Below are 238,549 nucleotides of genomic sequence, written 5' to 3' on the forward strand. Positions count from 1 at the left end.
GGTGGATAGAAGTGTCTGTCTACCACATGGGAGGTCCAGGGTTCAAACCCAGGGCCTCCTGACCTGTGTGGAGCCGGCCCATGCGCAGTGCTGATGTGCGCAAGGAGTGCCCTGCCACGCAGGGGTATTCCCCACATGGGGGAGCCCCGCACGCAAGGAGTGCACCCAGTAAGGAGAGCCGCCCAGCACAAAAGAAAGTGCAGCCTGCCCAGGAGTGGCGGCCACACACACGGAGAGCTGATGCAGCAAGATGACACAACAAAAAGAGACAGATTCCCAGTGCCGCTGACAAGAATAGAAGAGGACACAGAAGAACACACAGCAAATGGACACAGAGAACAGACAACTGGGGTGGGGCGGGGAGAAGGGGAGAGAAATAAATAAAAAATAAATCTTTTTTAAAAAAAAGGACATGGCAGAGGTGATGCTGTTCAAGATCCAGAGCCTGGATACGATGGGTTGATTCAACAACAGGAATATTGGCTCAGGTTTCAGAGGCTAGAAGGCTTGCTTCCTCCTGGGGTTGATGTCTTCTGGCTAGCTAGAAATCTTTGGAGTTCCTTGCCTTTTCTGTCACATGGTAATACACATGGCAGCATCTTCTCTTTTCTCTTCCTAGTTTCTTCGACTTCCATATTCTGGCTGCTCCCTGTTGCTTCTCTTTCTGACTGACTTTCATTCTGCTCAAAAAGAGCTCCAGTAATCTGGATTAAAACCCACTCTGATTCATTTGGGCCACACCTTAACTGAAGTAACACCTTGAAGAGATCTTTTTTATAATAGGTCCACATGCAGCAGAAGGCAGACCAAGACAAAGTACATGTCCAAACTGGGGTGCACATTTGGATTCACCAGAGTTTCCACCTTCACCTTCTTGGAACCCTGAGACTCCACCATGAAAAAGTCTAGGATAAAAGACCATGTGGAGAGAGAGAGTGTGCGGGGAGAGAAGACCCATCTGTCTCAGCTGAGCCCACCCCACATCAACCCACCAGCTGACTGCAGCCTTGTATGTGAGCCCAGGCAAGACCAGCAGACAAACAATCCAGCCCACCCCCAAAATCATGAGAAATAATCAATACTTGTTTTAAGCCACTAGGTTTTTTTTAGTGCAGCAGTTGAAACAATTGGGGATCATGCAAGAGCTCTGTGCGAAAGGTCATTTAGGCTGAAGGATGAGAAAGGCAAAGTGCAGAACGGGGAGTCTAAGAATGGCAGAGTGCTCAGCCTGCCCCAGCGCTGAAGGGAGGCCCTGTGGGAAGAGCAGAGACAGCAAGGCACAGAGCACCATGAGGTGAGAGGGGGTTAGGGCCAGATGATCAAGGAATCTGTTCGGGTTTACTTGGGTTTTATACCAAGTTCAGTAGACATGATAAAGGGTTTTAAGCAGAAGAGTGATAAGATCAGATTTGCATTTCCAAAATAGGACTGCAGCTACCATTGAGAGGATAGTTTGAAGGAGAACAGCAGATGCTGTGATGAGTCATCCAGATACCCCCTTCCAAGACTCAAGCACTCAATACCCTGGGTTCTGCTAGTAATGGTGACTGACAGCTCTCAGTTGATGATCTGGAAATTGGCCTTGGCCAAAGAGAATTGCATAGCTTAAGGTCGTGAGCAGCTTATATCCAATGAGAAGTCTTTGTGTGTATGTGTGAGTGTGTAGGGCAGATGTTGGTATAAAGACCTGGCTCCTTGCCAGGGCAATTCAGGACAACTCCAGAGCTTCCTGTGGGAACAACTAAGACCTTTGCTGCGACTACATCCCAGTTTCCCTCTCCCCAATCCTGTCCTCCTCACTTCCCTTCTGTGTCCATCCCAGGCATTCCCCAACAAACCTCCTGCTTGTGAATCTCCATCTCAGAACCTACTTTTGGAGAACCCATAGCAGAGTTGGGAATGGCAGTTGGGGGGACTTATATCAGTAGCACATGCAAAATAAGATAGCTTAGACTAGAATATTAACTGTGGGGATGGAGAAAAACACATAAGTTTGAGCTTAGGAGGGAGAGCTTGGAGATGATGTGGTTACTTAAAATATGGGGAAACTAAAAAAGCAAGAGAGGATCATTAACAGTGCTGAGATGGACCATATTGGGGCCCGAGGCAAAAGGGAAAATCAGTAACATTGTTCCCATTTTTATTGAAAATTTTGGTATTTTGTTCATCATGGATTTGTTTGCATTAATTTTAATTTTTAAAAAAATATTGCATTAAAATATTATCTTGGTAGCTGAGTTTTTGGCATTCCCTTAAATTTTGCACCCAAATCTAGTGCCTCACTCACATCACCCTAATCTGGACTCTGAAAATGTTTATTGTTTTAAGACATTAAGTTTTGGGATAGTTTGTTACATAGCAATGATAGCCAATTTGCTAGTTGTGTGTCATTGAGAATTATACTTACTCTCTCAAAGCCTCTTGTAGCAGTTTGATATTATTGATGAATTCCAAAAAGAAATAGTGGATTATGTTTGTAAACTGATCTTTTCCTCTGGGGTATTAAAGTGTATTGGATTCAGAGGTTTTACTTTTACTTGATTAAATAATGTTTAAGACTTTGATTAGGCCACATCAGTAGGACACTGCATCCCCACCCCCTTGATGGGTAGCGACTAACAGAGAAACAGAACTGCAGAGAAGGGAGGTTAGAGTCTTGAGCTGGAGTCCAGAGAAGTAAGCACAGAGGAGCTTGGTCTCGAGGAAAGACAGAAGGCCCAAGGGAAGAGAAAAAAGCTGTTCACCTAATACTCTACAGCTGGCTTTGTGGACATAACAGAGCAGCTGAACCTGGCGAGAAGCAAACCCCAGGAAGGGAGGAACCCAGGAAGCCTGAACCCTTAGAGATGTCAGCAGCCAAATTACCCCAACACATGGCAGTAGACTTTGGTGAGGAAAGTAACTTACACTTTATGGCCTGGTAACTATAAGCTTTTACTCCAGATAAATACCCTTTATAAAAGCCAACAGGGAAGCAGACTTGGCCCAGTGGTTAGGGTATCTGTCTACCACATGGGAGGCCCACAGTTCAAACCCCGGGCCTCCTTGACCTGTGTGGAGCTGGTCCATGTGCAGTGCTGATGCTCGCAAGGAGTGCTGTGCCATGCAGGGGTGTCCCCTGTATAGGGGAGCCCCACGCACAAGGAGTGCACCTCGTAAAGAGAGTCGCCCAGTGAGAAAGAAAGTGCAGCCTGCCCAGGAATGGCACCGCCCACATGGAGAGCTGACACAACAAGATGACACAACAAAAAGAAACACAGATTCCCATGCTGCTGACAACAACAGAAGTGGACAAAGAAGAAGACGCAGCAAATAGACACAGAGAACATACAACCGGGGCGGGGGAGGGGGAGGGGGGAGAGAAATAAATAAATAAATCTAAAAAAAAAAGCCAACAGATTTCTGGTATTTTGCATCAGCACCCCTTTGGCTGACTAATACAACAGTGTACAGAGACACTTGGCTCTAGCTATTTATGTGCTGGCTAGAAAGGAGTTCACCTCAGGGATGGGGTTTTGTGCACACCGTGCCAAGTTTGTTAATCTCTATGTCACCAATACAGGTGTTATAATCATTATCACCTGTAAACAACACAGTAAGTTAAACCACATTCTGGTGCAGATTGCTGGGGAGCAACTCTTCTAGGAAACCACAGGGTGGGGTTGGGTGGGGGCACAGGAGCTTCTCGGCCTTTGTCACAGGCCCCCTCACATTTTAAGTCATAGAGTCAAGAGAGGAACCCAGGAAGACTGAACTCTTCTTGGCAGATGTTGGCAGCCATCTTGCTCCAACACATGGCAATAGACTTTACTTTGGTGGAGGAGGTAACTTGTGCTTTATGGCCTGGTAACTCTAAGCTTCTACCCTAAATAAATACCCTTTATAAAAACCAACCCATTTCTGGTATTTCATGTCAGTACCCTTTTGGCTGACTAATATACCTCTGTTTCCTAATCTGTAAAATAAGAGTAATACCACATTTCACATGTTTATTTTGAGGACTAGATGAATTGTTTCAGGCAAAGCCCTTAGTATAGTGTCTGTCATATAGTGTTTCAACAAACACATCAATAGACTTATGAGTTAGATCCTGATTTGAAGATCACAGAGTAATATTGATCATCTTTTTGGAGTACTGGGAGAACTGTTATTCCTTAAATAAATTTTCTAATTTTCTCTCTCTCTTCCTCTCTACATATCTTTTTTTGTAATCTTTATAGGCATAAGTCTAAAAGTTTAAATATGAGAGGTGTTTTAGTTTTCCTTGGATGCTCAAGCAAATACTATGCAAGGGATTGGTTGAAACAATGGGAATTTATTAGCTCACAGTTTTGAGGCTAAGAGAAAATGCAAATCAAAGCATCATGGAGGTGATGCTTTCCTCCTGAAGACTGGCATTCTGGGGCTGGCTGCTGGCAATCCTTGGTCTTGGGTGCCTTTGTCACATGGCAATGCATATGGTAGCCTCTCCTGGCCTCCCTGCTCTCTTCTGGGCACCACTGAATTTCAGCTTCATGCTTCCTATGCCTTTCTCTCTCTCTCTGAATTTTGTTTCACTCATAAAGGATACAGTAATAGGATTAAGACTCACACTGACTGAGGTGGGCCACCCCTTCACTGAAATAACCTCCTCGAAAGGTCTTCCTTAGAATGGATTCACACCAATAGGAATGAATTAACTTTAAGAACATGTTTTCCCAGGGTACATACAGCTCCAAATCACCACAAGGGGTAATGCCTAATTGCTCGAGAGCAACTGGAAAGGAAACATGCTTGCCATTCTGAAGGGAAGCAAGATACCTGGAATTACTATCTGAGTCACTATTAATATTCATGAGGTGTTAGGGCAAGACGGGCAAGCACTATATTTTTTCATTTCATAGAGGGGGAAAGTGAAGGAGGCATCAAGTCCTAGGGCACAGCTGGAAGACATTTCCCTCCAGTGCCAGCGTTCAGGGGCTGCACAGCCCACAGACACTTTACCAGTGAAAGCATTTCTCTCCATTCTGGCTGGGCCCTTAAATGGGAAAACCACCTTCCCATTCCCATAACAAAAATTATATCTGGTGTGCTCACCCAGACCTAATATGGGTCTTTCCCCCCTTAAGGGGTGGTCCTTTCAAATAGTTCTCTATTGATAATATGAATTGTAGGCTGGAGATGATGCTGACACAGCATCTTGAGTCTTACTGGTATCCCGGCTTCTGCATGAGTAACAGCATGTGCTGAGTAAGAGGTTCAGAGCCGCTTTAATTCCCTCCCTGTGGCTTTTGCCTCAAGTACTGGCTTCCTCTGCTGCTGTGCCTGATATGCCAGCACAGCACAGCTGCCTTCTTGGATTGCAATTTTTTCAGTACCTTATGGTCTCTTTTGCCCTTGAACTCCAGATAGCGACTTTTCACTTTAATACACATTATCTCAAGAAATTCAAGGCCAAAGAAAAACACTCAATTCACAAGGCCTGCTTCTGTAGGACCGGAATCTGGTAGGAAATGGAAGAGATTATTTAAGGGCTGTATTTGTCCCCAAAAGTCCAGACAGTCTGAGCACTGCTGAATGACTCCCTCGCACAGATGGAGGCCTTACAGCACTTGAGTACATCCGGGATGTTTGACATCCAGAAGCCATAGTATGAATTTCTATTCTCTATATTGAATTTAATAAGGCACTTTTTTAAGGAAGGGTCATTTCTTATGTGTGTTATTATGTACATGCTGAGCACATACTAGGTTCTAAACACCCACCATTTGTCTCATGTTCCAAGTTTCAAGAAGTTTAAAATCAGATCCAATTGAAAATGGGTGCCCCTCGAAAGAATCCAAGAAAACAAAACCCTTTATCTTCTGGTTTATAGTAACCCTGGAGAGTAAGAGAAGCTTATATATAATATTATTCACATAAAAGGTAGAAAACAAATACTTATTTCCGCTCCTCAAAGATCAATGTAGCATCATCAGTTCATTCCACATTGTCAAGGGTGCTTATCAAGTGGTCTGCCCAATGAGATCTCTGCCAGCGGGAAAATTTTCTGACCTATAATTCACAGAATCTTATAATTGGGTGGGCTTTTTGAGGTCATCTCATCAAATATGTTCCCAGAGCATGGCTCTGTCCCTGACACACCTGTCAGATGGTGTGCAGATGCGGCCACTACGCCAGCACCAACTCCACCCTCACTGACTCCAGTCGAAATTCATGCTCTTCCCACACCCGGTCTCTCTAACACTTGATACATCAGAAATGCCATCATTATAATCACCATCACCATAACTGCAGCTCACTGAGAACCTACTATGTGCCAGGCACTGCAGTATCTAATAGTATTTAATTGTAATGATAACTCTGGGTAATAGGTCTCATCGTGTCAGTTTTCTAGGCAGGAAGCAGGATAAACTTGCTCTCGAGTAACTTATCTAAAGTCACAGAGCTGGAAAGTGGTAGAGAGATGTCAAGTATCGAGTCTTTCAAACCTGTACTCCCAATTCCTTCTCCATGCTGCTATTCTCGTACAGCAGTTAACACACCATATTGGAGTTACTCTTCACACGTATGTTTGCTCCCTTTTGAGGGTAAACTTCTAGAAGTCAAGATGGTGTCACTTGTCTTGCAGTCTGCAGCCCCTACCACTGCGTGCAGCACTTAGCAGGGACTCAGCATTCACCCCAAAGGGAAGCTACTATTATTTCATCATCCTCACTTCTACTCTCTGGCACCTAAAGTAGGATACTCCCTCTTCTCACCTATCCCTCCCTTCCTTGCCCTGTCCTGTCCTCTAGTCTCTCTGACTCTCTGTTTCTTCTTCCCCACTCCTTTCCCCTTCCCACAACTGGCCTTTACTTGTTTTAGCTTCCAGCATCCATTCCATAAATGCCTTCCTCCCCATTCTCTCTGCTTGTCCATACCTTATAGGTCATTCATAGCTCTCCTCGGCTGTGAAGGTTTCACTGACTGCACCAGCTCATACTGACCTCCTTCTGTAACTGAGAGTTAAGAATTAACAAATGATTACGATTACTGAACCATTATAAAGACTTTTTAAATTCTCTAGTATATTATACATTAGTCAAAGGTTAATACCTGAGATTACTGAAACTGGCTAGACCGACCTCACCCTTTGTTTATGATGATTTCAAACTAGGTTCACCCTTGTGTATACCTGCTATTGTGATGATTATTCCAGTGATCTTACTGCTGTATGTGGTTATTTCAAACTAAGACCTGCTATTGGGATGATTACTCTAGACTCCTCTTACCTTACTTTATGGTTATTTCTATTAATATGGTAACCTCTCCACCTTCCCTTGTTTGAAATCCATAAAAATACCTTGTAACTGACCTCCAGTTTGTACCCCCATCCCCTGATGCCTTCAACCTGAGCCAGCCCCACCCCAATTACTCATCAGCATAAACCTGCTAAACCTGGATACTATAAAACTATCAGAATTACTGCGGTTCAGGGAGACAGGCTTTTTTAGGCCATCTGAGCTCCTTGCTATGCGCTGGCAAATAAAGCTCTCTCTCTTTGAAACCTGGTGTCTCAGGAATTGGTCTTTGAAGTGCATCAGGCAGGAAAAAACCTTTTCTTTTGTTCAGTATGACTTCTAGAATTTCTTGGCCTTCTACCCAGCTTGCCTCTTTGGTAGTTTACACTGCCCTGTTCTCAGTCTTTATATATCAGATTTAAATCCATTCTATTTAAAGCTCCCTTGTCTACACATTGCTTCATCAATATGTGTTTTTTCTCTCAAAGCATATCATTAACTCCTAAGAAAGAACAATTAGGTTATTCAAGTCTCTTTTATCCTATAACACCTAGAACAGGGGTTCTTAACGTTTTTTGTCCCACAGACCCCTTTGCCAGTCAGGTGAAAACCACAGACCCCTTACTAAGTCCACATTATCCTGTGCATTAATTAGTAAATATATCACACCCGTGCCAACATGTCCCCACAAGAATAATGCTTTTCTGAATTTCAATTCAAGCTCATGGACCCCTTGTTAAGAACCCCTGGCCTAGAAGGAAGTTGTGTATTCTCTAGGCATTCACTAAATCTAAATTGCTTATATAGGCAGTAATTACACTACTATTGTCAGTTTCCAGTTGGATAAATTAATCCTCAGTTTCCTCATTTTTAAATTGAGAATAATAATCAAGTTTATCTGATGAGACTGCAGTGGAGATTAAATGAGATAAGGCTCTCTAGCACAAAAAGCAAACTATTGTCATTATTATTTTGCTCTGAAGCCACAGCTGAAAAAAGGAAATGATCTGACCCAGAAGGCACAAAATTGTTGCAGATCCAGTTCTCTGGTGGACAAAGAAGGGTATGCCATGGCCTTTTACATTTTCTTGTTTTGAGATGAGTCAAACAGAATTGTACTTGCTCGAAGAGATAAATAATGGCACCCTCGCTCCATTCTCTTCACTGGCACTCCAAATGGAATGCTCACTGCCTCAAATGTGTTCTAGTCCCATTTGTTTTTGAATTTCAGTTTAAGTAGCAATTTGATGTGACCAAGTATGCTCTATTTACCGAACACACTTAATATAAGGAAGAAGAAATGATAAAAGGCTCAGAATGGAAGGCCCTGTTTTTTTCCTTTAATTTATTTTTAAATTCTCGTGTCCCAACCATGATTCTGAACAGATTGTGCCAAAAGACAACTTAACCATGTTATTGTTTTATTAGAAAATTTCTAATTACCCACCTGCAGATGAGGGTGTAATCTGTTACAGGATGTCAATGTCCGTGGTATTTATCACCCCTCTTCCCCCATTGACATAAGTCAAGGAAATTATCCTGTGAGTGTAGAACTTGCAAGCATTGATAAATCTGGTGACATAAATCATTTTTTGTGGAGAATTTGTTGTAATACTTTGCAAAGGATTCCTTCTGTGACTAGATCAGGAATCTTTCCAAGGCTAAAAAGACTTTCCGCTCCCCAAAACCTCACTGCCCCTTCCAAAGTCAAGAATTTAATCAATACTAATCAAACTTGACATAAGGCAATTTAAAGATGACTCTTAAAAGTTGATACAGACCCAAGCCATGTTTTCTCAGATCCTTGAAATTAGTAGAGCAGCAACCCAAAATCTCACAGCCAAGAAGCCTTGGTGAGTGGCTTATACATCGGTAGCTGGCTATTAACATAACTCTTGGAGAGTGGGCATTTTAGCTCATCTGTTGGTCTGCCAAGGGACTTTTGTGACTCAATTCTTGGTGAGGAATTTCTACGGTAATATCCATCTCACTTTTAAAGTGGCTCCTGATAAATTCCCTTGCTGTGGACCCAAAGGAATAAAAGAAACTAAAGAAAATCAAATTTCTCAGCAACATTAGAAATAAAGCCAAAAAGAATTTAAAAAAATTTTAAAGATGCATATCATATGCCGGGAGTAGTAATATATCATAACTCAATATTTTGGTTTATACAATTCCATTTTGTCTGTTTAACAGTATAAAATGATACATGCTCATTGTATGTATAAATAATATAAATGTGCATCAAGCAGAAAGTAAAAATCTCTCACTTCCCCTGCCATCCCAACCTCTAAACAAAACCTGCTATTAATACTTTAGGGTTTAAGAAAAAAAAGGGGGGAATGGTCTCATGGTTGGGGGTGGGGGGAAAAAAAATAAAATACTTTAAGATTGGTCATCTAGATTCTTCTGTGCATATACTTGCAAATGTCCTTACCTTAATAGGTTATACTATGCATACCATCTGTACTCTGTTTTTTAAAAAATTCAGTAATAAAATTATGGATAGCTTTCCTTTTCTATTCATATTAATCAACTTTCTTAAAGACTACATAGTAGTCACTGAGCCATAATTTAACCGTGTCTTATCAATAACATTGAAGTTGGTTCCAGTTTTTCATCATAACAAACAATGGTATAATGCCTGCATGATTGCAATACAAAGATATTTCATACTTATTAATATTTCTCTGGGTAAAATTCATAAACTGGAATTTCTAGGTCAAAAAGAATACCCATTGGGGAAGCGGACTTGGCTCAATGGATAGAGCGTCCGCCTACCACATGGGAGGTCCAAGGTTCAAACCCAGGACCTCCTTGACCCGTGTGGAGCTGGCCCACACGCAGTGCTGATTGCACAAGGAGTGCCGTGCCACACAGGGGTTTCCCCATATAGGGGAGCCCAACATGCAAGGAGTGCACCCCATAAGGAGAGCCGCCCTGCTTGAAAGAAAGTCCGGCCTGCCCAGGAGTGGCACCACACACATGAAGAGCAGATGCAGCAAGATGACACAACAAAAAGAGACACAGATTCCCAGGCCGCTGACAAGAATAGAAGCAGACACAGAAGAACACACAGCAAATGGACAGAGAGAGCAGACAATTGGGGGGGGGGGCGGAAGGGGAGAGAAATAAAAAAAAAGAATACCCATTGAATTATTGATAAATTCTGCCAAATTGCCTTCAAAAGGGTTGGAACCATTTAAATTTACAGGAACAGTAAATGATCATGCTTATTTCCCCAAGCCTTCACTGATGTTGAATACTGTAAATAGTTTTCGTTTGAACAAATTTCCTATTTTTACATTTGCACTTGAAATCTCTTACAAAGCAGTAAAACAACGGGCAGGATAATTGTTTACAAACTGTAACAAAGGAGTTTAAAGATTGGGTTCTTTGAGTTACTTTAAGGCAATAAAATTTCTTTTTTTAACTTTGTCTTCTCCTAGGCCATATTTGAGAACTAGGCAGGAATTCCTGGTGTCTATTGCCAGGTGAAGCTTCTATCCAGAGTTTCTGGGCTGCCACCAAGATTCCTGGTGGCACCTCTTTTCTTGAGTGAGGAGCATATTGAAATACTATTGCTCGCATACCCTTTCCTGACATGCTAGAGCTGATTCATGCTGGAGTGACAGAGAGGACCAAAGTATTTGGCACAGTCCCATCCATCAGCCTAACACTGACCAACCAAATCCCAGGCATAGTGGCATCTCCCAGGGACTTTCTAGTTTCCTCGGTGACACTTCTGCGAGCTGCATCGCCTACACCCTTCAGCACCTGGACAGCTCCCTTGGCACTGTCTCTAGAGGGAGATCTCGGAAAGCAGCAAGTTGAGCCCTCTGGCGGTAGCTTTAGGTGCTTTTTACTCGATGTTATAAAAGAGCCAAGCATCTTAAGAATATAGAGTAAAGGGGAAGCGGATGTGGCTCAGTCAGTTGGACGCTCATCTACCACATGGGAGGTTTGGGGTTTGGTCCTGGTGTTTCCTAAAGAAGATGAGTAGATGCTGCACGAGCAGGTGCCCAAACAAGCAGATGCCACAAGCCAGCAGACACCACAGCCCATGGAGAGCGGATGTGGCTCAGCCCATTGGGTACATACTTTCCATGTGGGAGGTCCCAGGTTTGATTCCTGGGGCTTCCTGGGGAAGGTGAACAAACAATGAGGAGAGAGACAAGAGAACCTTGAGGGGAGGGGATAAATTTTTTTAAAGTATAATAATAAATCTTAAAATATATGTATATATATAGAGAGAGTAAAGTGTGCAAGTTCTCATCATCATCTTCACTCCCATTCCCATCCTTAGATGTGGCTCAGCACACACACCTTTTATATAAGCTTGGAAGACAGTATCGATGAGTGACTGAAAGTGTGGAAGCTAGTGTCAAATTGGTCATGAATCCTAAATCTGCTGCTTCCTAATTGTTTGACTGAACTTAGTCAAATCACTTAACTTCTGTGTGCCTCAGTTCACTCACCTGTTAAATAGGAATAACAAAAGTATCTACTTCAGGGGGGTGTTGGGGGAAATAAATGACAAAATATAGTATGCATTCAATAAATTCTAGCCACTATTGTTACTATTATTAATTATAAACTACCTGATAGATAGTATTCCATAATATGGATGTATCATAAATTATGTAATGGCTCTCTGTTTTAGTTTACTAAAAGCTGCTGGAGGGAAGCAGCTTTGGCTCAAGTGATAGGACATCCACCTACCACATGAGAGATCCAGGATTCAAACCCAGGGCCTCCTGACCTGTGTGGAGAGCTGGCCCATGCACAGTGTTGATGCGCGCAAGGAGTACTGTGCCATGCAGGGGTGTCCCCCGTGTAGGGGAACTCCATGCACAAGGAGTACACCCCATAAGGAGAGCCGCTCTGTGCAAAAAAAGTGTAGTCTGCCCAGGAGTGGTGCCACACACACGGAGAGCTGACGCAGCAAGATGATGCAACAACAAAAGAGACACAGATTCCTGGTGCCGCTGACAAGAATACAAGTGGACACAAAAGAATACACAGCGAATGGACACAGAGAGCAGGAAACTGGGTGGGGGGGGGAGACGAGGAGGGGAGAGAGAGAAAAAAAAACTTAAAAAAAAAAACTGCTGGGAACAATATACCAGAAATGGGTTGGCTTTTACAATGGGGATTTATTAGGTTAAAATCTTACAGTTCTGAGGCTGTGAAAGTGTCCAGATCAAGGCATCATGAGGAGCTGCTTCCTCCCCAAGCTGCAGTTGTGTGCAGTTGAGCACATGGCAGGGACCACTCATCTCTTCCTGCTTCTCTGGGCCTTGTTGCTTTGAGCTTCTGGCTAAAATGGCTTCCTCTCAACTTCTATGTTCCATTGATTTCAGCTTCTGGTTCCCATGGCTTTTTCTCTCAGCTTCTAGGTTCCACTCTGTCTTTGCAGCTTTTTTCTGTGTTTGCAGCTTTTTATTCTTGCTTTTATAAAGGACTCTAGTAAGGGTTAGATTGAGACCCATCCTGAGTCATGCAATCTAATCAAAGCCCCTTAACAGAAGTAATTTATTCTAAAGGTCCTACCCACAATAGGATTACATGCATCGGAATTGATTAACCCTAAAGTCATGACTTTCTGAGTTCCACAAAAGCTTTAACTTGCCACAATCTCCCCTTACCTCTTTTTTTAATTTACCAGGGACCAGGAACTGAGCCTGGGACCTTGTATGTGAGAAGCCAGCACCCAACCACTGAGCCACATCGGCTTCCCTGTGTTAGTTTTTCCCTTTGTTTTGCCTGTTGTTTGCTTTTGTCTTTTATGGAGGCACCAGGAACCACACCAGGACCTCCCATGTGGGAAGCAGGCACTCAACCATTCGAGCCACATCTGCTCCCCCACACTCCCTTATTAGTGGACACTTCGTTTTTCTGGTTTTCCTATACTATAAAAATGATGTAATGAACTCTCTAGTGTCTTTGCAGCTTTTTTTTCTGTGACTAGTATTTATTACCATGTGCAAGTGATTCTTTCAGTGCTCCATTCCCAGAAGGAGAATGAAAGCTTTTTCCATTAATTTCCAATATCATTGTTTGATTTGCCTTGTGGTGCTGAGAGAGAGAGAGAGAGACTGAAAGACTATCTTGCCTAGTGAGCTGCACGTCAGTGTAGGCATAAATGCTATCAGGCAATAGAAAATATGAATGGGGGAAGGACAAGGTGTGGAGGACTCTACTTCAGATAGAGTGGTTAGCAAGGTTTCTCTATGAGGATGAAAATAGCAAAGGAACCTGAATGACGTAAGAAACTAAACATAGAGAAATAATTTACAAATATCTTTCCAGATATGGACTCTATTTGTTTTAAGGTCCTTGCATCAGTGTTACCTTACCTTGAACATAACATTTTTGTGAATGGGACTTCATAGTCCCCAGTTTCCCACTTGAACAGGGTTCTGGTTTGTGCATTCCATGGGCACTCAAATGCTAACTGGATGGGATGTGGCGCTGCTCCAATTAATTAATCCCTGAGTTTGCTTTGCAACATGGCCCTTGGCTACTTCTACTCACTCTATTCATTGACTGGAAACATGAATGAAGGGAGAGTGGAATTATAATCTCTATTTAAGGGTGTTGACATTCTATGAGAAAAAATAGCCTTCACTAGATCTTGGGCTTTACCCACAAAAAGGCTATTTTATACCAGAACAGTTTATTAGATTTGGGAGTTTGTGCTTTTGAGTGCAGGTCTAAAGGCATCCAAAGACTTACAGAAACTATCTTTCTCTAATATGTTTATCTGGGTTTCAATTGTACCAATTAGGATGCTTTGGGCTGCAAGTAAGAGAAAATTAAACTAAACAGGCTTGAAAGTAAAAGACTGCATTACCTAATTAAACAAATCTGGAAGTGGTTGGTTCCAAAATGATTCATTTGGTGGATCAAAAGCTTTATCAAAGATCCAGATTCTTTCTGTGTTTCTGCTCTTCAGGGTGTGGGATAATGGTAGAAGGAACATAAAGCTGAATTTATTGATATGGACCTACTAAGCATAGATTCTGGATTCAACATTATAGCTCAAGTGATCAGAAAGAGCTCTAACAGTTTGTCTGGGTGGTTGGCTGAAGCATGGACCAAAAGATGGCCTATATTTCCTGGAGTTGAAATGTTGGAACTGCCCTGGTCTAATGTAGATGAGGGAATCCAAAGCTTAGAGAGACTAGAGTTTTAGAGTGGATTTATCATGTAAGACCTGGTCACCCACCCCAGGAATATCAAAAGGACACACCCTTCACCAGGATTGTGAGGAATAAATTTGTAAGACTAAGTCTATCTTCCCTGAAGAGCTCTGCAATTGCTTTTCTCTGTAGGTCAGATGTTACTGTGGAAACTGCTGTCACTGAACTGGGATCCTTCAACACAATGCAGGTGATTAGATGGCGGTACTTAATCACCAAAGACAAGGTGGATATGGCTACCATAATGGACAGCAGAATCAAAGCAGTAATCAGAATAGTCTGACTCACAGATTAGCATTGGCTAGTTGATCATGGGATAGCTAGAAGTAAAATAGATGGGCAGTCTACTAAATTATTACTTTATTTGAATAAGCAGAAGAGTTCTAGGTCAAGTGAGCACAAGTCTAACTTGAATCACAAAAACAGAGTCACAGTCCCTTAATCAATTCCCAGACTTGAGATGGTTTGCAGATCCAGAACTCCTTGAATGAAGGAAAGGCTGGGTGTCTTTGGGGAAGGAAACTGCTTCACCCCCCAAAATGTGGACTGTTAATCTTCCTCCCAGCCTTCCCCAAAGGGACCTATGGCCTTTTACCAGAATGATTGTGCATTGGGGAAAAGGAAGTGATGAGATACTTAGGAGTTGATTAGACACAGGCTTGGAACTGACATTAATTCCAAGAGACCTAAACCATCTCTGTGGTCTATCAGTCAGCCTAGGGGCTTATGGAGGTCAGGTAATCAATGGCGTTTGAGCTCAAGCCCATCTTAGAGTGGACCTGACCAATTATGTGGTTATTTTTCCAGTTCTGGAATGCATTCTTGAAAAGAAATACTCAGCAACTGACTGAATCGACACATTGGTTCCCTGACTTGTGGAGTAAAAGCTGTTATAGTAGGAAAGGCCAAGTGGAAGCCACTAAAACTTCCTCTACCAAGCAAAATAATAAATCAAAAGCCATACTGCTTTCCTGGAGGGATTGCAGAGATTATGCCTCCATCAAGGACTTGAAGGATGCAGGGGTGATGATTCCTACCACATTAATCAGCAGGGAACTTTATCACCTTTCCTTTTCACAAAACGAAACATTGTCCATTATATTAATGACATTATGTTAATTGGACATGGTGAGAAAGAAGTAGGAACTACTCCAGACTTATTGGTGAGGCATTTGCATGTCAGAGATGACTTCAGTGAAATTTCTAAGTGTTCAGAGGCATGGGACATTTTGAAAAATCCTTCTAAGGTGAATTGGGCTGTTGCATTTGGCACCTCCTACAACCAAAAGGGAGGCACAATGCCTAGTTGGCCTCTTTGGATTTTGGAGAGAACATATTTCTCATTTAAGTGTGCTATTCTGGCCCATTTACTGAGTGACTCAAAAAGCTGCTAGTGTTGAGTGGGGAATGGAACAAGAGGAGGATCTGCAACAGGTCCAGGCTGCTTTGTAAGCTGCACTGCCAATTGGCCCAGCAGATCCAGTGGTGTTGGGAGTTTCAGTGGCAACTAGAGGTGCTGTCTTGAGCCTTTGGCAGGCCCTTATAGAAGAACCACAACAAAGACCCTTAGGATTTTGGAACAAAGCTCTGCCGTCTTCTTCAGATAACTACTCTCCTTTTCAGAAACAGCTTTTGGTCTGCTGGTAGGTCTTGGTAGAGACTAAATGCTTAACCATGGCCCACCAAGTTACTGATTCGTGGGCTGTGGTCAACTGTTTAGCTAGATGGTCAGGGAATTGAAAGAATCATGATTGAAACATAGATGGCAAAAGAGGTCTGGAGAGAGGAATGTGTATAGCCTTATGAGTGTGCATAAGTGCATATGATGACCCAATGGACACCAGTCAGCCACTGTCCTCAGTCACTCCTGTCATTGCCCAATGGGCTCATGAACAATTTGGCCATGGAGGTAGGGATGGAGGTTATGCATAGGCTCATCAACATGCACTTTTACTCACTAAATCCAACTTGCTGACTGTCACTTCTGAGTGCCCAGTCATCCAACAGCAGAGACCAGTACTCAGTCTCTGATATGGTACCATTCCCCAAGCTGATCAGCCTACCACTTGGGGAAATGTTGATTACACTGGACCACTTCCATCATGGAAGAGGCAGTGTTTTGTTCTTGCTGGAATAGACACATACTCTAGATATGGATTTGCCGTCCTTGCATGCAATGCTTCTGCCCAAACTACAATCCCTGAACTTACAGAATGCCTTATCCACCAGAATTGCTTTTGATCAACAAACCCATCTCATAGTAAATGAAGTGCAGAAATGGGCACATGTGCATGCAATTGATTGGTCTTACCATCTTTCCTATCATCCTGAAGCAGCTGGATCGATATAATGGTATAATGGCCTCTTAAAGACTCAAATACAGCACTACCTGGGTGGTAGATCCTTGCAGGACTGGGGCACTGTTCTCCAGGAGGCTTTATTTATTTTATTTTATTTTTTAAAGATTTATTTTATTTCTCTCCCCTTTTCCCCCATTGTCTGCTCTCTGTGTCCATTCGCTGTGTCCATTCTGCGTCTGCTTGCATTATTCAGAAGCACTGGGAAACTGCATCTCTTTTTTGTTGTTGCATCATCTTGCTGCATCAGTTCTCCATGTGTGCAGCACCACTCCTGGGTGAGCTGTGCTTTTTTTCATGTGGGACGGCTCTCATTGTAGGGCACACTGCTTGCATGTGGGACACCCCTACGTGGGGGCGCCCCTGCATGGCACAGCACTCCTTGTGCACGGCAGCACTATGTGTGGGCCAGCCTATGACAGGGGCCAGGAGGCCCTGAGGATCGAACCCTAGACGCTTTATCAGTTGAACCATGTCTGCTTCCTGGTGTAGGCTTTAAATAAGCATCCACTCTATGGTGCTGTTTCTCCCATAGCCAGGATTCATGGGTCCAAGAATCAAGATATAGAAATGTTAGTGCCACCACTCACTATTACCCTTCGTGATCTACTAGAAAAAAAATTGCTTCCTGTCCCTGTGACCTTATGCTCTGCTGGCCTACAGGTTTTAGTTCCAAAAGAAGGAGTGCTTCCATAAGGAGGCACAGCAATCAAACTTAAAGTTAAGACTGCTGTTTGGCCACCTTGGGCTCTCTAAATCAAAAGGCAAAGAAGGGATTTACTGATTAGCTGGGGTGATTGATTCTGATTATCAAGGAAAATTAGGGCTGAGGGAGTTGGGGTGGGGGGGCTCTAATTGGCTGATGGGAAGGAGTGAGAAACAAGCTGGAAGCAGAGGCAAATTATGACAGGCCTTGAAATTGGAGGGGTAGGTGGAGTTTGAACATGGCATGATAGGCAATAGGAAGCTATGAGAGGCTTATGAGCATGGAAATGATCTAAAAAAGTCCTGGCTTAGGACAATGATTCTCAGTCAGGGGCAATTTTGCTCCCCAGGGACATTTGGCAGTGTCTGGAGCCATTTTGGTCATTGCCACTGGGGGTGGAAGGTGCTGCTGGCATCCAGTGGTTAGAGGCCAGGAAAACTGTTAAATAGCTTATAATGCACAGGACACCCCCACCCCTAACAAAGAATTATCCAACCCAAATGTCATTAGTACCAAGGTTGAGAAATCCTGATTTAGGAAGTCTGTCTGTGGCTGTCAAATGGAACAGAGGGAAGAGGATGGGAGCAAAAAACTCAGGGAAGACGGTCGTTTAGAGAGACTGGAGACCCCAGATAGGGAGAATAAATAGGAAATGGCAAACCCTAGACACAGTTAAACAGAAAAAGACCCCTACCTCACACCATATACAAATTTGGACTCAAAATGGATCAATGGCCTAAATACAAGAGCTAAAGCTATTAAAACTCTTAGAGGAAAACATAGGAGGACATCTTCGAGGCTTTGTTTTGGGCAGTGGATTCTTATATATGACAAAAAAAGCACATGCACCAAAAGGAAAAAAAAAAATAGAGAAATTAGACTTCATCAAAATTACAAACTTTTGAACATCAAAGAAATTAGTGAAAAAGTAAAAAAGATAACCTATAGAACAGAAAAAGTCATTACAAGTCATTTTTCTGGTGAGAGTTTAATATCCAAAATATATAAATAACTCTTTCAACTCAACAATGATTTTTAAAATGGGCAAAGGATGTGAATAGGCATTTCTCCAAATAATGTATACAAATGACCAATAAACACATGAAAAGATGTTCAATATCATTAGATACTAGGGAAATATAAAAATCGCAATGAGATATCATTTCATACCCACGAGGATGGATATTTAAAAAAAAAAAACAGGGAGGTGGGGCAAGATGGCATCTGAGTGAGTGCACCTCATAATCTCTTCTGCAAAGAAGCGGCTGAGTAGGGTTGGAGTCCTACTGGACCAGGCTGTTTTGGGTGTTTTCAGGGCAGGAGGTGTCTGGACGTCGATTTGGTGGGATGGTGACAGAGGAGATTCTTGCAAGAGGCAGAATTTTGGGTCTCTTGCACAGAGGTTGGAGGTTGTGGTACCCTTCCCCCTGGGGCTGGCAGCCTGGCTGTGGAGATTCCTGAAGGCTTTGTTGTGCTGGGGTGCTCCCAAGCCCTGAGCAGGCTGTTTCAGGGGCTTTCAGGGTGGGAGGTGTCTGGATGTCGATTTGGTGAGATAGTGATGAAAGAGATTCTTGCAAGAGGTGGGATTTTGGGTTTCTGATACAGAGGTCAGAAGTTGTGGGCGGGACAGCTCCTCCTAGGGCTGGTGGCCCGGCTGTGGTGATCACTGAAGGCTTTGTGGTGCTGTGGTGTTCCCAGGCCCTGTGTTAACCAGATGCATGGATCCCAGGTCTGTGTCCCCTAAACCCTGGTGGCTCACACTCCAGAGACTCACATACCTTGAGTCTGCAATATCATGGACTTCCCATCCCTGAATCCACTGTGCCCTGAGGTCTGTCTGAGGTCCTTGATTACCCTAAGCTTCCATGTTTTGTGTTGTTATTTTTTTTCTCTCTCTCTCCTTGAGCTTGGAGGAGTGTACCAGCTGACTTGGGAAGAGTCTGGGAAGAAAGGAGAGGCGAATCTGCTGAGAAAGCCCAATTTACCTAACCATCCTGGGATAGGAAACTTGGTCTGGGAGAAAGGTGGAGTCAGAAAATCAATTAGACTTCCCCTAGCACATCTAAGGGGGAGGGACTATAGGAGGTGCTATCCAAGCTTCCGATAGCATATTTGGGGTTTCTGGTGAGGTGTAGGTCCTCTCATGCTGGAAATAAAGAGTCATAGTCTTCTGTGTTGAGTTGGTTCAACAAGGACCTACTTGAATCTCCTACTGGACCTCTCAGGCAGCTTTCCTGCTGCCCTGGGAGAGAGAGAAGTGAGGAATGGAGAAAGGGGGAAGGTCAGATCCCTAAGCATATTATTTAACTGCAAAGAGGATTCCTAGCTTGAAACGTTGGTTCTTTTTTTCTTTTTTCTTTTTTTTTGTCATGGTTGCTAATATTGCATTGTCTCCTGGTCTTTCCTCCCGTTTTACCCCCCAAGGTCTTTTTTCATTTATTTAGTTTTTTTTCTCTTTTTCTTTTCCTTGCTTCTTCCCCCCTTTCTTTTGTCCCCCCTTTTTCTCTTCTCTTTTTTTTCTTTTCTCTCTTTTTCTTCTTTTTTATTTTCTTTTCTTTATATAATAGGTGCTGCAGGGAGTGCTTCACATTTACTGTGTTTCCTCATCCTCCATTTCCTCTTTTCTATGTGTATTGATTTTGGCCACCTACACTATCCCCTTTTCCCCATCTTTCTATCCTCCATCATCTACTGTTTCTCTTACATTCCACCTCCCTTTTTTTGGCCCCCAAATTGTCTGACTTTTTATTTCTAATACCTTTGTTCTCTTTTCTGTCTTTTATCCACTCTTGATATTATTGTCTTTCTTTTCTCTTTCCCTCTCTCATGAAAACATTAGCCTTTTAATTCATACTATATTCCTCCCCATATTCAGTTGACTGTCTCATTATAGGTACTCTACTTACTGCTATAACTCTACACAACTTACATGAGTCTAATATCCATTCTCCTAGATCTCACATTGTTGCTCTGTTAACATTTATTGCCAATACTACTTTATACATTTTCTTTTCCTACTCATTTTGCTTTCCCTGGCCCTAATATTTTCTTCAAAGTGAACTTAGTCAGCAACAAGAAAATAGAGTAAGAAGAACAAAGTGACAAAGAGAAGACATAACACTTATGCACAAACAACAACTAATTAATCCCCAAGACTAGACAAAGAAGCTAAGGAACTGATTAAACCTGTCAAGATAAAATGATGGCCACACAGCAACAAAAAACTACAAACCAAACCAATAACCAGGAAAACATGGCCAAATCCAATGAACAAACTAAAAACCAGGAAGAGGAGCAGAACATTGGACAAGTAATTAAAGATCTCAACACATATACTAGAGACCAACTTAATGAAGTAAAGGAAGAGATTAACAATATGAAGAAAACACTTGGAGAGGAAATTGCAGACATACACAAAAAGATAACTGATATGACAGTGATGAACACCACAGTTCAAGAAATCAGAAATACACTCTCAGCAAATAGCAGCAGATTAGAAGAGGCAGAGGAGAGAATTAGCGATGTGGAAGACAGTACATCTGAAATCAAACAGATAGTAGAACTGATCAATAAAAAGATAGAAAAAATCCAGCTGGGACTTAGGGACATGAATGACAATGCAAAATGCACAAACGTATGTATTATAGGCATCCCAGAAGGAGAAGAGAAGGGAAAGGGGACAGAAGGGGTGTTGGAGGAAATAATGGCTGAAAACTTCCCAAATCTACTGAGAGAGATGGATGTACATGTCCAGGAAGCACAACACACCCCAAACGCCATAAATCCCAACAGGCCTACTCCAAGACATATACTTGTCAAATTATCCAATGCTCAAGACAAAGAGAAAATCCTAAAAGCAGCAAGAGAAAAGAGAACCATCACATACAAGGGAGGCTCCATAAGATTAAGGTCTGATTTCTCATCTGAAACAATGGAGGCAAGAAGGCAGTGGTATGATATAGTGAAGGTACTAAAAGAAAAAAATTTCCAACCAAGAATACTCTACCCAGCTAAGCTAGCATTCAAAAATGATGGAGAGTTCAAAATATTCACAGATTAAACAGAAATTAAAAGAGTATGCCAACAAGAACCCTGCCCTTCAAGAAATACTAAAGGGAGTTCTGTAGGAAGAAAGAAAAAAACAGGAGAGGCAGAGTTGGAGGAAAGTGTAAGAGCAACAAAAAAGACAAAAAGAGAAGGAAAACAAACAAACAAAATATGACAAACAAAAGTCCAAACAAAATATGGCTAACATAAATAATTCCTTGAAAGTAATAATACTGAATGTCAATGGATTAAACTCACCTGTCAAAAGATTTATACTGGAAGATTGGATAAGGAAATATGACCCATCTGTTAAATATGACCCATATGCTGTCTACAAGAAACACATCTTAGACCCAGGGATTCATGGAGGTTGAAAGTGAGTCACTAGAAAACAATCTTACAAGCAAACAATAACCAAAAAAAAAAAAAAAAAAAAGGCAGGAGTAGCTATATTAATATCAGACAAAATAGACTTTAAATGCGAAACAATTGTGAGAGACAAAGATGGATACTACATATTAGTGAAAGGGATAATCTTTCAAGAAGAATGAACAATCATAAATATTTATGTTCCTAACAAGGGTGCCTCCAAATACGTGAGGCAAACACTGGAAAAACTAAGTGAAAGAATAGATGCCTGTACAATTTTAGTGGGAGACTTTAATACACCACTATCAACTTTGGACAGAACATCTGAAAAGAGAATCAATAAAGAAACAAAAAATTTGAACAGTATATTAGAGGAGCTGGTCCTAATAGACATATACAGATCATTACACCCGAATACAGCAGGATATACATTTTTCTCAAGTGCACATGGATCATTCTCCAAGATAGACCATATGCTAGGCCACAAAGAAAGGCTCAACGAATTCAGAAAGATTGAAATCATATAAAATATTATCTCTGACCACAGTGGAGTGAACTGGAAATCTGCCATGGCCAGAGGCCCAGATTTCACACCAAGATATGGAAATTAAACAGCACACTCTTAGAAAAACAGTGGGTCAAAGAGGAAATCTCAAAAGAAATTAATAACTACCTTGAAACTAATGAAAATGATAACACAACATACCAAACTTATGGGATGCAGCAAAAGCAGTACTGAGAGGGAAATTTATAGCCATAAACTCATATATCAAAAAAGAAGAAAGAGCAAAAATTGAAGAACTAACTGCACATTTGGAGGAATTAGTAAAAAAACAACAAAGTAACCCCACAGGAAGAAGAAAGAAAGAAACAACAAAGATAAGAGCCGAACTAAATGAAATAGAAAATAAGAAAGCCTTTGAAAAAATAAACAAAACCAAGAGCTGGTTCTTCGAGAAGATCAATAAAATTGACAAACCCTTAGCTAGACTAACAAAGAAAAAAAGAGAGAAGATGTAAATACACAAAATAAGGAATGAGAAAGGAGATATCACCACTGACCCCACAGAAATATAGACTATCATAAGAGGATACTTTGGAAAACCATATTCCAACAAAAATGACAATTCAGAGGAAATGGATGAATTCCTAGAAACACATAAGCAGCCTATATTGATGACAGAAGAAATTGACGATTTCAACAAACCAATCACAAGTAAAGAGATAGAATCAGTCATTAAAAACCTTCCAACTAAGAAGAGCCCCAGGCCAGATGGCTTTATAGGTGAATTCTACAAAACATTCTGGAAAGAACTAATGCCAATCTTGCTGAAACATTTCCAAAAAATCAAAACAGAAGGAACATTACCTAATTCATTCTATGATGCCAACATTACCCTAGTACCAAAGCCAAACAAAGACACCACAAGGAAAATTATAGACCAATTTCTCTAATGAACCTAGATGCAAAAATCCTCAATAAAATACTTGCTAACCATATTCAACAACACATTAAATGAATTATATACCATGACCAAGTGGGATTCATTCCAGGTATGCAAGGATGGTTCAACATAAGAAAATCAATCAATGTAATACACCATATGAAGAGATTGAAGGGAAAAAATCACATGATTATATCTATAGATGCAGAAAAAGCATTTGTCAAAATACAGCACCCTTTCTTGATTAAAAACAGTGCAAAAGATTGGAATACAAGGAAATTTTCCGAACATGATAAACAGTATGTATGAAAAGCCCACAGCCAACATCGTTTACAATGGTGAAATCCTAAAATCTTTCCCTCTAAGATCAGGAACAAGACAAGGATGCCCACTATCACCTCTTCTATTTAACACTGTCTTAGAAGTACTTGCTCAAGCACTGAGGCAAGAACCAGATATAAAAGGCATTCAAATTGGAAAGGAAGAAGTAAAATTTTCATTATTTGCAGATGACATGATCCTATACATAGAAAACCATGAGAGGTCTACAACAAAGCTACTAGAACTCATAAATGAGTTTAGGGGAAATGGACTTGGCCCAGTGGTTAGGGCGTCTGTCTACCACATAGGAGGTCCGCAGTTCAAACCCCGGGCCTCCTTGACCTGTGTGGAGCTGGCCTATGCGCAGTGCTGATGCGTGCAAGGAGTGCCGTGCCACGCAGGGGTGTCCCCCGCGGAGGGGAGCCCCACGCGCAAGGAGTGCAGCCCATAAGGAGAGCTGCCCAGCGCGAAAGAAAGTGCAGCCTGCCCAGGAATGGCACCACCCACACTTCCCGTGCCGCTGACGACAACAGAAGCGAACAAAGAAACAATATGCAGCAAATGGACACAGAGAACAGACAACCGGGTGAGGGGGTGGGGAATTAAATAAATAAATCTTTAAAAAATAAAGTAAAATAAAATAAATTAGTTTAGTAAAGTCGCATGTTATAAGATCAATGCACAAAAATCAGTAACATTTCTGTACACCAATAAAGAGTAAGCTCAGGAGGAAATCAAGAAACAAATACCATTTACAATAGTAAATAAAAAAATCAAATAACTAGGAATAAATTTAACTAAAGATGTAAAAAACTTATACACAGAGAACTACACAACACTGTTCAAGAAAATCAAAGAAGACCTAAATAAATGGAAGAATATTCCCTGTTCATGGATAGGAAGTCTAAATATTATGAAGATGTCTATCCTACCAAAACTGATCTACACATTCAATGCAATCCCAATAAAAATCGACACAGCATTCTTTAATGAACTAGAAAAACTAGCTATGAAATTTATTTGGAAAGGAAAGAGGCCCCGAATAGCCAAAGACATATTGAAAAAGAAAAACGAAATTGGAGGAATCACACTACCTGACTTTAAAACATACTACAAAGCTACAGTAGTGAAAACAGCATGGTATTGGCACAAGGAGAGACATACAGACCAATGGAAGCGAATTGAGAGTTCTGATACAGATCCTCATATATATAGTCATATAATATTCGATAAAGCTACCAAACCCTCTCAACTGGGAGAGAATGGCCTATTCAACAAATGGTGCCTAGAGAACTGGATATCCATATGTAAAAGAATGAAAGAGGATTACCAACTCACACGTTATACAAAAATCAACTCAAGATGGATCAAAGACCTAAATATAAGAGCCAAGACCATAAAGACTTTGGAAAGCAGTGTAGGGAAACACCTACAGGACCTTGTAATAGGAAATGGCCTCATGAACTTCACACCAAAAGCACGAGCAGCAAAAGAACAAAGAGATAAATGGGACTTCCTCAAAATTAAAGCCTTCTGCACCTCAAAGGAGTTTCTCAAGAAAGTGAAAAGGGAGCCTACACAATGGGAGAAAATATTAGGTAACCATATACAGGAGACTTATAATCTGCATATATAAAGAACTCCTATATCTCAAAAATAAAAAGACAAACAACCCATTTAAAAAATGGGAAAAAGATTTAAACAGACACTTCTCCAAAGAAGAAATACAAATGGCTAAAAAGCACATGAAAAAATGCTCCAAATCTCTAGCTATCAGGGAAATGCAAATCAAAACAACAATAAGATACCATCTTACTCCCATAAGATTGGCAGCTATGAAAAAAACAGAAAACTACAAATGCTGGAGAGGATGTGGAGGAATGGGAACACTCATCCACTGCTGGTGGGAATGCAGAAGGATTCAGCCATTCTGGAAGACAGTTTGGCAGTTTCTCAAAAAACTAGCTATAGATTTGCCATACAACCCAGCAATTCCACTGCTGGGTATATACCCAGTAGAACTGAAAACAAAGACACAAACCGATATATGCACACCAATGTTTATAGCAGCATTGTTCACTATTGCCAAAAGTTGGAATCAACCCAAATGCCCATAAACAGATGAATGGATAAATAAAATGTGGTATATACATACAATGGAATACTACTCAGTTTTAAGAATGAATACACTACAAACACAGGTGATAACATGGATGAATCTTTAGAACTTTATGTTGAGTGAAGCAACCCAGGCATTGAAGGACAAATACTACAAGACCTCAATGATGTGAAATAAGTAAACCGAGCTGCCTCAGAGAGCTAGAGACTGGATAATAGGCTTAAAGGAAATTGGGGGGTAGAGGAAGGATGTAAGCTGACACCTACATGGGAGAAATCTATGATAAGTTGGAGGTAAGTATTTGTACAAGGAAGGGATAAAATGAGGGCATAGGGTTACCTTTGGGTGGGGCTTCGTGGGCTTGAGGGGGGCTAGGGATGGGAGGATGGGTAATATTGCCCAAGAAATTGGGGGGAGGGTGGGAGAACATATGAACATCAGAGATTGTCAGGTATTTGGTTGAGAGTATAATGCTGAGAAAACTTTTTCAAAAATATAATAAGGAAGGTTACCTGTTTAAGATGCTTTAAGGGGATAATCCGATGCAGGACAGGCTCCTAGGGAGTGTGTGAGTGCTCATTTTGCCATAGTGGGTTATATATTGGATAGAAACCCATATAATGGCTGTGAAGATATACCCACATCCTGGGGAGGACTGATGTTCTCAAATAGAGGGAATTGTATCTCTTGAGAGAAATGGTGGCTCCCAATGCATTAGGGCAGTTGAGCATGTAAAGCCCTCAACAGTGTTGTAAGTATCTCTGAACATGACCCTTCAAGCAATGAAGATTGACTGTCACTGTAAGCCCTAAGGGGAGGGGGAAAGAGGTATTGAATAGATGGAATCAATGTAACTGTGTGGGCAATAGAAGTGCTCCACAAGATTACACAAGGATGGATATAAGACATGTTAAATCATACCAAAAATATACAGGGGCTGATAGACTAAAATGTAAATCATAATGTAAAACATAAGATAACTAAAAATTTAGAAAATTGTATAGCCTAAAATATAAACCACAATGTAAACCCAAATGTTACCTTGTTTGAAAGCTATTGTCTCAAAATCTGTACATCAGTTTCAGTAAATATAGTATGAATATGTAAAAAGATTATTGCTGTGGAAGGGAAAAGGATTTTGTGTTGGATATGTGGGAGTACTGTATATATGAATTACTGTGATCTAAAACTTTTGTGAAGATAAGCTTAATAATTAGGAAAAAAGAAAAAGAAAGGACGTAGACACTGAGGCAAAGACAGAAGTAGTTGCCTTGCCAATTTGCATACAGGGCAACACTTATTGCAGTGATGGAAGGCAAAACATCAAAAACAAAGCTTTTGCATTTTTAAATTTCTTATACCCCAATTTATTTTTACCTTAATTTTTCTAAATTAATGTGTATTTTATATCTAACCTTTAAACTCATCACTATATTCCATTTTACTATTAATGGAACCTGGCAATATAATGGGCTTCACTTTTTAAGAAATTTTGGATCACAGAGTGGTTCAACAATGGCAGGGGAGGAATACTGGTGTGGGATGTTATTGACAGGGGACACATGGTTGGCAGAGAGTTCTCCAGGGAATATATCCAGGGTATATTAAAATGTTTGGATATTTTCATAGTGGTTACAATTAAAAACAACAACTGAGGGAGTGCTGAGTTCCTAGCCAGGGGAGCTCTATCACAGTCCCTAAAGGAACAGCAACAATCCCCCAAGTACAACGGCAAAAAACAAAAAAGAAGGAAGGTCCAGCAATGAGCCCTTGATACTAATGACTATGCTTGTAAGCCTGTGAACCTGAAATAAGAACAAGGCCTAAAGCTGCAGGATACCTAAGAGTTACCTCCTGAGAGCCTCTGTGTTGCTCAAATGTGACCAGTTTCAAAGCCAAACTCAGCATGTAAATGTGTTGCCTTCCCTCCAGCATGGGACATGACTCCCAGGGATGAACCTCCCTGGCACCAAGAGATTACTAACAAGTACCAACTGATGATGTAACTAGAAAATGTCCTTGAATAAAAGGGTCAACTCGGACCAGAAGAATATCTCAGTCTACATATAATACCAGGAGTTAAAAATGCTTTTTGACCTGAATAAAAGGGGGAAATGGAAAGGACAAATGAGTTTATATGGCTATGAGTCTCCAAAAAGAGCCGGGAGGTTATCAGAGGGGTTGCCCTTATGCACACCTCAGCAGAGTTCCAGAGACAGATAAAGTAGATACAACCCCAGTTATTGGTTCTTCTGAGGGCTACAGAGACCCACAGTTTCTATGGTCATGGCAGATGGAGTTCAGTGCCATGTCAGTTGGCCCTACTTTGGAGTTTGTGTTCCTGTGTGATGGAGCTGGACTCAGATGTAATCTTTGTCCACAAGCCTCTCCCGTTACTTTTACCAGAACTGTAGTTGGTGCTGGGGTTTAATGTATACCCAGGGGACCTGAATCTCTGGACTGACCATGTGGTAGCCAGGCCCTGAGCCTCAACAGACTTGCAACTCCTACACTCTGGTTTATTGGACTTACCCCACTCAGCTAACATGGAGATGAAGAAGGTTAACCACCACACCAGGGAGCCAAGAGTGCCTACAACTGAAAGCAGGAGAATTGCATCCAGCATCCATGTGGAATCTAAGCCCCCACTTGATATAGATGTGGAGTGGACACAACCATACCAAGGTCCACAGGATGGAGGAGTAGAGTATGAATTAGAGTGGACTTACTGATATTCTACTCACGAACTATTGTGATTAGTAATCAAAGAAAATGTGGCATTGGTGTGGAGAAAGTGGCCATGGTGGCTGCTGGGGGTAGGGAATGAGAGGAAGAGATGTGATGTGGGGGCATTTTCAGGGATTGGAGTTGTCCTGGGTGGTGCTGCAGGGACAGTTACCAGACATTGTATGTCCTCCTATGGCCCACTGGGTAGACTGTGGGAGAGTGTGGGCTATGGTGTGGACCATTGACCATGAGGTACAGCGGTGCTCAGAGATGTATTCACCAAATGCCATGAATGTCTCATGATGATGGAGGAGGTTGTTGTTATGGGGGGAGGAGTGGGGTGACGGGGTGGGGGGTATAAGGGGACCTCATATTTTTTGAATGTAACATTAAAAAAATAAAGACAAAAAAAAAAAACAAAACAGAAAATAAGTAATGGCAAAGATGTGGATAAACTGGAACACTAGTGCATTGTTGGTGGGAATGCAAGAAGATTGCAGCCACTGTAGAAAGCAATGTGATGACACCTCAAAAAGTTAGAGATAGAATTACCATGTGATCCAGCAATTTCTCTCCTAAGTATATACCTAAAAGAATAGAAAAACAGGAATTCAAAGAGAAATTTGTACACCAATGTACATAGTAACATTACTCACAATAGCCAAAAGGTGGAAGCAATCCAAGTATTCATCAAAAGATGAACGGATAAACAAAATGTGGTGTATACCTGTCATGGACTATTATTCAGCCATAAAAAGGAATGAAATCCTGATGCATAAATCGACATGGAAGAACCTTGAAAACATTATTTGAGTGTAATAAGCCAGACACAAAAGGACAAGTATTCCCTGATTCCATTCATATGATTTAGTATAGGCAAATGCATAGAGACAGATCGTAGATTACAAGTTAACAGGGACCAGGGGAAAAAAGAGCGAGGGGGCAGTTATTGCTTAATAGGTACAGCGTTTCTGTCTGAGGTGATGAAAAAGTTTTGGAAATGGGTAGTGGAAATTGCAGCACAACATTGAAAATATAATTAATGCCACTGAATTGTACACTTAAAATGGTTAAAATGGGAAAATTTATATTTTATGTATGTTATCACAATAAAAATAAATTTTAAAAAGCTGCACTTTGTAATTGCCTTACTGGTAGCTTACCACAAAATTTGGGAAAACGAAGCTTAATACTTTTCTCTTTTAAAGAAAAAGGGCTTAAAGAATAAGGTGCTAAGGGCACCTTATTTTATGATCCAAAAAAATTGCAAATGATACACAACTTCAAGAAAATAACTACTTAGAGGGTGTAGGGTAGAAAGATTAAACTATTTTGGGAACATTTTCTTTCTTTTTTAAAGCAGTGGAAGGAAATTTGGCAAAATGTTAACATCTGTTAAATTTGGATGGTGGATACGTGGTGTCTGTTATATTATTTTCCGTACTTTATGCATGCTTGACAATTTTCATGATTAACAAAAAAGAGGTGGGAGAAGGAAAAAAGAAATTCTTGAAGAGGTAGTTAATAGTTTTCACTAGAACTTTTACTGGCATTTACAAATGTCATTTTTTAAATTAACGAAGTTACATGTGAATAAAAAAATAGAAGGTGTTCTTTTATATTCCTTCAGTCCTTTTCCTCTCTCCTTAAGTAACTAATTCTGTTAGTGTGTATATTTACAAATCTTTTTCTATGCATTTAGAAGGAAAAAGAAATAAATAAAGAAATAAAGAGAGAGAGGTAGAGAAAGAAAGAGAAAGAGAGGGAGGAAAGGAAGGAAGGGAAGGAGGGAGGGAGGAAAATGATGGAAGGTAGGGAGGGAGGCAAGCAAAGAAAGAGGGAGAGAGATAATTGATCTATAGGGATACAGATCTATTGAACTATTTTTATCTATATCTATTGATTAATCTATCTTTTTTTTTTTTAAAGATTTATTTTTATTTATTTAATTCCCCTCCCCTCCCCTGGTTGTCTGTTTTCTGTGTCTTTTTGCTGCGTCTTGTTTCTTTGTCCGCTTCTGTTGTCGTCAGCGGCACGGGAAGTGTGGGCGGCGCCATTCCTCGGCAGGCTGCTCCCTCCTTCGCGCTGAGCGGCTCTCCTTACGGGGCGCACTCCTTGCGCGTGGGGCTCCCCTACGCGGGGGACACCCCTGTGTAGCACGGCACTCCTTGCGCGCATCAGCACTGCGCATGGGCCAGCTCCACACGGGTCAAGGAGGCCCGGGGCTTGAACCGCGGACCTCCCATATGGTAGACGGAGCCCTAACCACTGGGCCAAAGTCAGTTTCCCTGATTAATCTATCTTAAATGGAATCACAACACTCATGCGTAACATGCTTTTCTCATTACCACATCTTAGAAGTGCCCTTCCAGGTAAATTTTGAAAGATCTGTCTTTCTTTTTAGGTCTCCTTAATATTTCTTAGTATGAAAGTACCTTAATTTGTTTACAGAGATTAGTGTATATTTAGATTGCTTCTAATGTTTTGCTACTTCAAAAAATGCTGGAACATTTAACTTTGTGTTCATATATGAGAATTGCTCTAGGGGAGATTTCTAGAAATATAACTTCTGGATCAAAAGATGTACATATTCCTAATTTTGATATACAGCAAGATTGCTTTCCAAAAACAGTGAATGAGCTGATGCTGGGTATAATCAATCTTTAAAAGTCTTTCCATATCTATCAAAATTACATCTACAAATTTATTCCACAGATATACTCATACATATGAATGTATTGTGCAATATTAGTGAAAAAATACTAAAAAATATATTTCTTCCATAGGGAAATTGTTAAATAGATTATGGCACATCTACGTGATGGAATACTATACAGCTGTTAAAAAAAAAAAACCTGATGCCCTCTATGTACCCATAGGGAATGCTTTCCAAGAGAGAAGAACAAAACACTGTGCAGAGCAAATTATACAGTGACTGATAATTTTGCATAAAGTGGTAGTGATAAATATACATATTTACTTATATGTACATTAAGAATCTCTGGAAAATTACTCAAGGTAATGGTAACATTGGTTTCACTGAGAAAGAGAAATGCGGGAACTTTTTCTGCATATTTTTACTCTTTTTCATGTTTATCTTTGAACCCTTTAAATACCTACCTATTCAAATAATTTATACAATTTTTTTTTTGAGGTACTGAGGGCCAGGGATTGAACCAGGGACCTCATATGTGGGAAGGCCACTCAACCACTGAGCCACATCAGCTTCATTGAGCTGGTTTTATCTTTTGTTTTGCTTGTTGTTTTTGCTTTTTCAGGAGGCACCAGGAACCAAATCTGGGACCTCCCATGTGGGAGGCGGGCACTCAACTGCTCCCAATATATACAATTTTAATTATGCAATTGCTGTTTAAGAGAGTGGTTCCCTGACTGTTGGTAAAATTGAGCTTATTTTCATATGTTTATTGGCCATCCATATTTATATTTCTGTGAACTTCTTATATCTCTTGACCATTTTGCTAAATAATTGTTTTGTAGGAGATCTTTATATAGCAAGGATTTTTTACACTTTTGCTGAGATATATTTTATATATCATAGAATTTATCCATCATTTTTAGCAAATTTTTAGAATTGTGCACTCATCACAGTGTGTCAAAAATAGTAACCCATTGTTCCAGAGTTCCATTTTGCCTCTTGATTAATATCTTTTGAAACATTAATGGAGGAAAAGTTTTCTCCCACTCTGATGCTTCTCTTTTAATATAGATTCTGAAATAGCCATTTAAAAATTAATCTATCTAGTTAAATTTGGACACAGAAAGAGAGAAATGACAAAAACGAGGAGCAAATACCAGTCTCCCACTGCGTCTTAAGAAAGAAAGTCTTCACTATCTAAGCAGACCATATGGAACATTATTTGACTTCGTCATTAATTCCCATTTGTAACGATTAAATACAAACCGTGGGTGTCTGAGAATATCATTATCAAAGCAATTTATGTATTTCAAAATGTAGTATATGAAGAAAATGGCTACTCTTCAAAGTTATACACACAGGAGTGTATGTAACTTATACAGTTTAAGAATAATAAAATAAATTCCATTTACCTATTAACAAGCAAAAACATTTAATTCACATACTCAACATCTTGTTGACAGCCTGCTAGGGACACAGCCTTCTGGGGTGTAGGGTGAGAAAGAAGTTCTAAGGATAGTGTGGGCCCTGTCTGTTGGGCTGTCTGGTGCAAAATGGGGGTGATGTGGGGACAGTGGCATCCTGTTTTCCCAGTGGAGAAGTGGCCACAGGTTTAGCAGCCAGCAGGCCCCATCACAGGAAGGCATTTGGCCTGGGCCTACCGTTCACTGAGGCCTCAAATGCAAACGTTAGTTGTAATCTCTGATGACTGCTTGCATTCTTGTCAGCAGCACCGGGAATCTGTCTCTTTTTTGTTGCGTCATCTTGCTACGTCACCTCTCCCTGTGTGTGGTGCCACTCCTGGGAAGGCTGTGCTTTTTTCGTGTGGGGCGGCTTTCCTTGAGGAGCACACTCCTTATGCATGGTGCTCCCTTATGTGGGGCACACCCCTGTGTGACAGGGCACTCCCTGCACGTGGACCAAACACAAGGGTCAGGAGACCCTGAGTTTGAAGCCTGGACCTCCTATGTGGTAGGCGGATGCTCTATCAGTTAAGCCAAATTCACTTCCCTACATGATTATTCTTGTTAAGACTCATCTGTAGATGAGTCTAAGCATAAACTGGATTTTAAAAAGCAGCTTCCACTTATATCTATTTCCAAGAGCAGCCAAAATTACAAGCCGTATGAAAGAGCTGAAACACCATTTTCCCCTGGTGTTTCAGGGGAGTTTGTCTATTTTCTGAGTTATACATTTGTTCTAGGTATTTCTTCTGCTGTGTGCTCTACTATCATGAGTTAAGAGCTGATAAAGTTGATTTAAAGAGGGCAGTGCAAACCTCAGAGAGCAGCTGGTATCAAATCTAGAGGATAAAAATGAGTAGATTCAAAAAGTAGCAAAATATTACAAGTTGGTAAATCTGGGTATCTGGATGGGGACATATTGGAGGTCTTTGTATTATTTTTGTAATATTTTCTCAATTTTCCTCTAAGTTTGAAATTACTTCAAAATATTTTCTTTAAAAAAAGAGTAGATTCAGAATTTACTGGTAATTTATAACTGCAGATTATCCTCTTACATAGGATTGCCAGTTAAAATGCATGCCAAATATTGTGTGGGGCATATATTAAAAAATTAGGGGGACAGATGCAACTCAATGGATGAGTGCCTGTTTCCCATTACATGGTACCTCTTGGGGAAAAAAAAGTGCTGTTTATCGGAAATGAAAATTTAACTGGATATCCAATATTTTTATTTGCTAAATCTATCAACTATATGTCTATGTTTTTATACTATTTTTCTTTGAAAGGGGAGAAGAGAGTTATGTTACTGTATTTATTTATTTATTTATTTATTTATTTCTCTCCCCCTCCCCCCTCTCAGTTGTCTGCTGTCTGTGTCCATTTGCTGTGTGTTCTTCTGTGTCCGCTTGCATTCTTGTCAGGTGGCACCAGGAATCTGTGTCTCTGTTTTTGTTGCACCATCTTGCTGCATCAGCTCTCTGTGTGAGCAGTGCCATTCCTGGGCAGGCTGCACTTTTTTCGTGCTGGGTGGCTCTCCTTACTAGCGCACTGTTTGCATGTGGGGCTCCCCTACGCAGGGGACACCCCTGCATTGCACGGTACTCCTTGTGCACATCAGCACTGCACATGGGCCAGTTCATCACATGGGTCAGGAGGCCCGGGGTTTGAACCTTGGACCTCCCATGTGGTAGGCAGACACCCCTATCTGTTGGGCCAAATCTGCTTCCCTATTAATTTTTTAAAAGATTTATTTTTATTTTTTTCTCTCCCCTTTTCCCCAACCCGCTGCCCACTCTCTGCTCTCTGTGTCCATTCACTGTGTGTTCTTCTGTATCCGGTTGCATTCTTGGTGGTACCAGGAATCTGTGTCTCTTTTTGTTGTGTCATCTTAGTGCGTCAGCTCGCCATGTGTGTGGTGCCACTCCTGGGCAGATTGCACTTTTTTCATGTGTGGTGGCTCTCCTTGCAGGGCATACTCCTTGCACATGGGGCACCCCTACGTGAGGGACACCCCTGCATGGCACGTCACTCCTTGTGCACGGCAGCACTGCATGTGGGCCAGCTCACCACACTGGCCAGGAGGCCCTGGGTTCGAACTCTGGACCTCCCACATGGTAGGCAGATGCTCTATCAGTTGAGCCATATCCGCTTCCCATATTGCCTTATTTAAGTATTCATAAGGTCAGCAATAATTGACACACTCATCAATCATCAATCTTCTAGAATAGAAACTTCCCCAAAAGAATTAAAAAAAAAAAAAAAGACATATTAAGGAAGTAGTTTAAAGGAAAACGTTCAAAGAAATCCAACAATTTACATTTCTGGGTCAACAATAGTTTTCATTTGAATTGTTGCTCTGTGCTAGACAATTTTTAATATATATCTCTTGTTAATTGCAAAGCAGGTATTGTCATCCTTATTTTAGAGATAGAAACTGAGTCCCAGAGAAAGGGGCTGAGTTGCCCAGTGGCTCACAGCTGATGACCATCTGCTGAAGGGGGGTCATTGGGCACCAAGTCCTGGGCTATTTTTTCCCCACAGGTCTTGTTAACCTTCTCTCTGGACTTCTTGAACTTCACAACTTTGTGTTCGTTAAGGTCTTCATCTTTCTAACAAGGAACCAGATTCCCAGGATATTTTCATTTCAAGCCATTTATCATCAGGCTAACACATGACTCCCTTCACCATAGAACTATGAAGATGTTCTGCTAATCACACCCCTGTTTGCAGATCTTGGCTGCATTCAGTCTCTAGTCACAGCAGAGGTACTTTTGACCTTGATTCATAGTTAATGAAGCAATGATGGAAATTGTGCAAGACATGTGCCCAGCCTATCAGCCAAGGAAGACATTGCTAATCTATCACATATGGTAGTCTTCCCAAAAGCACTCTGGCTTGACCTCAGAATCCTTCTCAGTCTGGCACTCCAGGCAAACCAATCAATCAGAATTGGCAAGTGAGTTGAAATCCATTTGCCATCACCAAAATAGGAAAATCTCCTTTAAGCTTACTAGATGCAGAAAACTTTTGTAATTAGCAAAAAGTCTGAAATACAGAAAATAATCCAAAAACAATAACTTCCAAATAAACACAGCTGGAATCCAAATTGTCTTATGCAAGTCAAATTTTAGCCAAAATCAAGAAGAATTTTTAATTAAACCAGAGCACTGGTCAAATCAACATTGATGTTTACATTAAATGTAATCATACCACACTAATGAAAGAAGTTGTTGATGTGGAAAAGTGGGGGGTGTGGGGAGTGAGATATATGGGAACCTCTTATATTTTTCAATGTAGCATTTTGTGTGATCTATGTATCATTTAAAAAAAAAAGATAATTAAAAAAAGGGGGGAAAAAATGTAATCATAGGAGGACCTGGTGCTACTTCCCCAAATACTGAGGTCTTGGCACACCCAAATTCCTTTTCTGCTTTTGTTGGGCCTTGGGTCTTTGGTATATCTAATGTAGATTGATACTTCTTAATGGTTCAGACTAATTATGATACATTATTGGGCTGTATTTGAAATGGGGGTGTAGGCATTGGGTAAAATCAGTATGGATGTGTCCAGAGGCAAGCCTCAGAAAACCTATTGTACAATGTTTGAATCATAAATATACCTACTATTTGCTTCACAAGAAGTCCTGAGTTAAGCAGCACTAAGTTTGGTCACTGGTTCAAATATTCCATCAAGTTTTCAAGTTACTTCAATCCTTCTTGTCTGCCATCTTCAGTGCGCTGGCAGTATCTCCCTCATGGTAACAAGATGACTGCCACAGCTCAAGAAACATATCTTCATGCTACATCATCCAGATTACGAAGGGAAGGTGAGGCAAGGAGGTCTCATCTCCAATAAGAAGTATTTTCCCTGTATGTCTTTCTGTTAGGGAGTTAATTCTCAACCAGAATTCCCTCAGAAAAATTTACTCTATCTTATTGTCCCAAGCAGAGTCAAGTGCTTCTCCTTAGATCAATCACTAGCAGATAATAAAGGGATTCCTGGGATTGGACTAGACTGGTATTTCCCATCCTTGGCTACATCTTAGAATCATCTCACCTCACCCTAGAGATTCTGACACAATTGTTCTGGTGTGTGGCCCAGACTTTGATATTTCTCCCCTCAAGAACCTAGACCAATCATGATTCACGTTTTGTGGATCGACACTTTGCTGTTTTAACAGCAAAGAAGGAGGGGAGATGACTGTCAGGGACATAACCAAAGGCCTGCCTCACTCTAGAACTTGTCTTCTTAAAGAAATCCCGGGTATTTTTGCTTCTTTTCTCAAAGCAGGCCAACCAGAATTAGAGCTGGGATGTGGCCTGGGAATAAGGACTGTGGTCATGGAAACCCCACCACAAAACCAGGTTAGCAGAGGCGGCAAGGTATGACCGTTTAGCCAGAATGGCAGCCACCCCATGGGGGAGCCAGGCACTCAAGAGCCCAGGCAACCATCAGATCCCTTCCCTTCTCAAGGAGGACGCACGTGCTTCCCAGGGCTCGTGGAACAAAGTACCACAACTAGTGGCTTAACGCAACAGAAGATTATTGTCTCACAGGTGGGAAGTGACTACAGGTATGGAATTCAGGGGTCGTCAGGGCCATGCTCCTTCTGAAACCATCAGGAGGAAAATCCTTTCTTGCCCCTTCCTAGTTTCTGGTAGTAGCCGGCAATCCTTGTCGTTACTTGGCTTGTAGCTATAGCACTTGAATTTCTGCCTCCGCCACCACACGGTGTCCTCCCCCCTTGTCTGTCTGTCTCTGTGTCCAAATTTCCCTCTTCTTATAAGGACACCGGTCATACTGGATTAGGAACCACCCAAATCCAGTTTGGTCTCATCTTAACGAACTAGCTCTTTCCAAGTAAGGTCACGTTCATCTGTCTGAGGATTGGGATTTGAATATCTCTTTTTGAAAGACACAATTCAACCCACAACAGAAGACTAAAATTTCTGCATCTAGTCTGAATTTTAAAAATTTTGCTTTTTGTTGTTTTTGTTTTGTTTTGTTTTGGTGATTTGCCAGAAGGACTCATAAGATTCAATATTGTTATACTCATGGCGAAAGTTTATTGCAGTGAAAATTACAAAGCGAAAGTGGCAAACAAAAATACGCATTAGCAGAGTCCAGAGCGGCGGATGTCCCTCCTTGCCTGAGCCCATGCAGAATGTGCTTTCTCAGTCTCCCTCTCTAGCCGCAAATAACAGGGACATGAGAGGAATCTCTCTGCCCAGGGAAACACATTTGATTCTCAGAGTCTGAGGTTTTTCTGGAGGTGGGCAGGTCACATAAGCATATCTTGCTACACAACCAGCCATGGCAAATGAAACTCGGGAGCCCAATATTGAAACCAGGTGCACATCATCAATCTTGATATTTCTTCAAACAACTGGACAAGCCAGCACGTTCTGATCCCCTGCTCCAGGTGTACAGAACAAAATCATCATCACTAACATAAAGAATACTGTGAAGGCCACATTCCCAGAGATTGGACAAAGATCAACCAGCAAGACATACAAGGAGCAAGCAACCAGACCCACTGCAGTTTAACTCTTTCCTTGCACAATTTGGAAGGGCCTGCTTCAGAGAGAAATGTACCTAATATTGGGCTAGTAGACAAAGTGGAGGAAAAACATGTAGCACTTTCCCTTCTGAAAAAATAGAAAGGGAGGCAAAATGAAGAGAACTGTGGGAAGTTGGAAAAAGACAAACAGGATTTTTGATGAGACAAATATTAAAAAACACTGAAGGAAAAGTGTTTTTCTCTTTGACTTCTCTGTGGAAGGGAAAGGAAACACAAAAATGAAATGTCTGGAAGTATTTGGAAAGTGCTTGGTGTTTCCTACCTGCTTGTCTCAAAGTAATGAGGGAGAGGGAGATGCCACAGGCAGGTGAGAAGAGGGGAGAACACCACCCCTGAGGACTCAGCAGGTGTGGTCTGGGCCGGGGTTCCACCAGCAGGTAACCTCTGGCAATTTCCTCAGATCCTGGTTTCTTCTTCCATAAATAATGATACCCAGGACCTACATCAAAAACATAATATGGCGATGTCCACTCCACCTCTAAATTGAGAGGAGGCTTACAGGTGAAATGTATATTTTTCTTTTAGATACCCCAGTGGAATTTGGCATGGTTTTGTGATTTGGGTAGCTGAAATACTTGAATTGTCAAACTGTAAGTTTCATTCTAAATTAACATAACAGTGTGATGGGATCCCCACTAGATTGCAAATTCCACTGGGCAGAGATTGTGTCCATTTCCAGTACCCAGCACAGTGCAAATAAGCACTTGATAAATATTTAAGGAATAAATAAATGAATAAGCAAACAACTGATCAGGAGACTATGGAATTATAGTGACTAGAGTCTATATGCTATAGTTATCATTTCCACTTTATCTTTACATCTGATTTAAAACTGCATTGCTCCAGTGCTTTCTCTAACACATTGTGTGCATAATAATTTCTCTGGGTATTACTGAGCTTAGGTGATTTCCTTCCTGGCACAGTCTAGTGCTTTGATCTGGAAGAAACTTGTTGGCAGTTTTGAAGGGTGTTATAACCCTGAAAATAAATTTTTTTAAACATATCAGTGTCGCAGTGTGGGCTCGACCGGAGGGCCACTGCAGGGGCGGTGTGGGCTCGGGCGGAGGGCTGCAACACACGGAGGGGCCTTCCGAGAAGGCGCGCCAGGGCCGGCAAGGTGCGGAGGACGCGCGGTAGGAAGAAGACTACCGAGGAGACCAGGATCTGTGCGCAAGTCTGATTTATTCAGGAAGTACAGCAGTTAATATAGGGCGAAGACGGGGGAGGGGCAGGGGGCGTGGCCGGGGGTGGCAGACAGCTGATAGGTTCGTGCAGGGTTGCATCACTGGTTGCGGGCAGAAGACGGGGTAGCCAGGGTTCTCGGGGGCAGCGAGGCGGGGCTGTCATGGCGCTGCGGTGGCCCTCGGGGAAGAGGCGGGGTTAGGCCACCGAGGGGGAAGCGGGTGCAGCTGGGCAGAGGGGCGGGCAGTACGCCCGAACCCCAAGCGGAGGGCCTTAACGCCCGTTCCCGCCACCCGGGTCCGACTCGCACCGGCGCCTGGAGACGAGCCGACCCTTGCTGTCGCCGCGCTCCCACACGGTGCCACCCTACATATCAGCCCTACAGTAACAATAAATAAAAGTCTAGGTTTACAAAATGTCATCTAATGTAGAAAAATGTAGGTGGAGCAGGATATTTTGACCAAACCCTGGGCTCCAGCTCCAGAGACAGATGGATTCCTATCACCTCTCTAAGGACACATCGAACTTCAGATCATATAGCTACTAGGGACAGAATTGTACCGAACTCCTTGGCCACCCCATCTTAAGCACTCACAGCCCTCTGGGAAGAAAGGGACCCTGTGGACTTCTGCTGTTGTTGCCTGCTGAGCATCACTGATTTTTCATCAAATATGCACAACTCATTGAAAAGCAGTCTTGGTGAACTGTCAATCACAGCCCCATCCAGTCACTCAGGGATGGTCATGTGACTTGAGACCCTTCAGATTTTCTCACCTGAGACTCTGAATCATGAACTGAAAAATCATGTTCCAATAGCACTCCCTGGCATTCATTAGTTTCCTGAGCTCTAGATTCCAGGACCTGTCTGGAGTCCTGGACTACCTTGAGTCCTCAAGTCCTTGAACCACCTCATATTGTCCCATTCAATCCTGATCTTGTTTTTATGTTTGAGTGTTGCTTAAATTGGCCAGAGTCAACCATTTTTGTTGCTTGCAACCAGAAAATCCTACTCAGGCTAGGACTAAGGTCCCTACCCCTTCAAAGTTTAAAATTATGACATAATCAGTAACACAACAGTGACAAGTTTAACTGTGATACAGAAGGATTTTCCTTATATGGTATGGGTGGACCCGTCTGAGTTGACATGACTCCACCCTGAATCTAGGGATAAAAGACAGTCAACCCAGGGCTTAAGGTTCTTCTTGCCCCAGATTTCTCATTCCATGCAAAATGCTAAGATCTTCCATTTTAAGAAAAACCACTCTGACATATGGAAGGCATCAGGAAGCCATGTCAACTCACTCAGTCTTTCATGGGCATCCTTCGCACTGGGTCCTGCTGGCTCAGTACCACAACAAAGAGAAGGTAACCTTTAACCACATCTGAGTCATCTGTCTTGCTGCAGGATCCACATTCAGCCCACTTTTTATGCCCTGACTCACTTTAGGGATTGCCCTGATCAAAGTCACAGAGATGGAAAGAAGAATGAGGCTCCAAAGAAAGACTATCATGAGGATTGTACAAATGATGGGGGTTGGCCTCTGCACCAGGAGTCAGGAGAAAGGAAGCCTTTGATATAAGTCCCACCACCCAAGTCCACCACCAGGAAGGATGAGTCAATGGGTCAGCTGAAATCAGAACCTGCCCCATTGACTCATCCTTCCTGGTGGTGGACTTGGGCCCAAGGAAACTGACAGTATGAGAGAATCTAGACAGCTATAACTCTGGGGCACAGTCAGTCTAGCAAGGAATAGTGCTTCCTAAACATAACTTGGAGTATCCTCCCCCTTGAGGAGCCACTGAGACCTGGGTTGGAGCTTAAGCAGTATCAGCAGCAAGAGCCACTGGGACAGGCATCTCAGCCCAAGCCATATCTCTTGCAACTGCAGATAGAACATACCAAGTGGGTTGGCTTTGGAGGTGGTAGCATGAGTAAGGGTGTCAGAAAGAGAAGGCAAATATGGTCACTCAGGTGTTCTCTTCTTCTATATAAGTTTCATTAAGAGGAGATGCAAGTCTCCAGCTCTGACAGGAACAGCAAATTTTGGAGCAAGCAGCAGCTTGGGCCATGACCCGAGAGTCCTTGCGCATCCAGGGGATACACCTGAATTTCCCATATGAGGTGAGAGCCTTCAAAACTAACCCTAAAGATCTTGGAGCCCTTGGAGAAGAACTCTAGACAGAGGAAAAGGAAAAGAAGCAGCTTGTAATTGGAAGACACTGGGTCTGTATGGAGGAGCTGCTGAGTTTGCCATGTCTGCAGGACACAGAGATGGAAATACCTACTTGGGAAATGTTTTATAGGATCGAGACCAAGGAGTCAGAGCTGAAGACATGGGTATAGGTTGGAATCAAAGCCTTAGAAATGGATGGTGCTCCCCAGAGAGACTACATCAAGAGAGGAAAGCAAAAAATTAAGGAGGGAAACCTGGGCAATTCCAGAATTTAAAGGATGATGAAAAAAAGAGGGATCCATGAAGGAGACAGAGAAAAAATGGTCAAGGATCAAGTTTCTCATTCCAGCACTACTGATACCTGGGACTGAATAATTCTTTGTTGTAAGGACCATCCTACACATTGCAGGATGTTTAGGAACATTCCCAGCCTCTATCCCTTAGATGCTAGGAGCACTCTCTCCCCGTTGCAGCGATCAAAAACGTCTCCAGACATTGGCAATTGTCCCTTGTGGGGCAAAAGTGCTCCGTTTTGAAAACCACTGGTCAAAGTTGTAGAAGGAAAACAGAAGCCAAGGGATTGAAAAGCAATTAATATTCCATATTCCATAGACATTGAGTAAAATGAGAACTGAAGGGACCAGTGTTTGGCCATTAGAACTAGTCACTGGTGAAATAACCAAGAGCAGTTACAATAAAATGGTTGAGCGTAGACACAAAATTGACTGAATGTTCATCCAACAGTAAATAGCAAAGGAAATTCAAGGGTTTAAAAGGTGTTTGGTTGAATTCGGCAACCATTTGAAGGTATCTTCCAACCTTGAAATTGTGCAATTCCAGAAGACCTTTTGGGATTCCTGGAGCCCTGATCTGCTGATGGCTGCCCCCTTTGTTTACATGGAAAACCATTTGTGTCTTGGTTTGTCCCACTCATGTCACATGAAATAAAAATCCACAGAAATACCAGTTGCTATGTGGTCTGGCCCCAATGCATGATGAAAAGTAAAATATGGTTTTCCTTATGTCATCAGGTAACCAACAGTTAAGCAATAAAAATTTACCAGACTTTAAAAACAGTTGTGGTTTAGAGAGAGGATGAGCTCATAAGTGAATCTAAAGGTGTCAGATTAAAGATTGGTTTGAGAAGAAAGGGGTGAGGTCAAAGTCACCTATGGCCTTCAGGAAGCACAAGTGCTTTACCCAGTGACTCCAGACTTCATCCTGGGAACTGGCTCAGACGAGGAGAGGCCTGCATCCACATCAAAACAGTGGGGCTGTTGTACTCCGAGAGTGCCATGGGAAGTGTGCATAGTAGAGAGCCTACATGATTGCCAGCACTCTTCTCTGGTTCCTGAACAATCAAGGTAACCTCTAGGTAAATGAAGAAGAATTCGGAAGCAAAGATGAAATTTTCCAACTAAGTCAGGAAAAAGTCGTAGCAGAGATTACTTTTTTAATGCTGAATTGAGAAATAAGAAACAGAGTTTTGGTCCTGACTTAATTACTAACAAAGGGTAATTCACCTCCCATCTCTGGACTCAGTTTCCCAATCTGTAAAGTAGGAAACTTGAACTAGATGGTAAACAAAATGCCTTCTGCTTCTCTAGTAGAGTAGGTACTCCTCGTATGTGTTTCCATTGGCCAGGTTCTCGTTACACTTCATGGTATGGCGTGTTTAATTGGCTTGCCTCCCCACCAGACAGTTAGCTCTTTGAAGGGAGGCACTAGCCTCCCTTATCCACGACTGAAGTCCCAGCACCCTGCTGTGCTTGATAAATATCTAGAAGGAATATTTCTACCTCTAAGAAGTAGCTCTTGGAAAAAGTAACTCAGTATAAATCTAAAAGTGAGCAGAAACAGAGCCACCACTTCTCATTTTTCTTCTTTAAGTTCTTTTTTTTTTTAGATTTTTAAAAAAATGTCTCTCCCCTTCCCCCCGCCCCCAGTTGTCTGCTCTCTATGTCCATTTGCTGTGTGTTTTTCTGTGACCACTTCTATCCTTATCAGCAACACCAGGAATCTGTGCTTCTTTTTGTTGAGTCATCTTGTGTCAGCTCTCTCTGTGTGCGGCACCATTCTTGGGCAGGCTGCACTTTCTTTTGCGCTGGGCGGCTCTCATTATGGGGCACACTCCTTGCGTGTGGGGCTCCCCTACGTGGGGGACACCCTGTGTGGCTGGGCATTCCTTGCAAGCATCAACACTGCGCATGGGCCAGCTCCACACGGGTCAAGGAGTGTGCATGTGGTAAGCGGATGTCCTATCCTTTGGGCCAAGTCCACTTCCCTCCTTAAGTTCTTGTACAGGCCCCGCTATGGTTTATAAAAAAAGGCAACATCGTAAAATACTTCCCACACTTCTTTCTTTTTTAAAAGATTTATTTTATTTATTTCTCTCCCTTTCCCCCTTGCCCCCCCCCATGTTGTGTGCTCTCTGTGTCCATTCGCTGTGTGTTCTGTGTCCACTTGCATTCTTGGTGACACCAGGAATGTGTCTCTTTTTTGTTGTGTCATCTTGTTTCATCAGCTCTCCATGTGTGCAGCACCACTCCTGGGCAGGCTGCGCTTTTTTCGCACTGGGTGGCTTATGGGGTGCACTGCTTGCACCTGGGGCTCCCCTGTGCGGGGGACAACTGCATGGCATGGCACTCCTTGCGCGCATCAGCACTGCGCGTGGGCCAGCTCACCACATGGGCCAGGAAGCCCTGGTTTGAACCCTGGACCTCTGGTAGGTGGACACTCTATCAGTTTAGCCACATCCACTTCCCACTCCCACACTTCTGACATGGATACCACTACCATTCTGTCTTGTCACTGTCAGTTCAACCCAAATTGGAACCCATGTTCCAAGTCAGCTACCTCAAAAATAAAAAACAAAAAAACCACCCAACACTACCATTCCTGTCATGTTTCTCTCCTACTGCAAGGGGGTTAACTTTTTGGTGCCCCGGAAAATGAGCCACTGAGGTGAAAGGATGAACATGGAATGGAGACCATGTGTGGTCAGAAGAATTAGAATAAAAGAGCTGAAGTTAAAATGTCTTGTTTGTGAATTATAAAGACCGATTACTAAGACTGGAATTTCTAGGCAGTCAAAACTCTACAAATTTCCAGAATTAACTCCAGCAATTGCTGCTCAGCTTCCCTTAAGGAAATTTTCCGGGTCTGATTCTGTTGGAAGAATAATCTAGCAGAAAATGGAGAAAAGAAAAGAGAAAAATCAGTGCCAACCAAACATTAAGATTTATTGAAGGGCTAAAGGAAAAGGTATATGCTGCATCCTTGCCCCTTCCTCTCTCAAGCCTGGCAACCAGGATGGTAGAAATGAGGCTGGTGAACAGTTGGATAGGAGAAATATTACAAAGGAAGAAATAAAATTGACAAGACATGAGGACTTCAGTGAGTTACAGCTGCCCAAAGAAGGACTCTAAACTTAGATGCGAGTGTAGACTTTGTCATCAGACAGACTGGGGTTTAAGCCCTACATTTGCCACTGACTGGCTCTGGGCAAGTTCCTCAGACTCCCTGAGCCTCAGTTCACTCACCTATGGAATCAGGATTGTAATAGTGCCCTCGCGGTGGAACTGTGAAGAGGACTGAAAGACAAGGCATGTAAAGCACTTAGCTTACCACCCAATGTGTAGCAAATGCCCAATGAACATTACCTATTATTATAATGTCAACGTCATGATTCCAATATCACATCTGGTGCCTGGGAGATTCCACTGACAGACTCAGAGAAGGAAGGGAGAACCATGGTAGCAGATAAAGAAATGGTCCCAACACTGGAGATTTGGACTTAGATGTTGGTTATGTGACATGGTTTGGAGGTGAATTACTATTTTTCCCATGAATTTTCTGTTTCACAAAAAAACCACACTATTGAACATTTAAATATAAAAATCAATACAAAATTAAATAATTCCTTGTGGAAAAAAGACCCAGAAAAAGAAAAAGAGTTGTTTATAACTTATTGTTAACATGCAAATACCGCTGAATCCTTGCCATGCTTCTGCATACTGTGGTTCGGCCAAGTGTTGGGTAATGAGCCATTTTTCCAAAATAGAGGGTGCTATTCATAAAATGATAGCTTGAGTATTTATAGTTAAATGCCAATCTTGCTTTTTAGTTTAAGGGAAGACTCCTTTTTGAAAGCCCCAATTTGTGACTCCTGAAGTTGAAGGAGCTCAACTTTGCCTCTCATCTACCTACCCTCCATCCCCCTTAGATTCAGTGTTTCCAGGGCAGGGTCTCAATTGCCCCAACATATTACAAAAGTTTCTAATAATAGTGCGATATTAAAGTAGACTCAATCTCACCTTTGGCAAAGACAAGCAGTTTTGTGACATTTTTCTCATTTTGCTTCTGTGACCAAGAGGAAAAAACAAAAATTTAAAATAGCATAAAGAGGGAAGCGGATGTGGCTCAACTGAGAGAGCATCCGCCTACCACATGGAAAGTCCAGGGTTCAAACCCAGGACCTCCTTGACGCATATGGTGAGCTGGCCACGCGCAGTGCTGACGCACGCAAGGAGTGCCATGCCATGCAAGGGTGCCCCCCGTGTAGGGGAGCCCTACACACAAGGAGTGCACCCCGCAAGGAGATCTGCTCCATGCGAATAAAGAAAAAAAGCACAGCCTGCCCAGGAGTGGCGCCACATTTACGGAGAGCTGACGCAGCAAGATGACACAACAAAAAGAGACACAGATTCCCAGTGCCACTGACAAGAATTCAAGCGGACACAGGATAACACGTAGCAAATGGACACAGAGAACAGACAACAGGGGGAAGAGGGAAGAGAAATAAATTTTAAAAATAGCACAAAGATGCTTCCTCTTTTTCAGGGTCCAATTTTTTCCCCTTCTTTGGTAAGGCCTAGTTATCAATGAAGTAATCCTAGTCACATTCTCAATAATTTTAACACTACTTTTTTCCACAGTCAATGGAAATGTTTATTTAAATATTTATACGAACATGGTCTTGGGAACACTGGATACACTCTTCCAAAAGTAGTTGCTTCCCTTTAAATATTGCACAATAGAAAATTCTTCTTAATTCTCAGAATTCGATTTCAATGTCAGGGTTTTTAGCTGTATACCTGTATTATGTCAACAGTAAGTCTTAATAGAATCACAGTGTCATCCAACTTTTAACAAGGGAGATCGACTGGGAGAATGTTATTTTAGAAAGTCAGATAGGGCCTTAAACTTGACTCACTTTTATCTTTACCCTATAAATGTAAAACTAGCTTTTAACTCAAGGCTCTTAAAATACACAATTAAGTACTTTCTATTTTAAACAAAATAAAAAATGGTTCAAACAGTAATATTATCTTCCTTGCAGATAGCATCTTCCCCTAACACTGCCAATGTATTAGCATCTTTCAAATGGCATGAAACTAGAATAAAAGCTACTCCTAAATTGTTTTTTTCAATAAGTTGTGCCAAATTTAGCACTAGACTTTATCTGTAAGTAGCATTCATACTATGTAGAAGTAATAGTAAAATCTTGTCATTTTAGGTTAATGAATTCCCATTATGAAGCAGCTCTTTCAACCTTTTTATTTTATTTATTTATTTATTTATTTATTTATTTCTCTCCCCTTACCCCCACCTCGGTTGTCTGTTCTCTGTGTCTATTTGCTTCGTCTTCTTTGTCCTCTTCTGTTGTTATCTGCGGCACGGGAATCTGTGTTTCTTTTTGTTGCGTCATCTTATTGTGTTATCTCTCTATGTGTGCGGCGCCATTCCTGGGCAGGCTGCACTTTCTTTCGCGCTGGGCAGCTCTCCTTACGGGGCGCACTCCTTGCGCGTGGGGCTCCCCTATGCGGGGGACACCCCTGCATGGCAGGGCACTCCTTGTGCGCATCAGCACTGCACATAGGCCAGCTCCACACGGGTCAAGGAGGCCCGGGGTTTGAACCACAGACCTCCCATGTGGTAGACGGACGCCCTAATCATGGGCCAAGTCCGCCACCTCAAACTTTTTAATAACACCACTTTAAATCTATCACTGTAATACCCCTGACCTGCCTTAATTCAGGGATCATCTGAATTCTAAATTAAGGACTGGTTTGTTATTACCCTCACTTGGAAACTATTATAAGTAAGAGTAATGTAAGCAACCCAGATTTAACTCTGATAGTAAGTAAAAGTCATGATGACTGTAACTGTTTAAAAAAAAAGTCATATTTTCAGCACTGTTCTATTTACAATACTTTACATAATAAATAACTTGAAGCAATATAGTGATACTCCTCAAACCAGTTTGTTATCCACAAGTTTCTAGAGGCTTCAATTGCAAGTTTAAATTGTGAGAAAGCAGGATTTGAGAATATTTAGAAATTTTCTATCATGGCACATATATTAAGGCACAGTCAGCCCTCCGAAACGTCCCAGGGCAGACTTTCTGTTTTCTCTCATTAGTACAAAGAACTGTCGGTGCTGAGAAGGCTGAATGGAGAGAGGAGCTTCTTGATGGGAGGCCCTCCCAACCCCGAATTGAAGGAAGGCACACAGTGCCGGCCGGCCGCTGTCTGTCCTTGTTGGTACCCCAACTCAGAAAGGAAAGCTTTTGTGAGAGTTTCTTGGTTTTACCAGTTTTATCAACTTCCTCTATGGCTAAGCAGATCACAAGGTAAGTTTTCTGCCTTCCCACAGAGCACGTGGCACAATTATTGCGCATGGACCAGGCAGAGTCCAGAAGGCTCATCGCCTTCACCTCGATGCTGGCCTGGCCAAAGCTCTTGAGCAGTTTCATAACATCATTTGCTGTCATTCATTTACAACCCACATCTTGAATAGAAGCAATAAAATCTCCTTCCTTGGCTCCTGCCAGTGCAGCAGAGTAAGGACCCAGGAAGTGAACTTGAACCCGGGCATTTCCTCTCAAGGTGAACCCCAACTCTCCTTCTTCTGCAATGAAATGAATGCTGTGAGGAGGTGTCCATCCCTTGTTGGCCGCAAACACAGATAGGGGGCCTCCGCTTCTGGAGGAAGCCTGTCACCGTGACCTTGGAGAACTGTGCCAGTATAATTACAGCTTCTTGGGCAGTTTTAGAAACAACGTCAAGAACATCGATCAAGTCCAGAAGATCCTCCTGGTGCTGCGAATACTCGAGGGCGCGGGGGAGGGCACGTCCTGGAGACCTTGACCTGGCGGCGCGTCTAGCCCAGGCTGCCTCCGCGATGACACTGCGCAGACGGACGGCCCCACTCAGCACGGCCACAGGCGTCCGTCCCTCTGGCACTCGGTCGTCGAGGGACAGGCGCTTCTCCCGGTGATCAAGCTTCAGCCGGTGGCCGGCAAGGAGGGTGGCGGCGAAGCTGCGGGCGGGGGCCTCGTAGTGGAGCCTCCCCGAGGCCGAGCCGGCCGGAGCGGCACCTTCTCCTCCGCTGAGGGCCACTCGCAGCTGTCCGCGGGCGTCTCCCGCCTCGGCGGCCTCCTGAGGCTCCTCCGCCCGCGTGAAGAATTCATTCCCGATCCCGGGAAGGCTGGTTTTCTCCAACACTCCCTCCCTCCCTCCCTCCCTGCCTCCCTCCCTGCCTCCCTCCCTCCCTCCCTCCCTTCCTTCCTTCCTTCCTTCCTTCCTTCCTTCCTTCCTTCCTCCCTCCCTCCCTCCCTCCCAACTCTTTTATTTATTTGTTTGTTTATTTATTTATTTTATCTTATGGAACTGGACGATTTATTATCACATACATCTGTAAATCTGTAACAAGTGAAAGTAATTTTGTAAATTCAATCATTTTTTAAATTCTCAATTTTGTGCCAGTGCACAACTCTTACATGAGCTTTAACTCTTTTTTTTCTTCTTCTTTATTTTCTTTTAAATGTTACATTAAAAAAATATGAGGTCGCCATATACCCCCCACCCTCCTTACCCCACTCCTCCCACATCCACAGCCTCTTCCATCATCTTGGCACATTCACTGCACCTGGTGAATATAATTTGGAGCACTGCTGTGCCACATGGACAGTGGTCTACATTGTAGTTTACACTCTCCCCCAGTCCACCCAGTGGGCATGGCAGGACACACAATGTCCAGCATCTGTCCCTGCAGCACCACCCAGGACAACTCCAAGTCCTGAAAATGCCCCCACATCATATCTCTTCTTCCCTCTCCCTATCATCAGCAGATACTGTGGCCACTTTTTCCACATCAATGCTACAATTTCTTCCACAGGCCTTGAGCTTCAGCAGACTTGCAACTCCCACCCTCTGGTTTATTGGACTTACCTCACTCAGCTAACAAGGAGGTGAAGAAGGTCAAGCACCACACCAGGGAGCCAAGAGCACCTACAACTGCAAGGAAGAGAATTGCATCCATCATCCATGTGGAATCTAAGCCCCCTCTTGATTTAGAGGGGGACTGGACATAACCATCCCAGGGTCCACAGGATGGAGGAATAGAGTATGGATTAGAGTGGACCTACTAGTGTTCCAACACTTTCCTGGGCTTGTGCAGAGTACCATTTTGCCCTGTATGCTGAGCACGGCGATGCTTATGGAGTAACCCTCCGTGGGAGTGAGGGAATGGTAAAGGAAGGCTTTCAGGCTACCTAAAACCCTGCAGTGGAGCGGGGCGAGCGCAGGGCTGGAGTGCCTGCTTCCCATGTGCCAGGTCCTGGGTTCAATCCCTCCTACCTCCTAAAAAAGAGAGAGAGAGAAAGAAAGGGGGTGGGGGCGGGAGAGAGACAGAGAGACAGACAGAGAACCCCTGCCCCTCTCTGAAAGACATCCACAGCACTTTCCAGCCCGACCTGTGCTTGCTGGTGGCACCAAATCCCAAACTGTGTGTAGATGGCTCCAGTGCTGAACAGAATGCAGCAAGTCCTCTTGGCTGACTGGCACCAGCTCCCCACCAACAGGATCCCCATCTGTCTGGTGGGCGGGAAGAATCTCCTCGCCCCAAAACCAAGCTGAGTGAAGTAGTTCATCAGCAGCATCTGACAAGATCATTTGAGGTCCATAATATCTGCTATTTGTCTTCATATAAATAACTGTCTTGAGGACAATCCTTGAGGTCAATTGAAAAGTCAATGTCTTTGGTTTACTTCAGGCCAAGGGAAATTAGGGGAATCATAAATGCTTCCTCCTTGTGCTGTGATAGACTCCCACCGAGATGTTGAGTCCCTCAGGCTCCTGCTTGAGCACCTGCAGGTCTGAGTTCTCAAAACTCAGCTCAGGGTGCACCTTTGTGGTTTCTCATTCCTGTTCTCATTCTCTCAGCTTTCAGGATCTGCTGGTTCAAGGCAGCCCTTTGATTATGCAGTTTGCTCCCGCCGGTTTACACAAGGGGATTACAACCCTTCCAAAAGTAGCCATCGCCCTCCTTCCCCAAAGAGGGGCGGGGCACTGGGCAGCAGGGTGTCAGTCATGTGCAGAGGGTGGACAGGACAGCATAGAGGGTGCCAGGACCCATTCCTCGATGCTATTTTTAAGTACATGGTGTAATGTAGCTTTATCTAAATGGACATTAGAAGACCTAGAGACTTATTCCCATTGGGGAAAACATGACCACTCTAAGCCCCATTTCCTGTTTGTAAATGGGAACAATACCCACCTTGTTTATGTCACTGGAAAGTGTTGAAAAGACATAGAAATAATATATAATAACAGTGGTTCTGACCTACAAAAGGCAACATTAATACAATTAATAATTAATAAAATGGCATTAATAGTGCCATTCAGCTCACCAAGTGCAGAGCAATGCAACTGCACAAGAAATAAATGTGTGATGGAAAACTTCCCAATTAAATTTTTATGTGGCCTTTACTTTTCAACTTAGTTTTATTTCAAACATTATTAAATGGGTTTAGAAAGAGAAGCCCAGTGTGTGTGTGTGTGTGTGTGTGTGTGTATCCCTTTTTTCCATTAACTAAGAAAAGAAACTGGAGGTGGTAGGTTTTGGAAGAGAAGAATCTCAGTCAGATTCTAAGTTCATTTTCCCTTCTATGTATACATTTTTTTTTTGGACTGAATTTTGTTTGATCAATCATCACTCCTTTTGAGAAGGAAATGAGTGAAATGAAAGGGATTTGAGGATTGGGCCAGTGTCTATGGCAACACAACATTCTAAGGAATGGTAGTGCACATCAATCTGTGTTTTCTGATGGCAAAAGAGAGGAGCTAGAGATTTGTCTGGGGAAAGGTGGCAATCAGCTTCAATTTTTCTTCTGAAAATAAGGATTCTCTTTCGTTCAATGGACATTCAAAGCTCTTTGTTTTTGTCTTTCCTATCTGCATAAATGCTCACCAAGGAAGAATTAGGCTTTAAAGAAGAGTCACACAATTCCTAATTGTTTTTTCTTTTCTCCGTTGTTAGTTACATGTTGTGAATACATAGGAAGGCTGAGATGTTAACACCAGTTATTTCAATCCCAATTTTTATTCAGATTTGCAAATGTCAGCCCCCATCTGGCTCTGTCTACACTTAACTTGGAGTTTATAGGTAAGATAAAGATATACATATATTAAAATTTTCAATGAACAAATAATTCCAACTTTCACAAACTCTTTCAGAAAATATAAGGAGGAATAAGTCCCAAGTCATTTCATAAACTTAATATAACCTTAATATCAAACAAGTTAAGGAATATATAAGAAAAGAAAGGGAAGTGGATGTGGCTCGAGCAGTTGAGCGCCTGCTTCCCATATGGGAGGTTCCAGGTTCAGTTCCCGGTGCCTTCTGAGAAAACAAAAACAAACAACAAGCAAAAAAAAAAAAAGATAAAACCAACTCAGGGAAGCTGGTGTGGCTCAGTGGTTGAGTGCTAGCTACCCACATATGAGGTCCTGTGTTCAATCCCTGGCCCTGGGTACCTCAAAAAAAAAAAAAAAAAAGAAAAAGAAAATTATAGCCCTCCCCCCAAAAAAGAAAAATTCCTGACTAATTACACTTATGCACACCCAAACAAGAATCATAAACAAAACATTGGTAAGTAGATTAAGTTGTATGTTCATGCATATTATATATCATGACCAAGTTTGGTTTTTCCAAGAAATATAAGATGTTCCAATTTTTAAAAAGTTATTATGTCCTTAATGAAATTAATAGTTTAAAGGAGGAATAAAACAAATGAGCAACCAAATAGGTTCAGAAAAATTGTTTGAAAAAATTAACACACACAACAAAAACTCCCATCAGCCTTGGAATGAAAGTAAACTTCTTTAACCTGTAGAAGGGTAGCTACAAATTATGTACAGCAAATACCCTTTATAATGGTGAAGTAGTCCAAGATTCCTGTTACAAGAATGAGATCTATCTGCTTACTATCCCTGCTCTGATTTAGCATTATACCAGAGATTCTAACCAACAGATTAAGATACGAAAAAGAAATAAAAGTTAGGATTCGCTGAAAAAAACAAACTTTTTATTTGAAAATGATATAATATTACATAGAAAGGCCCAGGCAATCCAACAGGTTACTGAAATGAATAGTAATAAGATAAAACATATAATTTATATAGATATGAGTAATAAATATTCAATATTATTTTTAAAAAGATACTACTTACAGAAATTAATGCTAGTCTAAAAACACTAATTGCAAAGCCACCAAAAATCGTATAGTACTTAGAAATACATCTTGCAAAAGATTCAAGACTTATATCAAGAAAATTGAAAAAAATTCTAAAGACTTTTTTTTTGTAAGTCTCAAATAAATGAAGAGATAAGCCATGTAGGAAGACTCTGTATCATAAAGATTTCAGCTCTTCTTAAATTAACCTATAGAGTCAACATAATTCCAATCAAGGAACTTGACAAACTGTTATTAAAACTTAAGTTGGAGAGGGAAGCAGATGTGGCTCAAGTGATAGAGCTTCCACCTACCGTATGGGAGGACCTGTGTTTGATTCCTGGGGCCTCCTGGTAAAAAAGGAGAAGAGAAAGCGTGCCTGCCTGAGTGCCTGCATGGTGAGCCAGCGCCCTGTGCAAATAAATAAATCTTAAAAAAAAACAAAAAACAAAACTTAAATAGGAGAGAAAAGATAGTCCAAAAGAGAAGCAAAGTAGAAAGACTACTACTGGAAACGAGCCTTATTTTAAAGTCTCAGTTATTAAGACAATGAAGTATTGGCGTAGGTATAAGCAGATATATTGATGAAAGGAAGCCTCCAAACAGGACCACACACATATGGAACCTTGACATGTGACAGAAATGGCATTGTAGTCCAGGGAGGAGAAGGATTCCAAATATCTCACACACAAAGAATCACACACAGGTGAATTAAAGACTTCAATGTGAAAAACAAAACTTGGAAACTTTCTGGCATCTGGAAGGATTTTGTAAAAAAGAGACAATACATGCAAATAAAGAAACATGTTTACATATTTTGCTAAGTTGAAATGAAGACTTCTTTTAATAAATGCTCCATAAAGAAGTGAAATTACAGGTCACAGACTGGGAGCAGATATATACAACACATGTAATCCACAAGAATTAGTATTCAGAATATATATAAGAAAGGATTAGTAGTCATAATATGTCAAATAAGAAAAGGACAACCCAATACAAAGATAAGCAAAAAAAAGGAGAGACGAATACACAATCCAATATTGAAAAGGCAAATTATAAATGACTTTTCACAGAAGAGGATACATAACTAATAAACATATAAAAAGATTTCAACCTCTTTAATAATGAAGAAAATAATATTTAAAACCAATGAAGTAATATTACACAGATTGACAAACCTTAATATATCTGAAATACATCAGAGATATCAAGTGTTTGTAAGAATTGGGAACAGTACAAATAAACAATTAGAAAAACAATTTGGGAGAGTAACGTCATCAGCATGGTGACATAAGACATCCCCTGGAGGGAAGTGGACTTGGCTCGACCAATAGGGCATCCGCCTACCACATGGGAGGTCCGCGGTTCAAACCCTGGGCCTCCTTTACCCGTGTGGAGCTGGCCCATGCGCAGTGCTGATGCACGCAAGGAGTGCCATGCCACGCAGGGGTGTCCCCCACATAGGGGAGCCCCATGCGCAAGGAGTGTGCCCCATAAGGAGAGCCGCCCAGCACAAAAGAAAGTGCAGCATGCCCAGGAATGGTGCCGCACACACAGAGAGCTAACACAACAAGATGATGCAACAAAAAGAAACACAGATTCCGGGTGCCGCTCATAAGGATAGAAGCGGTCACAGAAGAACACACTGTGAATGGGGGCGGGGGGGTGGGGAGAGAAATGAAAAAAAAAAAAAAAGACATCCCCTGGAAAAGTCTCCTCTCAGAATCAACTTTTAAAAGGATAATTGCTTGGTACTTTGGATGATGATAGAGGCTGGAGAAGGACTCACAAACACTGAATCAAAGATAAAGAAAAATAATCTCCAAGATCAGGTGGCAATTTCCATCCTGGACCTACCAGCACAGGCCCTCGCTCTCACTTGCTCTCACAAAACCTATGAGTCTCACAAAGGCATCACAGCCTGGGTCCCTTCTCCCATGGGGCAGACTACAAAACCATTCGCTGGAGTGAGTTAGAACAACATGCACATCCAGGGAAGCAGACTTGCCTCAACAGAAAGAGTGTCGCCTGCCACATGGGAGGTCCAGGGTTCAAACCCAGGACCTCCTGACCCATGTAGTGAGCTGGCCCACTCATGGTGCTGATGCATGCAGGGAGTGCCCTGCCACGCAGGGGTGTCCTCTGTGTAAGGGAGCCCCACGCGCAAGGAGTGCGCCCCACAAGGAGAGCCGCCCTGAGCAAAGAAAGCGCATCCTGCCCAGGAGTGGCACCGCACACACACAGAGCTGACGCAGCAAGATGACACAACAAAAAGAGAAACAGATTCCCGGTGCCGCTGACAAGAATCCAAGAGGACAGAGAAGAACACATAAGCAAATGGACACAGAGAGCAGACAATGGGGTGGGGAAAGAGAAAAAAATAAAAAACAAAATAAAATAACTAACAAAAAAACCATGCATATCCAGGCACAGGGACACATGTCCGAGAGACCCAGGACAGAACACAAGCTGCTAAGTCATACCACATACAAAAGGGCCCCCAGGGGGTAAAAAGAGAGAAAGAGACCATGGCAGAACTGTTGTCAAAAGGTGCACACACTAAATCCAGTTTCTGTTGTCTGAACCACCTAAATGCAAGATGGCTTTTTCTGGGTTGACTCCATCTGGCTCACCAAGGTGGGATGCCCTAATGGGGAGGTAACAGGAGGCAAAAAAGCTTCATAGAAAAAAAGGGGGGAGGAGGTGGGACTGAATTACTGTAAGACGGGACAGGTCCCAGAACTGAAAAGTGTAAGGAACAAGGGCACTGAATGAGGTAGAGAGTTTAAACAAATCATAGGAACTGGGCAGAAAATTCGGCACAAAAGCAAAGAGAAGAGATGAAGATTTGTGGAGAAGGAACAGAGGAAAGGAAACTTTCTCCTGGAGGTGAAACAATTGCACAAATAGTACACTCTTAAAAATAATACCACACCGGGAAACGGACTTTGGCCCAGTGGTTAGGGCGTCCGTCTACCATATGGGAGGTCCGCGGTTCAAACCCCGGGCCTCCTTGACCCGTGTGGAGCTGGCCCATGTGCAGTGCTGATGCGCGCAAGGAGTGTCGTGCCACGCAGGGGTGTCCCCCGCGTAGGGGAGCCCCACGCGTAAGGAGTGCGCCCGTAAGGAGAGCCGCCCAGCGTTAAAAGAAAGTGCAGCCTGCCCAGGAATGGCGCCGCCCACACTTCCCCTGCCGCTGACGACAACAGAAGCGGACAAAGAAACAAGACGCAGCAAAACAGACACCAGGAACAGACAACGAGGGGAGGGGGGGAAATTAAATAAATGAATCTTAAAAAAAAAAAATAGTACCACATATCCAGGGCAAGAATCAGATAAAGAGTTGAGAAAATCTAAACAGTTAAACACAGGCTACTCTAAAGGTTCAGAATAAATTAAACTAAGCATGAAGAAGAACCTTAACACACAGCCAATCACCAATAAAACCCTAGACAAGAAGGAGAACCTGATCTTCAGAGTTAATTCACCAAGATAATCAGGTACCCAGACATCAGCAAAAAATTATAAGCCATATTAAAAAACAGGAAGCTATGGCTCAGTCAAGGGAACAAGTTCAAACTTCAGAGGGAGACATGGAATTTGGAACAAGTCAACAAAGGGTTCAGACAAATCTCCTAAATCAATTCAAGAAGATGAAGGAAAATATGGATATAGAGGTAAAGGATATTAAGAAGGCAAGGTGTGAGCATAAAGAAGAATTTTAAAGAGTAAATACAAACAAAACTGAAATTATGGGTATGAAAGTTGCAATAATAGGGATTTAAAACATATTAGAGTCATACAACAGCAGATTTGAACAGGCAGAAGAATCAGTAAAATGTAAGACAGAGAAATCTAAATCATATAGTCAGAAGAACAGATAGAGAAGAAAAGAGAAAAAATTGAGCAGTTTCTCAGGGATTTGAGTGACAGCACGAGGGCCACAAGCATACATGTTGTGGGTGTCCCAAAAGGAAAAGAGGGGAAAAGGAACAGAAAGAATATTTGAGGAAATAATGGCCAAAAATTTCCCAACTCTTATGAAAGACATAAATATACATGTCCAAGAAGTACAACATACTCCAAACAGAATAAATCCTGATAGACCCACTCCAAGGCACATACAATCAGAATGCCAGATGCCAAAGATAACAAGAGAAATCAGAGAGCAGCAAGAGAAAGTGTTTGTCACTGCAAAGGATCCTCAATAAGCCTAAGTGCTGCTCTCGGTGCAGAAGCCATGGAGATGAGAAGGCAGTGGCATGAGATATTTAAAGTACTGAGAGAAAAACTGCCAGCCAAAATTTTTTTATCTGGCAAAACTGTCCTTCAAAAATGTAGGAGAGTTTAAAATAATCAGAAACTGAGAGAGTTCAGCAACAAAACTCCCTTTAGTAGTTCTTGTACTAAAGAACTACAAGAACTACTAAAGGGAGTTTTGCAAGCTGAAATGAAGACAGGAGAGAGTAGCTTGAAGTAGCGAGAAGAAATGAAGATCTTCAGTAAAAGTAACCAAAAGGGTAAATGCAACAAACAATACTACTGTATCCTCAATACACAGCTCTACTCATTAACTCCTATAAGAGTCAAAATACAATTGAACAAGAAAAAGGCATCATTCCTGATAATAGAAATGTAAAATATAAAGAGGTAATGTGGGACAAAAACAATCTAGGGGAAACAGAAAGTTATGGCAGCAAAGAATGTGTATGCTTTGAAATTAGGTTGGTATCTTTTCAAATTAGGTTATGTAATATAAACCCTAGGGTAATCACAAAGAAGTTATTTAAAAATATACAAAGGGAAGCAGATGTGACTCAGGTGATTGAGCTCCTGGTGCCCTCCAAAGAAAATGAGCAAGACAGAGAGCTGATGTGATGGGCTCTTGCAGCAAGCTGACATAACAAGATGATGCAGTGAGATGATACAACCAAGAGTCACAGAGGAAACACAATGACAGATCAAACAAAGCAGGGAGCAGCAGTGGCTCAGGTGATTAAGCACCTTCCTCCCACATGAGAGGTCAGAAGCAACAAATGCAAACAATGAAGGGGGTGGGAAGAAATAAATAAATAAAATAAATCCCTAAAATATATATATATAGAGAGAGAGAGGGAGCAGATGTGGTTCAAGCAGTTGAGTGCCCACTTCCCACATGGGAAGTTCTGGGTTCAGTTCCCAGTGCTTCCTAAAGAAAACAAACAACAAGCAAAACAACGAGAAAAACAATGAGCAAAGAGACAAGGGAGCCAACACAGGGGAGCAGATGTGGCTCAGTGGTAGAGTGCCAGCCTCCTGCATATAAGGTCCTGGGTTCAATCCCTGGTCCCAGTACCAAAAAAAAAAAAAAAAAAAAAAAGTACAGAAACAGAAAAGAGAAAAGGATCAATCATATAAATCAGAAAAGATCAACTATATAGAAAAGGAGGTGGCAATAAAGAAAAAAAGGGACATACAAAAATGATATGGCATATAAAAACCAAAACAAAATGGCTGAAGTAAGTACTGCCTTTACAGTAATAACATTGAAAGTTAAAGGATTAAATTCCCCAATCAAAAGGCACAGAATGGCAAAATGGATTTTTTTAAAAAATCTATGTGTCATTTACAAGACACAAATAGACCCAACATACAAATAGGCTAAAAATGAAAGGATGGAAAGAGATATTCCATGTAAATAGTAACAACAACAACAAAAGAGCTGGGGTAGCTTTCCTAATATCAGACAAAATAGACTAAGTCAAAAACTGTTATAAGTGACAAAGAACACTATATATTAATAAAAGGGATAATCCACCAAGAAAAAATAAAAATCATAAATATTTATGAACCTAACCATGGTATATGAAACATTGGAAAAACTTAAAGGAGAAATACACACTTCTACAATAATATTTGGAGATGTCAATGCACCACTTTCATTAATAGACAGAACACCAAGACGGAAGAATAAAGAAACAGAGAACTTGAATAATATGATAAATGAATTAGACCTAACAAGACATATGCAAAACATTGTACCCAAAACAGGAGGATATATATTCTTCTCAGGTGCACATGGATCATTCTCTAAGCTGGATCACATGTTGGGTCACAAAACAAGTCTCAATAAATTTTAAAAGATTGAAATTATACAAAGCATCTTCTATGACCTAATGGAATGAAGACCTAACTGCACAATTGGAGGAACTAGAAAAAGAACAGCAAACTAATCCCAAAGCAAGCAGAAGGAAAGAAATAACAAAGACATAAATGAACTAGAGAATACAAATCAATGTAAAGAATTAACAAAATCAAAAGTTTGTTCTTTGAAAATATCAACAAAATGGATAAACCCTTAGCTAGATTAATAAAGAAAAAAAAAAGATACAAATATATAAAATCAGAAATGAGAGATGAGACATTCCTATTGACCATATAGAAATAAAAAGGATCATAAGAAGATACTGTGACAACTGTACCTACCAAATTATACAACTTAGATGAAATGGAAAAAATCCTAGAAACACATGAACAACCTATACTGACTCTAGAAGAAATAGGAAGACCTCGACGGACCAATTACAAGTAAAGAGATTGAATCAGTCATCAAAAATCCTCCAACAAAGAAAAGTCCAGAAACAGATAGCTTCACAGGTAAATTTTACCAATCATTCCAAGAAGAATTAATACCAGTCTTACTCAAATGCTTCCAAAAAATTGAAGAGGAGGAATACTACCCACATCATTAAATGAAGTGAACATAAGCCTAACACCAAAGCCAGATAAAGATATTACAAGAAAAGAAAATTATAGACCAGTTTCTCCTATGAAAATAGTTGCAAAAATCCTCGACAACATACTTGCAAATTAAATCCAGCACCACATTAAAAGAATTATACACATAATCAAGTGAGATTTATCCCAGATATGCAAAGGTGGTTAAACATTTTTTAAAAAATCAATGAATGTAATATACCACATCAACAAATTGAAGGGAAAAAACCATGTGATCATCTTAATGGATGCAGAAAAGACATTTGACAAAAGTGATTATCTTTTCTTGATAAAAACACTTAAACTAGGAATAGAAGGAAATTTCCTCAACATAATAAGGGGCATATATGAAAAAAAAACACAGCTAACATCATACTCAATGGTGAGAGACTGAAATTTTATCTGTGTAAGACCTGGAACACAGCAAGGATGCCTGCTGTCGCCACTGTTATTCAACATTGTCCTGGAAATTCTAGCCAGAGCAGTTAGTCAAGAAAAAAGAAACAAGTTGGAAAAGAAGTAAAACTTTCACTATTTGTAGATAACATGATTCTATGAATAGAAAGTCCCTAAAAATTTATAACAAAGTTACTAAAACTAACAAATGAATTCAACAAAGTTTGTCAGGGTATAAGATAAAAAATCAGTAGTGTTTCAGGAAATGGATATGGCTTAACAAATTGGGCTCCTGACTACCATATAGGAGGTCCAGGGTTTGATGGGCAGGGCCTCCGGCTGAAGGCAAGGTGGCCCACGTGGAGTACTGGCCCATGTGGGAATGTCACCCCATGCAGGAGTGCTGCCCTGCATGGGAATGCTGCCCAGTGCAGGAAAGCTGCCCCGTGCAGGAGTGCCAGCTGACACAGAGAGCTGGTGCAGCAAGATGACACAACAGGAGACATAGAGGAGAGAAAATAAGAAGACATAGCAGAACAGGGAGTTGAGGTGACGCAAGTGAGTTATCACCACTCTCCCACTCCAGAAGGTCCCAGGATCAGTTCCCAGAGCTGCCTAATGAGAATACAAGCAGACACAGAAGAACACACAGTGAATGGACGTAGAGAGCAGACAATGGGGGAAATGAGGAAGAGGGGAGGGGAGAAACAAATAAAATAAACCTTAAAGGACTATTACATGAAAAACCACAAAACATTGCTGAAAGAAATTAGAGAAGTTCTATATAAACAGAGGTACACTCTGTGTTCATGCTTGGGAAAACTAAATACCGTTAAGATGTCAATTCTATCCAAACCAATTTACAGATTCAAAGCAATCCCAATCAAAATTCCAAAAATCTTTTATGCAGAAATGAAAAAACCAATCATCAACTTTTTATATAGAAGGGTACAGGGCCCCAAATAGCCAATATCATCTTGAAAAAAAACAAGAACAGAATTGGAAGACTCATACTTCCTGATTTTTCAAACTTATTACAAAGCCACAGTAATCAAAATCGTATGTAGATAAAAATAATAATAATAATAATATGGTATTGGCACCAAGACACTCATATAAACCAATGAAATAGTATTGAGAGTTCAGAAATCAACCCTTACATCTAAGAACAATTGATTTTTGAATAGGTCACCAAGATCACTCAATGAGGAAAGAATAGTCTCTTCAACAAATGGTGCTGAAAACATTGTATATCCACAAGCATGTAATGAAAGTGGACTGCTTTCTCACACCCAATACAAAAATGAGCTCAAAATGGATCAAAGACCTAAATATAAGAACCAAACTATAAAACTAGGAAGAAAGCATAGGGAAACATCTTCAGGACCTTAACGTTAGGCAATAGTTTCTTAGACTTTACACCAAAAGCACAAGCAACAAAAGACAAAAAATAGACAAATTAGATATCATCAAAATTTAAATATTTTTGCACAAAGGACATTATCAGCCTACAGAATGGGAGAAAGTATTTGGAAACCATGTCTGAGAAGCATTTAATACTCCCCAAACACATGAAGAACTGCTATGACTCAACAACAAAATGACAAACACCCTAGTTTTAAGAATAGGCAAAACTTGGGACAATCAGCAAGATGGCGGCAGAGTAAGCCCGTGCTATAGAGCAGTTAGTAATCACACAGAGCTATCTAAAGCACCTGTATGGGGACTCCAGGAGACCAGAAGAGCATCCTGTAACATCTTGGAAAGAATGGAAGGAGGAGACTGCCCACCTGCAGAGAAGATTCAGAAGTAGAGCACTCCATGCCATGGAGGTGGGTGCCCATCCTCCACTGGCAGCACAAGCCACCTCAGGAGCTATTCCACGGCTGGAATTGGAAACTCCACTTCCCAAAAATGGGGGAAGAAGAGACTGTTGGACACCAACTTCAGTTACTAATTAATAAATTTGGCAGGCTAAAGTATAATCCTAAGAACAGCTAAAATTTGAAACTTTCCAAGTCAGAAAGAGGCCAGCAGCTTTCATTTTGACCCCACCCTCACCATAACAGGAAGCTGGTCTGACTGAAAATCACAGTGATGGTAGAGACTGGTTTCTTTCACCCAGATTGGCCTGTAGCCCTACCTTAGGCTTTAGCCCCACCTCTGGCAGGGAGGAAGCTGGCAGGACCAGCACCAACCTCTCCAAGTAACTGCAGGTACATTCAGCTGGCAAAGACTGAATAGTCAGAAGTCTACTGGGGCAACTGTGGTCATTTTGGACCCACAGAACATAGATTGCTGCCCATACTTGCAGCTCCATCCCTGCCACAACAGGGGAGGAAGGGGCATGAAGCTTCATCAGTCTCTCTGGGCAACTACAGTCTAGGCCTGCATGACTTGGATTATTACACATAGCCATGGCTCTGTCCCTACCCCTGGCAAAGGATAAAGTTGGGAGAAGCTTCACTGGTCCCTGGAGAAATGAGGGCAGCTTGAGCCTCCACAACTTGCAACACCAACTACATCCTTGGCTCCTGTTACATGACCAGCAAGTAAGAAAGGGCAAGAAAGTCCTAAACTAAAGAGAGAAACTGTATCCAGAATAAATATTCTAGTAAGCCAAATGCCAAGACACAACAAAAAAATTAGAATCCACATGAAGAAACAGGAAGATATGCCCCTGTTAAAGGAAGAAGATAAGCCTATAGATGGCATAAAGGAGTTGAGACAAGTAATCATAGATGTTTGAAAAATCTCCTTAATAAATTTAATGAGATAGCTAAAGAGATTAGCATATTAAGAAGACATTGTATGAGCACAAAGAAGAATTTGAAAGCATACATAGAAAAACAGCAGATCTTATAGGAATGAAAGGTGCAATAAATGAAATTAAAAATACACTGGGGGAAGCGGATGTGGCTCAACAGATGGAGCATCCGCCTACCATATAGGAGGTCCAAGAGTTCGATACCCAGGGCCTCCTGGCTCATGTCGTGAGCTGGCCCATGAGCAGTCCTGCTGTGTTCAGGGAGTGCCAGCCCATGCAGGGATGCCCCCACGTGGGGGTGTTTCCCATGCAAGGAGTTGCCCCTGCGCAAGGAAAGCCACCCCGTGTGAAACTGCAGCCCACCTAGGAGTGGTGCCATACACACAGAGAGCTGACGCAGCAAGATGACGCAACAAGAGAGAGGCACAGATCCCCAGTGCTGCCTGATGAGAATGCAGGTGGACACAGAGGAACACACAGTGAATGGACACAGAGAGCAAACAATGGTGGGGCAGGGGCAGAAATAACTGGAATCATATAATAGCAGATTTGAGGGGATAGAAGAAAGGATTGGTGAGCTTGAAGAAATGGCCTCTGAAAGTGAACATACAAAAGAACAGATGAAGAAAAGAATGGAAAAAATTGAACAAGGTCTCAGGGAACTAAACAACAGCAAGAGACATGCAAGCATATGTGTCATGGGTGTCCCAGAAGGAGAAGAGAAGGGAAAAGGGGCGGAAGGAATATTTGAAGAAATAATGGTAGAAAATTTCCCAACCCTATTGAAGGACATAGATATTCATGTCCAAGAAGCATGACATACTCCCATCTGAGTAAATCAAATAGACCAACTCTGAGTCACATACTAATCAAAATGTCAAATGCCAAAGACAAAGAGAGAATTCTGAGAGCAGCAAAAGAAAAGTAATGCATAACATATAAGGGATACCCAATAAAATTAAGTGCCGATTTCTCATCAGAAACCATGGAGACAAGAAGACAGTGGTATGATATATTTAAGATACTAAAAGAGAAAAACTTCCAGCCACGAATATTATATCTGGCCATATTGTCCTTCAGAAATGAGAGTGAATTTAGAATATTCACAGATAAACAGAAACTGAGAGAGTTTGTAACCAAGAGGCCAGCTCTGCAGGAAATACTAAAGGGTGTGCTACAGCCCAAAAAGAAAAAAGAAGAAACAGGAGAAAGGGGCTTGGAAGAGGGTCTAGAAATGAAGATTTTATCAATAAAAGTAACTAACTTAAAGTATCAAAATAGTGGTGAAAATTTAAAAATGACAAATAAAACCCAAATATTCAGGAATAAACTTAGCCAATGATGTAAAGCACTTGTATTCAGAAAACTACAACTCATTGTTAAAAGAAATTTAAAAAGACCTAAATAATTGGGAGAACATTCCATTCTCACAGGTTGGAAGACTAACTATCATTAAAATATCAATTCTACTCAAATTGATATACCGATTCAATGCAATCCCAATAAAAATTCCACCAGCATTTTTGAAATAAATAGAAAATATGACTATCAAAGTTATTTGGAAGGGTAAGGGGCCCTGAATAGCCAGAAACATTTTAAAAAGGAAAAGTGAAGTTGGAGGGCTCTCATTTCCAGACTTTAAATCACATTACCTAGCTCCAAAGGTAACAACAGCATGGTACTGGCATAAAGACAGACACATAGACCAATTGAGCCAAATTGATAGTTCAGAGACAGACCCTCACATCTACGGTCAAGTGATTTTTGACAAACCTGTCAAACCCACCCAGCTCAGGCAGAACAGTCCATTCAACAAATCGTGCTGAGAGTACTGGATATCCATAGCCAAAAGAAGAAAAGAGGACCCCTCTCTCACACTTTTTACAAAAATTAACTCAAAATTGATAAAAAACCTAAATATAAAAGCAAGAGCCATAAAGCTTCTAGAAGAAAAGTAGTAAACTATCTTCAAGACCTTGTGTAGGTGGTGGATTCTTAAAGGAGATAAGAGTAGGACTGAGATGGACTACTGATGTTTAATGTATGTGAAAATTTTAATTAATGCTACTGTAAAAGTATGGAAATATACAGAATTGATGGTAACACATAGTAACACCTAGTTTATAAATGGGAATGTGGCTGAAAATGGTGATCTAGGGATGTAAATGCCAATGAGAGAGAGTTAGAGAATAATCTAGAGACTGAATAGCACAGTAAACCCAGAGGTGGATGAGAATTGTGATTGATGGTACAGATCCAAGAGTGTCCTTTGTGACCTAGAGGAGATGTACATCACTGGTGCAGGGTAGTGGAAATGTGGATAAGTAGGGGAAAAATACAACTGGAGTGACCTATGGACTGTGGTTAATAGTAATAATGTAATATTCAGGCATCTATGCCAAAGATGTACTGTGTTGCTAATGTGGGAATATGGAAAAAGTGTGCCAAATGTACACTATGGACCTGGTAATAATTTGATGATATTATCTAGTAATCTGTAACAAATGTCCACCTCTCTGTGGTGTGTTAATAGAGGGGTGTTGTCTGGGAATTCTGCATATGTGCATGATAGTTTTGTAAGTTTACAACTTTGGTCATAAAAATATATTTAAAAATCATAATAGGGTGGGTTGGGGGAAAATATACCAAATATAAGATAAGGACTATATTTAGTAGCAAGATATTTTTTTAAGATTTATTTATTTTATTTGTCTCTTCTTCCCTGCGCCTCCCCCCCAAGTTGTCTGCTCTCTGTATCCATGCTCTCTGTGTTCTTCCATGTCTGCTTATATTCTTGTCAGCAGCACTGGGAATCTGTGTCTCTTTTTGTTGTGTAATCTTGCTGCGTCAGTTCTCTTTGTGTGCAGCGGCACACCTGGGCAGGCTGCACCTTTTTTGTGCTGGGCAGCTTTCCTTACAGGGTGCACTCCTTGCATGTGGGGTTCCCCTACATAGAGGACACCCCTGTGTGGCACGGCACTCCCTGCGCGCGTCAGCACTGTGCGTGGGTCAGTTCATCACACAGGTCAGGTGGTCCTGGGTTTGAACCCTGGACCTCCCATGTGGTAGGCGGACACTCTATCTATTGAGCCAAATCTGCTTTGCTAGTAGCAAGATTTTGACAATATTCTTTTGTAATTTGTAACAAATGTCTCACAACAATGCAAGATGTTGGTGGTAGGTTGATGTATGGGACCCCTGCATGATGTTATGCATGTTTACTTTGTAAGTTCACAACTTTTACTATATACTTATTGTTTACGGATGTTTATGTATTAATATAAATGATACAAAATAATAATAATAATAGGGTGGGTTGGGGAAAATACTTTGGTTAGTAGTAATATTTTGAGGATGCTCTTTAACCATTAGTTTAAAATGTTTAACAACAATGCAAGGTATTGGTGGTAGGGTGAGGTATGAGTGCCCTGTATGATGTTATGTATATTTGTTTTGTAAGTTCACAGCTATGACTATACACTTATTGTTTATCTATCTTTATGTGTGAGTGATATACTTCAATACATTTTTTAAAAATAGGCAAAACTTGAATTATTTTTCCAAATAAATTTCCATACAAAAGGTCATTGAGTACATGAAAACATGGTCATTATCTTTAGCCCTTCAGGAAATGCAAATCAAAACCATGATGAGATACCACTGCATAATCACTGGAATGGCTACTTTAAAAAAAAAAACAAAATAAAACAGACAATAACAAGTGTTGGAAAAGAAATGGAGAAATAGGAACCCCTTGTAAATTGGTGTTGGTAATGTAAAATGGTGCATCCTCTGGTGAAAACAGTTCGGTGGTTCCTCAAAAAGTTAAGTATAGAATTACCATATGACTTTGGAATCCCACATCAAGGGAATTGAAAACCGATATTTGCACACCAATGTTCATAGTGGCATTATCCATAACTGCCAAAAGTTGGAAGCAACCCCATGGATTGGTGTTATATACAATGGAATATTATTCAGCTGTAAAAAGGAATGGAGTTCTTGATACATGCAACAAATGGATGAACCTTAAAGGTATCATGTTGAGTGAAATAAGTCACATATAAAAGGACAATACTGTATGATATTACTTATATGAAATAATTCAAATATGTCAGAAATTAGAATAAAGAGGGAAGCGGATGTGGTTCAACGGATAGAGTGCCTGCCTGCCATATAGGAGATCCAGGGTTCGAACCCAGGGCCTCCTGGCCTGTGTGATGAGCTGGCCCGTGTGCAGTGCTGCCTCATGCAAGGAGTGCTGCGCCACGCAGGGGTGTCCCCCACATGGGGGGAGCCCCATGCACAGGGAGTACTCCCCACAAGGAGAGCGGCCCTGCACATAAAGGGCGCAACCTGCCCAGGAGTGGCACCACACACACACAGAGTTGATGCAGCAAGATGACGCAACAAAAAGAGACATAGATTCCCAGTGCCGCCGAGAATGCAAGTGGACACAGAAGAACACACAGCGAATGAACACAAGAGAGCAGACAATGGGGGCAGGGTGGGAGGGGAGAGAAATCAATAAAATAAATCTTAAAAAAAAAAAAAGAATAGAGATTACCAAGGGTGGGGTGTGGGGGAGAATGGGGAGTTAATGCTTAACTGGTACCAAGGTACTATTTGAGGTGATGGAAACATTTTGGAAATGGACGGTGGTAATAGTAGCATAACATCGTGAAGGTAATTAATCACTGAATTGTTTGTTTGAAAGTGGTCTAAACAGGAAATTTTAGGTTGTACATATTTCCCATTTTATATGTATATATGTTACCAGAATATAATTACGTATTTATTCATTTAAAAAATTTTATCTTTGGGAAACGGACTTGGCCCAGTGGTTAGGGCGTCCGTCTACCACATGGGAGGTCCGAGGTTCAAACCCCGGGCCTCCTTGACCCGTGTGCAGCTGGCCATGCGCAGTGCTGATGCGCGCAAGGAGTGCCCTGCCACGCAGGGGTGTCCCCCGTGTAGGGGAGCCCCACACGCAAGGAGTGCGCCCGTGAGGAGAGCTGCCCAGCGTGAAAGAAAGAGCAGCCTGCCCAGGAATGGCGCCGCCCACACTTCCCGTGCTGCTGACGACAACAGAAGCGGACCAAGAAACAAGACACAGCAAATAGACACAGAGAACAGACAATGGGGGGCGGGGGGGGGGGATTAAATAAAAAATAAATAAATAAATAAATCTTTAAAAAAAATAAAATAAAAATTTTATCTTTTTTAAAGTTAATAGATCACACAAAATGTTACATTAAAAAACATAAGATGTTCCCATATACTCCACTCCCCACTCCCCACCCCATCGTTTTTAAAATTGTATTTCTTTGAAGATACATAGATCACACAAAATATTACATTAAAAAATTTAAGAGGTTCCCATATAGCCCACCACCACCACTCCACTATTCCCACATCAATAACCTGTTTCATCATTGTGGCATATTCATTGCAGTTGGTGAACACATTTTGGAGCACTGCTGCACCACATGGATAATAGTTTACATTGTAGTTTACACTCTTCCCCAGTACATTCAGTGGGTTATGGCAGGATATATAATTTCCTGTCCCTGTAATATCATTTAGGACAACTCCAAGTCCCGAAAATGCCCCCACATCTCATCTCTTCTTTTTCCCTGCCCTCAGCAACTACCGGGGCCTCTTTCTCCATATCAGTGTTACAATTTCTTCCATTACTAGTCACAGTAGTTCTATAGTAGAATATCAGTAACTCCACTCTAATCCATATTTTATTCCTCCATCCTGTGGACCCTGGGATGGTGTAGAAGTTTGATATTATTGATGAATTCCAAAAAGAAATATTAGATTATACTTGCAATCTGATCTGTACCTGGGCATGATTGAGTTATGATTAGGGCGTTGAGTCCCCGCCCCTTGGTGGGTAGGGACTCAAAGATAAAAGTCATGGCAAAGAACAGAGTTGAGAGTTTCTGATGTTGGAGTTTTGATGTTGGAGTTTGATGCTAAAGACTGAAGCTGGAGCCCCAGGAAGTTAGCACACAGAGGAAAGAGAAGTCAGCCCCAGGAAGAAAGGAACCTTGAACCCAGAGAAAAGCAAGACCCAGGAACATAGGAACCCAGGAAGCCTGAACCGTTGCAGGCAGCCATCTTGTTCCAAATAGACTTTGGTGAGGGAAGTAACTTATGCTTCATGGCCTGGTATCTGTAAGCTCCTACCCCAAATAAATACCCTTTATAAAAACCTACCAATTTCTCATATTTTGCATCAGCACCCCTTTGGCTGACAAATACAGATGGTGATGTCCACTCTACCTCTCTACTGAGAGGGGGCTTAGATTCCACATGGATGATGGATGCAATTCTCTTGCTTGTGGTTGTAGACCCTCTTAGTTCCCTGGTGTGTTGGTTGACCATCTTCACCTCCCTGTTAGCTGACCTGGGTAAGTCCAATGAGCCAGAGAGTAGGAGCTGCCACTCTGCTGAGGTTCAGGGCCCAGCTGGCACATGGACAGTCCAGATATTCAAGTCTCCTGAGTATACACCAACCCTAGCACTCACCACAGGTTCAGTAAAAGTGACAGAAGAGGCATGTGTAGGAAGGTCACATCTGAGTCCAGCTCTACCATACTTAGGAACACAAATTCCAAAGTTTGGCCCACTGACATGGCACTGAACTCCAGAGCCATCTGCCATGACTATAGAAACTGTGGGTATCCATAGCCCTCAGAAGCACCAGTACCTGGGGTTCTATCTACTTTGGCTGTCTCTGGGGTCCTGCTGAGGCGTGCGTAAGCGCGACCCCTCTGATGACCTCACGACTCTTTTTTTTTTTCTTTTTTAAAAAGATTTATTTATTTTTTAAAATTTATCCGCCCCGCCCCCCGCCAGTTGTCTGCTCTCTGTGTCCATTCGCTGTGTGTTCTTCCGTGACCACTTCTATTCTTATCAGCAGCACCGGGAATCTGTATTTCTTTTTGTTGTGTCATCTTGCTGTGTCAGCTCTCCATGTGTGCAGCACCATTCTTGGGCAGGCTGCACTTTCTTTTGTGCTGGGCTGCTCTCCTTACGGGTGCACTCTTTATGTGTGGGGCTCCCCTACGTGGGGGACACCCCTGGGTGGCACGGCACTCCTTGCGCACATCAGTACTGCGCATGGGCCAGCTCCACACGGGTCAAGGAGGCCTGGGGTTTGAACCGCGGACCTCCCATGTTAGGCAGACGCCCTATCCATTGGGCCAAGTCCACTTCCCTCCAACACTTTTTCAAAGACTCTTAGCCATATGAACTCATTTGTCTTTGTCATTTCCCCTTTTTATTCAAGGTCAAAAAGCAGCTTTTAACATATGATCCATGTACACTGAGATAGAATAAAAATTTTTTAAAACCCATAGGATTTACAACACAAAGTGAACTATAATGTAAACTCTGGAATATAGTTAATAAAATAATAATAATGTTTCATCAGTTGCAACAAAGGTACCACACTATTGCAAAATGTTATTAATAGGGAAAATGGTATGGGGGGGTGGTATATGAGAACTCTGTACTTGCTAAATGATTTTCTGTAAATCTATAACTGCTTTAATTTTGTAAAAAAACTTAAAAATATATTTTTGTATAGGGACTGGAAGCCTGGGACTGGAGTTGGAAAATGCATTGAATATCATTTATTTTTGAGATTGGGTTTTTAAAAGTGATTGGATTGTCCGAAGTTATATCAATTTTAAGAGACAACATTAGGAGGGTATAAGTAGGTATGGGATTTTTCCTTTTGGACTAATGAAAATGTTCTAAAATTGACTGAGGTGATGACAGTACAACTCTATGATGAAAATGAAAGCCACTGAGGATGCACTTTGAATGGATTGCACATAATTACTTTATTTTTTCTTTCCTTTTTCTTTTAGGTACCGGGACCCAGGATTGAGCCTGGGACCTCCTACATGGGAAGCCAGTGCTCAACCACTGAGGCACATCAGCTTCCCTGAGTTGGTTTTTCCATTTGTTTTGTTTGTTGTTCTTTGTGGTGTTTTTAGGAGGCCCTAGGGATAGAAACTAGGACCTCCTGTGTGGGAAGCAGACCTCAACTGCTTGAGCCACATCCGCTCTCCCATTACTTTTTTATGTTATGGTTGTTTCAAAAGGGAAATAAGTGTATATTTTATAGGAAACTTTTTGGACTAATGGAAGTGTTTAAAACTGGATGCTGTAATGAATGACTTTCCAAAAGAATTTTCCCCAAATCCTACTAATTTAATAACACCCAATGTGATACTTAAGCTTTGTACTAACATTTAAAAATGGTTAGGAAAGTGGATGTGGTTCAAGCATTTGGCACCTACTACTTGGGAAGTCCCAGGTTTGGTTCCTGGTGCCTCCTAGAGAAGACAAGAAGGCAGTGAGCTGGCATGATGGGCTGGCACGGTGAGCTGACACAACGAAGAAACACAAAGAGGAAACACAATGAAAGAGCCAACAAAGCAGGAAGGAGAGGTGCCTCATGCAACTGAATGCTTTTCTCCCGCATGGGAGTTCCTAGATTTGGTTCCTGGTGCCTCCCAAAGAGAAGATGAGCGGACACAGAGAGTGCACAATGAATGGACACAGAGAGCAGGCAGTGAACACAAACAATGGGAGGGGGGAGAAATAAACAAATAATATAAATCTTCTTTAAAATAATGGTTATATGTATCAGCTTATGTGAGATAGGTATCTGTACATGTGAAATGATTCTAAAAAACAATTAAAATTTTATCTTTATTTTCATGACTATTTTATCTCACAGTTAATAACATACTGCTAGAATTTTTAAAGTTCAAACAAAATAATTACATCTATGACAAACAATTTAATTCTAATTTTTAGGTAAATATTAAGGTGTCATATTTAATTAATGATTACATGCATAGATATGAAAACATCTATCTTGGCTCTTGTAATTTTTGCAAATCCCATATAATTATTCTCCACAGAGAGTAGTCAATTTAAAATAACATTTTTAAGTTTGCTTTGAATTATATTTTTCCTTACTGTAAGTCTTATAAAATGATCCTTATTATCATACCATAGAATACTATGGCTTGGGAAGCGGATTTGGCTCAACTGGTAGAGCATCTGCCTACCACATGGGAAGTCCAGGGTTGAAACCCACGGCCTCCTGACCTGTCTGGTGAGCTGCCCCACATGCACTGCTGATGCATGTGAGGAGGACCTTGTCACGCAGGGGTGTCCCCTGTTTAGGGGAACCCCATGCACAAGGAGTGCGCCCCGTAAAGAGAGCCGCCCCATGCGTAAAAAGTACAGCCTGCCCAGGAGTGGTGCTGCACACACAGACAGCTGACACAGCAAAATGACACAACAAAAAGAAACAGATTCCAAGTGCCACTGACAGAAATACAAGCAGACACAGAAGAACACTCAGCGAATGGACAGAGAGCAGACAACTGTGGGGGGTGGGATGGGGAAGGGGAGAGAAATAAATTTTATAAAACAATACAACGGCTTGAAAAAATTTGGCAATTTTACTATAAAATTTATATTAAGCTTCTAGATTTATATCAGCTGAAATACAAAAAAAAAATGAAAGGATTTGCATCAGGAAATGTAGACAACTTCATTAACCCATATTTTAATTTTTCTTTCATTAATTGAAGTGTTTTGATATTGCAAGTAGTAACAGGCAGACCATCCACAAGCCTTTGTCTATGTCAAACTTGACAGGTCCTCAGAAAGTAAAGTCCCATTTTCAGAATAAGCTTTTTACAACTGCGATCAGGGTATGATCCCGCCTGCCACAGGCCCTTTGCACACACTGTGCTACTTGCCATGCTCTTCACTCCACCTCAGATCTCAGTTCACACATTTCTTCTGTTAGGAAGTCTTCCTTACCCCACCTCAACTCGATGCCTCCCAGGTCAGGCCAGACTCCTATGGTGCACACTCTCCTGGAGGCATTCATTTCCTTCATAGCATTTCTTTGGTTTTTAATTGTATAGTCATTAAGTTAAATGTTGAATTAATGTTGATTTCCCACAGTCTGAGGCTCTAGGGGACCAGGGATCTTGTCTGGGTTTGCTCACCATGGGCTGTATTTCTCCTAACAGGGTGCACATGGCTCATAGGAGGTACATAAAGTATGAGTTGAAGAAGGAAAGAAGGAAAAAATAAACGACACTCAATCTTTCTCCCAGAGTCATCGTTCTCCTGACCCAGTGGTCTTTCCTAAAGAATGCGTGCCATTGGCTGAGGCAATCAGATAAATCTGATTGTGACCTTGTGCCTTGGGACAGGCCTGACAGTTCTGTCATCTCAAATTAAAATTTGAATCTACTCAAGGATTTCACAGGAGAGCAGATGTCTGGTCATCCTGAAGGCATAGGCCCTGGAGAGATTGCCGTTGGCTTTTGTTCCTTTAGGGCCTGTCCTCCCAGACACCAAGTTATTTGATTTTCCTTTAAATACTGTGAATCACTTTTTTTTTTTTTTTTTTGCTTTAATTAGCCAGAGTTGACTTGTTTTGCTCACAGCCAAAGAATCCCAACTGTTAAATTTTCTGATCTCTTTACCCTAATCATATTTTTGTTTTACTTTTCCTTGGACTTAGTGTGTACCACAGGCATCACATGAAAGCACCTGCAAAAGCCAAATTCTACACCTCCAGAGAATGGGATGGACATTCCTGAGAATCTACTGCAAATATTAAATACACTTTCTTCAGTTCTGTTCCATGTCAGTTATAAGATGCTGCATCTTCTATATCGTATTACTCCTCACAGCAAGGAATTAATGCTGTAAATATCAGAATTGAAGCTAAAGGAACGTGCTACAAGCAACCAGCACAAATGCTCAAGGAAAATGGTTATTTCAACCTGTGGCTTTGTTCTGACCCAGGCTAAACCTTTTTCTGGCTGCTCTTCTAGTTTATCTCAAACACACCTTTTCTGAACCTCCTTCATTTTCCAGCTCCCAGCTCTGAGATATGATTCCTTTGGCTGCCAAAGAACCTTTTCCAATATGTGAACAGTTCTGTCACTCCCACATTCAGAATGTGCAACTTCAGCCCACAAGACGTGAACTCCCTCATATCCCTGGCTTACCTGTCCTGGCCTCTCTCATCCCTCCTTCACGCCTATCTCTGGGAGTGAGAAACTCCTTCCTCTACCTACATCCACCTGCCTGCATCTTAGGGCCCTCTCGGTAGAAACAGCTATCATCAGTGAGCCAGGGACAGTTGTGAACTGGTTAATTATCTGTGTTAGCTCACTGAATCCTGACAACCACCCTTTGAGATAAGGACTGCTATTGTAAATCAGGGAAATAAAACTCAGAGAATTTAATCAACTTGTGTAAGGTCAGTAAACCAGAACTGACAGGGACAGGAAGGCCCCAGAGCCTGTGCTCTTAAACTCTGTTTTTCTGCCTCGGTATTGTTCAGATCTGCCTCCCCACACTCCAGCTTTAAAAGAAAAGTCCTTCTGATTCTCCATCTCCCTTCAGCCTCCTCCTCTTCACCTGTCAGTCTTTACTGCATCCCCTGCTCTCTAGCTTCCCCCTTTCTGATCCTACTAAATCTGCCCTTGCTGAGATCACAAAGGTGCTCTGTCAGGCACCAGGTACCTCGTAACTTTGTTGAATTCATTCGTCCATTCACCAAATGGTGTTATGTACCCACTCTTTTCCAAGTAACTTGGAATAGTCACTGGGTATTCAGAAGTGAACAGAATAGACTGATATTCCCTCACATACCTGAGAGCTCCAGCGACCTCCCAGCTGCCAAGGCCAAGGGTCGTGTCAGTCACTTCCCAGGTTTTCTTTTACTTGATCTCTGCAGTACTGGTCATAACAACCATTCCTTCCCTGAAATTTGGGATTGTCTTGGCTTCACTGATGCCCTTACACCTGGTTCTCCCTCTATTTCCAGGAGCATATCTTCTCCATCACATTCATAAGTTCTTTTTTTCTATCAACCTCTTAAACATTGGAGTTCCTCAATTACATCGTGGAGCAGCTCAAAGTCAATAAGCCCAAAACTTGACTTTTTCCCCACTTCCCATCCATATTTTTGTATGCTTATTCGTTATTCTGGTTAACAGCATCATATGGCACCTAATCTCCTTCTCCCTTTCTGCTGCATTCCCTCATCCAATGGTAAGAAAATTCTGATAGTTCTACCTCAATATATCCCTCACCTATTAAGATCCTCCTCAGCTCCCCTTGGAAAACTGCAATAGAATCTTTTTTTCTGTTTTCAGCTTTGTTAAGGTGTAATTGACTTAAAATATTGCTTATTCTATCCAGTGTATTTTTCATCTCAGACACTGTAGTTTTCATCTCTAAAAGTTCAACTTAGATTTATTTTATATCTCTTTCCTCTCTACTTAACTTTTAAAATATACAGTTATAATAATGGTTTTATTGTCCTTCTCTGCTAATTCTAACATTTGTAAGAGTTCTCACTAAGTTTTGATTGATTGATTTTTCTTATTATGGAATTTGTTTTCCTGCTTCCTTGTATGCCTGGTAATCTTTGATTGGATGCCAGGCATTGTAAATTTTACCTTATTTAGTACTGGATATTATTGTATTCCTGTAAATCTTCTTGAGCTTTGTTCGGGGAGGTGGTTAAGTTTCTTGAAAACAGCTTGATCCTTTCAGGTTTAGCTTTTGTGATTTGTTAGGTGGGTCTGGAACAGTGCTCAGCCCAGGGATAATTATACTGAGGCAAAACCTACTCAATGCCTCAAGATTAATGTTTTTTCCAAACTGGCTGATGAAAATAGGTCCTATTCCTGGCCCTGCATGAGTGCCGGCTACTCTATGCTCTGATCCTTTTGAGTGGTTCACCCCACCCCGCCCCGGCCCCAGCACGTACTGATCAGGGCTCTGTAGAGTCTGCAGATCTCTAACTTCCCTCTCTGCAGTTCTTTGTTCACTGGTACTTGTTCTACAACCTCCAGCTGTCTTGACGTCCCCACACTATCAACTTCTTATCCTCATCCTCAGTCAGGAGACCACCAGGCCCCAGGTTCCCCTCCCAGCACCACAGTCTGGAAACTCTCACAAGGCAGTAAGCAGGGCCATCATAGGGCTTACTTGATCAGTTCCGTTTCTCAAGGAATGCTGTCCTTTGGTACCTAATGTCCACAGTCCTGAAAAACATTGCATTATATACATCATTTGTTGTCATTATTTCAAATGGGAGGGTAAATCGGGCCCATGGTATCCCATCTTGTCCAGAAGAGGAAATCCTGTAATGGAAACTTAACAAATCACTATGTCTCAAACTCCTGTAATCCATCCTTCTTGCTTCATCAGAGTTGTTTATTTTTTGCTAAAATACCAATCTCTTGTTAATGTCCTACTTCAGATATTTTTATGGCATCATCATTATTTGAGCTGCTTAGTATGGCATGCATTGCCCTTTACAGTGAGGCCTTTGCCCATTCCTCTACCTTCATCCTCTGCCCTTCCCTACATGCCCCCTCAGCTCTAGCCGTATCACGACATTCAGAGCCCCACCACCATTCTGCTTCCCAGCACTTCACTGTTTCCTGCCTCCCTGCCTTTGTACACACTGCCCCTTTTGACGGTCTTTCTCCTAGTCTGTTTGGTAAATTCTTCTTTAAACTAGTTGATCTTTTTTACATATATAGTCATCTGTAAATTTTTCTTGGACCTTCCTATCCCCACTGAGAAGAATTGCTCCCCCATAATTTGCACCACTAACTAAATGTTGCATGTGTTCCTTTTATAGCATTTATTGCACTGCCATATATATATATATATTTATGTGCCTGTTTTTACTAATATGTAGTACATTCCACGAGATTAGAAAATATGCTTTTTTCATCTTTATATTCATCCAACCAATAAATATTACCGAATATCTCACTATGTGCCAGACACTGTTCTGTGTCCTAAAGATACAACATTGAACAAGATGTTGTTCAATGTTTTTAAAAAGGAGTTTACATTGGGATGAAAAAGAGAGTGAATAAGCAAGTAAAAGTATAGCATACTTATAGAACAGAATAAGAGAGACCAGTTAGGAGGCTGTTGTAATCATCCATGGAAGCGATGATATTGACTTGAAATAGAGTGGGAGAAGAAAGATGAAGAGAACTGAAGTCACTGGAGACACATCTAGGAGGTGATGCCAACAGGATTTGTGGATAGATTCTTGGGGATGGGAAGGGAAAAGGATTAATTAAGGATGACTTTTACGTGATAAATGCCTAATAAATTCCTGGATGAATAATCTCCTTAGCAACTGAAAACTAGTTTTAAAAAGATGAATCTTGTGGTTTTGTTTCAGACTCTACCTAGCTAATTTCACCAGGAATATTTTCCGTGTACTGTACCATAGAATAGGAGTATTGAGGTTGGTCCCCAGGATTGGACAAATCTGGCTCCACCCTTAATTAGTGTGTGACTTTAGTCAAGTTAATTGACTTCTCTAAGCATCAGTTTCATCATTTGTAAGATGGAGATATGAATGGTGTCAGATACTTGTTTTTTTTTAAGAACATTGAGATAACGCTTTTAAAGTACTAAGTACTATGCCTAATACATAGTAAACATTCAACAAATGGGCTCTTAGGTCAATCACTGCTGGTGAAACAATCAATCCTTTGTTTTGTTCATCTGTGTCCAAGAAACATATCATGATTAAGACTTTTGTTCATGCCCAGTGATCATCTATAGAAATAGCTTAGGTCATTATTGTTAAGATATATTTCGTGGTCTAGAAAAATGAATGAGACTTTCAAAAGTATGTAGCTTCTTTCCAAGAATACAAAATACAAAATTAAACTGTCACAGAAATCTCCCCAACAGAATAAAAATTCGACAATGATTTAATAATTCAATACTTTCCAAAGTGGTCTATTTTCAACTATTTCTAACATTGGAAGGAAAGTCCATCTGGTAAATCTTCCAGCTAAAGCGAGGAGTTCTCAGTTCTCCTGAGCCTTTCCCAGGAAACCTTAGGAAAGGTGGGTGGATTCAAAGAGATGACTGTGTCCTCAGCAGGGAATGAATAAACAAGATCTGTCATTAATTTCTTTGGAAATTAGGAGTAAATGAAGATGAACATTGGTGAGCAAGACAAAAGAGAGAAGTGGACTTTTAAACGGGAGAGAGAATGAGAAAAAGGAAAGAGAAAAATGAGGGTCTTATGAAGGGAGGCACAATGGAGACATTTTGTTCAGAAGGCCAGAAAGTAAAGACACAGGGCGATGGGTGCTATTATATATTCTGTAGAAGGGCAGGGAGAGAAAGAGAGAGAGAAAGAATACATACAAGAGGATGACAATGAGACTGAAGGATTGAAACCAGGCAGCCCTCAAGAACAGGTATCTGCGGCAATGTTGCAAACACATCACCACACTTAAATCCTCCTCAAACCCTAAATGCTAAGCTTCATTATTATCCTCCCTTTACTGGGAAAGAGACTGAGACTCACAGAGGTCGATTAACTTCCCCAGATCACACAGGTTGTTAGCAGCATAGCAGAAATCTGACTCGAGGTGTGTTTAATCAAAGCTCATACTCTTTGGCATCCCGCTGTACCACCTCCTCTCTAGCTGTGGATAATGTAAGGAAAGCAATAGATTCAAAGGAATCTGGGAAACAGGAAGAAAATGTACTGGCACTATCTCATATGTGCAGTTCTTAAAGGTAAATCTATTTAAATTTAACACTCCTTTACACTTTGTGTTTGATTTTTTAAAAAGTCTTGCCAAAAAATGTGATCCACATCATGATAACAAAACATGAAGAGGTTTAAGTAATTTCATGAAAGGGAGAGACATTGATTTACAAAAGTCAGGACTTATAGTGCTCATTTATACAGTCACAAATAGAATCCTGTGAGAACAGCAGCTACTCAGTGTTTATTTGATTCCTGTTTCTGCTTAAGAATTCGCTTTTGCTGTATTAATAAAGTACTTTTTAGATGAATTTAACATAATTAGAAAACAGATCTCTAAATTCCCAGGAAGAGAGTCATGATCTTCTATGCTTTGGTATTTTCTGTGTTTTTGGTATTTTCCATGTAAAAGCACAATTTTAAAGTAAGTTTTACCTGTGAGCATGTCCATGTTATTATCGTATGTGAAGCTGGACCTATACTGCCATCTGCTGTGTCAAGATCAGGTGAAAAATCATCCACATAAGCTGGGCTTGAGGAACGCAAAATATACATATCAAAAACCTGTATCACTTAACTTTTTGGGACATGAGCACTGGGAAAAATATATTCTTGCAGCTACATATTTCAAATTTTATTGGAAGCATGGGGAGGAATTGTGTGTGTGTTTTAAATGATGTATTTCAGGAACCAAAAAATGGAGTATCACAAAAGCTTGTGTTCCCTCCACCCACCTTAAGCAACGACTACTACCAATGTTTTTTGTTGTTTTTTTTTTAAAGATTTTTTTTTTTTAAATTTCTCTCAGCACCCAGGCTGAGGAGGGCCAGCAGCGGGAGGAGCACCAGCAGCAGGAAGAGGGCCAGCAGCGGCCACTGGAGATTTTTGTAGGTAAGCAGAGAAGTAGAGGCTAGTGGTTTCAGAGCCCCCGTTACAGAGAGGAGAGTTCAAAGGAGGTAACAGAGAAGTAAAAATATCCTGTGTCCATCAATAGATGAATGGATAAATAAAATGTGGAACAAACACAATGGAACATTATTGAGTCATAAAAGGAATGAAGTTCTTATACATGTTACGATATGGATGAACCATGAAAATACTATGCTAAATGAAATAAGTCGGATAAAAGGGCAAATATTGTATGATGCCATATCTATGAAATCTCTAGAATAGGCAAATTCGTAGGGACAGAAAGTTGAGTACAGGTTACCAGGAGCACAGGAGGGGGAATGAATTGTTTCTCTGGAGAGATTAAAAAAAGTTTTGATAATGGATGTTGGTGATTCACAACATTGTGAATGTAATTAGTGCCACCAAATTGCACTTAAAAATTGTTAATATGGCAGATTTTATGTTTATGTATATATTATCACAACAAAATTTTAATTTTGGAGAGAGAGAGAGGTTGTGCTGTCAGAGAAAGGGTCTAGGAGAAGAGCAGGGGCCAGTGGGTGCTAGAAAATGAACTAGACAGAATTGATGAGATGCTACAACAGACCACTCTAAGAATGATAAAAAATACTCTTATTACAGTTCTCCCCAGCACCTGACAACTCTCATTTTTTTTTTTTTTTTAAGATTTATTTCCCCCCCTTCCACTCCTCCTGCCCTGCTGTTTCTGCTGTCTGTGTTGTCTTCTCTTCTCATTTTCTCTCCTCTGGGATTCACCAGGATTCGATCCTGGAGATCTCTGATGGGGAGAGGGGTTCCCTTTCAACTGTGCCACCTCAGTTCTTGGTCTCTGCTGCACTTCACCTTCATTCTCCTCTTGTTTGTCTTTGATGCGTCATCATCTTGCTGCATGACTCACTTGCGCGGGGCACTGGCTCATGTGCTGGCACTTGTACAGGCACTCGTGCAGGCACTGACTCACCACACAGGCACTCGTGCAGGCATTGGCTTGCCAGGCAGGCCTGCTTTCTCTTTTTCACCAGGAGGCCCCAAGAATTTAGGTCCTCCTGTATGGTAGGTGGGAGCTCTATCACTTGAGCCACACCCGCTTCCTTCTCACTTACTATTATTTAAGCCCTTCTTTTGGTCATACGTTGTAAGTGTCCTCTTCTTCTATGAACCTGGCTAGAGTCAATCCCAGAAGCAAGGATATCGGAGCCTGGAACATCACGCTATCTGCAATCCTGTTCTCCAGCTCTTTCAACACTCTTATGCAAGAACAAACTCATTTAAATGAATATCAGGTAGACTAGAAGGAAAACAGGAGCCACCAAAGGGACCCTTTGGGGTCTAGGTAAAGGGCAGGAGGACAAAACCATCTCATTAGATGGCATCGTTAAAGAGGGATCTTGACACATATTTGGCAGGACACAGCTTTCTTTCTCTGAGTCAGGTGCGTGTGTGTGTTACTAAGTTTGTGTATGTGTGGTGGTGGTGTGTGTGTGTGTATGCAGATGATGGTGGGGATAGATGAGAGATGAGGAAACCTAGGGGAACCCCAAGCCATTCAAAAGCAGAGCAAAGGGCTCAAATTTGGGGGTCTGCTGGAGTGGAAAAGAATGGTGCTTCAAGGAACAAGTGTATGTATGAGTTTTTTATTGTTGCTTTAACAAATTACCACAAACAGTGGCTTAAAGCAACCCAGATTTATTTTCTTATGGTTCTGTAGGTCAGAAGTCTCACATGGGTCTCTCTGGCCTAAAATCAAGGTGTTGGCAATGCTGTGTTCCTTGGAGATCCCCTAGAAGAACCTGTTCCCTTGCCCTTTGCAGCTTCTAGAGGCCACTCACATTCCTTGACTCATGGCCCCTTCCTCCAACTTCAAAGCCAGCAGCGCTACATCTCTCAAACCTTGTTTCTGCCATCACATCCTGACCTCTTCTTCTGCATCCTTCTACTTTTAAGGACCCTTGTGATTACATTGAGCTCACCCAGGTCACCCAGGAGGATCTTCCTACTTTAAGGTCAGCTGACTAGCAGCCTTAAATCCACCTGCAGCCTTGATTCCCCATTGACATATAAGGAAACTTATTCATAGGTTCTGGGGTTACGACATAGACCAATCTTTGGAGGGGGTGGGGTGGGAGTCATTATTCTGCCTACAACAATGTGTTTCCATACCTATGAGCCATCATAAATATAATTAATTGATGGCACAATTCATTTCCACATAAATAAACGTGCTTCAGTGTGCTTTATTAAGGTTATAAAATCTCCATGCTAGCAACTTCACCTTGGGGAGTCAACGGAAAAAAGCTCTGTTCTGATATTCTTGTTCTCCAGAGGATTTTCCCCAAATTTGAGACTCAGAACTGCCCAGTTAACGTCTCCTTGCTTGCTGCTAAGTCTTCCTCCAATCATGGTGTTTCTTTTTCTTTGTTATATCTAAGATAATATATAAATTATGAACATCTCTTGTCCCATAACAGGTTTAGAGGTAGCACTTTTCCATTTTATATGATTCCTTTTCTAGCAATCTTTGGCTTATGGAGATATTAATTTTTTTCTAACCAATATTTATTTGAGCTTATTAAGAGTCAAGCTTTGGGTGGAAACGATGAGCCTGGCCAGTATGTCTCTATTCTCACAGAGACTTTATTCCAGTGGGGTCTCAGGAACAGGTCATGCAGGACAACAAATGCTCCACCGGAGAGAAGTCCAGTGTGCACCTGGGAGAGGCATCTAGAGGTTTTCAGGAAGATCTGGCATTTCCACAAGGACGTGCAGGACAAATTACGTGGGGAAAGGGCAATGTGAGGAAGAGTGCTGCAGCGAGGAGACAGAATCCTGGACAGCAGGGATATGTGTGTTTGGGTGATTGCTTTATTCCTTGTTCTTAAACAATTCTTGGGACCCAGTAGGCACTCAGTAAATCTGTAAGATGAATGACCATGAAAGGATGGGAGAGGAGCAAGTATGGCTACATCCGAGGAAGTAAAAGAAGAGCAGTGGGGACTCAGGGAGGCATGGAGGGCCAGGGGCAGTGGTGAGAGATGAAACCAGAAAAGTGAAACCAAGACAGAGCTGTGAGCATTTGAAGCCCTGCCGATTTTACGTCAGGGGCCATGGAGTTATTGAATTATTGAGAGATTTTAAGCATCAGAGTGACTTAAGCAGATTCACATTTTTGGAAATCTTTCTGACTACAGTATGGACACCCATTAGAAGGGTGTGAAATCCTGAGAGCAGCCCTACCTAGGATGGACGCAGAGGGCACGGAGAGAGAATAACTCAGAATCACCCACCAACAAACTGAAAGAGACCATAGGCGGCTCTAGTCTTTCTTTTATAAGAAGAACCTGAGGTCAGAGAGGGTTAACTGACTTACTTCTCTAGTGAAATTCTTTCTCTTCTTCCCCTTTTCTGTGGGTATTTCTTAAGACACTTCTCAGAATTGTCCAATTAAGACCTTCATCCCATCACACCTGAACATTTTACTTAGTTTAATCCACTGTATCTGTCTTTTGGTTTGTAGTGTCTGCTTCTGGAGACAGAGAACACTGCTAATTCACCTGCTCTGCACAGCACTGCTCGCAAATGAATGACAAACACTGTTTGAAGGACCAGAAGGAGGAAATGTGAATTCCGTAAGTGCAGGATTGGCCTTTCCCAGGCACAGGTTTCTGAAGTTTTATTTGAATAGTTTCAGGCAAAGTTGCAGAAATCAGCGAACAAAAGACCATGGATGCAGGTATCCAAGGCTGAAGTGGGGTGGGGTGGGGTGAATTGAGATGGGGTGGGGTCTTTTTTGCAAAATATAAAATGAGTCTGTCAAAGTCTTTGTAGAGAGGGCACCCTGGAAGTCAGGCAGTCACTGTGGAGAAAATTAAAGGGCTCAGGGTAATCCTGATTACTGTAAGCCTCAGGGGTACATGGTTCTGCAATCTGTGTTTTGTTTTGTTAGCAATTTAAAACTCTTTTAATAGGTGTATTAGCCAGCCAAAGGGGTGCTGATGCAAAATACCAGAAATCTGTTGGCTTTTATAAAGGGTATTTATTTGGGGTAGAAACTTACAGTTACCAGACCATAAAGCACAAGTTACTGGGAAGCGGACTTGGCCCAGTGGTTAGGGCGTCTGTCTACCACCTGGGAGGTCCAGTTCAAACCCCGGGCCTCCTTGACCCGTGTGGAGCTGGCCCATGCCCAGTGCTGATGTGCTCAAGGAGTGCCATGCCACGCAGGGGTGTCCCCCGCATAGGGGAGTCCCACGCGCAAGGAGTGCGCCCCGTAAGGAGAGCTGCCCAGAGCGAAAGAAAGTGCAGCCTGCCCAAGAAAGGCGCCGCACACACGGAGAGCTGACGCAGCAAGATGATGCAACAAAAAGAAACACAGATTCCCAGTGCTGCTAATAAGAATAGAAGTGGTCACAGAAGAACACGTAGCGAGTGGACACAGAGAGCAGACAACTGGGGGGGAGGGACAGGGAGAGAAATAAATAAATAAATAAATATTTTAAAAAAAGAGAAAGCACAAGTTACTTCCCTCACCAAAGTCTTTTGTCACATATTGGAGCAAGATGGCTGCCGATGCCTACCAGGGTCCAGGCTTCCTGGTTCCTCTCTTCCCAAGGCTTGCTTCTCTTTCCTCACAACCAAGCTCCTCTGTGTGCTTACTTCCTGGGGCTCCAGCTCAAGACTCCAGCCTTAAAACTCCAACTCTGTCCTTTGCTATGTCTTTTACCTGTGAGTCCCCACCCACCAAGTGGCAGGGACTCAACACCCTACTGATGTGGCCCAATCAAAGCCCTAATCATGATTTACATACCCCTGAGGTACAGGCCAGTTTACTGACATAATCGAATATCTATTTTTGGAATTCATCAACCATATCAAACTGCTACAATAGGTTACAATACACAGATTTTTCTGGGTAACAGCAGTTGTTCCTGTACTTGCCCTTTTAAAACTATGAAGCAGAAGTAATAGAGGGAGCAGATATGACTCAAGCTGTTGAGCACATGCTTCCCACACAGGAGATCCCGGTTTCGGTTCCTGGTGCCTCCTGAAAAAAAAACACAAACAAACAAACAAACAAAACAAATGAAAAAACTAACTCAGGGAAGCTATGTGGTTGAGAGATGGCTTCCCACATACAGGGTCCCAGGTTCAATCCCCAGGTCCCAGTACCTCAAAAAAAAAAAAGAGAGAAGGGGGAAAGTCTGAGAATTAACAATAAGAGTTACAGCATTGACTAGAAAAATAAATACTTTAAATATGAGTAAAGAAAATTAAAATAAGGAAACTTGTACCGTGCAATTTTTAATTTCACCAAGTACACTGCCTAAATATCCATGGATTACATATTACCTTATGTTGAAAACACTAAATCTATATCAGTATTGTTTTTTTTTTTTAAATTTCTCTCCTCTTCCCCACCCTCAGCCCCCCCCCCCAGTTGTCTGCTCTCTGTGTCCATTTGCTGTGTGTTCTTCTGTGGCCACTTCTATTCTTGTCAGCAGCACTGGGAATCTGTGTCTCCTTTTGTTGTATCATCTTGCTGCGTCAGATCTCCATGTGTGCAGTGCCATTCTTAGGCAGGCTGCAATTTCTTTCGCACTGGGTGACTCTCCTTACAGGGCGCACTCCTTGTGAGTGGGGCTCCCCTATGCAGGGGACACCCCTGCAGGGCACAACACTCCTTGCGCGCATCAGCACTGCAAGTGGGCCAGCTTATCATATAGTTCAGGAGGCCCTGGATTTGAATCCTGGACCTCCCATGTGGTAGGCGGACACTCTATCCATTGAGCCAAAACCACTTCCCCAGTATTGTTGATATTTAAAAAACAAAAAACAAAAAAAATCCACTATTGTAGCCCTGGTACTTCTCTTCCAGTTTGTGGGGTTTTTTTTTTTAACCATTCAGATGTATTTTGCAGGAATATTTATTCACATGATATTGTTTAATATGTTTCCACACAAGACTGAATTTAGAAGTGTCTATAGAATAACATTTTAATTACAGTAATAACACATTAATACATTATGAAATAACAAAATCTTCGTATTTGCTTAAAAATCATTCATCAATTGCTAGCCTCCAGATTATCTGGAAAAGTAAAGATGCAAATTGCTATAAATCTGGCACCCCAATTAAATTCTGATTTTTAAAAGTATATGTCCCATTGCCTTCAGACTGGCTCTGTTGCATAGTGTCAAAGGGCGCTGTGCACCAGGCCAGTGAAATACTGGAACCTACCTTCTTAGCTTCTCTCTAGGGTCAGCGGTGCTGCAGCATGCCAGCTGTGTGAAGGGGATACCAAGTGAGGCAATGATTACCAGAACCATGTAAGTAGAACTCAAAAACAGTTGGCATTATGGCCTGCTCCCATGGAGAAATAACATGTAGAGTACTGCAAACCTGAGGCTTAGATCTAGTAACTGCAGATCAAAGAGAAACTAATGAATTAGTTAGTCCATTCATTAATACTAAGTATTGGGGGGTGGGGAGTGGGGTATATGGGAACCTCTAATATATATTTCTCTCCCTATCCCTGCCCCCCGTTGTCTGTTCTCTGTGTCCATTCGCTGTGTGTTCTTCTGTGTCCACTTGTATTTTTGTCAGCGGCACCGGGACTCTGTGTCTCTTTTTTTTGTTGTTGTGTCATCTTGCTGTGTCAGCTCTCCATGTGTGCGGTTTTCACATGGGGTGGCTCTCCTTGCGGGGCGCACTCTTTGTGTGTGGGGCTCCCCTACACGGGGGACACCCCTGTGTGGCACAGCACTCCTTGTGCATGGCAGCACTGCACATGGGCCAGCTCCACACGGGTCAGGAGGCCCTGGGTTTGAACCCTCAACTTCCCATGTGGTAGGCAGACACTCTAGCAGTTGAGCCAAATCTGCTTCCCTTATAGTTTTTAATGTAAAATTTTGTGTGATCTGTGTATCTTTAAAAAAAAAAAAAAGACAAAAATTTTTTTTAAAACTACTAAGTATTGTACTCATATGCCTGATGATTATAATGATAACTTCTCTATTCTAGATCATATGCAGAGGGATATTGACCATGTTAAAAAGTCCTGATAAACTTTCATTTTCTAAGTAGTTAATGAACATGCTTAACCAGGTCTCCCTCCCAGCCCTTATTCCAGAACCTGTCGCACTCATACTCGGGGGAGGTCTGGCAGACCCACATGCCATCCTGCCAGGGCTAAGCATTTTCCCATCAGAAGTGAAACCACAAGGGAGGTGGCTAGGATCCACTTCAGCTTGGCTCCTTCAAGATGGTCTCTGGGCACAACCACCACACCATGGAGCCTAGAGTGATTACAACTGAAAATGGGAGGATTGCATCCAGCATCCAGGTGGAATCTGACCCTCCTCTTGACATAGAGGTGCAATGGACACAACCAATCCAATGTCCACATAGAAGAGGTGGCATTGGAATGGGAAAAGTGGACATAGTGGACGAAGGGTATGGGGAAAGGCAGGAAGAGATGAGAGGTGGAGGCGTCTTTGGGACATGGAGCTGCCCTGGATGGTACTTCAGAGGCAATCACCGGACATTGTAAATCCTCACAGGGCCCACTGGATGGAATGGAAGAGAGTATGGGCTATGATGTGAACCAATGTATATGAGGTGCAGAGGTGCCCAAAGATGTACTTACAAAATCCAATGGATGTGTCATGATGATGGGAACGAGTGTTGTTGGGGGGGGGAGAGGGGGGGTGGGGGGATGGGGTTGAATGGGACCTCACATATATATTTTTAATGTAATATTATTACAAAGTCAATAAAAAATAAAAAAATTAAAAAAAAAAAAGAATAAAAGATAGGAGCAATTAAAGTTGTAAATCAGAACATTTAAAATTAGCTGATCACTGAATTCCCTGCCAAAGGGTTGTTTCAATGTGTAGTGAATGAGAGCACCAATTTCCCATACTTCTGACAGCACCGGAGAGTATAAACTTTAAAAATCAAGACCGAAAAAAAAAAAAAAAAAAAAAGAAGGTCTCTGGGCAACCTTTCCTCACCCAGGACCTGGAAACCAGGTTCTAATCAAAACCTGGCAGGAGAACAGGCCTCACTCTCAATTAGAGCCAAAATGGAAAGAACCTTACTCTGTGGGTCTAATCACTCCCACAGCTGTTAAAGTTAAAGGAATCGCCAGCTGGGTGCACTTATCCTGAGTGAAGCCAGCTGCCCAAAGAATAGCAGCTCACCAGAAGAAGCACCTGGTGGGACATACAATGCCAGTCACTGGACGGCCTGAAAGACCTCTTCAGGAGACAAAGCTAAGTAGTGTCTGTGCCAAAGCCAGCTGTTCCCTCTTTCTCTAGCCCAAACACCTATTGCCAGGGGGAAGGCAAACCAAACACCCCTTAAGAAATCTTGTCTGTGTTAATTTCCTATCGTTTCTCCCTATGTTATAGCTAAAAGTGTTACTGGATTTTATTGAGCTATGCTGCAGAAATGAATTTCAAGAGCACCCTGGGTGAGTTAGGCCAGTAATTTATTCGGGTAGGGAGGGAAGAGAAATGGGAGAAAATAACAGATCAGCGCTCCCAGGTAGAGAGGAAGGGGGTGAAAGGGGATAAAGGGGGCAGATTTACAGGCTACAGCTCCTCATCGTAGGTTATAAATGCCCAGGTTTTACTTGCATAGCCACATGGCAGAGGAAAAATGGTGAGAGTGGCACGCAGAGGGCAGGATCGGGTCCAGAGGCGAGAGAGCAGAGCGCATGTGTGCTCAGGCCTGGCTTTTTAACTGTTAGTTATCCCACCCCTTTGCTAATGGCAGGGGAGGGGTTCCAGCTGTTTGCTGTTTTGATTGATTATCCCACCCATCAATTCCCCATGAGGACCCAAGGATAAAGTCCTTGGGGAATATCCGGAGCTTCTCCTGGCTTCCAGAAGTCTTTGTTCTGAATAGCAGAATTTTGGGGGCGGGGGTCTTCCAGCAGCCATCTTGGGGGTTACTGATGTCCACATGGACTCTCTGCTGGGTTCCAGATTCACTTATTGATTCCCTGTCTTACTAGCCTGCTTCAAAAGGGCAATGCCTCCTCTCACCTGCCTCTTAGCTATCTTAAACATAACCACCACCGTGGAAAACTGGGATTGGCAACTTATACCATACCCTGCTCTCTGTTACAATCTCTCTAGAGCTAACTAACAGCATGGAAGAAACTAGCCATGCCTTAGAAACTCTAAAACAGTAAATGGACTTTCTTGCTGCTATGGTGCTACGAAATTGCAGGGCACTTAATATGCTAACAGCAGTGCAAGGATGAACATGTCTATTCCTTAAAGAAGAATGCTGTCTCTATGTAAATCACTTTGAAATAGTCCTAAACAGAATTCAAAACGTGCAAAATAAAGCCCTCCAACTTTGGGAGGACGCAGCTTATGAAAGTACCTGGACTTTCTCACTCTTATGGTCCTATACATCATAGCTGGCCCCTTTTTTTGGGCCCACTTACCACTATCTTCTTTATCCTTTTAGTGGGGCCATATATATTCACAATTCTAACTAAGTTTATTTCTTCCAGAATCAATGCCTTCTAGAACAAGATATTAGTTAAGCGGGGATTTCAGCTGGTTCCAACGACAATATCAGACCCATCTTTCCTCAACCTCAGTAGAATAGCCAGAGAGGTTTACACCCTGTCAGGCAGGGATGACTCCCTAACCAGCAGGAAGTAACTGCAGAAGAATGATCACTGCCTCTCAGCACCCCCTTAAGAATAAGGGCATGAACTCTCAGAGCGGGGGTTTGAGGCAGGTTAGCCAGGGAAATGAGGAGAAGATGAGCCACAACGTGGCCGACAGACAACATGGCTGAAAGACAGCATGGCTGCAAGACCTTGTAAGACCTTGAATTTAACCTTGAGGTCCCAGTTTCTCTTTCTGGGACCTCCCCTTCATTCCGGATATTCCAAATAGGCCTCACCATTGACCCCCACCAAGATGGTGGGGTAACCAATAACAGCTGGAGCCCCTCCCCTTAGCATTAGCAAGGGGGAGGAAATATTAACAGTTTAAAAGGTAACCACACAAGTTAGAGCTTGCTCTCTCTGCCTAGAGGAGCCCACACCAAATCTCAATGTGTGTTTCCGTCCTTCTCTCCCATTTCTCAGCAAGCTCTGTTCTTTCTTTTTCCCCATTTCCCAATACATTCTTTATATTGATCTAACTAAATTTTTCAAAAAAGTATATGTCCCTCAAATTATCCCAAGTTCCACTCAAGAAAATTTCATTTTATCCTCTTTTTGAGGTATCAGGGCTTGGGATTGAACCCCAAACCTTATAAGTAGGAAACCAGCGCTAAACCACTAAGCCACATCACCTCCCCTTTTCATAAGTTTATAAGCTTAGAATCTTCTAAATACTTTACCTATACATGGGAAATCTGCCTGAAGATGCAAAGCACAGTACAATAAATTTATGAAAGGAATAAACAAAAAATACCTGTTAAAGTTATCACAGATGGCACCACTTAAAATTGGTAATTCCTATGTTTTAAAAGTTGCATAGCTGCAAGATGATTTACTGTAGATTAACTGTTGAGCAGTTTCAATTAAGATAAAACAGTAAATTTAGTAAACCAAAGCTCAGTAGACACTCCTAGATTCAACTTATTAAAATATGATTATGTAACTTGATTTACTCTTTGGACTGCATTCTGATAATAATAAACTTTTAACTGAAAAATATTAATGTATTTTAGCTTTTCTATACAGGAGTCTATTTTCCATTCTTGGGGGGAGGAATAGAAGAACTTGAGACTATGATCTGGATTCAGAGAATGTTTTACTGCTTGCTTACACTTCTTGGTTTCACATTTAAGATTTTTATTTATAAGAAATAAATTATGTGGTTTTCAATTTAAGAATAAATGAGTGCAGAAATAATATGTTGGGGAAAATAGAAACCTCAAATTAAAAAGATAACCACACACACACAAAACAAATAAAAACACAGCTAGTTGTGCAACTCTAGAGAACTTAATAAAAAGTAAAACCCGGGGAAGTGAACGTGGTTCAACTGATAGAGCATTATCTATCATACGGAAGGTCCAGGGTTCGATCCACAGGGCCTCCTGACCTGTGTGGTAAGCTGGCCCTGCTGTGCCACACAGGGGCGTCCCCATGTAGGTGTCCCGCACATGCAAGGAATACACCCCACAAAGAGAGCCTCCCCATGTGAAAAAAGCACAGCCTGTCCAGGAGTGGCACCGATGCAGCAAGATGATGCAACAGAGATGCAGTTTCCCGGTGCCACAGGATAGAAGAACACAAAGCGAATGGACACAGCAGAGAACAGGGTGGAAGTGGAAAGGAATAAATAACATCTTATAAAAAAAACCAAAAAGTAAATCAGGGGAGTGGATGTAGCTCAAGGGGTTGCACTTGCTTCCCATATATGAGGTCCTCAGTTCCATCCCCAGTACTGCCTAAAAAAAAAAGTAATCAGTTTTTAAATTGGTGCCTGAATACAAACTATTTTTCAGTATGACCTATTTTGATAACTATTAGGGATGTGTAGCATTTTCAAAATCCCTGTGTGTCTTTTAATAGCATTTTTGGCACACAGAGTGCGGTGGTAATTGCCCTCTGCAGCAGGATTTCTTTTCTCCTGTTTGATTGTCCATCTCTATATATTACCAAGTCTCGCAGAACTCACATCGCTGACTGAAGATGTTGTGTTATTTTTGTTTTTCCAGAGACGGATGTTCATTTCCTCTAGGTTTTTTGAGCATCTTGAAAGCACAAAAGAAAACCTAAAATACAGAAATCTCGTACTTCGTCTGAAGGGTGCTCAGGGCAAGATCTGTTTTCTTCAAACCGTTCACCTATGCAGCCTTTATGATAAAAGTACAGACTAGGCTGTTGTGCTATAGTATCTCCGGGTTGCAAATCTTCAAGGCATGTTGCACATTCCCCAGCATCTAAGTACATCGTCATTATAGATTATTCTTAGCCTTGTGAAACAAACGTATCGCAAGATACAAGTCCATTTCATCTGAGGTTTCACATTCTGAGCATGCACGGCACATAAATCCTCTAAACGTGGGGTGAGAGGTGAGCTGATGGGGACCCCATCACCAGACGCGGGCCGCGGGAGCGCCGCCGCCCGCGATGTTCTCGGGGCTGCTGTGCACGGAGTCCTGCGGCGGTACGGGCGCGGCTTCTGCTGGGGTGCTAAACAGGACTGCAGGGCACCGGCCCCAACGCCAAGGTCCCCGCGACCCGGCTGAGTGAGCGGCTGCGCGGGCCGCGAGGCTGCTGTGGCGCCGCCCGAGGATCTAGGCCTGCAGATTTCTCCGTTAACCAAAATAGCCTTGGCACTTGACTGCAGACACTTGAGAAGCTCGTGCAATATAACATTCTGATATAAACTCAGCCTGAATGGCGCCCCGCCCTACCCCCACCCGCCAGCACCGGTCCGATTTGTTTTCTTAAGTGTGATCAACCAGTGGGGTGGGCCTACCAGAAGTCCAGATACTGGAGCCTGCTTCAAGGACAAAGAAAGGCAAACAATGAGCTCTCAATAGTACAGTCTCTGCTTGCGCTCTCGTAAAGACTGAAGGTGCTCAAAATCATTAGCCATCAGGGAAAGGTAAAGTAAAACCATAATGAAAAACCATTTCACACCCACTAGAATGACTGCAATTAAAAAGCCTGATAGGGGAACGGACTTTGGCCCAGTGGTTAGGGCTCCGCCTACCACATGGGAGGTCCGCGGTTCAAACCCCGGATCTTCTTGACCCGTGTGGAGCTGGCCATGCTGCAGTGCTGATGCGGCAAGGAGTGCCGTGCCACGCAAGGGTGTCCCCCGCGTAGGACAAGGAGTGCGCCCGTGAGGAAAAGCCGCCCAGCGTGAAAAGAAAGAGCAGCCTGCCCAGGAATGGCGCCACCCACACTTCCCGTGCTGCTGACGACAACAGAAGCGGACAAAGAAACAAGACGCAGCAAATAGACACCAAGAACAGACAACCAGGGGAGGGGGGGGAAATTAAATAAATAAATAAATCGTTAAAAAAAAAAAAGCCTGATAGGGAAGCAGACTTGGCCCAGTGGTTAGGCCGTCAGTCTACCTCCTGGGAGGTCCACGGTTTCAACCCCTGGCCTCCTTGACCTGTGTGTAGCTGGCCCATGCGCAGTGCTGATGTGCGCAAGCAGTGCCCTGCCACACAGGGGTGTCCCCCGTGTAGGGAAGCCCCACGCGCAAGGAGTACGCCACTAAGGAGAGCCGCCCAGGGTGAAAGAAAGTGCAGCCTGCCCAGGAATGGTGCTGCACACTGGGCTGCACACATTGAGAGCTGACACAACAAGATGATGCAACAAAAATGAAACACAGATTCCCGTGGGGCTGACAACAACAGAAGCAGACAAAGAAGAAGACGCAACAAATAGGCACAGAGAACAGACAACTGGGGTGGGCAGGGGAGGGAGGTGCAGAAAGGGGAAAGAAAGAAATAAAATAAAATTTAAATTTAAAAAATTAAAAAGACTAATAACACCAAATTTTGATGAAGAAGTGAAACACCTGGCACCTTCATGTCCTGGGAGTATTAAATAGTTCAACCTCTTTGGAAAACAGTCTGGTAGTTTCTAATAAAATTTTTTATTTTTTTTATTTTTTATTTATTTCTCTCCCTTTCCTCCCCTGGTTGTCTGCTCTCTGTGTCCATTCACTGTGTGTTTTTCTGTGACCGCTTCTATCCTCATCAGCAGCACCGGATTTTTCTTCCGTCGTCTTGTTGTGTCAGCTCTCTGTGTGTGCAGCACCATTCTTGGGCAGGCTGCACTTTCTTTCACGCTGGGCGGCTCTCCTTATGAGGCACACTCCTTGCGCATGGGGCTCCCCTACGTGGGGGACACCCCTGTGTAGCAGGGCACTCCTTGCACGCGTCAGCACTGCTCATGGGCCAGCTCCACACTGGTCAAGGAGGCCCAGGGTTTGAACCAAGGACCTCCCATGTGGTAGGTGGACACCCTATCCATTGGGCCAAGTCTGCTTCCCTCTAATAAAATTTTAAAAACCCCTGCCCTGTGACTCAGTGATCTCTTTCCTAGGTATTTACCCTTAAGAAATGAAAACATATGTCCACAAAAGGATGTGTACCAGAAAGTTTAAAGCAGTTTTGTTAATAATAACTCCAAAGTAGGAATGATCTAAATGTCCAACAAATTGTCATGTACTCATTTCGTGGGACACTACTCAATAAAAAGAGAATCACCCTTGATATACAACACAATGAACTCACAGACATGCCAGTGAAAGAGACCAGACTTAAAGGACCACTCTGCATGACTCTCTTTACGTAAAGTTCTAGAACAGGCTAAAATATTCTATGGTGACAGAAATCAGAACAGTGATTGCCTAGATGAAGGGATGGGGATTGAGAGAAGAGGGCACAAGAGAACTTTCTATAACAGAAATGTCTATATCTTGATTGAGGCAGCCATTACATGGGAATATATATTTACCCAAACTCTTCAAACTGTACACTTAAGATCTATACATTTTACCGCATGTAATTTTTACTTTAATATTTTTAATGGGGAAAAAATTGAGCCTGCTAAAGCCATGGAAATCACTGGGCTCAAAAGCACTTCCTCAGTAACAATATTAATTATTGCTAACACTTGAGTGGCAGCACTGTTCTAAGCACTTGGCCTGGATTAAACTCATTTAATCCTGGAAACCAACCAGTGAGGTGGGGTACTCTTATTCATTCCCAATGTATCAAAGTGGAAACTGAAGCAGAGCAAGTTAAGTAAATTTCCAAGATCACACAGCTAGTAAGCACAGAACAGGATCTGAACATAGAGAGTCTGACCCCAATGCCAGTGCTCTTATGAACTATACTATGCAGAGTACATGTAGCTCAGTGGTTGAGCAGGTGCTTCGCGTGTATGAGATCCCAGTTTCAATCTCTGGTACCTAAAAAAAAAAGCAAAAGAAAATCAACAACAACAAAAAACTATGCTATAGGGAGGATTTCCAAGGAAGATGTGTGAGTAGGGAGGCCTAGGACTCAGTCCTTCAACCAAAACAACTATTAAACAGGCAAGAACTCTCCAAAACAACAATTTTGAAACTCCAGAAGCCAGAGGAACCCTGTGCAGCATGCAGGGAAAAGCAAGAGGAAGGGCTGATAAACTACAATAAAGGAGAGTAAATTGCTCTCTCTGTGGGGTGGCAACTGGCACCCATCCCTCACTCTCACAGCTGGCCACCTTGAGATTCTGTCCATGGCTAGCTTACTGGTGACAGAAAGGAACATAAAAATCCTCTTCCCCACACACAGGGGTGGTTACAGCCAATCACTGATAAGGGCTTTTGATTAGCAAATTTGGATTGATGGGCCCCACACAAAGACAATGGCAACCATTGTTTCGACCCTCCCCAGGCAGGGATGGAGACAGTGGAGATTATAAGACACAGTGTTTCCATGGCACTCTGAGGGACACTTAGCTGAAGGGCTGCATTTCCTGGGCAAGCCAGAAAAGCTCAGCTTTGGGGAGCCATTGGAGAAGCTTTGGCACCCTTTCCCTCCCCAGGGCACTTCCCCCTCCCTTTGTGGGTCCCAGGCCCTGTTTTGTTTGGGAAATACTGACTAGGGAAAGTCCTCTCCAGGTTATCCTCCTCCCAGAATTTGCTTTCCAGGCCAAAACACCTAGAGACAATGAAAGGACCGTTAAAAAAACTATAGAGGTGAACAGTCTGGAACAAAGACCTGATGGCTTCAAACACTTGGGGGGGAGGGGTCTGTTTCCTAGGAAATAGAGGGGAAAAACAAACTCCTGTAAACAGGAACACCAAAACAACTAAAAGCAAAAGCCTAGGAAGAGACAGAGGCCCAGAAAGACAGGGGGAATCCTGCATACTGCATTCGCCTAAGGCAGCCCTTCCTAATAGGGGGGCTGAAACTCAAGAAAATCTGTCTTCTTACTAGCTGGCTTCAAAACCAAGAAAGTGTGAGCAGGAGTCCACGACAGGAGAAGGCTATTCCAGGCTGAGAGAAGTGTATTACCACATATATATAACTTCCTTCTCTTTTACATGTGACAGATTCCTGCCCCAAAACCCACTGCCCTTCACACAGTAGACAAGAGAAATTAAAAAAGATGGAGGGAAGCAGATGTGGCTCAACTGAAAGAGCATCTGCCTACCATATGGGAGGGTCCAGGGTTCTATACCCAGGGCCTTCTGACCCATGTGGTAAGCTGGTCCACGCGCAGAGCTGCCGAGTGCAAGGAGTGCCATGCCACACAGGGGTGCCCCCACGTGGGGGTGCCCCATGCACAAGGAGTGCGCCTGCAAGGAGAGCCGTCCCACGTGAAAAAAAAGGGCAGCCTGTGAAGGAGTGGCACTGCACACATGGAGAGCTAACACAGCAAGATGATGCAACAAAAAAGAGACACAGTTTCCCAGTGCCACTGAGGATACAAGTGGACACAGAAGAACACGTAGCAAGTAGACACAGAGAGCAGATGATGGAGGGGGAGAGGGGAGAGAAATAAATTAAAAAAATAAAAATAAAAGAGATGGAGTTTCCTGCCTTCTTTGATATTTCTACTTTTCAGCCTTTTTCAAAAGCAATTTTATTGAAATGTATACATAAACCATACATACCTTTAAAACCCATTCACATGTCACCCCTTCTGTGACATCCTCTCTGACCACTCCAGCCACCCTCTCTGTGATCTCATGATACCACGTACAGATGTCTAGCAAAACTCTTATTCCTTTAAATTGCAAGCAATTTGGGGAGGGCAATATGTAGTCTAGATCAAGTGTGTGTATATATATAATATACACTTGTATGTGTGTGTGTTTATATATTTATACACAGAGAGGTAGGGGGGAGAGTAGACCACATTGGATTGTGAACAATGAGAGGAGACGGACTATGTCTTGGTTCTCTTTCCCTGGCTATCAAAGATAATGCCTGGAATTTATAGTGACTGGGAAAAAAACAGAAGTAGGAATAAGGCCACTACCAAAATAGAGCCTATGATAAAAAATTTTAAAAAAAGATAATGCCTGGAATGCTGGTTCATTGAAAATGTGGCATTTCAACTGCACCTTAAATGATGAGTAGGTTTTTGAATTCAAGAAAATCAAAGGGAAGGTAAGAGAAGTGGGAAAGAGAAAGTGTGTGGGTTATGGAAAAAAGATAGCCAGGCAAAAGAACAAAGACAGGGGGGTAAAAATGCAAAGAGAATTAGAGGAAAGAGAATTCAGTTAGGGTTTATACAAGGAAATTATAGAAGATACAGCAAAAAGGCAGTTTGGAACTATGGCCTTGAATGCCAAATGAATGAGAAGATTGGATTCTACAGATAACAGGGACCACTAAAAGTCTAGAAGCAAGGGAGTGCATAATCAGTAATATACTCTAGGAAAATTACCCTGACAGCACTGTGTGAAGTAGATGGGAAGAAAGAGAAACTGAAAAGAGATTTTTGCTACATTTGCTTTATTTATCTCGGTGAACATATTTTTTTCTCTCTGAACAATGAGAAAGTAAGGTGCAGACGATGACATCTCACCCTAGTACTCTGGCATTTATCTTCAAAAAATAAAGATATTCTATATAATCATAATCCTATTCCCACACCTAAGAAAATTAACAATAATTCTGAGTTTCAGACACTGTTAAGCTGCAATGAGGGAGGACACATCTTGAAAATAAAAGTTCATTTGTAAATTTTTAAAAAAGAAAACCAAGAAACAGACACCCCAGGGAATAAATTCCAGAGTTAACATTTTAAAATATTAAAATGTACAGTGTACAACAAAAAGAATACATGACAAACAAAGAAACAGAAAGGTGGCCCATCCAAAGGAAGAGACTAAAAGTTTAGAAAACACGAACAAAAAGGATGAGAATGTGGACATACTGAAAAAGGTCTTTAAAAAAATGATCATGAAAATGCTCAAGGTGGCAAGCAAATGTGGCTCAACTGATAGAGCATTTGTCTACCATATGGAGGGTCTAGGGTTCAATCCCCAGGGCCTCCTGACCCATGTGATAAACTGGCCCACAGGCACTGCTGCCCCGTGCAGGAGTGCCATGCCATGCAGGGAGGCCCCCGCATAAGGGTGCCCCACGCAAGGTGTGCACCCCACAGGGAGTGCTGTCCTGAGTGAAAGAAGTGCAGCCCACCCAGGAGTGGCGCCACACACATGGAGAGCTGACACAGCAAGATGATGCAACGAAAAAGAGACACAGTTTTCCAGTGCTGCCTGGTAATGCAAGTAGATGCAGAAGAACACACAGTGAATGGACACAGAGAGCAGACAACGGGGGGAATGGAGAGAGAAATAAATAAAATAAATCTTTAAAAAAAAAAAAAGAAGAAAGTGCTCAAGGAGATGAAGGAAAAAACAGAGAAAAAAACTAAAGGATATCAGAAAAAACAATTAATGAGTAATATGAGAATCTAAACAAAGAGAAATGTTTTTTAAAAAGGAGTCAAACAGAACTACTAGAATCGAAGGCCACAGAAGATACTTGAAATGAGTCAGGCTGAGGTACAGAAAGGAAAAAGAAATATTAAGAGAAAATAGCCTAAAACAGCTGTAGGACACCATCAAACACACTAATATATGCATTAAGGAAGTGCCAGAAGGAGAAGAAAGATAGAAAGGAGCAGAGGGAATAGTTAAAGAAATAATGACAGAGGACTTCCCAAACATAGCAAAGGATGTAAACATGCACATCCAAGAAGCACAGAGCACACCAAAAAGGATAAACTTGAAGAAAAACACCCCATCATTTGCTGATTACACTATCAAATGCAAAGGACAAGGAGAGAGTTCTGAAAGCTGCAAGAGAAAAGCAACTTGTTAGGTACAGAGTTCCAATTACATTGAGTCCTGATTTCTCATCAGAAACCATGGAGGCAAGAAGGCAGTGGGCTTAAATACTTAAAGTGCTGAAGGAAAACTACTGCTACTCAAGAGTTTTATATCCATTAAGATTCTCTTTGAAAAATGTGGGTGTGATTAAGACATTCTCAGATAAACAAAAGCTAAAGGAGTTCATCACCACTAGACTCACCCTACAAGCAAAGCTGCCAATGGGAATTCTTCAGACTGAAAGGACACAAGACAGTGGTTAAAAGCAGCATAAAGAAATAAAAATAAAGAAAGTGCTCTAAGAAATGATGAATGCACAAATATGTGATTACACTAAATACCACTGATTGTACACTTTGGATGGATTTATGCTTTATTAATATGTAGCAATAAAATTGATTTGTTAAATTTTTAAAAAAGAAGGAAATACCTGTAGTAAAGGTAACCATTTGGATAATTATAAATGTCAGTAATATTGTATTTTATTGTTTGGTATGTATATTAGTCAGCCAAAGGGATGTTGATACAAAATACCAGAAATCTGTTGGTTTTTATAAAGGGTATTTGGGGTAGAAGCTTACAGTTACCAGGCCATAAAGCCTAAGTTACTTTCCTCACTAAAGTATGCTGCCATGTGTTGGAGTGAGATGACTTCCAATGTCTGCAAAGTTTCAACTTTCCTCTTCCTCTTAAGGCTACCTGGTCCCAGCTTCTTCCAATTCCATCTGTAGGCTGGGATAAGTCTTGTCTTACTCCCAGGGCTCATTTCTCTCCAGGCTCAGCTGCTCTGTTCTCTCCACAAGGTCAGCTATAGATTATCAGGCATTCTCATCCCAGGGCCTTTGCCATGTCTATGGAGCTGTCTCTATTCCTCTGTGTTCTTCTCCTGCCTGTTTACTTCCCAGGGTTCCAGCTCAAAAACTACAACTGTCTCCTCTGTCATGTGATTTTCTCCATGAGTGCCTACCCACCAACGGTGCAAGGACTCAACATCCTACTGACATGGCTCAATCAAAGCCCTAATCATAATTTAATCAAGTACAAGTGAAACCTCTGAGGTTAATACAATCTTATATGCCCAGAGGAAGAGACCAGTGTACAAACATAATCAAGTATTTTTGGAATTCATATTTTTTTAATATTTTGGAATTCATAAACAATATCAAATTGTTATAGTATGTAACTCCATTTCTTAATTCCTACAGTGCTAAAATGGATAAAAATCATGCTAAATTTTTGTTTTGGACATACAATGTATAGAGATGTAAGTGGTCAGTATGAAAAAAAGTGTGTGTGGGGGGCAGAGGGGTATAAGAAAAGTATATGTGTATGTTATTGACGTTAAAGTGGTACCAAACCAAATGTCATTGTTATATTTCTGGGATGTTAAATTTCAGCCCCATGGTAACCACAAGAAAAATACATGAAAAATATATCCAGATAGATATGAGAAGGCATTTGTGACAGTTTGAAAGTATTTTATGAATCCCTAAAAAAGAAAGATTATGTGTTTGAACTAATCCATTCCTGTGGGTGTGATACCTTTTGATTGTATTAAATTTGTTCGGGGATCCTTTGATTAGATTACTTTTAAGATCACTCTTAGGGCTTTTGGTTGGACTATGTCAGTGAGGCGTGCACCAATTTGGGTCTCTGGCCTCTTGCTGGGTGATATAAATGGAGACACAGAGAGAGACACACACAGACACAGATATAGGAAGCCATCATATTTGATCCTGCCATGTGAAAGAAAGGACTCCAGTTTCACCCACAGCTTAGCTGCAAGGACAGAAGCCCCTGAGAGACTCAAAGAGCTGAGGCTCAGGAAGAAATAAGCCATATGCCAGATAAATTACAGCTGAACTCAGGTAGAAAACAGAGCAGCCAAGATAGGGGAGGCCCAATAAGAGACAAGCCCTATGCCAGGATTTCTTACAATTGCAGAAAGGTGGAGACCTTGCAGAGATCGGTGGCCATCTTGCTTCATTACATGGCAGCTGACTTTGGTGAGAAAGCAAATTTTAATGTGCCTTGAGTTGGACTTTTCACAATCTTGGAATTGTAAGCTTTTACCCCAAATAAATACCCTTTATAAGAGCCAACTCATTTCTGGTACTTTGCATCGGCAGTCCTTTGGCAAACTAAAAGAGCAATCTATACGGTATAACATAAGAAAGCAAATAAATATAAAATTAGACATTAATAATTGAGGGACAAAAAAGGTACACGACTTATAAAGGCAGAAGAAAGTCCTGTATTATGAGTAGTGACTTCAAATGTAAATGGATTATACTCTGCAGTCAAAAGGCAGATATGGGAGGAATGGAAAAAAAGCATGGCCCAACTATAAACTGTCTGCAAGAGATTGACCCAAAGTTCAAAGATACAGGCAGGTTGAGGTTGAAAGAATGGAAAAAATAAACCATGCAAGTAGAAACCAAAAGAGAGCTGGGGTGACTATACTAATATTGGATAAAATAGACTTTAAGACAAAAACAGTTATAATGGGTGATGATGGTCATTATATACTGATAAAGGGGGCAATTCAACAAGAAGACGTAAAAATTACAAATATATTTGCACCTAACAGCAGATCTTGAGGTGCATGAAAATGAAAATACAACATACCCAAACTCACAGGATGTAGAAAGGGCAGTGCTGAGAGGGAAATTTATAGTTCTAAATGCTTATATTAAAAAAGAAGACAGACTTCAAATTAGAGACCAAACCTCAAAACTGGAAGAACTAGAAAAGAAATACAAACTAAACCCAAAGAGAACAGAAGGAAGAAAACAACAAAGATTAGAGTGGAGATAAATGAAATAGACAACAAACAAACAAAAATAGATAGAATCAAAGAACCAAAGTTATTTCTTTGCAAAGACAAACAAAGTCGACAAACTTTTAGCTAGACTGATGAAGAAAAAAAGAGAGAAGATACAAATAATGAAAATCAGGAGCCAACCCTGCTGAAATAAAAAGGACTAGAAAAGGACACTGTGAACAACTGTCACCAATAAATTAGATAACCTAGATGAAACTGTTAAATTCTTAGAAACAAATTACCTACATTGACTCAAGAAGAACTAGATCTCAACAAACAAATTACTAATAAAGAGATTGAATCATTTATCAAAAATCTCCCAACAAAGAACAGCCCAGAACAAGATGGCTTCACAGAGGAATTTTACCAATCATTCCAAGAATTAAGTCCAATTCTGCTCAAACTCTTCCAAAAACTTTAAGAGACGGTGTGATGGTTAGGCTATTGTGTCAACTCGACCAGGTAATTGTGCCCAGTTGTTTGGTCAAGCAAGCACTGGGCTAAGTGTAATACAAGGGCATTTATGGACTTTAGTCACCATTGACTTTACTGCAGTGGTAAATTATAAATAGCTGGTTATAATTACATTAATCAAGGAGATTGCCATCACCAATGAGTGATGCTTGACCCAATCAGTTCAATCCTTTAAAAGGGGAAGCGATTCCAGCATTGAGAGAGAATTTCCCAGTTTGTCTTTGAACAGCTAACATCTCCCAGAACTCATCAAGAACCTTCACTGGACTTTCATCAGAGCTCCTGGCTGCAGCCTGCCTGTGGAACCTGAACTTGTACATTCCCCATGGCTGCATGAGAGACTCTGATAAATCTCTTACTATTGACAGATATCCCTTGTTGATTCTGTTTCCCTAGAGAACCCTGACTAATACAGATGGGAACACTCTAACTCATTCTATGATGCCAACATCACCCTCATACCAAAACCACATAAAGAAACCACAGGAAAATTACAAATGTCTTTTATGAATAGAGATGCAAAAAATCCTCAACAAAATACTAGCAAACCAAATTAAACAGCATATTAAAAGAATTATGCACCAAGATCAAGTGGGTTTACCCCTGGTATGAAACATAAAAAAGTCAATTAGTGCAATATACTACATTACCACAATGAAGGAAAAAAATGGCATGATCATCTCAATCCAGGCAGAAAAGGCACTTGACAAAATACAGCACCCTTTTTTGATTAAAATACTTGGAACACCAGGAATAAAAGGAAACTTCCTCAGCTTGATAAAGGGCATGTATGAAAAGCCCACAGCTATCATTCTAGTTAAAAGTGAAAGATTAAAAGCTTTCCCTCTAAAACCAGGACTAAGAAAGGACACCTAGTGTCACCGCTGCTATTCAACATTGTGCTGGAAGTTCTTGCCAGAGCAATGAAACAAGAAAAAGAAATAAAAGTCATCCAGATTGGAAAGGAAGGAGTAAAACTTTTCTTATTTTCAGATGGCATGATACAGAAAATCCTAAAAATCCACAACTTAAAGCTAGGAAACATTCTCTCTTTACAGATGATATTATCCTTGTTTTAGTTTGCTAAAAACTGCTGAAAGCAATACGCCAGAAATAGTTCATAAGGTGGATTTATTAACTTATAAGTTTACAGTTCTGAAGCAGTGAACATGTCCAAGTCAAGACTTCATCAGGCAATGCTTTTCTCCCCAAACACCAGCTGCTGGTGATCCTGAACTCCTGTCACATGGCAAGGCACAATGGCAGCATCTGATGTCTCTCCCTTCTTCTCCAGTCTCGTTGCTTTCGGCTTCCGGTTTTCTCTGGCTTTCTCTTTTTTCTCGTGGCTTTTGCTCTCAGCTTTTGTGGGTTCCTCTCTGAGTTCCTGTGTTTTTTTCTGTGTGTCTCTCCATATTCATTTCATTTATAAAGGACTCCAAAAAGAAGATTAAGACCCACCCTGGGTCACACCTTACTGAAGTAATCTAATCAAAGACCCTTAACTGAAATTATTCAATCAAACATTCCCACTTACAATGGGTTCACATCCACAGGAACGGATTGGCTCTAAAGACATGATCTTTTCTGGGATACATAGAGTCTCAAGCTACCACAATTTTATATACAGAAAATCCACAAGAACATCCTAAAGCTAATAAATGAATTCAGCAAAGAGCAGATATAAGATCAGTACCCCAAAATCTGTAGTGTTTCCATACACAAGCCATGAACAATCAAAAGAAGACATCAAGCAAAAAAAATTTCTTTCACAATAGCAACTAAAAGAATCAAATATCTAGGAATATATATAATCAAGGATGAAAAGGGCTTGTGCACAGAAATCTATAAAACACTGGTAAAAGAAATTAAAGAAGACCTAAATAAATAGAAGGCCATCCTGTGTTCAAGGACTAGAAGACAAAATATCATTAAGATGTTGGTACTACCCAAAGCAATTTATAGATTCAATACATTCCCAATCAAAATTCCAATGATCTTTGCAGAAACATCAAATTTATATGGAAAGTTAAGGGGCACAAAACAGTCATTGTCATCCAAGAAGAATGAAGTTGGAAGACTCATACTTGCCGGTCTTAAACTTATTGCAAAGCCACAGTAATCAAAACGGCATGGTACAGACATAAGAACAGATATGTAGACCAATAGCATAGAATTGAGAGCTCAGAAATCAACCCTTATATTTATGACCAACTGATATTTAAAATAAATTTTTATTGAAGTATATCATTCATACATGAACATACATAAATAATAAGGGTATAGTAAAAGTTGTGAACTTAAAAAATAAACATGCAAAACATCATAAAGGGGTCCTATACATCATCCCTCCACCAATACCTTGCATTGTTGTGAAACACTTGTTATAAACTATACAAGAGCATCATCAAAATATTAGTACTAACTATAATCCATATCTTACATTTGGGGTATTTTCTCCCAACTGACCCTATTATTTTTAAAAATATGTTCTATTACAGAGGTAATAAACTTATAAAACAATCATATACTTGTATTGAATTCCCACACAACACCCCTTCCAACACACCACACTGTGGTGGAATATTTGTTACAGATGAAATAATATCATTGGACTATTATCACCAACCATGATCCATAGTGTACATTTATGGCCAACTGATTTTTGGCAAGGTAGCCAAGACCACTCAATTGGGAAAGAATATTCTCTTCAACAAATGGTGCTGGGAAAACTGGATCTACAATTGCAAAACAAAGGAGGAGGACCCCTGCCTCACACCATATCCAAAAATCAACTAAAAATGGATCAAAGACCTTAGTATAAGAGCTAGAACAATCAAACTCCTGGAAGAAAATGTAGGGAAGCATCTTGAGGACCTTGAGTTAGACAATGGTTTCTTAGACTTTACACCCAAAGCACAAACAACAAAAGTAAAAAATATTTAGATGGTATCCATCAAAATTAAAAAGTTTTGTGCCTCAGAGGACTTTATCATGATGTACAGTGACAACCTACACAATGAAAGAAAATATTTGGAAATCACATATATGATAAAGGTTTAATATCCAAAATACATAAAGAAATCCTTAAACTTAAAAATAAAGACAACCTGGAAGCAGACTTGGCCCAGTGGATATGGCGTCCGTCTACCACATGTGGTTCAAACCCGGGGCCTCCTTTACCCGTGTGGAGCTGACCCATGCACAGTGCTGACGTGTGCAAGGAGCGCCGTGCCATGCAGGGGTGTCCCCGCGCAGAGGAGACCCAAGCACAAGGAGTGCGCCCCATAAGGAGAGCTACCCAGTGCGAAAGAAAGTGCAGCCTGCCCAGGAATGGCACTGCACACATGCAGAGCTGACACAACAAGATGATGCAATGAAAAGAAACACAGATTCCAGTGCCACTGACAACAACAGAAGCAGACAAAGAACACGCAGCAAATAGACACAGAACAGACAACTCGGGTGGTGGGGAGAAGGGGAGAGAAATAAATGAATAAATAAATCTTAAAAAAATAAAAAAAAAAGACAGCCCAATTAAAAAATGGGCAAAAGATTTGAACATACATTTCTCCAAAGAAGATATGCAAATGGCCAGAAAGTACATGAAAAGATGCTCACCATCATAAGCCATTAGGGAATTGCAGATCAAAATCACATGATATCATTTTACACCCAGTAGAATGGCTGCTATTTAATAAATAGGAAATAGCAAGTGTTGGAAAAAATGCGGAGAAATAGTAATATTTATTTATTGTTGGTGGTTCCTCAGAAAGCTAAATATAGAACTACCATACGACCCAGTGTTTTAGTTTGCCAAAGGGCTGCTGATGCAAAATACCAGAAATATGTGGGTTTTTATAAAGGGTATTTATTTGGGGTAAAATCTCACGGTTCCAAAAACCATGAAAAATCCAACTCAAGGTACCATAAGAGGTGCTTTCTCATCAAAGTTAGCTACTGTTGATCCTGGTATTATTACCACATGGTGAAGCACGATTGCTGCCCATCTTTGCAGATGTGTCTGCATCCCTCCATTATCTACTGTCTCTTAGAGCTCAATTTTGAGCAACCAGGCATAGGGCTTGTCTCTTTCAGTGACTCCTATATCAGTCTTGGCTGTTCTTTTCTCCTCCCAAGTTCAGCTGAAGCTATCAGGTGTATAGCACGGCTGATCTCCTCTTGATCTGCTCTGTGGGGCTAACCTTTTGGCAGTTTTGTGACAAAGCAATTCTCACTTGCACATTGCAGAATCAAATCCATCGGCTCCCTTTTTTCTGTGTCTGTCTATGTGAGTCCATTTATATCAGACCCACAAGGGGACAGAGACTCAAGCTGAATCACTGATGTAGTCCAATAAAAAGCCCTGCAGCAATCTTACAAGTAATCCAATCAAAGAACCCTCAACTGGATTTAATGCAATCAAAGGGTATTACACCCAGATGAATAGATTGGTTTACAAACATAATCTTTCTCTTTTTGGGATTTATAAAATAATCTGAAATTGCCACAGCCAGCAATCCCACTACTACGTATATGTGCAGAAGAATTGAAAGCACGCACTCAGACAGATATTTGCACACCGATGTTCACAGCAGTATTATTCACAATTGCTAAAAGACGGGTGTAATTCAAGTGTCCCTCAATCCAGAATGGATAAGTAAAATGTGGATACACTTAAAGGAATGAAGTCCTGATACATGCAACAACATAGATGTACCTTGACAACATCATGTTGAGTTGAAATAAGCCAGACACAAAGTGACAAATATTGTATGATCTCACTATTTGAAACAGAATAGGCAAACTCATTGAGTCACAGTCTAGAATATATGTTACCAGGGGATGGGGTAGGGATAGGGAATGGGAAGTTAAGGCTTAAAAATGTACAGGGTTTCTATTTGGAATGATGGAAATATTTTGGTAAGAGATGGTGGTAATGGTAGCACAACATTGAAAACACAATTAACAGGACTGAGTATAAATCTGAATATGATTAAAAAGGGAAATGTTAGATTTTACATATGGTAACAGCAAATGCATTTTTAAAAAAATCCATGTAACTACATTACACAGTGAACCCTAAGTTAAACCATGGATTTTAATTAATAGTGCAATTATAAAAATGTGCTATCATCAATTGTAACTATGTTCCATACTAATGCAAGTTGTTGACACTGGGTGGTTTATGGATATCCTGTATTTTCTGTAATCTCACAACTTCTCCAATAAAGAAAAAAGAAAAAGAAAAAACAAAACAAACTATGCTAAATACTGAAATAAATAGGTCACAAAGTTGCATGCACTTCTCCTTCCCTATCAGTGAGTTGTGGTTTGGGGCACCTCCAGGGCTCCAGAGCAACAATGAGGGGGGGGGGGAAGTGTTCTGGAGGTGCTTTGGATGGGGCAAGGTTTCACAGGAGCTGTAGGAGCATGTTCAGACTATGTACCACTCTTTATACCACAGGTTAGTGAGAATTGAGGAAACTACGCTGCATGTAAATGAAAGGTATGCTTATAGGACCTCTGACCCATGTCCCCATATATTCTTGAGCAATCAAGATTCATGACAGTTTGCTAAGCTCTCACATTCTTGGGCAATGGGCCTCAGAAAGGCCAGAGTGAAGCACAGGCTGTTAAGGGATGCTAAACCTGGGAACTTAACTGCTGATTCCCTTCTCACAGTATACTCAGAAGAAAGTGGAGTGGTTTTGTATCAGTTTCTTGCATTTGGTGAACAAGTAGGAATAGAAGGGTGGTGTGCAGACAGTATAAAAATATGCAAGATGCAACACTGAAAAAAAAAGTAAAAAATACCTCAGTATTAGGTAAGAAGTTGTACACAATATTTGCATAGTGTCATAATAATATCAGCCCTCAAATTACTTAATAATTGCAAAGGGAATAAATGTACCTTTACAACAGAGAGGTGGGGCAGGCACTATCTTAATTCTTCAAACTTGAACATAATAACAATAAGACAACCTGATGTGATGCACTGTAAACCACACAATATCATCTTGAAGTATTTTTAACAAAAATATTTAACTTGAATACAATAGGAAATACAGAAGATTTTGGAACAAATTAAAATCAAGTGGAAACAATCAGACAAATCCAGAATGTAGGCTGTGTTATACGACATGGGGTCTTGACTTTTCAAAAAGTCAATACCATGAAAAAAGTGGGGTAACTATATCAAAAGAGAGTTCAGACATTTAACAACAAAATGCAGTATGTGATCCTTGATTAGTTTCTCGTTTGGATATAAAAAAATTTTGAAGATATTCTTAGGAGAAATGGGGAAATTTAAGGAAGGACTGTTAGATGTCATCATGAAATAGTTTTCTGAGGTGTGATTAATGATGCTGTGGTTGTGTAGGAGAAAGTCATTCTTAGAAGTTACATATTATAGTGTTTAGGGGTGAAGTGTTATAGTCTAACTTACTTGAAAATGACGGCGGAAGAAAAAAAAAACCCGGCTGTATAGAGGAGAGAAAAGAGAAAATTGTTGTGGTTGGCATTTTATATATTCATTGAACAAATAGTTACTGTCTACACTGTTCAGGGCAGGGTACTATGGCTATCCTGGTGAGCAAGACACCAACTATTCACTCCTCCGCAGTTGACGCTGGCACAGGATCTTAAATGCATTACCTGCTCTGACAGAAAAAAGGCAAAGGCCTGGGGAGTCCACAGAATGGGTTCCCAATCCATCCACCGATCGATTCCAGAAGGACTATAGTGGAATTCATGTTTAAATGGAGATTTGAAGGACGAGTAGGAGTTATGCCAGATTCATGTAACACTAGTCAGGAATGTGTTTTGGTGTCAAGTTTCTTGATAGTCAATGACCTTCTACGAGTCGCTTAAACTCTGCGTGCCTCAGCCGCCACGGCTGTAAAACGCGGGATGAAGCTGCAAGGCTGAAATCATAGACATAGGTACAAACATTCATTCCTGGCATAGAAGAGTTAAATTTACTGAGCATTTGTGATTGTCACTTTGTGCTGTTTAGTAACAGCTTACCAACATGCCAGGTTTGATGCCGGGGACACAGCAAGAAACAAGATATACCCAATACCTGCCCTGGGAGCTCCGCCGACCTTTTTTTTTTTCTTTTTTCCTCCTTTCCTGTACTAAGCTAAGCCTCTCTTCCAAATACACACTACAAAAAATATTTCTAAAAAATTGTGTTTTGTTTCTCTGTATGTTTTGCCACCTCAACGTCGGCATTTTCCGAGGATTCCCTGTAAAGTCTGGGGGTTACGACTCCGACAACTAAGACCCACGCCACAGAAATTTCGGGGCCACTAGCAAAAACAAACCAAACCAAATCCCGCCCTGGCCGGGACAGGCTCAATCCGTAGCCGAACGCATAGACCCCGGAGCATCTCCCGTCCTCCCGAGCAAATCCGCTAGTACGCCCCACTCTGATTGGCTCTTCCTCTCAGCTCGCCGGCATCCCCTTATCCAATCAGCGTGGCGTTTGTTTAGCTGCGGCGGCAACCGACGTACACAAGGGGCTCGAGTGTCCCGGTGGAGAGAAAGGGAGGACAGGCCATGAACTTGGGGTAAGCCGGGGAGAGGAAGGTGGTCATTAGCGAAGAGGATGGTGAGCCTGGGTTGGGCTTCGAAGTCCTTCTCGGAGAGCTTTCCGGGTGCCCGACCCCGACTGGCACCGTCCGGTTCTTGAGGTAGAGTGCGGTGAGGAGCCGGGGCCAGCCTTTGCCGCCCCAGCAGCTGCTTCCCCCACCTTCTTTTCACTTCTCAAGCCCTCTGTAACTGGCCGCGACCTCCTTTCGGCTCCTGGTTTGCCCTAGGAAGGGGAAGAAGGAGAGGCGTGGCGAGAGGAGAGGGGAATAAACGTCGAGGGCTGGTGGGAGGTAAAGCTTTTCGGGTTCCCGGGGAGAATTCCTGGCCCTGGTTCCTCGTTCTGCGCGTTAGGAGTTTCGCAGAATTATCAGAGCGCCCGGATAGTTTAACGCCTACATTTAAAGGTGTGAGGAGCCGAGGCTACTGAAGTATCTGGCTCTTGATAGACCCTAAGTAACTTTACAAGTAAAAAGGGCTGTTGTAGTTCCTTTTTTTTAAAAAAATTGTGATAATGTTGTAGAAGTTGAGAGCGGTTCAATTTTTTGCGTATAGAAAGGCCAGGACTCAGGAATGATTTTGAGAAGGAAAAATGATTTATTGATGGCCGGCTAGACCCCGGAGCCCTGAACAAGAATTTTGAGTTCCTTTTATACAAAGAGGAAGGGTTAAATTGTTCTTTGTTTCAGTGCTAAATAGGCTTGAATTAACATATATCATCCACATCCTAGGTAACCTTTGAGCATGGACCTTATGCATTGTAGATGCACATTTGATTTGCATTTGCCCTGAATATTTAAAGTTTATAGAGTTTGCGTTGCTGAACTGTTTCCTGGGACTGGAGTCATTGCCATAGTCACCAAGGGCAGGACTGCAGCCTCTTACTGTCCCACACCCACAAGTCACAGACAGCTTAGGTTATCTAGGAAGAGATGAAGAGCCTCCTACCCATAGCCCACATCAATAATGTGTTGCATGGTTTTCATCACTCAGAAGTTTAATATTTTAAGATGAAAAGCCACCAAACCCAGACTTCACTGCATGTCGTTGAGCAGATGAATTTTATGTTCTCGAATCTGGGGATGTAGAAATAAATAATAAATGACTTTCTTTTCTTAAGGAGTTTACAAATCAGAACCGAGGGATATTTGGCAATTTCATCATGTTTTTATGTGTGTGGGGGCGTAAGTTCACCAGCATAAATATGAACTGTTCATAACTGCAACAAGGAAACTTAGTGTTGTTTTACTTTTAATAAAGTTGGGGTAATTTAATTTCCCCTACCTCAGCAACACCAATAATTCCTATTACTAATCAAATCTTTCCCAACCTCTCTCTCCCGCTGGTTTTAATTTTGTCTCTTGGACTTCATGTTTGTTCCTTTCTGTCAGTATTGACATATGTCCTCCTCCCCCTTCTCCTTAGTAAAATAATGAAGTGCCATTTTTGTTTTCTTTTTTTCTTTTAAGGACCTTAACAGTGTCTGTTGTTACTTCATGTTCTTGCGTTTTACATCATATACAAAGTATAATAGCAGCCAGAGTTTATTATAGATTTGTTATTGTTGAAATAGTAACAAGTATCTGTGTAAATATATTCTTTGAAATATTTGAAATAAAGTGAAACTAAGTTCAAGCATTTAATATTCCTGGTGGCAATGTTATAGCTCGTTTTCAGATAATTTTCTAGCACTCCATAGAAGGTATTTTTAGTTATGAGATAATTTTAAAACTAATAAATGGTAGGTAGATATGTCCTACACCTCTAATTTAGATGAGAGGTTTTGATAACAGCATTATAATTTCCAGTCTAGAGTTATAGGTCAAATGATGATATGATAACTGAATTAATTTATTACTTACCAATATCAAAATGAGGTTTCAGGTTAAAGATAAACTCTTGTAATAGTAAAAAGTTTCAGCAAGAATTTTCTTGTAGTTTTTATTTTCTCTTGGATTGAAAATCATTGCTAATTAAAAGACCGATTTGATGATATTTGCAATATTCCTAAAGTGACAAATTTACTTGTGAGGTTCCAGTAGTATTTCTGGCTCTTAGAATTGTTACTGTTTCTTTAAAATGACAGGTGACTTTCTTTTATTTTACAGAGATGGTTTAAAGCTTGAATCTGAATTATTGGATGGAAAAACCAAGCTGATATTGTCTCCATATGGTATGCTTGCTGTGTTACTGGAAATCTAAATGTTAACTTTTAAATTTCTGTATATAATTTATACTAGTTTAAGACTATTTGCTTGTAATAGATTGGTATTTAAATGATACTTTGAAAAAGGCTGTATTTCCCCAGACTTTCTCGAATTTCCTTTCAGTAATGTAAAGTCAAATCACGTCATTGCTTACCATTGTCAGTATTTAGGTTCACTAAGTTTAATGTACCATTATATTTCATATATATCTGTTCATTGTATTTGCAATTGCAAAACTCATTGCCTCATGAATAATCTAGGTGAAATTTGTTTAATTATGTTCTTTGCATGTAAAGAATGTATTGTTCAAGAACATTAAATTTGTAGTAAGACGACAGTTGCTGAAGGTAGTAAAGTTAATCTTAGAACAATGCTAATTAAATTTGTCTTTTGTGACTGCCTTAATATGTTTTTTAAATTTATTGAAATATATCATTCATACATAAACATACATAAACAATAAATGTGTAATAGTTGTGATTAATATGTTTTTAGTTAATAGCTTAGTAATTTTTTTTTTCTTTTGTAGAACATAAATCAAAAATTTCTGTGAAGGTAAGTCAAATGACTTTGACCTGACTGGTTTTAAAATATAAAATACAATTTTCTTTACCTACTTTGAAAATAATTCCTGGAAAGTGAACAGAATATTGTAACAGGTTTGGAATCATGGTGAGAAGTTATTGTTTCCTTACTTTTAGGCTGGTCCTTTCACAGGAGTGTAAAAGCTTTCTGTAGAAAGTTCTGTAGAAATTTTTTATTTTTATTTTTTTAAGACCAGTCCTGTCCAATACAATTATCTATGATGACGGAAATGTTCTAAAATCTGTGTTGTCCAATATGGTAACCACTAGCCATATCTAGTTTGAAGAACTTGAAATGTGGCTTGTGTGGTAAAAAAAATTGAATTCTTAATTTTATTTATTAAAATTAATTTAAATTTTATAACTACTATATTAGAGAGTGCTGCTCCATAGATCTTTTTTTTCCAAGGATTTATTTTCTTTATTCCCCTGCCCCCCTCATTGTTTGCACTCGCTATCCGCTCGTCTTCTCTTTATGATGCACTAGGAACCGAACCTGGAACCTCCCATGTGGGAGAGATGTGCTCAGTTGCTTGAGTCACCTCAGCTCCTTGCTTTTGTTGTGTCTCTCCTTGTCTTTCCTTTGTTGTGTCATCTTCTTGGGTCAGCTTGCCGCACCTGCCCAATGTGCCAGCTCGCTGTCTTGCTCATCTTCTTCAGGAGGCACCAGGAACCAAACCAGGGACCTCCCATGTGGTAGACAGGAACTCAGTTGTTTGAGCCACATCTGCTTCCCAACCCTTAGATCTTTAAAAATGTATTTACAGACTTTAAAACAAAAATATCTCTTTTTTGACGATCAAATTCCATATCCTTAAACGTAAAGAAGGGGTTTTTGATTCACACATTTTTCATGTATTTAACGCCCTCCTTTAAGAGATCAAACTTGACCTTATTGATAATTTTCCTTTTAAATTACTTTATCAGGAATGCATGGTGCTTTTTTCTCCAAAATATATTACTGCTTTAAAATTTTTTGATACCACTACTCTTCTCTTTCCCTATTTCTTTTTCCATTTTTAGATTAATACAGCAGCAATTTCTCTTCTCTTTTTCCATACTTATTGCAGCCCCCTTTACTGTCTTCTTTGTAGCATCATAAATTCTTTCTTTGAGTGTCTGTGGCTACAGCCCAGTTTGGATGATATGGCACTTTCATCTCCTCTCATCCCTTGATAGCTTTTCTATTTGTTCCACATTTAATAAAGAGGAGAAGTTGTGTAAGTATCCAGCATATGAAGCACTTGATAAATATGTCATGACAGAGTAATTCCGTAAGTTACCTATAGTCATCATTTTTTTAGTTATATATATCTTGTGTGTTCCCTTATTCACAGAATGTAGGTCGTATATTATTTCCTAGCCCCTCCCTACTAAAATATTTGAACTAACTGCTTTTATTTGTCACATTAACAAATACAAGTGCCCTTTTTCAAGCTCCTAGATAAAACCCTACTTTTAAATGATTGATTTTTACTTTCCCTTTGCCTCTATTTTCTTTCCTCTTCATGTCCCTAATGGATTTTGCTTTAATTGCCACATTTGCAAAGACATTTCATTTTCCTTTGAACCAACTCAGAACATCTGGAGATACCTCTTTGTGCCTATAATAAACAAAATTATTAGTCATGGGATTTTGGTAGAATCATCACAAAATTCTGCCAGCAGTCTAGGGATGTTTTATCCTAAGATCTTTTTCCAGAGTAATAATGTTCTCAGTTGATACTGATCTTAAATTATTTACTGTCTGTTTTAGTTTGCCAAAGGGCTGCCAATGCAAAGTACCAGAAATAGGTTGGCTTTTTAAAAGGGTATTTATTTGGAGTAAAAGCTTATAGTTCCAAGGCTGTGAAAAGTCCAAGTGAGGGCACCATAAAAGATGCTTTCTCATCGAAGTTATCTACCACATGGCAAAGCAGGATGGCCACCCATCTCTGCTGAGGTCTCTGCCTTTTTGCAGCTGTAGGCATACCTGGCTTAAGCTTGTCTCTTACTGAGTCACCTCTTTTCAGTCTTACTATTCTGCTTTCTTTCCAAGTTGAGCTGTAAGCTATCAGGCATATAGCAGGGCTTGTCTCCTCTCGAGTGCTCCATGGACCCAACCTCTTGGGGGCTTCACGCCTAAGCTTTGCCTGCTAGTGATCCTCGAGTTCTTTCTCACATGACTAGATCAAAAATGGCAGCTCCTTTTTCCTGTGTCTGTGTATCTCTGTGTCTCCCTTAATGTTAGACCCAGGATGGGAGCGGAGACTCAACCTTAGTCATACCTCATTGGTGTAGTCTAAACAAAAGCTCTAAATTGTTTGTGGCTGCTGTCTGCACTCTTTGTCCATTTGTTGTGTACTCTTTTTGTCTGCTCGTCTTCTTTTTAGAAAGCACTGGGAACCAAACCCGGGACCTCTCGTGGGAGAGAGGCTCTCATTCACCTGAACCACCTCAGCTCCCTGGTTCGTTGTGTCTCTCATTGTCTTTCTTCTTTGTGTCTCTTTTGTTGAATCACGTTGTTGCGGCAGCTCACTGTGCCTATCTGCTGCACCAGTTCACCTTCAGGAGACACAGGAACGAAACCCAGGACCTCCCATGTGGTAGGTGGAAGCCTAATCGCTCGAGCCACATCTTCTTTCCCTAAATTGATCTTAGCAAGTAATCTAATCAAAGGACCCTTAACTGAAATTTTTTTTAAAGATTTATTTTATTTTATTTATTTCTCCCCACCCATTCTTTGTTTTCATTTGTTGTGTGTTGGTTTTGTGCTGGTCTTCTCTTTTTAGGAGGACTGGGAAACAAACCCAGGACCTCCCATGTGGAGGGAGGTGCCTAATTGCCTGAGCCTCCTCCACTCACTGTTTTGTTGCATCTCTCATTGTGTTACCTCTCTGTCTCTTGGTTGTGCCATCTCACTGCGTCACCTTGTTGCATTAGCTTGCCACACCAGCCTGTTGCTTCAGCTTACTGTCTTGGTCATCTTCTTAGGAGGTACCGGGAACTGAACCCAGACCTCCCATGTGGTAGGCGGGAATGCAGTTGTCCAAGCCACATCTGCTTCTGTCTTAACTTAATACAATCAAAGGATATCACACCCACAGGAATATATTAGTTCAAAAATATATTTCTTTTTGGGAATCATAAAATAATTTCCAACTGCCATACAGTCTTAAAGCAAATTGTTCAAGCTCATGCCTGTTAAATTTAGGATGCCAAACTATGGATGCAACCAGTTTCCTTTTTTTTTTTTTCATTTATTTCTACCCTCCCCTGCATTGTCTGCTCTCTGTGTCCATTCGCTATGTGTTCTTTTGTGTCTGCTTGTATTCTCATTAGGTGGCTCCAGGAACCTATCCTGGGGATCCTGGGACCTTCCAGAATGGGAGAGAGCTGATCATTCTCTTGTGTAGCCTCAGCTCCCTAGTTTCTTGCATCTCTTATTGTCTCTCCTCTATGTCTCTTTTTGTTGTGGCATCTGGATGGGCCAGCACTCCTGCGCAGGGCAGCACCCCTCGTGTGGGACAGCACTCTGCGTGGGCCAGCTCACCACATGGGCCAGCTTGCCTTCACCAGGAGGCCCTGGGTATTGAACCCTGGACCTCATATATGGTAGAAAAGAGCCCAATTGCATGAGCCACATCTGTTTCCCCAAAGTCTCCCTTCGATATTCACTTTTTTCATGGAATTTTTCTTTCTCTTTTTTAGAGGTTGCAGAGAGTCTCTTTGTTTCTTTCTGTGCTCATCACAGAAGACAAAATACCAAAATCAGTAATACCTGTCATCCTTTTTTTAAATCTTCTAAATCTCATAGTTCTGAAGCTATATGTTGAGTTCTGTTTTCTGTAAGTTGCTCACAAATTCTCTCTACACTGTTTTTTTTTCTTTCTTCCTTCCTTGCAGGTTGAATTACTGTCATCTCCATAGTGATGAACAAAATCTCATCTTCATCAAGTTTAACACAGCTTGTAGTCAGAGTGCTTTCTTGCTTCTATCAAAATCTCTCCAGCATTTTTCTTTAAATCTGTGGTAATGAATGTAGAGTATAGGTGGTTACTAGTTTAATTCCTTAAGTTTATAGGGATATAAGTGAAAGAGATAAAAATGATTTGGTGCCATGAGTAATTTATAAAAATAATAGATTCTAAAAGTCTTATATTTAAAATAGTCTCACAAATTAGTTGAAGTCTAAAACATTTGAAAAATTTTCACAGGTCTCTCTACATGTGAGAGTTAGAGTGATGATACACTAAAAGATACATGCATATTAATGCTAGGTAGAATAGTTTGTGTTTAAATATGTTACCTTTCTCTTATTCTTTCCGGCCTTGGCATCCTGGCCCAATATAAATTATGAATTCAGCTAATATTAAACAAATGTATTGAATACTGTCTTTATAATATAGTGAACAATTCTGGTAGAAATGAAGTGAGGTTAATGAGTAACATACTATGTGATATATCAAAAGTTTATAGTTTAAAGGCCTTCTTCCATCTATTAAAATTCATCTAATCTACTAAACATTTGGGAAATGATTTGGGGTAGTTTGCCTTTTTAAGTAGTCTGACCATAATTGAATCTTTATTTAGTAGTTCATTGATTCTTCACTGCTTCCATTCATTGCTTCTCCCAGACTTTAAAACTACCAAAGGTATTCAGAATTGAGCTGAATAGTACAAATAGAATGAAATGAAATGAATGCTGTCTTAGAGTTATAAAAAGGGAAAAACATTGGAAAGAGCAGCTCGTTCTGGCTTGGGGAGACCACAGAATGCTACATAAATGAGATGGCATTTTAATTAGAACCTAAAAGATGAGAGAAGTATTTAGAGTCAAAGAAATAGGGAAGAGTATTCCAAGCTCAAAGAAAGTAGTAGGCAAAATACTGAGATACAAAAGCATTAGATGAATTTGGGAAATAGCACGTACCTTGGTATATTAGCCAAAAAGGTGCTGATGCAAAATACCAGAAATCTGTTGGCTTTTTAAAAAAATAATTTAATTCTTTAATTTTTATTTACTTAGAATTATATTAAATAGCAAATAAAAACACATTAGTTGAAAGAGAGACCACAGAAGAAAGGAAAAAGTACTATAGTTCCTTTAAACAACACATTTTTCCTACCTTATAAACAAAAGACCTGGCATTTCATTTTGCACTAGACTCTAATAATTATGTTTTAAGTCCTTCTCCTGGAATATGGAAATTTATTCAGTGTGCAAGAGTGTCCATGAGTTTAGTGATACAGAGGATAGTAAGAGATAAAGGAAAGAGTAGTACTTTATGCTACTTGGAAGTGGATATTGTTTTTTTTGTTTGTTTGTTTATTTAAATTATAATGGAGAAAATTATTTTGTATTAGAAAAAAACAATATTAAGATGGTAAGCATGATGCTTATGACACCAAATATGTTTGGTACCAGCAGACTAGTAATCCTAGGAGAATCTTATGTCTAGTGAGTGCTGTAATGCTGAATTGATTCCCTGAATTTCATCAGAATGACTTAAGGACTCTAACGAGCAAATTCCAAATAGGTCCATTGTACTCAAATGGAGTACAAAATTAGGCCTATAACTCCAGCAGAATGCAAATATCTAGAGAATAGATACTAGCAAGATACTATGAGTTGTGATTTACATGCAGCTATTTAGGAGGAAAATGGGGTTAAAAGAACAAGAATATTCCTTCAGCTATTCTAGCAGAGCTTTGGGCGGCTGTGGGCAAATGACTATAACAGATGACCCAGTCTTGTGACAAATTAGGGAATGAATAAAATGATAAATATCTGCAAAGAAAAAATACAAGAACTAGTAAATAATGATGTCAGTTTTATTTACCCAGTGCTGAAAAGAATGTTGTCACCTCACTTATCAGTGAGAAATATACTCATCACCATCTTCAAACAGAAGAATGAGGACTATTTCTTTTTAAAAGCTGCTGAAATGGTGCTCTAATCCTGTACTTTAATGGTTACCTTTTTCATACAGTGTCTTGCCAGAGAGACATCTGCTTTCAAGATGAATATGTAGTTGATTAGCATTTTTTAAAAAGCACATTTTCTGGAATTCCCTTTACTTGATTTCCTGGTGCCAATTTCTTATTAAGGTGTGTTGGCTTTTATAAAGGGTATTTATTTGGGGTAGAAGCTTATAGTCACAAGGCCATAAAGCATAAGTTACTTCCCTCACCAAAGTCTGTTGCCACCTGTTGGAACAAGATGTTTGTCAATGTCTGCAAAGGCTCTGTGGTCCTGCTTCTTACAGTATCAGCTGTAGGCTGCAGTAAGTTTTGTCCCCCCTGGGGCTTGTTTCTCTCTGGGCTCAGCTGCTCTGGTCTCTCCACAAAGTCAGCTGTAGACTGTTAGGCTCTCTCTCTTCCTGGGACCTCTGCTGTTTCTATAGAGCCTTCTCTCTTTCCTCATGTATCTGCTTCTCTATGTATTTATTTCCCTGGGCCCCAGCATCAAAAAACTCTAATCCTCTCTCCTCTGTCATGTCATTTTCTCTGTGAGGCCCTGCCCACCAGCAGGGCGGGGACTCAATGTCCTACTGACATGGCCCAGTCAAAACCCTGATCTTAATTTAATCATGTAAAAGTGAAACCTCTGAATTTAATACAATCTAATATGCCCAGAGGAACAGATTTATTTACAAATCTAATCCAGTATCTATTTTTGGAATTCATAAATAACACCAAACTGCATCACTTGGGGAAGGGTAGCACATAAAGCTACAGTCATAAAAGCATGTGTATGCTCAGAGTTTGAACTTGTTTGTTTTGCATATAGGGAACCATTGAAGGATTTTTGAAAAGGGCACTGAATGTGATCTTTGTGTTTTATGGAAGGGCCTCTGGCAGCTCTGTGAAGGATGGGTTACTATAATAGGGAGAACAAGCAAGAGCCTATTGCTAATAGTCCAGGGAGAGTCTTTTATGAGGCTTAGAACTTGTCTGGTGCCTGGAGGAGTGGAAAAAAGGGGGGCAGAAATGAGAGACTTTAAAAGATATGTTAAGGAAATAAATTGCACTTCTTAGCAGTTTGGGTGTGATAAACTGATTAGGAAACAGAAATGTTCATCTACTAACCAAAAAAGGGCCAGTATGAGAGCAAGAAGGACAAAATCAGTAGGCTCTGTAGTCATTGGAGACTATCTGACATGGTACGGCTCAGCACCCTTCACAGAGCTGCCAGAGGCCCTTTTATTGCCCATATTTTAGGTGAAAACATTGGAAAGAGCAGTTCATTCTTGCTTAAAGGCAAGAATCTTGTCTTTATCATTTTTTTATTCCTGTTACGTTTCTTATAGTGATAAGCACATCAAAAGAACACAGTATTGATTGAATGATTGTTGAATTATTTTAGGTTAGTTGGATTTGCAGATTTATACGTAGAGTAGATGAGGGATAGACTTGAGATAGGCAAGTTGTAATCTAGTATTACAGTGATGAGGACCTGAATTTAGATCATGTTAATGGGGAAGTGGACTTGGCCCAGTGGTTAGGGCATCTGTCTACCACATGGGAGGTCTGTGGTTCAAACCCCAGGCCTCCTTGACCCATGTGGAGCTGGCCCATGCACAGTGCTGATGCGCACAAGGAGTGCCATGCCACACAGGGGTGTCCCCTGCATAGGGGAGCCCCACGTGCAAGGAGTGCGCCCCGTAAGGAGAGCCGCGCAGCGCGAAAGAAAGTGCAGCCTGGCCAGGAATTGCGCCGCACACACGGAGAGCTGACACAACAAGATGACACAAACAAAAAGAAAGCACCGATTCCTGTGCCGCTGACAACAACAGAAGCGGACAAAGAAGACGCAGCAAATAGACACAGAGAACAGACAGCTGGGGTGGGAAGGGGAGGGGAGAAATAAAATAAATAAATGTTTAAAAAAAAATAGGTCATGTTAATGATGAGAAAAAGGTATTTGAGAGAAGCAGATGTGGCTTAAGTGATATGACCTCCACCTACCATATGGGAGGACCTCGGTTCGATCCCGGGGCCTCCTGGTGAAAAAAAAAGAAGAGAAAGTGTGCCTGCACGGTGAGCCAGTGCCCATGTGGCGAGCCAAGTATCCTCACAGTGAGCCAAGGCACATGCAAGTGCTCACATGGTGATCCGAGTGCCCATGGGAGTGCCCATGTGGTGAGCCAGTGCATGCATGGTGAGCTGATTGCCTGTATGAATGCCTGCCTTGCAAGCCAAGTGCCCGTGTGGTGAGCCAGTAACCTCGTGAGCCAGTACCTGTGCAAGTGAGTCACTCAGTGAGATGATGATGCAACAAAAGAGAGATGAAGGGGAGAGTCAAGGTGAAGTGCATCAGAGCCTAGGAACTGAGGTGGGGCAATTGACAGGGAACTGCTCTCCACATCAGAGGTCCCCAGGATCAAATCCTGGTGATTCCTAGAGGAAAAAGACAAGAAGAGAAGACAAAAAGAGAAATAGATACAGAAGATCACATAGTAAATGGACACAGACAACAAAAACAGCAGAGTGGGGCTGGGGAGGGGAAGAAGCAAAAAGCTGAATGGAAGAAATGCCCAATACTTGCTAATGCACTAAAAACCTTAATAAGCTAAAGACCATGAAGATGACTCCATGGTTAGTGGTCTGAAGGAGTTTTAGAATAACCATGTCACAGAAATGGAACATTTTGGAGGAGGTGAGGGAGAATTTATGATATAAATAATATAGTTGATGATATTTATTAACAAAAATTTACTGAATACCCACTCTCTTCCACTTGTTCTGAGTATTAGGAATACAGTAGTGAACAAAGTAGACAAAGAGCTCTGTCCTGTGGAACTTAGGTGATGATGGGGTGGATTGTGTAAAAAATAAGCAAAAGAAATATAATATTATAAGATGGTGAGTGCTATAGAGAAAAATAAAGGAGAGCAGGGGAAGAAGTGAGCCATCTCAGGGACACAGCAACCTTGGGATAGGGAGTACTAGGGAGGTGGGAGTGAGACAAGAGCAAGAAGACTACAATTTTAAATAGGGCGTTAGAGTAGGCCTCACTCAAGGTGATATTTAAGTAAAGATTTGAAGGAGATGAGGGAATGAGCCTTGTAGAGTTTGGAGGAAAAATGATCCAGGCAGAAGGTTTGGCTAGTGTTAAGGCCTTAAGAATGGAAGTTCTTATTGAGTTCAAGGAACAACTAAGGAGCCCATGTAGCTGGAGGCAAAGAGAGAAAGAGGATAGATATAGATAATGGAAATGGGGAATGGTGCAGATCATTAGGGCCCTTCAGGTCAAAGAGAGTTCAGCTTTTCCTCCAAGTAAGATAGGAAACAACTGGAGGCATTTGAAGAGAGTGACATAATCTGATGTATATATTAAGTCATCACTATGGCTACTGTGCTTGGTCTTTTCTCCCTTGCTACATCCAATCTAGGATTGTGTATTTAATTGTTATTGTCTCTGTAGTTGCTCTTTTTATACATACATACATACATACATACATATATATATAAACCCATCTCAATCACTCCAAGCATACCATTCAACGAGAGTAATATCAGAGGTATCACAATTTTATGGTACCCTTGCCACCTTCATTATTAAAACTTTCCTATCTCCCCAAACAGAAACCCTAGCCCTATTATGCATTAAAAACTTCATTCCCCCTGCCCCTTGTCCCTAGCAGCCTGTACTCTTAATTTTTGTTTCTGTGAGCTTGCATATTCTTTGTAAACTTGTTTGCTTTGATACCAACTTAACTTCAATAGTATATACAAACTATTTTCCTGTATTCCACCATCCCCCCAGCTTTGTAGTTCTTGACATAAAGGGCATGTTTATATATGAATCTAAAACCACTGATTTATCATTACATTTTAGATCCTGTAGAAAGTAAAAAATGAAGCTACAAACCAAAAACACAATAGTACTGGCATTTACATTTACCCAGATCATTACCTTCCTTGGAGAGCTTTATTTCTTCATGTGGATTTGATCTAGTTTTGATTGTCTTTTCCTTTCAACTTGTAGAATTCCTTTTAGCATTTCTTAGTGCTAAAATGGTCTAGTGGTGACGAACTCCCTCAGCTTTTCATCATCTGGGAATGTCTTGCTCTCTTCCTGATTTTTGAAAGACAGTTTTGCCAGATACAGAATTTTTGGCTGACAATTTTTTGTTCTCAGCACCTTAAGTATATCATACCACTGCTGCCTTGCATCTGTGGTTTCCAGTTGAGAAATTGGCACTTGATCCTATCAAGGCTCCCTTGTATATGACATGTAACTTCTCTTGCAGCTTTCAGAATTCTCTCTCTACCTTTGGCATTTGATCGTCTGATTGTTATAAGCCATGGCATAGGTCTATTTGGGTTTATCTTGTTTGGAGTTCATTGAGTGTCTTGGGTGTGCATATTCATGTCTTTTGTTAAATTTGGAAAGCTTTCAGACATTATTTCTTTGAGTATTCTTTCTGCCCCTTTCTCTCTTCTCCTTTTGGGAGACCTACAGTGTGCATATTGGTGCATTTAATGGTGTCCCACGGGTTCCTCAGTCTCTGTTCACTATACGTTATTCTTTCTTCTTGTACTTCTCAGTCTGAATGATTTCAGTTGTCTTGTCTTCAGGTTTACTGATGCTTTCTTCTGCCAGCTCCAAAACTGCTGTTGAATCCCTGTAGGGAATTTTAAATTTCTGTTACTATGGTCTTCATCTCTGCTGGGCTCCTATTCATAATTTCCATCTCACTGTTGATAGTCTTTTGGTGTTCATCTATCGTTTCTCTGATTTCTATAAGTTCCTTGTCCATGTTTTCTTTTAGGTCTTTGAACATATTGAGAACCATTTTTAAAAGTCTTTGATATATTCCTAGTTTTCTTGTACTCATTGGTGGTTTCTAATGCTTTAATTTCCTTTGCCTGGGCTGTCTTTTCATGTTTCTTTGTAAGTTTGGTAACCTTTTGTTGGAATCTGGACATTTTGATATTTTAACGTGTTATCCCTGGAATTTAGATTCTGAGGTGTCTGTTCTTAAGCTGACAATAAGCTAGTGTTAAAACAGAACTTTCCTTGAATACCAGGAGCTAACAAAGAAAAAGGGGTGGGGGAGGAAGGAAAACCTCCTTTTCCCATTCTTTGCAGATTGACCTCTATGAGCATTCTCCTTCAGAGCTTATCCATATACCAAGTTTAAAGAATAACTCCAGGCCAAAGTATAGGGGCTTCCCTGATTGTTTCTAGATATGCAGCCCTAGGAATTCCCCCATGTACACTGATACAAATGTTCCCTCTTCCCTAGGAAACCATTTCCTCATGCTCCTGGGCACTATGTCCTATAGCAAGCAATCCCTTGCCCCAGGCAGCACAACTTGTTGCTCTTCTCCCACAGCATTGTGTAGGAGAGCTTTCTGAGCCTCACATTCTGGAAAGATAATTTCCTTAGGCCAGTGCCAGACAGATTGAGCCAGGCATATCTGTTGCCAGCATGTGCATGATCCAGGTATCAGCTTTGGGAGCACAGGCCAGCTCCATGCTGAGCCAAGACTGTGAGAAGACAGGTAGGGCCCAACCAAAGTGCCCGGAGATCCTACTGCTTTTAAGAAGTCTTCATACTGATTTGTTGCTTGCCCTTTTACTACAATCCTTTAACTGTTTTCTTGAGCCTTGAAAAAGATGTTTCTGCTAGTTTTTGCTGGGTTGCTTGTTTTTTGAGGTACCAGGGCCTGGGGTTGAACCCAGACCTCATGTATGGGAAGCCTGCGCTCAATCACTGAGCTGCATTGGCTCCCACCAGAATATATTTTGAAGGTGGTGCAAAACAGGGTTTGGTGACAAATTAACTGTTGGGAATAAGAGAAGGAATGAAGGATAACTCCAAAACTTTGGCATGAGTAACTAAGATGGGAAGACTGTAAGAAGTTATTTAGCTGTGGTTGGCACTGGGGTTGGTGTCTACACAGGAGACTTGAATCTCTGGACTGCCCATGTGCCATCTGGGCTCTGAACCTCAGGAGAGTTGGAAATCCTACTCTCTAGTTCATTGGACTTACCCAGGTCAGCTAACAGGGCGGTGAAGATGGTCAGCCACCACACCAGGGAACCGAGGGTGCCTACAGCTGAAAGCAGGAGAATCGCATCCATCGACCATGTGTGATCTAAGCCCCCTCTCAATATAGAGGTGGAGTGGACATCATCATCCCAGGGTCCACAGGATGGAGGAATAAAATATGGATTAGAGTGGACTTACTGATATTTTACTATAGAACTATTGTGACTAGGATCAAAGAAATTGTAGCATTCATGTGAAGAAAGTGGCCATGGCAGTTGCTGAGGGCAGGGAAAAGGAATAAAAGATGTGATGTGGGGGCATTTTCGGGACTTGGAGTTGTCCTAAATGATATTGCAGGGACAGATGGTGGACATTATATATCCTGCCATAACCCACTGAATATACTGGGGCAGAGTGTAAACTACAATGTAAACTATCGCCCATGCGATGAAGCAGTGCTCCAAAATTGTATTCACCAAACGCAGTGAATGTGCCATAATGATGAACCAGGTTGATGTGAGAGGAGTGGGGGGTGGGTGGGAGGGGTATATGGGAACCTCTTATTTATTTATTTTTTTAAGATTTATTTTTTAAATTTATTTCTCTCCTCTGTGTCCTTTCACTGTGTGTTCTTCTGTGTCCGCTTGTATTCTTGTCAGCGGCACCAGGAATCTTGTGTCTGTCTTCGTTGCGTCATCTTGCTGCATCACACCTCTATGTGTGTGGTGCCACTCCTGGGCAGGCTGCACTTTTTTTGCATGAGATGGCTCTCCTTACAGGGCACATGGGGCTCCCCTACGTGGGGACACCCCTGTGTGGCATGGAACTCCTTGTGCGCATCAGCACTGTGCATGGGCCAGCTCACCACACGGGTCAGGAGGCCCTGGGGATCGAACCCTGGACCTCCCGTATTGTAGGCGAATGCTCTGTCAGTTGAGCCAAATCTGCTTCCCTCTTATATTTTTTAATGTAACATTTTTTGTAATCTATGTATCTTCAAAAAAATAAAATAAAAAATAAATTGTATAATAATAAAAAAGATTATTTAGGAGCAGGAAGGAGATCAGGAGTTCAGTTTTGGACATGCCAGATTTTAAATGTCTTTTAGAAAACTCAAATGAAAGTGTTGAATAGGCAGATGAAGCCTGAAGTTAGGGGTGCACTTCATTCTGGAAATACAAGTTTGGGAATCTGTCAGCATTAGATAATATAAAAGTGAATGAATTTGCCAAGTGGATGAGGGAATTTGAAGGAAATACCTTGGGACTGAGCCCTGGGTACTCCAATTTTTAAAAGTCTTAGAAAAAAGAGAAAGAGCCAGTACAGACAGAAGGTATAGAATTGTGGAATCTTGGAAGCAGTAAAGAGAGTGTTTCAAAAAGGAAAGGAGTTAACCAACTGTGTCAGATGAAGCTAATAGGTTAAGCAAGATGAGGATTTGAGAAGTGGCCACTGAATTTAGAAAGTCACTTTTAACAAGCAGTTTTGATGGAGTGGTGTGGGTAAAAGCCTAGCTGGAATGGATTTATGGGAGATGAGAGTAGAAAATTGGATGAAGAATTGTTTAAGCTGGTAAAATAATAACTTGTTTGTGTGCAAACAGGTATGCTGTAGCAGAGAAGGGAAAACCAATGAATCAGGAGAAAGAGATAGAGATACTTGAGATTGAGAGTTTATGAAAATATATATGAAGTAATAGAATGGCAAGCAGTTTGTATGGGTACAAATGCTGGTAGGTAGGCAGATTTGTTTGGCAACTTGTTTAAATTTTCTTATGAGCTTTGCTGTTAGTTTTCCAGTGAAACATTAGACAAGGTCTTCAGCTGAGAATAAGAATAGGTGAAAAAATGTTAGGGATTTAGGAAAGAGGAGAAGATATGAAATAGTTACTACAATAGTGAGAGAGCAGGTGGACTTGGGAATGAGATCCAGGTAGCATTAAGTAGCATCAAGTACCCATTTTATGTCATGAATTGAACAGGTAAAGCATTGGATTTTACCAGGGTTGGGATTTTGCCAAGCATGAGTAATAGAGTAAAACAAAGGAGTTGAGAATGGAAGAGACTGTTTTGGTTAACATAACGTTTAAGCTGGGTCAGGAGGGAATGGGGACAAGAGGATCAACCTATTCTAGATCCCAGCAGAGTTAAAAAATTGTGGAATTGAGATATGAAAGAAAGTGACCTGGAAAAAATAGGAGTTGATAGTCACTGTGGGGTGCTTGAAATTGAGATAATAGAGGGGCTGCAATTATGGGTAGTTAAACAAATTCAGTATAAGCTACTACTATGGAAATGAGTAACTGAGGTAGCATGAAGGACAAGCATATAGGAGCAGAGTTCAAGGAAATGAGTGGCCAGAATATTGGAAGATAAACATGAAAGCACCTATAGTTAAAACAGGATTTATGTTAGAGAAGAATGGTGACTCATGAGCTAAGATATTCAAGTTAGTAATCTAGTTACTAGTATTAACTAGATTACCAAACTAGTAATCAAGAGGTCTATAGATGCTTGTAATGAAAAGAGGTGATATAATCTAATCACATGAGAGTCTGAACTGGAGAAGAATAGAGATGTCCTGTAACAATTAGAATAAAAGTTATTCTATATTCATTATTCTGAAATAAAATAATTACAGTTGTTGATGAAGCTTTTATGTGAAGATTTGAAAAGGTTGAGTGTGAGTTTCTTATGGATATTCCATCTAAGTTAGCAAAAAGAAAAAAATTTTAGAAGAATGGCATGTGATATCATGACATGTTATAGAAATAAAGATATTTGTTGATTTTTCATGGGCTATTATAAAAAATAAGCTTCTGGTGTTTTAACAGATGGGAAATAAGACCAAGATTGCAAAATGTCCTCTAAGAACAGAACAAACTGCACAAATTCTAAAATCAACGCAAAATACTTGTTTTAGTGATGAAAAACTTTTGCGAAAGAAGAAAATTGGTTCAGAAACCTCCCTGATAAAAGGTGAAAAAAATAGAATGACTTTTTTATCCACTAAGGATTTATGCAAGAAGTTTGCAGATAAAGACTGTTTATATATCCAAAAAGGTATTTCACCGGCAACCCCTAATATACAGAAGACTAGAAACACCGTAAATACATCTGTAGTAACTACACAAAAAACTTGCAATAACCACATCACAGCTGAAAATATGAAGAGCAGTTTGGTGTGTCTAACGGAAGACCAACTGCAACAGATTTTGATGTCTGTCAACCAAGAAAATAGATCTACTTCCCTGATTGAGAATGGAAAGGAGGAGGAAACAAGTAAGATTTTATAAAGTTTTAATGAATATCAATTTATAAATGTTTTATCTCAAATTCATAAGCTTTACCTAACTGTGCCTGTTCCCCCCCCCAAATTTATAAACGCTCTATATCCACTAAGTAGTAACTACTTTCTTCCACCTTACCCCATTCCCTAGTCCTTGTACCTAGTCCTTGTAACCTTTAATCTGCTTTCTTTAGCTACAAATTTGCTATTTCTCGGTATTTCATAATACTAGATAGAATCATACAGTATTTGTCCTTGTGTGCCTTGCTTATTTCACTCAGCATGAGTACTAAGATTCATCCATGTTGAAGAATTTCACTCCTCTTTATGGCAGAATAATATTCCATTGTATATATTTGCCACATTTTTTTTATCCATCAATCTGTTGATATGACAGTTGGGTGTTTCCACCTTTTGACTGTTGTGAATAATGCTGTGATGAACACTGGTGTACAAGGATCTGCTGAATCCTTATTTTCAGTTTCTTTGATTATATACCTAGGAGTGGAATTGCTGTGTCATACGGTATTTCTATATTTAACATTTTTAGAAACTGCCATACTACTTTCCAAAGTGGCTGCACCATTTTACATTCTCACCAATAATCCACAAGGATTCCAGTATCTCTGAATCCACTCCCAACACTTATTCTCTCTCTCTTTTTTCTTTTTTTTTAAAATAATAGCCATCCTTAGAGGTATGAAGTGGTATCTCGTTTTTTAAATTGGGTTGTTTTTTGTTGTTGAGTTTTAAGAGTTCTGAATTTATTCTGGATGAGCCCTTGTCAGATGAATGGTTTACAACTGTTTTCTCCCACTCTGTAGATTGTCTTTTCAATAATGGCTTTTGCACAAAAATCTTTAATTTTGAGTAAGTCCAGATTATCTATTGCTGCTTTTGTTCCTTGTGTTTTTGGTGTCATATGTGAGAATTCATTGCCAACTCCCAGGTCATGAAGAGTTGTCCCTATGTTGTCTTTTAAGAGTTTTATGGTTTTAGCTCTTATGATAAGGTCCTTGATTGATCTTTTTTTAAATTCCCCTCCCCCTTGCGGCTTGTTTGTTGTCTCCTCTTTGTGTCCATTCGCTGTGCGTTCTTCTCTTTGTCTGTATTTATTTTTTATTTATTCTCCCCACCTTGCGGCTTGCTTGTTGTCTGCTCTCTGTGTCAGTTTGCTGTTCACTCTTCTGTGTTTTTACTTGTCTCCCTTTTTGCTGTGTCACCTGACTGAGTCCGCTCTCCGTGGTGCTTGCAGGCTGGTGGCACTCTGCAGTGTGCGGGTGAGCCTGCCTTCACAAGGAGGCCCCGGGGCAAACCTAGGAGCCTCCCATGTGGTAGACGGGACCCCAACTGAGCCACAGCTGCTTCCCCTTGATTGATTTTGGGTTAATTTTTGAGTATAGTGTGAGGGAGGGGCTTAACCTCATTTTTTGTCCTGTGTCTATCTAGTTTTTCCAGCACCATTTGTTGAAGAGACTGTTCTTTCCTCAATAAATGTACATGGCACCCTTGTTTGAAATCAGGTACCCATATTTTTGTATGAGTTTATATATGAACTTTCAGTAGTGTTCCAATGGTCTGTTTGTCTTTGTGTCATTACCACAGTTTTGTGTTTTTTTTTAAATAAAAATTTATTGAATATATCATGGATACATGAACATACATAAACAATAAGTATATAGTAAAAGTTGTGAACTTACAAAGAAACGTACATATCGTCATACAGGGACCATGCTGTTTTGATTATCATAGCTTTGCAGTAAGTTCTGAAATCTGGGAGTGTGAGTCCTCCAAATTTATTCTTTTTCAAATTGTTTTGGCAGTTTGGGGCACCTTGCAATTCCATATGAATTGAAGGACCGACTTTTCTGTTGCTGAAAAATAGGAAAAGTTTGCTGGAATTTTGATAGGGATTGCATTGATCTGTACTTTACTTTGGGTAGAATTGACATCTTGACAAAATTAAGTCTTATAATCTATAACCACAGGATATATTGAAATTTATTTAGGTTTTTCTAAATTTCTTGTCAGTAGTGTTTTATAGTTTTCAGTGTACCAGTCTTTGACATCCTTGGTCAAATTTATTCCTACATCTCTTATCTTTTAGTTGTTATTGTAAATGAAATTTTCTTCATTTCCTCTTCTGATTGCTCATTGTTAGCATATAGAAATATAGAAACAAAAAAATTGATTTATTTGTGTTGTATGTGTAACTTTGCTGAATTCATTTATTAACCCTAATGAATTCCTTTGGATTTTCTAGATATAGGATCATGTCATCTGCAAATAGATACAGTTTTACTGCTTCCTTCCCAATTTACATGCCTTTTTATTTCTTTTTCTTCCTAATTGCTCTGGCTAGACTGTCTCATGCAATATTGACTAGCAGTGGTGAAAGCAGGCATCCTGGTCTTCTTCCTGTTCTTAGGGGGAAAGCTTTCAGTGTTTGTTGAGTATGATGTTAGCTGTGCTTTTTTCATAAATTGCTCTTATCGTATTGAGAAAGTTCCCTTCTGTTCCTACTTTTCTGAGTGTTTTAATCATGAAAGGGTGTTGTTGAATTTTGTCAAATGCCTTTTCTGCATCTACTGAGGTAATCGTGGTTTTTTCCTTTTCATTCTGTTTATGTGGTGTATTACATTGATTTTATTTGGTATGTTGAATCATCCTTGCATTCTTGGGATGAATCCTACCTGGTTATGTGTATAATATTTTTAATGAAAGTGCTGTTGGATTCAGTTTGTGCTAGTATTATATGAAAGACTTTTGTATGTATATTCATAAGGTAATTTGATCTATAATATTCTTTTCATGTGATGGCTCTCTGGCTTTGGTATACAGGTAATGTTGGCCTCATAGAATGAATTAGGAAGCGTTCCTTCCTCTTGAATTCTTTAAACGGATTTTAGGAGGATAGTTGAATTCATACATAAAACCACCTGTCCCTGGACTTTTCTTTGGTTAAAAGTTTATTATTGATTCAGTCTCTTGTTATGCTTTTATTGAGGTTTTCTATATCTTCTTTTGTTAGTATAGGTGATTAGTGTGTTTCTAGGAATTTGTCCATTTCTTCTGGATTATTTAATGTTCTGATATATAATTGTTCATAGTATTCTTTTATAATTCTTTTTATTTCTGTAAGATCAATATTGATGTTACCATTTTAATTTCTGATTTTAATTATTTTCATCTTTGTCCATTGAGGTAAAGGTTTGTCAATTTTATTGATCTTTTCTAAGAAACTTTTAGTACCTTATTTGTGGAAGCTTGATTTTGTGTTTATGGCTAGAATTCTAACTCAGAGGGAGGAAACCAAAAGCTTATTAGGTATGACAAGAAATAATATCACAAAGTTAAAAGTAAAATTTGTCTAATCATGTGATAACGTACATACCAGGTATGCTTTCTTTTCTTTAGGAGACCTATCACTTTCAGGTGGTTTTGGAACAATTTTTGAGTGATGCAGATGAGCTCTCTATAAAACATTAGGTATAGCTTTTACAATTGGTATGTAGAGATAACAGTCCATGATAGTTCTCCACTGATTTCACAACTAAATAAAAAAAAAATAAGGGCGTAGTAATGATGTTTTCATAAAACTTTATATTTCTCCCTATTTATTTTTCTTAAAAGATTTATTTTTTATTTTATTTCCACTCCCTCCCCCCTTTCTCTGCTTTCTTGTGTCCATTCACTGTGTGTTCGTGTCTACTTGCATTCTCATCAGGCGGCACAGGAATCTGTGTCTCTTTTTGTTGCATCATCTTGCTGTGTCAGCTCTCCGTGTGTGTGGCGCCACTCCTGGGTGGGCTGCACTTTTTGCACAAGGTGCAGGGAGCACTCCTTGTATGTGGGGCTCCCGTACATTGGGAAACACCTGTGTGGCATGGCACTCCTTGCACGTGACAGCACTGCACTTGGGCCAGCTCGCCACATGGGCCAGTAGGGCCCTAGGTTTGAGCCCTGGACCTCCTATATGTTAGGTGGATGCTCTATTAGGTGAGCCACATCTGCTTCCTTTGAGCCACATCCACTTCCCTCTTCCCATTTAGATTGTTACTTATCTGTGTTATAGTTCATATTGTTTGTAAAAGTATGTTGGCAAGAGTAATTGGAGGTTTTTTGTTTTTGTTTTCTTCTTTATTTGATACAAGAAATTGTATGGCAATGGCCTCGAGCAGGTCATTTAACTTCTGGGCATCAGTTTCTTTTGTTGCCAAAAGGGATTCTTAATACCCACCCCAACTGTTGTGAGTTAAATTCGGTAATATGTAAGACTGTTCTTTGAAACCATATAGAAGTATGCTAAGGTATGGTATTGTAATAGATGTAATCTAGTGTCAGTTTTAAAACATACATTTACCTTTTAGGTCTGTACAATCTACATTTAAACGATATTCCTAATCAGCCAAAGGACGAGAACATTATGGGACTACTCCAAGAAACTGAGGCCGTTTTGTCTATCCCAGATGAAAATAAATCTGTTTTAAATAAAAAGCAGGGGACTTCTAAGCAGTATGAGCAGAAAATTACCATGTATGTAACTCACGTTTCTTATTATGGGATTATCTTTGGGATTCAGTTTTGCCTTTCTTTTCCTTGCATGTGAAAGATTTGCTCTGAATATGTAAAGCTGTTTAAAAGTTTATTAATATTTATGGAGTAAGTTCTTTGTAAAAGTGTATAATAATAAGGTTTCTCTTTATTTATTTATTTATTTATTTGCCTTAGAGAGAATGTATGGAAACCAGCTGATATATTCAGTACTCTTGGGGAAAGAGAACGTGATAGAAATTTGTTGGAAGCAAAAAAAGCCCAGTGGAGAAAGGAGCTAGGTAATTTTTATAGCTTTCATTCCGTGTGATAACGCCAAAAATCTTTTTAAAATAACATCTGACATCTAGTGTAGTTCTCTCCAAATGCCTGAAAAGTGTGCGGCTTCCTATTGCCTTAGGTTGTGTCTTTTTTGTTAGTTAGTCTATTGTGGCCACCAAAGTAAGAGGTGAGCATTAATGTTACTGTTATTTTAGAAACTCGTAGCTCAAACCCAAGTTCTTAAACTTTTCTCATTTCCCAAGATTCTTTATTTTTATTTTCCTATTGCATAAATTTTATTATGGGTTTAAAGATGGTTTCATTTAAAGGAAATGATTTCATTTTAAAAAATATTAAATATCCTATTCAGGAACTTCTAATCAACGTGATACCCATTGGTATATTTCATGTAAAAACAAATTACTTCTTTTTGATGGCCTGTGTTCTTGTGTACCTTATAATAGCAAAACATATACTTTATTAGGGTCTTAAACTATTTATAATAACTAAGAAAGTCCTGTTACTTCTTGGACTAAATTTAGAGTACAGGTATAGCAGTCAGGAGAATAAATGAAGTAAAAGCTTATTCTTCAGGAATAACTATACTAAAGGCATAATGATGGGTTTCACCCTTCAATTTGCTGTTAAATCATGTGAGGCAATCAGTAACCCTTTTGTGACACATGATTTAAAACAGATAAGCAGAAGAAATAGGGAATGATGTTGGGTCAAGGTAACAGAGGAAGAATGAAGAGATTAAATGTACAGTAGCAGAAGATTTGGAGTTCTGATTGTGTATATATCACGGTTTCAACTTTAAATGTTCCTGGACTAAATATTTCCTTCAACACAAATTATCTTATCAAAACACAATACCAGGGAAGCTGATGTGGCTCAAGTTATAAGGCCTCTGCCTACCATATTGAAAGATCCAGGTTCAATCCCTGGGCCTCCTGGTGAAAAAGAAGAGAAAGTGTGCCTCCACGGTGAGCTAGTGCCTGTGTAGCAAGCTAAGTGCCCACGCAATGAGCAAAGTGTGCACGCAGTGAGCCAAGTGTCCATGTGGGTGCCTGCGCTGCAAGCCGAGTGCCCACGCAAGTGCCTGTGTGTTGAGCTACTGTCCACATGGCAAGCCAAGTACCCATGCAGCAAGCCAAGTGCTTGTGCAAGTGGGTCATGCAGTAAGATGATGATGCAACAAAAGAGAGACGAGGGAAGAATCAAGGTGAAGCGCAGCAGAGACCAGAAACTGAGGTGGCGCAATTGACAGGGAACCTCTCTCCACATCAGAGGTCCTGAGGATTGAATCCTGGTGAATCCTAGAGGAGAAAGAAAGATGAGAAGAGACAACAAAAAGAGAAATAGAGGGAAGTGGATTTGGCCCAATGGATAGGGCATCCGCCTACCACGTGAGCAGTTCGCAGTTCAAACCCCGGGCCTCCTTGACCCGTGTGGAGCTGGCCCATGTGCAGTGCTTATGTGCGCAAGGAGTGCCCTGCCATGCAGGGGTGTCGCCCGCGTAGGGGAGCCCCATGCGCAAGGAGTGTGCCCCATAAGGAGAGCCCCCCAGCGCGAAAGAAAGTGCAGCCTGCCCAAGAATGGCACTGCGCACACAGAGCTGCTGACACAACAAGATGATGCAACAAAAAGAAACACAGATACTAGATTTATTTCTGCAATAATATGGAACTACCTGAAAGTAACTGAAATATGTTATGCTTTAATAATCATCTTAATTTACTTTTTTTTTTACCTGATTCTATAAGAAAAGCACCTGTCTCTTTGACTAAGTCATGCTTTCATTAATTTTCTTAGAATTAAATGTACACATCTCTGAATTTGGCATTTTCTTATAAGAATTATTAAGAATTTGGGCCTTCATTATTTTATCTACTAGTCACAGCATTTTGTTTTTTACTTTTTAGCAGTTATGAATAATAATGGCTAACATTAATGTTTACTTTGTACTAGGGCCTATACTGAAATAGATGACATTATTACCCCCATTTTACAGAAGAAGAAACTGAGGTTTAAAGAGGTTAACAGCAATTTGCCCACAGTGATAAAAGTAGTAAGTGGTTGAGCTTGTATTTGATCTCGAGGTTCTTGACTCGAGGTCTAACTTTTAATTGACTTATTGAATGAACATAACGTGAAAGTAGAACCTCAGAATAATTAGCACAATTTGTTATTCGGACAAATTGTTCTTAATGATAATTGTGGTAATAAACATTTTCATGTTTAGTTGTGCTGTACTTAAGTTTGGTTCTGATAAATCTTTTCTTTTACTCCACGCCTCTCAAAATTCTTCTCTGTTGTTGTGGGTTAATCTCCTCCCTGAAAAGCAATTTTGATTATATCTATTGAGTGCTGCACTCTTTAAAAAGGTCATTATTGTTTATGTGATATTTTTTTTACAGTTTTTATACATTTTTTTTAAAAAGGACATTATTTGCAGATGAACAGGTTGCTTTAAAGAAGAAAGAAAAAGAAGCTTCTGAACAACGAAGTAATAATCATTGGAAAAAATCTGAAAGTGATAAAATAGTATGGGAAAAACTTCAAATTCTTGACCAATATAGGGTAAGGTCATAAAAATCAAGCATTTATGGAACATAAGAGATTTTATTTTATTTTTTGAGATTTTATTTTAATTGTAACTTTCAAAATATTAGCTATGTTCTTATTATAAAACTTAAGTTTTTTTAAAAACTTAGTTTTGCATATTGTACTTTAAAACAATATTATTGAATGTGTGACCCCCATGAACCTGTTTCATTCTATAAGGTGTATCCTTATGTTAGTAGGTGAGTGTAAAGGTACCAGACACCTCCTTTAGGCTCCTATAAAGAAGCTATGCCATTTTAAAAGTGATTTAAGGGGAAAACCACTAACCTTATGGTACCCACAGTTTACTTATCAAGTTATAAGTACACACTAGGTGTCTCTTGGGGGGATCTTTTATGATAAATTTTGTCTGCATTTAATTTTAAACAACAAAACAAAACAGTGCCCATATTTTTTCTTTTCTGTAGACTTCTGCTAGCTCTTCAAACATTCTGTCACAGTCTCCCAGTCAGGTGATATTGGTCCAAGCTGATGGGCATTCAGTGCTTAGAGCTAATCAGGTTTTGGAGGTATGTTCTGAGTGTTAATACTTTAAATATTTAAGTCCTTTATTACTTGATCTTTAAATGCTTATTTTCATTGAGGGAGTAATACCAAATATTCTTATTTATAATGAGCAGTAAATTTTTACTGTTATGCTCATGGTCCTTAAATTAAAAAAAAAAAGTTAATCCTCCAGCCCTCCCTTTTTTTTTTTTTTAAATTAGAGAAGTTGTAGGTTTACAGAATAATCATGCATAAGATACAGGATCCTCATACACCAACCCACCACCAACTCCTTGCATTGGTGTGGAACATTTGTGACAACTGATGATAGCATGTTTGTTTTTTTTGGGATTGTTTTGTTTTTTTTTGTGGTATCAGGGCTGGTTATTGAACCCGGGACCTTGTACTTGGGAAGCTGGAGCTCAACCACTGAGTTACACTGGCTCCCCTGCGTGGTTTTTTTTTTTTTTTCCCCTCACTTGTTTTGTTTTGTTTTTGGGAGATACTGGGGAAGGAACCTGGGACCTCGTACATGGGAAGCAGGTGCTTAGCCAGTTAAACTACATCTGCTCCCCTGATAGCATGTTTTTGTAATTGTAATATATATATATTTTAAACATTAGTTACCTTTGTTACAGTTGATGAAAGATTATTAAAATAGTATTATTACCTATCATCCATAGTTTACATTAGGTGTATTTTTCCCTACAAACTACTCTCTTATTAACACCTTGAGTCAGTGTTGTTCATTTGTTATAATTCTTTTAAAAACATTCTCATACTTTTACTATGAACTATACTGTCATCTTCAGTAGGGCTCACTGTGTTATACAGTCCTATGATTTACCTTTTACTTTTTATTCTAGTAACATGCACAACCTAAAGCTTCCCCTTTAGCCATATTCACCTATATGATTCATTGCTGTTAATTACAGTCACAATAATGTTCATTTCCAATTACCAACATTTCCATCACTACCGTTCATTTCCCATCCTAAAAATAAATTTTGTTCAATTTAAGTATCAACTCCCCATTCTCTAACTCTCATGTATCCCCTGGTAACCTATATTTTATATTCTAACTCTGTGACTTTGCTTATTATGATTAGTGTATATCAATGAGATCATACAATATTTGTCCTTTTGTGCCTGGCTTATTTTCGGACAAGGTCTTCAAGGTTCATCCATGTTGTTGCCTGCATCAGGACTTCATTTCTTCTAACAGCTAAATAATATTCCATTGTATTTATATACCACATTTTGTTTATCTGTTTATTGGTCGGTGGACACTTGGATTGCTTCCATCTTTTGACAGTTGTGAATAATGTTGTTATGAACATTGTGAAAATATCTGAGTCCTGCCTTTCAGTTATTTTGGATATATACCTAGGAGAAGGATTGCCAAGTAATATATACATCTATATTTAGCTTACTGAGGAATAACCATATTGTTTTCCACCAGCATTGAATTTTCTCGAACACTTATAGTTTTCTAATTTTTTAATAGTAACCATTCTAGTGGATGTGAAGTGGCTTCTTGTTATGGTTTTGATTTGAATTTCACTAATAGCTAGTGATATTGAGGATCTTTTTACATGCTTTTTAGCCATTTGTATATCCTCTTTGGAGAAATGGCTATTTGAGTCTTTTGCCCACTTTTTTTTTTTTATTCATTGAAGTATATCATTCATACATGAACGCACATAAATAATAAGTATATAGTAAAGATTGCGAACTTACAAAATAAACATACATAGCATCACACAGGGGTCTCATACATCACGCCTCCACCAACTCTTTGCATTGGTGTGAAACATTTGTTACAAACTATGCAAGAGCATTGTCAAAATATTACTACCAACTATATTTCTTCTCTTACATTTGGTGTATTTTTCCCCCAACCCATACTATTTTTTTTTAATGTATTTTTGTTACAGATATTGTGAACATGCAAAACAGTCATACAGATGTGTAGATTTCCCATACAATTCCACACCCTAGTGAAGCATTTGTTATAGATTATGAGATAATATCTGCAGACTATTACTATCAATCATGGTCCATAGCATACATTTGGCACACCTTTTCCATACACCTCCATTATCAACACAGTACAGCTTTGGCATTGATGCAAGGATATTATAGTATTGCTATTAACCACAGTCTATAGGTCATGTCATTTGTAGTACTCCCTTGTTTCTTCATATTCTGATCACCCTGTAATAGTGATGTATATCTGCTCTAGCTCACAGAAGGACTCTCTTGCATTTGTACCCTTAACAAAATTCTTAACCACCTCTGGGTTCACTGTGTTATTCAGTCCCTAGATTATTCTTTAGCTTTCTTTATATTGACATTTATTTCCCCAGACTACCTTTTTAAGTCACAATCCCATTTATAAGCCAGTTGCTACTCACTATAATGTGTTACTATCATCTCTATCTTCACACTTTTATAGTCAAGTTAATTAAAACTTCTACATACATTAAGCATCCCCATAGTTCTTCTCAACCCTTCTCATCTCCTAATAGCCCGTACTCTAGGTTTTAATTCCATGTGTTCATTATTTGTATTTAGTTCATATTAGTGAGACCATGCAGTATTTGTTCTTTTGTGTCTGGCTTACTTCACTTAATATAATGTCTTCAAGACTCATCCATGTCACCACATATGTCCCAATTTCATTTCTTCTTATTGCAGCATAGTATTCCATTGTATGTATATACTACATTTTGTTTATTCATTCATTAGTGGATGGACACTTGGCGTTGTTTCCATCTTTTGGCAATTGTGAACAAGGCCTCTATGAACATTGGTGTGCAGTTGTCTGTTCGTGTCATAGTTTTTAGTTCTTCTGGATCTATTCCTAGTAGATGAATTGCTGGATCATATGGCAATTCTATATTTAGCTTCCTGAGGAACTGCCAAACTGTCTTCCACAGAGGCTGCACCATTTTACACTCCCACCAGCAGTGAAGGAGTATTCCTATTTCTCCACATCTTCTCCAGCACTTAATGTTGTCTGTTTTTTTAGTAATGGCCATTCTATGTGGTGTTAGATGATATCTCATTGTTTTAATTTGCATTTCTCTAATAGCTAGTGATATGGAACATTTTTTCATGTGCTTTTTGGCCATTTATATTTCCTCTTTGGAGAAATGTCTATTTAAATCTTTTGCCCATCTTTTCATTGGATTGCTTGCTCTTTTATTGTTGAGTTGTATGATCTCTTTATATAGAATGGAAGTCAAACTCTTAATTGGATAAATGGTTTCCAAATACTTTCTCCTGTCGAGTGGGCTGCCTTTTCACCTTCTTGATAAAGTCCTCTTCAATCACAGAAATGTTTAAGTTTGAGGAGATCCCATTTATCCATGTTTTCTTTTGTTGTTTGTGCTTTTGGTATAAGGTTTAAGAATGTACCACTTACCACCAGGTCTTGAAGATGTTTCCCTATATTTTCTTCTAGGTGCTTTATTGTACTTCCTTTTATATTTAGGTCTTTGATCCATTTTGAGTTAATTTTTGTATAAGGTGTGAGGGTAGGGGTCTTCTTTCTTTGTTTCGGTTATGAATATCCAGTTCTCCCAACACCATTTGTTGAATAAACTGTTCTGCCCCAACTGGGAGGGCTTGACAGGTTTGTCAAAAATCAGTTGGCAATAGATGTGAGGGTCTGTTTCTGAACCATCAATTCGGTTCCATTGGTCCATGTGTCTATCTTTATGCCAATACCATGCTGTTTTTACCACTGTGGCTAGTTTATATGATTTAAAGTTTGGGAGTGAGAGTCCTCCACTTTTCCTTTTTAAGATGTTTCTGGCTTTTCGGGGCCTCTTACCCTTCCAGATAAATTTGATAATTGTGTTTTCCGTTGGCTTAAAAAATGCTCATGGAATTTTTATTGGGATTGCATTGAATCTGTATATCAATTTGAGTAGAATTGACATCTTAATGATATTTAGTCTTCCAATCCATGAGCATGGAATGTTCTTCCAATTATTTAGGTCTTTTTTTAAATTTCTTTTAGGAATGCATTATAGTTTTGTGAATACAGGTGCTTTGCATCCTTGGTTAAGTTCATTCCTAAATACTTGATTCTTTTAGTTGCTATTGTAAATGGAATTTTTTTCCTGACTTCCTCCTCAGATTGTGCATTTTTAGTGTATAGAAACACCACTGATTTTTGTGTATTGATCTTGTACCCTGATACTCTACTGAAATCATTTATTAGCTCTAGCAGCTTTGTTGTAGATTTTTTGGGATTTTCCAGATATACAATCATATCATCTGTGAATAATGAAAATTTTAATTCTTCCTTCCAATTTGGATGCCTTTTATTTCTTTTTCTTGCCTGATTGCTCTAGCTAGACCCTCTAGCACTATATTGAACAACAGTGGTGAGAGTGGGCATCCTTGTCTTGTCCCTGATCTCAATGGGAAAGCTTTTAGTTTTTCACCATTGAGTACAATCTTAGCTGTGGGTTTTTCATATATGGCCTTTATCATGTTGAGAAAATCTACTTCAATTCCTATTTTTTTGTAGTATTTTCATCAAGAAAGGATGCTGTGTTTTGTCAAATGCCTTTTCTGCGTCAATTGATAAGATCATGTGGTTTTTCTTCTTTGATTTATTAATGTGGTGTATTATGCTGATTGATTTTCTTGTGTTGAAACAGCCTTGCATGCCTGGTATAAAACCCACTTGATCATGATGGATAATTCTTTTAATGTGTTCTTGGATTCGATTAGCAAGTATTTTATTGAGGATTTTTGCATCTGTATTCATTAGAGAAATGGGTTTGTAATTTTCTTTTTTTGTAATATCTTTATCTGGCTTTAGTATTAGGGTGATACTGACTTCATAGAATGTGTTTGGTAGCATTCCTTCTTGTTGAATTTTTTGGAAGAGCTTGAGTAAAATTGGTATTAAATCTTTGAATGCTTGGTAGAACTCACCTGTGAAACCATCTGGTCCTGGGCTTTTCATTTTGGGGAGCTGTTTGATGACTGTTTCAGTTTCTTTCCTTGTGATTGGCTTGTTGAGGTCTTCTCTTTCTTCTAGTGTCAGTGTAGGTTGTTTGTACATTCCTAGGAATTTTTCCATTTCATCTACATTGTCTAGTTTTTTAGCATAAAGTTGTTCATAGTATCCTCTTATGATCTCCCTTATATCTGTGGGGTGAGTAGTAAGGTTCTCTTTTGCATTTTTTATGTCATTTATTTGCATCTCCTCTCTTTTTTTCTTAGTCTAGCTAAGGGTTTGTCAATTTTGTTAATGTTCTTGAAGAACCATCTTTTGGTTATGTTAATTTTCTCTATTGTTTTTTACATCTCAATTTCATTTATTTCTGCTCTGATCTTTGTAATTTCATTCCTTCTGCTTGCTTTAGAATTAGTTTGCTGTTCTTTTTCTGTTTCCTCCAACTGTGTAGTTAGGTAATTGATTTTAGCTCTTTCTTCTTTTTTAATATAAGCATTGAGGGCTATAAATTTTCCTCTCAGTGCTGCCTTTGCAGCATCCCATAGGTTCTGATATGTTGTATTCTCATTGTCATTTGTCTCAAGATATTTATTGATTTCTCTTGAAATTTCTTTGATCCACTGATTATTTAAGAGTGTCTTGTTTAATCTCCATATATATGTGAATTTTCCCTTTATTTGCCGCTTTTCCAGCTTTACTCCATTAGGATCAGAGAAAGTGTTTTGTATAATTTCAATTTTGTTGAATTTATTGAGATCTGCTTTGTGTCCCAACATATGGTCTATCCTGAAGAAAGATCAATGAGTATTTGAGAAGAATGTATCTGCTGTTTTGGGGTGCAGTGTTCTGTATATGTCTGTTAGGTTTAGTCCATTTATCATATTATTCAAGCACTCTGTTTCTTTATTGATCTTCTGCCCAGATGTTCTATCCAATGCTGAGAGTGGTGTATTGAAGTCTCCAACTATTATTGTAGAGATGTCTGTTTCTCGCTTCAGTTTTTCCAGTGTTTGCCTTATGTATCTTGATTGTTTTTATGATTTATGATTGTTATTTCTTCCTGGTGAATCATCCCTTTTATTAATATGTAACGTCCTTCCTTGTCTCTAATACCAGTTTTGCTTTTAAAGTCTGTGTCATCTGATATGAGGATAGCTACCCCAGCTTTTTTTTTGGTTACTGCATGCGTGGAGTATCTTTTTCCAACCTTTCACTTTCAATTTCTTGTTATCCTTGGATCTTAGGTGAGTTTCTTGCAGACAACATCTAGATGGCTTATATTTTCTTATCCATTCTGCCAGTCTGTGTCTTTTGATTGGGGAGTTTAATCCATTAACATTCAATGTTATTACTGTAAAGGCAGTTCTTATTTCATCCATTTTGATCTTTGCATTTTGTCTGTCATTTTATATTTGACACTTTTAGTTACTGTTACTGATATAGTTGTCATTTCTAGACTCTCTTCCAGGTCTCTCTCTCCTGTCTTTTCTTTTCAGGTTGTAACACTCCCTTTAGTTTTTCTTGCAAAGCATGTCTTTTTGTTATAAACTCTCTCACTTTCTGCTTATCTGTAAATATTCTAACCTCACCTTCATTTTTAAAAGGTAATCTTGGTGGGTATAAAATCCTTGGCTGGCAGTTTTTCTCCTTCAGTATCTTAAATATATCATACCACTGCCTTCTTGCCTCCATGGTTTCTGATGAGAAATCAGCATTTAATCTTATTGGGTATCCCTTATATGTGATGCATTGCTTTTCTCTTGTTGCTCTCAGAATTCTCTCTTTGTCTCTGGCATTTGGCATTCTGATTAGGATGTGTCTCAGAGTTGTCTCTTTGGATTTATTCAAATGAGAGTACGTTGTGCTTCTTGGACATGGATATGTATGTCCTTCAATAGGGTTGGGAAATTTTCCACCATTATTTCTTCAAATATTCTTTCTGCCCCTTTTCCCTTCTCTTCTCCTTCTGGGACACCCGTGACACGTATATTTGCATGTCTTGTGCTGTCATTTAGTTCCCTGAGACTCTGTTCAATTTTATTGTTCACTTTCAGAGGCCGTGTCTTCAAGCTCACCGATCGTTTCTTCTGCTTCCTCAAATATGCTGGTTTATGCCTCCAGCATATTTTTAATTTCATTTATTGCACCTTTCATTCCATAAGGCCTGCTATTTTTCTATGTATGCTTTCAAATTCTTCTTTGTGCTCATCCAATGTCTTCTTTCTTTTTTTTTTTAAGATTTATTTATTTATTTATTTCTCTCCCCTTCCACCGCACCCTGGTTGTCTATTCTCTGTGTTTATTTGCTGCATCTTCTTTGTCCGCTTCTGTTGTTGTCAGCGGAATGGAAATCTGTGTTTCTTTTTGTTGTGTCATCTTGTGTGTCAGTTCTCCATGTGTGTGGCACCATTTCTGGGCAGGCTGCTCTTTCTTTCGCGCTGAGCGGCTCTCCTTATGGGGCACACTCCTTGCACATGGAGCTCCCCTACGCGGGGGACACCCCTGCGTGGCAGGGCACTCCTTGCGCGCATCAGCACTGCTTATAGGCCAGCTCCACACGGGTCAAGGAGGCTCAGGGTTTGAACCACAGGCCTCCTGTGTGGTAGGTGGATGCCCTATCCATTGGGCCAGTCCACTTCCTGTACTGCTTTTCGTTTCTTTTTATTTATTAAACTCTTAAAATAAAAAACACCCAACTCTTTCAAATGATGAATTATGTAAAAGTTATCAGTATATTTAACAAAAAAATATATTAGGACAGATGAATCCATAATTTAAATGTAACCTAATGTAATAAAAGAAGTAAGGGAAGGTATTAGTAATAAGAACAAGAAATTAAAGGAATATGAAACAGAAATATTAAATATGAAATATACAATAAAGTAAAAATCTAATAGATTAGAAATAGCAGAAATGATAATAGCCAGGGAATGAATATGTAATTAGAAGACCAGATTTAGAACACCTCTTGAAAGGAAAAAGGAGAGGACTAATAAATAGGAAAATAAAAATTTTAAGGCATTATAAGAATTAAAAAAGAAATACAGTAGATCTTGTTTTATGTGAAGTCAGCACATGCAAATTTAGGTATATGTGATTGGCTAGTGAAAAAAAAAAAAGTAAAATATAAATTGAATGGAGAATTATGAGACACACAGGATTCACTTCTCTCCCAAAAAAGTAGCTAGAGGACAGGCAGACATCGCCTGGAAAAAAATGTCCTAGGGTTTAAGACAACATGGGAAGGGTGGACACCACTCAGAAGAGAGAGAGACAAGGGAAAAGAATCCTGCGGGGGAAACTCTGAATAAAAGGTGCAGCTGCCAATGCTCATTATCTCCACTCCCCTCCCTGCCTCACCGCTGGCGTTAACAGCTTTGAGGGAACTGTGTGGGTCTACCTCCCCAGGAACGGGGAAAGAGGGATGCAGCCTAAGGCTGATTCTGCTTTTGGCCAACAGATTTGGTCTGCTGTGTCCCATGAACCCTTCCTGGCCAGATAGGCTGCACCACTGTTTGCCCAGGGAGGCAGGACAGGATGAAAAAAATTCAACCCTCAAACACCCTCCCTACTGACCGGGACTGGTTGTTGAGGACACAGAAGGGACTGGAATTATTTCCTTCCTGGGAAAATGGGAGGGGCCTGCCAGGAAAAGCCAGAAAACAACATCTGAGAAAGTTTGATTTGCTAGGCTTTGAATAGCCCTGAAACAGGATCCTCTGTCACATTGTTCCTGTCAGGGTTACAGCAAACACATTCTAACTAGGCTTTGAACTGAAAGGTCTGCTGAAGAGCGCTATCTGTTGGCATACCAAAGAAGTGCATGCAAGGAAATGAAAAGTAAATAAATATGAGAGGCTTTTTCCGGCCTATACAGCCTCCCTCCCTAAGATCCTTGGAAGCAGGTCTGCAACCCATAACTGGGCCCATGGCCCAGATTTTCACAACTAGAGACATGGGTTAAACCAAGAATCAAAGAACTGCATTAATATACAGCCTCCCACCAGTAAATCTCTATGTAAGAGGGAGAATATGAGCATCAGAGTAAACTCACCATCATAATCAGATGCCTTACACATCAGCATAAAATTAAAAGCCATAGTAAGAAAATTGAACAAATCATCCAAACAAAGAAATAGATCAAGCACCGATGAGACACAGTATTTGAAACAAATAAGAACTTGCTTCATACAAATCTCCTAAATAAAATTAATGAGTCAAAAGGCAATATGACTACAGAGATAAAGGACAAGAAGACAACACTGGGTTGACACAAGGAAAATTTTGGAAACCTGAATAGAAAAATAACAGCTTACCAAAATGAAAGATGCAATAGGAGCGAGAAAAACATGCATTCAAGGCATATAACAGCAGCCTCAAAATGATAGAAGAAACAATACATGATGCAGAAGATAGAACAGCTGAAATTGAAGAAAGAGAAGAACAAGAAAGAATGGAAAACAATGGGCAGGGACTCAGGAAGTTAAATAACAGGAAGTATAGCAGCATATGTGCCATGGGAGTTGCAGAATAAGAGAAGGGAACAGGGGCAGAAAGAGTATTTGAGGAAATAATGTTTGAAAATTTCCCAACTCTCATGAAAAAAATGAACTTACATGCCCAAAAAGTTCAGCATACCCCAATCAGAATAAATCCGTATGGCCTTACTCCAAGACACATACTACTCAGAATGTCAGACACCAAAGATAAAGACAAAATATCAAGAGCAGCAAGGGAGAAGCAAACCATCATCTACAAGGTACACCCAGTAAGACTTAGTGCAGATTTCTCATCAGAAACCATGGAGGTAAGATGACAAGTAGTATGATATAATTAGGATACTTAAAGAAAAATTGCCAACCAGGAATGCGTTACCCAGCAAAATTGTCCTTCAGAAATGAAGGTGAGTTTCAAATATTCACAAACAAGTAGAAACTAAGATAGTTTGAAGAAAAAAAATCCACCTTTGCAGGAAGCGTTACAGCCCAAAAGAAAAAGAGAGGCTTGGAGTAGAGTATAGAAGGCAAGAATAGCAGAAAGAATAATCAGAAGAATAAAAAGACAAAAATCAGATATGACATGAAAATCAAAGAATCAAATGCTGGAAGTAAATAATGCATTTGCATTAATACCACTTAATGTGAATGGATTAAACTCTCTAATCAAAATATATAGAATAGGAAAACCAGCAAGATTGCAGTGGAGTAAGGAGCTCCTAGAGTCAGCTCCTGCTACAGGGCTGTTAGTAAATACCCAGAGCTCTCTGGAGCCAGCTGAAGCATTTGTCTGGGGGCTCCAGGAGTCCAGAAGAGCATCCTGCCACATCCTTGAAGGAATGGAAGGAAGATACTGCCCATCTACAGAGAAGATTTGTAAGTAGAGCTCTCCACACCACAGAGGCTGGTGCCTATCCTCTGCTGGAGTCACAAGCTACCTCCGGTGCTGTTCCGTGGCTAGAATTGAAAGCTCCACTTCCCAACAACGGGGGAGGAAGAGGCGGTTGGGCACCAACTTTAGCAACTGATGAGCAAATTCAGTAGACTAAAGTATATTCTTAAAAACAGCTAAAGTTTGAGCCTGTCCAAGTCAGAAAGAGGCTGATATCTGCCATCTTAACACCGCTCCTGGCACAAGGGGAAGGAGGGCGGGCTGAAAATCACCGTTCTGGTGGGGACCAGCTTCTTTCCATCTAGATCAGATTGCAGCTGTAGCCTAGGCCCCAGTGCCACCTCCAGCAGGGAGGAAGCTATGGGGACTTGCACCAGGCTTTCTGGGAAATTATTGGCCAAGCCGCTCTAGGAGCTATTCTGTGGCTGGAATTGGAAGTTCCGTTTCCCAAAAACAGGGGAGAAGGAGACGGTTGGCTACTTATTTCAGCTACTGATTATTAGACCCAGCTGGCTAAGGTATATCCTAGGAATAGCTGGGGTATGACTCTGTCCAGGTTGGAAAGAGGCTGGTGGCCGCCAATTTGACTCTGCCCCCAATGTGAGGGGAAGCCGGGCTGACTGAAAATCACAGTGATGGTAGGAACCAATTTCTTTCACCCAGATCGGCATGCAGCCCTAGACTAGGCTTCTGCCCCACCTCTGGCAGGGAGGAGTCTGGAGGACCGTGCATCAGTCTGTCCAGGTAACTGCAGGTACCTTGGGCTGGCACAGACTGAATAATTAGAAGTCTACCAGGGTAACTGTGCTCATCTTGGACCCTCACTGCATAGATTGCTGCCCACACCTGCAGCTCCATCTGTGCCCCAGGGAGGGGAGAAGGGCGCATGAAGCTTTATAAATCTCTCTGGGCAACTACAGTGTAGGTCTGCATGACTTGGATTATTCCATACAGCTGTGGCTCTATCCCTGCTCCTGGCAAAGGAGAAAGTTGGGAGAAGCTTCATTGGGACAGTGAGGGCAGCTTGAGCCTCCACAGCTTATAGCACCAATTATATCCTTGGCTCCTACTGCACCATCAACAAGTGAAAGGGCAGGAAGCCCTAAACTAAAGAGAAAAACTACACCCAGAGTAAATACTCTAGTAATCCAGATGCCAAGACACCAACAAAAAATTACAATCCACACCAAGAAACAGGAAGCTGTGGCCGAGTTAAAGGCACAAGATAAGCTTCCAGATGACATAAAGGAGTTGATTCAACTAATCATAGTTATTCAAACAAACCTCCTTAATAAATTCCGTTGAAATAGCTAAAGAGATTAAGGATATTAAGAAAACACTGGATGAGCACAAAGAAGAATTTGAAAGCATACTTAGAAAAATAGTAGATCTTATGGGAAAAAATGGTGCAATAAAATTTAAAGAAACATTGGAATCATATAAAGCAAATGTGAGGAGGCAGAAGAAAGGATTGGTGAGCTTGAAGAAGTGGCCTCTGGAAGTGAACATACAAAAGAACAAATGAGAAAAGAATGGAAAAAATTGAACAAGATCTCAGAGAACTAAATGACAGCGAATGGTGTGCAAACATGTGTCATGGGTGTCCCAGAAGGAGGAGAGAGGGGAAAAGGGGTAGAAGGAAGGAATACTTGAAGAAATAATGGTACACAATTTCCCAACCCTATTGAAGGACACAGATATCCATGTCCAAGAAGCACAATATACTCGTATTGAAAAAAATCTGAGTAGACTCAACTCTGAGACACATACTAATCGGAATGTAAAATGCCAAATACAAAGAATTCTGAGAACAAGAGAAAAGCAATGCTTAACATATAAGGGATACCCAATAAGATTATGGGCTGATTTCTCGCCAGAAACCATGGAGGCAAGAAGACAGTGGTCTGATATATTTAAGATACTACAAGAGAAGAACTTCAAGCCAAGAATCTTATATCCAACAGGACTGTCTTTAAAAAATGAGGGCGAGATTAGAATATTCACAGATAAACAGAAACTAAGAGAATTTCTAAGCAATAGACCAGATTTTCAGGAAATACTAAAGGGTGTGCTAGAGCCTGAAAAGAAAAGACAGGAGAGAGGCCTGGAAGAGAGTCTAGAAATGAAGATTATATCAATAAAAGTAACTAAAAGTGTTGAAAAAAAGTGGTGAAAATAAAATATGACAGATAAAACTCAAATAGGAATAAACTTAGTCAATGATGTAAAGCACTTGTATTCAGATAACTGCCACTCAGTGTTAAATCAAAAAAGGCCTAAATAACTGGAAGGATATTCCATGCTCATGGATTGGAAGACTAAATATCATTAAGATGTCACTTGTACTCAAATTGATATATATATTCAATGCAATCCCAAAAAAATTTCCACCAGCATTTAAAAAAAAAAGGAAAACACAATTATCAAGTATATTTTGAAGGGTAAAGGGTCCTAAATAGCCAGAAACATGATAAAAAGGAAAAGTGAACCCTCATCTCCAGACTTTAAATCATATTACCTAGGTATAGTGGTAAAAACAACATGGTACTGGCATAAAGAGAGACACATAGACCAATAGAGTAAATTTAATGGTTCAGAAACAGACCCTCACATGTATGGTCAAGTGATTTTTGACTAGCCTGTCAAACCCATACAGTCTGGGCAGAACAGTCCATTCAACAAATGGTGCTGAAAGAACTGGATATCTATAACCGAACGAAGGAAAAAGGACCCCTATCTCACACCTTATCCAAAAATTAACTCAGAATAGATAAAAAACCTAAAAATAAATGCAAGAACCATAAAACTTCTAGAAGACATTGTAGGAAAATATCCAAGACCTGGTGGTAGGTGGTGGATTGTTAAAGAAGGTAAGAGAAAGACTGAGATGGACTACTGATGTTTAATGTATGTAGAGGTTTTAATTAATTTTACTGCGAAAGTGTGGAAATGTGTAGAGTGGATGGTAATAAATAGTAACTGCTAGTTTATAAATGGGGATGTGGCTGAAAATGGTAGTCTAGGTGTGTAAATGCCAATTGACAGAATGCTAGAGAATAATTTAGGAACTGAATAGCACAGAAACCAAGAGGTGGATGAGAATTGTGGTTGATGATATAGATGCAAGCGTTTCCTATGTGAGCTAGAGCAAATGTAACATCACTACTACAGGGTGTTGGGAATGTGGAGAAGCATTGGAAAAAGTACAACTGGAATGGCCTATGGACTGTGCTTAGCAGTAATAATATAAATATTCTTGCATCTATGCCAAAGATGTACTGTGTTGATAATGAGGCAGTATGGAAAATGTGAGCCAAGTGTACATTATGGACATGATAACATTCAGATGATGTTATCGTACCTCATAACAAATGTTCCACCACAGTGTAGTGTATTGATAGAAGGTGTTGTTTGGGAATTCTGCACATGTGCATGATTATTTCATAAGTTTATACCTTCTATCATAAAAAATATATTTAAAAAATAATAATAGGGTGGGTTGAGGGAAAAACACACCAAATGTAAGATAAGGAATATAATTAGTAATAAGATTTTGACAGTATTCTTTCATAATTTGTAAGAAATGTCTCACAACAATGCAAGGTGTTGGTGGAGAGTTGATGTATGAGACCCCTGTATGATGTTAAGCATGTTTGCTTTGTAAGTTCACAACTTTTACTGTACACTTAATTGTCTATATATGTTCATATATAAATGATATAAAGATAGTAACGGGTTGTTTGGGGGAAAAATACTTTGGTTAATAGTAATATTTTGACAATGCTCTGTAATCATTAAAGATGTTTAACAATGCAAGGTGTTGGTAGGGTGAGTTATGAGAGTTCTATATGATGTATATGTTTGTAAGGTCACAACTATTACTATACACTTATTTATGTATATTTATGTATGAGTGATATACTTCAATAAATTAATTTAAAAAAAAAAAAGGTATAGGCATAGGAAAAGGATAAGTATGGTGGCTTGAAGGTCTGTAGCTCCAGAAAAACATATTTTTAAACTTAACCTATTTCTGTGGGTGTGAACCCTATAAATAGGCCCTGTTGATGATGTTACTTAAGTTGCTCAGCTGAATCAGGATGGGTGTTAATCATATTAATGAAGGCCTTACAGGGAATGTCACAGAGACAAGAGAAACCTGGAGAGAGCAGCCAGAAGCTGAAAGTGAAAGGAACCCAGAAGGAGAAGCTAAGAGAAACTGACATGTGTACTGCTATATGGCAGAAAAGCCAAGGACCATGGATCGCTAGCAGTCAGCCCTAGAATACCACATTCTTCTGGGAGGTGACCTTGATGACACCTTGATTTTGGATTTCTCATAGCCTCAAAACTATGAGCCAATACCAGTTGTTTAAGCCAACCCATTATTTTATGACTCCCCAAAAGATATAGATTATGTTTTTTAACAAATCTATTCCTCTATGTGTGATACCATTTGATTATATTAAGTTCAGTTGAGGGCCCTGACCCTATCTGTTCTCTTCCCTGCCATGACTATCTTAGAAGTAATATTAGAGCTGTAGGAAAAAAACCAACTCACAGAGCAAAAATAAACACCTTCAGAACCTAATAATCCCAAATGTCAAATTTATTCCTGACTGTCCACTCCCCTCTTTTGTCAGATATCCTGCTAGTCCTCTTCCAGTGCCCTTCACAGCAAGGTGTCTTCTCAGTCCCTCACTCAATATTTAGTCCACAGCCTCCATAATATTGCACATTAGGGGGAAAATTTTTTTAAATCTCCTCCATGGGCATTTGGGAAGGTTTATTAACTTCAAGTTGTCCCATCTGCTAGGACTACAGTTCTGGTAAAAAATATATAGTGTGGCAAAGTAAAAGCTCTTTTATATAAACTAGTGAACTTTATATTTCTGTGTTTATGTCTGACTTGTGGCTAAAATTTTTTAATAATTAAAGTTATAAGCTCTTTTAAAAAAAAAAAGATATAGAATGGCAGAATGGATTTTTTAAAAAAAATGAGCCATCTATATGCTGCCTACAAGAGACTCACCTTAGATCCAGGGATAAAAATTGGCTGAAAGAGAAAGGTTGGAAAAAGCTCTTCCATGCAAACAGTAACCAAAAAAAAAAAAACAAACAAAAAAACGGGTAGTATACTAATGTCAGACAAACAGACTTTAAGTGCAGAAAAGTTATGAGTGATGCAGAAGGCCACTATATATTAGTAAATGGGACAGTCCACCAAGGAGAAATAAGTTATAAATATCTATGTGCTTAACTAGGGTAACCAACAATACAAGTGGCAAACTGGCAAAACTGAAGGGAGAAATAGACATTTCATCAATAAAAGTTGGAGACTACAACACACCACTCACATCATTATAGAACAACTAGACAGAAGATCCACAAGGAAACAGACCTAAACAATATGATAAGCTCGGACTTAACAGACATACAGAACATTGCATCCCAAATCAATGTGTTATGCATTCTTTTCAAGTGCTCATGGATCTTTAGATAGACCACATGTTGGGTCACAAAGTAGGCCTCAGTAAATACAAAAAGACTGAAATTATACAACGTATCTTCTCAGACCATAATGGAATGAAACTAGAAATCATTAGTAGATGGGAAAGCGGAAAATTCACACACATGGAGGCTAAGCAATATGCTCCTAAACAATTAATGGGCCAAAGAAGAAATTGTAACAGAAATTGGTAAATTTCTCAAGACAATTGAAAACAAGAACACAGTTTATCAAAACTTATGGGATACAGCAAAGGCAGTGCTGAGAGGGAAATTTATAGTCCTAAATGCTTAAAAAAAGAAGAAAGAGCTGAAATCAAAGACCTAACTGAACAGCTGTAGAAACTAAAAAAAGAACAATTCTAAATTAAGCAGAAAGAAATAATGCAGACTAGAGCAGAAATAAATGAAATAAAAAGATGACCTAAAGCTGGTTCTTTGACAAGATAAAAAAAATTGACAAACCCTTCGCTAGACTAACAAAAAAAGGGAGACAATGCAAATAAATAAAAAATGACAGGGATGAAGTTACCACTGACCCCTCGGAAATAAAAAGGATTGTGAGAGGACATTATGACAATAAATTAGACAACCTAGATGAAATGGAAAAATTCCTTGAAATGCATTAACAACCCTCATTGACTCTACAAGAAATATAGGAACTCGGCAAACCAATCACATTTAAAGAGCTTGAAACAGTCATCAAAAGTCTTACAATGAAAAAAAATCCAGGACCAGATGGCTTCAAAGGTGAATTCTACCAGTCATTTAGAGATGATCCAATACCAGTCTTGCTCAAGCTCTTCCAAAAAATTGAACAGGAAGGAATGCTACCAAACTCATTTTAAGAAGCCAACATAACCCTAATACCAAAACCAGATAAAGATACTACGAAAAAAGGAAATTACTGGCCAGTTTCTCTAATGAATATTGATGCAAAACTCAACAAAATACTTGCAGATTGGATCCAAAAGCACATTAAAAGAATAATATACACCATGACCAAGTGAGTTTTATCCCAAGTATGCAAGGGTGATTCAACACAAGAAAATCGGCGTAATTAACCACATTAATAAACTGAAGAAGAAAAATCATGTGATCGTCTCGATGAATGCAGAAAAGATATTTGACAAAATAGACGAGAAAAAAATAAAAGGCATGCAAATAGGAAAGAGGAAGTAAATCTCTCACAATTTGCAGATGACATGATCATACATTTAGAAAATTCTGAAATGTCTACAGCAGAGCTACTTGAGCTAATAAACGAGTTCAGCAAAGTGGCAGGATATGAGAACAACATGCAAACATTAGTTTTTCTGTACACTAGTATTGAACAATCTGAGGAGGAAATCAGGAGAAAAACATCCTATTACAATATCAACATAAAGATGTAAATACTCAGAAATCAATTTAACCAAAGTCCTACAGACTGACCTATATTCAGAAAACGACAAAGCACTGCTAAAACAAAACTGAAACAAATGGAAATAAATTCTCTGTTCATGGATTGGAAGACTAAATATCATGAAGATGTCAGTCCTGGTAGCGGACTTGGCCCAATGGCTAGGGTGTCCGTCTACCACATGGGAGTTCTGCAGTTCAAACCCTGGGCCTCCTTGACCCGTGTGGAGCTGGCCCATGTGCAGGGCTGATGCGCACAAGGAGTCCAGTGCCACGCAGGGGTGTCCCCCGCGTAGGGGAGCCCCACACGCAAGGAGTGCACCCCGTAAGGAGAGCCGCCCAGTGTGAAAGAAAGTGCAAACTGCCCGGGAATGGTGCCGTACACACGGAGAGCTGACACAACAAGATGACACATCAAAAAGAAACACAGATTCCCGTGCTGCTGACAACAGAAGCAGACAAAGAAGACGCAGCAAATAGACACAGAGAACAGACAACCGGGGTGGGGTGGGGGGGGAAGGGGAGAGAAATAAATAATAAATCTTTAAAAAAAAAAAAAGATGTCAGTCCTACCCAAACTGATTATAGATTCAATGCATTACCAATCAAAATTCCAACAGCCTACTTTACACAAATAGAAAAGGCAATTACCAAATTTATCTGGAAGGGAAAGGGCACCTGAATAGCTAAAAACATCCTAAAAAAGAAGAGCGATTCAGGTGGACTCTCACTGCCTGACCTTAAGACATATTACAAAGCTACGGTGGTCAGAACAGCATGGTATTAGAATTAAGATAGACATATTGATCAATGAATCTAATTGAGAATCCAGAAATAGACACTTACATCTATGGCCAGTTGGTGTTTTTGTGTTTTTTTGTTTGTTTTTTAAGATTTATTTCTCCCTACCCCCTTGTTGTTTTTCACTTGCTGAGTCTCTTCATCTCCTTGTTTCTTTAGGAGGCACTGGGATCTGAACCCAGGACCTCCAGTGTGGGAGGGAGTTGTCTAACCTCTTGAGCCACCTCCACTCCCTGCTTTGTTGTGTCACTCATTCTGTTTTTCCTACCCATGTCTCTGCTGTCATCTTCTTGCGTCACCATGCCATGCCTGTCCATCGCCCCAGCTCGCTGTCTTCTTTAGGAGGCACTGGGATCCAAACCAGTGACTCCCATGTGGTTGGCAGGAGCCCAGTTGCCTGAGCCACATTTATATCCTCTTTCCTGGCCAATTTGTTTTTGACAAGCCTACTGAGTCCATATTACTGGGACAAAACAGTCTTTTCAATAGATGGTACTAGGGGAACTGGAGATCCATAACCAAAAAATGAAAGAACCCTTATCTCACTACCTATATAGTAATCAACTTAAAATGGATCAAAGACTTAAATATAAAAGCCAAAACCATAAAACTTCTGGAAGAAAATTCAGGGAAACACCTTTTAAGATGTTATGGTAGGTGGTGGTTTCCTGGACCTTACACCCAGAGTACAAGCAACAAAAGAAAAAAATACATAAGTGGGACCTCTTCAAAATTAAATCATTTGTACCTCAAAGAACTTTGTCGAAATAGCTACAAGGTAGTCAACTCAATGGGAAAAAGTATTTGGAAATCACATGTCCAATAAGGGTTTAATATTCATGATGTATTAAGAGACACTATAACTCAACAAAAAGACAAATGACCTGATTAAAAACTGGGCAAAAGATTTGAAGAGACATTTGTCTAAAGAAGAACTATAAATGATGAAAAAACATTAAAAAATTGTTAAAAATCACTAATGATTAGGGAAATGTATATCAAACCTGCAATGAAAAAATCATTTCACACCTATTAGAATGGCTCCTATTAAAAGGATGGAAAACTACTTGTGTCGGAGAAGGTGGTGGAGAGAATGGAACGCTTATTCATTGTTGGTGCGAATATAGAATGATATAGCCATTGTGGAAGACTATTTGGCAGTTGAACATAGATTTGCCATGTGACCTGGCAGTACCAATATAGGTATATACCCAGAAGAACTGAGAGCTGTGACATGAACAGACATCTGCATACAGAACAGACACCTGCATACAGATATTCATAGCAGTGTTATTCACAATTGCCAAAAGATGCAAACAACCCAGATGTCCATCAACCAATGAATGGAAAAACAAATTGTGGTTTATACACATGATGGAATATTACACAGTTGTAAGAAGAAATGAAGTTGTGAAGCATATGATAACATAGATAAACCTGAGGACATTATGTTGTGTGTAGCAAACCAGACACAAAAGGACAAATACTGTATGATTGTGCTATTATGAACTGAATATATGGTGTAAACTCATATAGTTAGTAACTAGAATATAGGCATAGCAGTTTGATATAGTTATGAATTCCAAAGATATTGGATTATGTTTATAAACTATACTGTACCTGGGCATGATTAAATTATGATTAGGGCTTTGATTGGGCCACATCATTAGGTGTTGAGTCCCCACCTCTTGGTGGGTAGAGACTCACAGATAAAAGGCATGGCAAAGGACAGAGTTGAGGATTTTTGATGTTGGAGTTTGATGATAAAGTCATAAGCTGGAGCCCTGGAAAGTAAGCACACAGAGGAAAGAGAAGCAAGCCCTGGGAAGAGAGGAACCCCGAGCCCAGACAGAAGTAAGACCCAGGAAGAGAGGAACCCAGGAAGCCTAAACCCTGGCAGATGTCAGCAGCCATCTTGCTTCAAAACGTGAAAATAGACTTTAGTGAGGGAAGTAACCTATGTTTTATGGCCTGGTATCTGTAAGCTCCTACCCTAAATAAATACCTTTATAAAAGGTAACAGGCTTCTGGTATTTTACATCAACACCCCTTGACTGACTAATACAGTAGGTCACCAGAAAATACAATGAGGTTAGAGAATGAAAAGTTGAGGGTTAATCTGTGCAGAATTGGTAAAAAGGTTGGTTGTAAATCTGTGGAAAGGAATAGAAAAGTAAAAGGAAATCATGGTGGTTGTAACTATCAGTGCTAATATATGGGTAGGACAGTCGTTGAAAGGGAAAGTCTAAGGTCATGTATATTGCTAGAAGGAAAGCTAAAAAAATGTAACTGTAGCATAACAAAATCTCATGAAATGAGTATTGGTAATATTGCATGTATGAGACTGTTTTTCTTTTAAACTGAACAAATGTATGTTAATGTTATAGGATGTTAATATCAGGGTAAGTACAATCAAAGCAAAACATGGACCCCAGTGTACAGTAATATATTAATAATCTCCGTTAATGGTAAAAAATACTGAGACTGTACTAAATGAAAGAAACTAGACAAAAGGCACTACATATTGTTTGCATCTATCTTTACAAAATAAATTAGACAAACAGAATAGCAGCTGTCGGCTGCTGCCAATTTTTTTTCTTTGTGGGAAGGGTCAGAGCAACCTTGGGGTAAGGCGGCTCCTGGGGTGCCCAAGAGAGAATTAAAATTTTTTTAAAATGTGTTTGTTTAATGTTGTTTACTTTTATTACTAGAATGTTTATTTGCCTTATTTTAAAATGTGTGATAGGTATGTTCATATAAGAAATACTTATTAAATAATAGGGTTCAAAATGTTCAACTTACATGAAAGGCCTTGGAACATATTTGTTGCATAAAAAGAGGTCCTACTGTATAACATTCAGATAATAGGCAGTTCAAACCAGAGAAAGAAAAGTGGAGATGAGAAAACATTTGAAAATGTTACTGAGATCAGTTTCCCAGAATTAGAAAAAAAGCGTGACGTCAGATTTAAAGGGCCCAAATAGCAAAGGGGAAGAAGGAAGGAAAACCCCACTGACATTAATTAACTGAAGTGAAATTTAATAATATCAGGCAGAGAAATGAAGTCTTTTGAGAGGAAGTTCAAGGTACAAAAGAACAAAAATTGATTGATATTAGGTATTTCAGTGGCAACACTGGATGCAAGATAAATATGGAATCATTTCAAAACCTCAAGGAAAAAAATCTTAAAATCTAGAATTCCGTATCTAGCCAACCTATCATTCAAATAAGAGGAAATGATTCTTTTTTCAATCCTCAATACAAGACTTCTGAAGATTTTTTACAAAAAAGCCCACATTGAAAACAATTTTGAAAGAAGTACTTACATAAAAGGTGAGACAAAGTAAGCAGATGCTGTAAGATTTATGAAGCAAAAGTGACCTTGTCAAAGCTCATGTTGTCTTTTTAGAAATTGCTAAGACTAAATAAAAAAGGAAAAGATATCCTTACTAAGGATGATGATTTCTCAGGGTGCAAGATCAAAGAATGTGAGAGCATACTAAAATTCTTTTTTTAGATGAAAATATAAATAAGTTTAAAGTGAGATTTGAAAATATATAGAAGTGGGGCAAACTGAAATGTAAAATTAAGGTGATAGAAATAGGTAAAAATTTATCAGTAAATATAATACATCTGTATGGAGTAAAACTACTTAAAAATAACAGATTGGAATTAACATAATTTCTAGAATAAGAGACACAGCAAGATTGGAAAAAAAGGATTTTGTAAAAAAGCTAACCAAAATAATGTTGGTATTATACTAATTTCAGATAAAATAAGACAAAAGCACTATTGGGGATGGTGAGAGTTTTAAATATTAATGTAGTACCAAGAAAGTACAGCATTTTTTAAAAACGCAGCTAATGAGATATATGAAGCACAAATGGGTAAAACTACTGAGAAATTGATAAATTCTCCATCTCAAGGGGATTGCAACACAGAAATCAGCAGGGATAAAGAACAATATAGTTAGCAGTTGATTCTATTGAACATATGTTCTGTATCCAACAATTAGAAAATATTTTTCTCAAGTGTTCATGAATATTTTAAAAAGTGATACTGTATTAGGCCATACACAATATCTTAGTGATCTCTAACTATAAGGCAAACAACTTAGAAGTTAATTCTAAAAAAAATTTTTTTTAACTAATGTATTTTTGGAAACAAAATTCAAATTCCTAAATAATTCAGAGGTTTGAAAAAATCATAATGGAAATTTACAAACTCTTGAGATTGAGATTGAAGGGAAATTGATAACCTTATATTATTAGCAAAGAAGAAATTAATGAGCTCAGTGCCCTGCTTTTTTTTTTTGTTAGGTACCAGGGGCCAGGGATTGAACCTGGGACCATGTATGGGAAGCTGGTACCCAAGCACTGAGCCACATCTTCTCCCTTGGTGCTCATCTTAAGTCATTAGGAAAAGATAACAGGATAAAACTAAGTTCAAAGAAATTGATAATGAAAACAGGACAGCAATCAGTGAAATATAAATCTCCAAATAATTTCAGCTGTACAACATTAAAATTTGAAATAAAACCTGGTTAATTTACACTTAAAGAGATTTCCAGAATTCTGAGATGATTGGATGAGTTGTTGATTCTTCTGAGGAGCTCAAAAGGCCTCTTTACGGGGTTTTTTCTTTTCTGATTTTGACCTCTCAAATAACATTTCCAAGGATAGGAGAATTGTTAAATCATTTAATTGAAGATAATGCTCCTTTTGAAGAGGTTCTTTGAGGCTTAAGTAAGTATGATGGGGTTCATCTGTTAAAAATGTATATGAGTACCTGAGATCTTAAGATTTTCTCTTTGGTGTGGATATCTCCTTTGATTAAAGCAACAGATTATGAGCTTTAACATTGTTTCTGATAAAAACAAGGGCAGAAAGTAATATTGTGAGGTACATTGCCATTGTATTATTCTGCCAAATTATTTTTTTAATTATGTCCTGCAGTTATCTCATAATGAAATACTTCTTGCTTGGCTGTTACATTTCAGGACAGTTTGATTAGAATATATTCTTTTCTTTTTGTTAGACCATACTAAATTCTCATAAATTAAAGAAAAACAAAATTTTATGCTACTGCTTTTATTTTCATTTCTTTTTGGGGGTATTCAAGACTTGCTCTGGACATAGTATTCTTTTTTTTTTCTTACTAGACCATCACAGATTGTGATAGGCTGTAGCAGCAGAAATGGAAAGGAAGACATTATGATTCAATAGGGAAAAACTCACATCCTCACTTCGTCCTAGCAGTCAAAGACACGGTTTTTGGTATTCCAAAGCCAAATATAAACGGCATTCCTTTGTTTAAATTTATCAGTAACTGTTTTCAACTTCTAAATGAGGCTATATTAAGATAGGATTTTGAAAGTCATGTTTCTTATAATTGTTTTAGAGAATTTTCTATCTGTATTTCATAAGAAAATTCTCCCTCATTACACTTTGATATCTTATTATATCTTTCCAAGAGTATATTTTGCAAATATGATTTTGAGATTCAGAATATATCTACTTCATTCTTGTATACTTGAATTTTTTATTGCAGTTATTGCTCCTCCTCAAGAAAATGCCTTACAGATTTAAAGTCTGTATAAATTACTTGGGCAAGATTTGCAAATATAAAGTGCTTAGAAAAAAAGAACTGAACCTTAGACAGTATTGGTGACTGTTATTTAGGAAGTAGCACTACTGTAGCACCCTTTCAGTGCTGTAAGATAAGAACAGCAGAGAAAATGGATTTGAAGAGTTGAATAAGCAAAGAGAAGATGAGTGGCAAAGAAAAATAGAGGAAAGAATTATTTATTCCAAGGTAACTTACGAGGTTTTAGGCTATAAAGAAAGAATGTATGTTTACATTAAAAAAAAAAAATTTCCTAAAGTCTTTAACCTTAACCTTAAAACTACCTACCTACCAAGGTACTCGTTATTTCACATTTCCTCATGTGAACCTGTTTTCATTGAATGTATTTAGTGAGATTTTGCATAGCTTCCTATAATTTATTTTTAAGATATTTTCTCATTATCTGAATGTCTCATATTCTCCAAGTTAGTTATCTAAATGCTTTTGGAATCAGAACATTACACAATTTTGTTAATTTTTATATTGCATATTCTACTGTATGGTGACTATTTATAGACATTTGATTGTCATTTAGGATTTTATATATGAACACAAATGTAATATAAATACATGAAACAACATTTGGAAAAATTCTTAACAATTTTTATTTGCATTGATTAGGGTGACGAACATGACAGATGGGCAGTGCATTTTGATTCCTTCTATCCTGGTTCTCAGTCTCAGCTGTCCTCTCGGTCAGCACACAAGCAACCAGAGTACTTCTGTGTCTCTCCTGATACTCAGGAACTAACAGACATCAGCAATGTATATATACCCACAACTGGAAGCCAGGTTGAACCTTCACAGGAGGAACATATAACAAAACCTGTTAGGGATTTAACTGTGGCAAATAGCGAAAAAACAAAGTAAGTTTTCTCATTTATTAAATAAAGTCTATATTCTTCAGTAGGACTGTTTTTATTTTTATGTAATGTCTCATTAGTTTTATTCCTTGGTATTTTTCTTTGAAAGAGCAATGATTAGTTTATTTATCCTAAGCAAAAATGATTTGGTGCCATGTTAAATCCACCTTTTGGGGGTTTTAAATTGCCAATGTATTTCTTTTGCCAGCTTTCTCCGTTCTATGACTGCTCTCTTGGACCCAGCTCAAATTGAGGAACGAGACAGACGGCGACAAAAACAATTAGAACATCAGGTATTGCAATGTAAAACATTTTTCTTTGACTTAATAAGTAATATGCATGGCAAACAGGTAACTAAGTGGATGGAAATTTAAATTGCAGTACAAACTTTTAGCATAGGTCCTATCAAATCGTGATGAATATACTTCCTATCCTAATGGGCATTATGATATTAGAATTATACTTGTGCTTAGAACCAGACTGTATCACACACTATAGCCACCTGCTTTCCCATAGACCAGGTGTATATATATATAGTGCATATAAATATAGATTTTTTTAAAAAAAGCAATTTATTATCTCCTGAATTCTGTTCAGGATGAAAATTAGTTCTTTGAAGGTGAAATATTCAGTGTATTGAGGTAGAATTATGATTAAGAAATCTAGCAGATAACCTAAGAAAGAAGGCTATGATGAAAATGTTCTCCCAATTTTAGTCTAATACTAAAGGGACTTAAATGTCTGAATAATTCTTCAAAACTTTTGATACATGAAGAATTTGGCTTAATTAATAAGGTTACTCTTGGGAGTGGATGTGGCTAAAGCAGTTAAGTACCTGCTTCCCACATGGGAAGTCCCAGGTTCAGTCCCCAGTTTCTCCTAAAAACAAAACAAACAATAAGCAAACAAATGGAAAAACCATCTTAGGGGAGCTCATGTGACTCAGTGGTTGAGTGCTGGGTTCCCACAATCAAGGTTCAAGGTTCAATCCCCGGCACTGGTACCTTAAAAAAAATAATGTTAACAGTTAATCAGTTCAATGAGCAGATATCTATAGAACATCTGATACTTCCCAGGTATTATGCTAACCATCAAGATGATTTCTTCAGTTGTTTTTCTGTGATTTCTTCTAACAGTTTTCCTGGGATTGAAGAAAAAGCGTGGAGAACTTAGTTGGATAATTGTGAGATGGGCAAAATACATGGGACATTTCAGACTTTAACTTTACTCGTATATATAATACTTCTTATATAGTGAGAAATTTAATTTTGAGTCTCCAAACAAATGCTTCATGGATATTTGTGACAATGATTTATGTGATTACTTATCACTAGAAAGCCATCACTGCACAGGTAGAAGAGAAGCGCAGGAAGAAGCAGCTAGAAAAAGAGCAAAGAAAGAAGGAAGAAGAAGAAGAAGAGTGTCGCTTAGCACGGGAACGAGAAGAGATGCAGAAACAGTATGAGGAAGACATACTTAGACAAAAACAGAAGGAAGTAGGTATTTAAATTCTAACTTAACATTTTAGATAAAAATGAATGTAGTGTATCATCTTTGCCTTTGTTTTTTTGTTTGTTTGTTTAAAGATTTTATTTACTTCTCTCCCCAACCCCCCTGTTGTCTGCTCTCTGTGTCCATTCACTGTGTGTTCTTCTGTGACTGCTTCCATCCTTATCAGTGGCACTGGGAATCTGTGTTTCTTTTTGTTATGTCATCTTGCTGTGTCAGCTCTCCGTGTGTGCGGTGCCATTCTTGAACAGGCTGCACTTTCTTTTATGCTGGGCCTCTCTCCTTATGGGGCACACTCCTTCCATGTGGGGCTCCCCTACGTGGGGGACACCCCTGCGTGGCACGGCACTCCTTGCACACATCAGCACTGCGCATGGGCCAGCTCACCACATGGGTCAGGGAGACCTGGGGTTTAAACCGCAGACCTCCCATGTGGTAGGCAGATGCCCTATCCATTGGGCCAGGTCCGCTTCCCTGCCTTGGTTTTTAAAGTAAAAATAACCAAAAGTTGAATATTTGCATTTATTTTGAAATTATGAAGCCATATGTGCTAACATTAAAGGCTTTACATTATGAAAGTTAGGAAAATAAGGGAGAAGATTGAGAAGGTTTTATTTCATATGATTTATTTTTATTTTTTTAAGATTTATTTTTTATTTATTCCTCCCCGCCCCTCCCCCAGTTGTCTACTCTCTGTATCCATTTGCTGCGTGTTCTTTTGTGTCTGCTTGTATTCTTGTCAGTGGCACCGAGAATCTGTGTCTCTTTTTGTTGCGTCATCTTGCTTCATCAGCTCTCCGTGTGTGTGGCCCCCATCTTGGCCAGGCTGCACTCTTTTCGCACAGGGCAGCTCTCCTTACAGGGCCCACTCTTTGCACATGGGGCTCCTCTACCTGGGGGACACCCCTGTTATGACAGGGCACTCCTTGCGCACAGTGCTTATGCACGTGGGCTAGTTTCACCACACAGGTCAGGCGGCCCTGGGTTTGAACCTTGCACCTCCCATGTGGTAGGTGGATGCTCTATCCATTGAGCCAAATCTGCTTCCCTCACGTGATTTATTGACAAATGCTATATAATGCCTGGGCTTTTTTCCTGTTGAGGAGGAGGTCAGATGAATAGCAAAGCACGAAACAAAAGTTATCCATGTGCTTGACTTTGAAATGAATGTTTTCTCTGCAAAAATTATTATTTTAATAATTATTTTAGATATGTTAAGAAGAATGATAGGCTTTTCTTTCCATATCCATTTGTGAACAGGAGCATATATTTGTAGAGTCGCTGGCTAGGATTGATGATAACAGCTTGTAGCTGTGTTAGAGGTTTTCTGTGTGCTAACCAATGGCTTTTATAAGAGTAGGTGTCTGACTGGCTTAGGAGTGGTACAGACAGGAAAGGTTTGGTATTATTAAGTGCCATGTTTAGGCTGACTTAACAAAAAGCAAATTTTGCAGTGATGTTCAATTGCTGAAGAATTGTTAGGTTTAAAGAGTAAAGCTCATGAGAACCCGGGTTTTCTGTCTTTTTCCTGTCTGCAACCTTGTTCCAAAATTGGCTGTTAAAGGGTACACATGGTGTGAGCTCCTTTTATCATTGTGTTGAATAGGCTAAGCCATCTACCCCTGTGAGATAACTATGTATATGAGACTATTAATAAAGCATTATTTGCTTGAACTGCGAAAAATGACCATACACCTTGATTTACCTTTTTTTTCCCATTTACCTTTTAACACCTATTTTTAGAAAATCTGTCTTAATAAAATTATGATGGAATTGGCCCTTGCTTTTGGAAATGTTGAAACTTTTATTAATATAAACTTGAAGTGTATAAAGAGTTCTTATTAGTGGTCTCTAATGTATCTGTAGAAAGAAATATTAGATTGTAACCTTCAAAATGACAAGAACTTTGCTGTTTACTGCTATCCCTGCAGTGTTCAGAACAGTGCCTGGCCCTTAGTAGAAGCTTAGAGAATGTTTTAAATGTTTATTGAGAGAGAATAGTCAAGTTTTTACATGTTTGATAATTCTGTTGGGTTGGTGCAAAAGTAATTATGATTTTGCATTGTTGAAATTGCATTGGCATACAGTCTTAAATAAATGTGGTTATGTTATACATTATTTTAATGTGCTTTTCTCACTTTATGGGTTTTTGCTATTGACTTATTACTTGCTGTATATTTTATATTTATTTTAGACTTGAAACGATGTTAGACAAAAAGCAAATTCGAACAGTTTTCTTATTTGAGTTCAAAATGGGTTATAAAGCAGCAGAGACAACTCTGAACATCAACAATGAATTTGGCCCGGGAACTGCTAACGAATATACAGTGCTTTGGTGGTTCAAGAAGTTTTATAAAGGAGATGAGAGCCTTAAAGATCAGGAACATATGGCCAGCCATTGGATGTTGAGAATGACCAAATGAGAGCAATCATCGAAGCTGATGCTCTTAAACTACATAAGAACTTGCCAAAGAACTCAGTGTTGACTATTCTACGGTCGTCTAGCATTTGAAGCAAATTGGAAATGTAAAAAAGCTCGATAAGTGGGTATCTCATGAGCTGACTGAAAATTTAAAAATCATCATTTTGAAATGATGTCTTCTCTTACTCTGCGCAACAATGAACCATTTCGTGATCGGATTGTGACATGTGACGGAAAGTGGATTTTATATGACAACCAGCGACAACCAGCTTGGTGGTTGGACTGAGAAGAAGCTCCAAAGGACTTTCCAAAGCCCAACTTGCACCAAAAAAAGGTAAAAGGTCATGGTCACTGTTTGGTAGTCTGCTGCCAGTCTGATCTACTACAGCTTTCTGAATCCTGGCGAAACCATTACGTCTGAGAAGTATGCTCAGCAAATCAATGAGATGCACCGAAAATTGCAATGCCTGTAGCCGCCATTGGTCAACAGAAAAGCCCAGTTCTTCTCCACGACCATGCCTGACCACATGTTACACAACCAACACTTCAAAAGTTGAACAATTGGTTGGGGGAACGGACTTGGCCCGGTGGTTGGGGCATCCGTCTGCCACATGGGAGGTCCGCGGTTCAAACCCCAGGCCTCCTTGACGCGTGTGGAGCTGGCCCATGCACAGTGCCGATGCGCGCGGGGAGTGCCGTGCCACGCGGGGGTGTCCCCCGCGTGGGGGAGCCCCACGCGCAGGGAGTGTGCCCCATAAGGAGAGCCGCCCAGCGCAAAATAAAGTACACCTGCCCAGGAATGGCGCTGCCCACGCTTCCTGTGCTGCTGACGACAACAGAAGCCGACAGGGAAACAAGGCGCAGCGAATGGACAGAGAGAGCAGACAACTGGGGGAAGGGGGAATTAAATAAATAAATAAATCTTTAAAAAAAAAAAAGTTTAACAATTGGGCTATGAAGTTTTGCCTCATCTGCCATATTCACTTGACCTCTTGCCAACCGACTACCACTTCAAACACTTCGACAGCCAGCGGGATTCAGAAAATGCTTTCTAAGAGTTCTTCGAATCCCAAAGCACAGATTTTTATGCTACAGGAATTGAAACTTATTTACTGTTGGCAAAAATGTGTTGATTGTAATGGTTCCTATTTTGATTAATAAAGATGTGTTTGCGCGTAGTTATAATGATTTAAAATTCACGGTCTGAAACCGCAATTTCTTTTGTACCAAACTACACTTAATCGCTTTGTACACTTCTACTGTTGATAGGAAATCATGACTCTCAAGACAAATGAGTTGTTCCAAACGATGCAGAGAGCTCAGGAGCTAGCACAGAGACTGAAACAAGAACAGAGAATCAGAGAATTGACTCAAAAGGGACATGATACTTCTAGATTGATTAAAAATCTTGGTGGTAAGTACTTAACCAGAATTTATAATATTTTGAGAATAATACTAAATAATTGCCTGTTTTTAATGCCTTTAACATGCTAAATATTTTAAAAGGAATTCCAGATCTTTTATTGATATAACTTTATAAATAGGAATGCTTATTGTACTTGGGAATTTGTATTAAATATATAGCTAAAGTTATACTTTTGATATCTTTTCACATTTTTTTAATGTGTTGCTTACTATAATCCTGTGCTTTCAATAAATTGTATACTATTGTACCCATTTTTTTTATAACAAAAAATATTATGTGATCACCCTAAATTCAATAAGGGATAGGAATGCAGATAGCTTTAAGAAATTTTAGGCTAGCCCTTCTAAATTTTTATTGCAGTATTCAAGCTGATTGGTTAAACTAAAAGCCTTGCTGAGTGTTTAGTTGCTGCTACACATAATTTCCATTAGTACTTCTGAACTGCCATTTTATCAGGTAATTTATTTCTCATTGCCAGTTGATATAATACAAATGGAATATAATGCACCAACTAACAACATTTCAAATTCAGTACATGACTCTGATGAGATCAGTGGTAAGCTGAATACATGTATCAGTTCTACGACCTCTCCCAAGAAGGATGCTGGTGTGCAAACAGGTATTTGTTTAGAAATTATGATTTGATGTGAAATTAAAGTCATAATGTTAAAACTTAAAATTACCTTCAAGTTTAAAAATTAAAGGAATTTGAGGTTTTCAGTGAGTGAATTAGAAATTAAAGGGTTTTCTTGGTTTTTAAATTTTAAATTTTCTAATAACTTTATTTGTGATGTAATTCACGTACTATAAAAATCATCCTTTTAAAGTGTACAGTTCAGTGCTATATTCACAGAGTTGTGCAACCATCACAACAATCAATTTTAGAACATTTTCACCTCCTCAAAAAGTAACCTTGTGCCTATTAAACAGTCACTCTCCATTCCCACCACCCTTTCAGTCCTTGGCAACCACTAATCTACTTTCTGTCTCTATGGAGTTGCCTGTTTGGACATTTCATATAATTGGAGGTTCATCCATGTTGTATCATGTATCAGTATTTCTTCCTCCTTCCCTTTCACCCCCCCTTTTTTTCTGCCATTTTCATTCCTATCTATGACTGAATTATATCTCTTTACATATACCTAAACCACATTTTGCTCATCCATTCATCAGATGATGGACCTTTGGGCTATTACCACTTTTTGGCTATTTTGAATGAAGTTTTGAACATTTATGTATAAGTGTTTGAAAACCTATTTTCAAATTCTCTTGGGTATATAGTTAGGAGTAGAATTGCTAGGTCATAGGGTAATTCTGTATTTAGCATTTTGAGGAACTGCCAAATTTTTCCAAATCGTCTATATAATTTTATATTTAATATCAGCAGTATATGAGTGCTACCACTTTCTCTAATCCTTCCCAACACTTCAGGTTTCCATGCTTATTATGAATATTTCCCAGCCCTTCATCTCGCTGTCTGGGAAATCTTTTTATTAAAGTTTTAAAAATGAACTTTCAGGAAATTTTTTTTGTCGTTTGACTTTTTAAATTTATCTGTGTAATGTTTGAGAAATAGAACACCATTTACCTCTGACAAAAACGTCTTTAAGTATACTTGCCAATTAACCTAAAATAATTTGCATATTATATTCATTTTGTGATAGAAAATATTCTTCTTCCATGTATACATCAGATCTTAGGGAATTGACAGGTATTTCCAAGGTTTACTTTGGGTTAACCACTGAGAATGCTTAATCATTTTCCATAAAGTGTTAAAAACAGAGCCTACGTTCCCAGATGTCAGTTCAAAAAAAGTCAACTCAATACAAAAAGGATCTCAACTCTCAACCAAACTTAAATACTAAGCTCATTATTTCAAAAGAAAAACATCCTTGCTCCATATGCAGACAAAGCAGTAAAGAAGGAGACAGAAGGAATAGGAGAAACAGGTGAAAGAGGTAGTCAGCCCTTTTCCTACTACGCATCCACCTCTCCCTTTCACCCATTCACCACCTTCCTTAGGGTAGGATTTTGTGACTTGCATACTGTCTTTGAGCTTTAACCATAAAGGAACTAGTGATTTTCACTTAAAAGGCCTCAGTTTATAAACTTTTTCTGTCTTTTGACTTTTTAAACTAGGTGGCAGTATATCCTCCTCTTAGTACTTGTGGTCTTTGGAAATCCTGGGGTAACTTAAAGAAACAAAAACCTATTTTTCTGGCCATGTTAGCATATAATATTGTCCTAGGGATTCCAAAGAGCCACTCAGAAGTTGGGAACTGGAAAGCCTCAAGCCCACAGTATCTTAAGGAAATTTTTCCCTTAACCCAACACTATTTTGTTCCCATTTTAGAATCTATGTTAGTACAACACTACTACTCCTAAGCATGGAAGACTCTGGTTCAATCCTTCCCTGATGTCCAGATAAATATGAAAATTTTAAATCCTCTGCAGCAATTGAGGAAAAGTGAAACTAAGTCTTAAGACTTAGTTACATATATATCACTGGAAGGCTCTAAATAAGGAAACTTGAAGAGTCAGAATCTCAAAATAGGACCATTCAACATGACTTATTTAAAAAGGGACTATTTCTAAAGGAGTGAGTATAAAAGAATGAAAAAGAGTGCATTGACTCTGATGCTAGTAGCAATGAGTTATTACTGCTGGTACATAGAAGATGAGTTGTATAGAGGTCACCTTGAGGGCAGCAGTGGCCTTGGTTAAGGGATACAGTCAGTATTAGGTCTATTCAGAGAAAGAGCCAGTATAATAAATATCCTGACCTCTGTCTCTTCCCTCCCTTTAATCTGCCGAGGAATCCTCTTAACAGAACCAGAAACCAGAGATCCCAAGAATCCATTCATTTGGCCTGTAAAGATCAGTCTGCCAGAGCACAGAGCAGGGTAGAGAAGGATGCAAAGTGGGTCTGTAGTTGGAAAAAAAAGTCCAATACCATAAGGTTGCAAATAAGGCAATATTAGGAATTTGTCCATGTATTAGCCAAAGGGGTGCTGATGCAAAATACCAGAAATTGGTTTTTATAAAGGGTATTTATTTGGGGTAGGAGCTTACAGATACCAGGCCATAAAGCATAAGTTAACTTCCCTCACCAGAGTCTGTCTGGAGCAAGATGGCTGCCGATGTCTGCTAGGATTCAGGCTTCCTGGGTTCCTGCGTTCCTAGGGATTGCTTTTCTCTGGGTTCAGGTTTCCTTTCTTCCTGGGACTGGCTTCTCTCACCATTGTGAGCTTACTTCCTGGGGCTCCAGCTTAAGTCTTCAGCATCAAACTTCAACCTCAAAACTCCAACATCAGAAGTCCTCAACTCTGTTCTTTGCCATACCTTTTATCTGTGTGTTCCCACCCTCCAAGGGGTGGGGACTCAACAACCTAATCGTAACTCAATCATGCCCAGGTACAGATCAGATTGCAAATATAATCTAATATTTCTTTTTGGAATTCATCAATAATATTAAACTGCTACAGTCCACAAGCAGCACTAACCTAGAATAACACACCTGATATAGTTTATTTGTAAGTGTCTAAGATATGTTGGGAGAGCAATACTGAAATGTTTTTTTTTTTTTTTAATATGCTACCCAGATCTCCTTTTTCATTATCCCATGATGCATTTAGAAAGCCTTAGTAGTATTGTTGCTCAACTTGTTACATAGTTTTAATAGCTGAGTACATCACTGGGCCTTACATAATTTTCAGATGTCTTTTTTGAATGAACTTTTCCTGCTTTTACAATGGAAAAAAGTAAAGATTATATATGATTCATGGATGGTCTGTAGGCAAACTCTGATTCTTAGCTTAATGGTATATAAAATAAGGACTTAAAATTACATGAAATGCAACATGGCATTACATTGGTTAGCAGCATGTCCCTGAAAATCTGGCTTTGCATTGGGGTTGGGTTACTTTGAGACACCTTTCCATGACCTCTGGGGTGAAAACATAGACCTGGCAGCAGACTTGGCCCAGTGGTTAGGGCGTCTGTCTATCACGTGGGAGGTCTGCAGTTCAAACCCCGGGCCTCCATGACCTGTGTGGAGCTGGCCCATGCACAGCGCTGATGCGTGCAAGGAGTGCCCTGCCACACAGGGGTGTCCCCTGTGTAGGGGAGCCCCACGCACAAGGAGTGCACCCTATAAGGAGAGCTGCCCAGTGCGAAAGGAAGTGCAGCCTGCCCAGGAATGGTGCCGCACACACGGAGAGCTGACACAAGATGATGCAGCAAAAAGAAACACAGATTCCCATGCCACTGACAACAACAGAAGCGGACAAAGATGCAGCAAATAAACACAGAGAACAGACAACTGGGGTGGGGGGAAAAGGGGAGAGAAATAAATCTTTTAAAAAAACAAAACATAGACCTGACGAATATTTTCAGGGTCTTTTAATATTTATTATTTCCTGTTAATTTCAAACCAAAAAAACACTTCACGTCTTTATTTATTTTTTTAATTATTTCTCCCCTTCCCTCCATTGTCTGTTCTATTTGCTGCTCTGTGACCATTCACTGTGTGTTCTTCTGTGTCTGCTTGTATTCTCATTCGGCAGCTCTGGGAACTGATCCTGGGACCTTCTGGAATGTGAGAGAGGTGATCATTCTCTAGTGCCACCTCAGCTCCCTGGTCTGCTCCATCTCTTATAATCTTTCCTCTGTGTCTCTTTTTGTTGTGTCATCTCGCTGTGCCGGCTCTCCATGTGGCCCAGCACTCCCTATGTGGGGCAGCACTCCGCTCAGGCCAGAACTCCTCATGGGTCAACTCGCCGCACAGGCCAACTTACCTTCCCCAGGAGGCCCTGGGTATCAAACCTTAGACCTCCTATATGGTAGATGGGAGCCCAGTTGCTTGAGTCACATCCGTTTCCCTCACAGGTCTTTTAAAAGAGCTCTAAATTAAATGGCTTTTTATGAAAAAAATTGTTTAGCTACCCTTCATAGGAAAATATATTTAAACTTTCTCAGAAATATACTTTCAGTATACAGGATGACATTATATATGGCTTTTGTATATTCTAAGTGAAAGCCTGAACAATCCTGTGTAAACTTTTGCTTAAAGGTATCTATTATATGATGCTAAGAGTGCATCATCTGAAAAATGATGGAAGCACAACTTTGTGAATGTAATTAATAACAATTATATATTTGAATGTAGTTAAGAGGGAAAATTTTAGGTTATATATGCTGCTAGAATGAAAACATTTTAAAAACCATAGGAGTGTACAATACAGTATGAATTATGGACTAGTTAATTATCCAGTTATAATATTTTTTTATCGGTTATAACAAAGCTACCACACTATTGCAAGGTATTAATAATCTGGGGGTTATATGGGAACTCTGTATTTTCTGTATGATTTGTCTGTAAACCTACTTCTTTAATTTATATATATATAAAATGAATCATCTAAAAAAATTTTTTTTAGATAACTTAAATACAGGAATAATCACCAATGAAGAATCACACTATGCATCACTAAAAGAGATGATAGATCATCCATCTCCTGAGATTTCTGCAGAATTTAATGGACAGGTTAAGAAAAACAAGCAACAACTAAATCAAATTAAAGGAGCCAACATAGAGAAAGAAGATAATTGGTATAATGACCACTGTAATCAGTTCACAAGAACAGAGAAACAAACAAAACACATGAAAAAATGTCTTAAAAAACCTGATTGGAATATAAATAAGCCACTCAAAAGGTATATTCCAGCATCAGAAAAGTACCCTAAACAACTTCAGAAGCAGAGAGAAGAAAAAAAATTAAGAAGGCAGATGGAACTGCTTCATTTATTAGAAAGAAATAATCCTGGACACTTCTCTCAAAATAGAGGCACTTCACCACAAGTAGTTCACTCATCTAATCAAGAAACTGAATCAAGGTGCACTTGGCATCTGGTCAAAAAGGTAAAGCTCTTCTGTCTTAAAAATATACTTTCAAGCATGTATAGGCTTTTCTAGATTCAAAACAGTTCTCCACATGCATGTTTTGACAAGGCTATTATGTTCCTAAACTAGAATCCCAGAACTTTGCTTTAGTACACACACCATGGGTTGGCAAACTGGCTCCTGAGCCAAATCCATTCTTTTTTTTTTTTTTTTTTTTTTAAAGATTTATTTATTTATTTAATTCCCCCCCCTCCCCTGGTTGTCTGTTCTTGGTGTCTGTTTGCTGCGTCTTGTTTCTTTGTCCGCTTCTGTTGTCGTCAGCGGCACGGGAAGTGTGGGCGGCGCCATTCCTGGGCAGGCTGCTCTTTGTTTTCATGCTGGGTGGCTTTCCTCACGGGCGCACTCCTTGCGCGTGGGTCTCCCCCACGCGGGGGGACACCCTTGCGTGGCACGGCACTCCTTGCGCGCATCAGCACTGCGCATGGCCAGCTCCACACGGGTCAAGGAGGCCCGGGGTTTGAACCGCGGACCTCGCATATGGTAGACGGACGCCCTAACCACTGGGCCAAAGTCCGTTTCCCCCAAATCCATTCTTGCTGCTTGTTGTAAATTAAGATTTATCAGAAAACAGCCATGTCCATCCTTTTGTGTATTTTCTATGGCTGGTTTTATGCTACAACAGTAGCTGAGTAGTTGCAACAGTGCCCATTTGGCCTACAAAGCCAAAAATGACTTACCGTCCAGTCTTTGTAATTACAGAGAAAATTTGCACTTAAACCTGCTATTGATGTGTGCTATTTTTATTCAGATATCCATTCAGAACTCTTTGTTTATAAACTCTGTATAGACAAGGGGCAGTGTACAAGATCAGGGATTATTGGATTGGTCTGGCTCTGAAAAAATACTAAAATTCTCTGTTCCATGACCCAATCAGTATTTTATTCATATAGTATCTTCAGATTATTTTAAAAAGTAACCTTTGCTAGTTATGGTGCATTTAAGCATATCACCCTCATTTACTAGGATAAAATATGTGTAAAAATACATATAACACCTAAAAATCTGTGGGACATAAGAAAATTCCATAATCCTTTTCTGCATTTATTTCTTTATCCGTCTTTTAGGAAGAAGAGTCTTCAAAAGTTAATTCTTTCATCAAGGAAAGGTATGTTGTAGATCAAGTAGCAGCTACTTAATGTTTTTGTGTGGGACAAAATAAATGACAATATCTGAAAAATCGAGGCAAGATCAGGCATATATGTATATGAAGACAGCAAATAGTAGGAAAGGGTATGAGTTCCAGGGGTAAAAGTTTGAAGTTTACGGGAAAGGGTGGCATTTTAGCTGGAGCTCAGAGGCCCAAGTAGGACTGGACCTAGCCTTCTTAGGCAGGAGTAGGAGTGACATTTCCCATTTCTCCAGACATAGCAGTTTTTAATTTTTTCAGGGATATAAACAGTGATTGCTGTTAGGGACAGTGAGAAACTCAATTAGTGGGATATTTAATACACATGACTAGCGGTTAGAACTTTTATTCTGTGCTTTCATGCATGAACAAGCTTGAACCAGGTAGTTCAGCTTGTCTCAGAATGGGGTTCTAATAGTTAAGTTTAGTTCAGATGTTGAGTACATTGTTTCATGGTGAATTATTCAGGGAGAAACATTTAGACTCAAATTTACTTCGCCAATTTTGCTGTGCCCAAATTCTGCCCATCCCCCCCCCACCCTGTACTAGAGTACAGTATGTCCTCAATTAATGTAGTAAAAATCGAAGTTACTTAGCCCTGTTCTAGTGCCCTGCTTTATGAAGAGGTACCATAGAACTAGGCTTTTATGTGTACTTTAGTGTTACAGTTGCATTTAGACTAAATTGAAATGTGATTTAAAAGTTGAGGTTCTTAATGTAAACTGCATGATTTTGTATTAAAACTTTTCTTTGCTTAATTTTACTTTATTTTTAAAAAATAGGTCTCAGTCACCACAAATTCCAGCAGTGAAAAACAGAACCCAACAAACTCAGACTAATACATCATATTTTCCATTAAAAAACATTAGTTGTGAAAGAGAGAATCTGATCTCAGGAGGTAGTCATACAGAATTATCACCTGGGATTTCTGAGCCATCCCCTTTTATTCCCTATGTCCGAACCAATGAGATCTATTACCTTGATCCAGAAGCACCATTGTCAACCCAGAACCCTGGATATAAAAATTCACTTGGTAAGTAAATATAAGTATTTATATTATGGAAACTGAAAATCTGTAAGGGGAAAAAAAAAAAAACCTTCCAAACCTTAATTCTATTGCCCCTGGAAAGCGTCTTACAGTTTGCCCCAGGGGAGGTAGAAGAATTTTTTCTCTTGGAGTCTATTTCAGAAGTTTGTATTTCTTACTGAAATTTTGCTTCCTGCTTTCCTAGAATACAAACTTATTTTAAATAAATATACACTTAATATGTCCTTTCAGGGCTTTGGTGGCAGAGTCCCCAGCGATGAAACCTTTGGTTCCTTCCACCTCAAAGATGAGTCCCAGGCACCATCTGATAGTAAAATCTATTCAAGCTGCAGTCTTACAATAGTAACAGCAAGGGCATGTTATTGTTTTGGGCACCTTCATCAGGAAGTCAGGCTGACGAATAGCAGTCAGAGTTTTGGGGATTCTCTCCCGGCTCATACCTGTATTCAGGCCAGGGCAGTTAACAGGTGTTTCTTTCACAAAGGAAGTTTAAGCTAATTTAAGGTAAAGGTAAGCCTTATTTTAAGGTTTCTGAAAGTTACATCTGTGTTTAAGTGACTTTATTAATCCCCTGCTTAGGGTTGCATCATACTCCCGAGTGATACACTGTCAACCTCGTGAGACATTTCATTAGGTTTTCTGGCCATTAATTTCATAGCCATAATGTGTCCTTAGAACATATGACATGCATGCAGCATAGGGTTTTGCCATATTAGAAATGTATTTGATTTTGTCAATTTTCATCTGGCTTCAGATTGTGACCAAGAACAGCAGCAGCTGTGTGACTCTGATCATTTCAGGGATCCACTTCTTAATCCTAAATTGGTGAAAAACAGGGATCGACAACAAGCAATTCTTAAGGGACTTTCAGAACTGAGACAGGTATGATGAGCCTTTTGACCAGGTATGGAATATGAATGTTCTCTATACATCAAAGCCCCGCTACCCCCATGTGTTTGCAGTGTGTAGTATGTGATTTATGTGACTTTGCTGCAACCCAGTGTAAAACTGGAATTCAATTCATTCCTTTGATTCTGCTTCTATAGTCTTTGACAGTCTTGACAGAGTTCTTTCTACTGTGAAATCATGAGACGATTCAAATATTAAGATAATTTTATTGAATAAAAATGCATACATATGAACAAAAAAACATCATCAGTAAGGCTCTTAACATACCAAAGGCAAAAAAAATACAGAATTATGTAAATTCTTAGCAGTGTGGCCCTGGCTTTTTTAAATGAATGTGTTGGCAGTGTTCAGGGCCTTGACCCAAGTCCCAAAGAATATAATTAGGTGTGAAATTACATATGACCTTACTCAGTAGACTAGCTCCCTCATTTTCTCCCAGACCAATTATTGTGACTGACTTCACAATTCTTCTTACCAGCTTTAACCTAACCCTAAGGTTAAAAAAAAAAAAAAAGGCTTATAAAATTGGTTTGCAGGTGGTTTTGATCCACTATTTTTTTATTTTTTTATTTTTTTTGTATTTGGGAAAAAAGCTGTGCCAGTTTAAGGGTGCCCTTTTCCATGTCTGGTTATTACCAACCTCCCTTGCATTTAAAAATCTTGCGTTATAAAATGTTGGTTCTGTTATTTTTTACTCATCCTTTTTTTCTATAGAGCTAGAAAATCACCCCCATTTTGGCCCAGTTACTCTTATTAGAAAGCATCCTTTAGTTTTTGTTTTTTTAGGAGGTATGAGGGATCAAATCCTGGACCTCGTACATGGGAAGCAAGCGCTCAACCACTTGAGCTACAGCTGCTCCCCCATCCTTTAGTTTTTTAAATAATTCAAGGAGCTCGGTCACTCAGTGAGGTTTTACTTCCAGGCTAGTAGAGAGAAAAGTTCTGAGGTCAAGAGGAAAGAATATGATATACACGTTTACCCGTCAATGTAGTACCTACATCTTAATTCATTAGGGCCTTGTGTTAGGACTCAGGTTAGTGCAGTGAAGAAAACATCACATCCCACCACCACTTAGGAGCATTTGGGAGGGGAGGAAGGCATTTCATTTTTAGCCCCATCGTTAACGGGGATTTGGTTTTGAAAAAAGATATCCAATTTATTAGTTTTTATGCTAAAAATCTTAGAAATACGTATGGCTACACTGTACCCAAGTAACCAAGTTTATTACTGAAATTAATTTTTTGATAAAGCTTAAGCTATGGGCCAAGTCATGTAATTCTATATGAACTTAATACATAGTTTTTTCAAAGTAAATATAAACAAGACAGGCAATGAATTTGCAAGTCTACTGCACACCTTACTAACATATTAATGTGATTTCAGGGCCTTCTCCAGAAGCAAAAGGAGTTGGAAACTAATCTCATGCCTTTAGCTGCAAATCAAGAAGAGAATTTTAGTTCTTCACTTTAAATGTAGAAAACCAAATTCTTCACATTTGATTTGTATCTTCTAAATTATAAAATGTGCTCATTACTTAATCGTATTTTTCAAAGTTTAGATTTTTTTAAAAAATGCTCATTAAAAACTTGTACATTGTGTAGTAAAATGCTGCATATCTTTATATATCTATATAATAAAACAGACACTTCTGTAAAAGTTTAGTAGTAAAGAAAACCATTTTTCTGCTCCATCACTATCTGAGTGAACATGTTCTACTTACCGTGATATAGACTGGAGTTTCTGGCCTGTTCACAAATAACGTCCTTCCACACTTTTTATATAGGTTTATTGAAATATCACTCGTGTATCTTGCGCTATCAACAAAATTAAAAAAGAATGGAACTCCTTCCCGCCCCAAGTCCTTCAGAGGTGCCAAAAGTCTCTCTGACATATCCAGGCTCTAACTTTTATCAGAACAACCTAAATTGGATTTAGATTTATGGGAAGTTTTTTTTCCAAGACCTGCTTTTATGATTTTTGTCATAGAAACTGCAATTTTAGTTAGCATTAGTAATAGTTGTTAGCAACAGAGGAGTGTGAAACCTATCTTCACATATACTTTGTAAATTTAAAAAGCACTTAAGTGCTTAATAAAATGGTATACCAGTTAATATCACCTCAAAAATAGACTTTTTTTTTTTAAGACAACCAATTTAAAAATCTATAGCTAGGGTTGTTTCAAATGGCTCACAGTGCCCTTAGTAAACAGCGGCCTATCTTTTTTATAATCAAATAAAAAGTTGAATTTTTTTAGCAATAGGAGATTTTTCTTTTTCTTGACATACTGGGGACTGAACCCGGGACTTCATACATGGGAAGCAGGCACGCCCAAACCACTGAGCTACACCTGCTACCCCGGGAGATTTTTACATGACTAAGCCTAAAGGTAAAATAATGCTGCTTGGTATTAGGTCCTTTGTACATAATTTATTATCTAAATGAAACTGCATTACTAGATAATCTTGAGATATTGAGCCAAAATATCCTGTATTACACTGCTGGCTTATACCTGTGTAAAAACACTATACAAAAGCTTAAAATAAATACAATAGTTGATCATTAATTTCAGCAAAAGTAGACTGTATCATCAGACATTACATTAGCTGAAGAAAAGCAAAGCCATTGCTGTTTACCACCCTTTCTGTAAATAATCTGTTATACATATTAAACCTGCTTCAATTTGAAGCCCAACTATAGGTGACATAACAAGTGTAAAACTTAAAAGTGCCAACATGAGATAATTCAAGTACAAATATGTTAAAAATACATATATATTTATTTCAATTTTCAGATGCTTGAACTGTTACAGGCCATCATGATTTAAATAAGAAAAAAGAACATTTGAGAAAGGACAAGAAACCTTTTTAGAGAATGAAATATAAATTGTTAATTCAATTTTTTTAGAAACAGAAAAAGTCCACAACAACCTATTTTTTAAAAAAGTGACTATAATTATTTCTCTTTATAATATGGCCTGGAAGAATCATCTTTTTCCCAACTTAATGGAGATTTATCTCTATCCAAGCTTTCAGTATAAGCAGATAAGAAGAAATTTTCACTTTCTTGAGACTGAGTTGATGAAAGGGCATATGGTGTCCCCAGAAATGTCTGATGAGTGAGAACATTAAAATGACTGAACTGATGGGACATATTTAATTGACTGTGATAAACCAGAAAGTTGCTGTATGGATCTTGTTCTGCTGAATTGCTGTTCTCTCCTTCAGAACATGCTATATCAAGAGATGCTCTCTCTTCAGTATCAATTTGATAAGTCTTATCTTCTAATAAACTTTTTTGCATGTCAAGAGACGACTGCAACTCTATTTGAATATTCTTTTCATGATCTGTTCCACGTGATCCTTTGGTCTCTTTCGCCAATATTTCTGAATGAAAATTGCTGCATACTTCTATTTGGGAGATTTCATCCCCTGAATCCAGAGACATATCCTCTTCATCCTTTTCATCGCTTTCTAAAAGAGCTACATTTAAAAAACAAAAAGTCCTCCTCTATTGAAATACACAATTTGTTTAAGTTTTAAAATTATACACTACTCACACAATATAATGCGTCAGGGTCTGCAAGTCCACAATCCCTTAAAGCTTGGTCTTCTGCCACAAGTTCACTTAGTCACAACACTCACACTAGGTGTGAATGTCCAGACAATCCGATGCTAAAAGCTTCTGCGAAATGTGTTCACGTTTAATGTTGGGAAATCCCAACTCCCAGCTCCAAAGGGGTTAATGTCAAAACAGCATCTAAAGTTATACGGTAATTCAGTATTTGACAAAACAAATATAAAATAAAATTTTTTGATATCTAGCTTCACTGGATTAGTAAACTGATTAGGTTCTATCGAATGTTCGATCATCTCTGCTTTCCAGCCAAAACAAAAAGTTAAGTACATCTTTTCATTTTACACAGAACCTTGGAACCAAAGCAGAGGCCATTTCACAAAAGACTAAAACTGAATATTATCCCAACTACCTTGTAATTAAATTGTTTTGTACATCTTGGGAGATTTAGGAGTCCAAATGCTAAATCCCCATTACCTAGTTTCCTATGTTTTCCTTAAGATAGGCCCTTGGCTGACAACAGCAGCCAAGAAAGTTTATATAACCTCAAAGAGAAAATGTATAGTCCATTGTCTAAAAGTAACTTTCAACTTGTATTGACTAGAGCATAATAAATTTTACACATGCTAAGTATTAGAATAATAAAAGCCTTGAAACACTTCCCCTGAGGCTATCACTGAGGTGAGTAGTTTCAAAATAGGTATTTCATTATTTAATAATGGAACAAAACTGTTCTCTTTTTCTGTCTGCCTTAATGAAAATGAAAACTACTGAAAAGTTACCTGACTGAGACTCAAGATTCTCATTAGCACCAAGCAGTGGAAGGTTTTCTTCTGTGACTGAGTTATGATACCCCACAAGACTTTTAAAATTTTGCATAAAGTCTTCAGCAGTTGCAACCACTATTCCATTATCTGTGTAACTGGAAAGCATCTTGATATTCTTCTCTAAATAAAAAAAAAGTTTCAAATATAATACATTTGAAAATATACATGGACAAATGATGTAAGCCCCCATCCCTCACAAAATACTTTCCTCTTCAATTTTCAGAATTATAGCTTAACACATCAATAGCCACCCATAGTCCCACAAAATCCCTCCACATTCCTATAATAATAGTAAGAAACTTGAGTGCTCTCTACCTGTTAAAAAGACTATGTGTCGTTGTTGTATGTTCTGAGCTTGAAGTCTGATAAGGCAATCCAATTCTGGAGCATTCCGAGTTTGTGAATCACAGTTGTGGTATGACAGAATTTCAACCAGATGTTTCTTCTGGTAGACATTCAGAAGAGTCAAGAGACTTAGGGCTTTAGCATTCAATCTGTGAAATTAAGCAGTTCAGTATCTGGATCTGCATTTCTAAAATTTTAGCATGAAGGTCTGTGCTTCAGCTTGAAAACCATAATTTCTCGGTTGAGGCAACTAATGGCAACTATACACCTTAGCTTGCTGCCTGATACAGTAGGGGCTTCTTAGAGGCCAGGGGGAGAGTAGGAATTATAACCCACATGAAAGTTCAAGGGCTTTCTCTAGACACAAGGACTGAGAGCCAAGCTACTCGTTTAGGCTAAAATTTCAACCAGTCATTTTACTTATTAATAAATTTAGTTATCTTTGGCTTTATTTAGAATTACAATGAATGACATAAAACAAAAATCTTTCCTTCAGAAAACAGAACCTTATACATGACTCTAAGCTGTTAAAGCACAAGGTAGCTAGCTAGTGGTACAAACTGTCGGCTGTTGTCAGGAAAATGAGGATAGTAACTTTGGGCAAGTTTAACTGTCCTCAGTATTGTTATCTGTCATGTAAAGATGACCTCTCATAATTTGAAGATGAACAAGTTAAAAAAACAAATTGTTACAAAAAGTTAAACATTTTAAAATTACCTCAGCCTAAATTTCCCAAATTCCCATAGAATGTTAACAGGTACTGTAAGAAAATAACATCTTGTCTAATATAGCTTGGAAATTCTGGTTGACACAATGCTAAACTACTACAATTTCCCAGATAACTGACGTCCCAATAGTAGGATCTAGTATCCTAAACTCATCTGAATACGTAATCTTTTGTAGAGTCTTGAGTGACTAGTGCTCCAAGAATCACATTTTGAGAAATAATGATTTCTGGGCATTTTAGAAATTACTTTTTAATATAAATGAATATGCCCTTATCAGGTTGACATTAATTCTTGTCCAAATATGCATGACTTTAATATATTAGCTGCCTAAAGAAGTCCTCCCCAAATTGGAGAGGAGCTGGTGGTCTGGTTGGCACATATAGTTCACTTAAAAACGAAACAAAACAACAAACATGCTCATAATTCCATTTTGGTTATTACTATAACCACAAAGTGGCAAAGATTAAACCAATTTTACCCATACATATAACTAAGAGTTTTGCCAAACTTCTACTTAAATGAGAATATCACTTCTTCCCCAAAAAGGCCAGGATAATTCATTATCAACTTCCCCTTATTGCAGGTTAAGGACATCTGTAAAAACTCAGCAGCACCCATAACACAATGATAAAATCAACAACTATTTTCCACATCTTACCTGCCGAGTTCCTTTAGTTTCTTCTGAAATTTACAGTGGACTTTCCATTGCCATTTTCCTTCTGGAGTACTAAGTTCTTCAAGGAATGTCAAGAAATTTTTAAGGTTCTCTGTTAGAGAGATGAAATTTGTTTTTAAATCAATAATCACTCCACAGCTGATTATGGAAGTATTTGTGCATATTATGTAGAAACACCACCTTTCCCTTGTACTATTTTCCTACTTTCTCTTTTTTCCCCCTCTCTAAGGGAGACAGTGATGATCTACATATCCCCAAAGCTCTAAGAGGGTAATGTCTATACATAAAGTACACACCAGCGACAACAAACCTGGAGTGATCCAAGTGCAGAAGGTGCAGAATGCCTTGTTATATACCAGATTTAAAGGAAATGGTTTGTAAAGGCTAATAAGAGTAGGAAAGAAATTTAAGGTAATAAAAGCTCAAGAAAAGAATGGAAATGCCATTTACCTGTAAAAGCAGAATGGGCAATAAATTAAAAAGTATAGTAAGTCAAAGAAAAAACCTAGAAACAACAATCCAAGTTTACGTGCTCAAACGAATGCAGAAATCTTACCAATTGTGATAACCTCTGGATTTAGAATTGATTCATCAGATACGATAAAACCTCCAGATACAAATAACTCATTGTATGTATGATTTTTAACATCATCCAGACTATCAACACCAGCAAAACTAACACAGGGGAGCTTCTTTAAAGCCACCAAGCCAGGCACCTGTTTAAATAAATACCAAAACAGAAATAAAGATGGATAAGGGAATGAACTGGCAAGTGTGAAGTAACCAACCCCTATTAGTGAGTTGCCTCTGGAAAGCCAAGCACAAAAATAATATTCCAAACATTTATATATCAATATATAAAGTAGCATTTATGTACTGGGCACCTATCATGAACAGAATACTTTAAGGACAAGAAGCTTGCAACAGACCTGAAAACACAATTGACAAATGATAACCTGTCTGGCCCTATGAGGACAGTCAGAATTCAGATGAGGTTAAGAGCCTATGTACTAACAGGAGAGGCTTCCAAAAGCAGGATTTGAGGTGGTCTCATAAAACCAGGAAGGGTTCCTCTGAATCCAAGGGAAAAGAGGATTGGTTTGGCAAAGAGGAAGGGGCATAAAGAGACTTTGCCTGGGACAAACAAGGGAAGTTGAGAACAATGTAAGGATAGTTAGCAGACCCATGGCATTCAAGGATTCAGTATTCCCAGTCTTGATTATTTCAGTTGATGGGGAAAATCCATGACATAAAGCAATTTAACATTTTGTGGAGATGCAAACTTGAATCTCTCAAGTGGATTCATGGAAGAGTTGCTAAGGTCTCAAGCCCTAAACCTCTCAATTTCAAAATTCTATCTCCTGTAAAGCTTATATTTTTATAAACAACAGCTTTAGTCTCATCAACAGTAAGAATTTAAAACAAGGGCATTTTTTATAACTGAAAATAGTGAATTTGACTTAATAGTCTACCTTGTGGATGAAACCTGCAATGTCTTCATTTTGGATAATTATCAATAGTTTATCTAGTTTTGATCTTCTTTCCAAAAACTGTTCTGGATGACATTCTGTGTTGCCTAATTTGATTAGATATTCCTGTTAAAGAAAAACAACTAAATCAACATTAAAAAGCTTTTTTGTAAGCACCCATTTAACATTAGGAATGCAAGATAAACTCGTAAACTTACTATCACAATACCAAGGATTAGTTTATGCTCTAAGAGATTTCAGAGATAATTCAAATCAGCTCTTCATTTTATAAAAGGGGAACCTCAGGTTTAGAGTTTGAACATGTTGTACAAGGTCACACAATTAGAAGTGGCTCTTTGTACTATGTTAAAATACTGCCATGAAAGCCAAGTAACTGGCCAGGGGTGGGTTAACAGAAAGAACTATTAAAAACAACGGATTAACCCAGGCTGTTAACCCAGGTTTATTACTTACAAATGGGTGGTACTGCAGGGATAGTTACTGGACATTGGATGTCCTCTCATGGCTCACTGGGTGGACTGGGGGAGAATGTAAACTATAATGTGGACCATTGATCATGTGGTGCAGCGGTGCTCAGAGATGTATTCACCAAGGGCCCTGAATGTCCCATAATGATGGAGGAGGTTGTTATGGGAGGAATGGGATGAGGGGGGTGGAGGGGTATATGGGGACCGCATATTTTTTGAATGTAACATTAAAAAAAAAAAATTTGAAAAAAATTTGAAAAAAAAAAAGGCAATGCAGAATCCCAATCATTAACCATTCCCTGAAGGTCAGTCCTCATTTACAGACAGACATGAATTTTCTCCAAGTTGATATGGCTAGTCAGATCTAGCTTATCTCACAACCAGTGAGTACTTCTTTCAAGAGTTGCCTATAAGTGTCACACCCCTCAAGATATTTTTGTGTAAAGCTAAAGTAGCATCTTCTTCCACGGTGTGACTTTGTGCTAAGCTCTGAAGCTTCTAGGCAGATCTCAGACCAGTTTACAGTCAGTTAAAAGAAGGTAAATTACCATCTGACAAATGTGCTTGTGTTTTCTGATCAGGCTTTCAAATTAAGGAACTTTAAATTCTAATTCGCTTTAGATAGAACAATTTAACCCATACACTAACAAATCAGTATGACTCCAGAAGTATTTTAAAAACTTAAATTTTCATAAAGTTTTTCATTCTGCTGAAATATTTTTGCCAGGAACTTTCCAGGAGATTTTGATTCAAAGAAGTTCCAATCTTGTAAAATGCAAGGCAGCCTTGTCGTCTTCTATATAAATAATGACAGCAATATCATTTGGCCTATGCTGTGAATAAAAGCACCATTCACAAGTAGATGTGTTTCTTATGCCCTCAAAGTAGATTGTCACATAAACGTGTTTTGATCAGTTTTCAAAAGAGGGGAGCTGAATTTATGGCAAGCACACTGGGAACAGTGCCCAACCTGTTCTTCTCATCTTGTCCCATACCAACATGCAACTGTGCCTCATAGGGTATTGTGCTTGGGAACATGTTGGGAGGATGGAAGTAGAGATGCTCTTGATTCAATCATACAGGGCAAAAATGCAACCAAGAATTCCTAGTCGATCTGGTTTCATTTTCCAAAAAAAACATTAAGGATCAGTAAGGAAGGCATGACTGAGCACTCTGCCTCCTCCTGAATTTCCATGCTCTTCACGTCCTCTCTGGGCACCACATTAAACATGCTGACATCAAAGAGATCCCCAAACTGACAAAAGGCTCAGCACTTGTTAGCATTTGAGTTTCTGGGCCACTCTGAGCTATAAGCCACTTATTTATAGTTGGCTCTGCTTCCTCTAAGAGAACAAAGCATAAGTCCCAGTCATGGAAAATAAATTCCAAAGCTAGAAGCAGGCACGTATTTTAAATCCCTAAGCACTCTTTCCCTTAAGGAATTAAAATTCTATAGTTTAGTGAGTATGAATTGATAATATTAAATCACTAATTGTTCCGATTTGTTAAAATTTACATATTTGTTACAAATTTTATATACTATGCCTAAATATAAAAATACACACATATATATATACATGCACACACATATATACATACATGTGTACTTTTTAAACTACCTGAAATACCAATCTACTCAACAGTAGAAAAAATAAATACCTTGCAGTGTGGAATCTTTCATGATTGGGGAGTTTTTTCAGGATCATCAAGGTTTTGACCAAAAAGGGCTGCTGGGAACCCTGACATGACCAGGATAACAGAAAAACCAAGATTATATCCTTGGCTATCCCTGGACATTTTTGTTTAGCTATCTGATTGATAAAAACCCATATGACACAGTTAACAATGACAAACATTTATTACCTTTGAGTCAATATTTTAAAGGTATAGTTGTGGTATGCATACAAATGATCTTTAAAACAGATACTACAAAACAAGAATCCAAATTTCAAATTATTTATATCACTGGTTCTGAACTTAACTTACTAGTCTTTCATTCTACTCTACATTATTAAATGATGAAAATATACGGTAATCATTTAAAATTTAAAAATTCCATTCTGTCAGACTGAACAAGACATGTTTATACAGCATTACCTTCTCAGTTAATTACCTTTATTTCTTTACAGAGCATACTTTCTTCTTCTTCATGAATATAAAATTTCACAGTATTTTTCTGGACATCCTTCATGATTTTAACCAAACTGTTAAATACTTCAGGTTCTAACTGGCTTATAAAATCTGAAAGAGCCGGTTGGGCAGAAATGTTTACATCACTGGGCGATTTTGTTGTTTCTTTTTCTACTGGTTCCCGGGCAATATCACCAGGTACAGTATGATCAGAAGTTACCATTAACTCTGTGGCTTCATGTGGCTGGCTCATTTCTACTTCGGTTAAACCCAAAGTTGAAGAGGAATGCTGATCATTAGAGTTGGTGTCTTTCAAAGGATCACTACAAAGTGGCTCAGGGAGGCAATTACTGCTGAAATCACTTGAGGAAACTGGTATGACATGCCTTCCCAAGGGATTCAATGCTATTTTGGTACCAGAATCACTGGGACTGACTGGTGGCAAATTCCCACCCTTGGCTGATGCTTTAATAATAATAGTGTTTAGTTTCTCATGCAAGCCATCAACAAACTCTTGAACACCAGCTTTGGAAGTCTTAGAATATATGAACTCAGAAAGCCGTTTCATCTTCTCTTGTGTTGAAAATATAGGTGTGGAAATTCTACTGACATATGAAACATTCTTTTGCTTCAAAATCTCTTCTATTTTCCTAGAAAACAGATTGTACTCTCCTAACACTGTCCTCTCTGTGGTTTCACTCAGTTCAGGCGGCTCTGCTGCTGGCACACACTGTTCTTCCACTGTCACCTGACCTGTCAACACGTCATCCTCAGTGGTACCCTTTAGTGTGTCTGTAAATGGAGAGGATGGAAACTGGTAATCAGAACTTCTCTGTCTACTTATTACCCGGGGGTCGTTAGGAAAGGCCTCCTGTGGTGGCAGACACACCAGTTGTTCTTCTGGTGATTTCATACCTATACAGGAAGAGTTCATTATTATAAAAGCAATCCAAAAAGAGAACATCTGAAAACACAAACTCTTAGACCAAAAAAAAAAGTCAGCTCAAGTAAATATTTAGAACTAATTAAGCCTTGGAAGTTTCACTGATAGTTTCAATGAAACCAAAAAAGGTAGAGTAAGAACCTCAAATACTTCTATGAATCCCATTCCTCTGTGCCCTACATGCAGATCTCTGGATTTCAGTGGCCACAAGAGCCATTTTGAAAGTTATTTTCTTTTGAAGTGGTCAAACAAGCACCAACTTGGCATCAATACAAATTAAATCATTTGCTTGTTTCTGCTTCCTTACCATTCTAGACCTGACTTTCATAGACATGCTTCAGTTAGGATGGGCCTCTTGATCAACCCCTGTATTATTTGCCAAGTAATGCATACTATGGTAATACCTCCTTAACATACTATGAGAATCTTGAGTGCTAGGCTATAAGAGAAAATGCCAAACAGAAATATTATGGGAGTAAGTGCCAAGTCAGCATCTAGGATAATTCATTTTCTCTACCTTCACACATGCTTTTACATATAGGGGTGCCTAGGGATTTCATTTTAAGAGAGAAGGTGAAAATATATTTAACAGCAATTTATGTGAAATCTATTTTAGGAAATAATCTTTGCTTAGAAGACCACATTAATTACTAATTTTTCTTAAATCACAGTTAACATCCCCTAACAAATCTCTCCTATGATAATAGGAAATGGTGCCTCTAAATCAGAGTCCAGGTACAAAAAAAGTTTCCTAAACTATAGCACTTTAAAGTTATGAATGAATTCCTTAATTCAAGTCTGTATTTATGTCTAAGCACCAGGCCCTCTATGTAAAACTGTTTTAATTTTCCACACCCTGGCTATTACCTAACGGTTTAAACAGCCTAACCAACCCAGTGGTTGAGAATTAATGAACCTCTACACTCTAAATAATGCAAAAGTTCTTGTCAGTGGAGTAAGACTTTTGCAGATCTGAGGGTAGAAGAAGGAGTGCAAAATATCTAATGTGCCAAGATAAAAATTAACAACTGAATAAAAGTTCAGAAAAATCAAGTTCCATAATATAATGCAGGAATACTGAATGTTTTGATTATCTTTCTTAATTTTACCACACTAAAAAAGAGGATTAGTATACGAAGAAACTCTCTGGAAGGTTACATTAAGAAATTGGTAAAAGTGACTGATCCAGGGAGGGGAATAAAGTGGCTAGGGGCGGAGGAGGTAGACCTACTTTTGGAAATATGTCTTACTTATTTAAGTCTCACTTATTTCTTGAGTTATGTATCATGTCAAATGTCTTATTTTAAAAAAAATTTTTTGTAAGCTGAAATATTAACTTCAGTCCACATGAGGAATTTTCAAAACAACAACAAAAATACTCTGAACCAAATCCCTTTTTAAAATGTAATCACCACCAAATTTTAGTTGGCAAGACTAAGTTTCCCTACATAATTTTATTAAGACTGACAACTTTTATTATTTTAAAAACCTATCTTCATCAGTGGTTTAAAGGGCACATATATGTCAATATCTGTAATAATCTGTGTTTTCTTTTTTTTTTTTTACTATTATTTGAGCATTGCAGTACATTGACTTTTAAGTGAAAGAGGACTAGTGAATTTTCTAAAGGCAGAATCACTCAGCTATCTATACATTTAGTTATAAAATATGAAGATGGTATCCCAAATAAAAGGAATGCAGAGACTGCTGGGATCATTTTGAAGCATAAACAAGATACCCACTGCTCACAATGAGAAAGAGTTACTGATAGACACAAAACATGAACGAATCCAGATGTAGTGTTGCATGAGAGAACCAAACACAAAAGAGGGTATGTGGTGGTTCCATTAGGTTCACTATCTTCTTCAAGAACAAGGATAACTAGTCTATGGTTAAAGAAGTTAGATCAGTGGTTAATTTGGCAGAAGTGGGGCAGAAGAAAACCTCTGGAGTTTTGGAAACGTTCTCCATCTTGATCTGAATAGTAGTCATATAAGTGTATGCATTTGAAATATTCATCAACAACTGAAAGGAAAGTGCAGTATTGACTTTCCTGTATGTTAAAGATCTGTTCTTTCTGGGTTTTATCATCTATTCCTAAGAGGAAACATAAGATTTGCTACAGAAAGTCTTTTTTTATTTCCAAAGAAAGGAGGGATCACAAATAAGATGTACAAAAATTAGTCATTTTACCTTTCCTTTCAAAAACAAAACAAAACAAAAAAAGCCACAAAAATTAGTAAAAAAAAGGAAACATCCAACAAAACAAAAGACCCACGACCAAACTGTAAGCAAGAGAACATCTCTGACCAACTGTGGGGAAGTTCAACTGAATGAGCTCAAAGGAAGTCATCTCCTAAGGCATACACTGCAACTGATTAATCAGTAGTATTAGAAAATGTTTCTGGAATCCAATGGTTTCTCAATCTCTTACTTAAACTACTGCAGAAATTAGTTTTAGAATTTTAGAAGTAGAAGATGACTTTGGTTAAAAAACATCCAAGATTAGAATAGTATACCTAAAGATAAATGGCCTCCTCTCATCATATTTTATAAATCTAAAATAAAAAGACTGCTTCTCTCATAGGATGTTCTGCAAAAATGAATTAAGAAAACATTCCAGTCTTTTCAAGTCACTATATAAGATGGAATCTACTATAGGTAAAGAAAATGAAATCTCTATGAATATTCTTTCATTCACTTCTTTGAACACACCCTGTGTAGCAGGAAATTTGATACAATAGATGATTTCAATAAGAACATGGTATTCCAAATTTTCTGTAATTAACAGAACTTAAATCAGTGCCCCACTGATGGAGGACCAGAAATGCAAGCAGCAATTCTGAAGATGGGCACACTGGGAGGAAAAGCAAAGGGAGCCTTCTCACCTGGTGTTTGTTTCTCACCATGTTTCCCCAGCTGGTCTTCTGGGCTTCTTGCATTCCCTCCTGAGGGAAAGCATCCATTAGCATTTGTAGACTCTCTTCTCTTCAGTCTCTCTGATATCTATTCAGCACCTTTCAGACAACCCCAAATGCTAACAAATATAAGTATTCCTTCTTTTGCCCAAAATAATCCTAAAGAGTCACTCAGAAATGGATGTTGTTGCTTCCCTTTCCGTTCAGGCAATGATGGAATATCAAACCTAGATGATGTGCTTTTCAATGGCTCTCAATACCAAGTATGAAGGTATCTAAATGAGGACTGTGTAAGATGATCTTGTATGGACCACTTCCCTACCTTTTTCTCCCACTCAAGCAAAAGTATCCAGCTCATGAAAGAGTACATATTCCTTCTCTATCATCACTTTCATGCCCTTAGCCCTCTCTGGTAAGGTACAAAGTAGAGAATGGTGCTAACACCCATGGAACCCCAACAAGTTCAAGAAATTCTTCTCAGAGGCCTTGGGTCTCAGTAAGTTCTAAGCCACAATCTATACTTTAGCAAAAGGTTGTTTGGGTTTTTTTTCCTTTAAAAGGTTAAAATGAGGTCTATGAATGGAAAAGACATGCCCTGAAACATTTCCAAAAATGCTCAGCCAACAAAGATGAGTAAGAAATTAGAATATGAAGAGTATGTATATATGTATATGAATGTGCAAGAAATTACAATCCTGGAAAACGACCTTTCAACACTTGCTAAACTATTCTTTGACCATAGTTGAATATTTGCATTTGATCACTTCAGGTCATTCTCTAAGATAATCCAATATTAAGAAACCAAATTTCATTCATATAGATGAACCTGGACATGACCACTTAGTAGATGATAGTTTGCTATCGTGAAGTTTAATAAATTGAGAAGAAAGCATTTAGTTGGCTTCCCAAAGACCATCATTTCATCTATATAATTACCTCACCTTATGAGAAACTGAGTTTCTGCCAACAATTTTCATTTGGAAGCTTACATGGTAAGCTCTATGGGGAGAGTATGTCTTAAATCCCTGTTTTCAAATAGGCCCCTTTGCAGATACTTGCTGATGTTGACTAAGAACAGCAGCACTCAGAGATGAACACTACAGTTTTCAAAATAAGACACTGAAGATTTCAAAGCCAAGTAAGATAAAGACCTAATGACCCAAGAGTAGAACCTAGAAAAGAGGAAACCCTTCAGAAAACTGGTCACTAAATAAAACACAGCAAACCTATGGCCTAATATACTTATACTTACCTGTAATTGGAATTAGTTTCCAATGAATTTCAGTCTCTTCAACATTATTTGATTTGGACTGTTGTTTACGGAATCCATGTTCAATGGGAACAGTGGGACACAAACTGCAATCTTCAAAATTATTCACACTAATTAAATTTGGATCCTAAAAATAAAAGTATATATTCAGTAACTTTTCCAATTAATTTTAATGTCAAGAACCACTTGTTTTAAATAAGCAAATTCTCAAGCCTCAAACAATCTATACACATTACAAATTAGTAAAATCAGCATGGTAAAGTTATAATACTCTAGCCTAAAAATTACAACATGGCTGTTTTCCCCTCAAAACATAATTTGATGATGATTTAGGGCCAAGGTTGATAATATTTTTCTGTGAAGTCAGAGAGTAAATAGCATAGGCTGTATGGGCCAGATATTCAACTCTGACACTGTAGTACAAAAGCAGCCATAGACAATGCCCAAACAAATGGGTGTGGCTGTGTTCCATAAAACTTTTGTTACAACAGGCAGCAGGCTGGACTCTGATCATGTCCCTGTCAAGCCCTGATATATTAGATACATGAGGAGGAGTACAGTGCCAATCTTGGTACTATGCCCCAGTGATGCAGCCACTTCTTAAGGGAGAAAACACTACTTCTCAGTTAGAAATCAGTTCTCTAAGCAATATCAGAATACATTGAATGCCCTGACAAATGAGGTTGAGTCACTTCAGAGGTAATCCTAAAGACCACTTGTTTTCCATTGCTATGCACTGGAGAAATACACATCTCCTAACCTTGTCTGTAACATGGTGCACTGACGTCAGTCGCCTCACCTGCCTCACCTATGGGGCTCTCTTACTGCCACGGAAAGCCAATATTTTTAAGGATTTAATTTTATTATGAAACAAGTTCACTCTAAATAAGTAATTCCGGACATATAGACTATCTAGGTTTAACTTCTACCACAATAGCTAAATCCTTGACTATATAAATCCTTTAGGCAGGGAGGGAAAACAACTACTTCTGCATTTACCTCTTTGTAACAAATAAGTAAATTTCAAAGTGCCATCCTGGACAGAAACCTTTGCTCAAAAGCCTATTTTACTTCTTTTTGAAAAGAAACAACACTAAATGGAACATATCCATATCCTCTCCCCTTCGCACACAAACTCATATAAGCAAACAAAGATAACCAAAAGATATATGCTTACTTCTTTCAAGTGTAGTTTATGGTCAGTGCTTACTTCACTGGTAGAGACAACACTGGGATACTTTAAAGTTGATGTATCAACATCACGCAGTGGGCTTGGAGTACTCTTAAAATGTGCATTTTCAATTTTTGCACAAGTAGACTGCTCAAACTCTTTCTTATCCTGGGTAGAATTCAACTCATATTCATGCTTTTGCCTCAGTTCTTCATAGGTATCATCAGCAGTCAATCCTAAGGCTTTGTTCACTGTGTCTGTCAAGGATGCATCAGAATGGCGTGCATTTGCTAGTGTTTCTGATAACCAATTAAACAACCTATGGATGTCAGCAATGCCAGAGTTAGAAGTATCCTTCTGCTGCCGTCTCAAGTCAGCCTCAGGCCCAAGACCACTAATTAGTGAGCCAATAGGTTGTGGAGACTCTGAAGAGAAAAAGAAAGAAAAGTCATCTCTTGAAGTTAAGTTCAAAAGGCCAACAAAAGTAACCAAATATGCCTAATAATCAAATATACCTTAAAAAATAATTATTGTAAGATACTTATGGGCAAGAGCTCAATGAAGCCACTGGCTTGGATTTTTAGAAATACATTCATCCCTTACTTTACAAATATAATTGGTTCTAAAATTGTATACGTGGGTCAAAATGCTTATTAAATCTAAGTTAACTTCCATCATAATTTTAAAATTCTGTTAAAGGAAAAATAACTTCATGAATCAAGTTGATAATATGGATAATACACATTAATAACCACATATATAGTTACCTCAACGTCTTACCACCAAAATTTCATAGCCAACCAGATAAAATATTTACACTTGTTATTTTGCCAATTGTTAGGGAGATGTGCAAATTACACTTAAAACAACTCAAGGGAAGCAGATTTAGCTAACAGATAGAGCATCCCCCTACCAACATGGTTCAAACCCAGGGCCTCCTGACCTGTGTAATGAGCTGGCCCACACGTAGTGCTGATGCATGCAAGGAGTGCTGTGCCACGCAGGGGTGTCCCCATGTAGGGGAGCCCCATGGGCAAGGACTGTTCCCCCTAAGGAGAGCCGCCCAGCGTGAAAAAAGTGCAGCCTGCCCAGGAATGGCACCACACACACAAGAGCTGAAGCAGCAAGACGACGCAACAAAAGGAGACACAGATTCCTGGTGCTGCTGACAATACAAGTGGACACGGAAGAACACACAGCAAATGGACACAGAAAGCAGACAATTGCTGGGGGGGGGGGAGCAGAGAGAGAAATAATAAAAAAATAAATCTTTAAAAAAAAAAAACAACTCAAAATAACCATGACTTAATTTTCTATTTCCTTCACGGCTTTTGTTTTTCCCTTAAGGCACATGTTCAACATAAAATCTAAGCCTTACCTTCAATAACTGTATTACTTAAATTTATAACAAAACTAGGAAACTAAAGATAACAAAATCATCCTGATGAAAACTAAGCCAACCTTGCACTGAGAACGAAAAGTACTATGAGAGAGCATAAGACATGGCTCCAAGCAGGTATAAAATTTGGGAAATTCATATAGCCAGTATAGTAAAAATTTTGCAAATGGACCAGACATTCAGAAAGTAATGTGCCTTATGCTGGGGAGGGTAAGAGGTGAAGCCTGGGTAGATACCAGGATTTCCAATTTAGTAAAGAGAAAATGTACCATGGGGGTGAGTGGGGTGGGACACATACTGTATGAGTCTAATTATATGAAATTACAGAGCAGGCAATACTAATCTAGAGAGACAGAAAGCAGATCATTGCTGGGTTGGAGTTAGATTCTTACTACAAAGGAACATGAGTCGATTTTTGGGGGTAATGGAAATGTTCTATCTTGCAGTGGTGGTTAAACGGCTCTCACAACTCAACTATGCACTTAAAATGGGTGCATTTTATTGTATACAAATTATACCTCAAAAAAAAAACAACTCACGTTAAAGTTAAAAAGGAGGCAAGGGAGTTAGGAGGTTAATTCTTAACAAAGGAGTGAGTTTACCACCAAATCAAGATCACAGTATTTTAAAACTTAGAATCCAACTTTTAAATCTCTCCTTTGAGAAATGAAATGTGCAAAATGACTACAAAGAAACACCAATAAAGAAGACTTAGAAATTCTTGTCTGACATTCATCAGTTCTAGTTTAACTTATCCATCCCTCTTGTCTGGGCCCTGTTTCTCCTTTGGTCTATTTTAATTAGCATGGCTTTCTCACCATTTTAATTATTGATAAAGTCTGCTTTTCACCTATAATTATTCTTTCACATACAGAGAAATAGTCAATAATTGGCTAAAATGGTTAAAAAATTAAATATTTATTACGTGCCTAGTATGTGCTCGGTGCTACATAGTATAGCACAGAGTTTTTTTAGGAACAACGCTTTGGAGTCAGTCAGAACTGAGTTCAAATATGGATTCTTCTACTAACTATGTAACTTGAGTAAAGTTATTTAACTTCTCTGAGACTGTTTTCTCATGTATAAAATAAGGATATTAATGTATTAATATGTAAAGCACTTAGCACATAATAAAGCACTTAATAAAACTCTGAGGAAACAGGTCAACAATATAAGACTGTACATATCAATAATCAACAGATTTCAGCACAGATCAGAAATCCAGAATAAGCTAAAGGAGACGGGGAACACCAAGAAACAGAGGAGCCAGAAAGCTAAGGAGGGATCTGAATTGCAAAGATGGTAAGGCTTTAGGAAACTGAAAGATACTACAGAATAAAAAGATTGAAAGAAAAGTAAAGGCCTTGACAATGACTATGACATATTCTGGGGAGAAAGAGATAAAGCCTTAACCAAGGAGCACATGAGAGAGAGAAGGAAACACAGTCATCCCAGAATGGATGTGGCCTGTTTATAGCAAAGCCTTGGAAGTCAAGTACAGAAGATGAGATTGGTAATAAATAAAGCAATACTGAGGAGAAAATGATATTAAAACGAGTGAAAGAAAATAAAAAGTCAGGAAGGCCACCCAAGAAATAAGAAACTGTACTATGTGATGACACTGCAACAAGAAAGGAAACACACGGGTTAAGTAAAGAAAAAAAAACCTGAAAGCTATTGAAGAGAGCAGCACTGTCAAATAGAACTATCTGCAAGGATGGAACTTTTCTCTATCTGTGCTAAAACAGTGGTATAGGTGGTGAAATGTGGCTGGTCCAACACAGGAAATGAATTTTTAATATTTCATTTTAATTAAGTTTAATAATTTAATAATGTGGCTAATGGCTACCATACTGGAGAGCATAAGAATAAAGGAAGTAAAAAAAAAAAAAGGATGAATGAAAATTAACTGAGGATACAAACCTAGAGTGCTAAGAGAACACAAGTACAATAAGGACCGACTAACCTAGCCAGTTGAGACACAACTGAGCAGCAGAATGTAAACTTTTACATAAGAAGATTCCAGGATGCAAAAGAATACAATTCATGCTCAAGGACTAACAATGTGAAGATCTTAAAAATCAAATGCTAAAAACACTTTAAATTATTTTTCCATATTGAAACAAACACACTTAATCCTATCATTTTCTGTCAACTAAAGGAAAAAAAAAAAAAAGGAGGGGGGGGAGAGAAAGAAAACCTAAAGATATTCCTGGGGTGGAAAAGAATATGTTTATATATCCAAGAAATTTTATTTCAAAGCCTAGGAGGTTCCTTTCATTAAGTGACATCCTAAAAGAACCCAATATATTATGTTGTACTTTTTGAACTACAAAAATAAAAGGAATATAAGAGGACAGGAGCTCTGATTGGTAGGATAATAGTTGACTGTACTTTATTTTCTCATATTAGCCTAAGCCAAACAATTCAGAAATCTGATGTACTAGGGCAGGAGTTAGCAAACATTATCTGTAAAGGTCAGACTGTAAATACTTTAGGCTTTGTTATTAAACTTTGGGATACTTTCTGTCCCAATTCTGCCATTAGAAGCCATATACACTTAAATGAATGGACATGGCTGTATTCCAATAAAAATTAATTACAAAAATAGGTGAAAGATGAATTTGGCCCTCAAGCTGTAGTTTGTGGCTCCCTGTATTAGAGGGAATAAACCAAATACCTTTTTAAAATTGGTATTATTATACTAAAAAGAAGGAATCTGGTATTTTACCTTCATACAGATGACAATTTTCAGATAAATCACTGGTTTTGGTGAGCTTTCTCATATTTTCAGGCAGATCCTCAAGTTTCCGCTTCAAGACAGTTTTGCTTCTCCTATCTTCAGTGTCTGAGTCCCCACCCACATTTTTTTTCCTACACTGAATTAAATTAATCAATTCTCTGACTCTATCCTTATCATAATCCAAAGAATGAGATGACTTTTGCTTTCCAGGTGTGACCATTTTGCCCCTTGAATTAATTCGTTTTCCAAATTTCATTTTTGTACCATTCATTTCTTCTTCTTGGCCGTCATAATCTGAAAGTGGACTGAACTGTTGAAATTTCCTATTTTCTTCAAATAGCTCTTTTAATTTACAAATAGGTAACTGATACATTTCAGGCTGAAAAATATAGCTATCCAAACAGTTATCAATATGGGATTTATTTTTTGGAGCTGAGTATAAGAACTTCCTATCATCTAATCGTGAATCATATGGAAACATGATAAACTCTCGTTTACCTGAACCAAAGCCTCGTTTAAAAAATTCACTTACATACTTTTCAACAACAGAATGAAAATTTATAGTATTTATATTCTTGAATTCCTTTCGACACTGAATCAAAGCAAACTGTAAAAATTGAGTTATTTTTAAAACATCTGGTATGCTCTCATGCCTCTCCTGTGGTGCTGCATTGGATGAACCTTTTCGTGCTGCAAATAAAAATAAAACAAACCGTGTTAGCGATCAGGAAACTAACTAAATACAGATCTACATATTGTCAAAGAAGTGTAATAAAATTCATACATTAATGGTAAACCAAATTAATGTGTACCCTAATACATATACCTAAAACAACAAATATGTAAAAAGCAATCTTGTAGGTTGAGAAGCCTAAAACAGGCCAAAGAGAAGCTAAAACAAATAAAACAGTAGAACATATTTTTAAAGGAAAACATATCCACTCATTAAAGATCTTCTTTATTCCCTATTACCTCTGGGCAATTCAAATGGTGGCAAGAAAAATGTATGGAGAAATAAAGAGCCAGGGCATGATCTTAATATTCCAGTACTACTCAAAACATGATGTAAGAAAGAGAAAATGCTTAGTGAATTATTTGGAAAACTTCAATAAAATAGAGTTATCTATAAGTAACTAAACTTAGACATTCAAAGAACTTACAAGGAACTACACCTCTAGGTTCTTGAAATAGAAATAAAGCATGTAGGACTCGAGACTTGACAGTCTGATGTTCTAAAAAACAGAAGCCAAATTGTTAGCAGTGTGTTTTAACTAAAAAGTTAAAAAATAATTGTAAATGTTAAAGAGAGGTTACCTACCATATGGAGAAACCATCTGACAAGGAGAAAGAAGAAACAGGTATCCTCGGTCTTCCAAGGCCTTAACAAGAACCTACATTTTGGGAGGAGGGAAGAGGTTGTATCTGCTTTATTATTACTTACCATAAGGCAGACACACACCACTTTCTTCTAATTATGAAGGAAACAAAAAGTTCTTGATAATCTTCTTCAGAAAAATATTGCTACTAAATTAGTTAAAATCCTTTCCACCAACTCTCTTGATTAACAGGATTCCAGTAAAATAAAATGTCCTTATTTCATTACTTTAATGGGAAATTATTGAAAGAATCCCTTTGTTAACTGTGAATCCAACTTAACTTTTCTGTGAAGGTAAAATATAAGGAAACTAATATTTTCCTCATTAACTCAATAGGCATGTCATTAATAGCCAAGGCAGCGTGCTAGATGTTGGAAATATAAAAGGTACTTATGAATGGCAACAGGGTGCAGACAGACTAGGATAAGTGTTTAAGACAAGTCTACGAAGGAAGAGAATGGACCAGGAATGCCCTATCTGCAGGCCTTAAGAATATACACTTTTGAGCCCGTGTTTCCTTAAAACAAAACAAAACAAAACAACAGTACACCTTGACAGTGCTGTGAATGAGGGGGAAAGAAAAAATTTTAATACAAAGAACTCAATTTAGGAGCTACTACAATAATTCACAAAATATTTCTTACATTAAAGAAAGGATGAGAGTAACAAGGAACTGAGCATGGCAGTTGAACACAAAATACCTGGGTTCTGACAGAAAACCGGTGCTACCTAGATTCCTATTAAATGATTCCAGTTAACAAAATTTGTGTGAGAACCTAACTTTTGTCCTTTAGTACAGAAAAGTGATTGTGCTGCTAATTTCTATTTAATAAAAACACTGTTTGAACACTCAAAAAGAAGGTGGACAATGTACCTGCCCAAGCTTTCGCTCTAGATGCAAATACTGTTTATCCAAAATGTTTTATACATTATACCCCTTTCAACATTTTGCTAAATTCCTGATTGTCAGAAAGGAAGTTAAGAAGTACCAATAAGATTCATGTTTTGTGGTTGCTAGCAGAGACTAATTAAATACTTTTAAAACCTCTCACCTGCTCTAAATACGAAGTTTAATTCTATGGGCTTAGTGGCTTAAAGACTCTTGTACTTTAAGGGATGCCAACATTCCCAGAGACCCATGGAATTCAGGTAGCCTACACCCAGAAACAACACTCAGGCAGACAAAGCCCCATCACAGTTATATCTGTGTCTTCAGCCCAAAGAAACACATTCAACCCTGCAGGACAGGAGAAACCTGGGAACTCCAAGCTCTGGTTACCACTTTTTATTATTCCGTAACTGCTTCCTTCCCCGTGAAAAAAACAGTATTAACTCAATCTGTGGAATTACTATTTTCCCTTTCCACATAACAAGTAGTGGCACAAAACAAAAATGTATTAAAATGTATACAGGGAAGATTGGGCTCAATGGATAGAGTGTCCGCCTACCACATGGGAGGTCCAGGGTTCAAACCCAGGGCCTCCTGACCCATGTGATGAGCTGGCCCACGTACAGGCTGATGTGCGCAAGGAGTGCCGTGCCACGCAGGGGTGTCCCCCACGTAGGGAAGCCCCACGGGCAAGGAGCATGCCCGTAAGGAGAGCCACACAGCGCAAAAAAAGTGCAGCCTGCCCAGGAATGGCGCCGCACACACAGAGAGCTGATACAGCAAGATGACACAACAAAATGAGACACAGATTCTGGGTGCCACTGACACAAGCGGACACAGAAGAACACACAGCGAATACTCACAGAGAGCAGACAACTGGCAGGGGGGTGGCAGGGAGGGGGAAAGAAATAAATGAAAAATAAATCTTAAAAAAAAAAAGAATATAAGCAGATACAGAAGAACACACAGTGAACAGACAAAGAGAGCAGACAACTGGCAGAGGGGAGGGGAGAGAAATAAAAATTAAATAAAATCTTTTAAAAATAAAATAAAATAAAAGATATACAATGCACTCACAATCATAAACTACCAAAATTAGCAAGAAATAAGCTACCCTTAGATTCAACTGAAATAATAGATTCAAACATCCAAGGGCTCCAAATTGGAATTATCAGATGAAAAATATCAAAATCACCACGTATGAAAAGCTACAAGAAATTTAAAAAAAAAAAAATTGAAGGATTGAAAACATGTTCACACACAAAAACACACACATGAACATTCATAGCAGCATTATTTACAATAGGCAAAAAGTGAGAACAACCCAAACGTATATCATAGGATGAATGCATTAAAAAAATGTGGAAGAGCCATTCAATGGGATATCTACCATTTAACCACAAAAAGGAATGAAGCTCTGATACATGCTATATATGACATGGATGAATTTGAAAATATTTTGCTAAGTGAAGGAAGCCAAAAGACCACATATTGCACCATTTCATTTATACGTAATGTCTAAAATAAACAAATGCAGAGAAACAGAAAATAGATTAGTGGTTGCCAAGGACTGGGCAAATGGAAGGATGGGAGTGACTAATAATCAGTGAGAAATTTCTTTTTGGAGGGATGAAAATATTCTGGAACTATAAAGTGGTTATGGTTGCACAATACTGTGAATATACTAAAGCCCAATGAATTGTACACTTTAAATGGGTGAATTTAATGTCATGTGAATTTTATTTCAATAAAAAAAGAGTTGGCAAAGCATAACAGAACATAACCTCCACCTCTAGGAAAAATGCCTTGCACATAATAAGTATGTAATAAATATTTCTGAAAGAATGAACAAAACTCTGTTAAAAAGTGATCAAGCAGATCTCAAAAAAAGAAACAACCCCTCAAATATAACTTTTAGAAGTGAACATAATTCATTATGAAATTAGAAATTCAATGGATAGCTTAAATAGAAAAATAGGGCTACAGATGGAATTAGTAAACTAGCAAACTAGAAAACACAAAAGAGAGGTTAACAGACAGACTAAGTGAAAGTTCTAACATGTCTGCTGAGGGTCCTAGAAAGTCAGAATGAAGAGAATGAGGGAGAGGTATAAACAACAAGATAGCAGCTAACAATTTTTTAGAACTGAGGGTATAAATTCACATATATGGAAGGAAATATATACCAAGTAGGATAAACAAGAAGTCTCACCCAGAAATATTTAATGTTATTGCAAATCACCAAAGACAAAGAAAAGATCAAACAATGAGGAGAAAAAAGATCTTTAAAGAACCATAAATTGAGAACTTACCTCTCAACAAAAATAGAGGGCAGAAGACACTGGAGTATACTCAAAGTATTAGGAAATAATCAACCCAAAATTGTGTAGTCAGTACCCAACAATTAAAGAATACACATTTTTCTCAAACAGAAGGGGCAGGTACAAAAAATTGACAACATAGAAAGTCTTAAATTAAGCCTCAACAAATTTCAAATAATCACCTGTTTTGATTATACAATGCAATTAAATTAAAAATCAAAAATAAAAGAGACACACAAAAATATCCCCATACATTTGGAAATTCAATCATACTGCTAACAGCATGAGTCAACATAGAAATCATGATGGAAATGAAAAAATACTTAGAACCAAGTGACCATCAAAATACTATCTATTAAAACTGCAATTAAAGCAGAACGTGGGAGCTGAAAATTATTTGACCATTTTTCCAACTTAAGAGGTCAGAAATAAACAACAAAATAAAGCCAAAGGAAGTAGAAGTTAAAACAAAACAAAACAAAGAGCAGAGATTACTGTCAGGAACACAAATATACAACAGAGAGGCTCAAAGCCAAAATATGGTTCTTAAGACTAATAAAATAGACAAGTCTTTGGTGAAACTGACCTATGAAAAGAGACGGCACACTGAAAATATTATCATGAAAAAGTGCCCACGAAGATATTAAAAAAGGAATATATGAACAATTCTATCCCAATTAATTTTAAACCTTGAGAATGAATGAAAAAATTCCTAAAAGACAAAATACAACCAAAACCTACTGAAATTGAAGAATGCCTCAAAATTTAATTAATAATGAAATTTAATTAGTCTTCTAAAATCAACCAAAACCAACAACAAAAAAGACTCAGTTTTGCAGTTCAGTGCTACCCAACATCCAAAGAATAGATTCCATCCCTTACAGAGAACAGCAAAAAAGAAAACATTAAGGTAAATCATGCTGGGAAGGTAGTATATATCCTTAATACAAAAACTAGGGCAATATAAGAAAGAAAAACTGCAGGCCAATCTCACTCGTTACCACAGAAACAAAATTCCTGAACAAAACATTCACATAGACCAACCCCAGCAATGCATTTTTAAAAATAATTGAATAAAAACTATAAATATAATTCATCTTATTAAATTAACAGGATAAATACCATATGACCAAAAAAAGCACTGATAAAATTCAAAACCCACTATGTTCAATGGCACATCCTACCAGCCTGCAAGTGCTCGTGGGACACAACAGGCTAAATTTGTTGGCTTTAGGCTGCATCCCTCCCTCTTCAGTTCCCCGGGAGCCAGATCCCTGCTTAGTCAAAATTGACAGCTCATTGGATGGGGAAGGACGACGATGGCTGCAGCTGCACATAGCATTGTAAACCCTGGGAGCTGGCACAGGACTAAAGAGACCCAACCCTCTCAATCACACTCCCTACTGACTGGGACTGGTTGTTGAAAAAGCAGAGGGACATGGCAGTGATTCATACCCACAAAAAGGGAGTGCACTGCCAGCCTCTGAGAGAGTTGAATTGGGAGATTGAATAGCCTCAAAGCAGGATCCTCAGTCACACTCTTGATGTCCCTGCTGCATCCAACAAACTCTGACAAGGCTTTGACTCAGAGGCCTGCTGAAGAACACCACCTGCTGGTTGACCAAGAAGTGCATGAGAGGAAACTAAAAGCAAATTAAGCAAGGCTTTTTTCTGCCTTTACAACCTCCCTCACCAAGGCCCTTAGAAGCAGGTCTGCAACTCATTATTGGGTCCATGGCCCAGATTTGGGCAACTAATGGAAAATCCTAAAGACTGAGAACAGTATGAATCAAGAATAAAGAAAGGCAGTAATACAGGGCCTCCTACCACTTAAACCCTACAAAAGAGAAATTAAGCATCAGAGTAAACTCACTATCATAATCAGATGCCTATTCATCAGCATAAAATTACAAGCCATACTATGAAAATGAAAGATGTGGCCCAAGCAAAGGAACATATCAAAGCCCCAGATGAGACACACGATTTGAGACAACTAATCAGCGTACTATATACAAATTCTAAAATCAAATTAATGACTTTAAAGATCATATGGTAAAGAAATAAAGGATAAAAAGAAAACAGTGAACAAGCAAAAAGATGAATTTGAAAACATGAGTAGAAAAATAAGAGCTTATGGGAATAAAAGCCACAATTGAGGAGATCAAAAACACACTGGAGGGAAGCAGACCTACCATATGAGATGTCCTGGGTTCAGTTCCCAGTGCCTCCTGGAGAAGATGAGCAAGCCATCAAGCTGGGGCGACAGGCAGGTGCAGTGAGCTGACGCAACAAGATGACACAACAAAGTGACACAAAGAGGAAGACAATGAGAGAGACAACAAACCAGAGAGCTGACGGGCTCAAGCAATGGAGCATCTCCATTCCACACAGGAGGTCCCAGGTTCGGTTCCCAGTGCCTCCAAAAGAGAAAACTAGCAGCACACAACAAATGGACACAAAAAGCAGACAGTGAGTACAAACAACGAGGGGGTGGTGGTGAAATAAATAAATATTTAAATAACAAAACAGGAAACGGACTTTGGCCCAGTGGTTAGGGCGTCCGTCTACCATATGGGAGGTCCGCGGTTCAAACCCCGGGCCTCCTTGACCCGTGTGGAGCTGGCCATGCGCAGTGCTGATGCGCGCAAGGAGTGCCGTGCCACGCAAGGGTCCCCCCCGCGTGGGGGAGCCCCACGCGCAAGGAGTGCGCCTGTGAGGAAAGCCGCCCAGCGTGAAAAGAAAGAGCAGCCTGCCCAGGAATGGCGCCGCCCACACTTCCCGTGCCGCTGACGACAACGGAAGCCGACAAAGAAACAAGACGCAGCAAATAGACACCAGGAACAGACAACCGGGGGGGGGGGGGGGGGGGGCGAATTAAATAAATAAATAAATCTTTAAAAATAAATAAATAACAAAACAAAAAATGCATTAGAAAGGGAAGCAGATGTAGCTCAAGTGCCTGCTTCCCACATGGGAGGTCCCAGGTTCAGCTCCCAGTGCCTCCTGAAAACAAAAAAAACAAACAAGCAAATAATTGAAAAAAATCAACTCAGCAGTGCTAATGTGGCTCAGTGTTTGAGCACCAACTTCCCACATATGAGGTCCTCCTAGGTTCAATGCCCGGCCCTGGTACCTCAAACAAACAAACAAGCAAACTAACAAAAATGCAATAGAGGCATACAACAGCAGACTTAAAATGACAGAAGAAAGAATAAGTAATACAAAAACAGAAGAGCTGGAATTGAAGAGAAAGAAAAAAAATGGAAAAAATTGAGCAAGGGCTCAGAGTTGAATGAAGTCCAACAACATATGTGTTGTGACAATTCCAGAAGGAGAAGAGAAGGGAAAAGGGGCAGAAAGAGTATTTGAGGAAATAACTCTCATGAAAGAAATGAAGTTACATATCCAAGAAGCAAAGCATACACCAATCAAAATAAATCCAAACAGACCTACTCCAAGACACACACTACTCAAAATATCAAACTCCAAAGATAAAGAGAAAATTCTGGCAGAAGCAAGGGAGAAGCAAACCATCACACACAAAGGACGCCAGATTTAATGTAGATTTCTCCTTGGAAAAAATGGAAGCAAGATGACAGTGGTACGATATAAGTAGAATACTTAAAGAAAAACTGCCAACCAGGAATGCTTTATCCAGCAAAAGCGTCCTTCAAATATGAAGGTGAATATGAAACATTCACAAATAAGCAGAAAATAAGATAGTTCGTAAAAAAAAAAAAAAAAAATCAGCCTTTGCAAGAAGCATTAAAGCGAGCCTTACAACCCCAAAGAAAAGACAAAGAGAGGTTTGTAGGAGAGTGTATAAGGCTAGAATAGCAGAAAAGATAACCAAAAGAGTAAAATGATAGATGAAAATAAGATATGACATGAAAACCGAAGAACAAAATGCTGGAAATAAATAACGCATTTACAGTAATATCATTGAATGTGAATGGATTAAACACCCAAATCAAAAAGATACAGGCTACAGAATGGATAAAAACATAAGCCATCCATATGCTGCCTACAAGAGACTCACCTAAACTCCAGAGATACAAACTGGCTAAAAGTAGAAGCTTAGAAAAAGATAAACCAAACAAACAGTAACAAAAAAAGAGCAGGGGTAGCTATACTAATATTTGACATAAAAGACTCTAAATGCAAAAATAAGAGACACAGAAGACCATTATATAGTAATAAAAGGCACAATCCACCAGGAAAATAACGGTCATAAATTATATCTATGCAGCTAACAAGGGTGCCCCAAAATACATGAGGCAAACAACAGACATCTCAACAATAATAGTTGGAGACTTCAACACACCACTCACATCATTAGAGAGAAGAACAAGACAAAAGATCAACAAGGAAACAGAAAACTTGAACAATTTGATAAATGAGCTAGACCTAACAGACACATACAAAATGCTGCATCCCAAATCGGTGGGTTATACACTTTTATCAAGTGCTCATAGATCTTTCTCCAGGACGGATCACATGTTGAGTCACAAAGCAAGGCTCAATACATGTAAAAAGTTTGAAACTCTCTCATCCGAATGGAATGAAAATGGAAATCAGCAATAGACAGGAAAGGGGAAAATCTGCAAAAGTTTGGGGCTAAATAACATACTCCCAATCAGTGGGTCAAAGAATTAATTGTAATTGGAATTAATATATATTGAGACGAATGAAACAAAAACAGGGAAGCTGATATGGCACAAGCAAATGGGCTCCCGCCTACCACATGGGAGGCCTGTGGTTCAGTTCCCACTGTCTCCTGATGAAGACAGTGAGTTGGTGTGATGGGCGGGCATGGCAAGCTTACACAAAGAGATGACACAAGAGGCAGAAGAAGAAAAACATAATGACAGACACAATAAAGCAGGGAAGGGAGCAGAGGTTCCTGATGCCTCCTAAAGAGGACAAGCTGGATGGCAAGTGGGCACAAAGGGCAGGTAAGGTGAGCTGACACGACAATATGATGCAACAAGAGACATAAGAAAAAACATAATGAGAGACACAACAAAAGCAGGGAAGAGAGGTGGTTTAAGCAATTAGGTGCCTCCCTCCCAAATTAGAGGTCCTAGGTTGGTTCCGGTGCCTCCTAAAGAAACAAGTAGGACAAAAAGACAGAGCAAGTGCAAATAACAAAGGAGTGAGGAGAGATAAATAAAATACATCTTTAAAAAAACCCAAAACCACACAACTTATCAAAACTTACAGGATACAGCAAAGGCAGTGCTGAGAGGAAAATTTATAGCCTTAAATGAAGGCCTATATTTAAAAAGGAAAGCTAAAATCAAAGATTTAACTGAACAACTGGAGAAACTAGAAAAAAACAAATCCAAAGCAAGCACAATGAAAGAAATGATAAAAATTAGAGCAGAAATAAATGAAAGTGGGAACAAAAAGACAAGAGAAAATCAGCAAAATCAAAAGCCAGTTCTTTGAGAAGAGCAATAAAATGGACACTTAGCTAGACTAACAATGAAAAAAAGAGATGATGTAAATAAAATCAGAAATGAAAGCGGGAAGTTACAACTGAACCCACTCATAAGAGGATATTATGAAAAGCTATATGCCAACAAACTAGACAACCTAGATGAAATGGATAAATTCCTAGAAATGTACAAACAACCTACACTGACTACAAGAAATACAGGAACTCAATTCACTAATCACATTTAAAAAGACTGAATCAGTCATCAAAAATCTCCCCCCCCCCAAAAAAAAGAAAAATCCAAGACAGATGGTTTCACACATGAATTCTACCAAGCATATGGAGAAGAATCAATACCAAACCTATTTAAATTCTTGTAAAAACTGAAGAGGAAGGAAAGGAAAGGAAATATATATATATATTTTTTTAAGATTTACTTATTTATTTCTCTCCCTCCCCCTTGTTGTCTGCTCTCTGTGTCCATTCACTGTACATTCTTCTGTGCCTGCTTGTCTTCTCTTTAGGTGGCACAAGGAACCAATGCTGGGACCTTCCCAAGTAGGAGAAAGGTGCTCAATCTCTTGCGCCACCTTCGGTTACCTTCAGCCACCTGGTCTGCTGCATTTCTTATAGTCTCTCTTCTGTGTCTCTTTTTCTTGTGTCATCTTGTTGCACCAGCCCTCCACTAGGGCCAGCGTGCTGTGCTGGCCAGCACTCCCTGTGCAGGCCAGCTCTCTGCTCAGGCCAGCTTGCCCTCACCAGGAGGCCCCACCAGGGAATTGAACCCTGGACCTCACATATGGTAGATGGGAGCCTAATCGCTTGAACCACATCCGCTTCCCTCAATACATTTTATGAAGCCAATATTGCCCTAATACCAAAGCCAGATAAAGATACTACAAGAAAATTACAGATCAATCTCTCTAATGAACACAGATGCAAAAATTCTCAACAAAGTACTTGCAAATAAAATCCAACAGCATATCAAAAGAATGATACATCATAACCAAGTTGGATTCATTCCTGGTATGCAAAGATGGTTCAACATAAGAAAATCAATTAATGTAATAAACCACATTAACAAACTGAAGGAAAAAAAACACATAATCATCTCAAATGATGCCGAAAAGGCACTTGACAAAATCCAGCATCCTTTCTTGATAAAACACTTCAAAAGATAGGAATAAAGGGAAAATTCCTCAATATGATAAAAGGCATATATGAAAACACCACAGCCAACATCTCCCTCCAGGGGAAAATGCTGAAAGCTTCCCCTCTAAGATTAGGAACAAGGAAAAGATTCCCACTGTTACCACTGTTTTTCAGTATTTTGCTAGATGTTCTAGCTAGAGCAATTAGACAAGAAAAATGAATAAATAAAAGGCATCCAAATAGGAAAAGAGGAAACAAAACTCTCACTCTTTGCAGATGACATGACCCTATACTTAGAAAATTCTGAAATGTTCATGACAAAGCTACTTGAGCTAATAAAATAACAAGCTCAGCAAAGTGACAGAATATAAGATTAACACACAAAAACCAATAATGTTTCTGTACCCCAGTATTGAACTATCTGAGGAGGGTATCAGGAAAAAAATTCCATTTACAACAGAAACAAAACGACTCAATAACCTAGGAATCAATTTAACCAGCGTAGTACAGGATTTATATTCAGAAAACTATGAAACAATGCTAAAAGAAATCAAAGATGACCTTAACAAATGGAAAGACATTCTGTTCATTAATTGGAAGACTAAATATCTTGAAGATATCGATACTACCCAAACTCCTTTACAGATTCAATGTAATACCAATCAAAATTCCAACAGCCTACTTTACAGAAATAGAAAAGGCAATTACCAAACTTATTTGGAAGGGAGAGTGCACCCAAATAGCCCAAAGCATTATAAAAAGGAATGATGTAGGAAGACTTTCACTGCCTAACCTTAAAACTTATTACAAAAATACAATGGTCAAACAGCATGGTACTGGCATAAAGACAGACACATTGATGAGTGGAATAGAATTTCAAGTCAGAAATAAACCCTCACCTCTACAGGCAACTGTTTTTGTTTTCTTTTTATTCCCCAAACCCCCCGAAATAGCTCTCTCACCTGTATTCTCATTGTTTTTGCTGTCTGCTCAATGTTTGTTTGTCTTTAGGAGGGACCAGGAATTGAACCTGGGGGGAGGTGGGTGCATAACTGCTTGAGCCACATCTGCTCCCCCACAACTGGCTTTTGACAAATCCACCAAATCTACATTACTGGGACAAAACAGTCTCTTCAACAAATGGTGCTGGCAGAATGGATATCCATAATCAAAAGATAAAAGAGGACCCCTATCTCAATCCCTATATAAGAATCAACTCAAAATGGATCAAAGACCTAAATATAAAAGCCAGGACCATAAAACTATCTGAAGAAAATGCAGGGAAATACCTTCAAGATCTTGTGGTAGATGATGGTATTTCTTTTAGATCTTACACCCCAAGCATGAGCAATAAAAGAAAAAATAGATAAATGGAACCTCCTCAAAATTAAACATTTATGCACCTCAAAGGACTTTGTCAAAAGGGTAAAAAGGAAGCCAACTCAATGGGAGAAAATATTTGGAAATCACATATCTGATAAGGGTTTAATATCCATGATACATAAAGAAATACTACAAATCAACAATAAAAAGGCAAATGACCCAACTAGAAAATGGGCAAAAGACTTAAGACATTTGTCCAAAATGGTGAAAAATATGTAAAAAATTGTTCAACATCATTAGTGATTAGGGAAATGCTAATCAAAGCTACAATGATACATCATTTCATACCTGTTCAAACAACCACTATTAAAAAAGACAAAAAATTACCAACGTTGGAGAGGATGTGGAGAGACAGAAACACTTAATTCATTTTTGGTGGAATGCAGAATGGTACAGTCATTGCGGAGGACTGTTTGGCAGATTCTAAAGAAGTTGAATACAGATTTGCTAGGCAACTCGGCAATACAACTACTAGGTATATACCCAGAAGAACTGAGAGCAGTGACACAAACAAACATCTGTACACTGAAGTTCAAAGCAGTGTTATTCACAATTGTCAAAGGACCCAGTTGTCCATCACCTAATGAATGGATAAACTGTGGTGTATACACAAAATCGGATATTATGCTGCCATAAGAAATGGAAGTCATGAAGAATATGACAACATGGATGAACCTGGATGACATTAGGTTGAATGAAAAAAGCCAGACACAAAAGGACAAAAAGTGTATGACTACACTGTTATGAAATAAATACACTGTGTAAACACATGGAGTTAATAATTAGAATATAGGTCCCCAGAAAATACAATGAGTTAAGAGAATGGAAAGCTAAGGGTTAATCTGTGCAGAATTGGTGAAAATGTTTGTTAATCTTTGAAAATGAATAGAAAAGGTGAAAACACAACATAGTGTTTATAACTAGCAATGCTTTTATATGGGTACGACAGTGGTTCAAAGGAAAAGTCTAAGGTCATGTATATTACTAGAAAGAAGGCTAAAAAATATAACATGGGCTTGTACAGTAGAATAAAATATCATGTGAAATATGAATATGGGTAATATCACATATATGACTGTTTTTCTTCGAAACTTAACAAATTATGTTAATCTTACAAGATACTAATATCAGGCAAAAACAAAACAAAACAAAAAGCACATGCTAAATGAAAGAAACCAGACACAAAGTACTATATATTATATGATTCCATTTATATAAAATGTAAATATAAATCAATTTAAAAAGATGGAATTAGGTTAATGGTTAAGTAGGACTGGGGAGGAATAGAGGGATTGAGTGGTAACTGCTAAGGGGTGTGGAGTTTTTCATTTTGGAGTAATGAAATTGTTCCAAAGTTTTTTATGGTGATGAATGCAAAACACTGTGACTATACTAAAAGCTACTGATTATATTCTTTGGATAGACTGTATTGCACACTTTGGATAGACTGCATGATATGTGAATACATCTCAATAAAACTGATTAAAAAAAAGACAGACCCAAACAAATTCTTGTACACCAAGTTTACTGCACCTTATTCACAATAGCCAGAAAGTGGAAACAACTATGTGTCCATGGCACCCACCTACCATGTGGGAGGTCTCAGGTATAGTTCCCGATGCCTCCCAGAGAAGAGGAGTAAGACAACAAGCTGGCATGATGGACTGGCACAGTGAGCTGATGCAACAAGATGACCCAACAACGAGTCACAAAGAGGAAACACAATGAGAGACACAACAAAGCAGGCAGCAGGAGTGGAGGTGGTTCAAGCGATTGAGTGCCTCTCTCCCACATGGGAGGTCTCGGGTTCAGTTCCCGGTGCCTCCTAAAGAGAAGATGAACAGACACAGAGAACCCACAATGAATGGACATAAACAGCACAAACAACAAGATGGGGGGGGGGGATAAATCTAATTAATAAATAAAATGTGACACATACACACATACAATGGAATATTCAACTGTAAAAAGGAATGAAGTTCTAATACCTGCTATGACATAGACAAACCTTGAAAGCAATAAGCTAAGTGAAATAAGCCAGACCCAAAAGAAAAAATACTGTATAACTCTGCTTATATGAAATATATAGAAAAGGCAAATTCAGAGACAATAAATAGATTATAGGTTACTGGGGCCAATGGAGGAATGGGAACTTATTATTATTAATGGGCACAAAGTTTCTCTTTAGGATGATGAAAAACTTTTGGTAGTAGATGGTGATAATGACTGCACTAAAGTTGTGAATGTATTTAATGCCACTAAATTGTACCCTCAAAATACTTAAAATGGCAAATTTTATATCATATATATTACATTTTGTATATTATATATATTAAGTATATGTACACATGACAATTTAAAAAAAGCTGAGCACTTGTGAAAGTCACAGACTGAGAACTTTATATAGCAATAACCATCCCACACATCTCATCACGGTATCAATAGTTTCCTATATAATGAAAAATAACAAGGTGAGACAGATGACAAGAACGTCAAGACTCAGATCCTATTTAAGATGTCTCTTGGAAACCTAAAGACAACAGGGGTGACAGAAACAAAGATGACAGTGGAAATGTTAGCCTCTAACACAGCCACAGAAACAGTAAATACAGCCTATTTGGACAGATAAATATGAAACCTCATACCAAAGGTCGATTTACCTCAGTTCCTTTTACCCAATTCATCACAACTGGCTTTCAAAAAGAAATTAAAGGCATGCAAAAAAGCAAAAAAACATAGTCTGAAAAGGCTGGGCAAGCCTCAGAATCAGATTCAGATTAGGCAAGAGATTTTGTAAATTTCAAACCAGGAATTTAAAATAACCAAGATTAATACACTAAGGCCTTGTGGTAGGTTGATTTAGGAACCCCAGGAAAGAAAAACACAAATTCTTTATCTTAATCTCATTCCTCAATGTGTGAATCCTTTTTAAGTAAGACCTTTTAAAGATATTTTTAGTTAAAATGTGGCTACATGATTCAGAATGGGTCTTAATCCTACTACTGGAGGCCTTCTAATAGAGAAAGCCACAAGGAGGAGCCAAAGGCTGGAAGTCAACGGAAGCTGGAAGAGAAGGGAGAGGATATGACTATGTGACAGAAAAGCAAAGAAACACAAGGATAGCCAGCCAATCAGAATGCTACTCACCCTGGCAGGAAGCAAGACTTCTGGTCTCTAAACCATGAGTCAAAAAATTCCCATTGTTTAAGCTGAACCATTGTGTGGTATTGGTCATAGCAGCCAGGAAACTAAGACAGAGCTCTAATGAAAAAAGATATACAACATGCAAGAACAAACGGGTAACACAAGCAGAGACGGAAATTCTAAGCATTAAAAGGAGATGCTAGAAATCAAAAACACTAACAGAATTTACAATGAATTCTTTTAATGGGCTCATCAGTAGACTGGACAAGGGCAAGGAAACAATCAGACAGCTTGAAGATACATTAATAGAAACTTGCAAAACTGTAATGCAAATAGAAAAAGGAAAGAAAAATATGGGGCAGAACATCCAAGAACTGTTGGGACAATTATAAAAGGTTTAATAGCATGTAAAGGGAATACCAGAAGGAAAAGAATGAGAGAGAAAAAAAGGAATATTTGAAATAACAATGTCTAGGAATTTTCCAGGTTTTCAGGATAGATACCAAACCACAGATTCAGAAAGTTCAGAGAACACCAAGCAGATTAAATACTAAGAAATCTATACCTAGGTATATTCAAACAGAAAAAAATCAAAACAGAGAAAAACGTGAAAGAAGCCGGGGGGGTGGGGGGGAATAAACTTTTCCTATGATAAGAATCACATCAGACTTCTCTTTAGAAACCATGCAAGTAAGAAAAGAGTTGAATGAAATATTTAAAACGTTGAAAGGAAAAAAAAACACTGACCCAGAATTCTATATCCAGCAAAAATCTTTGAAAGTGAAGAAATAAAATTTGTGTTCTCATACAAACAAAAACTGAAATTTATTGCCAGTAGACTTGGCTATCCAAAAATGTTAAAAGAAGTTCTTCAGACAGAAATAAAACTATATAGGTCAGAGAGTTTGATCTACATGAAGAAAGAAGAAATAAATGAAGATAAAATAATATCTTTTGTTTTTCGTATTCTTAACTGATCTAACAGATAACAGTTTGCTTAAAATAATAACAGCACCAATATAATGTATGATTATAGCTTATGGAAAAGCAAATGAATGATGGCAACATTTTAAGGGATGGAAGAGAGGAACTGGGAATACCCTGGTAACCACACTACCTGTAAATAGTATATTTATTTTTTGAAAGTAGATTTAGTTGTAAATGTATAATGCAAACTCTAGTATAACCACTAAAAGATTTTTAAAAAGTATAATTGATATGCTAAGAGAGAAAACGGAATCATGTAAAACCAAGAAGGCAAAAACAAAAACAGAAACAAATAACAAGGGCAACAAATAGAAAACAGTTACATATATGTAGTTATAGATAGATATTAATCTAATTTTATCAATACTCACTTTAAATATGAACGGTCAGAAAAAGATAAAAAAACAAAACCCAAATATATTTTATCTACAAGAAACTCACTTTAAATATGAAACACAGATTAAAAATAAAGGAATCTACTGCTAAGGGTTAATAAAGGCGGTGTATAATGGGAGCATATGGGATTTTTCCTTTTAGAGTAACGAAAATATTCTGAAATGGACTGAGCTGATGAAAGCACATCTCAGTGATGAAACTGAGAGCCACTGAGGGTACATTTTGGAGGGACTGTATAAAGCAGGGGACCATATAATACAGTGAACCCCATGATGAATGATGGACTGTGGTAAACAGTACAAATATGAGAACATTCTCTCATGAATCATAACAAATACACAATATTAAAACACGTTGTTAATAAAAGGATAGTTTGTAAGAACAATACACCAAGTATAAGCTATGGACTATAGATAGCAGTAATATTATGATGCCATTCTTTCATCAATTGTAACAAACATTCCACAACAATATAAGTTGGTGGTAGTGGTGGGGCAATGTATAGGACTCCTGTCTGGTAAGCATGATTGTTTTGTACACTGACAACTTCTCAAATAAAAAACATTTAAAAAACTGACTATTGATTTTAGATCTTCTTTTCTAATATATGCATTCAATGCTATAAATTTCCCCATTAGCACTGCTTTTGGTGCATACCAAAAATTTTGATAGGTTATGTTTCCATTTTCATTCATTTAAAAATATTTGTAAATTTTTTTAATCTCTTCTTAACCCAGAAGTTATTTAGAACTGTGTTATTTAGCCTCCACATATTTTGGTATTTTTTTAGTCATCTTTCTGTTACTGATTTCTAGTTTAATTCCATTGTGGTCTGAGAGCACATGTATAATTTCCATTCTTTTAAACTTGTCAAGGTATGTTTATGACCCAGGATGTGGTCTCTCTTCATAAATGTTCCACCTGAGCTTGAGAAGAATGTGTATTCTGCAGTCAGATGAAGTGTTCCGTAAACGTCAATTAGATCTAGCTGACAGATGGCACTGTTGAACTCAACTGTATTGTTAGCAATTTTCTGCAGGGTGGATCTGTCAATTGCTCATATATGAGTGGTTAAGTCTCCAACTGTAAGACTGGATTTGTTTATTTCTCTTTGCAGTTCTTTGAGTGTTTAATGAGAATTTGTCTATTTCTCTTTGAGTTCTATGTTAAGAACCAAATTGATTTACCTAAATCAAAACCCTTTTTCCATCCCCAAACTTACTATCTAAACTTTTACTTTTTGAACTCAGGAAAATGAATAGATTTTGATCATGAGGAATACTTGCATCAAATACAAGCGTTCAGAGAAAAACAAGAAATGTAAATATAAATTTAAAAGTATGTTAATGTGCAGTGTATGTGAATACACACACAGTAAGGTCTAGCCTGTAAGTCAAAAGTTATTGTTCAGTGTCCATCAATTTTTAAGTGTGTAAATTCTGCCTACAGGTTTTGTATATAATCTGACTTTTAAAACACAGATCTTATCATATGCAAATCCTTATCCCACCCCCTTATAAATCCTTCAAAACCCACTGTTCTTAGGCTCAAGCCAAACTCCTGAACACTTGAACATAACCTGAAAAAGCCTGCAGGACACAGCCCCCTAAATACTTTTCCAGCCTCTTGTTCTAATATTTTCCCCCAAAACTACTCCAAAGTCCTTTGATTTCTTCAACCTTACCAAGCTCCTTCTTTGGGGATCTTTAAATATACTACTGTCTCCAGTGAAACAAACCATATCTGAATAACTCCATTTATCACTCTATATAAACCAGGAGAACAGTCCCTTTGACTCATTCTCTATTAAACTATATACCTTGTGTAAAAAACAACACTCAATAAATATTTGTTCAATATCACATTCATAATCAGCAAAGCATAATAAAGATACTTCATGGATGACTTGCCTATAGAAAGTCTAGTGTCATGGCCAAAAAAGAAATACCAGAGACCATAGTAAAGCATTATTAACTAACTAGTAGTAGCAAAAATAAAGACCGTTTGGTACTTTCACAGGCAAAAATAAAATAAATTGAAATATTAATATGATCACCTGTAAATATGCATATTTCTAAGCAAGAATGAAGAACAATTAAAATTTGTCACTCACAAGTTTTTCTTTTTCTAGTTTTTGCAGTAAACTCTCCATGTTACTTCCAATTCTTGTCTTTTCTACAACTTCATAAAGACTGCAATATACTCCATTCTTCGAAACTGATATAAGAAAAAATATATAGTAATTATTCAATTAAGACTGCTTCTTACATATTTTAGTAAAATTAAATTACTTTACCTTCATTTGGACCTAAGTATGTTTCCTTATAAAACAGTGCTGGAGGGATTTTCTGTTTCAGATGATCAATACTCATCACTGTTTCAACATCTAACTTCTCAGGACTGAAAAAAAAAAATTGAAAATGCATGTTTGCCTTGCCTGTATTTTAATTCTAAAAATGTTATCACACACATAGAGCAGACAGCAAGCAAGCAGCAAGGGGGGCGGGATAAATAAAATAAATCTTAAAAAAAAAAATGTTATCACGCACACACAAACACACACACACACAAAAGCATACTTGATGGAAAACAGAAGAGTATATTTATTAACATTCTACCTTATTCTAAAAAGGATTTGATATAGAAAGTCCAGATAGATAGAAAGACAGACCGATAGCTAGAGCCTGGCAATGTAAACAACCTTCCATCTTTAAGCCAGAAACTATTCCAAATGCCAGTTTCACTAAATGCAAAAGTTAAAAAGTTGTCATTTTATTAAAGGCAATTCAAGTCTGAACAGTTAAAATAATCTTCCAACATTTATAAAGGCCCATGTTTATGTGGTGATAGCAGATAATTTTAAACCCTTCTATTCCAACTTACGTTGCACAGAATAGAAACAGGCTGTATGTTCAGGCTTAACTTACTACATCAAAGCTCATTCCAACTAAGAACTTGTAACTATTAAGTCTCCTAATTCAAATTGCTAAATGGAAAAAAAAAAATCTATATAATTAGGATAAAACAGAAGAATTTAAATCACTAAAAAATTAGTATACTATAAATGTGTACGACTATTAAATGAAGACAGAGAAACAGAGGCTCTTCTTGCCAATCAAGTTTCTAAAATTACCAAATCAACTTTTTCTACAACAATCCAACATTTATATTTATGTTACAGACTAAAATAAAATTTAAACACACAAAAAAGAAAAGAAATAAGAAAAAAGCTAAAAACTCATACAATTAACAACCACAAACTGCTATTTTCTTATAATAGAACATACTTACAGCTTGATAGGCAAAAAAGCACGAGTGGCTGATCTCAGGGAAATGTAAGACAAGAGCTTTCCTTTATTTAAAAGCTGTCCTTTCCACAAGGTATAGTTAAATTTATCTAAACAAAAAGAATAATTACCCAATTCAGTAACACGACAGCCAACAGAGATAAATACAAGTTTATAAGAAATAAAGGAAAAAACAAAACCTAAAAACAAGGTGAAAGAGAAAAAAGAAAACGTTTCTATTTACAGAAGAAGCATTTCAGATATTAAGACTTTTGTTATAGGTATTTATTCCCCTACAAAATTATTCATTCCAGCTTCAAAGAACAACAAATTTAAATGGCCTCATATCAGATAATATAATTACTGCCTTCTTATTTCCCTCAACAGAGTCAATATTAAATCTGGTTAACCTGAATCTGGTTAAATCTTAATACCTATCAAGTCTCATATCGTCTAACAGCTCTCTTTTTATTGCGGAGAAACTTGAAGACACTAAATGTCCATTTTGCTTTTAGAGAAGTGGATGTGGCTCAAGTATTTGAACACCTGGTTCCCACATGGGAGGTCCCAGGTTCTGTTCCCAGTGCCTCCTAAAAACACAAAAACAAACAACAAGCAAACAAATGGAAAAGCCAACTCAGAGGATCCAATGCGGCTCAGTAGTTGAACACCAGCTTCCCACACATGAGGTCCCAGGTTCAATCCCCAGCCTTAGACCTCAAAAAAAATAATCTGCTTTTACTCTTCTCTATCTCTTCTAATTCCTAAACTCCTGATAAATTTAATTCTTTTAAAAGCCAAATTATGAAATCTATTTTATTTTTTGCCCATTTCAATGTAAGTGCTAAAACTCTGTGGTCTCTTCAAAGTAGTAACAGCCTCAAAAAGTAAACTTTACACTTGGACAACCAAATGTTGATGCTACGTCATAAACATGGCCTCATCATCTTTTTTGCAGAATGTCATTCATTATAAAAATAAAACAAAGCACTTAACTTATTGATCTTTTACTATATTTATTCATCCAATTCACAAAACTAAAGGAAAGAAATACAATAAGAAACTTACCTGTGTTTCTGTCTGCATTAAAGCTGTTAGATCTAAAAATAAATTTTTAAAAAATAAAAGGAAAGCATTACTAATTGGTTAAAAACTTGAATGTTCACATTCAGGACCTTGATATGTGTTAATTTTTAACAAAGTAGGAAAGGGTAATAAACAATTAAATCTTTCCTTCACATAGAAAGAATGAATTTTTAAAAACAACATTTAATAAATCCGAGTCTACTTAGAGAAAACAAATTACCTACTTTGCTCAAATTACCAAATTAGCCCAAATTTAAGGGACCTGTTTTTTCCCTAAAAATAGCCATCAGAAAGAAAGAGTAGAGCCATTAAAGTCTGTCAATTACTTTATTTTGGTGATAAAAGTCAAAGAAATAGCGTCAATATAAATTTGAATGTATTCATTCATTCATTCAGTAAATATTTACTAATTTCCTATTTTTTACCGACACAATTCTAAGTAATGGAATTACATGGACAAACAGAGCGGAGGTTCCTGACTTCATAGAGCTCACAATCTAACAAGAAAGACAGTAATCAAAAAGTAAATATATAGGGAAGCAGCTGTATTTCCAGCAATTGCACTCCCATTTACTATATGGAGGACCCAGGTTCGATCCCCAGGACCTCCTGGTTAAAAAAAAAAGAAAAAGAAAAAGAAAAAAGGCGTCCCAGACCTGCAGGCCCCCACTAAGCAAAGCGATGAACTAAAAAGACAATGACACAACCAGATAGGAAAAAAAAAGTAATATACAGCTTATCAGGGATTGGGGATTAAATCATGTTCCCCACAAACTTTGGTCCTGTGAATGTGAGCCCATTTTGTAAATAGGGTCTTTGAAGGTGTTATTAATTAAGGTGTGTTCAAACTAAATGAGGGCGGGCCTTAATCCAATAAAGATGAAGTCCTTATAAGCAAAGGAAAATGGACACAGAGAAGCAGCCATGGGAAGTAGCCAGAAGCTGTAAGGCAACAGAACCCAGAAGAAAAAGGAGATGCTGCAAGGTGCATTGCCATGTTGACAGAAAAGCCAAAGAAATGCCAAAGATAGCTAGCCAGTCAGAAGATAACAACCTGAGGAGGAAGCAAACCTAGCCTCTCAAATAGTGAGTCTATAAATGCCTACTGTTAAACCAATCCATTGTACATTATTTGTTTTAGCAGCCATGAAACTAAAACACCAGGTGATGATAGTTTAAATGGAGAAAAATAGAGAAAGAGACCTAAGGAGACAGAGGTTTCAAAAAAAAATCAGGGAATACTTCATTGATAAGGTGACCTTTACAGACAGATCTGAAGGTGGTATAGAAGTGAACTGTGGTCTTCCCATGGCCCACTGGATGGAACTTGGGAGAGTGTGGGCTCTGATGTGGACCACTGACCATGAGGTGCAGCAGTGCTCAAAGATATATTCACCAAATGCAATGAATGTCTCATGATGATGGAGGAGATTGTTGCAATGGGGGGAGGAGTGGGATGAGGGGATGGGGGTTATATGGGGACCTCATATTTTCTGAATGTAATAAAATAATAAATAAAATAAAAATAAAAAAAAAGAAGTGAACTGTGCAGAAATTGGGGAAAGAAAGGGAACAACAAATGAAGAGATCCTGATACAAGAGTATTCTTGGTGTATTCAAGGAAAATCAAGGCTGCTCAATCAAAGCTTGTTTTAAAGTATATGGAGGTCAACAGGTGGAATCAGAAAGGAGATAGAGAAAATCAAAAGATAGGTATTATTCCTGGGGGTATGGCTTTATAATTTTAAGTGCTTGATATACTTTAAAGATTACTTTTGAAAGGCACTATAGTAAATGTGCATATCACAGAGATCATAAATACAGAGTCAGGAAAAAAAGAAAATTACAACCATCTTGATATTATGTTAAACAGTACTTAAGGCTATGGATGATCTCCTACGCTATTCACTGATATTAAAAAAAAAGCTTTATCTCAAACTTAAACAGAAGACAAATGATGTGATCTGAAAAGCTGATAAAGATCATTTCAAAAATGTATATAAACAAACATTATGAAATGTAGCTTTTTAAAAACAGCAATATTTATAAATAGATATCATGTGACTTTATGTATTGGCAATCAAATAAAAAAATAAGTAGACAATTGTCCATTTCACCTACATCCCTAAAAACTTACATATTCAATTTGGTCAAAACATTTTCTGGAATCAACATATAGGGGAGAAAGAGGAATTACTTTGTATTTCGTCACCTTATGAGAGTTTATAAGAAATCTTTCAGCTCTTTCCCTGCCACCGTGGAGGTGCCTTAACCCACCGCCATGGCCGAGGAAAGCATTGTTGCTGGAGGTGTAACGGACGTCAACACTGCATTACAAGGTGCCCTCATCCACACGGCCTAGTACGTGGAATCAGCGAAGCTGCCAAAGCTTTAGACAAGCGCCAAGCCCATCTTTGTGTGCTTGCCTCCAACTATGATGAACCCATGTATGTCAAGCTGGTATAGGCCCTTTGTGCTGAGCACCAAATCAACCTAATTAAGGTTGACTACAAGAAACTAGGTTAATGAGCAGGCCTCTGTAAAATCGACAGAGAGGGAAAACCTCGAAAAGTAGTTGGCTGCAGTTGTGAGGTTGTTAAGGACAATAACAAAGAATCTCAGGCCAAGGATGTCATTGAGGAATATTTCAAATTCAAGAAATGAACAAACAAAAGAACTTTACTCTCAAAAAAAAAAAAAAAAAAAAGAAATCAACTGATTGTATTCAATACTAGATGAAAATGAGAATCAACTGGAAGCTTTCAAAAACTGCCAACACCTAGGTTCCCCACTAAATATTTGATTTAATTGATCTGAAGTAGGACCTGGGAATCTTTCATAAAAGTGCCCCATTTCTGGTAGAGACAATACACAAAATTTCATTTCTAAAAATGCCATTTGCTAAACTGTATGAACCTTGAATTCCAGAAAAAAGAAGTTAAAAGATGAGATTTAAGTAAATTTCAGTTTGTATTTCCATACAGTCAAGGTGTCTGTCCTCCATGGTGAGCTTTTAAAAGTCACCACGAACACTCAAGAACCTAATTAATTTTAAGGCAAGTAAAAAAAAATGAGAAGGAAAAAAGTGTTCCTCTTAACTCAGCAGCATAGGATATATAATCATTTTGGACAATGTCAACAACTCATATTAGTATTACCTTGATGAAAGAATAAACTTCGGAGTTTGCATATCATCTTTGTAAGTAAAAGACACAACAGCATATGGACATACATGTCTTGGTCTTCGCCTTAGCTCATCAAAGCCATACTCATAAAAATAATACTAAAAGTAAGAAAATAAAGTATTAACTTCTTTAAGAAGGCAAAAAGCAGAGTGCAACCTTAAATTTATCTGCGTAATTTTTGAGAAATAGAACACCATTTAACTACCTCTGACAAAAACGTCTTTAAGTAAACTTGCCAATTAACCTAAAATAATTTGCTTATTTTATTCATTTTGTGATAGAAAATATTCTTCTACCATGTATACATCAGATCTTAGGGAACTGACAGGTATTTCCAAGGTTTACTTTGGATTAACCACTGAGAATGCTTAATCAATTTCCATAAAGTGTTAAAAACAGAGCCTACGTTCCCAGATGTCAGGTCAAAAAAAGTCAACTCAATACAAAAAGGATCTCAAATCTCAACCAAACCTAAATACTAAGCTCATTATTTCAAAGAAAAACATCCTGGGTTCCATATGCAGACAAAGCAGTAAAGAAGGAGACAGAAGGAATAGGAGAAACAGGTGAAAGAGGTAGTCAGCCCTTTTCCTACTACGCATCCACCTCTCCCTTTCACCCATTCACCACCTTCCTTAGGGTAGGATTTTGTGACTTGCATACTATCTTTAAGCTTTAACCATAAAGGGACTAGCGATTTTCATTCAAAAGGCCTCAGTTTATAAACAAAATAGCATGGTCCTTCAAAGTCCATTCTGTTGGGAAACTATTCATTTCAATAATGTTGCTCTTGCTCTTAAAATGCCTGGAACTTTTTCTGGAAAAAAAATCAAGTCAATTTACAAGTCCTGCTAGAAAAAAACAGTAACTTTCTCATATCTCCCAAAACTACTACTGTCCAGAAGATAATCAAATAAGTAAACTCCAGATAACTTTGGTGAATATAGTTTATGTAAATAAAATTAAAAAATTTTTTAAAAAGATGAACATTTCCTGGGATGTTAGCATCACTGAAGCAGACAGCCCCTACTTTTCACAAAACCATCCACTTAAATATACTACATACATATTTTTTATGCATTTGTTAAAAAGAACATTACTATTTAGTCAAACCTCACATAAACAGCAAAATTCAAAAAATTTTACATTTTAAAACATGTATAGTTTATAGTACATAATTACACATGACTAAACCTTAAAAAATTCTTTCTAAGGTAAGTCTGCATCTTAGGAAATTGTTAATAAAAACAGAAAATACCAAATCATAAAGTAAAAATTTTAAGAATTGAGATATTCCAAGGGAAAAAAATTAAAATTAAAATTTTTGAAATATATATAAAAAAAGGTAAAACAAAAAGATATTCCAATGGGCTTCAATTTACCTTGAAGAATGAATAGCATCGTATTAATGTAGGAGACCTTTCTAGGCCAGGAGAAGCCCACAATTCAAAATAAAATGAGGTGTGTTAAAGGGAGTAGTCATACAAAAACCAGGACAAAGAGAGCTACAGTCATGGAGAGCTAGACTAAGGTATCTGAATATCTACCCTGTAGGGCTGAGAAGTCACTGAATGTTTTTGAGCCATCTTAGAAACACTGAACAAACAGCAGTGAGAGACACTGAAGGAACCCGAGCAGTTATATGTGAAAACCAGAATCTAGACTAGTGTGGCAGCTAAGGGAACTGAAGAGGGGACGTTTTGAAGAATATGGTGACAAACAGATATGAGGTTATAATATTAAAAGAGATCTAGGCACGTACCTGAGTAAGCTCATAGGCTCTGTAAGCCAAAAGTGCTGTAACTCTATTGGCATTCTTTGACACATGACATTCATGTTTTGGTGTTGGGTCCAAAGCGCTTTTATTTAACATAGATTCCAAACTTTTTACACCCATGGGGTCATATATACTCTTTATTTTACCCTAAAATAGAAAAAAAAACCAAAAAACACTTTTAAATATCCACCTAAACCTAACCATTGACGACATAATGTTAATATTATAGAATACTTGTTTGAATATACAGATCACCTAACACCAGTAATTTCTTTCCTTTAATAGTTTGTAATAAAGTAACACCTAATACTGTTTACCAATATTGAAGCAGTAAAATTTAATCATGAAAAATATGTTGTTTGAATAACAAGAAAATAAAAAATTCTATTTACAACATTTTTCATGAAAATAAATTTCATAACCAACAAATTACTTTTTTCATTTTTTTTGTCTTTAGAAACAACAGCAAACTCAAGATCTTTAAGTACAGTTATCTTAGATCAAAGCTGACAAATAAACCACTCTCAAAAATATCTTTATACTTGTTGAAGGCATGGGACTATATAACACAGGGAACCCTGTGGTAGATGATGGACTGTACGAATACGAGAATGTACTCTCATGAACTCTAACCAACGTACAATACTAATTCATGGTGTTAATAACAGGGTTGGTTTATGGGAAAAATATAACAAATGTTAAGTTATGGACTATGGAAATAAACTTTCGACGATGTTCTTTTATCATTTGTAACAAATGTTCCACAACAATGCAAGGTGTTGGTGGTAGGGCAATGGATGGGAATCTTTTATGTTATGTATGACTGATTTGTAAACTCACAACTGCTCTAATTTAAAAAAAAAAAAGAGGAATAAAAAATGTATCATAATGTACTAAATACCAGGAAGCACAGATTTTTACCTTAAACTCCTAACAATTTAGGATTAAAATCCAAATCAAATGTTGTCTTTGATACACGAAATATAACAGTTGAAGTTACCTTCATTATTTTAAAAATAACAACATCACCCGTTGCCCCAGCTTCCAAAGGATTAGCTTGTAGTAAATCAGCATACCTAGAAAGATAGATACCTAGTAAAGAGGGAAAAAAAATTCAAGAACTTAAATTTGAATAAGTAGCACATGAATACAAAAAAATTCAAATATTTAACCTAATAAAAGAGTAAAAGGTATGACACCTTTCTCAGGAAATTTAAGGACAGTAAAAATGACTGAGATATAACCAAGAAAAATAAAACCAGAAAAAATATGAAACTAATGCTTCAAAGGCAGTAGGACTAGACTAAATATTTTTTAAAAAGTAATCTTTGATCAATACAAAGTAAGCAAAATCAGAAGTAAAAAATAAAAGTGACTTTATATTTTAGAACCTGCAACTAGTTTCCTAACCTGGGACATGACAAAAGACGCCTGAATTTAATTCTAAAGACCTCAGAAAAATTTACAACAGATAATATATTTTTAAATGGCAACTTAATAGTAGGCAAATATATTTAAGAAAAAAAAAAATTACCCATAGAAGGACTGCCAAGAATTGTTATTTTGGATTGGCCCACCTGTAATCCTCTTTCACATATGCTTTGAACCTAAAATAAACAAAACACTTCATTTTACAATCACAGTAACATTAAAAATGTGAAAAGATAATTTGAAAACTTGTTTTAAATAGAAACTAAGCTTCTAAACAAAATTTTATACATACGCCAGTTAATGCTGAATATCAATGTGCAACTGACTTTTGCTCCCCAATATAATCATAGTTGGAATTTATTTTTTGTTCATGCCAGGCCATGACATAGTCTGAATACCTGCCTACCGCATAATTAAACACCCCTTTTAGAGAATTAGAACCAGTAAAATATTTAAAGGGGAATAATTCTACCTAAACATCCTTAATTAAAGGGGGAAAAAAAAGATTCCAAGCACATATAATCAGCAATATAAAAGATAATCTCTTTTTAAATAAAAGGAAAAATTGCTAATTATCAAGCACATTTTAGAGAAAATAGGTTTGGCCAGAGAAAAAATAAGCACATTTGAAAAACAAATTACAAAACAATGAAACAGCTTACCCCACTAAATTATTTCCCCATGTATACATCAAGAAAATGTTAGTTTATGATTATCAAGGGTTTTATTGAATAATTTCAAAATTAATAATGTAAAATGGAAATACCCTCGAATTCTTTTAATAAAAAGGGTTTACTAACCTGATGTCGATCAACCATCAGAAATGCATAGGATTCTGAAAGTTCCTTATCTAAACGACCATCAAATTTCAGTTCTCTTCGTTTTTCTGTAAACTAAACAAAATTAAATCTGTAACAATTTCTTAGTGTGTGATTACATTTTCAAGCTAAGAATTTCTGCAATCTTATCTCCAAGAACTTTCAAACTGACCAAAGTATCAAAGAACTATATTTTCAGGCAAAAATACAACTAAAGCAAACTATGGACAGTAGTATATAGTAATATATTAATAACTTTCCATTAAGGGTCAAAAGGAAATGTACCAAGGGAAACAAGACATAAGGTACAACATATTGCTTGACACCAACTATACAAATTATAAATACAAATAAACTAGAGGCAGAAACAGAACAGCAGCTATTTATGTCAGGGAAAGCAAAGCGAGACTAAGAGGTGATGAGGTTGTTTTGTTTGTCTGTTTTTTGTTATTATTATTGGAATAATGAAAATGTTCTAATAATGATTCAAGTGATGAATGCACAACTATGAGGCTATACTAAATACCACTAATTGTACACGTTGGATGGACTATCTGCTTTATTAATATATCTATCAATAAAACTGATTTGTTTAAAAAAAAAACATATGACTGTACAACACAAAAATGTAAACCATAGACAGTAGTTAATAGTATAATTATAAAATTGTTCTTAAAAAAATAAAGCCAGTGGAATGGGACAGTTCAGTGGTTGAGCACATGCTTCACACATATGAGGTCCCAGGTTCAATACCCAGTACTGCCTAAAAATAAGTAAATAAATAAAGCCAGTACCATAAATAAATTTTTAAAAATTTTAAAAAAGGAGAGGTGATTTCAGCAGTCAGAAGAGAAAGGGAATTTTCACTTCTATTTCAGACAGTTCAGCTTCTCCTGGGAAACAGACCTTTATTTGAGTTCCTGGATTGCAACCTGCCCTACAGAATTTGGACCAAGGTATCCTCACATATGCGTGAGACAATTTTATAAAATATCCTAATATATATATATTTTTTAATCTAAAGATCTCCTTTCCATGACAGGATGTTTCAATCTACTCACTGCTTGTTTGTTTAGTTTTTTTCTTTTTCTTTTTTGTTCCTAATTTTATTAAACTTTTTTTATTAAGAGAAATTGTAGGTTTATAGAAAAATCATGCAAAAAATACAGTTCTCATATACCCCTCCTCCATTAACACCTTTAGTGTAGTACATTTGTACAAATGATGAAAGAATATTATAATTGTGCTATTAACTATTGTTAACAGCTGCTCAGTGTAATACAGATGATTTATAATTCATTTCACCACCCCTGTGGAATAGTTTAAGTTTTTCTACTTGTTCACTATTTCAGCACTGCAGTGATTATTTTTGTATTTTTTTAACGTATATATATATATTTGAATAATTCTGTGTAAACTATATATATTTTGAAGTCAGGGTAAAAACAGATATATCTTATTGTGAGTCAAAGTTACTTTATTATTTCAAAAGTTGGTATGCAGAATCTGAAATATAGCAAAATATTAATATCTGTTAAATCTGGATGGTAGCCAATGCATGAGTTTCTACATATACTTTTCTGTAGCTTTCTGTATATATTTTTTTAAATTTTATAAACTTTTAATAGTTCAAGATTAAAAATTTGAAAACAATTTTAAAAGAACAGGTGGAAAACAGTAATGCACTCACTTTGGAAACAGCAAAGTCTAAATAAACAGAAACTAACCCTGGAAAAAAAAAAACAAAAAAACAAAAAAACCTGTCTTTTTCCTCTCTGTAATTTCTCCCTTCAATTTTTTCCCATTGTAACCAGTTCTTTACCCATCTAATCTAGCCAAACAAGTATCTACTGATTATCAATTTAATTAAATTTCGATTAAAAGTTTGCCACACTCCAATTCTCCCATAGTTTACAAATTCATGCTTTAGTTATCATTTTATGTCCCACTTTACTTAGCATGGTACACTGCAGAAAGTAGGTAGTTTTAACAAACCTCTGTCGTAAGACCAACCTTTAAACTATAAACTTAATACAGAGAAAAGGAAAAATGTTCCTTCTCTTTATTTTCAATGCCAATACATAAGTATCTCCAAAAAGAGTAACTTGGTCTAAGTGCTTCTGAACTGTAAGTCACCCTGAACTGCCAGCTTTTACTTTAAGATGGAACCCATAGCTAAAAGCTTTATATGCAGTAGTCAGCCATTAACTGATCTTCAATAATTAATGAATTTTTAGACTAAATTTTCATTAAAAAAAAAAATCAACCACCAATCTCTATCATACCATGAAACCACATCAAACTTTCAAGGTTTTAATTTTCTCTGGGAGTCAGTAACATTCTTTCCCTTTAGGGATCCTTTCAGAGTTAAATTCTGGTAGCACTGGGTCAATTAACTTGTAAAAGCACAACATTAATAATATTTCATGTTATCACAGATCAATTTAACACAATAAATATTCCTAAACATCATATTTGTATTACTTCAAAATTACTCGAGTTGGCTTTTCCTAAATCAAAATTGAAAGAATTTGTAATTTTATGTGAAACACGGATTCACTGTCTAACATTCTCAACTATTCCCTTTTGTTCTCACTTCACTAAATTTCTACTAATGATATTAAGGTAATTTAGCCAACAGGCAATCATTGGGGGGGAAATTTAAGCATATCCTAAAAAAAATACAGGTTTGATTTCATTAATTATTTTCCAATTTAGACATACTCTTAGAGATTCCATGCAATTAAATTAACATGACCTCAAAATAAATCAAAGGATAAAAAGCCTTCTTATGAATTGGGGAACAGATGTAGGTTAGTGATTGAGCCCCTGCTTTCCATCTAAGAGGGCCTAGGTTCAATCCCCAGTACCTCCTTAAAAAAAGTCTTGCTATGAGTACACAATTAAACTATTATACAGTAAGCTATCCCTATGCTTAAGATGCATTTTTAGGAAAAGAAACTCTTACACATTTGCACATTAATAAGAGTTTTACATAACAGATAACTAAGATGCTATAACAATATTTAGTGAAAAAGATGCCATTTAAAACTTGTTTTCCCTTCCATAATTTGGCTTTTCTAAACTTTAATATTTTTAGAAGCAAAATAAAGCAAATTCTGGGATGTTATTCAGCTCTGAAGAACCTTACAATAAACACAATTTAAAACATACCTCCTTTTCCAAAAGCTCATTATGTATCAAGCAAGCCCGTTTGTAATTAAAATTTGTTACTGAGGTTGGTTCAAGGTAAGATGAATGGAGAATGTTTAAAACGTCCTCAAATTCTCGAGAGCCTGGAGTTAATGGCTGGAAAAGTGCTAAAATAAAAAAACATTATTAATTTGAAGAGTATTCTATCTTAAATGTAGCTTCTTATACTTTTAAATAAAGTGAAGAAGGCACCAAGGCTAGATTTTCAAGAATGATACTTAATAATTTATTGAAGAAAAATTAAAAACCAGCTGTCTACACTGGCCAGTTTCTTCAGCAATGAAGATCTACAGACAAGGACGCTGCAATACTACAAACCTAAGGGATGCTATATTAGGCAATCTAAATTGCTTAGAACCCTGCACATTTTCAACTTGTATCAATTCCTATTTTATGTTATATTGAAGAAGTACACCTGGGACTTTACATTTCAGCAAACTAAATGTTTACACCATAAATGAAAGAGCATTATAAACAGTCTATAAAATGATACTACTTGGTTTCTACAACTAATGAAGTAATAAAATGCATCATAATGGCTTCTTATATTATCAATATATAAAGTAGGAGGATATTTATTATGAACACTTAGTAAAGATGGAAAGATATTAATGGAACTTTGGATTCAAATTTCGATGCAAATACTTTATCTCGCATTTACTAGCTTTGCGGGAGATCCTGGGTAAATCACTTAACCAAACATTAGCTCAGTTCTCTCACCTGTACAATGAACTCCAGCTATCCTAATAACCACTATAAGCCACATTCCATAGATTAGATAATGCGAAAAGCTCCAAAAACAGTTAAGTTTCATTTCCCAACTCCCAACCATTCTAAATCCACTTAAATTTTAAGATACTTAAGTCAAATATTCAGTTTGTTCATTGGGATTACTAGTCTAATAACCTCAAATCCCTACTTTATATGTGCAATTTGTTTTACTAACAAATTGCAAAGTTCAAGTCAAAATATATAAATTTTCATTGCTTCTTGGCCTGCTGGTGAAGACCAAGTGTAAATATGTAAGTTCTCCCCAAACCAAAAAGGAACCACTTATTTCTCACTATAGTCAAAACTATTCACAGAATCTAGGTTATATCCTGTTACCTTAATTTCTTTCAAAACAGTACTTAATAAGGATCCAAAAAATGTCAAAAAAAACCCTTTCAGGTCATACTGCTAACATACAGTGTTCTACTTGTAAAAATCTTAAAAGTACTAGGAGTGCAGTTAACTGATAAGCTGTTTTTACTGTATTTTCTATATAAAGTTATTGACTCTATCATATATATAGTGGTCAAATGACATCCATTCATCCATTCATTCACCAAACAAAGCGTCTGGAAAATTTAGTGTTCAGTGACAAAATGTATCTAAAAGAAATGATTACCACAGCTTTGGGTTTCCACACTGAAAAAAAAAAAGGAATAAAGTCAACATAATTTTAACAATGCAGTAAAGACATTGATTGACTAAGAGTAAAAGCAGGAACAAAAATAAAGCACTCAAATAGAACCAAGACCATTAATCAGTGCGTATAATCAATTTTTTGGTTAGATGAATACACAATAATCTATTGATTATGAGCTCCATGAGAGCAGGAACTGTATGTGCTTGTTCATATCTTTACTACATTCCGGCTGCTAGAACTACCGAGTACTGGTCCCAAATAGACTGAAAGGCTGAATAAGTTGAGTGAAGAAAATGACTAAAAACTTTTGTCAAGAGATTTCTCTTAATACTGGATATCAAATATATACTATACCTATCAAAATGATTGTTAATTTCATATTTTAAGTTATGAAATTTTTTACAAATTAAATTCAGTAATATGTAAAACAAAAAAATCAGGATAAGAGGAACACTTAATTCAAGTATGTTTTAGATAATGTGGTAGGATAAAACATTTTATCTTTGCAGAACTGTCCCCAACACTAAATTGGGAAAAACTTGGCAAGCAAAATTTGAGGAAGTCTCAAAATTTTATAGACTTTCCCATCCCAAATGGACCAAACCTCACGTTAAGATTGGATTTTATGCATGACTGATTTTTATGTTTCTAAACTAATGTGACTTTTGATATCTTAAAAAGCAACAAAAAAAAGTATCACATGGCTTCAAATTTCCACAAAATTTTACAAGTCTGCATGAAAGAAATCACTTGGAAAAAACAGCCCCGGAATTATGTCTACTAACAATCTAATCATAAATGAAAAACTAGTCAAATCATATAAATTTGCATCAAAGTTTACACTGAAATTATTTTTTAAAAAATGTTTTATTCCAAAGTAATATCCTATAGTTATTTCAAATGTACTCAAGTAGACAGTCAATGGGAAAAAATTTCATGCAAATTAAAGTATTTTTAAAAGTGAGGATTTTAGTTCTACCAATAAAAAATATCTGCATCCTACGTATTTGATATTTCAGATGCCTCCCTTGGCTTCATAGTTAAGTGACAGTGATGATTTCTATATTTCTCCAATTGTATTTCTATACAATAAAGCTGTTAACTATTCCAAACCAATGTGCTAATAATGACAATTTAGAAATTTATCAAGTTTATGTTCAGAATGTATAATCCTTTAAGGTTCTACTTTACCTCCTTAGGAGGAGTTCTTTTAACACAGGGGATATACCCTTTTCAACATAGTTTCTTACTTCTTTTAAGAAAACACATATACATCATAATCTCAATTATGGGTCATTATTTGTGGCAGTAAGAACAACCATGTGGATGTTCAGAGTGGGAAAAGAACATTTTATATATTAATCATCCATTTCCCTTAGGGGAGTCACTGTCCAATCTCTGGATTCTGATTATATTTCTTTACAGACAGTCTAAGAGTCCTAAGTATCATTTAATCATGTATACCACACCCTATGAAGCTCAATATGTCCATTTTAATAAATGAAACTGAGACAGGTAACAGGTGACATGGCCTAATGCTACACAGTTAACCAATGCAATGGTCCAGCTGCAATTCAAGTTCAGGTTGTCTGGCTCCAAACCTTATATTCTGAACCACCAGTAAAAGAAATGTGTGTTATCAAAGTTCAAATTAGTGTAATCATTCCTAGGATTGGAAAAATAATTGTTTCCTCATTTTATAGAGCAGGAAACAAAAATGTAGAACACTTAGGCGATGAATATTAGCTTCTATCAAATTTCTAAAATATTTCTCTCATTTTAATTTTCCCGCAGTTAACAGGGACAAAAGTCCTAATTAGCACCCTTTTTTGATTTATAAAGGTAACAGCAGTAGCAAAAGCTTATATATAGCATTTCTATTAAATGCATGACAAAACTGATTCTAAATATATTTTATGGGATCAAAGAAACCAGATGTAGAAGGGCATATGGAGACTTATGATTTAGATGAGAAAACCATGACTACTGCCAAGTCAGAACTAGAATTCAGGTCTCCTAACTCCCAATCCATACTATCATTAAATATTTTTTATTACTGGTAGCATACAACATACTCAAGAATGTAAGGTTATAAAGCAGCTGATAGAGATTTAAATTTTAGGTCATCAAACAGTAGCTTTGTTCCTTAAAAGGAACATTTTCCCTCAGTCTTACCAATTTATTAGTATTAATGGATAACTTTGTGTTTTCATTAAAATTATGTAAATATTTATATGTAAAAATAGTATCACATAGACAGGATATAAACTAACTAAACTTTTAAAATGAAAGATGCACCGCTACTATCAAATCATACAAATGGATAATAAGAAATATAAATAATTGCCAAGAGTAAGCTGGGGATCACAAGTGGTCTGCAATTCTTCCCTCTGAATTCACAGGATGATGACTAGTGGTATCAATGATTATAATACAATGCTATCCATTATGTTCCTTCCAATAATTTACTTAAGATATTTCAAAAATCACTTTTCTTCAGTCTAAAAGAAACGTTTTACAGTGTTTTAGAAATGGATGTTTCATCTCTAAATCAACAAGGCCAAACAGTACAAAATTAGGAATGCTGGCAGAGATCAAGAGATACAAGTTCATATACAAAACTAACGTTTGACTGTTTCTGGACTGAGGATAGGTCAAAGAAAATTTTATCCCCATTACTTAGAATTTATATGAATCTAGCAAGTATTTTATATAGTTGACTGGATTCTACCTAGGTTTTCCTACATAGGTTTACTTCTACATGGGGAGATTTATGGTATGCAGATTCTACTCTTTATATAAACAACTTCTGAAACAGCACGAAAATGTCCTTAAAAATGAGTCTTTGCCCCAAAGGCTTCAAAGAGACAACTGCAAATTTTGTGGGAAAGGATTTGGGGCATGGGAAAATTAGCCACTTATTCTCCTACACAAGACCAGTATGGACCCAGGTGCATGAGAGCAATTAACTTGTAATTGTGAGAGACTCCCTTAAGATCTACAAAAATATAAACCAAACATTTTCCCGAGAATGAATCATCACTATTTCATTTCCCAAGAACTTTGGAGGGAAAAACTATATCAAATAAATTACCATTTTTAATTTACTTTTAATGGTTTATACTATTAGATTTAGAGTAAAAGAAGTCAATAGTGAAATATCTGACAAACTGCAACTCAATTTGGATAAATTTAACAGTGCTACTTCACATTACAGAAAATTGCCCAGCCAATAAAAACAACACACTTCAAAAAGAATAAAATTTTATACTCTTCTAGTCAATGAAGTTAGGTTGTTTAATCTATCAGTATTGATTAAATGTATTAATTTTATAGTGAACATATTTCTGAATCACAAAATTTCCCAGGGATGAAAACATATTAATAATTCTAAATTTAACATGGAAAACGAACTTTTTACAAACAGGTCAGACCAAAAACTATCTTAAATCTTTAAGAGTATAAAAAGCTTGCTAGAAACTGTATTATGCTAAGAGGTACTCTATACCCAGGCTCAAATTCCAACTCTTTTCATTTACTAGCTATGTATCCTACAGCAAGTTACTCAGTTTCCTTATCTGTAAAATGGGAATAGTACCTACCTCATAGAATCATTGTGAGATTTAGCAAAGTGCTTAGATCAGTGCCTACAACTTATTAAGCACTATGTGTTTGTCAATATTACTACTAATTAGAAAGTATTTTGGATCTCACGCTATTGTCAAAACCAAAGGAAAGTTCTTTCTGACTCAACAAGTTATACTCGAATAGTATTCACCTTTAAGGTACAATAAATATCCAAGTCCTAATCTTAAATTTCACTGAAAAATCACAGCCACGAGCAAAGATCTGCCATGTTTAAATATTAATGCAACCAAACCTTTGGTATTGAAAAGTTCAAGCAGAGAGAGCTATTGAAAATAATCTAATCTTCATTGGTAAAAGATTCTGATGAACACAACTAGCCAATCCCATACATTTAAATGACACCTCTTCAAGCATTCCAAGATGACTTTGGGATGAAGTGTGACACTAGCAGTTCATGTACTTTTTCGTGAACAAGCACTTTTTAAATAATGAAAAGTTCAATTTTTCTATTAAATTCTACCACCAAGCACTAATTTTTTTCTCAGCTTGGACAAAATGAAGTCCGTGGTGGTGAAACAGCTGCAAAAATTCTGTTTATATCATTATTACACTACTTGAGCAGGTGCTGCTCACTTGTTTAGATAAGTCAAAAATTAAGCATTTTCACTAAATATGAAAAAGTCCATTTATTTTCCTTACTCACAATCTCCCCGACAGAGAAAGGTAGCTACATTTTGTCTCTGTGCGAGAAAAACAAAAATTTTCCCCAAGGAGCATCAGACTCCAGGGTGAGGATGGGGATAGGTTTTATATTTCCTAATCCCTCAATTACTTCCACTTCTAGTTTGTTCACTTTAAGTCTATTTTATAGCAACCTCTGGATTTGGTTTATCTAATTAAACACACACACACAGCACCACCTTCCCACATTTCAAACCAAACTATGAGGGTTTCTAGGCCAATTTCCTGGTCCAACTGATAATTTAGGATGGGCATCTAACTTTTTTCATGGACTATCACCATACATCTTAAATAAGTAAGCCACAAGAACTGACAACTTTCACCTTTTAAGTATCTTCTTGAACCCTGAAGTCTATTCCATTAACTCATTTAAAGGTATTTCTAGAAACATCCCTTATGTCAGTGGACAAAGGTTAACTGTCACCATGGATTTCCTTGGCTTTGTCATCGAACATAATTTAAATTAACACTGACTTATTTGTATTTTAGTGGAGCTGGTTATGCACTAGGAAAGAGGAAGCACCAGCTTCACTCAAGATTCTGTAAGACAAGTCTTCACTAAGATTTAAACTACTAACAAAAAGTTTTCTGCAAATAAGTTACTATTCTTTTCCAAAGTAAATCATGGAAAACGGAACCATGCAGCAGGGCAAACACGAGGCTTTAAACTAAATCCAGAATTTCCAATATCACTGGGTGGTCAAAAATAATACTGTAATAGAATACGATAATCTAATTTTGATCTCCATTAGAAATGAGTCACAATACGGCATTACGATTTTTTTAAAAGGTAAAACGTACTTAATTTAACTGTTCCCAATATTGGTCCAAAAACTGCGACTGGGTTTTTAGGGGACTCTTTTTTTTTTTTTTGATCTCGAACTCCGTCACCTGCATGAGCTAACCTCTCACTAATTTTTTCCATAGGGAAATGACTGCACCAAGAACCTACCTTCCCATTCTTCTCAAATATAAGAAAAGCCAGACTCAGTTTGGATTTAAAGAGAGAGAGAGAAACCTATTTAATCTACCGCTTCAAAAACACGAAAAAAGAAAATCTACATGGAAATGAAGTGTAATGGAAAATAGCAGTGTGCATGGATCACATCTACTAATGGAGATTTCTAAACGAGGGAAGATGCTGACATCAAGCAAATTTCAAGTAGACACATAGAGCTGAAGAATTTCCACAGGGAGAAGCAGGCGTGGTCCTCAGAACGCAAAGGCCTCGGAGAAAGCCCCCAGAATCCACGGCCACCGGCTATTTCCACAGTGAGACTTCTCAGAAGCATCCTTAGGACACATCGGCTTCTCTCTGCCTTCGGGGACTGGGAGAGAGCGGCGCGGAACACCATCTTTCCTCTCTGGGAGCTGCAGCCTTACGGACAAGCTTCAAACCTGATCTGACTTCCAACTTCCACCGGGAGAGGACAAGCAGGGGAGTGTGGTTCCACCGCCTTCCTCTCGCACCAAGCGCAGCAGCTGGGTGGCCCTGGCAGTGAGCGGAGAAGCGGCTGGCGCTGCATGCGTGTTTACGTGTCTTGGATGGGTGTGGGTAAAGGAAACAGAGGTTCTAATGAAAAGATGGAGGGGAGAGAGAAAGAGGGGTTGGGGAGGAGGGGAGGCACCACCTTTCTTTTCTCTGCTCTTCCTGGGGATCTGAAAACTCCTCCTAACGGGCCTTTCGGGCTCTTCCGGGCCTTTGGGCAGAGCGGCCGCGCCCGCCTCACAAGAGTCCAGAGGCTGCTCGAGGCTAAGGCTCTGGGCGGCCTCGGCCGCCACGGTCTCCTCAGGCCCGGCGCCGCCGCCGGGCTCCGCGATGCTGAGGCCGCCGCCGCCATTTTGTGGGGAGGACTCCGGGTCCGGAAGCGCCTGCTTCATCTCGTCGTCCCCGCCGCCGCCACCTTCCCAGCTCGCGTCCGTCGGCGGCGAAGTCTCCGTTTCCGCAGGAGTCGCCATCACGCCGGCCTGAAGAGCCGGGAAGCTTCTGCCGACACGGCTGACGCGGGTGGGGGGAAGGGGCGGCAGGCCGGCCTCGTCGCCGAGCTGCTCTCAGCCCACCCACCCCCTTCCCCCCGCGGCCACGGGCCGCGCTTCCGACCCAGCAGCCTCTTGGGGAGCCCCAAGCTGGCGCCCCAATCGTGACGCCCCCACCCGGGTACAGCTCCCGGCTCGGGCAGTTCGTCGGCCAGCCCCCGCCACTCAACGTGCTGGCGTCTGGGCCGAGAAGGGGCGGGGCCAGGCGAGACCGCTCCGCCAATGGGAGTGCGGCGCCGGCCTCCGCGGCCGCGGATAGACAACGCCGGGGGCGGGGCCTATGGGCACCCGAGCCCGCCAAAAGGGGCGACGGCAACGCGGGGAGAGCGTCTCGACGCCATGGTGGGCTGCTGGGTGCGGCTCAGTGCGGCCTCCGGAGCTGCTGCCGCCCGGTGCTGGCGCCGAGGACGAGGCTCCGGGCTCGACCGCGAGCGCAGGTGTCGCCTATTCGGGGTAAAATTTTCCAGCGCACGGAGTTATACTGAAAAAAGAAAAAAAAAAAGGCTTTAGAGCGGTGGATGGTGGATGAGGGATGAGCCCAGCATTGTGAAATATTTGCATGCTTAGAAAGGCCTGAAGGAACTAACGCGATTGGGCAGCAGCAATAAGAGCTGGAGAGAGCTGCCAGATCTTTACAATTACCCTTTCTTCTGACTTTTGCCTTAAAGCATTTGACACAGCTTCAATGCCCTGTGATCTTTTTTCCCCAACTGTGATATTTTGAAATGACTTCACAACCTAGTGTTAACAGACTTAGTGACTGGGGGTGGGGGGTAGAGGAGTTTTTACTTTTATTTTATTTTTAAAGATTTATTAAATTTTCCCCACTCTTGCCACCACCCTGTTGTTTTTTGCTGTGTCCATTTGCTGTGTGATCTTCTGTATCTATTTTGCTTTTTTGTCTTCTCATCCTTTCCCTTTAGGGTTCAGAAGGTTTTGATCCTGCGGGCCTCTGACGTGCAGAGAGGTTCCCTGTCAATTGGGCCACCTCACTTCTTGGTCTCTGCTACCCTTCATTTTGACTCTTCCCTTTCTCTCTCTCTTGTTGTGTCATCATCTTGCTGTGTGGCTCACTTGCACAGGCACTGGCTCATGTGCAGGCACTGGGTCACCACACAGGCATGCTTTCTCTTTCTTTTTCACCAGGAGTTCCCAGGGATCTAACCTGGGTCCTCCCATATGGTAGGCAGAGGCCTTATCACTTGAGCCACATCTGCTTCCCAGTTCTGACTTCTGGATTTTTGTTTTTTTGTTTGAGTTTTGGTTTTCTGTAGTTAATGTGTATTAAAGAAAAATAAAACCTTTTGGAGGTGGACCCCAGCCACAGTTAAGAATTTATAGCCAGTGATTTTCCCTCTTAAAGAAAACAACTTGACTATCAAATCCTAAGAATAGCCACTTTTAATGACTGCTTTCTATATTCCAGGCACTGACTGAAGTGATTTATATATATTGTCTCTCCATTTTATCCTCACAACAGATATCAGGGAGGTACTATCATGCCCAGTTAAACTAAATGTTGCTAGACCTTGGACAAATTAAGGTAAGGAAATGAGGATTTGAAGGCAGATCTGTTGAACTCTGATTTAAAGAAGGTAAGCACCACCCGTGACTGTTCTCTAAGAGTTATTCTTCACTGGCAGCCCTTTACTTGGAGTATTACTCTTCCCCAGTTTATGGATGATGAAATGGAGATTGACATATTTGCTCAGGTTCTCTGAGCAGCATGATCAGGATTGGGACCCAGAGCTCTATTCCCAAACTGGTGGTCTCCCAAGGAGTTGCCTGACCCAAATGATAACTATCATAAAACCTTGGATCTTGCCTGGTGGCTGCTACTTAAAGAGGAGCCCCACAGGCTACAGCAAAGCTAGATTTGTGTGCCCTGTGATAAACATCTACCCTGCTTGACAGCTGATGGAAAATAACTAATCATGGATTGCTCAACCTATTTGAATTGGCTCGGTAAATCTTAGGAAAGTGAGTGTAAAACAAAATATTTGCTCCTTTTAGTAAAACCACATTTAAAAATAATGACAGAAAAATCGAGGGCTAGATTGAGGGAAAATAGTACATTATTTTAAGAAAAGTGACCTTTAAAAAAGTTTGGGAGAAAAAAAAAAAACCAAAAAAAATTAAAAATAAAAAAGTTTGGGAGGTAATGGGCTTTTCTTGATGGGTTACAGAAGATCAGAAACTCAGATTTTGAGGTCTCCAGATGGTACCTTTCTCTTTTGTTGATCCATTAAAGGTATTCCTAAAAGCTGTTTTTTATCAGATTAAAAGATAAGTTGGAACTAATTGTATAGTGGTTCCACTACTCAACATCCCCTCAGCAAAAACTACACTCTACTTGGAAGGTAGATATCCTAGGCTTTGTGTAAAGCAAATACCCAGATCGCTAGTAAAGACATGGAAAAACTTGAGCTGAGACTTACCTGAAACTAAGGCCAAAGAGAACCATTAGTTCTCTATAGAGGTTGAATCTTAAATTGTTTGTAAAGATAAAATTGTTTTCCATTCCAGATCAACATTTTTTTTGAGTTCAGTATTATACCTTATAAGGTCTAAGAAAAATTGGCAAGCTCTAAAATATTTTAAATATACAATTATTATAGATTAAAAAATTAGGTTAACTGAGTGGCAGTGCCAGTATTCACTACTGAAGATATCTTTTAGCTGTTTTTTGCAGGCTAAGCACTGCTAAAGTGATGAGGATGTAACTCTTAAGCAGTGGACTTGGATATCTTCCATTTCAGTTCAGTGGAACACATCTAAAATTAGAATTTACAACGATGGCTTAGCTAAAACCTAAAGAATAAGTACGGAGTAAACCACAGAATGGGGTAGGGAGGGAATAAATTTGCTAATACCTATTTCAGAAAAACTAACACAGTGAGATAAGTGTTTATATTTGTGTATCCATATAGCTCTCCAGTATAATGGGAGTGGGGAGGGGGGGGCAGTTACTACAGGTGCACAATGTTCTGTAGCAAGAGCTACCAAAAGTTCAAAGTATGAAACCTCTATCATTGGGGTGGGGGGGTGGGGAGTGGAGTATATGGGAACCTCTTATGTTTTTTAATGTAACGTTTTGTGTGTGATCTATTAACTTTAAAAAAAAGATAATTTAAAAATAAAAATATATCAATTTAGGAAAAAAATAAACCCCTGTCATCCCCTACCCTCAGTAATGGACAAAACAGCAACACAAAGAACATTAGAGAACAATATGACAATACATAATTATCTAAGGAACAGTAAAGATGACTGCTAAAATAGTGTGGTATATTAAATTATGTAGCCCAATTTAGGCATGTTCTCAATCTTGATCTATAGTCTTGTGGGTGTGAATTCATTGTAAATAGGATCTCTTGAAGATGTTCTTTTCAGAGAAGCCAGACCCAAGAAGAGAAGAACCTTAAACCCAGAGAGAAGCAATACCCTGGAAGGGAGGAACCCAGGAAATCTGAACCCTCGCAGCTGTCAGCTGCCATCTTGCTCCAACACATGAAAGTAGACTTTGGTGAGGGAAGTAACTTATGTTTACCTGGTATCTGTAAGGTCCTACCCCAAATAAATACCTTTTATAAAAACCAAAAAAAAAAAAAAAGATGTTCTTTTCAGTTAAGGTGTGGTCCAACTGAATGAGGTTGGGTCATAATCCAAATCACTAGAGTCCTTGTAAGCACAAGAAAATCAGACATAGAGAAAGCCACAAGGAGGAGCTAGAAGACAAAAATCAGCAGGAACCCTGAAGAGATTACCATGTAATTTAAGGCAGAAGGATTCAAGCCAAGGAACTCCAAGGATTGCAGCAAGCCAGCACCAGAACACGACTGACCCTGGGAGGAAACAAGCCTTCTAGCCTCTGAAACCATGAGACAAATTCCTGTTTAAGC

At 38.9% G+C, this 238,549-nt stretch overlaps 2 protein-coding genes and 1 pseudogene across 26 annotated transcripts; 1 reads left to right on the top strand and 2 right to left on the bottom strand.

The window, feature by feature from the left end:
• Positions 1–48,033: 48,033 nt before the first annotated feature.
• On the bottom strand, positions 48,034–50,990 carry LOC101415366 (rhophilin-2-like; annotated as a pseudogene).
• A 58,233-nt stretch (positions 50,991–109,223) lies between these two features.
• Positions 109,224–177,614, top strand: CCDC66 (coiled-coil domain containing 66). Of its 16 annotated transcripts, XM_071212108.1 has the most exons (20): positions 109,286–109,318; positions 111,446–111,510; positions 112,074–112,099; positions 116,014–116,139; positions 126,949–127,093; positions 127,178–127,396; positions 131,774–131,939; positions 132,135–132,238; positions 134,677–134,801; positions 135,254–135,355; positions 159,661–159,905; positions 160,111–160,195; positions 161,237–161,398; positions 165,103–165,247; positions 165,738–165,878; positions 170,698–171,179; positions 172,286–172,326; positions 173,130–173,380; positions 174,150–174,277; positions 175,689–177,614. In XM_071212108.1, the coding sequence occupies exons 5-20, from the start codon at positions 126,949–126,951 to the stop codon at positions 175,773–175,775; spliced, it is 2,628 nt and encodes an 875-aa protein (XP_071068209.1). In that variant the 5' UTR covers positions 109,286–109,318; positions 111,446–111,510; positions 112,074–112,099; positions 116,014–116,139; the 3' UTR covers positions 175,776–177,614. The 16 variants fall into 16 exon arrangements, with proteins under 16 accessions (XP_058144687.1, XP_071068204.1, XP_058144688.1 ...); XM_058288704.1 differs by lacking the exon at positions 116,014–116,139 and adding an exon at positions 114,642–114,713 and having other exon boundaries at positions 109,224–109,318; positions 126,949–127,396; XM_071212103.1 differs by lacking the exon at positions 116,014–116,139 and having other exon boundaries at positions 109,224–109,318.
• TASOR (transcription activation suppressor) lies at positions 177,059–234,857 on the bottom strand. 10 transcript variants are annotated; one of them, XM_004448243.4, is made up of 24 exons: positions 234,242–234,857; positions 226,832–226,977; positions 223,640–223,732; positions 222,943–223,015; positions 222,409–222,500; positions 221,394–221,555; positions 219,605–219,729; positions 216,429–216,460; positions 215,365–215,470; positions 214,370–214,473; positions 214,187–214,290; positions 196,304–196,376; positions 196,146–196,217; positions 194,974–195,675; positions 190,850–191,268; positions 189,655–189,799; positions 188,373–188,432; positions 184,525–185,456; positions 181,927–182,049; positions 181,011–181,170; positions 180,437–180,545; positions 179,021–179,199; positions 178,661–178,825; positions 177,059–178,061 (listed from the first exon to the last, which is right to left on the bottom strand). In XM_004448243.4, exons 1-24 carry the CDS (start codon positions 234,567–234,569, stop codon positions 178,006–178,008), a joined length of 4,560 nt encoding a protein of 1,519 aa, XP_004448300.1. In that variant the 5' UTR covers positions 234,570–234,857; the 3' UTR covers positions 177,059–178,005. The 10 variants fall into 10 exon arrangements, with proteins under 10 accessions (XP_004448300.1, XP_004448297.1, XP_004448299.1 ...); XM_004448240.5 differs by having other exon boundaries at positions 177,059–177,784; positions 234,242–234,854; XM_004448242.5 differs by having other exon boundaries at positions 177,059–177,784; positions 184,525–185,333; positions 234,242–234,850.
• Positions 234,858–238,549: the final 3,692 nt, after the last annotated feature.

This window comes from Dasypus novemcinctus, chromosome 26 (genome assembly GCF_030445035.2).
Source record: "Dasypus novemcinctus isolate mDasNov1 chromosome 26, mDasNov1.1.hap2, whole genome shotgun sequence".
In the NCBI taxonomy this organism is placed as follows: Eukaryota; Metazoa; Chordata; class Mammalia; order Cingulata; family Dasypodidae; genus Dasypus; species Dasypus novemcinctus.

Excerpts from the sequence above, each read along its gene's own strand:
- CCDC66 (XM_058288704.1), top strand. Across the intron at positions 112,100-114,641 it reads AATCAAAAATTTCTGTGAAG|CTCACTGTGCCTATCTGCTG; the intron begins GTAAGTCAAATG and ends TTGTTGCGGCAG. Across the intron at positions 160,196-161,236 it reads AAAAACAATTAGAACATCAG|AAAGCCATCACTGCACAGGT; the intron begins GTATTGCAATGT and ends ACTTATCACTAG.
- TASOR (XM_004448240.5), bottom strand. The coding sequence starts at position 234,569 with ATGGCGACTCCTGCGGAAACGGAGACTTCGCCGCCGACGGACGCGAGC. Across the intron at positions 182,050-184,524 it reads TGCTCTGTAAAGAAATAAAG|GAATATCTAATCAAATTAGG; the intron begins GTAATTAACTGA and ends TTTCTTTAACAG. Across the intron at positions 180,546-181,010 it reads TCCAGAGGTTATCACAATTG|AGAACCTTAAAAATTTCTTG; the intron begins GTAAGATTTCTG and ends TCTCTCTAACAG.